This window comes from Phoca vitulina, unplaced genomic scaffold (assembly GCF_004348235.1).
Source record: "Phoca vitulina isolate PV1807 unplaced genomic scaffold, GSC_HSeal_1.0 scaffold10, whole genome shotgun sequence".
Classification (NCBI taxonomy): Eukaryota; Metazoa; Chordata; class Mammalia; order Carnivora; family Phocidae; genus Phoca; species Phoca vitulina.
In genome coordinates, this window is record NW_022589713.1 from 8427102 (window position 1) to 8715459 (window position 288358).

General features: G+C 38.4%; 4 protein-coding genes and 1 pseudogene across 7 annotated transcripts in view; 4 read left to right on the top strand and 1 right to left on the bottom strand.

Annotated features, from left to right (window-relative positions):
• Positions 1-52490: 52490 nt before the first annotated feature.
• PFN2 (profilin 2) lies at positions 52491-58762 on the top strand. Of its 2 annotated transcripts, none has more exons than XM_032408462.1 (3): positions 52491-53060; positions 55189-55381; positions 57090-58762. In XM_032408462.1, the coding sequence occupies exons 1-3, from the start codon at positions 52929-52931 to the stop codon at positions 57185-57187; spliced, it is 423 nt and encodes a 140-aa protein (XP_032264353.1). In that variant the 5' UTR covers positions 52491-52928; the 3' UTR covers positions 57188-58762. The 2 variants fall into 2 exon arrangements, with proteins under 2 accessions (XP_032264353.1, XP_032264354.1); XM_032408463.1 differs by having other exon boundaries at positions 52838-53060; positions 57413-58762.
• A 3050-nt stretch (positions 58763-61812) lies between these two features.
• On the bottom strand, positions 61813-228443 carry RNF13 (ring finger protein 13). Of its 3 annotated transcripts, none has more exons than XM_032408465.1 (10): positions 228221-228443; positions 201858-201987; positions 196342-196422; positions 157301-157426; positions 131513-131600; positions 124515-124605; positions 112799-112904; positions 103096-103189; positions 63499-63579; positions 61813-63215 (listed from the first exon to the last, which is right to left on the bottom strand). In XM_032408465.1, exons 2-10 carry the CDS (start codon positions 201969-201971, stop codon positions 62851-62853), a joined length of 1146 nt encoding a protein of 381 aa, XP_032264356.1. In that variant the 5' UTR covers positions 201972-201987; positions 228221-228443; the 3' UTR covers positions 61813-62850. The 3 variants fall into 3 exon arrangements, with proteins under 3 accessions (XP_032264356.1, XP_032264355.1, XP_032264357.1); XM_032408464.1 differs by lacking the exon at positions 228221-228443 and adding an exon at positions 227599-227776; XM_032408466.1 differs by lacking the exon at positions 228221-228443 and adding an exon at positions 227599-227761 and having other exon boundaries at positions 131503-131600.
• LOC116634939 lies at positions 152683-155493 on the top strand (annotated as a pseudogene).
• Positions 228444-241515: 13072 nt separating the features above from the next.
• Positions 241516-272647, top strand: ANKUB1 (ankyrin repeat and ubiquitin domain containing 1). Its single transcript, XM_032408345.1, has 5 exons — positions 241516-241605; positions 243155-243298; positions 257238-257454; positions 267015-267129; positions 271705-272647. Exons 1-5 carry the CDS (start codon positions 241516-241518, stop codon positions 272645-272647), a joined length of 1509 nt encoding a protein of 502 aa, XP_032264236.1.
• Positions 272648-282141: 9494 nt separating this feature from the next.
• COMMD2 (COMM domain containing 2) overlaps positions 282142-288358 on the top strand; it is a 9091-nt gene continuing 2874 nt past the window's right edge. The window contains exons 1-4 of the mRNA XM_032408468.1: positions 282142-282558; positions 282650-282727; positions 283624-283706; positions 284463-284636. Coding sequence (XP_032264359.1) covers positions 282492-282558; positions 282650-282727; positions 283624-283706; positions 284463-284636 — 402 coding nt within the window. The 5' untranslated portion in view covers positions 282142-282491. The remainder of the gene's footprint in view (positions 282559-282649; positions 282728-283623; positions 283707-284462; positions 284637-288358) is intronic.

Consider the following 288358-nt stretch of genomic DNA (forward strand, 5'->3'; position numbering starts at 1 on the left):
AATCATATTGTATCTAGTCTTTTGTGTACAGCTTTTTTTCACTTAGCATAATGCTTTTAAAATGTATCCATATTGTTGTGTGTATCAGTTGTTCTTTCCTTTATACAGATTTTCCAATATTTTGTTAGATTTATACCTAAGTGTTTCATGATTTTTGATGCTAATGCAAATGTTTTTATTTCAATTTCTAATTATTTATAGCATATGGAAATAGAATTTATTTTTTCATGTTGACATTGTATCTTGCAAAGTTGCTAAATCACTTTTCAGTTCAAATAGCTTTTTTATAGATTCTTTGGTATTTTTTCTGCGATCTTGATATCTACGAATACAATTTTATTTTTTCTTTCCAATCTATATGCATGTTATTTCTTTTTTCTTGCCTTACTATAACTAACTAGGACCTCTAGTAAAACACTGAATAGAGGTCATGAGACTGGACTTCCTTGCTTTGTTACTGATGTTAGGAGGAATGCATTCAGTCTTTCACCATTAAGTTATGAAGGTAGCTATAGATATGTAGTAGTTGTAGTAAATGTTCCAAGTCCACTTGACAAAAATGTGTATTCTGTTGTTAGGTGAAATGTTCTAGACATGTCAATTAGGTCAAAAGAGAAAGATACCTTTTTTAAAGAAATATTTTATTTATTTATTTGAGAGAGAGAGAGCACGCATGAGCAAGGAGAGGAGCAGAGGGGGAGGGAGAGGGAGAGATTCTGCACTAAGCATGGAACCCAACATGGGGCTCCATCCCAGAACCCCGAGATCATACCCCGAACCAAAACCAAGAGTGGGATGTTCAACTGACTGAGCCACCCAGGTGCCCCAAAAGGACAAAGATACCTTTTGTCAAGTGGAGGACTTTCCCTTCTATTTCTAGTTTGCTGAGAGTTTGTATTATGAATCTATGTTGATTTTTGTCAAATGCTTTTGCTGCATCTGTTGAAATAATCTTGTGCTTTTTCTTTTCTAGTCTTCTGATAATGATAAATTATATTGGTTGATTTTTCAAATGTTGAACCAGCCTTGCATTTCTATGATAAATTTCACTTAGTCATGGTGTATTATCTTTTTATATCACTGAATTCAATTTGCTAGCATTTTGTTGAAGATGTTTGTGTCTAGGAAAATTGGTCTGTAAGAATACTGGTCTGTTGTTTTCCTGTAATGTCTTTGTCCAGTTTTGGTACCAGGGTAATACTGGCCTGAGTGAATGAGTTGAGAAGTGTCCCCTCCTCTTCTATTTTCTCAAACACACTGTGTAGAATTGACCTTATTTCTTCCTGTAAGGTTTGGTAGAATTCACCAGGGTAGCCATCTGGGCCTGGAGTATTCATTGTTGAATGGTTTGTAACTGTGAATTAAATTTATTTAATAGTTATATGGCTATCCAAATTCTCAATTTCATATTGGATGTGTTGTGGTAGCTGGTGCTTTTCAAGAAATTGGTCCTTTTCATCTGAGTTGTCAAATTTACACATGTAGAGTTGTTTGTGGAATTCCCTTATTATCCTTTTGGTGTCTGCAGGGTCTGTAGTGATATCTTCTGTTTTATTCTTGATATTTGTGATTCGTTTCTTCTTTTTTTTTCTTTGTCAATCTTGCTAGAAGTTTGTCAGTATTACTGATTTTTTTCAAAGAACTGGGGTTTTTTTTGTTTCAATGATTTTCTTTATTATTTTTCCATTTTAAATTTTATTGATTTCTGCTCTTCTTATAAATATTTTCTTCTGTTTGCTTTGGGTTTAATTTACTCTTCTTTTTCTAGTTTCTTAAAGTGAAAGCTTGGAGACATTACTTCTTTCTTAACATAAGTCTAATTCTATAAAATTTCCTCTAAGCACTATTTTAGCTGATATGCTAAAATGTTTTCATTTTCATTTAATTAAAACTATTTTGTAATTTACCTTGTGATTTCCTCTTTGACTGGTACGTTATTTTGCTCTATGCTGTTTAATTTCTAAATACTTGGGGATTTTCAGGATTCTTTCTGTTATTGGGCTTTAGAGTAATTCACTTATGGGAAGAGAACATACTTCGTATGATTTCAATACTTTTTAATTTGTTAAGGTTTGTTTTATGGCCCAGAATATTATCTATATCAGTGAATATTCCATGTATACTTGACAAGAAAGTGTATCCTGCTGTTGTGTGAAATGCTTTACAATTATTAATTAGGTAAAATTTGTTGATAGTGTTTCTGGGCCTTCTATATTTTTTTCTTTTTTAAAAATTTATTTACTTTATTTTTTAGTTGAAATATAATTTAATACCACAAAATTCACCTTCTTCATGTATAAAGTTCAGTGGTTATTAATATATTTACAAAGCTATACAAAAACACCACTACCTAATTCCGGAACATTTTTTTTTTCACTCTTTTTGTTTTGTTTTTGTTTCTTGGTTTTTTTTTAAGATTTTGTTTATTTATTTGACACAGAGAGAGCATGAGCAGAGGGAGCAGGCAGAGAGAGAGGGAGAAGCAAACTCCCCACTGAGCAGAGAGCCTGACGTGGGGCTAGATCCCAGGACCCTGGGATCACGACCTGAGCCGAAGGCAGATGCTTAATTGACTGAGCCACCCAGGCACCCCAATTCTGGAACATTTTAATCATCCCAAAAGAAACCCCACACCTCTAGTTGTATCACGCCCCATTTGCCATTCCCTAACCCCTAGCAACCACTAATCTACTTTCTGCCTCTCTCATTCTGCCTATTGTAGACATTTCATAGAAGCAAAATCATACAATACGTGGCCTTTTGTGTCTAGCATATTCACTTAGCATAATGTTTTCAAGTTTCATTCATGTTGTAGCAAGTATCAGAGCTTCATTCTTTTTTCTAGCCAAATGATATTCCATTGTATGATATATAGTCAATCCTACTTATTCAGATTCTACATTTGTTAATTCACCTACTCACTAAAACGTGTTTGTAACCCCAAAATCAATACTCACAGCATTTTTGTGATCGTTTGTGCCATGCACAGAGTAGGGAAAATTTGGAGTCACCTATGCCCAGGCTCCCAACTGGGGTCACACAAGGTGATGCTCAAGCTTCTTGCTTCAGTTCTTTTACTATAAACAAGTGTCTTTTTTTCAGTCTATTTAGTGCCTTTTTTTTTTTTTTTTGCATTTTTTGTGCTTTTTGTTGATGATTTTGCTGTTTAAAATGGTCCCACAAAAATAATGCTGACGTGTTGTCTGGTGTTCCTAAGCACAAGAAGGCTGCAATGTGCTTTATAGAGAATGGAGAAAATGCATGTGGTAGGTGAGCTTTGTTCAGACATGAGCTGTAGTGCCATTGGCTATGAGTTCAATGGTAATGAATCTGGTGTCTTTGAATAAATAAGGTATCTCTAAGCAGAGCCAAACATAAGAGAAGATTGCAAATTGATCCATTGACCAAAATGTTGTGACCCAAGACTCACAAGAACCTAACTCTGTATTTCCCCTAGATGTAGTGGTTCAACATTAGCGAATTTCATGTTCATGGTGATCTTATCAACTGTATTACACTTTGTTTACCCGGTCATCAGTTGATGGATTATTTGGGTTGTTTCTACTTTTGGGCACCATGCACAATGTCTATGAATATTTATGTACAGGTTTTGTGACGATTTTCTTTCTGATTTTCTGTCTACTTGTTCTGCTGCTTACTGAAAGAGAAATGCTGAAGATTCTAACTGTAATTGTGGATTTGTCTACATCTCATTTCAGTTCCATCAGTTTTACTTCATGTATTCTGAAGCTCTGTGTTAAGCTCATGCACATTTAGGATTATTACAGCTTGTTCTAGTGTTATGTAATGTCCCTCTCTACTCCTGGTAATAGTTCTTGTCTTAACTGGATGACAAATACCGTGAGGATTACATATTGGATTTTGTGATATTCCTTTAAATAGTGTTGGATTCTATTCTGGTGCACATGGAAGTTACTAGGAATCATTTGCACTCTTTTGAGATTTGCTCCCCTGCTCTGTTGAGGTGAGTTCAGAGCACTCTGTAGCATATGGCTAATTTCGCTCTACTACTAAGATAATAACCTTCTGGGGATTATACTCAATGTTCCTTATATTCTAAGGTCTTTCTACTCTGGCTTGCTGGAATATAAGCAATTCCAACTCTAGTCATTGTTCTTTCACTCCTTTCCAGTGGTTCTTTCCCTGCCTCTGATACATGTGTAGATATATATTCAGCCAAACATTTGAGGATCTTCCTCTATAGATCTCCAGAGCATTCTCTCCTCTCTCTCTCCCACTCTCCCTCTCTTGCCCTCTCCTTTCTGGTATAACACTCAGAAAATTCTAGCTGCCTTGACTTCCCCCTAAATTCTGCTCTCTATCTCCTCAATTCAGTGAGATTGTTGAGCTGTATTGGGTTCCTCTTCCCTGTGCTGTAGCTAGAAGAAACCTGTAGGCAGTGAGCTGGAGTTACCACGGGGATCACCTCATTCCTTTCCCCTCTAGTATAGATCACAATCCTGCACCGCCTGTTGTAGATCTGAGAACTGCTGTTTCATATATTTTGTTTGCTTTTCTAGTTGTTTAAGGCAGAATCTGGCGCTAGTTCCTCCATATTGACTGAAAGTAAAATTCTGACCCCTACCTAAGGTAACATATAGAGTGTGACATGTACTTGGACGTGTCATAGTGAATTATGGACGGAAGGATTTTCTTTGGGGAACTTAACATCCTGTCACCGTATAATTTTCAAAAATTTGTACAAATATAGCATGAACAAATGTCAAAGATTTTATTTAAATCATTAATGAGGAAACTACCAAGACAGTAAAGCTGGTGCAAAGAGCATTGGAGGAACTGGGAACTTACAGGCAATTTAAAAAAAAAAAAAATAGAAGAGGTTGCTAGATTCGATACAAAACTGGTTATAAAACCATAATTTTTGAGGTTATCCTTTCTGCCAGACAAAAATCATTTGCATCTCTACCAGACAAAAAAAAAAAAAATCTACAAGTTAACATGTAATTTCACAGAGTTTGGGACCATTAAACATTAGTAAAAAAAAAAAAGGAGTCAAGGGGCACCTGGGTGGCTCAGTCGTTAAGCATCTGCCTTCGGCTCAGGTCATGATCCCAGGGTCCTGGGATCGAGCCCCGCATCAGGCTCCCTGCTTAGCAGGAAGCCTGCTTCTCCCTCTACCACTCCCCCTGCTTGTGTTCCCCCTCTTGCTGTGCCTCTCTCTGTCAAATAAATAAATAAAATCTTTAAAAAAAAAAAAAAAAAAGGAGTCAAATGAAGACATTTTCCCCTAGACAATTAAATATTCATTGGTGGGTTTGTGAAGCAATGCCCCAGTATGCTCCTGAAAGGCTGTGTGGCTTTATTTCCACACAGACTTATTGGTCTTGTTTCCAAGTTTGGGTTGATTATTTTTCTTGGTCTTATTCCCAAGTTTGGGTTGATTATTTAAAAAAAAAAAAATAAGCACATTAGGAAACCTTAAGTGTCAAGGGGTAACAAGGGATGGGTACAGGATTTATGGGGCCTGTAGCTTATGTAATATTGGGGTCTATCTTTTAAAAAAGAATGCAAAAATATTTTACTTCTTCAAATCTTAAAAAAATATGAGATGAGAACACGTGGTTTACATTTTTCCAGGGCCTTGAAAGGGGCCCTGCACAAAAATGTCCCTGAGGCTCAAACTACCTTCACTTCATGGTCAATTGCCTCGCCTTTGACCATAGCATTATTTTGTATAAAAATAATAAAGCAGCTGGTATAACAAATATGTATCCCTGGCCTAAATCCTATGATTTTTTTTGAGTTACCTAGTACTGTGCATCATGTTCAGATCATTCAGTTCACTGTTCCAAGTTATTAATGTGGGCAAATCAGTTGAATAAATTCTCTGCAACCTTGCAAATTGTCTTGAAGATTTCATACTGGGAAACACACGCAGACATTGAGTTTTCACTGGCCAAGAAGACACAAGGAGCTAGTGTGAATAAAATGATCCGTTTGTGTTTAGTCCATGCATGACGGGCAAATTTTTAAATGAATGTATGTTGTTACCAGACTCTCTTTTATCCCCATTCACTACAGAGGCTTCTGTCTTCACCAGCTCAGTTCCTTCCAGCCTCCAAGTTCTGCCTTTACCGCACTCTTGAGGTTGGGGAGGGAGAGGAAGGAAGAGAGAAGGGAGATGCAAGGAGAGCATGAGAGGCAAGTATGTATAAATGTACTGAGCATTTACTTGATGCCAGGCATCATTCTAAGACTTATATATGTGTTAACCTACCCGAGGGGGGCACTACTACTTACATTACAATATATTATTGCTACTTATATTACAAAAGAGGAAACCAGATGATTAAATAACTTTCCCAGGTAGAGCCAAAAATCTACTTATTTCTATCCCAGAGGAAAATCACGTTCAAAGAAACACAAAAGATTTTGTGTTTTTTCTTTGTAGGGCCTTTAAAATCCTTAGAGTTAAAACACAGAGTTTTATCTACTCTTATTAAAATCCTTTGGCCTCTCCTAGTCTCTAATTCCCTGTGTATTTGGTTTCAAATGATAAAAATCTAACTCAAACCTTCTCAAGACAAAGGGGTACTAAAGTGTCTCCCTTCAGGCATGGTTGGATCCAGCACCCTTTAGTGATGGCATCAGAACTGTGTTTCTCTCTCCACCTCTTGGCTCCTCTTTCCTCTCTGTGATGGCTTTCTTCCACGTTCGCTTTCTCCCACACTGCTGTGGGAAATTGCCTCTGGCAGCTCCAGGCTCACACAATTCCTGCAACTAGAAACCTCAGAATAAAATAGAAGCCTTCTCTCTCTCTCTCTCTCTCTCTCTCTCTATGTCTATGCATCATGTCACAGCAAAGGCCAGTGCCCTGAAAGACTGAGATCTCTGACCGGTCAGATACGGTCATAAGGAGGTGGGGAAGGTCGGAGGAGAACTTAATCCTTCCAGGACCACACAGAGTAGGAGAAGCGTAGTGCCCCAAAGGAAAAGGAGCGTGCCATTACCAGACAAAGGGGAAATAGCAATCAGGTGAAATCAACAGACATCCATTGTATCCTGAAAGGCCCTGCTCTCCCTCCCTCTGCTGACCCAGAACTCCCTGTCATTCATGCTATTCAGAAACAATCATCTCACACCCCAACAGCCCAGCATCAATCTACCAGGAGCTCTCAACAGATTACGTTCCTGCTTTGCAACTCCCCGCTTCCGTGGCCACCTCTTAATTTAGAAGTACATGTCAATCATTTACATTTTAATGTGATTCTTTTGCTAATGCACTGTCTCCCAATCATATATGGTTGTAAAGCCTAAGCAAGCAATTAAAGCCTTCATTCCCAGCTTAAATTAATTTTAGTCCACGCAAACGGGGAGGAAGGCTCTCCTCCGCAACACAGGAAAAGCCCAGCAGATGTCCAGTTTTCCCCATGCCAGTCATTATCAGAGCCTCCAATGTCAAGGCCTCCCGCCGACCATGCACCAGATCATCGCGGTAGGAAAACAGAACCTGACTGCAGCCAGTACACAGAGAATTCCTTCCACAAACAGTCATAGGATTTCTTTTAGTTCTGGGACACATGGGGCAGCCACTTCCCCTCAGTGGGATTTATGAGGCCTCGGAATGATCTTACCTTCTCTGGTTACCCAAACCAAATAGTTGGCTCAACACTGGTTTCATCTCATGCCACTCTACCTGAGCAGCCTCTTAAATACCCTAGCGCGATTCTCTTTTTCTTTATCCTTCCTCTCTCGGTTGGAAGAAAAAACACTTTATAACGACCTCCCCCCCCAGGCTAAGCCATTTTTGACCACTTAATGCTTCTCTATCTGCAAAGTAAATCTTTTGCCAGGCCTGCTACAGCCACAAAGGAAGGGAGAATTACATTGGCAGGATGATGGAGCAGCATCCCAGATGCTACAAACAGCGGGAGTAAATGGAACGCGACATTTCTTGCCCAGCACTGGGCGGAGGAGGCTATTAGGAAATTGACTAAGAACTCACACATGCCCAGAGCTGCAGTAGCAAGATCCCCACTGCTGGGCGAACCTTTGGTTTTTAAATACATTCTGCCCACAGGTGGCCCAGTGTTTTCTCCAAATTGTTTCTTGTCAACAAATGAGCTCACCCCTCACCCCCTACTTTTCAGCCCAAAGCACAGCGAATTCTACCGCCACCCTGCAAGCAAAATGAAAGTGTATTCCTAGTGGAAGAAAATGCATTATATATTCTTTTATTTCTTCCACATTCTTCTGGCTGGATTGGCATTGATTCATGTAGCACACTTATTCCCCAAGAAAAAGGCTTTACTAATATAGGAATGCTAAACAATACACACATGACCAGAGTTTATTTTCTTCATTCTGTAGGCGGCATTGGCCCCTGTGGGCCGGTAATCAATAGGAGCTCGCTATTTCCTTGCTGTAAAACACTTGGATGTAAAATATTGCCTTCCCTTCCTGTCTTCCTTAGGGCAATGTTCTCCTGTCAACAAATTCCGTTGTAGCCGAGGTCCCAAAGACAGCTTAGGTTGTGTTTCCAGGAAAATTCAGGCATGTCCAGGTACCTCTGGAACACTGTGGACCAGTAACAGGAGCCCATTTGTAGATCTTTTTGCATGAAGGTCCAAAAAGCTAATGGGAGGAAACTCCCCAAAGTAGGAGAATTGGTGTGTGCAAATGGGAATGCAGGTGTAATTTGGAGTATAATGGAGGATGCAGGGCTCATGTTACCCTCTGGATTGGGCTTCCTGCTTCCCGCCCTCCTCTCGGTTAGCCTCCCCCCGACACCCTTCTCCTTCAGATCTCTGGCTAGAGCTGGGAAGATGAAACATGAAAACAGAGGAGAGATGTTTCACTAAAACGTCTGGAAGGCTTTGAGAACAGAAGGACATCTTCTCTTGTAGCCCAGGTTACAGAGTGTAACACAAATAGGCAAAAGTTTATTTTCCCCATTTCACGGGTACAACGTGGGAGCCCAATGTTGCCAACCAGAGCAGCAAAGAGCAAAGTCACCTGGCACAGCCCAGCACTCTCTGGGTGGAGAAAGCTAGAAAGATGTCACGGGAAACACGTACAAAGCAGGGAGGTTTTGCACATCCCGCACTATTTGGGAATAATCTGGTGGGGAGAGGGGATGGGAAGGATGCTTAGCTGGAGTTCCTGTAATTCTGAATTGGGATGAGTGGCTGAGTCGATAAAAGCTAACTTGATTGCACAATATCTGTAACTGTTTCCCCCCAGGTTTTGTGTAGGGAAATATGAGATTCACAGGATAAAAATGCATTTGTTCAATTGTCTGTGCTTTTTTCCCCCCAAATATAATTTTGACCCTAAGTTACTCCATTTTCTAGTTCCTAAATGAGCTAACATTTGGGATCAATCCGGTGTTTCTTTGGTCCTATAATGTACACCATTTCCAAGAGGCCCCTGGAGGTGTGGGAAGTCAAGGCAGATCTAGAGATTACAATATTGGTTTCCAATAACAAGCACACTTCCAGTGGGAAAAGGAGAGTGGGCCAAATCTTCAGTCAGACTTCTATTGGGTGTCCCTTTTTTAAGACTGCAATTTGGACGCCTGCAATTATTTGCATTTTTGTTACTAATTGCTCCTGCCATTGGTGCAACCAACCACTTTTGGGTGCAATTACCCCCTTGTGGGAGCAATTACATATGAAAACAGTTCTGCACGTGCAACTAATTGTGACAAAACAAAAGGAGGCTGGGGAGGACAATTTGGCTCATCAAGTTGTAACTCTAACTTCAAACATGTACCAGCTACAAAAAGGCACGACAGCGGGACAGGGTACTCACACCTACTCTGGGCTATGGGCTCAAGCAGTCCTGCCTCTGGTTACTCTATTTTTAGAGAATTAGATGGTGGGCTTATTTAGTTAGAAAAGAACAACTCATTTCGGCTACTCATTGGCCTTTTGCTGAAGTGGGTTCTAGATACCAGATACCAAATCAAGCCTGGGAGTCCTCTAAGCACCCAGACTCTCAGAGAATGCCAGATTCTAATGAAATCTTTTTTTTTTTTTAAACAAAGAACATTGACACATCCATCCCACTGAATTATACACACAGGTCTCCCTCCCCTGTCTCTCCTAAACATGCCAACACAACCGTTTCAGCTTTAGGATTGGAAATGATGGTTTAATGAGCTGACACCCGAGGTCTGATTGCCAGGAGCAGTGGTCCAGGTTGGCACAATGTATCAAGTATTTTACACAAACAAAATCTTAGGGTTTCCAGGCAGCCCACACTATGGACAGTCGCCCTATCTCACTGTCTGATTCAAATTTAGGAATGATTCGTTTCATAAGAAATGAAAAGTAGGAGTGCATTGAGTCCACCCTCAGACTGACTCCCTACTTAAGTCAAATTTGCACACGCACACGCACGCGCATGCGCGCGCGCACACAGAGCCTACTGTCCCCTTAGTTATTTTTTCCGGGGAGGCAGTTAAGCACTCAGGGTCTGGAGCCTGCCCGCCTCCATTGCATCCTCTATAAAATGAGCACCACACCAGCCCCTGCCTCACAGCGTTGTGACAGAGCCTAAAAGAGCAAATACATGAAAACAGCCCCCAACACGCCAAACGTGTTAGCTATTTGTGTCATCACTTACGCTATTTCACTGCGAATATTTATTTCTAAATCTGTCCCCTCTCTGAATTACTAAGAAAAGTTACCCAAAACTTCAGATAACCACAGAGGCTTTCAAGTCATACTCAAGCGTCATTTCACACACAGGCCTAAGGGGAAATTAACTTCGCTTGATTTACTACTTTCTATCGATTAGAGGCCAGATTCTGACAAAGTTAGTTGTTAATTTGCAGAAGATTGATACATTGCAAATGACTTTTATCCAGGAGAGAGGCAAACTGTTTCTCTTCATTGAAAAAATAAACCCAAAGTTTAAGGTTTTTAGGTTCCTGTAGGACATGAACCAGTTTTGTTCTGAACTTTGCAATCTTATTCCAGCATTTTCTTTTTTCCTATTGTCTAAATGTATCCATTTTTCCTATCTTCTTTTAAACCAGTTTTGCCATTTTGTTGATTCCCTCATTAATGAATTAAATAAAGCTTTGACACAGACTCACTATATATTTCTCTGAAATCATGTTTTACCTTTTAAAATAGGATTTTTCCCCCCAGAAGCCAGGAGCTCCTTGCAGACAGGACTCTATGGTAGTCACCTCCAGGCCCCAGTTCCATGTTTCTCAATTTCATGTGCATCTGAATCAACTGAGCATTCAGTGGGGCTGGGGAGGAGCCTGGAATTTGGAATTTGTAGCAGATGCTGCTGGCCTCAGTCCCAAGCACAATGCCTGGACTTGGAAAATGCAGGCGCGTGGAAGATGTCTGTGTAAGCGTCCACCTGCGGGAGCAATGACATGTCTTACTCCTCAGGCCACCTCCCTCCAACAGCTCTCCTTTTTTTTCACCCCTTCCGCACGGTAACACGGAGGATCTCAATCACATGGGGACACAGTTAGTAAAGCTTGCTTATCACAGTGACCCAGTTAGGTGAGAGGTTAATGAGAGTGCGAGGAGAGATGGAAGACGGTCACCAATACCAGGAGAACACAACTGGTTAGGATGTCGAGCCTAAGCCACCCAGGATGGTTACAGGACGCTCCCGCCTCCCGCCCCCCGAGAGGCCCCATCGCAAGACTCTTAGCCAGAGGGCGCCACCAGCATCACCCACCTCCTTCCCCAAAAGCCAAGGGGATCCCCTCTTAGGCTTCAGAGAAGTGAGCCATAGCTGGGCTCCCAAACACCGTGGGGACTTCGTGACCAGGCAGTGGACTTAGGGTCTGACTCCTGTTGTCTTGGAGCACCCCACCTTCACGTGTCTTCATGTATATATAATAACCCACTAATAGAAAAATGAAATAATCAGGAGCTCATACACGAATCCAGGAGGAATTAGGAATGTCTACCACAGTGGTTCTCCACCCTGGCGGCCTATTCGAGTGGGAGCTTGAGTGCAAACATGTGCCCGCAGGCGCGTGGAAGATGTCATCCGCAGAGTGTGCTGTGATCAGTCTGGGAGGGGACCCAAACAATGGTGTGTTTAACTTCGCACGGTGTCTTTAGGGGAAAATAGCCACATTCGCCGCGCTGTTATTGAGCAAATGGGAACGATGTTGGCTATCGATTCCTTCGCTCAGTCCAGAAACACATTAAGTCAAAGTGTCTGGAGCCCTCTTAGGAGAACTGCAAATTTTCAAAGACAGTAGGTTTCATTTTTTTGTACTTTATAACATGAATGTGTTAAAGCTGCTTTTGAGGGGAAAGTACTAGATGCTACAAAAGCTCTACTGTGGGCGACCCCGGAAGCCTGGCCACGAGGTGCGCCTTCCCCGAGCACATAATGTTTCATCTGTGTTGTGTGAAACACATAATGTTTCACATATAATGGATGTAATTAAGCAACCAAGAAATGGTGAATATGTGATTATGAAGTTTGCTTTGGTATTGTTTATAAAATACTTATATTACTGAAAACTATTTCCAAAATAAAAGAAATTGCTTTGAAAAAAGTGGTACGAGGGAAGAACACAAAGTCCTCCATTTCCACAGCCTCTCATTCCCCATCACTGCTTCTCAGTCCTCCCAGGAACCACATGGCTGGTCTGGAAGGGAAGGAAGGAGAATTCAACCTGAAAGCTGGTCCGCTTTAGTACCTCTGTCAATGAAGAAGATGCTTCTGGACTACAGCCATCCTTATTCTGAGAAATAGACCTAACATTATGGAAAAGTGTCATTAAGTACCAACAAAAATAATGTGAAACATATGTACCTCTTTGGAAAGAGTGGAGGAAGAAGGAGGGAAAGGAGAAGAATAGCTAAAATGGCAGAAGACAAATGCAAACAAGCAGTGATAAATAGCAGCTACCCTGTGTTGCTTCTGCGTGCCAGCTACATTATATGTGTTATTTGATACAATTCTCAAAAGAGCCCAGTGAGGTGGGAGTCATTGTTGACATTTCTCAGATAAGGTCTCTTTTCTGTCCTGGCAGCTAAATCAGGATCTTCCCCCACTCAGCCAATTTAGATCATTTCCAATTTTGATGTCAGGAAGAGAAGGGCCTGAAGCTGGATGCTATTGGGGGGAAGGAGAGGACCCAGAGGACATCGACGACAGTGAAGCCCCAAGAAGGAAGGAAGCTGGGCCCTGAACGAGCTCAGGGAAAACTGATAGACAAGGGACACCCACACTGTGTGAGTGAGCAAGAAATGAATGTGTATTCATTCGCCTATTTGTTCATTCTTTCATTCATTCATTCAGAAACCACTAATATAGAGTTACTACATGCCAGGCACTATTCTAAGGGCTTTATAAATGTTAACTCATTTAATACACAGAACAACATTGCCCTCATTTTGCAGATAAGAAAACTGTCACATAAACAAGCTAAATAATTTCCTAATGGCGCAAATATTGTGCGAAGCCATTGATTAGGAGTTTTTATTATTACAGCACTGAGGTAACCCTAATTAATATGGAGTCATTATGTAGATATTTTCTATTCAGACTTAAAGGACTAACTTTGTCGAGAAGTTTACAAAGCCCATCATAGTGTCTTCAAAGACATTGGAAGTGAGCTTCAAAAGACATCTCCCACTCTGGTGTCTTAGTTCCAAACATTTATGACAAGGAAGAGTTCATTTGGATGGTGGAGAGGGGAGGAACACGTTGAGTACTAGTGATCTTTGGGGAGGTATCCATACAATTTTATCTACAAAACGTCTTGTGAAATTCACTGTCTTTTACGTGAAGTGAATTCGTTGATCACTGGGATCCTGGTGCCTCTGTGTTCTCCTCTGTTAAATGAAAGATAGGGACTGAGGAGCTTGGAAGTAACTTCCAGCATCAACATGAAGCATCCAATATTAAACTTCCCGAGTTGAGACCGTCTCAACACAGGAAATTTAACTTAAACAGGGAGTAATTGCTTTTCAAAACAGTTCACGGACTCAGGGCCGAATCCCAGACTCTGATCCCAGTCGCAGCTCAGAACCTGGAACAGAAGGCATGAGGCATCTGCGGGAGAATGGGAGCATTATCTGCAGATGTCCACGAATGTAAAAAGATTGTAAACTGCGCTTTAATTTGCTATCTTTTTTTTTTTAATCGCACACATTCTATGATTTTACAATAAATAAAGTGAAATTAAAAAGTGAATAACCAAGTGAAACATTTTCCTTGGCTGCAAGGCTGCCACACCGCTGCCTCCTATTTCCAAGAGAAAACATATCAGATCAAGCGAGACCCTTTGACTTCCTCTCCCCTCCATCATTTCCTGCTCCCTTTTGTTCTCTGTCCTTTTATTCCTCCTCATTAGAGCCTCCGGCTCTCTAATTTTGCGGTTCCATCGTTTGACATTGAACTCACCTTTTCTTTTGACAGGCCCCGCTGCTTTATACGTTCCCTTCCCGCTCTGCAAAGATAAAATCTCATTTCTCAATGAAAAGGAGACTCAGATACAAAGTATACTCAGGAATGGGCTTAATTGGCAAAGAAAAAAGAAAATGATTGAAGGAGCCAGATAAGTGACCCCAGGCCAAACCCATCTTTAAATCTGGCATAACTGTTATGCTTTTACAAATGCAGAACTGAACCCAACTCACTAGCTGGTGAAGGTTGTGTGAAACTTAACCAGGCGCTGCAGCGGGTATGTGACTGGTGATATTTACAATGAGAATCCAGGGCAACAAGCTGCACAGACACTGGCTTGAACCTACACCAAACTGGAATGTCCTCGGGTGCAGCTAGAGTCTCAGACCCGAGCAGAACAGAACGTTTTAAGGTTCTGCTCTATTTAGGGCTAATGAGGCAACGACTATTAATTTTATCAAGTAGACTTGGTAGACTCTAAAAATAAACAGATTGGAGAATTTGGTTTTACCCTTCAGATAAGTGGGCTCTTATTTATGCCTCCAGCTGAGGTTGGATACCATAGCTTCTAATATTTCTTTCTCTCCTCCCCCTCCTCTTCCCCTCCTCCCTCCCTTCCTCTCCTTCTCTATCCCCCTACTCTTTCCCTCAGTCCTTCCGCCTCCCCACTTTGCCTCTCTCCCTCCCAAGTCCTCTCCCTCATCTGTCTTCCTCTTTTCTACCTTTGATTAGGGAATGTGTGCGGGCAGGGATGACCTCCCAGGCTCAGCCTTCTTACAGTTCCTCCTTTAAGGGATCTAATCTATTCTCATGAATCCAGCTCCTTATCTCTGTGATTTCTACCTTCTGTCTCTAGTTCTACCCTTCCCCCTAGAGTCCAGGTCTGTAGGACACAGTCACATGGATGCTCTTGTAGCTTGTCTCCAAGAAAGCTGCATCACTTCCTTCCTTCATTGACAGGTGCGGCCTATTTCTTCACCCCCTTGAATCTGAGGGGCCTGTGCCTGCTTTGACTCACAGAACATAGTGGATGGAGCGCCATGAAACTTCTAAGGCGAGGTTCCAAGAAGCCTTGCAACTTCTACCCGAGTCTCTTGGAAGACTAGTTCCGGGAGAAGCCAGCCCTGGGGAAGCCAGCCCCTGGGAAAGAATCCAGCTACCCCGAGACCACCATACTGTAAGGAAGCGCATGCAGGCAACAAGGAGAAGCCATATGGAGAGAGCAATGCCCCACCAGCCCCCCAGTGGCCCAGATATCACAGCCTAAGCACCAGACACATGAATAAAGAAGCCATAAGATAACTTCAGCTGAGCTGCCATCTGACTGCAACCCAAGTGAGAACTACCAGGTGAGCTTATCAAAACCGCAGAATGGTGAGAACTACTAACAAGTGGTTGTGTTAAGCCATGAAGTCTCGAGGTGAGTTGTTATGCCATCCTAACTGGAAGAGATATCGAACTTTTATTCAACTGCTAACTCATCCACTTAACACTTGTTTGTTGAACACTTACTATATGTGCTGCAACTTGCAAGGTACTGGGAATAGCAATGAGTAAGACAGATCCAATTCTTGTTTCCATGGGGCTGACACTCTTTTGGAAAGAAAGATATTGAACAAAAATTGATCAACCATTTCAAACTTCTAACACCTCCTTCCCTGCTCTCATGCTCAGTTAGTAACTTTTTAAACATTTTCATTGAAATAATAGAAATAATCAGGGAGGGAGTGCCTGGGTGGCTCAGTCAGTTAAGCGTCTGCCTTCAGCTCAAGTCATGATCCCGGGTCCTGGGATCGAGCCCCATGTCAGGTTCCCTGCTTAGCAGGGAGTCTGCTTCTCCCTCTGCCTCTCCCCTAGCTCATGCTTGCTCTCTCTCTCTCTTTCTCTCTCAAGTAAATAAAATTTCAAAAAAAAAGAAAGAAAGAATCAGAGAGGAACTCCTTCACCAACCTAGAATATAGACTCTTAACCAGGCAGCACCTATGTGGAAATGTCTACCCACCTTCTCTCAGTCTTTAAATGAAGTGTCCCTAGAGGCCACCCCGTCCAGCTGAGCTCTGGATCCCACTTCCTTCACAATGACTTCTCCATCACTTTAATCAGAAGCAAACATGCTCCAGATGATCTCAACCAGGCTCTTGACTTGAAATACCGTCTTTAGGCTGAGGTCCAGGAATTCATATCTCCAGCCTTGATCTCCGCCCAGAACCCATAGACTGGTATATATCCCACCACCTGGCTGGCTCCCCAACTTAGATATAAACTTAGATATCTTAATAGGCATCTCCAACTTAACATGACCCAAACAGAACTCTGGATGCTTCACCTGCTGCCTATCCTCTCTCACATTCTCTTCTGTCCCAATAAATGGCTTCCTCATATTTCCATTCCAAAGATAGACAAGTTATCCTTGATTCTTTTCCTTTGTCTCCCCCACATCCAATCCAGCTAGCACCTGTTGACTTTACTTCCAAGACGTATCCTGAATGCACTCACTCTTCTTCAGCTTCGGCATCTCCCTCCTGGTGCAAGCCACCACCTCTCACCAGATGGCTAAAATTATAGCCTTCTCATTTCCATTCTTGTCCTCTTACCATCCACTTTCCTTACAGCATCCAGAGTAGATTTTAGAAACATGAATTATATCATGAGACTTCTTTGTTTAAATGGCTTCCTAGTGGCTTCCATTGCATGAGAAAGCTTCCATCTTTGTCTCCGTGTCCCTGTTTCCATGATCTGGGCTCTCAGACTTCATTTCACAGGACTCTTGCCCTCGTCCACCACATTCCAGCGGGGAGGTCTTTCATTCCTGGGGCAGGCCAAGTTCATTCCCACTTCAGGGCCTTTGTACCAGCTGTTGGCCCTGGTCTTGGCTTGACTGACTCTTGCTCTTCAGCCTTTAGCTCTGTCTCCTTCTCAGACTACCTGACCTAGTATGCTGGCACTCTATTTCATTTCTTCACATAGTACCGCTCAATCTCTGACGTGGTTCCTGTTTCTGTATTTTTTAACTTTTCTGTGTCCCACTACTCCGCACCTAGAAAGTAAGTTCTGCACGCACGTGTAGGGGCTCTGTCCTGTTCACTGGTGCCTCTGCAGCACCCCGATCAGCGCCTGGGGCATAGTAGGCACTCAGTAAATATTGATGGGCTTGCAGAATGAAACAATCACTAGTGTGATGAGGATTATAAAGAAGAGAGCTGGGTGCTATGGGAAAAGATAAATGAGTGGACTAATCTGGTTTCGGGGTGTCGGGAACCTTTTCCTTGAGAAGGTGGCAGTTGAAGCAGAGACCAGAGGATTAAAAAGAGAAAGCCAGAAAAGCTGGGGGGGAGGGGAGGAGAGCAGAAGGGCCTGAAGAAAAACACTGAGGGCAGGAAATGCCTGGTTCTCAGGGAGCCAGGTTAGCAGGTCAAGGTCAGGGCCAGACCCTGAAAAGGGTCCTGGTGCTTGCAGGTCACTTGCTTTCATTCTGCCTAAACTTGGCTCACCTTTTTGCCCAATTTGGAGTCTTTATGAACCAGCCTTTCTCAGAGGCTCCTGCATTTTCCCACAGGGTTGTAGAACCCTGAGGTCACCTCTATTTCCTCTCATTGGGAATTTTGTGCCTCCTGGGGGGTCACTGTCCAGTGGATCATCCCGCTCAAATCTCTCATCTGCTCTGTGGTCCCCATTCTCACCATGCATGTGGCAAAGAGGAGTTCTTTGTCTCGTGAAGACCCTCAGGCGTCTGTCTCAGACCCTCTGACAGCCTTTTAGAGACCCCCTGACTCTTACCTGCCCCATTCCCTTCAACACACACACACACACACACACACACACCCTACCAGCCTGTGATCCCACACAATCTTCCTGGGTAGTGGCCTTTGTCACAGCATCTCTCCAACCAAAGACTTGAGTCCTTAGTTCCAAAAACATCCTCTCTAAACCCCATCACCAGGCTCCATGTCTCCCATTCCACCCAATTTCCCAGCATCCCTTCTGAAAGATGCTGCTTCAGAAGGCAGTGAACTCACGCAAGTCCTTCCCTCCTGCACTCTCACACAGGCCCCAGAATTAGCCCCTCTCTCCTCTCAACAGTGGGAGTCGTCTTCCTTCATAAACACCTGCCCATCACTCAGTATGTGGCCCTGGCTAAGAGCTCAGAGTCTAGAACAAGATGGTCCAGCTCCACCCTCACCTGCAGCAGGTCCAGGTCTGTGGGCAAGTCACTTCACCTCTCTGTGCTTTGTTTTCCTCATCTGCAAAATGAGGACAATACTGGTCCCCGAGTCAGAGGGTTCTTGTGAGGGTTATAGGAGTTTACATATGCAAAGTACTTAGGACAGTGCCTAGAACACTGAGCACAAAGGAGTCTGTACTATTTTTGTTTTTCTTGTTTTCAGTCCATCATTTCTGTTCTAAACTCATAAAGCATGAAGGATAGTTCCTATCACAAACTTACTCCTTATTCTTAGTCCCACTTGTATTTTTCCTTATTTTTCCCCAAGACCCCCAATGGGATGCTCATTTCCGTGAAGACAGGGAAACAACAAAGTTGTGTTGTGCACTGGCAGCCCTGGAGAAAGCCAGGATGAACCAGACAGAGTCCTGGCCCTCAAGCTGCTCTCGGGCCTGTAACCCTCATTCAACACCATGGGGGATGGAAGTGGGGTAACAAGACCACAGGGACAGCTGGGCAGGGGCTATGGAAGCGCCAAGGAGGAGCTTTCCGGAAGCAAGGTTGTCCAACTTGCAGGTTGAAAGAAGAGCAAGAATGAGGTCTATAAAGTGGGAGATGGAGGAGACTGTGAGCAATTCATTCTGACCCACACAACCCGAGCTCTTCTTCCTAGAGTGCTGCTCAATGGAAGTACTAAATCCATCTCCAAAAAGCACTGGGAAGGATTTTAAAACTTTACTGAAGTTTTTAAAACAAACCTAAACCAAGACACACTGCAAGACTCAGAGCACATTCTCCTAAAATTCCTCCTCAGCTACCCTTGCCCAGTCTCCACAGCAGCTACTGAGAAAACTCTCCCGGCTCCTTTCCCCTCCCAGTTCTCGAACTCTCCTCCCCATCTCGCAGCTGCGTCCCTCTGCCTCTCCACTGCTGCTCAGCTCTTCACTGACTAGCTGCATTTCACTTTTCTAGGCCTCCTTCCCTTCATCTTTTATTCGCAGCAGCAACACAAAGCCAGCCTCCGAGGCCTCCTTAGAAGAGAGGGGGAGGCTGCAAACACGTATTATCCTATACTTTTTCTTTTACCCCATCACAGATTCCCCCTAGTGAAAGCTTCGGGAATGTGCCATCGAAGGGGGGACGGCACAGGGTCCAGGCCACCCTCCGCCCACGCCAGCACTCTCCCCCAACACTTCTTTCCTGCTGGGTTGAGCCCGAGCCTCCTCTGCCAGCAGTGAGGGTGGGGTGGGGGGACGCTGAGGCTGCCCATGAGGCCTGGGTGCTACACAGTGTCTTCTAGAACAATAGCTTTTGAACTTTAAGACTCACTGTAAGAAATACATTTTACATCACAGCGAAACTCACATGGCACGCCGTGCATACACACTGCACACGCAACTGAAATAACAGCTTGATGGAACATGGCTTCACTCTACCTTTTATTCTATGGATGTCATTTTAAAGTGGGAATAATCATTGTCTTTTAGGGATACAAACCAAAGTGTTTACAGATAAAATGATGTAAGTTCTGGAACTGACTTCCAAATAATTGAGACAGATGGAATGACATGGAGATGAGACAGGACTGACCATGAGGGGGTAGTTGCTGAAGCTGGGTGAGAGGCACATGAAAGGATGTCAGACTATTCTCTCCGATATTCTAGATATTAGATATCTTCCATAGTAAAAAATTTAAAATAAAACAAAAATATTGGTTCTGCCCTATTAAATTGATTTCACAATCCACTGATAGGCCAAGAATTATAGTTTGTAAAATACCTTCTAGAAAATCTGAGAAATTTGAAGCTAGATGGCAGGAAAACATGTCAACATCCAGATTTTATCTAATAATACACACAGACACCCCACCCTCCAAACAAGGTCTGTTCTCCTCCCAGTGTTGGGACGTGGGGTGTGTGCTCCTCAGGGTACAGGTACTTATCGGACAGCCCTGTTCGCCAAAATGGAAATCGACACAGCAGTTATCTGCACCTACCAAGATTCGAGTCAGTGTCTCACGAACTCAGATCTTCGGAACTTCAGAGGGTTTGTGCCTGAGGCCCACAGCAATCCTGTCTGTGATCAACCCCGTCATGCTGGAAGCAAATTAGGGCACGTTGTCTGCGACCAAAGCCCTGCAGGGACTCTGAGAAGGCTCTGGATGGGGCATGAAAACCTGCTCATCCCTCCCCTACAACCAGCTGGTCACCACCTCTCGCTCCTCAGGTGCACCCTGGTGCCTCCTGGTAGTCTCTGAAGAATTCTATTCACTCTAGCCTTTTCTTCCTTTCTAATTAGTTAAGTGAAGTGAGAGTTCAGGCAGCCCTTTTGTTTGCGACCAAGTGTAAGGTTATTCAGTATCTCCTGGTCACAAGGTGCTCTGAACTAGCTTCACAACTCTTCACCACACCGTGCCAAGCGGACGCTACCGCCAAATCTGGTCCTGAAAGCACACGGGGGCCATTCCTCTGTTCCCTCTGGTATGCAGCTAGGAATTCTACATAAAAGCCCCACTTCGGTGAAAAACCTTTCCGTAGCTGAAGCAATTCTGCCACAAAAAAGAGAGGCTCACAATCCTGTGTGAACCCACACTTCTCCCCAAGGGAAGTCTATCATCTTTATAACTCAAGGTTCTTGTTTCCCAGCCGACCCACAATTTCTGCATTTTTTTTTTTTTATAGCAAATAATACCTACTGGTGGTTTCCAAACCCTTATCACTTGAACCATGGGAGCCCCATGCTGTCAGTATCTGTATGGATAAAATCTAATATGGCAGGGTGGGGAAAATGCACAAAGAGGTGACAGAAATAGCCAAGGTGGTCCTGTATGGTGTCTGTTCTAAGCAAACAAAAAGGGAGGTGATTATCACCTCAAATCTAGACATGAGAGTGGGATTTACCAGAAATATTTCCCATTGTGGTTATCAGTGTGTCCCCCTGGAATGCTTTATAAAGTTTGTATTTGGTGTCAAGTTACCAGCCACTTGGGATATAGTCTCCATTTTGGAGGTTACTGTCTTTATGAAAGAAGACAAGCTTCTGCTTGAGGAAGGCCGGGTGGTGCTTATTGCCTATAATGTAGAAAGCGTGGTCCCATGCCCTTTCTAGACCAGATGGCTATGTAGTTTGTCCTGAGGTTGACTCTTCCTCTCCCGGATAACCTTGTCTGGGCAGTGATAGGCCTATCTCGGGAGGGCCCTTGCTGTGTGGCTTCTGACCGTGGACCTGTAGTTCCTGTTAGATCTGCTGTGGGGGGGCTGGTACGTGACCTCAGCGTCATCAGTCCTGGAAACCATCAGCAAAAAAGTCCCAGCCCAAGTCCTCCAAACCCTAACTGAGTACATGGAAAAGGAGGCCCCAAAATACACTATTGAATTATTCTGGGATTATTTAAATGAAATTGCAGAATGGTACTCCTAGCTTATAAATGTATAGACTACCTTCTGGAAGAAATTATAAACCATCCCCATTCCCATAAAGTGGACTACAAGAAGGTTGCTGACGTCCTTCGTAATTACTTACATACAAAGATTAGTGATTCCAATGGTAACTTTCTTCACCACCTTGGAAAATATGATAGTCCAATATGGTGGGACGACAATGAACCCCCTCATTTTGTTTCTTGCAACCCCCTACAGAAACCTATTCCCTCACTTGCCATCGAGCTACCGCCAGAGCTCTCTGGGAGATGACCCTTCCCCACCCCACCCCCCACCACCCTGCCAGAGCCCTCATTAAGTGTCAGTTCCTCCAGCTGGCTAAGAGAAGAACTGATCCATTCATGGTGACCCTGAGGACTCCTCACTCTGATAAAAAAAAAAAAAATCACACACACTCAGGAAGCTGTTTCTCTACAAGGTGTGATATGGCTGCTACTATTAGTCCAAAAATAGACACCAGTCCAGCCTTGCTGGGGTCAGGTACTATGAAACCCCAGAGGCCTGGAAGAAGGTCTGGTCTAGGACCTGGTGGTAGTATAGTCCCTTGGCTTCAGGAAACCCTGCTGTCCAAGTCTTCCATCACTGTGGGAAATACCTGGCTAAGTGGAACGGCCAGATGACCCCCCAGAGTGAGGGGAGCAGCTCTCAGAGCAGCTGGGCCTAGGGCCCCATTGCCCATCCCCTGCTATCTACCTCTGACTTCCTTTCTTTGCTGGAATGGATTCACATTTCAGAAACTGTGTCCATGGAGGCCTAGATAAACAGAACAAAATGAAACAAAACAAACTGCATCCAGCCTGCAAGCTGACGAGGGAGTGAACCTTCTCCATCCAGAGCCGTGTCTGGAGGCCCCGTGCAAGTCAGACTCTGTTAGTGCAGCCAGTCCTGGCTCAGACATTTCCCTAAACACTGGCTCCCACAGTTTCACGGTGGGTCCCACCTCTTCTCTAGGACTCTGAGGTGCCATGCCACAGAGAGAGGCCATTCTCCTGGGTCCGCGACATCTACTTGCATTGGAAGACCACCGGCAGGCAGGCTTGGAGAGGGTGCCCTTGAAGCTCAGTTCCAGAAGATATTTAACTCAGTGGGTGATTGGGACCTCAAGGCCAAGGTCCAGGATACCTTCTCCCAGTTTTGCCAGGTTGGGCACACAGAGTGACTAAAACCAGAGGAGTAAGGCTCGGAAGTGCTAAGAGATTACCACTATGTTTTCTACTTTTCCTTGGCAGCTCATGACAGAGAGTTGAGGACCTAAGAGGCAGGGCCACATTACGACTTTTGAGGGTCCTAAGCACTTTTAACTTCATAGGCTTCTTCCTCCATAAAAAATATTTAAAATTATATTTTACTGTTGTATTGCTATAAAGGACAAATATGTTAGTATTATATATTAAAACTTTTTCCTTAACCTAAAAGTTATATTCAGGGGACAGAGGTTGGCAAAAAATGCTTCACTGTGTTTCCTTCCATCTTTCACACTGGCCTTGAGCTTCCTGCTCTCAGCCATGATTTCTGAATCTCCAAATCACTTTGAAGGGTACGTGAAGGGAAGGTACATGAAGGGAAGCACCATTTCCCACACACAAATCATCACAACGCTATAGTAATAGAGGATTATTACAATGTTCAGTTTTAAAGGAAATTTTATTTAAGCACACTAGCAGAAATATCAAGAATAAATTTTGTCCTTTATTGCAAACATCACTGCAGATGCTAACATTAGTCATGAGAAAAACCGTTCAAAAGATGTTTACAAAGCTACCTTCAGAATCTTGGGCTTCATTATCATAATATTTTCCAGCTGTTGATTGAGTATCCAGTCATGATCCACTGAGTCACAAATAGAGAGACAGAAGACTGGCAATGGCTCCCGAAATATTTCACATTTGTCATTTTCAGAATTTATTATCAAGAGTCAATTTATTACAATTTTCTTTGTCAGTGTGGTTCTAATTCACTTTTTCCTACCTCAGTCTATAGGTCTACAGATGGATGGAATCCTGAAAATTTCCTGTTCCTTTCAAAGGATATTTTAGTTTACTTTAACCAAACACAGAGATGCCAAGCAGCACATTTAGCAGATTTTGTGTGTCCTCAAATGAGGATGCAGTGTTACAAAACTAGAGAGATTGAGAACTGCTCTTCATATTGTCAGAACTAAGTAAACTGAATTATTAATGGGGAGAGATAATTTTCCCTCTACCCTTCTAGGTTCTTGGCTGAGACCCCTCCCATGATAAAAAGGGTAACAGGAGAAAAACAAATTTAATTATGTACCTGTGGGAGCATCACAAAGCTATGACCCAAAGGCAGCCAGGCAATTGAGGCTTATATATCTCCTGAACTAAGGAAAGGGATAGGGGTCTAGGGCTTCAAAGGGGAGGAAGACACTTCATAGGAAGGTGAGAAGAGCAAATGTTTGGTAAACAAATATTGCCCTGCCTTGCAGAGAAGTCTCTCAGATGAAAAGCTTATCACTGGTAATGACTCTCTTCCTGGTACCCGACCCCATTCTAATTTCACATAGGCAGTTAAGGGGGAGGTAAAAAGCTTTTCCTGTGTCTGCTGGGTCTTGATTGCCTTCAGCTCAAAATAATCCACATGCCAAAGTGGCACATTCTGGTGTGGCTTGTTCTGAACCCCTCATTATCTTAGAGCAGCAGTAAGCAAACTACAACCTGTGGGCCAAATCCAGCCCACTACCTGTTTTTGTGTGGCCCAGAAGACTGGTTTTCATTTTTAATTTTTTTTAAGACTAAAGAAGAATTTTTAGTGACAGTTGACAATTATGTGAAATTCAAATTCCAGTGTCCGTAAATAAAGTTTGATTAGAATACAACCATGCAAATCAATTACCGATTATGGCTTCTTTCTTGCTAAAGGACAGAATTGAATATTTTTGACAGAGACCGTATGTCCCACAAAGCCTATACTTTTTACTCTCCAGCTTTTAACAGAAAATATTTGTTGATCCCGGTCTTAGAGCATAAGAATTCCTACACAGGATCAAAGCCACCAAGTTTCTTTTTTTTTTTTTTTTTTTAAGATTTTATTTATTTATTTGAGAGAGAGAGAATGAGAGGGAGGAGGGTCAGAGGGAGAAGCAGACTCCCCGCCGAGCAGGGAGCCCGATGCGGGACTCGATCCCGGGACTCCAGGATCATGACCTGAGCCGAGGGCAGTCGCTTAACCAACTGAGCCACCCAGGCGTCCCGCCACCAAGTTTCTTTTAGTAGTCAGGCAATTGAGGCTTGTGTACCAATTTGAGATAAGGGACTCTTATCCACGAAAATATTAACTAGCTAACCCCTGTTGGCCTTTTACGATGTGCCCGGCCCTGTGCTAGGTGTTTTTGTTTTAAACTTTTAAAAAAAAATACACTCTTTGGCTTCCCTTTATTTCTTGAGGGTTACACAAAACGTGAAACATACAGGAAAGTGTCCCAGCCAGCTTCCCTCCTGGAGGTGCCAACAGACGCTCCTGCACCGCGGCCTCTTCGCTCCCCTGCTGCCTGGCCTCCCCTCTGGCCAGCTGTCCGCTTGTCCATCTGCCCGCCAGAGCCGGCAGGGCCCCTCCTTGGAGGAGGAGGTCATGAAGCTGTTCTCGATGCACGGTGCAGAGCACGAGGAAGGCGTCGTGGCGGCTCCTGGCTTTCTGCTCCAACGGCGCCCGCGCCGGCAGCGAGGAGGCCTGGGCCGCGGCTGCCGCAGCCTGGCTCCGCCCGCCCCGTCTCGCCGCGGCAGGTGTTGGTGAGCCGGCGCCCGCGAGGGTCTGAGCCGCGCCACACGCTCTGCCGGGGCCAGGCGACGTGCTGCCGGCCACGTGTGCCGGCGAAAGAGAAGAGGCGGGCCCGGGCTTCAGCTGGCCCTCGGAGCTCGAGAACAGGCCTCCCAGCTGGAACACAGCGCCTGGTCCCGGAGCTTAACGACGGGCACGCCTGCGCGCTCCGCCTGCTGCAAGCGCTGAAGTCCGCGCTGCTGCTGCCTCGCGTGCCGCCTGGATGCGGGCCTTTGGGCTCAACCAGGTGGGGCACCGGCTGGACATCCTAGTGGATGTGGGTGTGGGCGGGCCCTCCGGTGGGGCGCGCTGGAGGGAAGTGCACGGAGGAGTCCATGGTGCGGGGCTCTGGGGTAGGGCTGGGAGTCCGCCTGGCCAGGGTGTCAAGGGCCTGCCAGGGCCCGGCGGGGGAGTGGGGACTTCGCGCCGGTGGCGCGGGTTGCCCTCGTGCAGCTGCACCACGGGGGTGCGAGCGGCCACTTCGTTGTCCGTCCCGCGTGGGAGTGGCGTTCGCGCCTCCAGCAGGACGTTCTGGAATTGTTTGGGACCTACGGATATAGCTCCTCTGTGTCGGCCACTGAGGTGAGCCAGCCCTCTGGCACCTGCAGCACCTTGTCCAGCGTGGTTTGGTACGTGGTCCAGGTCCTTACCCCTGAGGAGGTACCCCTGGTTCCGGGGAGTCCAGGGGGCCTGGGTGGGCAGGAACACAGTCTACCTGTAAATGTCGGGGGCCCAGGAGGCCCTCGGCGGTCCTCACGGCTGATGCCAGAGGTCCCTGAGGTCCCGGTGGGCCGGACTGGCCCCCGAATGCGCTGTCCCTTGGGACCCGGAATCCCAGGGTAGCCCGGCGGGTCAGGGTTCGGGGCAGGCACACTCGAGCCAAAGACTCTGCCACCCCGGCTCCCCCTGTTCACCCTTCTGCCCAGTGTCCCCTCGGTGACCCTTCTCCCCCTTCATTTCAGCCCCCATGTGCTAGTGCTAGGTGTTCTTATCCATTGTCTCATTCAATCCTTACAACAACCCAGTGAGGTGGACGGTGTCACGGTCTCCATTTTATAGATGAGAAATATGAAGCTCAGGGAGATTAATTTATCTCAAGTCACTTTTAGCAAATCCCCTAACTGGGATTTAAACCCAAGACCATCTAACACTATCTAACTGTGGTGTCATTGTCACTCTCCTAGCCTTTTGGCATTATGGATGTTTGCCACTTCCATCTCTGGGGGGTAAAGACTTGCATAAAACTTACTATTGTGCAAAGTAAGACTTCCTTTTGTTTCTCCGAATTTGGACCTTTTTAACTTCACAAGGGAGCTCTGGGTTTGGTACACTTGCTCTCAGTTAGATCTGTGTTATCCAGCCATAGCCCCTCTTATTGTTAGTATTTGAGTCCCATCTGTCTCAGCCTTTACTGAGGGAAAGCGGGTGTCCCTGATCTCTGCATATGGAAGTCTCCTCTACTTGTTTCAAGTCGGCTATGGTTTTATTTCTTTAAAGGTAATGACCAGAACAACATATAATATTTCCAGGTTCAATAAACTGGCTGGAGAGTGTTTCTTTTCCTCTCCTACGTTTTTCTTAATGATTCTTAGCATTTCGTTATTATGTTGTTTCATCTTCTTGGGGCCACAGAAGCAAAATAGGGCAATGTTTTCAGCTTACAGTGACTTCCCAATCACATTCCTAGAACATAGCTTTGTTTGCCCAGAGCTAAGGATCCTATTATATTTTTCATATTAGTTGTCTCTGAATAGTTTGAATATAATTTTCCTGTATAGTTCAAATTTTTTAGTCCTCATTCTAAAGGGAAAGGCACAGTACAAACTGTGTGTGTATAAGTGTGTGTGTGCACGCGCACGTGTGCACCTTGCTGCATGGGGCTCCCTGCTCAGCGGGGAGTCTGCTTGAGAATTCTCTCCCTCTCCTTCTGCCTTCTCCCCTGCTTGGGCACTCTCCGTCTCTCTCTAAAATAAATAAATCTTTAAAAAAACAAGTCTTCACAGAGACAGAAGTACCTATCACCCAAGCTATGTGGATAAAGCAGATCTTTTTTAAAAGCCCCCACCCACTTTGGGGGAACCTGGGTGGCTCAGTTGGTTGAGCATCCAACTCTTGATTTCAGCTCAGGTCATGATCTCAGGGTCCTGGGATCGAGTTCCCCATCAGGCTCCCTATCAGCAGGGAGTCTGCTTGTCCCCCTTTCCCTCTGCCCCTCTCTCTGCTTGCTCTCTCTCTCTCTCTCAAATAACTAAATAAGTCTTTAAAAAAATAAAAGCCCCCGTTTTCTTGCAAAGAATAAAAACATTATTTTGATTTAGATATATTTTGCTCCTGTCTTTTTAAATATTTTTTCCAAAACATATATTTCTGCCAGGTTTATAGGTAAATTTTCATGTAGGCATGATTTCAAATCAAATGCCTCAGCATAATTGCCAGTTGGTAGCAGGGGCTTGACCCTGACACAGCTCTTAACAGTACATTTTTAGGCTTGCTATAGTAATCAGTTTCTTAGGCTGTGTGATTTGAGATAATATCATTCATCAAGCTGGATGAGAGAGACTGTATAATTCCTGCCTAGCAATCTATTTCCAGAATGAAAGGTTCTTTCTGGACATTCATGTAGCTTCTTCAAAGTTTGCTTAAATGTTTTTCATTATTTCTCTATGATATTCGTGCTTATTCTGTCTAATCAGCTAGCTTCTCTCAGTTCCTTTTTGGAAAACCTAACAAAAATTTCATCCACCCTCACTGTTGGATACATTTCCCATCATATATATATATATATATATATATATATATATATATATATAATTTTGTTTTGTTTTGTTTGTTTTTTAGAAAACCAAGGTCAGAAATACAAACTGAAATCAAGAAAATGCTTTTGTGGTAAACATGTCCAAGTGTATGGAATCCCTGTCAACTGTGCTTGGCATACTTTCCTTCCAAGGTGAGCATTACCACTGTCCCAAGTCCTCCCAGGTTCCTGACACCTTAGGGCAACTAATAAAGAAGACTGTTCCTCTTATGCCCCCATATAATAAATGTAAATTGTGAAAAACTAGTAATTAGGACATTGCTTTAGGATTTATTTTTATAACTATTGTAATAAATGAATATAATAAGTTCATGTGTGAAGATAAAATATAAACAGAACATATTTTATTTGCTTATCAAGAACCCTATAGAGGACTTATCTTACCTAGCACAAAGACTCTAAAATCAATGTGTAATAAATTTTAAAAACCCACATATAATCCAACCCATATACTCCTGAAAATAAAATGTATATTCCATAAAGTACACAGTATACATAGCTTAGTGTCTACAACTCTTTGCAGTGGGTGCAGGGATGTACAGAATATAATAAAAAATACATATGCCAAATATGTGTGTAGTATTGTAAATCCATGAGAAGATAGTTGAATTGGATTTACAAAATGCACATATATGTGACTCCACTATATCTTATCTCCTCTGAGTAATAAAATAATGTTAATAGTGTGCTCATGGCCAATGGTGGACACTAAAGTCACTGAGATAATCACAGCCCTGCTCAGATCTCCTGCCATGTAGGGTCAACCTTAACTAAGGACAAAATGATGCCCACTAAATTCAAAGATATAATTTAAACATATTTCAAATGGCTCAAGATGATACCCAACCCAAACTTTTGGTACCTCTAGTCCATTTATTTTCCTGCCTTCCGTATAATTTTCTAAGATTGGCCAGCCTTGTCAGCCAACTCCACGTCTCCTCAGTGGTCTGAGACGGGACTGAGCACAGACCTTGAGGAGCGACTTTTTTGGGCATTTCTTTCTATAGTCTCTCCTTCCCAGCCTGTGCCTCTATCGGGGGGTATGTCCCTGGGCTGGTTCTCTTGGCTGCCTTTGGGCTCCACCAGCTCAGCCTCCCGTGTGCTTTGTAGCTGGGAATCCCCATCCCACTCCACCTACAAGAGATGAACTGATGTGGGAATTATTCACTCATATTCATGACTCTCTGTTAGGTAAGACAAAAAAAGAAAAAACTAAGCATTTGCATTCATAATTCACACATAAAAGTCACTAAGTCATGACTTAGTAGACACAATTAAAATGTGGGTTTACTGAGGACCATCTTGCACATTTCTCAGGTGGTCAGAATTCCACAAAAAGGAGCTTGCCTTACCTGGCTTTATAGAACTGATAAAATTTTGTCAATAAAATGGCATGTATTCAAGATATGGAAGCAGCCTAAGTGTCCATAGATAGATGAATGGATAAAGAAGATGTGGTATATAGATATAATGGAATATTGCTCAGTCATAACAAAAGATCAGATCTTGCCATTTGAGACAACATGGATGGACCCTAGAGGGTATTATACTAAGTGAAATAAGTCAGACAGAGAAAGATAATACTGTATGACTTCACTTATATGTGTAATCTAAAAAACAAAGCAAACAGAAATAGACCGATAAATACAGAACACAAACTGGTGGTGGGAGGGATAGGCAAAATGGGTCAAGGAGAGTGGGAGATACAGGCTTCCAGTTATGGAATGAAGAAGTCGCGGAAATGAAAACCATCCAATAAGGAATATAGTCAGTGCTATTGTAACAGCGTTGTATGGTGATAGTAGTTACACTGAGTATAATGTATAGAGTGTGGAATCACTATGTTGTACACCTGAAACTAACCGTAACATTGTGTGTCAACTATGCTTCAATAAAAAATAAAATGGCACGGATTGACAACCAGTGTATTCCAACCTGGTCCAGATACTGTGTCACAGAGCCGGCCAACAACCTCAAAGGAGATCGTTTGACCCTCAAAGTCCAGGGACAGTGGATCAAGGTGACTGCCAAACCAGATTCAACCTAAAGCCCACAAGCTGAGTGGGAGCCCAGATTGAAATGCCCAGTCTCAAAACAGGTCCTACAGAAGAAAGCCTAAAATTGGACTAGGGTCTGTGAAAACAAAAACAACCAGCCATGTGTGAACCATGAGTCAGGGTAAAAGTGCCCCAAACCTGGCCAAGCTGAAAAAGACAAATTAATGCTTTTAGCCATGTCAAATATAATTGAGTAATGTGAGTCTCTATTCTTGTAATTACCTATACTGAATAAAATTCTCTGGAACTGGACAAATAATAGTATGTGGTCCTGAGCTTTCTGTGCGTGCAGAACGTGCAGTAAGATGTCTGGGAGAGTCAAGAAAGGATGAGAGATTACAAATCCCAGGGTTTTACCTTTCTGTCCCTTTTAAGAATCATAGAATATTTAGCTATCACCTAGAGACACCACCCTGGATGGGGAGCTTTTAGCATACCAAGAACTCAGGTCACCGGAGATAATCTTACATTAGGACAACAGTTTGCAGATAGCCCTTGAAACAAAGGATTTCTACAATATACAGTATACATTTGAATACTTGTTGGTATACAAACAATTCTCAACCAACCCCCCCCCACAATAAAAAAGATAGAAGATAGTAAAAATACAACCCCATGTTTTGTCATGTAGTCATTTCTAGAAAGAAATTGAAAATTATCAAAGCTTCTTACACATTTCCAAATTTTCTATTTCCTATTAAAAGTGTTTGTTTTTATATCCTCATTAACTGATTCTCTAGATCAACCTCATTGTTGATAGTGCTGTGGTATACAAACAGGGAAACGTAGTCATAAATATGTAACGTTGGGGGCGCCTGGGTGGCTCAGTGGGTTAAGCGTCTGCCTTTGGCTCAGGTCATGATTCTACGGTCCTGGGGTTGAGCCTTGCATGGGGCTCCCTGCTCAGTGGGGAGCCTGCTTCTCCTTCTCCCTCTGCCACTACACCTGACACTCTTTCTGTCAAATAAATAAATAAAATCTTAAAAATAAATAAATATGTAACATCAGTATCTAAAAATCTGGTCATCATGTTTTTATATACTATGTTCATAAAAATACAGTATCATATGTCATAAGCTTCCCAGTTTGGGAAAGGCTTTTTTTAAATCAAACTGCAACAACTCTTTTTTTTTTTTTTTTGCTAGTTGAAATCTTATTTTTAAAATATTTAATACTTAACATATTTCACACAATCTGTTAATTGTTGAGAAGGGCACTTTGAGGGCAAACTCAGTATCCAGACCTTAGTGTTGTATAAAATAATCAAAATTTGTTATTTTCCTTAAAAAATAATTTGAATTGAAAAATTAACTACTTTAATATCAGAAATTGACTCAGAGATGGTTTCTCTGATTTTTGTTCAATAAAATCCTTTCCAATATTAATATTGCTAATACCTCTATCAATGACTTATTTGGATAATGTCTTAATAAAATGCAATTTGGAGTTCTGGTCCTGGTAATGGTAGAGAAGTTTATGTCAGACTGATCTTCCTGCAGATAACAATGGTAAACTTTAGACAAAATATGAAGAACTGCTATATATATATATATATATATACACACACATATATATATGCATATGTAAACATATATATATGTGTGTGTATGTATATATACATTCCTCCTGCAATGGGCCTCCAGCTTCTTTACTAATAAAGCTTAACATGCTAACTCTATAAAAGAAACACTTAAAGAGTCCATCCATTTTCACAGAGCAGATACTAAAGGATGAATTTAGAATTAAGAGACAATAAATTGATAACAGGCACAATGCAAAGAAATAAAGTGTGATCTCAAGCTAAGAGGGAAAATGATCAATAGAAATCAACCCTGGAATTAAATATTGGAATTGGCAAACAAGGACTTTGCAGCAGCTATTATAAATATGTTTAAGGACTTAAAGGAAAAGATGTCATAATGATTGAATAGATGGGAAATGCCAGCAAAAGAAATGAACACTATGAATAATCAAATGAGAATTCTAAATCTGGAAATGAAATCAGAAATGAAAAAATTACTTAATAGCATTTTGGAATTAGGAGAAAAAAGGGTCAATAAACTTGAAGAGAGATTGATAGAAATGATCAAATCTGTAGAACAGAGAGAAAAAAATAGAAAAAACAAGAAGAATTTCAGTGACCAATATGGCAATATCAAGGGATCTAATATATGTGGGATTGGAACATCAGAAGGAGAGTAAATAGAATTTTTCTGGGACAAAAAATATATATATTTAAAGAAATAATGATGAAAAACATTAACTTGGAAATCTAAGAGTCTCAACAAACTTCAAGCAGATAGATACAAGAGAAACTGCATCTAGTAACATCATAAACTGCTGAAAACTAAGGATAAAGAGAACACCTTGAAATCAGCAAGAGAAAAAAGACATATTACATACAGGAGAAAAACAACACAAATGACAGCTCACTTCTGATCAGGAAGAAAAATGGAGGCCAGAAGACAATGGAATAACATCTTTAAAATGTTAGAAGAAAATAAAAACTGTCAACTCAGACATTTTTAGATAAACAAAAGCTGAGAGAATTTGTCACTAACAGACTTGTACTATAGAAAGACTAAAGTAAGTTCTTCTGGCTGAAGTGAAGCAGCGTCAAACAGGAATCTGAATCTGTGGGAAGAAACAGCCAACACTGGAAATAATAAATATTTGGATAGCTATAAAAGACTACTTGTTCTTCCCCTAATTTATTTAAAAGACAACTGATTGTTTAAAACAAAAATTTGTAACATTGTATTGTGAGGTTTATAATCTACATAAATGTAAAATATGTGATAATAATAGCACAAATGATGGAATGGCATAAATGGAATTTTACTGTTGCAAATTCTTTTGAACTGATAAATTAAGATGCAGATTGTAATCTTTAGAGCAACCAATAAAAAATTACAAAGAGATTTATCTTTTTTATTGAAATATAATTAACATACAATGTTATATTAGTTTCAGATACGCAACATAACGATTCAACAATTCTCTGCATTGCTCAGTGCTCACTGTAAGTGTAGTCACCATCTGTCACCAAACAATGTTACAGTATTACAGTTGTACAATTACAGTCTTATTGAGAACATTCCCTATGCTGTGTGTTTCATCTTTGTGACTTATTTATATTGTAACTGAAAGTTTGTGCCTCTTAATCCCCTTTATCTATTTCATCCATCCCCCCACCAACCTCCCCTCTGGCAAACATGAGTTTGTTCTCTGTATTTGTCTGGGTTTCTTTTTCTTTCTTTCTTTCTTCCTTCCTTCCTTCCTTCCTTCCTTCCTTCCTTCCTTCCTTCCTTCCTTCCTTCCTTCCTTCCTTCATTCTTCCTTCCTTCCCTCCCTCCCTCCCTCCCTCCCTCCCTCTTTCATTTCTTAAATTCCATATATGAGTGAAAGCATATGGTATTTGTCTTTCTCTGTCTGATTTATTTCACTTAGCATTATACCCTCTGGCTCCATCCATGTTGTTGCAAATGGCCAGATCTCATTTTTTAATGGCTGAGTAATATCCCATTGTATATAATACCACATCTTCTTCTTTATCCATTCATTTATTGATGAAGACATGTATCTTAAAAATAGAGAAATCTAGATGGAATACTCAAATATATTTGATTAACTTGTATGAAGGCAGAAAAGGAGGAATAGATGATGGGACAAATAGAAAACAAATAGCAAAATGTAGACCTAAATCCAACCATATCAAGAAGTACATTGATTATACCCCAATTAAAAGGCATGGAACTATTGGGTAGATTTTTTAAAAAGCAAGACCTAACTATATGCTTTCTACAAGACATAGCTTAACATCCAATTTATCACTGAATAGATATTTCCTAATTTGTACATCATGAAATTGGAAATATTCCTCTTTTTAACTAAATGTGTGTGTGTGTGTGTGTGTGTATCTGTTTTGAGAAAGAGAGAGTATGTGAGCCGGGGGCAGAGGGAGAGAGAGACTCTTAAGCAGGCTCCAGGCTCAACGTGGACCCTGACACGGATCTCTATCTCATGACCCTGAGATCATGACCTGAGCCGAAATCAAGAGTCAGATGCTTAACCGACTGAGCCACCCAGGTGCCCCTTAACTAAATATGTTTAAGATGTTTAGTAGTTTGATTAAACTATTACAGTTTGCTCTAAGAGTCACAATCCACTGAGCAGATGGAATTTGGGGATCTCATGAGACAATTTTGTTTCTGCTGCCAATTGATTATTTGCTCATGTAACTTTCTGCTCCCTCTATAACTATATGCATCAATATGTCACATTTAAACTTCAGACATGATCTAATATCTAAAACTACATTTTTAGCAGATAAAGTAATTTTAATAGTCTTTAATGAAGACAGAAATGATTAAATATACAAACCAAATGATATTAGCAGCACTTCTTGCTAATTTAGAGAGAAAATGTGGAGTGTTCAGAGACAGGGGGGCACAGGGAGTCCACAGACCTTGCTTTGACTCCTGCCTCTCCCTCCTCCAAGTAGCTAACTTTTGGGTTACTCACCTGTTTCCTCTTCTGGTTAGAAGGATGACTAGGAGCCAGACTATTTAGGTTCTAATCAAACCACTTCCTTCTAAGTAATTTTGGGCAAGTTACTTAGCTTTTCTATGCCTTCCGGTCCTCATCTGCAAAATGAGTGTAATAATAGCATGGACCTCGTACAGTTTTTGAGGATGATTGAGTGCATATTTGGAGAGTGCTTAGAACAATGCCTGACACGTAGCAAGCATTATAAAACTGCTAAATAAAATACCTTCCTCATTGAGTTCTTATAACAATTAAGATGAGTTAAATAAATCACTTAGCACTATGTCTGACAAATAGTAAGTACTCGGTCAACAATAGTTGCCATTAGTGTTACTGGAGGTGCTATGGGTGATCATTGTTAACTATTAGCAAATTGTCTTCCTAGTACACTTCCTATCATGCACTGGAAAGAAGTCTCTGCTAATTAATAATGAGTTGGTGATCTTTAGGCATTTTTTATAGACTACACAATCAAGTATAAAAGTGGTGATAAGAAAAAATTTGTGTGGAGGGGCGCCTGGGTGGCTCAGATGGTTAAGCGTCTGCCTTTGGCCCGGGTTGTGATCTCCAGGTCCTGGGATCGAGCCCCGAGTCAGGCTCCTGGCTCAGCAGGGAGTCTGCTTCTCCCTCTCGCTCTGCCTCTCTCCCCTGCTCATGCTCTCTGTCTCTCTCTGTGTGTGTCTCAAATGAATTAAAAAAGAAAAAAAGAAAAGAGAAAATATTTGTGTGCAAAGAGATACCCTAAGAAGTTAAATAAAAATTGGGCAGGTGAAAATGCTGATGTTTATAAAGTTCTGTCCACACTGTTCCATGCTGATGAAAATGTTGGTGGAGAACTAAAGCTTTAGGAATTACTACCTTTGGAGTGGGTACAAGTAATGGAGGAGGAAATCAAGCTTTCAAAGACTGGCAGCAACAGTATCCCCTGAGAGCTTGTTAGAAATGCAGAATCTTGGGCCCTACCAGAATCAGACTTAACAAGATCCCTAGTTGATTCTTACGCAAATTAAAATTTGAAAAGCATTGTTGTAGAATATTTGCACTTTGCATGTTTTTCCCTGGAGTTTATTTTAATACACCCTATTAATAATATTGAGATTTGGGTAATATTATGTCTCTTTAGAGTGACACATTTTTCTCTGAAGATATGACTTTAAAATTTGGCTACGTGCATAATTTTATCATATCCGGGGAACAAATTTTTTCTAATCAAAAGCCACTTCTGGGTTTATAATGCAAATCAATGTGAGAGGAATCACCAAGCAGGTTTTATAGTAAATGTCATTGGCATTTCTCAATTTTATTACATGAGGGATGCATGTATTTTAAAAATCATCCTTGAATCACCAGCGTTCAGAATTTCATCACTTCCCACAGTTCACCTTTGCTCAGCCTGAAGATGAGAAATGAAAGATAAAACAGGTCCCTGATTCATGCTTTTTCTGTTGTCACGAAGTCAAAATTCACTGACTTTTAAAAAAGAATGTCTCAAGACCAAATATTTTATTTGGATGTATCTGAACAGCTAAAATATTTCTATTGAAACTCTCTGTGAGAAAACATTCTAGATATGAAACATCTGTTTTTGATCATTTCTGTGAAAGACTAATCTTTGCACAAGTCGAAGAGGCCCATGGTGATATTGTGTTATCCTAAGTACAGTATTTCTGTGATGTAGTATTCCTCAAGGGTTGGGTAGCAGGAATCACCCTGTAACATGGTTCAAATGTTCCTAACATATTTGGGAATATGTAAATCTGCAAATATATAAAACTAGCTTTCTCATTTCCTCCTTCTTTCTTCTTGGGGATAGAGGGTAAGAAGGACGTGGGTAGAGTTTGAACACAGCTATGGAAACACACTAGGGGCTCAATATGAGAGGCAAAGTGCCTGGGAAGCGTCAAAGGAGACAGGAGTATGGGCGCAGTATTTCTCAGGTGGGGTCATTACCACCTGTGCCCCTTTCATATGATCCCCTGGCCCAGAGTGAATAGGACCAAGGGACCTGCCAGTGACTTTAGTGTGGGGCTGGGGGCCATCCATTCACCACCTTTTGCAGAGTGAAGCGTCTGAGAGTTGCATCCTGTAGTCTAAACTTCCTTGTGCAGGGTACGGGAGCATGAGAACTTGTGATCAAACCTTTAGGCTTTCAATCTCGGCTACACTATCAGAATCACCTGGAACAGCTTTTGCTTTTTTTTTTTTAAGATTTATTTATTTTTTAATTTTTCTTTCTTTCTTTCTTTCTTTCTTTTTTTTTTTTTTTGAGAGAGAGAGAGAGCATGAGCACAAGGGGCAGAGGGAGACAGAGAATCTCAAGCAGACTCCACATGCTCAGCACAGAATCCAACACGGGGCTTGATCTCATGACCCTGTGATCATGACCTGAGCAGAAACCAGGGGCCCCTCACCTGGGAGAGCTTTAAGTGTTACTGAAGCCCAGGTCTCACTCCCAGACATTCTGATTCAATTGTTCTGAGGTATGACCTGGCATTGAGATGTCTTAAAGCCCCCTGGTGACCAATGTGCAGCGAGGGGCTTTCTGTACCACAACCCTTAGGGCTCAACTCCCCTCTCACCTTCTTCAAGACACTCCCACCTGCCCAATGTCAGCTCCTCTGATTATTCAATTCCTTCTCTCTCTCTCTCTCTCTCTCCCCCTAGAGTTGTCACCTCAGCAACTTTCCAAGGCTGGGTCCTTCTGCCTGCAGTGAATGAGCCCCCAGATTCTTGGGTTTTAAAAATTGTTATGGACTGAATTCATATGTTGAAGTACCTCCGAATGTGACTGTATTTGGTGACAGGGTCTTTAAAGAGGTAATTAAGGTAAGAGGAGTTCATACAGGTGGACCCCGACTCAACACAGTGAATTTATAAGAAGAGGTGATTAGGCCACAGGCATAGAGGAAAAACCACATGAAGACAGAAAGAAGAGTGCCCTTCTCTACAAGCCAAGGAGGGAGACTTGTGAAGAAATCAACACTGGGGATACAACCCGATCTCAGACTTCTAGACTCCAGAACTATGAGGAAGCACATTTCTGCTGTTTAAGCCACACAGTCTGTGTCCTTCTTACGGCAGCCTGAGCTGACAAAGACAGGAAGCTTCCTTCCTGGTGTACAGGGTGTCTTCTCTCCCCAGAGATGGATTCTGCTGGGCCTGTGGATTAGTCTTGAATATCTGAGAGACTTTTATGCACAGAGAGGAACACCCATAATGATATGAATTTGACTTAATGCTCAATGGATTGAGCATTTAGGCATTAATTAAAATTTGATTAAATTCCCTTAATTTTAACTGAAATTACAAATCTAATATGATTTATTCTTTTGAATACTTCATTACCTTAAGTAGCAGACAACATACAGAAATATAACAAAACTTACTACATTTAACTTTATTCTATATATCGAATGCCATATATTGAATTTATTTCTTCATTAAATTTGTTTTATACATGCCTAGGATTAAAGTTGTTTTATACATTCCTAGGATTATGGATCTTATTTTGACATCTTCCTAATGTTTCAGTAATATTAGTTTGATACATTCTAGGTCACAATTCTCAGACCCCAAAACTCACTGAGGTTCTGGATTTTTTTTTTTTTTTTACCATTTCTTAGGGCACAAAACTTAGTTTTTCCCTGTCATTCAAATCTAAGCCATTGATTGCAGTGCTGAGCCTCTTTTTTTTACTGCAAAATTTAGTTGTTAGGTTACTTAGACTTTTTAAGTCCACTCCCTTCTCTAGAGTTAAGTTTGTCACTAGAACTTGGTTTTTGCCTCTAAAAATAATGTATTTTAAGTCTTGGCCAAGATTATATAATGTATTGCCCTATGTTGGGATAGACCGATCTGGTCTAATTAGGGTTATAAACAACATATGTGTCTTTACTGGGGTTTTATTATTAGTGGAACCACCAGCATTTCATTCCCCAGGAGCTGAGTCTATGTGCTCAGCAACCCTCGGCAGGATATTTAGGAAATTTATTACCTTGGAGTACACTACCAAGCCCTCTTTATATTTGGCTTTTGTGACTGACCCCTGGTGCTGATTAACTGTTGGGCTCTCTGTCCATCTAATTATTCTACACTTTCCGTTAACTCATTGATTAGCAGCTCATACTCCTCCAAGGACTCCACTTGTTTCAATTGACCTTAATATTATATTTTTTATGCTGAAATCATCACATCATGACCAATGCCTGAGCTTGAGTCACATGAAAAGTATCTTCTAATTAGTTACCCTTGAAAAGTGCCTTGTTCAAAGATTTTAACCATCTAAGCCTTCTTCCCAGCGTCACTTCAACCATGGGGAGCAGGGAAAAGGGTAGTCCCATCACACATGCTTGGGATCTTTTTGTGATTAGCAGATAATCAAAAAAAGACAGGATGATTCTCTTCTCCCTTGGCTGATTTAGGATCACTCTGGAGAGGCTAAAAGCAAATACAGGTAGTCAGGCAGGACTTTGTGAGAATGACCTGAGCCGATCTGCTGTGAGAGCTCGTGCAACAAAGCATGGCCCAGAATTGGGAGGAAGACTCCCCTTGCCCATGGTAATGATGAAGATGATGACAGCAATATCGATTTATTAGTATCACTTACTTGTGGCCGGCCCTATGCTCTTATTTTATATATATTCTATACACCATCTTATTTAATAGTCCTCAAAACAATCTTTTGATTAGGTAATATCCACCCAATTAGTATGGCAGGAATTTTATCTAATTGCTAAATGTTGTTTTTCTTTTTTAAACTTTGTCATTAAAGTAAAATACATAAACCGAAGAGTGTTGTAAGTGTACAGATTGATGAATTATTGCAAAGTGAATAACCCATTACAAATAACCACTGTGGATGAGAGAACTACAATGTTTCCAGCATCCCAGAAGCATTTCTCATGTCCCCTCTGGATCTCCAACCCTCCTCCCCAAAGCTTGACTGCTACCTTGAATTCTAACACCACAGATTAATTTTGTCTGTTTTTTAACTTTATATAATCATGTCACATAGTATGTACTCTTTTGTGCCTAGCTTCTTTAATTAAACATCATCTTGTGAGCTTTTTAGCCCTAATGTGTGCAGTGATGTCTCATTTATTATGGTTACGGTATAGTATTCCATTGTTTGAGTATAACTATTCTACTATTGTTGAGCATTTGGGCTATAACAATGCTACTATGGAGACTCTTGTAAAGGTCTTTTGATGCGAAATATGTGAACATGCTTTTGTTGGATCTATACCTATGGATGGAATGGATACATTCCAGGGTATGGACATGTTCAGCTTTAGGACATTTCATACACATCACATATCAGAGAGTACATGATATAAACATGACTTATTATTGGTGATATTAATTTCAACCAACTTTTAAGGTCTTGTCTGCCAGTTTTCCCTACTGTGAAGTTACTATTTTTCTCTTTCCGTACCCTATTCAGTAAAAGTAAGTCATGAAGTCCAGCCTGTACTCAAGGGGGAGGGAACTAAGCTCCACCTCCTGGAGGAAGGGATATGAAAGACTTTGTAGGCTTATGTTAAAACCAAAAGCATTAATAAATATTTGTGGGGAGATACTTTGAGGCTAAGCAAGTACCTTGTGTCTTCTAAAAGTTTCATCCCCTAATTTTAGTATTCATCAGTAGATCTTGCTTGCAGTAGTTATTGTGGTTTAATGGTAATTTTCTATTTCCTTCATTCCTTCTACATTTAAGTACTAGAAATTTTTCTATAAGGAAGATTTGTCCCTTCTTCCCCATTTATTTATTTATATCAATAGGGAGGCATGCATATTTTAAGGATTATAATACAACACTACCATTATTTAATTTTTTGGCTCAAATTGTTCCAACTTTGGCCATTGGAACCTCTTTCAAATGGTTCTTGTACTTTTAACATGTCCCATCCTTTCTTCTTCTTCTTCTTTTTTTTTTTTTAGCACCTTCTTCTTAAACAGCTTTATTGAGGGTATAATTTATATGCATAAAATTTCCCTGTTTTAAGGTTATGTGCATGTTCAGTTTTAGGAAATTTATGCCCATCACATCACGTGGTAATTCTATTTTTAATTTTTTGAGGAACTGCCACACTGCTGTCCACAGTGGCGGTACTACTTTACATCCCCACCAACAGTGCACAAAGGTCTCAATTTCTCCACATTCTCGCCCAGGCTTGTTTTGTTTTGTTTTTGTTTGTTTGTTTTTAAGATTTTATTTATTTATTTGACAGAGAGAGAGAGAGAGCACAAGCAGGCAGAGCGGCAGGCAGAGGGAGAGGGAGAAGCAGGCTCTCTGCCCAGCCGGGAGCCCAAAGTGGGGCTCGATCCAGGACCCTGGAACCATGACCTGAGCTGAAGGCAGCCACCCAAATGACTGAGCCACCCAGGTGCCCCTGTTTTTTGTTTTTTTGATGGTAGCCATCCTAATAGGTGTAAGAAGGTGTATTGTAGTTTTATTTACCTTTTCTTGGTACTAATGCAGTTGTGCACCTTCTTCTGCCATTATTTGACCTTGGGAACCCCTTTTATAAAGTGCATATTCAAGTCTTTGCTCACTTCTTTTTTTTTTACAGGTTATCACTCTTTTTCTTATTGGCTTATAGTTTGTTTATATATTCTGAATGAATACTTCGCTAGATATATGCTTGCAAATACCTTATTCTGTGGGCTGCTTATTCTAGTAGGAGGGGAAATCTGTAGCTTGTGTTTTGTCCATGATTTTGAAAATCAATCCTCAGTCCCACCCATTCTTTAAGATTGAACAGTAGTTGTACATTTTCTATGAAATACCCTTTTATGACTTTCTTATAACTCCAACCTCCATTAATTTTTTCCATCTCTGTCCTTCTAGAATGCTGTCTGATTTTGTGATCTAATGGTTTATAATCCTACCCATGATTATCTCTTACATATCCTCCAGCCAGACCATATTGCTTAACTTCTTTTTTTTTAAGATTTTTATTTATTTGACAGAGAGAGCACAAGCAGGGGGAGCGGGAGAAGCAGACTCCCTACTGAGCAGGGAGCCCGATGCGGGGCTCAATCCCAGGACGCTGGGACCACAACCTGAGCCAAAGGCAGACGCTTAACCAACTGAGTCACCTAGGCGCCCCGATATTGTTTAAATTCTTCCCTGCCTACACTTTAAAAGAGAGGGCAGGGACCTTCTTTTATATTCTTAGCATATACCAATATGTACAACCATAGCAAGAGCTCAACACTTGTTACATGAATTGAAAAAAAATTAATACTGCAAGGAATATCTACTATTCATTAAGAAGAATTGCTAGCAAATAAATTGTTGAAATTAAATACATTGTGTTAAAGAGATTTTAAAAACAGAGCCACAGAAGTATTCATGAAAGGAGTCTATCTCTACAATGTAAAGGAATTCTTCAATTCCTCAATGTGTACATTCTTCACAATGTAAAGGAATAGTATTGGGAGTGTTCCTCTTTACCTGCCCTAGATGTTATTTGGAATTCCAGTCATCAATGGTTCTGAATACCACCTTCATTATCATAGTCTTGTTTATTTTTTCACCTCCAAAAACACTCACTTTTCACCTAGAGTTGGTATAATTATCCTATTCTCCATTTGTTTTTTAATGCTTTTGTTCTGCTCTTGGTTTCTTGGTCAAAGTTCGCCCATTCATATCATGAGTCTGCATAAGCCTGAACTAGTAAGGTAGCTGGTCCCAGAAACAATTTTCCCTAAAAGTGAAATCTGAGCTTTCTTAGAGGAAACACAAAACTTTAAAGCCTCATTTTAATGCTTTTTTGGAAGACTACTTAATTAAATATCATTGCAGGGCGCCTGGGTGGCTCAGTCGTTAAGCGTCTGCCTTCGGCTCGGGTCATGATCCCAGGGTCCTGGGATCAAGTCCCGCATCGGGCTCCCTGCTCCGCGGGAAGCCTGCTTCTCCCTCTCCCACTCCCCCTGCTTGTGTTTCCTCTCTCACTGTGTCTCTCTCTGTCAAATAAATAAATAAAAATCTTTAAAATAAAAAAAATTAAATATCATTGCTTGCGTTCTGGGACTGAGATCAAGAAAAATTAGATGTGTTATCTCTTTGGGGGTGTTCTGATGGAATGCCTGCATTTCTCTCATATATGAGGTAACAAGACAACCGGTGTTTTTTTTAGGCTTTGTGTCCTTCCCCTTGGAATTCTACAACAAAACTCTCAAGTTCAAGTGTAACTTTCTTGGAATGAAATGCTCGGCATATGATGCTGGAATCCCTGAATCCTCTCTCTGCATCTGGTAAATTAGAGAAAATGAGTCAAAACTCCTAGGGAATTCTCTATCAGCTACTGAGACATTTAGGAAGAAGGCATATGAAATCCTAGGGCACTACTTAATGTATTACTACAACAAAACCAGTGGAGCAATGTTCCATGATGTGGCCGATTCAGTCATTATTACAATAGGGATACAATAAATATAAAACATTTCCTCACATGCTTAACTCATTATGGAAAAACAACACTGGATAAGTCAGAATGCCTAGGGACCTGAGATGGGGTAGAAAAATGGATGTCCTGGTTAGTATAGGGTTTGGTTGCACTTAACAGAAGCTGATTAGAATAGCTTAACCAAATAAGGAGGTTATTTGTCCAATGTAGTAAGAGTCTGGGGTAGGCTGTGCAAGGCTGATGAAGCCGCTTGAGAAAGCAGGTTCCCTCTCCCCACCTGCTCCACCATCCTTAGAAAGTCACAAATGGCTGTTTACTTCAACACTGCATCATCACAATCTGGATAAAGGGGAGGATAGATTAAGGGCAGAGAGTTGTGTGCATGTGTATTATGATATATATATCAAGGAAATTATATATAAAAAATATAAAATCTGGGGAAATTATATAAATATAAAATATAAATACTTAAAAAATATATATATCAGGGGGGCTCCTGGGTGGCTCAGTTGTTAAGCGTCTGCCTTCGGCTCAGGTCATGATCCCAGGGTCCTGGGATCGAGTCCCGAATCGGGCTCCCTGCTCAGCGGGAAGCCTGCTTCTCCCTCTCCCACTCCCCCTGCTTGTGTTCCCTCTCTCGCTGTGTCTCTCTCTGTCAAATAAATAAATAAAATCTTTAAAAATATACATATCAGGGAAAAAGTAGCTTCCCATGAAATAACTTCTGTTTCAGCTCATTGGCCAATGGGTTAGATGATCACCCTAGCTGGAAGGGCATTTTGGAGGTATTTTTAATTGGATTTGTTACCCCTCTCCCCCAAGCAAATTTATGATTGTTAGCAAGGAAGAACAGTAAATAGTGGGTAGGCAAACTGGCAATGTCTAACACATTTGATTAATTGAGTTAAGTGCCATTCTTTATATTTTAAATCTTGCTGTTAGACATTTTTTCTAAAAATGTGCTTATCCATTTCCATGCCTTTGAAAGTTCACCAACACAAATCATAACTACATTTTTTATTGTTACTCAACTTACTTGATTTTTCAATAACAATGGACAACTTATGATATATTCACTTAACGGACTACTGCATAGTCAATCCAAACAAACATATGGCAAAAGTTTTACCCAAATGTTTTATGAATCAAAGTGTCCAAATGACTAATAAATATGTGAAAAATGTGCTCACCTTTGTCATTGGGAATATGCAAATTAAAGCCATAATAAATTACTGTCACATACCCAGTAAAATGTTTATGCTTAAAAAGAGAGAAATGCCAAATGTTGGTGAGGTTATGGAGCAAATGAAACCTTCATACATTGCTGGTGCCAAGGTAAAATGGTATCCCTTTGGAATGTTATTTGTTAGTATCTACCAAACTCAAACCTATGAGCTAGCAATCCCATCCCTAGGTATATGCTTACCTCTGCACACCAAAATACATGCATAAAAGTGTTTATGTTCATAATAGCAAAATCCTAGAAACTAACAAAATATGCACCAAGAGTAGAATGGATAAATAAATTATTGTATAGTCACATAATGGAATACTATACAGCAATGAGAATGAAAAAACTACAATTACAGACAACACTATACATGACTCTGACAAACATTTAAGCAAAAGAAGCCAGACACAGTCATGGAAAAGGACCTACTGTGCGAGTCCACTTACATAAAGCTCAAAAATAGCCAAAATTATTCTATGATTTCTAAGAAGTCAGAAAAGTAAATTTTTGAGAGGAGAGTAGTGACTTAAAGTAGGCAAGAAGATGATCCCTGGGATCCTGATATCATCCTATTTCTTGATCTGGATACTGGCTATCTGGATGAGATTACTTTGTGAAAATTCACCAAGGTATATATTTATGATTAGTTTACTTTTCTGTATGTGTATCATACTGCAATAAAAAGAAGAGAAAGTCACAATCATATACTGCTGTTACAATGAAGGTGTCCCATCTTTTGCCTAAGGGCAATTCTATCCAACCATGCTTTGGATCCCAGGCCATTTCTTTTTTTTTTTTAACTGTTCCAGAGCCTTGAGGTATTATTTATCTTCTTTCTCTTATATCTTTAACATCTCCTTCTCTACTAATGCCATCCCATCAGCATTTAATCATGTTTGAGACTCTCTAATTAAAACAACCACCACCACCCCCTCCTCTACCCATATGTTCCCTTTGGCTAATTCTCTCTTTATTCTCCTTTACTGTCAAAATGCTTGAATGAAGAAAAGTCTCAGCTCTCTTGCCTTCCATTTTTTCCTTTACTCATTGCAATCTGGTTTACTTCCCCATCGTTCACCTAAATCTGTATTTGTCCATTTCCAAAACAGCCTCTCTGTTGCTAATTTAATGAACACCTTCCAGTCCTCCCATTTGACTTTGTAGCATTATTTGCTATTCTTCAACCATTCCTACCATTTGGAAAAACTCTCTTCCTTGGACATTTATGACCTAGCTTGCTCCTGATTCTCTACCCAACTTCTCTAGCCACTCATTCTGTTTTCATTGTAAACTTCTCTTCCTCTACCCATTTTTGAAGTGTTATCTCAAGTCCAGATGTCTCTTCTGAACTACAGAGCTGTACATGTAACTGCCATGCACCATTTTTACTTAGATGTCTCACAAGTACTGAAAAGTCAACTAAGCTTAACATTTTCCTCCTTGATGTTGTTCATCTTGCTATATTCCTTGTCTCAGTGAATAGCACCAACCAGCACCCATGCCTGAAACTCAAAGTGAATAAAACACAGAAGATTCACAATTGTGGTTATAACTTCTGCTTCTGGCATCATGGTTGAACTAGATATTGTAGGGGAATTCTCCTGCTGCAAAACAACTACATACTGGATCAAAAACATTTTTTGATATTTTGCTTGGCTCTCAGAAATTAGAAATCTCTTTAAAGACCCCTCTTCCCACCAAATAAAGAGAAATAAATCTTGAGCAGAAACTAGAGCAAGGATCTGTATACAAGCTGGAGAGATGGGGTTGGTCTAAGTGCAAATGCCAGTAGCAGCTCTGTGTGAGGAGGTGGATCAGATACTCCAGCATCCAGGGGCCATCATAGGAAGGGTTAAAGTGGCCCCAGGTTGCTAGTACTCCTGGCACATAGCAGAAGCAGATGCAAATCATCTTTGAAAGAAAGTGTCCTCAATTTAAGCCATCAGAGTTCCCACATACTAAGATCAAGGAAATATGAATTCACAGTCTAAAATCACCAAGTATACAGGAGGCAAGCCATCATGGGTGAGAGAGAGAAAAACGTACAACTTATTTAGATACTGGATTGTCAGATACAGAGTATAGAAAACTAGGTAAGAGATGTTTGAAGAAACAAAGTATGGAACCACAAAGATAGGCAAGCAATTAGAGACCATCAGGAATAAGAGAGATCTGGGTAACAATAAAATGGAACTTCTGAAAATGGAAAATAGATTTTAAGAAACAAAAAGTCAATGTAGGGGTTTAACAGCAGATGAAACATAATTGAAGGATGAACTGGAACATTTGGCTGAAGAAATTACCCAGAATGCAGCACAGAGAGATGGAAAATATGAGAGAAGCTAAGAGATTTGGAGAACAGAAGAGGAAAAGGAAACATTTATTCTGAATCCCAGAAGAAGAGAGAGAACTGAGAGGAAAAGGAATAACTGAAGAGATAATGACTGAGAATTTTCCAGAAGTGATCATGGATATAAAACTATTTTTCCAAGGAGAGTAGAGTAAAAGAAACCTAGATATAGATACATCATAGTGAAACTGAAGGACAGAAAAGACAAAAAGATTCCAAAATTAGCCAGAAAAAAAGAACAGATCATTCATAAAAATACAACCAGCAATGATGAAAGCCAGAATGAATGCCATATTTTCAAAGTGTTGGTCTTGTATTGTAAATTCAATCTCTTTTTTAAGAATGAAAGTGATACAAAAACATTTTCAAATAAACAAAAATACAGAATTTACTAGGAGACCTCTATTAAAAGAACTTCTAAAGATTTACTTCAGGAAGAAGGATCATAGAATAATGGCCTGAGATATAAGAAGGAATGGTAAGTTAAGTAGCAAACGTATATGTATACAGTTGACCTTGAACAACACAGGGGTTGGGGCACATACCCCTCATGCAGAAAATCCATGTATAGGGGCTCCTGGGTGGGTCAGTCAGTTAAGCATCTGCCTTCGGCTCAGGTCATGATCCCAGGATTTTGGGATCCAGCCCAGTATTGGGCTCCCTGCTGAGCAGGGAGCCTACTTCTCCCTCTCCTCCCTGCTTGTGCTCTCTCTCTCTCTCCCTCTCTCTCAAATAAATAAATAAAATCTTAAAAAAAAAAAGAAAATCCATGTATAACTTTTGACTCCCAAAAACTTAACTACTATAGCCTACTATTGACTGGAATCATTACTGATAACATAAATAGTTGATTAACATATATTTTTAGTTTTATGTATTATAAACTGCAATCTTGGGGCAAACTAAGCTAAATGTCAAAGTAAGACAATGTCAAATCATAAGGGAGTACTGTACTGTAAAAAATCCATGTATAAGTGGACCCATGCAGTTCAAATTCATGTTTTTCAAGGGTCAACTGTGAATACATATGTATAAACAAACATCTGTGTGAAATAGTAGCCTGAGGAGGAGTGACCAGATTTAAAATGTTCTAAGGTCCTTGGATTGTCTGGAGGTAGGGTTTAAGATATTATTTAACTTAAAGCTTTGTTCTATTAAATATGCATGGTAAAATTTTGAGGGTAACACTAGAGGAATAGAAATTGAACATATAAATTGAATGAAAAATTAAAATATTGCCTATTAGACAAAAAGCCAAATTCCAGCATTTATAAGAGACATCTAAAATTTAATTACAGGTAAGGGGGGTGGAGGGGGAAGAAGGAGAAAGAGGAGGAGGGGACAAGGAAGTGGGAAGGAGAGAGAAAAGATCAGATAAATATCAATAAAAAGAAAGCTAGGATAGTTACCTTACTATTTGACAAAAATAAAATTTTTTAAAAGATTTATTTGAGGGCGCCTGGGTGGCTCAGTTGGTTAAGCGACTGCCTTCGGCTCAGGTCATGATCCTGGAGTCCCTGGATCGAGTCCCGCATCCGGCTCCCTGCTCAGCAGGGAGTCTGCTTCTCCCTCTGACCCTCCCCCCTCTCACGTGCTCTCTCTCATTCTCTCTCTCTCAAATAAATAAATAAAATCTTTAAAAAAAAAAGATTTATTTGAGAGAGCGAGCAAGCAAGGGAAGGGGCAGAGGGAGAGGGAGAGAGAGAATCTTAAGCAGACTTCCCGCTGAGCACAGAGCCCCCACGTGGGGCTCTATCCCAGGACCCTGAGATCGTGACCCGAGCCAAAATCAAGAGTCGGCCGCTTAACTGACTGAGCCACCAAGGGGCCCTTTGACAAAATAAATTTTAAGACAAAACACATTATTGGCAATAAAGAGGGCCGCTACTTAACATAAAGGTTAAATATATCAGAAAGAAAATACAACAATTTTAACTTGTATGCATCCAATTAAATAACCTCCAGCTATAAAAAGCAAAAATTCATTGAATTTCAGGATAAAATGGACAAATCCAGAATTGTAGGTACTCCATGTTCTTTACTATAAAAATCATAAATAGAACAATGAGTGAATACATTCAAAAGACAACATTTGTATTGCTTGTGTGATTTTTCTCCATTTTTCTAAATTTTATTGTTTTGATAATTACTTTTACAATTAAAACACTTTTTCCAAAAAATAAATATGGAGGTGAAATTTTAGTTAATTGAGGGCTTGGGGTGGGCTTAGTTAATTGTCATTTTACTATATTTGGGGTAATTATGTAGTTTTAGTCTATACCAATGTTTAACAGGGTGAATACATTTTAACACAACTTAACTCCTTTTTCTTTGTATTTTTACTAAAATGTCAAATGATTTACTCATGGACTTAAAGAGCTCAGACATTCCTTGACTGATACATTAAAGAATCTTATTTACCACATAGTTTCTGTTTTCCTAAATAAGAATTTTGGAAAGAATGCATAATAACTCACTCCTAATTTAAATATGCCACCACTGATTGTTAAAGGCTGTATCATTCTGGATATCTGTACCAACAGAGCTATGATTTTTCTCTACTTCTGCCCAGACTTTGGTATTATCGCTGTAGGGATCAGTTACCCTGAAAAAACAAAACAAAACAAACACACACACACACACAAAAAAAAAACCTAGAGAAAGATACAAATTGTTAATTCTTTTTTTCATATTGATACTTCTTTGGACTTAACGCATTGCTATTCCTAAAACTCAGTGTTTAGCCTCTATTTATGTCTTTTGAAATGTGTGTGGTACGCAAGTTGTATGAAATAGTAACAGATCCTTGTATACAAATAGAAAATAAGACAGCATGCTGGGAAGCTGGTTCTAAAGAAAATAGGCACAGGATTATTTTATAATAGTACAGATCTTCCTCAGTTTACAATGGGATTACACCCTGATAAACCCATTGTAAACTGAAAATATCCTAAGTGGACAGTGCATTTAATATACCTAACTTAGAAACGTCATAGCTTAGCCTCGCTACCTCAAATGTGGTCAGAACACTTGCATTAGCCTACAGTTGGACAAAATCATCTAACACAAAGCCTATTTTATAATGAAGTGTGGAATACCTCATGTAGTTTATTGAGTACTGAAAGTGAAAAACAGAATGGTTGTATCAGTTGTTTACCCTTGTGATTGTGGGGCTGACTGGGAGCTGACTGCTGACTGGCTGCCCAGCATCACCAGGATCACACTGCATACCACTAACCCGGGAAAAGATCAAAATTCAAAATCTGAAGTACAGTTTCTACTGAATGCCTATGGCTTTTACATCATGGAAAAGTTGGAAAATAATAAATCGAACCCTAGTAGGTAGGGGACTGTCTGTACTAAAAAGCAGACAGTAAATAGATTCCTTTGAATATATTATCTAAAAATCTAAACAGTAAAGCCTCATTTAATCTATTACACAAAATATGTTTTTCATAGTTTAAATTTTACTGGATGCTATTCTGGGAAAGTAATAACACTATGTTGAAAAAGTAAAATGCTAATGTTGAAGTGTATCAAATTTGAAAAATATGGAAAAATGTTAGAAATTCTAAATTCTTCGGAATGTATTACCCAATAGATATCTTTGAGAATCTTTTTAGAACCTTTTGAAATTTGAATATCCAGAATATTCAGTTGGTCTAATTCTTTTGCTGTTTAAAAACAAAAGAATAAAAATGGATGCAGTTATTTCCAACTCTTTGCTATAATAGTCTAGAAATGAAATCTCAAAAACTCAGAGTAGATTAATAAATAACATTCAATTGCAATATACTTTAAATTATTTTATCTTTATTTTCTCTCATCTTTCCTGTTTAAATTTATTAAATTATAACATGCATACTAAAAGCACAAATCATAACTGTACAGCTTGATGAATTCTCACAAAGTGACCATATTCAGTGTTATCAATACACTGTATTATTAACTTTTAAGGTGATAAACTGCTAAGATTGAAGGATTAAAACCATCAAAAACCACTACAAAGAGGTAAAGTAATAAACCAATAAGTTTAACTAGATCAGGTGGGAGGCACACCTCCAAAAATGAAACAATTTTTGGCACACATTTTATACCACATAGGTATTCTGTATCATCAGAACATGAAAAAATACATTGTCTCAATCTGATAGGTTCCTGACTTGGGGGTTCTCCTACTGTGCTTTCCTCCCCTCCCTTGCAGAAGCTGATTTCAGCAGAAAAAAATATAAAAGCAAACAGCAGAAAAAATAAAACTTCAGAGCCAATTAAATTGCTTAACATTTTTGTCTTTTCATGAGCTACAGCTGTGTCACAAATCGTGACCTTACGCGATAACTTTAAATTTGAAATTAACTTTTCAACGTTTTAAATGAGCTTTCTTCCTTTCCTTGATTGGCAGATCATTTTTGTTCACCTAAAATTAAAACTGTTGTAGGTCGTCTCCTAATTCCTTGTCTAGTCAAAGCACCCAGAGGTTACTAAAGAGATGAGAGAATCACAGGGACTCCACCTTGTAAATACAAGCCATTCTCAGACCTGGGTCCTGCAATTATTTTACCTTTGAATAGCAAAAATAATTACTATACTATATTCATCCGGGGAACCCTTTCTTAGGTCTTGCACTCTGTATTTTCAGCGATTTCTTTGACCCGCCAGTAACTTTCCCAGTTAGCCAACAAATAGTTTACGTAGGTCGCTATTGGTTTTGTTCGGAATTTAAGAGCAATTCAGCCACAGGTGATTAGCAATCTTAAGGGGGTTCTTACTGTCAAAGAATCCAGAGAATGCGAGGCCCTGGTACCCAAATGAGGCAACAATGAAAGACCGGCAAAGCTCAGAAATGCTCCTGAGAGCCCCAAACGCCAGCTCAGATTTCAGGTTGCCGGGACGCGCCCTCTCGGCTGCCTGTACCGCCAAAGGGCGGGGGGCTCCAGGGAAGAGGGTCCCATTGAGGACGCCCGAGATGAGCGTGGGCGACCTTGCCACGGCCACCCCCACCACAAACAGGAGTAAACGCTCCACATCCCGTCACCAGGGCAACTCGGCAAGCCACCACCAAGGCTCAAGATTCCGCACCCCCAGCCACCGGACGCAGAAGAGAGACGCATCACGACCGGGCCGCGGGGACTGGACGCGTCTCAGACGCCCCCGTCCCTGGGGTGCCGAATGCGACGGAGGAAGCGCCCCCTCGGCGGGCCTCGGGCAGCCGCCCCCAGCGACCCCACCGCACCCGGACCTCTCTGGCGCACGTGGCGGCCGTGATTGTCCCAGAGCGGTATCCCTCCGCGCCCCCGCCTCAGTCTCCCCCTCCCTTCCCGGGACCCTTCGAGTCGGGGCGCCGCGGAAGGATCGCACGCACGAGCGCGCGCACGCCCGCCCCGCCGTGGCCGCGGAGAACTGAAAGGTGCCGCGGTGAGGAGCAGCCGCCGATAGCACCGTCGCCGCCGACACAGCCGTTCCGCAGTCTCCCGCTGGTGGTTAGCCCCGCGGCTGCGGGCGGGCAGGCAGGCAGGCAGGCCGGGCGACCTCGGCGGCTTGTCCCTCATCGCCGTCCCCGCGTCCTCCCGCCGCAGCTCCTCGGGGAGGGGGGCGGTCGGTGCCTGCGCAGAGCCGCCTCCTCCCCGCCCCCGCCCCGCCTCCCCCCGCGCCGCCGCCGCCCGCTGCCGCTGCCGCCGCCGCCGCCGCCGCCGCTGCGCCTGCTGCTCCTCGCCGTCCTCGCTGCAGTGCGAAGGGCTCGAAGATGGCCGGTTGGCAGAGCTACGTGGATAACCTGATGTGCGATGGCTGCTGCCAGGAGGCCGCCATTGTCGGCTATTGCGACGCCAAATACGTGTGGGCAGCCACGGCCGGGGGCGTCTTCCAGAGCATTACGGTGAGGACCGGCGGCGGTCTGGGTTCCCGTTCCCGTCCCCGGACCCGAGCGGGCCGGCCGGCTGTGGGGGCACGGAGGGCCGCGCGGGCAGGTGTGGTAGGCGGCCGGCGCCGAGGATGCGGCTGCGGGGCTGGCGGGGAGGCCGAGGCCCGGGGACGCCCCCTTGCCCGGGGCTGCGCTGACCCGGCGGGGGCGGCGGCCTGGCTCCCTGACTGCCTCGGCGGCCCCCGGCGTTCCCAGTGTCAGTCCGTGAGGCGGGGGGAGGGGGCGCACCGGTTGGGGGGGGGCGGCTTTTTTTCCCCCTCGTGCGGCTCTCTGTGGTCTCCTGCAAGCCTTAAGGTTTGCTTTGCATGTCCCGGGGTGGAAGCGGGGTTGGAGGGACCGGGCCGGGGCGCGCGTGGCCCGGGCGGGGGTCCTCCGGCGGCCGGGCTGCCCCTCGCTCCGCGGACAGCGCGCCGCCCGCGCCGCGGGCTGTGGGAGGCGGCGGCTGCCCGGCCCCCGGATCCTCGCAGCGACTTTGCGTAGGTTTGCGGGTGTCCAGGCCTTTGGGGCTTGAGAGAAATGTACGCCGACAACGTAGGTAGATTAGTGAATCTCGACTTCAGCTTTGGCTCCGTAGGATTTTTTTTTTTTTTTTTAATTCTCCAAGATGGCGAACTGCCATTGATTTCTCTCCTCCTATGGAGATTCATCGATATACCGTTATCCCCAATTACGCAACATAGCTCTAAAAAAGGGGGTGCTTTTATGGAGCTTACAATCTGTGAAAGCCGAGGGGACACTTTACTTTTCCAAGTCCCTCCCTCTTTAGTGAAGATAGTAAAGGAACTAATGCAGATTTATGCTTTACACTGCCTGATTTTCTTGTGACCTCCTGGTTTTGACTTGGTTGCCACATGTTTGGGGGATAATTGTTACTAAGCCTCCAGTGCTGCTTTATTGTTTGCCTCTTTCTTGACGATTGTGTCAAATACAGGGGCATTCCCTTAATTTCTTGGCCCCACGCTCCCCTCCCATCAAACGCCAAAATTCAGGCCCCCTATTATGAGTGCTACTAATTATTCTGTACTACTAAACATGGCTTAAGATCTGTGTAGAACTCAGTGCTGGATACTAGTACTTTAAGGTCTCCTATAACCGCAGTGAACTAGTTATTATAGAGAATTGGCATCTATCTGGCGATCAACTTTTTTTCTGCAGTCCTCTTGTCTTTGTGTGAGTTCCCGCTGTCTGGCTGGGAAGATTGCGGGAGTGTGCTTGGAAATGGCTGGGGCCTGCTATGACTCTGCAGTTCTGATGGGGGCGACGCCTTCCTTCTTATTCAGGGAATGTTAGAATGCACGTTTTCTCCTTTCCGGTTCTGGTGACTACCTCAGTTTCTTTCCCAGTCTCCATTTTCTCTGGGTTTTTGTTTTGTTTTTTGTTTTTTACCGTTGTCTACTGCAGTGCCACCAACAGAATCCTCTTTGCATTTGCCCAGAAAGAAAACTGATTACTGAGGTGGGAGGGGAAGGGAAGTTGGAGAGGAAAAAGAGAGTGGCTAGGAAAATAGAGAGGAGGGAGATCTGAATTTGGGAATGTGTTGAGGTCTAGGGTTTGAAGTTCATATTATGGGGGATATTTCAAGCTATTTAAAGCAGAGTAGAAGTGAACAGGTGTGTTAAGCATAGGCATTTTTTCAGGAGACTTTCAAGCAACTTTAAGTTTGCAGCATAAGTGTAATGTGACTCAGTGTGACAGGCAAGCAGTTGTTAGAAGAGTTTATAGGTGGATCTTTACCATTACATAAGCACTTCAGGTACCCCCTACCTTGAAACAGTTTATAAACTGTTAAATTTGCAGTTTATTTAGTGTGAACTATCAACTACATAGATTCTTTGCATAGACTGGTCTTTAGTTAGTACACAGTTAACTGTGAAATGAAGTGATATAAAAGATGTAGTCATATAAGATTAATTCTTTAGAAAGACTGAAACTTGATTTTACATTAGTGAAATGTGCATGTCTTCTAGTACAATACAAACTTGGCATACAGTTTTTCCACTTATATGGAGGCATGAAAAGAATTACAACTTAATGCTTTTTCCTTTCTTTTCTTTTCTGTTTTGTTTTGTTTTGGCGGGGGCAGCCAGTAGAAATAGATATGATTGTAGGAAAAGACCGGGAAGGTTTCTTTACCAACGGTTTGACTCTTGGCGCAAAGAAGTGCTCCGTGATCAGAGATAGCCTATATGTCGATGGTGACTGCACAATGGACATCCGGACAAAGAGTCAAGGTGGGGAGCCAACATACAACGTTGCTGTCGGCAGAGCTGGTAGAGGTAAGCAGAGTACTCTTTTGGTTAAAAGTTGCACGCTACATTACAACTTATTAAGCAGTTTCTTTAACATTTTGAATTAAAGTGTTAGTCCATAATGGCTATTAAGGTGGTTTTTGTGAACTGCCCAGCACTGAAGGGAGGCACTGCTTTGCTTTAGATTTACCAACTCTACATCAGCTGCATACACAGCCTAGTCTCTGAGATCCTGACTTTACTAAAAAACAGAATATTCACGTATTATTCACATATGTTAAATCGTTCATATTGTTTGGTTACTTTAGTCCTTTTGAGTCTTTCACCTTTGCATCTCTTCCCTTTCTTGCATTTTAATTATTCACTGCTCAGCATAAAGAAGGAAAAATGAACATTTGCTCAGTTTTCTGTTAGAAATACTGTTAGGGAAGGGGAAGAGAGAAATAATTAGAATAAGGTTTTGTAGTAAGCCACCTGTTTACTAAAGTATTTTCAAAGACTAAGTGTGTCTGAAATTTAGATTTGAAAGTAGGAAATTATATTTCATGTATACACTTGGTCCAGAAGTTTTGGTGTTTCCTGACTGTTGTCAACATTGCAGAAATTCTTATTAACCTAAATAACTGTCACTAATTTTTTGCAAAAAAACTTCCAAGATTGAGGTTTATTATGACGTCTAATTGATTTACAAATACATTTAAATATATTATCCTTTGTAAATATTTTGTAAATTAAGAGGGCTGTGTAGCCTTGGATAGCTGACTTGGCACAGCTGAGTTTAAGACCAAGTCTACCATGTGAATGAACTTGAAGCTCCTCTGAGCTGTAATTTACTGCAGTGGTTCTGCCAACTCCTTGTGATTATCCTGAAGGTGACTCTTACTTTGATGTGAGTTGATGCATATGAGTATTTTTTTGTAGGAAAATTAGATAACTGAAATAGTGGACACATCTCCAAATATTAGCTGAGTTCAGATAAATATGTTCAAAAGAAGGATTAACCAATGTGACATAAAACTAGAATAAGATTTTTATGCTATACAGCACTACTGACATCTAGTGGTAGCAAGTATAAAATCAGCCATACACGTGTATTTTGGGGCTAGACCTCTGAATTGCATCGTAGAAGAACCTGTTGTTGGAAATAGTAATCCTGTTTCAGGATTTCAGACTCACTTAAAAACAAAGCACAGCGAGGATATCAATTAAGCACAAGCCTTAAGTACTTTTTATTTGGACTTTCCTGAATGGCACTGAAAATGCTCTTTAAAATTTGGTCTTGGTTTTCCTCTGGAATTAATAGACACATTGAGTCTCACTGGTAAGACATAATAGTTTGTACTTAAGCCTGTTAAAGTTGGGGAGAATTTTGTAAATAATCACCTAAGTTTTGTAAGTTTGTATTTTGGGGGCCAGTCTAATAATTTGTCATACCAACCAGTTTTTTGCCCTAGAAGATAAACGATCATACTTCTTTTTTCCTAGCTAGGGTAAAGATATTTTTATGGAGTGCTGCAGCTGCACTGATTGGGCTTCCAGGATGCAGTTTATAGTGTTTTCAGCATATTTCTAGTTTGAAAGTTCTCCTTTTGGAGACCTAGTTGACTTCAGTGCTTGACAGTTCGCGGAAAACTAACTTAATGTTAACTTATTAATCGGGGTTCTGTCTGCTAAAACTTATGTGACTTTCTTGATTAACACTTCTTTTGAAACACTTTTCTTCTTTCTCTTTCAGTCTTGGTCTTTGTAATGGGAAAAGAAGGGGTCCATGGAGGCGGATTGAATAAGAAGGCATACTCAATGGCAAAATACTTGAGAGACTCTGGGTTCTAGCTGCTAGGCAGACTGTTAAGTATTAGGGGAAAATTGCTCTTAAACTTTCCTAGCTGTAAGCTTGAGTCTTAATTCTGGAAATTTTATTAGCAATGCAGGGTGATGGGGTATGAACCTGTGTCTCCTTTGTATCCCTTTGTTGGTGGGGAAAGGTGTCTTTCTTTCTGCCCTCCCCCCCCTTAAATAATTCTGTTCACTTTTGTTTTGTTTCCCTGTGTACTCCAGCATTGGTTATAGTCATGGGAAAGGAAGGTGTCCACGGAGGCACACTTAACAAGAAAGCATATGAACTCGCTTTATACCTGAGGAGGTCTGATGTGTAAGCAGCCTCTCCCCATCTACCTAGCAACTGTCTTCATCACCACCCCAATTACGGTCACAGTGCTACCAGACTATAGATGGTAGCTAATTTTTCTTTACCTATTTTCTAATGTCATGATTCCTGTTTGCCCAATGGATCATTTGTATGTTAACCACTGTATGTAACCAACCCTTATCTGGCAACATAATTGCAGCACAATAATGATTTGCATGATACCTTGAAATTTGGGGGGAGGGGGCATGCCAAGTTGGGCATCACTTTGTCTTAGCAATTAATGGGATATTGATAACTAAAATAAGTTAATATTAAGCAAGGTGCCGGTTGTACAATCTCTAATTTGATCAATGTCTTTCAGCACTTTGAGCATTTACTTAGCTCATTTAGTCTTCCTTTTGTAGCGCATGGTTGGGAGGAAAAAGTGCATGCATCTTTCCTTCACTCCTCTTTTCCCACCCTTTCCCTTTGCATATAGGTATTTGGTTTGCTTCCATCTTTTATGCAGTGCCTGGTTTATTTAACCAAGTAATAATCCCTTTTGTTGATGAGCTATTGAGAGCTGCAGTAGTTTGCTTTCAGTATTGTTGCACTTGAGTAGAGACAGACCTTCTGTCTATAGGATATGTGAAGAGAGCAACTGCAAAACGAGAGCAAAAGGCACTTCCTCCCATGACCTTACAGTAACCATACAGATCGAATTCCCAGGGACATTCCATCATTGCAGTAGCTCAGATTTGTGTTCCTGTCTCTTTCTTTGCACACCAGCTCTACTCTTTAGTAAAATTGTAAAAGGCTGCCATTATGGACATTAGGTATCCCAACATAACCATCTGGAGTGTGTCCAGTTTGTTCTTCATAGGACCAATTTTTATTTGCAGCTTGAGTTTTTATATGAAGTTGCATTATTGTGGACTTGGCTGTCTTGTGATGAATTTTTTTCATATGTGTTCTGTGCCATACTATTGTTAAAATGAACTGTTGCTATTGTGAGATGGATTTTAACTGACCTATTAAAGGTTTCTTTCGAATGGCACTACTTTAGGGACATTCTAGTATTTGCTTCTATTGTTTGGGCCTTGTGGATAATGTACAGATTTAAAAACAAATCTTGTTGCTGATTTGTCCATTTCTTTCCCTGCACTTTGTTACATCCGGGATACAGTCTAACTCATCTGATTTAATATGCATTTAAAAAAATGCCATAACTATTAAACACCTTGTTTACAGACAGATGAAATAAATTTATTCCAACCAAATACTCTAGACTCCTGTTGTTTATATAATTGTCTTACTGTTACAGTTGATTTTTGACACATTGGACTATACAGAATAGGCCAGGCTCTGTTGCAAGCATAAAATCTTAAAATTGAGCTCATGGCCTATTCCATATCCTGTAGTATTTATTATAAATAAAATGAGTGCCTGGGAATTTCTTTTTAATGGGCTTTTTCTGTTTTTTAAAAAGGCTTTTAAAAGTCATTTTGGGCTCATCTTTGGGCTTGCGAGAGGAAAACTGGAAAACAGTGGAACTGACTTATCCACTAGAAATTATTTTCTCTTGTAGCTGGTCTCTAGCTGTGAAATCTAGTGAGCAATAAGGAGCCCAGTACCAAGAAGGGTTTCTGCATTGTAGATTCTTCTGTGTTGAACTATCGTGTGACTTTAGATTTGGAAGCTGTATTGACATGCTGAAGTCAACCAGCTGGGACTCTCACATAAGAGAAGATGTTCGTTAGGCAGCATGTAAGAAAAGTGGGATATTCCTGGAGTTTCTCTGGAGTGACCTATTAGCTCTGACTATGTAAGAGTCAAGTTTAATTCCAGAAGTCATAAGGTCTCTGGGGTATATTCAATAGTTCAGGAAATGTTAGTTTAATACTCTTTATGAACTGTGAAGCAGAAGCTTGGAGCAGGAGTGCTCAAAAGTTGGTGGGTCTAAGCAGAACTGGGGAGCTGGTTGTAATGCAGATTCTGGGCTCTGGATTTTCACCCTAGAAGATGGGATTCCATAAGCTCCTTCAGAAGTCCCTTTAGAAATAATCAGCAGGTCAGTCTGATTCACTTTAAGTGGTCTATATGCTACCCTTTGAGAAACAGTGGGTTAGGGAATGGGAATCTCCACCTTATTAAAATATACTGTGCATAACAAATTTTTTTGACAGTGTTGTTAGGCATTAGTTCTGAATTAGTATAGACAGGGATGTAAAAGTATGGAAGATAAGGAATTTGGGGCTACTTTGGTAGTTGGACATACCTTCGAAATTGAAAAAAAACTTCCAACTTCCTGACCTGTTAAGAACCCAGTTACGAATAAAAGTTTGGTCAAATGAAAATTTGGTGGTTGAGTTGTGATGATTTGAGATTTTACAGTAATAATATACATTCACACTTCAGCTGTAAAGAACTGTTAGGGTAACTGATTAGAAAGCAGTGACCGAATTTGTGAAGCCTTTAAGGAACCTCTAAGTGAAAAGTGTGTGTTTGGGAGTGTGGACGGGGGAGTAGAAGATGGTAGAGGGCAACTATAACACTAGTATTTAATGAAATAATGAAACTAGCTATTGGCCCCTTATCCACAAAAAACACTTAATGAAAATATATGTAGGTAACTGTTTTATACTTAGTTCTAGCAATTTAACCTAAGGAAATGGGGCTAAACACATTTGCATACCAGAATGTGATCATACCACATAAAATACCTAAACTTGGAACACTACAAGATTCAACTTTGAGGATTATGGGTTGAATGAATTACTGTATGTCCAGAGAATAAATAGTCATTGAATAACATGAGAAAATGCTCACCAGTAAATGTTAAATAATGAGGTAATGAACAGATGTTGCATACAGTATAAATACATAGTGTATAATATATACATGTATTTTACATAGGTATTTCTGAAGGCAAAATACCAAGATAAATTCATCTCTGGGGTAAGTTTCCATGTGACTACTTTCATATCAGAAAGGTTTTAAATTAGGAAAGTATTTTTTAATGGAAATTAGATTTTAATTTTATTTAATGTCCTATTTAAAAAGCTGTATAGTTATACCATAGAGAAATTATAAAAGATTTCAACTGAATATTAGTGTTTATATATATATATATATATGTTGGGATTCTTTTTTTTTTTTTACACAACTAAAAGTAACAGTTTGGAGTTTAAAAAGGGGGGGGGCAATTTTGCCTCAGAAAAACTCCTAATACTTAAATTTAAAGGAACCCAAGACCTCGATCTGATTTATAGATTGAGGACTGAGGAGATACAACATTTAGTACATGTTATAGTGACCTTTAACTTTGCCCTTTAAAAAAAAAGGGTTTACAGGTGCCTGGGTGGCTCAGTCGGTTAAGCGGCTGCCTTTGGCTCGGGTCATGATCCCAGGGTCCTGGGATCAAGTCCTGCATCGGGCTCCCTGCTCTGCGGGGAGCCTGCTTCTCCCTCTCCCTCTGCCTACTTGTGTTCTCTATCTCTCTGTCAAATAAATAAATAAAATCTTTAAAAAAAAAAAAAGGGTTTAGGTATGATGTGTTTAATTATTTACCTTAATTATAAAAGCTATTACTGTGTATTTATGTGGCAGGTACTGAGTGTTCTGTCTTCATACCCTACCTTAGGTTAAATGAAATTGTACAAATGACCACCCAGGTTTGCAAAGGTTAGGGCTGTGTAAGTACATCCAATTCCAGAGTCTGCTTCACTACCATAGTAAACTGATGACCTGTTTCTCAGGCCTGTGTGTGATTTTTATAAGGAGGTTGGGGGAGGGGACAACCTGGTAACAGACAGTGGATACTGAATTCAACCTTTTATTTTCCTAAGTATAAATACCTTTTTTTGATGGATTATAAAATTTTTTTTCAGAAAGTAAAATTTCCTCAATAGTGTTACATTTCTTTTAAAAATAAATTTTTCTCTTTTTACAACAGAAGACTCTATACATCATGTACTTAACTATTCTCTTAATATGCTCTTGTTGACTAAAAATTCCCAGTCAATATAGCACTGTCTGGATATTAACTTTATTCTTTCAAGGCTGTATAGAAGTCTTCTGTAAGGATGTACCATAATTACACCAGGGTACCACAGTGTATATTATTGTTGGGATTTTGGCTGTGGTTTTAACTTTTGGGGCATTACCTAATTGGTTGTGAGCAGTAGTTACCTTGTATAAAATTCTAAGGTGGTGGTTTTACATGACCTACATTACCTTAACTATTATACCTTTATAGCACATATACCTATATGTGCACATAAATGAGGCTAATCTGGGTAATTGTACAGCAGAACAAATATTTTGCCAGTTCTTAAAGTGGAAAACGTGTTTATTAACATTCAAACTCCCTTCATACAAGGCCATATAAAAACTCTTAGCATTTTGATTATACATAAGTCTATATTTTCTACATAGTTACAATGATGTATAATATAATTTAACTCTTCATAATACATCGTTTAAATACATCATTAGTTCTGTTAAACATAAGCAATTATTTTCAAATCCAATACTTGAACAATTTCTTCTGTACATAGTTTAGCAGGGCTAATTAGCATAAGATGCTCTTTGTTAAGAGGTATCTTGAGTATTAACAGTTGCTGAAGTTTGGTATTTTTATACAGCATTTTCTTTTTGCTTTGATCATAACACAAAACCCTTAAGGATACTGAAATTCAGTAAGTTAAGTCCAGAGACATGTTACTTTAGCTGATGAATCAAATTCATACATAACACTATATAGTATATAAAACTTTGAGGGAAAAAAAAAACCCTATGAAATCTGCACTAGTACAGACCATTCCTATCAGGATAAGACTACTTGGGAATAGAAAGGAAAAAGACAGCTCTGAGTTTCTTTGTGGTGCTGATAGAAGGAAAAATGCTAAATTGTCACCTCTCATGAGTAATGGCAATTTAGGGGACAAATATATTCCAACTCAACAACTCTAGGTAAACTTTATGCAAATGGGAGTTGGCTTAGCTCATGCTAGGTGGCCACAGCACTGACCTTGTGTGTAAAACACGAAACATTTGCATACTGTGATCTTGGTCTTAATTGCAAGCTATACTGAGGAATTTTAAAAAATATTTTGGCTATATTTCATTCCAAAAGAAGAGCTGATTTGATGCTTGAGTTACAGCACCAGCCTATTACTAGTTATCAGGGAAATGAAGTACACTCCTGCAGATAAATGCCAGATCAAAAACACCTGTTTCAGTAATCTAAACTGTAGAATACTAAAAAATAAGTTATCTCTACAGGAATCTCTGAAGGGAGCAAAAAAATCAAATTATATACCTAAATAAACATTTGTTAGGAAATAACCCAATCACCCTCTGAAGGTCAAACAGTATTTGCTATGTTGTAATCCCGTTCACCATTAGGCTGCAGTTGGACTACAACACTATGTGCATTAATTTCGTTTTCTGCATCACTACTGTCGGTATCTTCATTGTCGTCATCTTCATAGTCTGAAGATTCTGTCATGTTCTGATGTAAGCGGGATTCCGACAAAGCCCCAAATGACTGGGTGCTGACAGAAGCCAAAGGTCTAAGTAAAGGGGTATGTTCTGACACTTCATTTTCTTCTTGACTACTGTCTGTGTCAGAGTCTGAATCGCCTTGAGAAGGAACAACTTTCTGCTTGCAGACGGGACAGGTTTTTTTGGTTTTAGTTAGCCAGGGGTCTACACACTTGCAGTGGTAAGCTGTTGAAGCAAAATACACATCTTTTAGATAATATACTGTGGTTGAGAACATTACATTTTTAGTTTCTTACCATGTTTTTTATTCATGTTCTTCTAATCTATATGTATCATGTAGGGACAAAAAAATTTGTAAATTTTTACAAATATACCTCCATCCTTTAATGACACCACTAATTACTACAAGACCTGGCTCATAGTATGCTAATAACTATTTTGTCTCCTCTAATATTGAGCCTACATATGAATTATACATAAATTCAAAGCAGTGTGTGATTATTCATACCATGGGAACAAGGAAGGATTCTGAGCTTGTCTCCGTCTTCATATTCATCCAAACAAATGGCACATACATCATACTCATCTCCTGTGACAGACAGTAGTAAATAAAATTAATTAAAAGATGTAGAGAAGTATCTTTAATCTTCCAACTCTTCAAGTTAGGTCTTCCTCAGTCGATTATTTTAAATGTCTTTTGATTGATCTATCTGTAAATGATACCTTTTTCTTGTTTTCTGTCAGATGAGGGAGCTGCTTTAAGTTCAGAAACCTGAAGTTTTAATTTAAATAATTAATATTTTACCTAAAATAAATTAAAAATGGATGTCAAATTTGTTTATTGTTTATCTTGATTAACTTTGCAAAAGTTTTTTATTAATCACTGCAGTGGTTTTTTTTTTTTTAAGATTTTATTTATTTATTTGACAGAGAGCGAGAGCAGGAACACAAGCAGGGGGAGTGGGAGAGGGAGAAGCAGGCTTCCTGCTGAGCAGGGAGCCCGATGCGGGGCTCGATCCCAGGACCCTGGGATCATGACCTGAGCCGAAGGCAGACGCTTAACGACTGAGCCACCCAGGTACCCCTGCAGTAATGTTTTATATGACTATTCAAATGCTAGTTTTGAAATATTTTATACCAAAGACAACAAAATTTCACTGTTTAGATTTCTTAAAGTCTTGGTAATTTTTAAAGTAAAAACGGAAACATTAGAACATACTCAAATGTTTTTTTTAATGTTAGTGGAGAAACATTTGGAATGAGACTTACTAGGCTTCAAATCTCCATTTCAACATTTACTAGCTCTGTGGTGCTTAGCAAGTTACTTAGCCTTTGCCATCCAGTTCTTGTATCTGTAAGAAGATTCTGTCTACCTCACAGGTTTGTGACTGAGCAACGGGCCAAGCATATAAGATGGTCACTAAGTGGTGTTTATTAATACTGCCTTTTTAATTTGTTGTTGAACTTACCACCTTTATAAATCATGAAGGTTTAGTCATAGCTCTTTTTGGAATTCAAGTGTAGTTAATTTTAAAGGAAGTGGCAGTCTTAGAGCAGCTTAAGTTGAGGCAGTAATGGCAGTGACCACTGTGACTGCTTTCAATTCAGTGTTTTCCAATAAATGTATATTAGGTAAAAACTTAAAAATCTCAGGGAACAAAGGACAATTCATTGCCTATCCCACACACAGGTTAACAACCTTGGAAGACGGGTCAGAAATAAAGCCATTGTCTGGCTAGTCTGGATGAACATGACCCATAAAGGAGGGAATCCTAGTTCTATCCAAACAATCCCTTTAATATCCTTTAGTCATTTAAAATAGCACATTCAGGAGGAGTCCTAAAAAGAAAGCTTTCATGAAAATTACTATTTTTTGTTCAGTGTTTTGAATTTGGTTATTATAGTATTGAGTATCAAATACATTCTATAACAAATACAAGCTGCTATGTTAGAACCTGTGTGTGGAGTTTGGTGAGACCGATCATATGTATCTAAAACTATTCAAGACTAAAGGACTCCAATATATCTAATTATCTGTAATTATACAGTTGATCCACTTACATTGACTTTGAGGACAGTTTTAATAAGCAATTCAGTCGTCACTGATTTCTCCTACAAATCAAACTTTTAAATTTTAGGACTTTGTGAAAATGCCCATTAAACACAGATACAGAAACCAACAGAGGAGGTAATCTGGTGGATAAAGGCCCCAGTTGTCTTCAAAGGGACAGTTCTGAGGCACATAGTTCCTCAGAGGAGCTCAGTACCAGCTGTCCACAGTAACCAGCTCAGTAAGATACACTTCATTTTTCATTCTCCCCCTCTCTCCCCACTCCCTCACTCTGTTTCCTGAGATTATTTCCCAAAGAAATCACCTGCATCTCCGTCCTTGGTATTGTTCTCGGAAATTCAAACTAAGACAAGTTTTAAGCATTGGATTTTTAGTAATAATTTTATACTGCTTTCCTGTTGGAATCTGTTAGATCTTCAGCAAAGAGTAGTATGATATTCTACTTGTATTTTACTACCAAATGTGAGTCCTCAGATACATCATTTTGAAAAATAAAGAACAAGGGCAAAACGTGCATAACACATTGCATAAAATCTAAAGGAAATTCAGTTACCGAGAAAAGTGTCATTGGAAACATCTATTACAGAAGCTAAATTGCAGAATTAAAAATACCAGAGGTTAAATTCTAACAGTATTAAGTATATTTATAAAGCCGTCATTGTATCTGAAAAAATTATTTGTGCCAAACCTGTTGATTTTGTATTAACTGTACTGACATTTATTTGACCATCTCACTGACATTACAAAATAAGGAGTAATTTCCTATAGCCATTTTTAGCCAGTACCTCTTATAAATGATTTTTAAAATGTAATTTGTGTTAATTCAGTGTGTTATGTAGATGGCACCAATGATTTAAAATTTAAAGTGAAATACCTCATGATTTATTTCCTTATAAAATGCTACACGTTTTTCGGGGGATCCAGAGCTGTGCCCCCCAAGGCTCTAAGCATCGTTTTATTAAGGTAGGAAGGTTATCCTGCATTATCCAGGTGGGCCCTGTGTACTTAAAAGTACAAGAGGGAGGCAGAAAAGTTCAGAGTCAGAGGGGGATGTGACTATGGTTACTGGTCAGGGAGATACAGTGTAACTGGCTTTGAAGATGGAGGGGAAGCTAAGTCACAAGCCAAAGACTATGGTGGCCTCTAGAAGCTGGAAAAGGCAAGGAAATGGATTCTTCCTAGAGCCTCCAGAAAAGAACACAGCCCTGTTGACATCTTGATTTTAGCCCAGTGAGACCTGTGTCAGACTTCTAGCCTACAGAACCGTAAGATAAGTGTTTTAAGCCACTAAGTTTGTAGTAATTTGTTACCAGAGCAATAGGAAATTAATACAGGTAGTATTGGGGTTAGTCCTAAACGTATGGACTTGATGCTTCAGAGTCCCTGATCTTTCTTTATGGGTCAAGTTTCAAAGGTACAGTTTGTGATCGTGGACTAGACTGGAACTTAGTGCTCTGTAGAGAATTACTCCCACCCACCCCCACCCCACCCCCGGGCTTTGGACTTCTGATGAAATGGTAAAGCACGTGTTAGAATGCCAGGGGTTTCATCCTGACCATTTTATTTATTAGCTGTGTAACCTAGTGCAGGACACATCTCCATGTTTTAGTATTCTCATTAACATATCTGTATTTTAGGATTGTGGATTAAAAGAAGTAACACAAGTAGAATACACAGTGTTTGGTGCAAATTGCCACCTGACAAAACTGGCTGGAAACGAATACTGACTTACGACATGGTGCACTGAAGGCTGGGGGAGGAGGCTGCTCCCTAATATCCCCATGTGCTTCTGTCACATCAGATGAACTGTATGCTTACAGTCAGTGGCAGTAGTCACTGAATCTGTTTGTATTACATAGGTAATTATGTAATTTAATTAAATATTCAGCAGTCCTTGAACTGTGAGTGTAAAAGACTGGTTTTATTTGACAGCTAGGTTGACTGTATTAAGAAAGAAAAGGTAGTTGCAACCCCAACCCCTCTCCAGCCAAAATGAGATTAAATGAAGTATAGCTGAGAAATCTAAGAGAGTGGACAAATTTATGTACCAATAAAAAGCAAGAATGAAAGCAGAATCCAATTTTTGTCCCATTTAAAAATGCCTAAAACTAAAAATGGTAGGAAATGCATCACATACCATGACAACTTGGAAATCCAGTCAGTAGATTCATACTCAAGACCATGGCCCGACATCAAATAACTATTGAGCGCTTAAAGGTAAATTCAAGGCATTTATTTTTATGGTTTACAACTTCAGCAGATTTTTAAAAATAATCTATCTGTGCATTGGTTCTGGTAGCATAAAAGGGTTTATAAATGGTAATAAACATTTGTTTTGTTACTGTCAGCACCATGCTAGAAAGTTTTGCTTAGTATAAACCAGTGGTTCTTAATTGGGAAGGATTTTGCCTCCCAGGGACATCTGGTGATACCTGGAGACAGTTTTGGTTTCCACAACTGGGAGATGGTGCTGTTGGCATCTAGTAGGCCAGGGATGCTGCTAAACATCCTACAATGCTCTAGACAGCCCCTCAAAGAATTACCCCATCTAAAATGCCAACAGTGCAGAAGTTGAGAAACCCTGATATAAAACCTGTCCAGGCTTTGTCAAGCAGTGACTTTGGATAGGTGTTAAGTTACAGGAGGGGTGAGATTCAGGTCTGTTACTTGCAACAGCATGGAAACGCTTCTGTCTAGAATGCTTCTGGCATGGTCATTTGAATAATATTTTAGAAAAATTTCATGAATGCACTTTTAAAAGTCCCATCAATCTGGGAATGTTATATGAGTGGACAGAACTTTGATTTTTCCTCTCTAAACCTGTTCTTCCTTAGTTTCTCTCCTAAATCCTGGGTACAGCAAAGGCACAGAATAGGAATCACACAGACCTAAGGCCGTCACTGCAGTGGCACGAATAGCTGAAGTGGCACGAACAGCTGATTGGGCCTGGGCTTGCCTTTAATGTCGCTTCCCTTAGGGCCTACATTCAGTCTTTCACCAAGTCCTGTAAACTTTATCTGTAAAACATATCCAGAATCTGTCCCCTTCTCATTTCTTCAATTACCCTGGTCTGATAGCCTGGATTACTGTAAGAGCCTCTAGTCTACATTCTGTTCTTGCCTCATGTAGTTCTTCTCCCTAACGGCCAGGGTGATTTTTTCTTTTTTTTAACACACCATATCAGTCTCATTTAGATGGTTCCATATCTCACTTAGAATCACCTGAGCTTCTGAACCATGACTTTCGTAAAACTACATATCTGACCCTCCTCCCATCTTCTCTCACACCAGTCTCACCCCCCCTTCACACGTTTCAACTACAATGGCCTTTCAGTCTTGAACAAACTAACGCAAAAGTTAAGTGGTGGAGACCTGACCTGCATTTAGCCATGTTATAATAAAAACATTTGGATGTAACATTAGGTATAGAAAGAGGAATCACCATTTCTAGAGATGACTAAAAAAAATGAACTAATTTGAGAGAATCCAGCCATAGCGCATACAAATTGATGCAGAACTTAATTGTTCAATTTAATAACAAGATAGTCAAGGGCTTAAAGTCAACTAGAATAGGTTTCCTCAAAGTAAACGATACAAGAGTGAACATACAGGGCTAACTAAACACAGGTTTCATGAGAGAGAATAACAAAAACATTTTTAAAGAATTTACCCAGGGAAGATGTAGCATTGGATTCATGAACTTCAAAGCAAAAATTACTGTTCTTGTAGAGAAAATACCTTGCCACTTATTCCCTACTTCACCAGTCAAGAAAACAATGGCAGCTCTTTCTAGCAAATAAACTAATTTTATCTTCTCTTCTCCCCTCCTCCATACCAGTTTCCAAGAATTCTGAACAAAAGACAACAGGGATAGAATATTTTTAAAGCCGGATTTGCTTGAGAATTCTTTGATTATTTTTAACTCCTGGGCAAAGGAATATTTACTTTTAAGGTTACATTAAAGGTAGTTAAATGTAGTTATAAAAATTAAGCATATCTCCGTTGATAAAAGTAAAGAAAGAAACTACAAAAAGTTTTGCTCCACTGGGGCACCTGGGTGGCTCAGATGGTTGGGTGTCTGCCTTCGGCTCAGGTCATGATCCCAGGGTACTGGGATCGAGCCCCACATCGGGCTCCTGGCTCAGCGGGGAGCCTGCTTCTCCCTCTCCCTCTGTCTCTCCCCCTGCTCATGCTCTCTATCTCTGTATATCTGTGTCTCAAATGAATAAATAAAATCTTTAAAAAAAAAAAAAAAAAAAGTTTTGCTCCACTTTTACATCTACTTTAAATGTGCTGTTGCTTTTTTCCAATCTCTGAAGTCGTATCTTCTGCTTTTTAGACCTATCTTGAAAAATCTCAACGATTAAGCTATAAAATAAATAAAAGTACCTGGTAATTTAAATTTCAAATATGAAACCCAGCCCCCCCAGCCCCCATTTATAACTCCGGGCTCTGGCTCCTTCGCATACTGCAGGGGAGACGGCTCCCACAGAGACTGCCTTAAATGCTTAAGGAATGTGAAGTGAAAACAGGATTTTTCATCTGCTAAGAAACATGGTGTGTAGTAACCAGTCTTTATGATTACAGACTTGGAGAAATACATTAACCGAATGACTCAGGAAACTTCAATCAAAGAGCTATTTTTGAGGGCCATAATGAGTAATGAAGAGCTCTAAAAGGAAGTTGGCTGCTTCAGAAGCAAGAAAACAACTAAAAATGCTATTATTTTATATGTGCTAGAAATTACTAAGTCAGTATTTAAACCACTTAAGTATTAATCAGCACAAACACTTCTGAAAGAGCTGCCAAGTGAAGATCAATACAATAGGAAGATTTAAGGTGCTCGTGTCCCCAGAGCACTGTAAACCATGTGAGTGTTGACCTGTTTTCTGCTGGTTTCTGTGGGTCTGACTATAGACTAGGCCAATGGAAAACTTCCAAATGCCGAATTCTTTTTGTTTGTTGGCAAGAATTTCCAAAATACTGTAACTTGCCCTAAAATTAATGTTTCTACTACATTCTAAAGCCTATGAGAGTTCTCTTAAGACTTTCATGGTTTGGTGCTGTGACTCACTGGAATGGTGAGTACCCACAGAAGTGTTCTACATGTCTTCAGTCATCTAATAGTGTTTACAACCATGAGAAAATTGCAACAATTGGGATTTTTTTTCTAACATATGTGTGCATACGTTGTCAAAACCATTAGCATACACTAGAATATGCATAACAAATAGGCCTCTTTTTTTTTCCTTTAGATGTCAAATCTCATGATAACCAAAACATTTTAAAATAAAACAACTAACTCAAACTTAGGGTTATTGGAAAGAAACTTCAAGTATAATATTTATAAAATTACATATTTTTTAGCTGCTTCACGATTTTGGCGATCTTATCTTTTTTCATCTATAAAAGAAATGTTTAATGACTATTTTACTGACACTAATATTTTATTTATGATTTTTATGTAAGGTTTTTTTAAATTTTTGTATAATAATTGCTGCCATTTGTTAAGGTGTTCCAACAAATGTGCATATTTGCACAAGTCACACAGCCAATAAATGGGGATCCAGAATTCCAACCTAGGTCTGTCCGACTCCAGAGCCCATCCATGGTCTTTTAACCATTATGCCTGTATTGTCTTCTAGCACATCTATTTAGAATTTCACATTTAAATAATCCCCTTTAATTCACAATGTAGAAAGGATAAGAGGTTAAGAAATGCTCAAACTGCCACTTATTAGAAATTAAAATGTTTCCAGTTCATAAGCCAGAGCATTTATTTCCGTCAGATTGCCACAAATGGAGAAGGAACAAAGATGGTTTATTTTGCTCTCCCATGGTTTCTTATTTTTACAAACCCTTCTCAGATGCTAAAAAATAGCAACATTCTAGAAGTTTAATTAAAGGTCAGATCTTTCTTATGTATTCTGATGATGAAATGATAGTGCATGCACAATAAGGAAACAAATGACTCCACTGAAGGAAAGAGCAATATATTGGCAACTTTGTTTTTGGAAATGTGTTCATGAATTAGTTCACTAATTGAGAATAAGAATAAAAAGTGATTGCCTTAGAGGCCATAAATAAATCCATATAACAAGCTTAAAATCCGAATCCAAGCATTGGCCAAATTCCACTTTGAGTGATTTTCTTTTTAAACCTAAGGTTTCCCTGTGTTAGTCTTTATTGGTTCTAACCTGATCGCATTATGCAGGTAAAAGACCGTTACACCTGAGATCTTTCTGGATAGAGGAGCAAGTGGATTAAAAGATGTCATTATCCTGAAGTTAAAAAAGCAAAGTTAAAGGGATTTTATAATGACAAATACTGTGCCAGACCTCATGTACTTAAAATACTTTGGTACTTTAACTACTTTAAAGTAGTTAACTACTTTGACTACTAAAAAGCTTTTGTTATTCTTTTTTCATTATTTCTTTTCAGGCCACTAGGAAATCAGGATGTTACAACACCCTTCCAGAGCCAACTTCAACAAATTCAAATTTATATATGTCCTTAAATACTTGTGTGTTCTAATCCAGTAATTATTTCCCCCCCCTCATATAAAAGAAATAAAAAAACTTGAGCAGCCTCAGGTACCCTTGGGGTATAAAGTGTAAGAAGCACTGGGCCTACATTATTTTTGCATGTAGCAGAATTAGCTCTAGATACTTCTGCCTGTTGACTAGATTGGGCTAGTATTTAATTACAACTCTCAATGCAGCAAAAGTGACTGTAAAAAAGTCATACATAAAATTTCCTTCTAAATGCATGTAACTGATAAGAAAACACTAAGATCCCAATAGAAATGTGAGCAAAGGACAAGACGAGTTACAAAGGCAGAAATATAAATAGGTAATTTACCTTGTTAAGGTAGAATATGATAAAATGAGTATTCTCATTATTTCAGTAGACCTGAAACTTTAGGAAATTTTATCTCAAATACATTCTTTCTTTTTGACATAGTAAATTGAGAAGGGTAAGTGCAGGTGGGGGGAGGGAGAGGACAAGAAAAGAGGAATGGGAAGGATTAAAGCCCGGAGGCACTTTATTTTGAAATGGTAGTGACTGAAGAGTAGTATTTACAAGTATAGTGTTTGAAGTGAAGAATTTGCATTGCAGCCCTGACACTTATGTTCACCCAGTTATGCACTCTCAGGTAATCTACTTAATCTTTCTGAGTCTCATTTTCTTTATCTATAAATGGTCACGATAGTACTTTTCTTAATTGTGCTGCTCTGAGAACTAAATGAGATCATGCATGCAAAGTACATGGTTTGCCTTTTTTTTTTCCTTATATAATAGGTGTGATACATGCTCACAAGATCTAAAATGGAAAATTATCAGATTTTTATTTGGTATAATGCCCATCCCAATCCAGTTTAATCCCAGTTAACTCATTTGGTATAAATTACACTGACTTCTTCAGTTAGAAGTTAGTGGACTGAAGGCATGGTTCTCTGTAGTAATCACAGCTACAGGCAAATGATAAAGGTCAACAGTACTAAGATACAAACCAACCCTCTCAATCTCCTTCAGTCCACCTCAGAGCTAAATGCAGACCTTGGGATCTCTATTTCTGAACATGAAATAATAAGATACTTCACCACCTTTAGGTAACTCAGGAATGCACTGATTTCTCAGAAGCCATAGTCACAACAGTAACTCCTACCCAACTTGGAACATCATTATATTACTGCTTTGTGGCCATATGTAAAGTGTTTCTTTCGAGAAACTGAGAAACAGTCCCTTTTCTGATTTTCTTCTTGAGAGTAAAATCAGACCAGTTTTCCCTTGAATTGTTGAACACAGAACAAATATCAACTAGCACTGGCTACAGATTCTTAGCCTTATGGAGAGATGAACTATGTCTTTTACTCACCACCATATCCCTAGTGTTTGCTATAGTGGCTGGTATAGAGTGGGCTCCCAATAAATACATGCTGAATAACAGATACCACAAAGCCTTTGTTCATTCAAGGAAGCATCTACCTCTCACCCTGGAACATACCACATGGACTCTCCCTGCTTCACTGTCAAGCCCTAGTCTATTCTCCATTCACCAGCATGAGGGATCCTTTTCCACAGTAATTTGAGCATGTCATTCTTTCTTTTTTTTTTTTTTTAAAGATTTTATTTATTTGACAGAGACACAGCGAGAGAGGGAACACAAGCAGGGGGAGTGGGAGAGGGAGAAGCAGGCTTCCATGTTGAGCAGGGAGCCTGATGCGGGGCTCGATCCCAGGACCCTGGGATCATGACCTGAGCCAAAGGCAGACGCTTAATGACTGAGCCACCCAGGCGCCCCTTGAGCATGTCATTCTTATGCTCAAAAGCTACCCAAGTTACAGCATCATACAATAAAATCACAAGTCCTTGCCATGGCATGATCTGGGTCCCCATCTATCTCTGATCTCCTCTCTAACCACTCTCCCTCTACATCCCTACCATCCTGGCCACATGCTCTTTCCTGTTCCCTGAGTATATCAAACACCGCTGCCTCAAGGCCTCTGCCCTCAATATTCTCTCCTTTCACCCCTCCCCCCCAGTTTATTCTCTGTTCAAAGTGTCCTTCTCAGAGAAGTCTTTCCTGTCTTTTCTAAAATAGTATTCCATCCCCTTTCCTGTCACTCATCATTTGTTTTTCTTTACTGCACTTAACTGCTATGTGGCTTTACCTCTTATTTGTCCATTTGCCCCCACTAAGGTCCACAAAGGCAGGGTTTTTTTGTTTTTTTTAATTTATTGCAGTTTTCCTAGCACCTAGAACAGTGCCTGGCACATAGTAAAAGTACTCAGTAAATATTTATTGAAGGACTGTATGAGTAACTATACCCCAGTTATTCCCAGGAAATCTTGATCTCTGCCTTCAACTGCTCATCAGAAGACCTAATCACATAAATCTAAGTACAAGTAGCTAGACATTTTTATATAATGTAGATAAATTCTATATATCCTGACTGATGGAGTAAAGCTGTCCTCAGATTTTACCATCTAAATCCAATGTTGAATACGCCAGCCAACTCTCAGGACAACAGAAGTACTACACGGATTATAATGTTTGCATAGTGGCAATATTAGATCCTGTGCCTACTGACAATCAGAAGATCTACAAGAAGGAAGAGCTTGCTATTACTAGGAGATACTGGAGAAAGGCACTAGGGTCAGGCCCTAAAGGTAACCTGAATTTAGGAACACTAAGGCAGAAAAGATACTACTGGAAAAGTAACAGTTGAAAAGTATTTGCAAAGAAGAATAAACATGGCAAAATCTAAGTTATGCAAGGTTAGAGATAAGGAGCAGTGGAAAATAAGGTTGGATGAGGATGGAGGAGCCAAATCATGAAAAGCTGTGAATACTAAGATGAGGACTCTGATCTGACTTCTTAGGACGTAGAGATCAATTGAAAGCTTTCAAGCAGAGGAATGAACGATGTATGAAAACAGCATCTTAACAATTCTTCATCAGTGTGCTGAAGGAACCCAAGCCTGGGATGTAGAGGTGAGCCTGGAGACAGTAAGACTGACCTATTTTGACACTCCCAAGATGCAAGTAATAAACTGAGGACAGGCTTGCATGACACAGTAAGAATGGACAGAAATGATCAGATCCAATGATCATTTTGAAAGACAACGGGGACTAGGCATAGGTAATAAAAGGGGGGGTAAATGCAAAGATGGTGTATGCAATTTTAAGTAATGGCTGTTTGCTTAACTTTTAAGTGTTTTATTTGGCATTATTTGGATACAGCTTGTAAAAGGAGCAGGCGAGGGACTGGAAGCAGATTAACAAACTGGTAATTTCTTTTTTAAGCTAAGAATGGGTAAATTAATTCTAAATACTGAAGAGATGGTATTTTGTGAGTATATTTTATCCTAAAATAATGTGTAACTACTACTAAAGACTAATTATAGCCTGAACAACATGTGCAGCTTATTTAGACTACAGTGTGTCAGAATATACTATCTCTGCAAAGACAAGAGTATCTACTCTTCCTCACTGGACCACACATTTTATTGTAATATAAGAAATGTTGTATTTTGGGCTCCTGGGTGATTCAGTTGGTTAAGCATCTGCCTTCGGCTCAGGTCATGATACCAGGGTCCTGGGATCGAGTCCCGCATAGGGCTCCCTGCTCAGTGGGGAATCTGCTTCTCCCCCTGCCCGCCCCCCCAACTTGTGCTTGCTCGCTTGCTCTCTCAAACATAAATTAATAAAGTCTTTAAAAAAAAAAGTTGTGATGGAAAGCCATACTTTCCATTGAAGTACATATATATTTGTAAATATATAAAAGTAAATAATATATATAAATATATATATATATATTTTAATATGTATAAAAGTAAATTACATTTGCCCTGTTTCCACTGCATTAGAAATTCTTTGATAATGGGGGTCACATTTCTGATCTGTAAGTTTTCTAAAATGTCCATTATAATAACACACTGACATCTACTTGGCAAATACAGAGTAAGTGCCTGCTAGACAACATGAACTATACTAAAGCAGAGCCTAAAGGAAGAATAGGGACTCCGAGGTAAACAAAGCAGGGAAAGGCCAAGAAAACTATACAGAGGGATGTGGGTGGCACAGGAAGTAGCTCACTCGGCTAGAATTTAAGATGCAAGGAAGAGAACAGGATGAGGCTAGGAGTATAAGCTAGGGTCAGACCGTAAGGTCCTTATTCTAAAGTATTAAGTTTGAGGTTTTCTTTGGGGGGGGGGGGAGCAGGGGTGGGCAAAGGGGGAGAGAGAGAGAATCTTAGCAGGCTCCACACCCAGCGCGGAGCCCGACATGGGGCTCGATCTCACAACCCTGAGAGATCATGACCGGAGCCGAAATCAAGAGCCAGACCCGACTGAGCCACCCAGGCGCCCCTAAGTTTGATTTTATTCTTACATATAAGTGATTCTCAGAATAAACCGTAGAGGTTTTCTTGCTGTATATAATTATGGACAGGAAGCTCCTACTGCTAACACCAAACACAGTGGCTGGTTAAATATATGCTAATGCAGAAGGAAAAAGAGTTTTGGATATATTAAATTTGAAGACTGTATAGGTTATCCAGGCAGAACGGTCCTTTAACTGGAGATACGGGACTGGACTGAAGCTTAAGAGAAAGGTCTGCATGGGACACAAAAGCATGGAGGTCATCAGGAAACAGCTCGCTAGGAAGAGGCAAGAACTAAGGAGAAAATCTATATAAAACCCATAGATCTGTGTCTAGCACACAAAAAGCTCTCAAATGTTTGCTCTTATTATAAGCAGTAAACCAAACATATGGCAGCAAGGAGATTCCTATTTTACAGAAGACGACGACTAAAAGTACTGATGACTGATATGGGCACCTGGGTGACTCAGTTGGGTTAAGCGACTGCCTTCGGCTCAGGTCATGATTCCGGAGTCCTGGGATCGAGTCCCACATCAGGCTCCCTGCTCAGCGGGAGCCTGCTTCTCCCTCTGACCCTCTCCCCTCTCATGCTGTTTCTCTCTCTCTCTCAAATAAATAAATAAAATCTTTAAAAAAAATGAAAGTACTGATGACTGATATAAGCAGTGCTCCCAAGTGCCTGCCTGCTCAACCTACAACCAGCCAGGACTGAGAAACATGCATATAAGAGAAGTTACTGACGGCAGTGAGTTGCATATGTAAAGTGTATGGAAGCAGAAAGCAGAGAAAGGTTGAGAATCTCTGGACCACGCTGTACCTTTCTTACCCCTCCAAGGAAAGAAGCTGTAAGCTAACCTTGTGAATGTCTCATTGCTTCTTTCCGACTGTGGCCAACACGGAACCAGTTAATGACTAAATGGGTTTAATGACTAAAGTCACACAGGATGATCAGCCTATGAAAATGTGCTGACATAATACTAATTGGAGAAAAACATCTTTAAATAAAAGTCATAAAATAAGTCATGGATAAAGAAGCCAAATGAGGCAATATATGTGAAAACACTTCCCATAACACAGAGCACTAAACAAATGTGATTTGCACCGTTAGAAAACAGTTGATTCTGAGTAATTGAGAGGAATAACCATCTCCTAAGACACAAAGCAGACACTGTCACATAACAACTACACATTTCTTTTTCTTCAGAAGTTAAGACATCCTGAGTATCTAACCTGGCCTATGAGATTTCAAAGATTCTATGGTAACATGAGACTAGCCTTACTTGGTTCTGGTCTACAATAATTTGTACTTGAGAAGTCAAGATTTTGCATTATTTTCTTACATCTTAGGGAGGTACTTACTAGGGCAGGTGGTATCAGAGAGGTAGGTTAAGTGGTTTGGTCAAGGTCACACATCTAATGAATAAAACCAGGTCTTTAGGTTTAAAATCTTATATTCTTTCCACCACACCATTTTGCTGACCTAAAAATTAACTGCTAACTTCCACATTGCCTTGGGATTCATAAGAACTAGTTACATGCTCCCACCCCTCTAATTACTATAGGTATGATACAAATTGCATAAGTTAATCTGTACTAGAAAAAAACCTAGGCACTAGCTATAGGAAAGGAAACGACTTGTGATTCCAGTGGAATTTTGGGGCTTTCTATAATTCCTAAAATGGAACAATTCCTATAGGGAAAAGAAGTAATATAATTAACATTCTTCACTGGTTTCTACCAGATTTCTGCCGCCCCCCCTTTTTCTTAAAAGTAGGCTCCACACCCACCGCAGAGCCTAACACAGGGCTCAAACGCAGAACCCTGAGATCAAGACCTGAGCTGCGATCAAGAGGGAGATGCCTAACTGACGAAGCCATCCAGGTGCCCCTCTACCGGATTTCCCTTTAGACACAAAATCAAGTAAGAACACACCATTCCTTTCTTTCTTTACTCTTTTAGAGAAGTTTTCAAACATACACAAAATAGTAATGACCGTAAGACCACCTCATATACCATCACTGAGTTTCAATCTACTATTCTTGTTAGATCCGCCGCCTTCTACGTTTTTTCCTTAAGTATCTTAAAGCAAATATCGAGAGGTAACATTTTACCAATGCAAACCTTTATATATCTCTAAAAGATAAGGACATTAAAAGAACATAATCGCAATACTATTATCATATCTAACAAAATGAACAGTATTTTCTTAATATCATCTAATACCCAAGGCATATTCAGTTTCCTCAGTTGTCTCAAAACAGTCTTTTTACAGATAATTTATTCAAACTAAAATCTAAGCAGGGTCCAAACATCGCATTTAGCTTGGTAACTTGTTTCTTTCAATCAAAAATACTCTGCTCCCTTTGTGTACCTTATTTGTTAAATAAACTGGATCATCTGTCCTGTAAATTTGTCTGCATTCTGAATTTGGGTGATCGCATAGATGATTGTTTCCTAAGATGGTTATAGTGCTACATCATTCTATGTTCAGACCAGAAATTCTCCTGGCTCAGTGGCACCTTTATGCAAATTAGGAAAAAAGCAGTACTACCTCAAGGCACGTTATTGCTATCTGCCAAAAATAATTATCACAAATAATAAATATCTGATGACAAAGAATGAATGATAACCTCCCAAAGCTGTGCAGTATACAACCTGTACAATTTTATATTCCAGGCTGGATTTAGAATTTTGGGTAAGATAATTTCCCACAAGTAAGAAAAAGTGGGTGGGATTTCTTTTTGATAAACTGGCTTATTACTTCAGTTTATAACTTGAAAGACATAAAAAAAAAAAATCACTTTTCAACATTATCATTATCCTTTCACAGTGGAGAACCTGACAGCCTTTCATATCTCAGACTATGTAGCCCCAAGCATCCAGACTGCGGGGGGGGGGGGGGGGTGAAGAAATCAAGTTTAAGGTTTTTGGCAAAAGAAGAACTTTTTAAAAAATTAAAATGGTTTCCAATTCTGTGTTCATACAGAAACCATTCTGATATTATCCCTTTCATAATTATGGCAAAAAAGGGAAAGACTTTTTCACAGACAAGAACAACTATCAAAATGTGTTTAGTCTGCCACTTCTAAGAGGAAATTAATCCATGTACTCATTGGTTCTAAATTTTTCTTAATTTGGTTTACAGCAGAATCACAGGTATGCTAAGAACAAAGTTTTAAACGGTCTAGTCATTTGTGCAAATTAACAACTCCTGTGTGTCAGTGGCTGAAACCGAAGGCCCGTGAGCAAAGGCTGGGACTCTGATAGCTGCTCTAAGTTCAGTACTTTTAGGGCTCGTGTAACTGAACAAAATGGCTTGTGATTTAACAGTAATTCCGGGCAAATATAAAATCATATAAAAACTATATAAGTTAGTGCCTCGCTAGGTATGACTGTTTTGTAGAAATTGAAAATATTACAACTTACACAAAGAAAATATCTTCAAGATGTAGGCTAATAATTTTAAAATGAGAGGCCTAATTTTAATGTATTAGGAAGTCACAAAAATGCATTAGGTCAAAATGTTTTCTAAACCATCTCTATTCAGTAAAGAAACCCAGTGTGAGATCTAAATTTATAAGAAACTTGAAATATGACCATTCCTTCTTGTTTTATATTCACTATTGCATCCCTAATGTTTAGGTAGAACAGTGTGCCTAGAGCATAGTAAGTGCTTAGTATATATTTATTAAATGCATGAATAGATATTTAAATATGGAATTAACTATATAAGGGGAATATTTTTTAAAAGCATTTTTTTTTTTTAAAGATTTTATTTATTTATTTGAGAGAGAGAGCACATGAGAGGGGGGAGGGTCAGAGGGAGAAGCAGACTCCCTGCCGAGCAGGGAGCCCGATGCGGGACTCGATCCAGGGACTCCAGGATCATGACCTGAGCCGAAGGCAGTTGCTTAACCAACTGAGCCACCCAGGCGCCCAAAGCATTTTTTTTTTAAACAGCAATCTGTATAAATCAGTAATATTAACAAATAATTTTGTTGGTACTAAAATACAAAAAACAGACCTCATGTAAGATTGTTGGATGTAATCATACCCTAAAACTTTCTAAGGATATTGGACTGATCTGGAGATGTGTAAAATAATAGCAATTCTCATATAACTTGTAGGATGGTAAATTGGTGTTTGCCTTGGAGTTTGGCACTATATGTTAAATTTGATGACATACATATGCTATGACTTAGCAGTTTCACTTCTGGGTAAATCAGTGATCCAGAGAAACAGAAACATATAACCGAGGCGTGAAGTAAAAGAATCGAACCGGAGGAGAGACTTCCAGCATGTAAGGAGCTTGGAAGTTGTCACTCCTGTGCTCACCACAAGGAAAAAACTGAATAGACTGAAAATCAACAACTCTTCTTAGATCTATAGGATTAAGGTCACAGAGAAAACTGCCCCTAAAATTGGACAGTCAGATTGGCAGATATAGAGAATCACAACTTATTAGAGAAGACCAGGAGGAAAAAAACCTATGGGAACCCATATCAGGACAGGAGAACTCATAAAATATAATTGATAAATTGCTGGAGGCTCACAGTATGGGCAAGTTTGAGAGAAAAAAACTCTAGGGGAGATTTTCTGGTGCAGCTTGGAAGGACCTTAGAAGTCATCACTCTGTTCTCAAAAGTAAAAAGCTGAGCAAAAATAAACAATCCTTAGATCTCTCAGAGAAGTAAACTCGCTGGGCAAACTGCTGCCCCCCAAATGGGAGATAACAGACAGGTAGATACAGAGATCATTACTTACCAGAGCAGAAACCCCCTGAGCAGAAACTTCCATGGGAACCAGCACTGGGGTAGGAAAACCTGAACTGTAACTAATGAATTGCCAGAGGCTCAGTGTGTACAAGTCTGAGAGTTTAAAAATCCAGGGGAACTTTAACATTTTGTTAGTTTTACCTTGTGGAGCTCTATGAGGTTCTCAGAGCGAATACAGAGTATAATCCCCTTGAACTTCTGACAGGGGAGGGGAAAAGTAGCCATTCTGAAATCTGCCAGAGCATACTGTTCTTAACAAGCCTACCCTCAAGAAAAACTATCTAACCAGATTGTAACCTACTGGGATTTTTATCATAATCTGACATGGCAAAAGGCAAATACTCAACTCCAACCTCTATAGCCATCAGGTCCCACCAAAGGCTGGGGAAAAAATGAAAAGCATTTGTGAAATTCACAGCCCAAAGCCACAGGCTCACTAAAAGACAGACCTAGTCATGGGACTACAGAACACTTCCCCCCTCCCCAACGCCCCCACACACCTTATGACCACACCAACAATGACCTATTTTCTGGAGTTCCTTTCATGCTGAACATCATGTTTGCCTTTCAACAAAAAATTACAAGGACACTAAAAGGCCAAAAACACAGTTTGAAGAGACAGAGCAAGCATCAGAACCAAACTCAGATATGACAGGGATGCTGGAACTTTCAGACCATGAATTTAAGACAACTGTGATTAACATGCTAAGGTGACATGAAAGAACAGGTGGATAATGTAAGCAGAAATATGGGAATTCTAAGGAAGAATTAAAAAGAAATGCTAGTGACCAAAAAACATGAAGAGAAGAATAACTTTGACAGGCTCATTAGTAGACTGGACAAAGCTGAGGATAGAATCTCTGAGCTTGATGCATCCGCAGAACTCTCCAAAATTGAAAAGCAAAGGAAAAAGTGTGTGTGTGTGGGGGGGGGGAACCAGAACAAAATACCCAAGAACTGTAGGACAACTTAAAAAGGTATAACGGATGCACAATGGGAATTATCAGGAGAAAAGGTGAGAAAAGAACAGAAGCAGTATTTGAAGCAATGACTGTGAATTTCACCCATGTTAATCTAAGACAACAAACCAAAAGTCCAGGAATATCAGAGAACACCAAGCTGGACAACGTCTTAAAAAACAAACCAAAGAACAAAAAACAAAAAAACCACCTAGGCATATCATATACAAACTGCAGAAAATCAAAGGTACAAAAAAAGATTTTGAAAGAAACCAGAGGGAAAAAAACACATGTACAGAAACAAAGATAAGAATTACATCTGATTCTCCTCAGAAACCATGAGAACAAAAAGAGTGGAGTGAATGTTTAAAACCTTGAAGGAAAAAACCCACCAACCTAGAACTCTGTACCCTACAAAATTACCCTTCAAAAGCAAAGGAAAGTAGTGATGTCAGCAAGATGACAGAACAGGAAGCCCTAGATCTGCATGCAGCCATGGAGACACAGACTTAACAATAACAGACCAAATGTCTCTGTGAGGAATCTAAAAAAACAGTTCAAAGGTTTCTGTACCCCAGGCATGGGTGAAGCAAATAGCATCAAAGCCCAGTAAGAAAATTTATGACCTGGGCGCCTGGGTGGCTCAGTTGGTTAAGTGATTGCCTTCGGCTCAGGTCATGGTCCTGGAGTCCCGGGATCGAGTCCCACATCACGCTCCCTGCTCAGCAGGGAGTCTGCTTCTCCCTCTGACCCTCCTCCCTCTCATGCTCTCTGTCTCTCAATTTCTCTCGCAAATAAATAAAAGCTTAAAAAAAAAAATTAAAAAAAAAAAATTTATGACCCTATCCACTTCCTCAGGGCAGAGCCCCTCTTTCCTAACATCTATCTGGGAGGAAACCCCTAACTCTTATCTTCTACCTGGGGAGGGAGAGGTGTAGAATGTATGTCCAATGTCAGAATTTTAGAAGGGGCTGCCCAAGGGAACAGTCTGTCTTCATGTGTCCAAGTACTGACAGGAATGGGGAGCCAGATAATTAAAAGAAAAAAAGATAATTAACCACGTGCTAGAATCTGCAGTACTATAGGCACGCACTAGGAGAGCTCCAGTACCACAGTTTACTCTACCATGAGAGGCTGCAATATTGTACACACACAACAGGGGGAGCGCCTGGAGTAGAAACTGACAAAACTCTTAAAATAGGCGATTACACACACTAGCCCAGAGAGGATGCCTACCCAGAAAGGGCTTGAGAAGTCTCCATATCTCTAGTCGAGGAGAAAGTCCTCTGTGTTAGAAACCAGACTGTAAAATCTAGGAGAGTTGGTTGATTCTTCAAATGCCAAAATCCCAAAAACAAGTAACAAGATACACAAAGAAGCAGGGAAACATAACACATTTGAAAGAACAAATTAAATTTCCAGGAACCAAACCTAAGGAAAGAAATACTTAAGTTGCCAAACAACTAAAAAATATTGTCAGAAGGACCTTCAATGAATTAAAAAGAACAAAGTTAGACAACTAAACAAAATCAGGAAAATTATGCATGAAAAAAATAACAACAAAGAAACTACGAAGAAGAACCAAACAAATTCTGGAACTGAAGAATACAATAAATGAACTGAAAATCTCATAGAGGGTTTCAACAGGAGACTTGACCAAGCAGAAGAATCAGTGAAGTTGAAGACAGGCCTTTGGAAATTACCAAGGCAGAGGAGCAAAAATAAGAAAGGAATGAAGAAAAATGAAGAGAGCCCTAAGGAACATTTGGGACATCATCAAGCAGAACAACATAATGTGTTACTGGTGTCCTAGAAGAAGGAAAGGAAAGGGTAAGGGAACCTATTTGAAGAGCTGGCCAAAAACTTCCCAAATTTGGGGACAGAAATGACCTTACAAATTCAAGAATCTCAATTCCAACAAGGATAAGTCAGGAGAGACCTACACCGAAACACAACATAATCAAACTGTCAAAGTCACAGATAAAGAATTTTGAAAGTGGCAAGAAAAATGTGACTTGTCACATATAGAGGAACACCTTTTCGATTATCAGATTTCTTAGAAGAAACCCTGCAGGCTAGAAGGGAGTGAGATAATATATTTGAAGTACTGAATGAAATAACTGCCAATATTATAGCCAGCAAAAAGGATTTTCTTCCAAGAACAATGGAGAAATTAAGACTTTGCCAGATTAAAACAAAATAAAAGAAAACAGAAAACTCATCACCACTAGACCTACCCTATAAGGAATGCTGGAAAGAGTCCTACAAGATGAAGCAAAAGGACCATAAAAAGCAACACAAAACCATATGAAAATATAAAATTCCCTTGTAAAAGCAAATATACAGACAAATATAGAATCCTATGGTATTGCAATTTCAGTGAGTAAAACACATAAAACTCTAGTGCAGAATTTGTTTAAAGTGTAAAAAGTAATTATAAATCAATGTTAATGGATATATGCGATATAAAAACAATCTGTAATCAATAACAAAATGGGAGAAGGCAGAGATTTGGAGTAGCTTTTACACATGATTGAACTTACCAGTTTACAACAGATTATATAACTAAGATGTTTTGTGTGATTGCAATGATAATCACAAAGGAAATATTGATAAAATATATACAAAGGGAAATGAGAAATTAAAACATGTCACTGCACATACACAAAGCCAACAAAATACAAATGAAGACAGCAAGAGAGAGAAAGAGACACACAAAAAAGCTACAAGACAGGAAACAAACCAAATGGCAATAGTAAGTCCTTCCCCATCAGTAATTACTTTAAATGTAAATGGACTAAATAAACCAATTAAAGATACAGATTGGCTAAATGGATTTTTTTAAAAAACCAAGATCCAACTATATGTTGTCTACCAGAGAATCGTTTTAAATCTAAGGACACATACAGGGTAGAAGTGAAAGGTGGAAAAAGATATTCTATGTCAGTGGGAGTCTAAAGATAGCAGAAGTGGCCACAGTTATATCTGATAAAATAGAATTTAAGATAAAAACTGTCACAAGGGACAAAGATACTATAATAATAGAGGGTCAATTCACTAGAAAGACACAGCAATTAAAAATATATATGGAACCTAACATTAGAGCACCAAACAGATTAAGCAAACACTGACTAAAGGGAGAAAGAGACAGCAATACAATAGTAGTAAGAAACAATACCTCACTTTCAGATACGGATAGAACCACCACACAGTTCAGTAAGGAAACAGAGGACATGAACAACCCTACAGACCAATTATATAAAACAGACATAATACAGAACACTCTAACCAGTAACAGTGGAATATACATTCTCCTCAAGAGTACCTGGAACATTCTCCAAGATAGACCACACGTTAGGCCACAAAGTAAATATTAACAAATTTAAGAAGACTGAAATCATACATACTACCTTCTCCAACACAAGGGAATGAAACTAGAAATCAACAGAAGGAAAACAGGAAAATCCATAAATATGTGGAAACTCAGCAATGTACTCTTAAATTAGTGGGTCAAAAAAGACATCACTAAGAAAATTTAGAAAATATTTAGAGACAAATGAAAATGAAGACACAGCATACCAAAACTTAGGGGATGCAGCAAAAGCAGTACTAAGGAAAGGTTATAGCAGTAAGCACTTATATTTAAAGAAGGAAGATCTCAAATCAACAAACTAACCTAACATCTCAAGGAACTAGAAAAGTAAGAATAAACTAAACTCAAAGTTAGCATAAGGATGGAAATAATAAAGATTAGAGCAGAAATAATGAAACAGAAAAAATAGGGGGAAAAATCAGTGAAAGAGTTTACTGAAAAGAGCAACAAAATGGACAAACCATTAAGTAGAATAAGAGGGAAGATTCATAGCTAAAATTGTAAATGAAATAGATATTATAACTGATGTCACAAAAATAAAAAGGATTAAAAGAGACTGCTCTGAATAATTATAGGCCAACAAATTGGATAACCAAGAAAATAAGGATAAACTACTAGAATTATACAACCTATCAAGACTGAATCATGAAGAAATTTTTAAAAATCTTAATAGACCTATAACTAGTGAAGAAATTGAAGCAGTATTCAAAAACCTCCCAACAAAGAACAGCCCAAAATCTAGATGCCTTAACTATTAAATTCTACCAGACATTTAAAGAAGAGTAACACCAATCCTCAAAATCTTCCAAAGGATCAAAGAGGAGGAAATACTTCCAAACTCATTCTGTGAGATCAGCATTACCCTGAAACCAAAACCAAAGATGCAAGAAAATCACACAGCAAATTCCCTGATGAATCTGACACAGAAATTCTAAACAAAATACTCTCAAACCAAATTCAACAGCACATTAAAAGGATCATACACTACAGCCAAGTGAAATTAATACATGGAATGCAAGGATGGTTCAACATATGAAAAATCAATATTACACACCATATTAACAAAATAAAGGAGAGAAGATGTGATCATCTCAATGCAGATAGAGCATTTGACAAAATTCAATACACTTCCATGATTTAAAAACAAAACAAATAAACTACCTCAACATAATAAATTAAACCATATATTAAAGGCTCACAGCTAACATCATATGCAGTGGGGAAAGACTGTAAACTTTTCCTCTTAAGATCAAGAAGAGGTCAAGGATGCCCATTCCTTCCAAAGCTATTCAACAAAGAACTGGAAGTTCTAGTCAGACGAATTAGACAAGAAAAAGAAAGAAAAGGAATACAAACTTGAAAGGAAGAGGAAAAATTATCTCAGTTTGCAAATGATTCAATCTTACATGTGGAAAGCCATAAGGATTCCCAAGAAAAACCGTTAGAATAAATAAACTCAGCAAAGTTACAGGATTCAAAATAACAAAAGATCAGTTGTAATTCTATACATTAACAATGATCAATCTGAAAAGGAAACTAAGAATATCCCATTTATTAAAGCATAAAAAAAAATACTTAGGAATAAGCTTTAACCAAGGTCAGAGACTTGTACACTGAAGACTACAAAACACTACTAAAAGAAATCAAAGAAGTTACAAGTAAGTGGGAAGATATCTTGTGCTCATGGACTGGAAGACTTAATATTGTTAAAATATCCACACCATTCAAAGTAATCTACAGATTCAACACAATGTCCATCAAAATCCCAATGGCATTTTTCAAGATATAAGGCAAAAAAAGTCCTGAAATTCATATGGAGTCTCATGGGACACCAAATAGCTAAAACAATCTTGAAAAAGAAGAACAAGAAATGGAGGCCTCAGATTCTTTGATTTCAAAACTTAGTACAAAGCCACAGTAATTAAATAATTAAGATAGGGTATACTGACATAAAGATGGATATATAAGGCAAAAGAAAAAAACAGAGTGCCCAGAAATAAACCCTTGCACAATGACCAAATGATTTTTGGCTAGGGTGCCAAGACTACAATGGGGAAAGAAGTCTCTTCAATAAATGGTGATGGGAAAACTAAATTTCCACATGCAAAAGAATGAAGTCGGACCTATATACAAAAATGAACTCAAAATGGATTAAATACCTAAAAGACAGACCTAAACTCTTACAAGGAAACATAGGGAAAAAACTTTAGGACACCGGATCCGGCAGTGATTTCTTGGATATGACCCCAAAAGCACAGGCAACAAAAGAAAGAATAGACAAAAAAAATTAAAATTACAACAAATTTTAAAACTTCCATGTGTCAAAGGAAACAATCAAAAAGTGAAAAGACAACATACAGAATGGAAGAAAATAACTATAAATCATGTATCTGAAAAGTTATTATCCAAAAGAATATATATGGAACTTCTACAATTCAACAGTGACAACAAAAATAACCCAATTAAGAACTGGGTAAAGAATATGAATAGACATTTCTCTAAAGAAGATATAAAAATGGCTAATAAGCACATAAAAAAAGATACTCAGTATCACTAATCATTAGGGAAATGGAAATCAAAATGATGAAATAGCCCCTTCACACCAATCAGGAAAGGTAGTATCAAAAGAACAGAAAATAAATGTTAGGAAGAATGTGGAAAAGGTGGAACCCTTATGTATGGTTGGTGGAATTGTAAAATGACACAGTCATTATTGAAAACAGTATCTAAATTTTACCTAAAAAAAAAGAATAGATTTGTTACATCATCTGGCAATCCCAACTCTGAGTATATGCCCAAAAGAATTCAAAGTAGGGTCTCAAAAAGATACCTGCATATCCATGTTCATAGCAGCATTACTCACAACTTCAAAGAGGTAAAAGCAACCCAAATGTCCATCAACAGTTGCAAGAATAAAGAAAACATGGTATATACATACAATAGAATATTATGCAGCCTTTAAAAAAAAGGAAGGAAATTCTGTCACATGGTATAACATGAATAAATCTAGAGGACACATTAAGCAAGATAAGCCAGTCACAGAAGGACAAATATTGTATGATTTTACTCATATGCAGTCTCTAAAGTATTCAAAAAACATACAATAGTAGGTAGAAAAGTGGTTACCAAAAACTGGGAGGACTTGGGAGGGGAAGTAAGTGCTTAATGAGTATAGTTTCTGTGTTACAAGATTAAAAAGTTTTAGAAATCTATAAAACAACAAGATATTTAACACTGCTGAACCATAGGCTTAAAAATGGTTATGACAGGGGCATCTGGGTGGCTCAGTTGTTAAGCGTCTGCCTTTGGCTCAAGTCATGATCCCAGAGTCCTGGGATTGAGCCCCACATCGGGCTCCCTGCTCAGCGGGAAGCCTGCTTCTCCTTCTCCCACTTCCCCTGCTTGTGTTCCCTCTCTAGCTGTCTCCCTCTCTGTCAAATAAATAAATAAAATCTTAAAAAAAAAAAATGGTTATGACAGTAAACTTAACACTATGTGTTTTTTACCATGATAAAAACAAGATTTAAGCACACACACGAAAGTGAAGGTAAAACACTTTCTTGGACAAACAAAACTTGAAGGAATTTGTTGCTAGTAGATCTGTCTTGCAAGAAGTGTTAAAATAACTTCTACAGAGAGAAGGAAAAGGATATAGGTCAGAAATTCGAATATACATAGAGGAAGAATACTAGAGAAGGAATAAATTAAGGTAAAATACTTTCATTTTTTTAAAAGATTTTATTTATTTATTAGAGAGAGAGAGAGAATGAGCAGGGAGGAGGGGCAGAGGGAGAGGGAGAAGCAGACTCCCTGCTGAGCAGGGAGCCCAATGTGGGGCTCGATCCCAGGATCCTGAGATTATGACCTGAACCAAAGGCAGATGCTTAACTGACTGAGCCACCCAAGCACCCCTATTTTTATCATTCTTAATTCATCTAACAGGTAACAGTTTGTTCAAAATAATAGTAGCAACAATGTATTGAATTATATATGCTTATCTAAATGTTTATATATGCTTATGTATATATGAAGTGAATGACAGCAATGATACAAGGGTTGCAAAGGCAAATAAATTAGGAAAATTTTGTTATAATATACTTCACTACCTGTGAAGCAGTACATTGTTACTTAAAAGCTAATTGTAAATGTATAGTGCAAACTCTGGGGAAACCACTAGAAAAAATAAAGAAAATGCTCAATTGAAACCACAAAGGGCAGAAAAAGAACGGAAGACAAAAATAGGAACAAAGAATGAAGGCAACAATAAAAAATACAGTAACAAAATGGTAGATGCTAATCCAACTGCATCAATAATCACTTTAAATGTCAATGGTCTAAATACTTCAACTAAAAGATTTTCAGAGTAGTTCAAAAACAAGGGAGAGCCAACTATGTGGGGTCTACAGGAAACCCATTTTAAATGTAAAGACATAGATTAAAAGTAAAGGATGGAGAAAGGAATACCATGCCACTTTAGTTGAATGTTTGTGTCCATCCAAAATTCTTATGTTGAAGCTCATCCCCATCGTAACAATATCTGGCACTTTGGGATGTGATTAAGTCATAAGGGTGGAGCCCTCACAAATGGTATTAGTTACTTTATAAAAGAGACCCCAGGGAGCTCTCTGCCCCTTCTGCCACGAGGACACAGTGAGAAGTCAGTTGACTCTGAACCAGACATCAAGTCTGCAGGCACCTGGGTCTTGGACTTCCCAGGCTCCAGAACCATGTGGAGTAAATGTTTGTTGTGTAAGCCACTCGCTCTATAGTATTTGTCATAGTAACTTGAGCAGACTAAGACACATGCTAATAACACCAATGAAAAGACAGCAGAGTAGCTAAATTTCAGAGCAATTAAGTTCAGAGCACAGACTTTGGAGCAAGGAAAGTTATCAGAGATAAAAAGGGGCATTATATAATGATAAAGGGCCCAATACTCCAAGAAGACATAACAATTCTTGGCGTGTATATGCGTAAAAACAGAGCACTAAATATTTCAGACAAAAACTGATATAACTGCAAGGAAAACAGATAAATCCATTATTAAGTTGGAGACTTCAACACCCCCCTATTAGAAATGGATAGATCCAATAAGCAGAAAATCAGTAAGGATATAGTTGAACTCTAAAGTATCATCAATCAACTGGATATAATTGACATACAGAATATGTCATCCAACTAGAAGCAGAACATATATTCTTTTCAAGCTCACATGGGACATTCACCAAGACAGACCACACTCCAAGCCATAAACACACCTAAAGAAATTTAAAAGAAATCACGCAATGTCTGCTCTCAAACACAATTTAATTAAGCTAGAAATCAGTATCAGAAAGTGGGCTGGAAAATCCCCAAATACCTGGAAATTAAACAACACACTTCTAAATAACACATGCATCAAAGGAGAAACCTCAAGAGAAATTTTTAAATATATCTAACTAAATGAAAATGATAAATACAACTTATCAAAGTTTGTGGTATGCAGTGAGGGCAATGCTTAGAAGAAAAGTTATAGCCCTGGATATGTGTATATGTGTGTGTGTGTTTGTAAGAAAAGAAGAAAGATCTAAAATCAATAATCTAAGCTTTCACCTTAGGAAACTAGAAAATGAAGAGGAAATTAAATCCAAAGAAAGTACAAGAAAAGGAATAAAAATCCTATTTTATTTTTTTGCAGAAATCAATGAAATTGCAAATAGGAAATCAATAGAGAAAATCAATGAAACAAAAAGCCGGTTCTTTGAAAAGATCAGTAAGTCTCTAGCCAAGCTTAGAAAAAAAGAGAAAAAGCACAAATTACTAGTATCAGAAATGAAAAAGGGGTCATCACTACTGATTCCATGTATATTAAAAGGCTAATAAAGAAATAATGTGAACTCTACACCCACAAATTTGATGGCAATAAAATGGACTAATTCCTTGAAACACGGAATCTAACAAAACTCACACAAGGAGAAACAGTGTCAGCAGACTTACATCTTTTTAAAACACTGAATCAACAACGAATAACATACCAAAACAGAAAGCACCAGACCCAGATGGTTGCATGGGTGAATTCTACCAAACATTTAAAGAGGAGATATCAATTCTTTACAATTTCTTCCAGAAAACAGAAGCAGAGGAATACATCCTAATTCACTCTATGAAATTAGCATTGCCCTAATACAAAAACCAAAGACATTACAAGAAGGGAAAACTACTATCTCTCATGAACACCGGTGATATATTCTCAACAAAATATTAGTAAATTGAATCCAACAGTGTATGAAAAAATTATATAGACCATGACCAAAGTGGGATTCCCAACTGGATCATAGATTCCATGCAATCCCCAATCCCAGCATTTTTTTTCTTTCTTGGATATTGACAAACTTAACCAAAAGTTTATATGGAAGGCAAAAGGCCAGAACAGCCAACACAATAATGAAGAAGAAGAAAGTTGATGGACTAATACTTCCCTACTTCAAGACTTACTATACGGCAACAATAATCAATATAGTATGGAATTGGTGAAAGAATAAATATATAGATGAACAGAACAGACTAGACGGCTCAGAAACAGACAAATACAGTCAACAATTCTTTGACAACAACAGTGCAAGGGGGAAAGGACAATCTTCTTAACAAATGGTGCCAGAACAATTGGACATGCCAAAAATGAATCTAGATAAAAGAGAACCGTATCAACATGATAAAGAGCACTTTTGAAAATCATACAGCTAATATCATACTCAATGGTGAATGACCAAAAGTTTTCCTTCTTGGATGAGGAACAGAAAAGGATGCACATTTTCACCACTACTATTCAACATTATCACAGAGCATTACTACTAGAGCAGTTAGACCAAAAAGCAAAGGAACCCACATTGGAAAGGAAAAAGTAAAACTACATCTATTTACAGAAGACATGATCCTATATATAGAAAATCCCTAAGAATCCATAAGAAAGCTACTGGAGTTAATAAATTCAGCAGTTGAAGGTTACAGGATCATTATATAAAAATCAGTTGGGTTTCATACACTAGCAATGAAGAATCCAAAAAGGAAATTAAGAGATCAATTCCATTTGCAATAAATCTAAAAAAAATAAAATACCTAGGACAATTTTTAACAAATGAAGTGAAAGGCTTGTACACTGAGAAATATAAGACATGAAAGAAATTAAAGATGACCTAAATAAATAGACATTCCATGTTCATGAATTGGAAGGCTTTATATTAAGATGGCAATAATACTCTAAGCAATCTATAAATTCAATATAATCCCTATCAAAATTCCAACAACTTTTGAAGATATGGAAAATGTGATCCTCAAATTCAAATGTAATTGCAAGGGATCCTGAATATCTAAAACATTCTTAAAAAAAAAAAAGGTTGTAGGACTTATATTTCCCAGTTCAAAATATACTGTAAATCTAAACTAATCAAAACAGTGTAGTACTGGCATAAGGACAGACATACAGACCAATGGAAGAGACTGGAGAGTCTAGAAATAAACCCATATATCTGTGGCCAATTTTTGTGAGAAGGGTGAAAGACCAGTGAGGAAAGAATCTCTTCAACAAATGGTGCTGAGACTACTATATTTCCATGCACAATATATATAAAAACTTGGAGCCCTATCTCACACTATATATAAAAATTAACTCAAAAATATGGAGAAATAAGAACCCTTCTGTACTGCTGCTTGGAATGTAAAATAGTGTAGTGACTGTAGAAGACAGTATGGGCAGTTCCTCCAAAAGTTACACATATAATTCCCAAATGACCCGGCAATACCACACTTAGGTATGTACTCGAAAGAACTGAATTCAGGAACTCAAACATATACTTTACAACAATTTTCACCGCAGCATTATTTACAATAGCCAAAAGGTGGAAGCAACCCACAAGTCCACTACCAGATGACTAGATAAACAGAATGTGGTAGAAACACATGGTGGAATATTACTCGGCCATGAAAAGCAATGAAATTCTGGGGATCCCAGGGAGAAGATGGCAGAGTAGGAGACCCTAAGCTCACCTTATCCATGGTTCCAACTAGATAATACCTACATCAGTGTAAATAACCCAGAAAATGACCTAAAGACTGGCAGAACAGACTTTCCACAACAAATGTAGTGACAAGACCACACTGAAAAGGGAAGGAAGGGTGGAGACGATGTCAGGAGCTAAATGGGACTGTCCAGCGGAGAGCGGGACACCATAGGTACAGAAAGGGGAGAGGACCAGACCCTCACACCAAGCACTCCAGGCACAGGGAACCTGCATGAAAACCAGAGGGGCATAATCTTGTGAGTTCTTAAAATCAGCCAGCTTAACACTTTAAAAATCAGCAGGCTCCACTCGGGAGAGACAGGAGGGTGACAAGAAATGGAATCCCCACCTTTAAAGAGACAGCACAAGAAACAGCCCCACAGAGATACAGCGTAGAAGCATTAGTTTGAAAAAAAGCCTGGAGTATACAGGACAGGGATTTGGTTAATAATTTCAGAGTGCATACTGGAGGAGAAATTTCTCCAGGAACAAAGGAGCTGGAAAGCCCCCATTTCTTTCCCCCACCCCTGAGCCTAGACACATGGACATCTGCGGGAACCAGTGTAGCACCAACATTTCCTATCTAACTGGCTAACAGCGTGCCCTACCCTTGCATTCTCCTACAGACCTGCCTCCTCCAATATGCCCTTGGCTGGAGCCCATCCAAAGTAATGCCACAAGCCTGGCAGGGTGCAAGCAGGCCCAACAGGAACCAATACCACTCCAAAGTGACTCCTGCCCCAAGGAGAGGGAAAAATAACCACACACACTATTCTGACTGCTCCCCAGCAGTGGGCTGAGGGCAGATATCTGGTCTGACTGTGGGCCCCACCCACCAACAAAAGCTTCTCAGAGGACAACACAGGGAAAGTGCCCTGCAGTTATGTATTACTGCATCTCTGGAGAATGCCTGGTCTAACTCAGCTCAAGCCAAAGGTGGTCTCAGACTGGCCCACTAACAGCATAGGGACCAAACCCTGCCCAGAATGGGCAGAGAGCCATTGCAGATGATGGGACTGAAGGCAGAAGCAGCTCAGCCACAACAGTAGGGCACAGGCAACACACATTGGAGAAACCCCTGAAGCACCAGGTTCTGGTGAACAGGAGATAATGCACTGCAGGGCACTACAGAACCTCTTCTTCATAAGGCCACTACTTCCAAGAGCAGGAGACACAGCCGACATTCCTAACACAGAGAAACAGACACAGAGATAGACAAAATGAGGAGACAGGGGAATATGTCCCCAGTAAAAGAAAAGGACAAAATCAAAGCAAACAGAGATAGGTAATATGCCTGATAGAGAATTTAAAGTAATGGTCATAAAAATACTCATGGGACTTGAGAAAAGGGTAGAGGACCTCAGTGAGACTCTCAACGAAGAAAGAACATAAAAATGAACCAGTAAGAGATGAAGCACTCAATAACTGAAATTAAAAATACACTAGAGGGAATAAATAGTAGACTACAGGAAGCAGAAAAATGGATCAGTGACCTGGAAGATAGATTAATGGCAAGCAATCAAGGTGAAGAAGAGAGAGAAAAAAATAATAAAAACTGAAAATAAGACTTAAGGAATTCAGTGACACCATCAATTTGCTTAATAGGGATCCTAGGAAGAGAACAGAGAAAAAAGGAGGAAGATAACTTATTTGAGGAAATACTAGCTGAGGGTGCCTGGGTGGCTCAGTCGGTTAAGCATCTGCCTTCAGCTCAGGTCATGATCCCAGGGTTCTGGGATTGAGCCCCCCATCGGGCTCCCTGGGAGCCTGCTTCTCCCTCTCCCTCTGCCTGCCACTCCCCCTGCTTGTGCGTGTTCTCTGTCAAATAAATAAAATCTTAAGAAAAAAAAAAAATACTAGCTGAAAATTTCCCCAATCCAGGGAAGGAAACAGAAATCCAGATCCAAGAAGCAAAGAAAGCCCCCAACAAAATCAACCTAAGGAGGTCCACACCAAGACACATAGTAATTAAAATGGTAAAACGTACAGATAATGAGAATTTTAAAAGCAGCAAGAAAAAACAGTTATAAACAAGGGAAACCCAATAAGGCTATCAACAGATTTTTCAGCAGAAACTTTGTAGGCCAGAAGAGAGTGACATGATATATTCAAAGGGCTGAAAGAAAAAACAAAAACAAAAAAAAACCTCCAGCCAAGAATACTCTATCCAGCAAGGCTATCATTCAGAATAGAAGGAGAGAGAGAGTTTCCCAGATAAACAGAAGTTAAAGGAATGCATCACCATTAAACCAGTGCTACAAGAAATGTTAAAGGGAACTCTTTGAGTGGAAAGGAAAGACCATAAGCAGGAATGAGAAAAGTAAAATTAAGTATATCTATAAAAATCAGTCAAGAGATTCATAAAATAAAAGGATGTAAAGTTTGACACCATATACCTAAAAAAGGTATAGGAGTACAGAAGGGGGAGAGGAGTAAAGAATGGGTTGAAACTTAAGCAGTCATCAACGTAATATAGACTGCTATCTGCAAAAGATGTTATATACAAACCTAATGATAACCACAAATCAAAAATCAGTAATATGCAAAAAATAAAGGAATCCAAGTATATCACTAAACCAGCAAACTGTGAGAGAAAAGAACAAAAAGGAATAGAGAAGAACTACAAAACCATAAAACAAGTAACAAAGTGGCAATGAGTACGTAAGTACATACCTATCAATAATTACTTCAAATATAAATGGACTAAACACTCCAATCCAAAAGACACAGGGTAACAGAATGGATAAAAAGCAAAGCCCATCTATATGCTGTCTACAAGAGACTCATTTCAGACCTAAAGACACATGTAGATCGAAAGTAAAAGGATGGAAAAGCATTTACCATGAAAATGGAAGGAAAAAATAGCCAGGGTAACAATACTTAGACAAAATAGACTTTAAACAAAGACTGTAACAAGAAACAAAGAAGGACACTATATCATTATAAGGGGAACAATCCAACAAGAAGATATAACAATTGTAAATAGTTACGCATCCAACATGGGAGCACCCAAATACATAAAGCAGCTAATAACAAACATAAAGGAACTAATCAATAGTAATACAATAATAGGGGACTTTAACACCCCACTTATATGAATGGCTAGATCACCCAAACAGATTAAAATAAAAAAAAAGGGAAACAGTGGCTTTGAATGACACATTGGACCATATGGATTTAACAGATATATTCAGAATATCCCATCCTAAAACATCAGAGTACACATTCTTTTCAAGTGCACATGGAACATTCTCCAGAATAGATCACATATTAGGCCAGAAACCAAGTCTCAATAAATTCAAAAAGATTGAAGTCATACCCTGCACATCTTTTTTCTTTCTTTCTTTTTTTTTTTTTTTTAAGATTTTATTTGACAGAGAGAGACACAGCGAGAGAGGGAACACAAGCAGGGGGAGTGGGAGAGGGAGAAGCAGGCTTCCCGCAAAGCAGGGAGCCCGACGTGGGGCTCGATCCCAGGACCCTGGGATCATGACCCGAGCTGAAGGCAGACGCTTAACGACTGAGCCACCCAGGCGCCCCCCTGCGCATCTTTTCTGACCACAACAATATAAAACTACAAAGCAACCAGAAGAAAAAATCTGGAAAGAGCACAAATACATGGAGGTTAAATAACATGCTACTAAACAATGAATGGGTCAACCAAGAATCAGAGAAGAAATAAAAATACATGGAGACAAGTGAAAATGAAAACACAGTGGTCCAAAATCTTTGTGATCCAGCAAAAGCTGTTACGAGAGGTAAGTGGAAAGCAATATAGGCTTAACTCAAGAAGCAAGAAAAATCTCAAACAATCTAACTTTACGCCTACAGGAGCTAGAAAAAGAATAAACAAAACTCAAAACCAGCAGAAGGAAGAAAATAATAAAGATTAGAGCAGAAATAAAGGACATAGAAACTAAAACAAAACAAAACAAAACAATAGAACGGACCAATGAAACCAGGAGCTGGTTCTTTGAGAAAATCAACAAAATTGATAAACCTTCAGTCAGACGAGAGAGAGAGAACTCAAAATCAGAAATGATAGAGGAGAAATAACAACTGACACCACAGAAATACAAAGGATTGTAAGAGAATATACAATTTGGACAATCTAGAAGATATGGATAAATTCCTAGAAACACATACCCTTCCAAAATCAGGAAGAAATAGAAAATGTGAACAAAGCAATTACCAGGAATGGAATTGAATTAGTAATCAAAAAACTCCCAACAAGCAAAAGTCCAGGACCAGATGGCTTCACAGGTGAATTATATGAAACATTTTATTTCATTTTATTTTTAAGATTTATTTATTTGAAGCGGGGAGGGGCAGAGGGAGAAAGTCTCAAAGAGATTCCGCACTGAGCGCAGAGCCAAACACAGGGCTCCATCTCACGACCCTGAGATCACAACCTGAGCCGAAACCAAGAACTGGCCACTTAATCAACTGCACCCCCAGACCCCCTATGAAACATCTTAAAGAACAGTTAATACCTATTCTTCTCAAATTATTCCAAAAAACAGAAGAGGAAAGAAAGCTAAATTCATTCTGAGACCAGAATTATCCTGATACCAAAACCAGATAAGTATGCCACAAAAAAAGAGAACTACAGGACAGTGTCTCTGATGAACACATATGTTAAAATCCTCAACAAAAATATTAGCAAAACAAATCCAACTACACATTAAAAAAAAATCATTCACCATAATTAAGTTGGATTTATTCCCGGGATGCAAGGGTGGCTCAATATTCACAAATCAGTCAACTTGATATATCAATAAAAGGATAAAAATCATATGATGATTTCAATAGGTACAGAAAAAGCATGACAAAATACAACATCCATTCATGATAAAAACCGTCAAGAAAGTAGGTTTAGAGGGAACATATACCAACATAATAAAGGCCATATATGAAAAACCCACAACTAACATCATACACAACAGGGAAAAACTGAGAGCTTTTCTCCTAAGGTAAGGAACAGAACAAGGATGTCCACTCTCACCACTTTAATTCACCGTTGTACTGGAAGTCCTAGCCACAGCAATCAGATAACAAAAAGAAATAAAAGGCATCCAAATTGGTAAGGAAGAAGTAAAACTTTCACTATTTGCAGAAGACATGATACTATTATACAGAGAACCCTAAAGACTCCACCAAAAATCTACTAGAATAAATGAATTCAGTAAAGTTGCAAGATACAAAATCAATATACAGAAATCCATTGCATTTCTATATACTAATAATGAAGCTGTAGAAAGAGAAATTAAGAAAATAATCCCATTTATAATTGCACCCAAAATAAAATACCTAGGAATAATCTTAACCCAGGAGGAGAAAGACCTGTACTCTGAAAACTGTAAAACACTGATAAAAGAAATTGAAGATGACACAAAGAAATGGCAAGATATTCCATGCTCATGGATTGGAAGAACAAATATTGTTACAATGTCCATACCACCCAAAGCAATCTATGAATTTAATGCAATCCCTATCAAAATACCAACAGCACTTTTCACAGAACTAGAACAAACAATCCTAAAATTTGTATGGAACCACAAAAGACCCCAAATAGCCAAAGGAATTTTGAAAAAGAAGAAGAAACCTGGAGGTATAATAATCCTGAATTTTTCAAGATATAGTACAAAGCTGTAGTAATCAAAACAGTATGGTACTGGCACAAAAACAGACACATAGATCAACAGAATAGAATGGAAATAAACCCAGAAATAAAACCATGATTATATGGTCAATTAATCTTTGACAAAGGAGACAAAAATATGCAATGAGAAAAAGACAGTCTCTTCAACAAATGGTGTTGGGAAAACTGGACAGCCACATGCAAAAGAATGAAATTGGGTCACTTTCTTATATCATACACAAAAATAAACTCAAAATGGATTAAGGATCTAAATGTAAGACCTGAAACCATAAAAATCCTAGAAGAGAACACAGGCAGTAATTTCTCTGACATTGGCTATAGAAATGTTTTTCTAGATATGTCTCCTGAGGCAAGGGAAACAAAAGCAAAAATAAACTACTGGGCTATATCAAAATAAAGCTTCTGCACAGCGAGGGAAACAATCAACAAAACTAAAAGGCAACCTACTGAATGGGAGAAGATATTTGCAAATGGCATATCCAATAAAGGGTTAATATCCGAAGTATATAAAGAACTTATAAAAACTCAATGCCCACTAAAAAAAGAAAAACAATAAATCCAAAAAAACCCTCAATGTCCAAAAAACAAATAATCCAATTAAAAATGGGCAGAAGACATGAACAAACATTTCCAAAAAAGATAAACAGATGACCAACAGATACATGAAAAATGTTCAACATTACTTATCATCAGAGAAATCCAAGTCAAAACTACAATGAGACATCACCTCACACCTGTCAGAATGGTTAAAATCAACAACACAAGAAACAAAGGTGTTGGGGAGGATGTGGAGAAAAAGGAAGCCTCTTGCGCTATTGTTGCGATTGCAAACTGGTGCAGCCACTCTGGAAAATAGTATGGAGGTTCCTCAAAAAGTTAAAAATAGAACTACCCTACAATCCAGCATTCACACTACTGGGTATTAACCCAAAGAATACAAAAACACTAATTCAAAGGGATACATGCACCCCAATGTTTATAGCAGCGTTATTAATAATAGCCAATGGGGCACCTGGGTGGCTCAGTTGTTAAGTGTCTGCCTTCGGCTCGGGTCATGATCCCAGGGTCCTGGGATCGAGCCTCGCATTGGGCTCCCTGCTCGGCAGGAAGCCTGCTTCTCCTTCTCCCACTCCCCCTGCTTGTATTCCCTCTCTTCGCTGTGTCTCTGTCAAATAAATAAATAAAATCTTTAAAAAGAAAAAATAGCCAAGATACATGGAAGCTGCTCAAGTGTCCATTAACTGATGAATGGATAAAGAAAATGTGGTGTATATGTACAATGAAATAGTGTTCAGCCGTAAAAAAGAATGAAATCTTGCCACTTGCAACAACATAGATGGAGCTAGAGAGTATAATGCTAAGCAAAAGAAGTTAGAAAAAGACAAATACCATATGATCTCACTCATATGTGGAATTTAAGAAACAAACGAGCAAAGGGGGGAAAAAAGAGAGAAAAGCAAACCAAGAAACAGACTCTTAACTATAGAGAACAAACAGAGGGTAACCAGAGGGGAGGTTGGTGGGGAGATGGGTGAAAATAGGTGATGGGAATTAAGAAGTACACTTGTCATGATGAACCCCTGGTGATTAAAATAAAAACTTAAAAAAAATGCAATTCAAAAACAGGAAAAATTCAATCATATTGTTTTGGAATGAATACATAGGTGGTAAAACCTAATATGATTATCATAAGCCTGGCTGATTACTTCCAGTGAGGAATGTATTATGATCCAGAAGGGTACACAGTAGTTTCTGGGGCGCCAGTACTGTTCTATTTCTTGAACTGGATGCTTCCAGAAATATGTATCTTGGATACTTTTTGTATACATATGTTATACTTCACATTAAAAAAAAAACCGGGATAGTAAGGATAAAACACCAGTCCACACAGATGAATACAGCTAGAAAAAAACATAATTATGTTGACTGGTTCATAACCATAAACCTTAAAGGGAGGTTCGGGCTGCCAGGTAATCATACATTTGCCCACTAACTCTCCTAGAAATATTTTATACCTTTCTGTTCTGAAACCTCCAGCATCTCCTCTCCCATCCTCATCTTCAGTTAACTATTGTTTCCTACTTCACTGAGAAAAATGGAAGTAAAGACAACTTCCACAGACTTACCACCATAAATACCCATGTCCCAGAATTTTGCACCCACATATTCTACCTTCCCTCAGAGCTCAACTCTCCATGCTACCATCCTAAGGCTAGTCCACCTATTTGTGCACCAGATCCCATTCCTTCTTGCCTTCTCAAAGACAGTATTACAGCAACTCTCCCATCTGTCACCCATATCATCAATTTCCTTCAGTAAACGTGCTACTATGTCTTAACCCAACTTCTCCACCAACTGCTACCACATTTCTTCCGCTTTTAGTTAAATTTCTTGAAAAAGTTGTCTGCAGTTACTGTCTCTGATCCTTTTCCTTCCATTCTCTCCTAAACCCACCACAATCTCGGGTTTTTGGCTGGTCAAAACTGCTCATCAAGATAATAACTTCTTATGGTCAACTGTTGGCTCTCATCTTCCTTATTTATCAGGAGCATGTGACACAGGTTGTATCACTCCTTGCTCTTTGATAGATTTGCATCACTTTGGTTTTTGGTAAAGCACTCTTTTCTGATTTTCCCCTTATATATAAACCGGGCATTCCTGCTCCATCTCCACTGCTGGCTGATTCCTCTTCTTCCTTACTTAATGTTGGAATATCCCAGTATGTCTTTGGTATTCTTCCATCCACCTATACTCATTCTCTTGGTACTGTCATTCAGACTCATGATTTAAATACATCTTTATACAACACCTCCAGTTCAGATCCTTCTCTTAAACTCCAGACTCATTTATAATGTCTACTAGACATCTGAAATTCCACATGTCCAAAACTAATTTCCCCAATTTTCCCCCAAAACCTGCTCCACCACTTATTAACCATCCTTATCTCTATTTAAGGCAATGCCACCCTGTTGCTAAGACCAAAAACTCTGGCGTCATCCGTGTTTTCTCTCCCCCAATCTAGACCATTAATAAATCCAGGGTATTCCATCTTCCAAATATATCCAGAATTTAAGATTTCTTCACCTCCTCCACTGTTACCACTCAGTCCAAGCCACATTCATATCTCACTTGGATTATTGCAATGGCCTCTTATCTTGTCTGTTTATACCCTTGACCCTCTACACCCTATTCTTAACGTAGCAGCAGAAAGACCCTTTTAACATTTAATTTACATATTACCTTTCCCCTGCTCAAAATCCTGTAACGGCTACTCATCTTACTCAGATGAAAAACCAACTATGCATGCCCAGGGCAATATAAACCTTTTCTTTTCTGGGTTTAGGAAGCATAAAAATAAACGTGATTCCTAAAGCCAATCCTCAAACCACTTCTGGCCTAAGAATAACTTTTACTTACTCCACACTGAATGAGGACAGTGCACTACATTTTTATAAATGTCTCTGTTTATTCCTTTTAACATGTGGCTTTTCCTATTTTTTGTTAATGTTATATTTTTAATAAAATAACCGTTATTGTATATGGAAAGTTTTTTAAAACACTTTATCACTTGCAAAATAAAGTTTTGGTAGAACTAAATTTTAATGCCTTCACCATTTCTCCTCTCTATGCATTTTTTTCTGAACTAAAAACCAGAACACTTTTACTGGTATATGGAATTGAAAAGTCTGGGGCTACTAGCCAAAAGGGTTTAACAAGCATGTACTAAAGCATAGGTTAAGGAGAAATTATACTGACTAGATTATTAGACCCCTCTGCAGCTGTGTCAGGACTAGCTGTGTGACATTAAAGTTTTTTGCCTCTCTGATCCTCTCTTTCCTCATCCATAATACCCATTAAAGTACCCATTTCATAGAAATAGGAAAATTAAATGAGTTGATACATTTAAAATATATTGACACATAATAGCCACATGTGTGTTTAGTTAGTGCAACACTATTAACTACATATTTAGTTAATGTAACGTTAATACAGTAGTGTATGGTGGGAGAGAGAGTGGAAGGAGGGTTAGTGGGAGTGGATCATATTAACGCACAGAAGTATTTTATCCATTTAGGTTCAGAACTGCTGGCATATGGTGATAATAAAAAGCATTTTGGTCAGATTCATTATTGTTTGTAAATTCTCTGCAGACCGTTTACCCCCTTCTTGCCTTCACCAGCATACACCACAGCAAAAGACCATCTCTCACATTCACTCACTATTAACAGAGTAATAGGCATAGTATATGGCAAGGACTCAGAAGGCAGTATTTGAGTAAGGTCACCACATATTCTTAAATAAACTAATGGTGATTATTTAGAGAATAAAAATATTCACTTACCTTTTTTGAATTTATGTACGGGGAGTTTCTTAAGTTGATCTTTACGAAGTCTGTTTCTTCTAGCTCTATGTCTGTCCTGGATGAATTTTGTAATCTAAAAATAAAGAAAAAAAAACAAATCAGATATTAAACATGCAAGTAGAAAATGGCCATTAAAATAACAGACATGTTTCTGGATAGCTGCTGTAAATCAATTCAATTTACTTAAACCCCAATTGCAATATCATTAATTGAAGCACTAATTACATAAGTAAATAGTTCACCTCAAATTATCCTTTGAATTTTTAATCATTGACCTAAGTTATCTTTATCTACTCTAACAGAAACATTATAAATAACATAGAACTGTTTGTTTGTAAATATAAATGATAGACCACAGGTTATAAAGACTCCACTGGATCAAGAAGAAGGCAGAGTTGAAATTTCTATAAGTTACAAACTAATAAAGTTTTCAACACACATTTATTAGTCACTGCACTTTCAGTTGTAAGCAGCAAACTGAATAGAAGTACTACAAAACACCTGTACTACAAATACTCAGAAATGCTGGATAAAATATGCAAAATATTTTCAAATATAAGTGACTCTGCTTGCAAGAATGAAAAGGAAGTCTACGGGACCAGAGCCAAATGCCCAAAATTACATCCATAAAACGGAAATTCTGATAAATTTGACTGTATCAATATTAAGGACTTCTATCCTCAAAAGACACTTAAAAAATAAAAGACAAACCACAGACTGAGAGAAAAGATTTGCAAATTGCGTATTTGATAAGGGATTTGTATCCAGAATTTATGAAGAACTCAAAACAATAAAAAAAAAAAAAAACCAAACAAGCAAACCAATAGAAAAAAAAATGGACAAAATATCTGAATAAATGCTTCATCACAGAAGACAGCTGCATGGAAAATAAGCACTGGAAGAGATACTCAACATAATTAGTCAATGACAAATGACAATTCAAATCACAAATGCCACTATACACTCCATGAAAATGACTACAATTAAAAAGAATAACTATGGGGTGCCTGGGTGGCTCAGTCGTTAAGTGTCTGCCTTCGGCTCAGGTGGTGATCCCAGGGTCCTGGGATCGAGCCTGGCATTGGGTTCCCTGCTCCGCGGGAAGCCTGCTTCTCCCTCTTCCACTCCCCCTGCTCGTGTTCCCTCTCTTGCTGTCTCTCTCTGTCAAATAAATAAAATAAAATAAAAATCTTAAAGAAAAAAAAAAAAAGGCTAACTATATCAAGTGTTGGCCAGGAAATAGAGGAACTGGCACTGTGATATGCTACTGGTATAACCCCTTGAGAATGCTGATGGCTTTTTTATAACTTTAAACACACATTTACCATATGACTCAATCATCCCACTTCTACTTATATTTACCCAATGGAAATGAAAGTACCAATTCATATAGCAACTTGTACACAAATGTCCATATCAGCTTTATTTGTAATATCCAAAAACCAGAAACAACTCAAATGTCTATCAACAGGTAAATGGATAAACTGTGATATATTTATATAATCAAATATAACTGGGTTAAAAAAAATGAATCAATACACTCAATAAAATATATGAATCTCAAAATAATCATCCTGAGAAAAAGAAGGCAGACACAGAAAAGTACATAATATATGACTCCATGTGTATAAAGCTGAAAAAAATGGCAACTAATATATAATGACCAAAAGCAGATCTGTGTTAGGGATGGGGGGGTAGGAAAAGGATAAGGATGTGAAGGGGTGAGAGGGAGGGATCATTATGAAGCTTGAGGAAGTTTTTTGAGTTGACTGATATTTCAGTATCTTGATTGTGGTAGTGATTTCACAGGTAGGCATGCGTGTGTGTGTGTGTGTGTGTGTGTGTCTCAAAACTTACCAAATTGTATAATTTAAATATGTGCAGTTTATTATATGTTAATTATACCTCAAAAGTGATTATTAAAAAAACTGAATAGTAACCACTAGAAGAATAACCCTATAATTTAAGTTTTTAAACCAGTAGGAGAAAGACTGAGACAGAGTTGAGTAATCCAAATCTGCAAAGAAGAAAAAATAATAAAAAGTAAGCAATAGAAATTATTCCAAATATATGTGTAATCACAAAAATATAAGTAGATTAAATTCACCAGGTTTTTTTTTTTTGAAGAGTACATCATATTGGATAAAGAAAAAATTCCAACCATATGCTATTTACGAGACAAAAAATTAGAACTTAATGACACATTAAGAAAAATATAAAGGTAAAAAATAAAGGAATAAAGATATACCATGGCAATACAAGCAAAAGAAAAATTGATGTATCAAGTAAAACAGAACTTAAGACAAAAATCATCATTAGGAGGTAGTCATGACAATGATTAAAAAAAAATCCTAGAAAAACGACAAAATTATGGGCATTCACGAGCTCAGTAACTTATTGTTGAAGCAGAGAAAAAAATTAGACTACAGACCTATGCTGCCCAATATGATAGCCACTAGGCACTTGAAATGTGATTAGTTATCATTTGAGATTTGCTATAAAAGTATAAAATATACACCAGATTGTAAATACTTAGTAAAAAATAAATGTAAAATATATTTTATAGTTATTTGTATTAACTGAATGTTGAAATACATTTTAGATTTATCAGGTTAAATTTAGTATTTAAATTAATTTCACCTGTTACTTTTTATCTTTTTAATTTGGCTACCAAAAAATTTAAAATTACAATAAATGTGGCTTCACAGTATTGTTCTATTGCCTAGTATTGTTTTAGAAAACACAAGAGTACAAAAACTGGGGCGCCTGGGTGGCTCAGATGGTTAAGCGTCTGCCTTCGGCTCAGGTCATGATCCCGGGGTCCCGGGATCGAGTCCCGCATCGGGCTCCCTGCTAGGCGGGGAGCCTGCTTCTCCCTCTGCCTCTGCCTCTCTCTCTCTCTCTCTCTGACTCTCATGAATAAATAAAAATAAAAAAAAAAAAAAAAAAAGAGTACAAAAACTGTAGAGAACTCTGATGCTTGCACAATTCTGTGAATATACTAAAGACCACTGAATTACGTACTTTTAATGGGTCGATTTTATGTTATGTGAATTCTATCTTGATAAAACGGTTTTAAAAATATTTTTTGAAAAAAGACTATACAAAACAGTTGCACAAGCGCAAACTAATGTACATACCTAGAACTTTGCACTCCATAATTCTTTTCACATATGTGGGGGATGATCACAAAATTTAGCCACAAAGCAGGTCTTTGGAAATAACCAAAGAATCTATTAACATACAGTGTCTTCTGACCACAATAAAACTGAATTAGAAATCAATAGAAAAAAAAGATATGGAAAAAATATATGTATTTTGGAAATTTAAAACTTTATTAAAACAGTTCAGACGTCACAGAAGAAATCATAGTGGATATATGATCATGGAGAAATACGATCATGAGAAATAAGATCATGAACTGGCAGACAGAGGCAGGTGGAGTACCTAACACAGTGTAGAAAGAAATACAACTTTTTACTGAACCATAGAATTAGATTACCTTACCCACCCAGATACAAACAAAACAACTCTAGAATGGGACAGGCCTTCCCTTCACCCAGTCCTAGAACGCAAGAACTAGTCCTGGATGAGGTGGAGATAGGTTAATCCCAAGAGAAAGGTGGAGCTGAGCAAAACATGCCCTAGGTTGATTCTTCCCAAATACAACACACAGATCAGATACGTCCTCTCTCCTAAGACCAAATGAGTGAAAGGGTAAAGAAGGGCTAGGAGTTATAGTAATTGAGTTCTCCCTTCTTGATGGAAACATCAAGACTGGTAAAGAAACATCCTATATATCAAAAAAAAATTTTTAATGTAAATCAAATTAAAATACAAATATTCCTTACCAAAAGCTGTGAGTTGCAGCTAAAGTAATTGTTAAACAGAAATTTATAACCTAAATGAGTATACCAGAAAGAAAATATTAATAAGCATTCAGCTGAACAGGCTAGAAAAAGAAAAGCCATCTTATCCAAATAAAATAGAAGAAAGAAAATTATGCTAAGAGCAGAAATTCATGAACAAATTGTGTTGGGAAAAGTGGACAGCCACATACAGAAGAATGAAACTGGACTACTTTCTTACACCATATACAAAAAATTGCACAACATTACTTGACCATCAGAGAAATACAAATCAAAATCACAATGAGGTATCACCTCACACGGTCAGAATGGCTAAAATTAACAACTCAGGAAACAACAGATGCTGGTGAGGATGCGGAGGAAGGGGAACCCTCCTACGCTGTTGGTGGGAATGCAAGCTGGTGCAGCCACTCTGGTAAACAGTATGGAGGTTCCTCAAAAAGTTGAAAATAGAGGTACCCTACAACCCAACAACTGCACTACTAGGTTTTTATTCACAGGATACAAACATAACGATATGAAGGGGCACATGAACCCCAATGTTTACAGCAGCAATGTCCACAGCAGCCAAACTATGGAAAGAGCCCAGATGTCCATCGAGAGATGAATGGATAAAGAAGATGTGGTGTGTGTGTGTGTGTGTGCGCGCGCGCCTCCACGCGCGCACATATATACACACACACACACACGAATATTATTCAGCCATCAATAAGAATGAAATCTTGTCATTTGCAACAACATAGATGGAACTAGAGGGTATTATGCTCAGTGAAATAAGTCAGAGAAAGACAAATACCGTAGGATTTCACTCATATGTGGAATTTAAGAAACAAAACAGATGAATATAGGGGAAGGGAAGGAAAAATAAAATAAGATGAAAATTGAGAGGGAGGCAAACCGTAAGAGATGCTGAACTCCAGGAAACAAAATGAGGGTGGCTGGAGGGAAGGGGGTAGGTGGAAGGGATAATTGGGTGATGGGCATTAAGGAGGGCACTTGTAATGAGCACTAGGCCTTATATGCAACTGATGAATCACTAAATTCTACATCTGAAACTAATGAAAAAAAAAAGACCAGAAATTCAGGAGATAGATAAAAAAAGAAAGTGCAGACTTTAGAATTTAACTTCCACTGGAATCTAAGCTGCTTTACATCAGGCATTTTTACCAGTTTGGTTCACTGATGAATCTTGGGACCCCATAGCAGTGCATCATAGATGCAAAATAAATATTTGTTGAGTGAAAGGAACAAGAGAAAACCCTCAAGGTCTACTTCTTTGAAAGACAAAACAGATAAACTTCTGATAACACTGTGAAAGGCATGGACAAATATGAATAAAGAGAACTCATTTCACATACAGTAGAAATTCTCTTTAAAAAAAATTCTCTTTAAATTGTTATGTGAGTAGCACTCGATTCCACTATACTTGAAAACAGATAAAATAGACAATTTCTTAGAAATATAATCTAGGGGGAGCCTGGGTGACTCAGTCGGGTAAGTGTCTGACTCTTGATTTCGGCTCAGGTCATGATCTCAGGGTTGTGAGATCAAGCCCCACATCGGGCTCCACGCTGGGCGTGGTAGTAGAAAAAGTAGACAACCATCTGAATGTCCAGGTAACTATGAAAAAAAGTCAACAGGCCTAGATGATTTTGTAAACAACCTTCACCAAAAAGTAATATATAATCCCAACTTTATCAAAAACTGTTTTAGAAAACAGAAAATAAGGGTTACTAGTTTTATGGGGCTAGTTTTATCTTGTCTAGTTATTTATTTGTAACTGCTTATAAGTGGACCCATGCGGTTCAAATCCATGTCGCTCAAGGGTCAACTGCATGGCAAAATACACATAACATTAAACTTACTATCTTGACCATTTTTAAGTGTACGGCTCTGTGGCATTAAGTACATTCACACTACTGTGCTACCATCACCGCCATCCATCCATAAAACTCTTTCCATCTTGCAAAACTGAAACCCTGTATTCATTAAACAATAATTCCCCACCCTCCCCTCCCTACAACCCCTGGCAACTACCAATCTACTTTCTGTCTCTGAAATCTGACTACTCTAGGTACCCCATATAAACAGAATCATACAGTATTTGTTCTTTTGTGACTAGCTTATTTCAGTTAGCATGTCTTTAAGGATCATCTACATTGCACATGTATCAGAATTCCCTTCGTTTTTGAAGCTAACATTCCATTGTATGTCTATACCACATTGTGTTTATCTGAAAACCCATTTTGTTCATCCACTGATGGACAATTTGGTTGCTTCCACCTTTGGGTATTACAAATAATGCTATTATGAACAAAGGTGTACAAGTATCTGTCCAACTCTCTGTTTTCAAATCTTTTGGGTATGCACCCAAAGTGGAGTTGCTGGATATAATAATTTGTTTAATTTTTTGAGGACTTGCCATACCGTTTTCTACAGTGGCTGCTCCATGTGCTCATGGGATTGTCCAGTTTTGACATCAAGATTATTCTAGGGGTGCCTAGGTGGCTCAGTAGGTTAAGAATCCAACTCTTGATTTCGGCTCAGGTCATGATCTCAGGGTTGTGAGATTGAGCCCTGCTGAGCATGGAGTTGGCTTAAGATTCTCTTTCTCCCTCTCCCTCTCCCCCTCCTCTCTTGCTCCCTCACCCTCTCTCTATCTCTCTCCCTCCCTAAAAAACAAAACAAAATAATTCCATTTAAAAAAAAAAAAAGATTATTCTGGCCCCATAATACTAAAACTTTCCCTTATCTGGACATTCAAAATGCTAATATTTTATTTAGGATTTTTGCATCTGTACAAGTGTAGAACTAACTGATCCGTATTAGAAATCTGAGTAATCCAAAATGCAAAGCCAAAATTTATACATTATAATCAAATACAAGGATTTTTAAAATTTACAAAATAATGTAATCCAACATAAAAAGAGAGTAAAAGAGAAAAAAACCAATGATCATTACAACAGATAAAAGACATATAATTCAGCACCCATTCATCATTAAATAAGGAAAAAGAAAATTTTGGTTTATTTCTAATCCTTATACAGTTTTTTTCCTCTCAATTTATCAGAAAAGACGGCATACTGTTAAATAGGAGGTTCAACAGTAAGTAGCCTTTTTTTGTTTTTTCTGACTTTCTAGGGAAGTCTCCTAATAAGTTAACCATTTAATGATGTTCATTTTCAGTTTTTAGTCAATAATCTTTACTGATTTAAGGGTATTTACATCTACTCCTACTCTGCCAACGGTATTTTTTGTTATTCTTTCTATTATTTTTTGCTCTATACTGAAAACCTCAGGGAATCAATAAATTCAAATTACCAGAGTAGAATTCAGCAAGTTTGTAGATACAAGATTAATATATAAAAATGAAGTCCAGTGTCCAAATCTTGGTTTCTAAATATAACTCTTCAATAAAAGAAACCAGGGCTCCTTGAAGAAATGTCTAATTCTAGGGCTGGGGCAAGAAAAATATGAGTCTGAAGCTTCTTATAGTACCAGATACTAAAGAAGTGATTAGAAAAACTAAAGGACGCATCAAATCAAAGGGACAAATGACCCATCTTGACAGAGCTCTCCCTGGCCAAAGTTCAAAATTTGAACAAGATAAACAAGTAACATGGTATTGGATTATAACCCAAAGTATAAAATAAATATACAGGAGTACATATTAATACAAATAAATGATTGAAGAAATAAATAAATGCCAAGAAGAGGCACATCTTTCTTACAGAAGAATTCCAAATAATGTATATAGTAGATACTCTCTCCTACTCCCCACTCCAGATATTGTCTGCCCCTCCCCACCTTTAGGGTGTGCTATACAAGTGCCTCACTTCCGAAGTAAGGATAGCATAGAAAATGAGAAAATTATTAACTTTATAAAAAAGGGGGAAAACCTGGCTTAACCAAGGAATGAATGTTAATACCATTAGTGATGTTATGCAGATACCATGTACACCCTGCCATAAGAAGAAGGGCACTTCACCTCTGTTTTTAAAAACTTATTACCGCCTCCCCAAAAAAACCTATAACCCGGTGTAATCATAAGAAAAACATCAGATTGAGGGACGTTCCACAGGATACGTGGCCAAGACTCCCCAAGACTGTCAAGGTTATGAAAAACAGAGAGAGACTGAAACTGACAGACTGTCAGAGAACAGAGGAGCCTGGGAAGACATGCTAACTAAATAAAATGTGGTGCCCTGTTTTGGATCCTGGAACAGAAAGAGAATATTAATGGAAAAACTAATGAAATCTATACAAAGTCTGGAGTTTATTTACTAGTAATGTACCAATGTTAGTTTCTTAGTTTTGACAAGTGGACCAGGGTAATGTAAAATGAGGGAAACTAGATGAGGAATGTACAAGAACGCTCTTTTTTGCAATTTTCCTGTAAATCTTAACATTATTAAAAAATTAAAAGTTTGTTTTTAAAAAAATCAATAATCTTCTTGTATCCTAATAATAACCACTTAGAAAATGCAATTTCAAAAGTCTAACAAAAGGGGCGCCTGGGTGGCTCAGTCGATTAAGCGTCTGCCTTCAGCTCAGGTCATGATCCCAGGGTCCTAGGATCAAGTCCCGCATAGGGCTCCCTGCTCAGCAAGGAGTCTGCTTCTCCCTCTACCCCTCCCGCCTGCTTGTGCTAATAAATAAATAAAATCTTAAAAAAAAAAAAAAAAAAAGTCTAACAAAAGACATGCAAAATGTTTACAGAAAAAAAATTATTAAATTGATGGATATAAAAGATCTAAATAAAAAATACCACAGCATCACAGAAAGACTGAACATTTCAAAAATGGCTTTTACTCTCCAAATTAATCTATAATGTCCATATAATAATAAACTGGAATATTTTGAATGTTATTATAAATATTCTTTATAAAAAATAAAGTGAGAATACTGGGATTGTTTTATATGGTTGTGATTCTCTTTTAGTATCTATCTTAATACAGAGGTTTTCTCTTATCTGCTTCTGCCTTCAATTTGTTTTTGTATCACAAACCATGTAGCTTTTAGAAACTTCCACTTTAAACCCTGAGAGAATGAGGGTGACAAAAGGCAAATAATATTTTAGTATTATTATGAAAATAATTCTGACTTCACAGACCCATTAAGAGTCCTGGGACCATACTTTGGTAGCCACTGTTTTATAGATAATGTGTCATCACCCTTAACCTCAAGCATTCATGCTATTCTTTATTTACATTTTGATATGAAAATTCTCAAATACAGAGAAGAATTGAAGAAATTTTATAATACCCATATACCCACCACCTAGATTCTACAATTAACATTGTATTACACTTTTTATCACCTATCTTTCCATCCCTCTATTTACCCATCAAAACACCTCTTTCTCATTTTTTTTCAATGCACTTCAAAGTAAGTTGCAGATAATCAGTATATGTCTCCCCAAATACTTTAGCATATGTAACATTAGTTAGAGCTTAGTATTTCTTTTACAGTATTTTTTTTCCTTAGGTAAAATTTCTATACAATGATACGCAAAAAATTTAAGTGTACAGACATTTGTGCAACCTCTCTCAAGATACAGAACATGACTTAGCCCCAAAAAGTTCCCTCATACCCTTCTCAGTAAATCCCTTACCCCCTTCTTCCTAGCCCCCTAGAAGCAATCACTGTTCTGATTTTTCTACCCAGATTATCTTCACCTTTTCTAGACCCAATCATATAAATGGACTCATACAATATGTACCCCTTTATGTAAGGCTCCTCTCACTCAATACAATGTTTTTTAGAACCATCCATACTATTTTTAAAAATATATTTAACATTAATTTACCTACCATGAAAATGACTATCAAGATGAGACAGATGCCCACTATGATAAGGAAGGGGATTAGATAGTATTCCAGAGGAAGACTAAATTCTGGAACTAAGATAATGTGGCCCCTAGAAGAAAACAAAAATTAGTAATTGAGAAATACTAAGAGTTGCCAAATTATAATGTTAATTAAAAACAAAAACATTGTTTAAAAGGCATTTAGACATTACAATTCAATCCACTATACACATCACATCTTCTAATACACGATTTCCAGTAATTTAAGAGATACTTTCTCCATCTTTGTTTCTTCTACATATTTGCCAAAATAACTTGCCTACATAATTAAAGAAGCTTTTAGACTGGGTACAGGAAATCAGCCAATCAATACTTACTGTGTCCATCCTGGAAACATGTTATTTACTGAATTTAGTAACCTGGGCAAAATTCTGCATATTTTACATGCAAAATCAGCATTCAAACAATGGTAGTACCTTGGGTACTATGTCACCAAAACCCCCACCCCAATGTCTATATTTATCCTATTCATTGGTTCCTCCTATGGTAAAGCTCTGAAGCCACTATTAACAAAAATATCTTCCCTCCTCCCTATATGCTTTACATGAACTTCTTATACCAGGTACAGTGGACATAGCCCCTGTACTCTATATTCATCTGTGAGATAAGGAATACAAAACTGGTAAAGGAATTAATAAGAACTGTAGCTTCCTCCCTATTCTCCACCCTCCCCATTGCTTGACTGGAAAAAGCTTAAAAAAAAAAAAAAAAAAAGTATATGTTGTGGGGAAGGGATGGAGAATTCTACCTGCCTTGTTCCCCTTTGTTATTAACCATGTTATTACTTATGGTGGAATTACTATTACAAAAATTGACAGGGACTCATGAAATGAAACTGTGATCAGAATAGGCATGCTACTGGGGCGCCTGGGTGGCTCAGTCAGTTAAGTGTCTACCCTTGGCTCAGGTCATGATCTGGGGGTCGTTGGGATTGAGCCCCACATGGGGCTCCCTGCTCAGCAGGGAGTCTGCATGTCCCTCTTCCCCTCACCCTGCTCATGCTGTCTCTCTCTCTAATAAATAAAATCTTAAAAAAAAGAAAGAATGGGCACACTATTTTTGTTGTGTGAGCAAATTTTACATGGCTGCAAAATCCTGCATTAGAAAATATCTTCAGTGTGGGGAAGGGTCTGTATAATGGTGATAGGACTGCTTTCTCCATTGTACTCTTGTGCTACCGACCAGTATGGTGCCAGTAACACTACACTGTAACCCACTGCTGGGTGATTTTTAGGCAGTGAAGCCTGCTACTTCATAACACAAGGGTTAAATGCAAAACAAAAATTCTCAATAAAAGGGAAATAAAAACTGGTCAATTCCTTCCCCCACACAGAGATGTTTAGGACACCATAGGACTTAAGAAAAATAACATGAAATCAAATTAAGCAATTTTTAAGTCTTCATGCTATTATTTATTATATTCATATGTAGAGGGCTCTATCAAGCTTTACCAAATACAAAAACAAATAAAAAAGATAATGCAAGGAATTTCCCTCCCAGTAAGTTAAATATTTTCCCAAAACTGCTGAGAATGCTAGAAAAAAAGTAGCTTTTTATTTCAATCACTTTCCAGCAGAACAGGGGATGACAAAAGATTTGCATGCGTTTTTGTAGCTTTACATAAAATACTAAAATGACTGATCTATCAGGGTAAAAAGAGAAAAGCTGCAGGGCTGGGCTGCTGTATTTGATGCCGTATCTTCCAGCATGAGGCCAGGTCTGGAAGTAATGTCCCTACACTTGGCACAAATCTTCTGAAACCATCTGAGCCACTGCTGAGATAGTAACAGTGGTGCCACTTTTAAGTAGAAGAACCTTTCCGTATGACGCTAACCTTCTGCAACCTCCCTACCCCACTCCTACCAACCCGCTATAAATTAACATTGTCAAGGGTTAGAAGCCAGACTACGGCATACCTAAATTCAACCCATTATAGAATCTAAATATTTCAGCAATAGCAAACTTTACATCTCTTATATTGGTTTTCTTCTGCTCCTTTTACGTTAACAACTTTCTAATGTACATGTGGCATGGATGAGATAAACAAATAAACCCTGTCCTATGAGACAAGCCAAAGGGTTGCTCAGAAATGAACAGAACTGCCAGGTGAGAAGGAGCTAAATGAACAAAGCAGGAAGACTCAGGGAACTAGAAATTAAAAGACTTTATTGAAAACGTCCTACATATGTGTAACCACAGAAAAGAATCAATTCCAGAATTTTCTTGTAAGTACTGTGTTAGGATTCACAGACCTGGGTTCTAAATCTAGTATTCTTTATGTCCTATTAATGCTTGCCTGCTATACCTCAAACCATTTTAGTTTACTATCAAGATGTACTGTGAGAATTTTTAAAGGGTCTACAACTGATAGAAGGTTTTAAGCATCTTAAAGCAAGAGTTCAATGCACATTCAAGACACTGCTATTTCGTAAGCAAATTGCTAATGGTGGAGGGTGGTGATGGTAATGATCCAGGGCAGGGAACTACAACAGACAATCAGTCTTCCAGCTTTATTTCTATTTCCTCTGTCCGTCTAGGCTCCCACAGCTGAGCCTACAGACTCCTCCCTCATGTCCTAACCCCAGGTGAATCTGTATCTGAAGGAGATACTGAAATAGTGTATTTTACCACACTGCCTCCATGTCCACCCCTCCACACAGTATACTCCATGAGCTCTGCAGCTAAGATTTGACCATCGAAGCAGAGTCCTAAGTAACTCAGGAAATAGTGTCTTATTCTCCTCTGTAGGAGTTCCCAGGCTAATTTCAAACCAGGTGTCTAGGCCTAAACTTTATAACAATAATCTAACTTCCCAATCCCTCTGGGAAATGACTGCAAATATATATAAATGGTTTCTATTTGGGGTGTTGGAAAGTTCTAAAATTAGAATGTGATGATGGCTGCACAACTCTGTAAATATACTAAAATCACTGAATTGTATACTTTAAAATTGGTGAATTTTATAGTATATAAAATATGTCTCAATAAAGCTGTATAAATTTTTGTTTGAAAGAACAAGCACACAAGAATAGCTACGAAAACCTAAAAGAGAGGAGTGGGAGTGGGGAAAGGCTAGCCCTATCAGATACTAATGCATATTATAAAACCCTATAACAAAAAACAGAGTGGTATTGGTGGGCAAAAGATAAAGAAAATTCAGTTATGTATGGACATATGGCAACATCTAAACTGGATGAAGGTACAAACATTTGAAGTAGTAGTGTTGGGATAACTGGATGGTTATTTGACAAAAGATATAATTGGTTCCATTTCTCAAGCTCTACATAGGATAAATTACAAATAAGACAGAAATTTAATGTTAAAAATGAAACCATACAAGTATGAAATGTGGGTAAATTCTTCTGTAACCTAGAAGCAGGGGAAACCTTCCTAATACTCAAGACCAGCAGCCCATTGGAAAAGATTAACATATTTGCATTTATAAAATAACACAAGGGGTGCCTGGGTGACTCAGTTGGTTGAGCGTCTGACTCTTGATCTCAGCTCAGTTCTTGATCTCAGGGTTCTGAGTTCAAGCTCCGCACTGGGCTCCACACACTGGGCATGGAGCTTCATTAAATAAATAATAAAAATAAAAATAAAAAATAAAGTAAAATTAAAATGACAAAGTATTAGAAAGTGCTTGTAATATATCACAAACAAATGGTTAACATACCTTATAAATAAAGAGCTTCTAAAAATAGAGAAGAAAATTACCAACAAGCTATAGGAAAAATGAGCTAAAGATAAATAGTTCAAAGAAAAGCTCTTATATATAAGAAAAGATGCTCAATTTGCTCATATAAAGAAAATACATACTGAAACTACAACAGGAAACCATTCCTCCCCTATCTAGTAAAAACTGAAAAATCTAACATATTTTGTTGATGAGGCTGTGGGAAAAGAGACATCGTGTATTGCTGGCACAACCCTTATGGATAGGAATTTATAGTATCTAGAAAAAATACAATACATTTAACCTCTGACCTAGCAATCCCACTTCTAGAAATCCAAAGGTATACTAGCAAAAACATAAAAACACTTCTACATAAGGTTATTCACTATAACACTATTTGTAACAGCGAAAGAATGCAAACAATTCTAATGTCCATCAGCAGAGGATCTGGCTGATTAAATTGTGGCCCATCTACAAAATGGAGTTCTATGCAGCTGTTAAAAAGGAATGAAGAATATATCTACTCCTATGGTGTGATCACTAGGATATACTGTTAAGTGGGGGTGGGAGGGAGGAAGTATACGGTGTGGTCTTTATGTATTGAGGGTGAAAGATAAGGGACAAGAGATAGGTATTTGATTATAATTTTAAAGAATTAAAGAATAAACTAAAAACTTTTTAAAACTGTTACTTAAGAGGTGCCTGGCTGGCTCAGTTGGAAGAGCATGCAACTCTTGATCTCAGGTCATGAGTTCGAAATGAATAAACTTTATTTATTTTTTTTAAAGATTTTATTTATTTGAGAGAGAGAGAGAGCACAAGCAGGGGGAGGGGCAGAGGGAGAGGAAGAAGCAGACTCCCTGCTGAGCAGGGAGCCTGACATGGGGCTCGATCCCAGGAGCCTGGGATCATGACCTGAGCCAAAGGCAGCCACTTTACCAACTGAGCCACCCAGGTGCCCCAATAAATTTTAAAATTGTTACTTAAAAGGTTAGGATGGGAACAGGATGGACAGAGCAGATGATACGTAGGAGCTGGACTTCTCTGAATATATACTGTGTTTTATTGATTTTGACTTTAAGTTTATACATAATAATAAAAATCACAATGAGGATAAAAAGCAATCCCTAAAATCTAAAAGCAACATGAATCAAATAGGCCTGTGCTTCCAGTTGATAGCATCAGCACACAGAATATTTTACATGTCTTTAAAACATGGTAATTTGATTTTAGATTCTTATTATGATATACCTTAGAAAGAATGTTTTTTTAAAACAGCAGTAGTGTTGGTATTGTTCTGTTATGTGTGTATTGTGCAACTAAAAAAGTGTCTCTGAGCACAGAAAAATAAAATATAGATGTAAGATCAATGAAGTACAGTAAAAATCCTTCAGTCCTGAATTTAGGTTGGAAGCAATATGCACTCATGATTTTTTGTATCTTTAAAAACATATTATTCTACCTGAAAGCCTTACCCTGTAAAACAAAACCAAAAAATAAAAAAACAAAAAGCATATATATTTCTTAGTTTTATCCTCTGAAAAGCTCCAGAAATAATGACAAGCCAAGGAGCAATGATCACCCTTCAGTGTCTAAACACCATATCCAATTAAAAGGAGCCAGAGCTCCTTGAAAAAACGACAGGTTCCAAGTCAGGGGGAGGAAAAGAACAAGATGGGCCTGGAACATCTTGTCATACAGAAAACAAGGAGCAATCAAAAGCTCCGGATTTACATCAAAGAAATTTGGATTAAACTTGAAGTTTGAAATGGGAAAATGTGAACATCAATAAAGATAATAACTGCTGAGTGAAATAAGTCAATCAGAGAAAGACATGTATCATATGATCTTACTGATAAGAGGAATTCTTTTTTTTTTATTGTTATGTTAATCCCCATACATTACATCATTAGTTTTAGATATAGTGTTCCATGATTCATTGTTTGTGCATAACACCCAGTGCTCCATGCAGAACGTGCCCTCCTCAATACCCATCACCAGGCTAACCCATCCTCCCAACCCCCTCCCCTCTAGAACCCTCAGTTTGTTTTTCAGAGTCCATCGTCTCTCATGGTTCTTCTCCCCCTCCGATTTCCCCCCGTTCATTCTTCCCCTCCTGCTACATTCTTCTTCTTCTTTTTTTCTTTCTTAACATATATTGCATTATTTGTTTCAGAGGTACAGATCTGAGATTCAACAGTCTTGCACAATTCACAGCGCTTACCAGAACACATACCCTCCCCAGTGTCCATCACCCAGTCACCCCATCCCTCCCACCCCACCCCCCACTCCAGCAACCCTCAGTTTGTTTCCTGAGATTAAGAATTCCTCATATCAGTGAGGTCATATGATACATGTCTTTCTCTGTTTGACTTATTTCGCTCAGCATAATACCCTCCAGTTCCATACACGTCGTTGCAAATGGCAAGATCTTATTCCTTTTGATGGCTGCATAATATTCCATTGTATATATATACCACATCTTGATAAGAGGAATTCTTAATCTCAGGAAACAAACTGAGGGTTGCTGGAGTGGTGGGGGGTGGGAGGGATGGGGTGGCTGGGTGATAGACATTGGGGAGGGTATGTGCCATGGTGAGCACTGTGAATTGTGTAAGACTGTTGAATCACAGACCTGTACCTCTGAAACAAATAATACATTATATGTTAAAAAAAAAAAAAAGAAGATAGCAGGAAGGGAAAAATGAAGGGGAAATCAGAGGGGGAGATGAACCATGAGAGACTATGGACTCTGAGAAACAAACTGAGGGTTCTAGAGGGGAGGGGGGCGGGGGGATGGGTTAGCCTGGTGATGGGTATTAAAGAGGGCACGTACTGAAGGGAGCACTGGGTGTTATACGCAAACAACGAATCATGGAACACTACATCAAAAACTAATGATGTAATGTATGGTGATTAACATAAAGTAATAAAAAAAAGATAATAACTACAACGGGCTGAAGCATATTCAATGAGTTTTAACTCATGAGTTCATTATGATACTTTGAACATATATATAAATCATCTTTGGAAGATGCTAGTGAACCAAATCATTTTGAAAAACAGTAAACGAAGGGAAGGAATTGTTTATCCTAGCTTTTTTTTTTTTTTTTTTAAGATTTCTTTATTTGAGAGAGAGAGAGAACACATGCAGAAGCGAGGGGCAGAGGCAGAGGGAGAGAGAGAATCCCAAGCAGACTCCCCACTGAGCGTGGAGCCCGATGGAGGGCTCGATCCCAGGACCATAAGATTGTGACCAGAGCCGAAATCAAGAGTTGGACACTTAATCGACTGAGTCACCCAGACACCCCTCTTTTTTTTTTTTTTAAGATTTTATTTTTAAATAATCTCTATATCCAACATAGAGCTCAAACTGACAACACTGAGATCAAAAGTCACATGCTCCACCAACTAAGCCAGCCAGGCACCCCTATCCTAGCTTTCTTAAACAGACTGTATATCAAGGTAATGAAATAATCGATAAGGTGCAAGTTCTCTTTATAGAAGCATCTCAGCTAATAAATGAAGAAGGAATTATAAAATTAGATATTTGCAAACCCTAAAGAACTAATGGAACTAGGAAGTTATCATCAATGATTGTTCACCATAGAGAGAGAACCAAATACTATGTGTCTCCTAATGGAAATACATAACAGCATATATAAAGTATCCTTACATTACCTATGCTTCTGGCCCTGTAATCACACTTGAATTAAAACAAACCTCTAGGGGCACCTGGGTGGCTCATTTGTTAAGCGTCTGCCTTCCGCTCAGGTCATGATCCCAGGGTCCTGGGATCGAGCCCCACATCAGGCTCCCTGCTCAGCAGGAAGCCTGCTTCTCCCTCTCCCACTCCCCCTGCTTGTGTTCCCTCTCTCGCTGTGTCTCTGTCAAATAAATAAATAAAATCTTTAAAAAACAAACAAACAAACCTCTAGAACTAATTAGCAATTAATAGGAAAAATAAGTAACAAAGGAAAATTCAATACCCCATGGGTGCAATCAGAAAAGTTCAGGTACATTTTACAGAATAACCCAATTTCTTCAATAAATAAATGACTAGGGGAAAAAAAAAAGACACATGGCAAATTTACGGATTAAAAATAGCGTCATCACATGCCCTGATTTGCCTGGGTGAGTTGTGGTTTATGCCTGTTGTCCCAATGTAATCATTAAAAGTAATTCTTTTCACTCTCAACAGTCACCTCAATTAAAAGAAACTTAAAAAAAAAAAAATTAAGACATAAAGAACCATCGCAATGTATGGGCATTACTTAGATTCTGCTTCAAACAAATACTTAAAAAAAAGAATTTCAGACAGCTGGGAAAATCTGAAGACTAAAATATGTGTTGATATTACATTAATGTATACTTTCCCCCCCAAAAAACAATGATAGTACGTTTTTATATGTAAAAATATCTTCTAGTGATATACTCTGAGATATTTACAGTAGAAATGACAGGATGTCTGGGACTTGCTTCAAAATAATCATGGTGTGGGAAAGAAAGAGGTTGAAGGGGGGGGGGTTTGAGGGTGGACAGTCAAAAAAACTGACCATGTGTTGATAATTTTGAAACTAAATGATCAGATTCATTATACTCATCTCTCTACTTTTAAATACGCTTGGAAGTTTCCATAATAAAAAGTAGAATAAGTATTGGTTAGTATGTTAGAGAAAGGGGAACTCTCGTGAACTATGGGTGGGAATGTTAATTGGTGCAACCACTGTGGAAAACACTGTGGAGGTTCCTTAAAAGATTAAAAATAGAAATGCCATATGATCCAGTGATTCTACTATTGGGTATTTACCTAAAGAAAACGAATACACTAATTCAAAAAGAAACATGCCCCCTATGTTTATTGCAGCATTATTTATAATTGCCAAGATATGGAAGCAATCCAAGTATCCATCAAAAGACGAATGGATAAAAAAAAATGTGGTATGTATGTGTACAAACAAAGAAACACACACAAACATACATACACACAATAGAATATTATTCAGCCATTAAAAAAGAATGAAATCTTGCCACGTGACAACATGGATGGACCTAGTGGGTATTATGCTAAGTGAAGTAAGGGGACAGAGAGACAAATATCAAAAGATTTCACTTACATGTAGAATCTAAAAAACAAATCAAACAAATACACAGAACTGGTTGTTGCCAAGGGGAAGCGTGGGTGGTGATGGGTGAAACAGGTGAAGGGGGTTAAAGAGACGACAAACTCCAGTTATAAGTCACAAAGATAAGAGTACAGCATAAGGAATATAGTCAATAATACTGTTAATAACACTGTATCATCACAAATGGGGACTATACTTATCATGGTGAACACTATGTACAGAATTATCAAATCACTATGCTGTACACCTGATACTAATATAACATTGCATGTCAACTATGCTTCAATAATAATTTTTTTAAGAGGCGCCTGGGTGGCTCAGTCAGTTAAGACTGCCTTCAGCTCAGGTCATGATCTCAGGGTCCTGGGACCGAGCCCCGTGTTGGGTTCCCTGCTCAGTGGGGAGTCTGCTTCTCCCTCTCCCTCTGACCCTCCACCCCCCTAACTTGTGCTCCCTCTCTCTCATAAATAAATAAAATAGGGAGGAGGGGCAGGAGAGGGAGAAGCAGACTCCCCACTGAGCAGGGAGCCCGATGTGGGGCTCGGTCCCAGGACCCCGAGATCATGACCTGAGCCAAAGGCAGAGGTATAACCGACTGAGGCACCCCACAAATAAAATCTTTAAAAAAAGTAATTTTTTTTTTAAGTAGAATAAATTTATGGGTGGGTGGGTGGGTAGGTAGGCAGGCAAACATGGGACAAAGGCCAGCTGACAGATGGATGAGGCAGATGTATGCACATGTTTATGGTCCCTTATGCACAATTATGAAACTTAAAAAGCCTTAAAAAATAATGTTGGCAATTCATCTGATAGTCAACCTGAACTGAACTGACATGATAAAATACCCATGCATTCACTGCAGATATAGATAATTTGTTTGATTCTGGGATGCTGCCTCAAATTATATTTGGAATTGTACTTAACATCTAAAAATCCAAAAAATTTTTAATTCCCCAATACATCTGTCCCCACAAGTTAAGATAAGGGATTTTGTGGAATCGTATTACCATGGAAAGGGTCCAAATATTAAGTAAATAAAGCATGTTACAAAATACTATATACTGCGTGGTTCTATTTAGTGAGCACATCATCATTAACTAATGTGAGTATTCAAAAATGGGGAAAATTTAAAGTTTTTTAAAAAGTAGCTGCTGCCGTTAGAGAAGAACAGTATAGGGACTTCCATTTTAATGCTTTATATTTCTGAATTTTTCCATATTTTACCAGCATGTATTACTTTTTAATTTAAAAAGTCATGATTTTATAATAAAAACCAAAAAAGACTCTTTATAACACATATTAAAATATACAGAATTTTTCTCAATGAGGGAACAATATTGAGGCAAAAGTATTAGTTTACCCCTCTACTAACTAAATAAGCATGGTTGACAAAATAGCATCTTAACTATTTCTAAGCACATTCCAAATTACATTCCGGAACTTAAAAAAGATGTTCTGAGCATATAATATGTGAACATATTTTAAATATCGAAACTGCATAGGGAAAATGACAAAAACAATTAATAGAAAAACCTTCCCAGGGCACCTGGGTGGCTCAGTCGTTAAGCGTCTGCCTTCAGCTCAGGTCATGATCCCAGGGTCCTGGGATTGAGCTCCGCGTCGGGCTCCCTGCTCCGCGGGAAGCCTGCTTCTCCCTCTCCCACTCCCCCTGCTTGTGTTCCCTCTCTCGCTGTGTCTCCCTCTGTCAAATAAATAAATAAAATCTTATAAAAAAAAAAAAACTTTCCCTCTTCTTTTTATGCATTTTCAAATTCAAATGTTCATGGATTTCCCCCCCCCAAATAATTAAAATTGGATTTCATTGTGCCAGTTTCCTCTTTTGGAAAATGTAGATAATAAGAGATAATAACAACCTCTAGAGGGTTGTTGTGAAAACTGAATGGATAAAGTGTAAAAGTCTTGCTTTCATGAGTGCTGGCACTTGGCCAAATACTCAATAAACATTACTGCTTTTATTACTAATATTGTTGTTATTATTCCTCTTAGTCAAAAGCCTGCTCCAGCCTACTATCTGCTCCATGGAAGAAGTTCTGAAGTGTTAATTGCAATGTTTTCTATATGACGTGAAACAGCCAGGCCTCAGTTAGTTTTGGTCTATGTAACCTGATAATGAGATTTTGGGGGAAATTCCATTTAGAAGTTTTTATTCCAAATGAAACTTTTTAAACTTGAAAACAAACTTTTTGCCTTTGTAAAAATTAAGTCAATAGCACACTGTGTTTTGGATTGTGTTTATAACAAATCTCTTTTTAATAAAATATAAATATGTCTTAATGAGAAGTGTCATATAAATGTAAATCACACTGTTACTAAATACCAATGATTTGATTGATCTATAAAAGGGAAAGTTTGGTACTTTTTTTAAAGATATTTATTTACTTACTTACTTTTTTACTTATTTATACTTATTTATTTATTTATTTATTTGAGAGAGAGTGCACGTAAGCACAAGCAAGGAGAGGGGTAGAAGAAGAGGGAGAAGCAGGCTTCCCGCTGAGCAGGGAGCCCTCGCGGGGCTTAATCTAATCCCAGGACCCCAGGATCATGACCTATGTCAAAGGCAGACACTTAACCGACTGAGCCACCCAGATGCCCTGAAAGTCTGGTATCTTTTTGGCAACATGGGTGCCTTAGGCTTTCTAGCATGAGTATATTTTCAAAATGTAATCATGCACAGACAAAATATTACAATAGAGTCTTAAAATCATAATGACTTAAGAGATAATTTAGCACAGTAGAGTTCATTTTAAAACATAACCTTGGTTACAACTAATATAGTTCTACCCTAATATAAAGAATATTAAGCTACATGATTATTTTTTATATCCATTACTTACCCTTTTTCATATGTAAATTCATCTTTCAGGGAATTCGCTGATGATTCCCCAATAAAGACAGATGGAATGTCAATTTTCTTTAGCACATCAACTGTATAAAATAATAATAAAATTATTCTTAAAATCCCATACTCTGTGTACAATCAACTTTACTTTCTTCATAATAGCAGCAAATGCAACTGGAAACAATTACAATCAATTTAAATTGGTTGATTTTCCTGATTGCAGATTTATACCATCATCAATCACAGTGGTTGAGAAATACTATTACATTTACAATAACAAAAGCTAACATTTTGCATACATACGTTATCATACTATCTCAACAGTCCTATGAAGATTAGATATAATTATTTTTAATATTTCCTTTTGATTTATTCTTCTATAGACATAATTAACTCTTAGAAAAGAGAAAGAAATTTTAAGTTTTCTTTCCACATATAACTTAAATGAAAAAGTGAAAAAGCTTTTTTTACATACCCATTCCCAGGAGACGTATAAGCCAAAGAATGTAAGAAAAGACCACTTTACAGAAGTCTCAAAAATGATACCATGTATCTATGGCTTTCCAGAGTAAAGGGCTGACAGAAGTTGAGAAAGGGCACAGAAAGCCGAGTAAATTTCTACTTCCTCCTAAGCCTGGAGTTCATGGTAAAGCTTTGTTTTGTTTGGTGTCTTAAGAAACTGGACTCTTATATACCTATTTATAAAACCAAAATCAAATGCCAACAAAAGAGAAGTTTGTAAAAATTACCCATTACTCAGGAAGATCCTCTTAAATTTATAATAGAAAAAGCAGCCTTATTTTTAGCTGTGAGTTAATTTAACAAATTTGGCTTTAGAGAAAGTTAATTTATTTTCATTACATTTTTCACAATAACTTTGTTCTATATTTCTTTTTTAAATGCAAATTTGTTATTTTAAAAAGGGGCGGGATACAAGAAACCCAAACACAACCATTATCCTTCCCACCCAAATACAAAGGTTTTATTTGAAGTAATAAACAGTTCTATGAGTTTCAACACATACAGTTATGTAACCGCCACCACCACAAACAAGATACAGAATGTTCTATCACCCCCAAAATTTCCTTGTACCTCCCCCTTTATTTTCAACCCCTCCCCTCCAACCTAAGCACCTGCAGATGTGTTTTCTTTAATCCTTATAAAAACAAGTTTTTGTTTTTTTTTAAACATTAGCAGGACTCACTTTCTAATTTTTTTTAAAGATTTTATTTATTTATTTGAGAGAGAGGGAGAGAGCATGAGCGGGGGGCGGGGGCAGGCAGAGGGAGAGGGAGAAGCATACTCCCCACTGAGCAGGGAGCCCAACGCAGGGCTCTATCCCAGGACCCTGAGATCATGACTTGAGCCGAAGGCAGACACTTAACTGACTGAGCCACCCAGGCGCCCCATAAAAACAAGTTCTAAAGTTATAAAATCTTGGTATCCTTGGTAGAGTACATTTTTTTCACTTCTAGATTGTTTTGTTTTACGCAAATATAATCATTCATTCCGCTCATTCTCTCCTTTCCTCCCTCTCTTCCCATCCCCGCCCCTCTTTCACATACACATGCCCCCATATAAGCCCCAGGAGGGCAGGAACCAAAATGGTTGGTAAAGGAATATTTAATCACAATTTTTGTATCAGTGGGACCATATAATAATGGAAAAAAGTATAAGCTTCCTTCCACTCAATGATACACCTCAGATATCCTGTCACGTCAATAATTATTGGAAGTAACAGAACTTCTTTGAGTTATGATGTCTACAGATATGTAAAAAGTTCCTCACTTTAGTCAGAAGACGGGAGAAATGTATGCAAATATGAAAAGCCATCTTGGAGACTTTGCAATATTATTTATCTAGTGAAAACAAAACCAGGGCGCCTGAGTGGCTCAGTCGGTTAAGCGTCTGCCTTCGGCTCAGGTCATGATCCCAGGGTCCTGGGATCGAGTCCCGCATTGGGCTCCCTGCTCTGCAGGAAGCCTGCTTCTCCCTCTCCCACTCCCCCTGCTTGTGTTCCCTCTCTCGCTGTGTCTCTCTCTGTCAAAAAAATAAATAAAATCTTTAAAAAAAAAAACAAACAAACATGTTCTAGTTCACAAAATACTTTAAAAAAAAACACTAAATTTTAATTCTGATCCACAAAACAACTCTCAAATATACACTGCAATAGTATTGTCACGATATCCTAGACAAATTACAATTTAGATGGCCAACTCCAACATCTCTAGATTCATATATCCAACTGCCTGTCCAATATCTCCACTTGATTGCCTAATAGATGTTTTAAACTTAATGTTTCTCAAATGGAACTCTCACTCTTTCCTCTCAATCAGCTCTACTCCTGGTCTTTCTCCTCTCTGTAAACAGCAGTCTGTATTCACCTAGTTTCTCAGGCTGTACACCTTGGAATCATTCTTTACTCCTCCCTTTCCTCTTTCTTCTATCAAATCCTATCAACTTCAAAACAGAGCCATAATTCTATCACTTCTCATCACAGTCACTGCTAATACTCCAGATCACCATCACCTCTGGCCTGGCTATTGCAGCAACGTTCTGACTTGTCTCTTTGTTGGCACTCCGGCCCACCTTTCACCTTCCATCTATTCTCCAAAGAACAGCCAAAGTGATCCTTTTAAAATAAAAGATCACCTCACATCTCTGTTTAAAAGCTACACATAACAAATTCCAAAGTCCTATAAATACCCAAGATGATCTTACCACCGGCCCCTTCTCTAACCTCATCCTCTGCCACTCTCTCTGCCTTACTCACTATACTCCAGCCACTGTGGCTTTCTGTCACACCTTGAAAACACCAAATAGGCTTTATCTTTGAGCCTATGCATTTGCTTGCTGTTCCTTTCCTTGGAACACTGCTCCAGAAATCTGCATGGCTCAGTCTCTCGCTGTAGACCTATGTTTAATTGTCAAAGCCTTATAGAAGCCTTCTCTGGCCACCCTATCTAAAATGGCCACCCTCCTCTCATCCCTGCCACTCTATATCCCTTCAGCCTGACATGATTTTTCTTTTAAAGATTTTATTTATTTATTTGAGAGAGAGAGCATGAGAGAGGGGAGGGTCAGAGGGAGAAGCAGACTCCCTGCTGAGCAGGGAGCCCGATACAGGACTGGATCCTGGGATCATGACCTGAGCTGAAGGCAGTTGCTTAATCAACTGAGCCACCCAGGCGCCCTGACATGATTTTCTTTATAGCACTTATCACTACTTGATATACAGCATATCTCTTTGATTATGTGTTCATTTCCTCTCTCCCACCCTAGAATGTAGTAAGAGCAGTAATAAGAGCTGAGTAGCCATAAATTATTATTATTGCTGCTATTACATAATATATAATAAATACATAATATAATTATTAGATAAAAGCTAAGTAACTTACCACTAAGAAACAGGCAATCTTCTAGATGCTTTCTATGTCTGAATTCATTCAATCCTCAACAACAACCCAATGGGTTAAGTACTATTATCATTCCCATTTTACAGATCAGAAAGGTGAGGCCTACAGAGATGTAAGGTAACATTCCCAAGGTCACACAGCTAGCAGGTGATCCAGTTGCAATTCAAACCCTAGCAGGCAGTACCTAAAAGCCACACTGTTAACTACTGCATTCTGCTACTTCACTGAAAGATAGGAGAGCAGGGCCTTAAACTGTATCATTCCCTACTGTAGTCATGGTGCCTAAAATAGTACCTAATGAAGAGCAGGCTGTCAAAAAATATTTGTTGAAGGAAGACAGCAAGGAAAAAAGGAGAAGAAACAAACCCAGACATATTGATAACCTGCCCTGGTTATACAATTAGGAATTTGCACAGCCGAGACTCAAACTTGAGGCTCTGCCTCCTAATCTAGGCTCTTGCAACTCTGGCATAAGATGGCAGATCTTCACAACCTTGTCAGGTCAAATAAAAACTAAAATTACTCACACCTTTACAGATGAAAGTAAAGGGCTTAAAAGGTTAAGTAACTTTCCCAAAGTTCATATGTTAACTAACCTAGAAGAATAAACCCACATTTCCTGGTTCTTAAGTTGAGGTTTTCTCCATCACATTCTGCTGCCTTCTGAAGATGATAAATACTATTGGTTCACTGAGTTAACCCATCCTATGTCCTAGCTGAAATAAAAACAGACAAATTCCTTGTGTGAAATGTTGGCCGCAAGGGGCTTTTAAGACTTCCTTTTATTTCCAGATACTAGAATGTCTGCTCTTAGGAGAACATGTGCAATATTCTTTGTGGTTGTAGACTAAGCCTTAAAAAGGGGGGATAGATACATGCCTCTTTTAATGAATCCATGCTTTCCTTTCCTCTACCAAGTAAGAGCAAAGATGAAAATGGGAAAGATCTTTACATTTGTTTCTGAATATATGAAATGTCCAAAACACACATACACAAGGATAGAGCAAAATATCACAGAAATAATCCAAGCAATAAAGAACCAAAATTCTGAGCAATCTTTGAAATGTAATAGCTCAGTTGGAACATTTCCATGGCAACAACAGGATTACACGGTTATGTGCTACTTTTAACATTTAGCATATTTTCCTTAGCAACTGACATGATTACCACAAAAAGGTTTCATGGTATTACAAAGACAAAACAGATGTTAGAGGGAACTGGCACTTTCTGCTTACAAAATTTTTATTGAAAACATGTAAAAAGAGTAAATAGCTTAGAATATGAATCTGTTTAACTCAAAACGCCTGAGCAGGTCTTGAAGCCTGCTAAATACTGGGCTCAGGCCTTCAGCAAAACACACAAGGAGTTAAGTAGCTTGCTTAAAGTTATACAGCTGATACAAGTGAGAGCTTCAATTTAAATTCACACCTATTTCTTGAGTATTTATGCTTTCCATTTTGCTAGTAATGTACATAGGTAACAAAAGTTACTGACCGTGTGTGTGTGTGTATTTTTTTTTTAAGAGAGATAGTTAAAGAAGAAAATTGTGTCAAATCTGCAGTACCAACAGAACTAGTTTATTTGGCAAGTAAAGTACCTTCATCAATTCCTCTAATTCCCAGCAGTGATTGTCAAACTTTTTGTGAAATGCTAGAACCTCCTAAGGGTACCTCATGCATTATAATGATTTAATCATCTAGAATGTTAAATAATAATTTTAAATATATATAGAAATTAACAAAGGATCTTATTACCAAGTTTTACTTTTTATAAATTATAATTTTGCCTCAGATTCTACTACAGGTAAGAAGAAAAGGGTTCTACTCAAACAACAATGACGAATACTGTCTTAAGCTACAAAAAATTTAGTCAAGGACTCCAAAATATTTCCTGTTGAGGATCTAGTTATTTAAAGTCTTAAATATATTCCAATGTAGGATACCAGTCCATAGCTTTATGTCTGCCCTTTCCTCCAAGCTCTTTCTTGCATGGGAGACTCAATGGCACTTAGTAGCCAGAGGTATTATGGTTATGTGCTAGAAGAAAAACAAAAATAAAATACTCAGGGCACCTGAATGGCTCAGTAGGTTAAGCGTCTGCCTTCGGCTCAGGTCATGATCCCAGGGTCCTGGGATCGAGTCCCGCATTGGGCTCCCTGCTCTGCAGGAAGCCTGCTTCTCCCTCTCCCACTCCCCCTGCTTGTGTTCCCTCTCTCGCTGTGTCTCTCTCTGTCAAAAAAAATAAATAAAATCTTAAAAAAAAAAAAAAAACTCAATCATGAATGTTGGCAGTGTGTTTTGGGTTCTGAACCCAATTTTCCGTGGATATGTGGGGGATCTCCCCCACACCATGGAACAACTCAACTCAATTCTGACATTATCTACTTGGAGATAGTAACAGATTCCACAGGTTAAAGGTTTAGTCTCACAAGACTGCCCTCAACCCTTCAGACACCAGTTTTAAGTCCAGGTTATCACCTGTGCTTTTGCTCCACCAGCTATAGGTTAGAGGTTCCACTGACACCCCCCTCCTTGGGTTCAATTAATTTGCTAGAGTGGCTCACAGAACTCGAAAACAATCTACTTACCAGATTATCAGTTTATTATGAAAGAATGTAACTCAGGAACAGCCAGATGAAAGAGATGCATAGGGCAAGGTATGTGAGAAGGGACATGGAGCTTCCATGCCCTTTCCGGGCACGGAACTCTCCCCAAATCTCCATGTGTTCATCAACCTAGAAGCTCTCTGAACCCTGTCCTTTTGGGTTTTTATGGAGGCTCCATTACACAGGCACAATTGATTAAATCACTGGCCACTGGAGATCTATTCAACCTCCAGTCCTCTGCCTCTTCCCAGAGATCAGGGGGGTGGGACTGAAAGCTCACAGGGTTGGTTCTCCTGGCAGCCAGCCCTCATCCTCAGATGGAGTCCCAAAGTCACACATTAACATAACAAAAGATACCTTTATCACTCTCACCAAATTAAGTGAAAGTGTACAGCTTAAAAGTCACTGCTTAAAATTGGTTAAAATTGGCTCATTTTCCCTACAAGCTAATATTTAGTAGAGAATAAGGGAAAAATACTCCCATTTTGAATGAAAAGCTACAGGCATGTCAATGTATGTTAAGAAGCTAATAACCAACTGGTGTAAGAAAGCACAAGTAGGTGGCTTTGAAATTCTATAAGAATACAGTAGCTACTTAGTATAGACACATATCCTAATATTTAATATTGTAAATCTATAAATAAATCACCAGAATTCTTCTGTGGGATCCTTAACTCAGCATGTTTATCTCTATTTAAAGCTTTGGTTTTCTCTTTGTTTTTGCTGAAATATCAACACATCTTCTAAAATGAAACACAAAGGTAAAAGAAAACAAAACAACTATTCAGAAAAGAATAAGTCAGTTCCACTTCAGTATGAATAAAATTGTCCCAATAGGGTTCAGATGAGTTACCTTTCTGAAAGAAAAGAAATTTTGCCTTTTAAACAGAAAACGAGAGGGAAAAAAATCTTAAGTTTTAGTTTCAAAAGATCTGTCAAACAGGAGAGAAGAAAAGTGATACCTGTACTTACTGTCGTTGGATCCCATGCTAATGAGGTCATCAGAGTCAACATTGTGAACTATGGCTGCTTTGTATCCTGCTCTCTGGGCATTTAAAACCTGCAAGTCAGAAAACAATCACAATATGAGGAAGAGAGTGCTTTGTCATACAGTCCCTCAATTTCAACATAAATCAGCATGTGTCTAGGACTAGATTATGTATATATGTAAGAACGGATCCCCAGTATGTTCTTGAAACATAACATGTTTTACAACTGATTATCAATGACTTTGGATATCTTCTTGATTTCATTCATGGCATGAAGTGAATGAGAAGCAAATAAAGGACAGATACAAGCTAAAATACTAAAAGGATCCAAAGCAATAAACCCATCTAGCTCCAACAGGTAGAGACTTGCTATGATCAGGCTCAAGAGTCATCAGACCTTGGGCATTCAAATCTACCTCTGATGCTTCTTAGGGGGATAAACTTGGACAAATTATTTTTCTTCATGTGGATTAATCAGAATAATATTATCCTATCACTGAAAAAAAAAACAAAACAAAACCCAGTCTATAGGAGATAAGAGTGCCTCAAGGAATTAACAGCACCTATGAATCAGCCTCACAGAGTAGGAACTCACTAAATATTACTCATTCAAGAGTAAATGTATAAAATGTGCACTCAAATTAATAGCCCACATTATAACATTAAAAACACAAGAAAGAAAATAACGCAGAGATTTTTTTAAAAACTGATTAAAGTAGCATAGTTTACCAACACAGGACCTACTGCTCTAATGTTAGGAATACAGCAAGAAAATTAACCAGCCAACAAAACTGTTACAAGGAATGTTTTGCAGTCCTGCAAGAAAATGTCAATAATCAAGAAAGTTTGCTATTTTTTTTTGTTTATATGTGCATTTTTAAGTATCCAGCTAAAACTGAGAAAATGCTAGCTCCAAAGCTTCTTCCACATAGATATTATTGCTTTTTCAAGGGGAAGGGAAAAAATACTCTTAAGAAGATATTATAGTTTCTAAATCTTATTTCTTATTTATTATATACATTAATCTATTATTTATTCATTCTATTGCCATAGGAGGAGAGACTTCGCTTAGCTTTTAGTTAAACAAAAGTATACTTGGTTGGGGTTCCTATTAGTTTATTTGATGCTTTAGTGACCATTTTAACTGTTCCCAAAAAGCTAACCCAGTAACTGAGGAGAAACATTTAAGACATTCAAAAAACAACTGTTCCCAGAGATACAATTTAAGAAATATAAAATTTGTATCAAAAGCTGTTCTCTTCTAATACAAAAAAAAAAACAACTTTTAGCTTTCTTTTTAAAGCCAATTAAATGCACAGTCATTGAAATTACATGATTTAACTTGTTTCCCTGCAAAATATACATTTGTGAGCAAAGATACAACATGATAGGACACACAGAAAGGTGGTCTCAGGAACCATGATAAAGAGTAAAAAAAAAAAAAAGTTCAATTCAATTAGTATTTGTTGAGTTTACAAAATAAAATTACATAAGGTACTGTGCAGCACAGTGTAGAACTCAAAGGTGAATCAGAAACAATCATTATCCTCAAAGAGATCTCAATACTCATGGATATCCAAAGAGGTCAGGTACTTTCTTGCCTCTCTATTTGCTCATGCTATTATAACTGCTTGGAATAGGCTTTGTCTTCTGAATGCCTATTGGGACTTCAAATTCCATTATCTCCATGAAGCCTGCTCTGTTCCATGCCCTGCTGTGCATGTTTTTTCAAGCACCCATATAACTCCTCCCTGCTTAGAGTATTTATATCAATTTGTTTTCATTTTTCTTAAAGATCTTGTATAGTGCCTTATATTATACTTATGTATACATGTACTATCCCATTTCAAAAAAAAAAAAAACCCAAAAACTTTTCATGGGGTCCTTAAATCTCCTGCCGTTGTCTATGTGTGAGCTTTTCTGGTAAGGGATAAAGCCATCATCAATTTTATAAAAGGCTTTATGAACCCCCAAATGTTAAGAGCCACCAGTATAAGTTATTGGATTTACAACAACCTGCTACGTGTGTAATTAGATCTAGCCATTAGATTCTTAAAACTGCATGGAGCAACTGAGGAGAAATGTTTCCTTCACACATCCAAAATGCAATTGTTTCCATAAATACAATATAATATTATATCAATATCAAAAGCTGTTCTCTACCAACAAAAATAATAAAATTCTTAAAATAGAAAATTTAGAAAACCACTAAAATAGGCAGGAATTTTGAACGTACAAGTGTGAATTCCAAAAATTAGAAACATGTTTTCAAAAATTCAACAAGTCTTCCCTAAGGCGTTTGTTGTTTTTATTGATCTCAAAAATAAAGTATAAAAATTAAATCAAGAAACACATTAACATATGGACCAACAGACTTACAAATACAAACAAGGAAACTATATCCATGTTTATGAACTACAAAACTCGTGCGTCAGTCAAATTAAATTACGTTTTTAACTATGCAGCAGCTGGTTATTTTTAAGAACACGAGGCAGAAATAAAACCTAAATCATTTAGTAAACATGTGCAAAGTTACACATTCATAAAATGCAACCTCAAACATGGTGTCAGATGGAGGCAAAGAACTCAAAGATTCATTAATAAAAACAAACCTAAATTCCGTGAACAAACCTAAATTCCAAAAGAGACATCAAAACTGAAAATGAAAGATTCATTTTATTAATGAATCAAAGATTCATTAATAAAAACAAACCTAAATTCTGTGAACAAACCTAAATTCCAAAAGAGACATCAAAACTGAAAATTTCATGAAAAAGCCTTCTGATTTGTATTGCCAATCTGTCTTTTTAAGGAGACTGATCAGAGCTATTAGCTCAAATTGTGGTAAATGTTCTAAATATTTTACATCTAATAAACAAATTAGATACAACTAAATTATGTCGACCAGGCGGCACCTATCCAAGAGTTCTGGAGAAATATGGGACTGCTGGCTTGTTATATATAGTAAGTAGCCAGCATGTCAGAAGATTGCAAACTGCTAATGGAAAAACCTTCAGTAAAGTTCTAAAAGGAACCCTGGAAATGACACAATAGTTCATTTTACTTCTAGACTAGACAAACTGGTAATACTAACACTATTAAAACAAGTCCTGTAAGAAGGACTGATTGAGCTGTCAAGATCATTAAGTAGAGATCTTTTACGGGATACGAAGGCATGAGAAGTTGGGGCGAAACTATCAATAGGATACATGTAACAAGGCTCCAGACTAAAAGCTATAATGAATAAAGGAAGCTTCTATATGCTAATGGTTTATATATTGTTATCTCTAATACCTAACACACCTCAACAAAGTAGGTATTCTGCTCTATATTTTAGAAATGAGGAAAAATGGGTAAGCGAAAGTGCCCTATAATCACATTTAGGCAGAGCTGAGATTTTGAACATAATTTTATCTGATTAGATAGAGAAGCATGGGGTTTCCCAATGAATCAGGAGGAGAACCAAAATTATGAGTCTTACTTAAATCATCAAAACTTAGACAACATGATCGTAAAACCTTGTGGTCAAACGAAACCTATATGCAAACAGAGTTTAAGCTAAAAGAAAAGTGCTAAAATATTGTCATAGAGTTTATGGAAACTTAGAGGGGAAATACTTAGTGGGCTGAAATGCCTATCACAGATTTTATGGGACATGAATTACACTTTAACAAAGAAAAGAAATTTGAGCTAACAGTAGAAAAGAGTTGAGGGAAATTTCTCATATGATAGGAAAGAGAAAGAACAAAAGTCAGGACCTAGCAAGGCCTATTAAAAACAAAACAAAACAAAACAAAACAGAGTTGATGTTACTAAATAAAGAAGAATGTTACTGAAAGGAAGATCAGCAGAGAAGTTAAAAATATAAACTCTTGGAACAAGATTACCTAGATTCAAATTCTGGCTGTCATATACAAGTTGTATAAACTTAGGCAAGTTAACTTCTCTGTAAGATGAGCCTGATAATACACCCAACTTAAAGAGTTATTCTGAGGATTAAATGATTTACTATATGTAAAACACTTTAAATAGTGCTTAGACAGTACCTGGCACATATTAAATAAGTGCTAGTTATGAGTACTGTCATTGCTATTGATTTTTATTGTTGCTCTTGGAGAATCTGAGGTGAAAAGAAAGAAAACAAAGGGCCAGATTGTGCAATACTACCTTGAAGACCATTCCAAGAAACAGATATGGGGTCTACTCTCTCAGGGTTCACAGAAGGCAACTGAATAAGGAGCTGACATGGCTGAGGCAGTATTTTAGAACAATCTGGTCTACTTAGATTGATATGGAAAGGAGAAACTGAGGGTCTGGAGCTGTTACGACAAGGCAGGATAGAATGACGGCAATGATATGAAAGAACACTAGCTTTTATTCTTCTTCATAAACTAATTTTTGAACCTAGGAAACTTGGGGAATATGCTTAAACAAAAATGGGAAAGCCTGAGCAGCAGAGCTTGTCTTCACAAGGAAAGAGAAAGGAATGACTCTATATATAGATTTTTCTAGGTAGACAGAATACAACAGATTAAGACTTGAAATAAAAATTTAAAGATTTTCAGCAAATTAATTCACTCATTCATTCGACAAATATTTGGAATAAATCTAGCCACCTGGTTGTTAAAAATAATTAAACTTCTAACATAATCCATTCACAGTTTTACATTTCCTTTTTCTTTTAAATAGCCACCCCAGTCTTTTAATTTTTAATTTTTATTTTTTCATTTTTTTAAGATTTCATTTATTTATTTGACAGAGAGAGAGGGAACACAAGCAGGGGGGTGGGAGAGGGAGAAGCAGGCTTCCCGCTGAGCAGGGAACCTAATGTGGGGCTCAATCCCAGGACCCTGGGATCATGACCTGAGCTGAAGGCAGAAGCTTAACAACTGAGCCACTCAGACGCCCCCAGTTTTACATTTCTTATAGTCTTCAAACCCCTTTAACATCCATATGTGAACTAAGTGTACTTCATTTTTCCTCTGAGAGGAGAGGCTACACGTAAGCAGACCTATGTATATCTCTAAGCTATATACCTGCAAGAATGGTAAAAATTCAATAGAGCTGACTTTCCTTGATGGAAAATAACCTTGAAAAGAACCCAATTATTGACAGCAGAAACACTTGTAACAAGAACACTTTTTTTTTATTTGAAACACATTTTAGTTCTAAAGTCTTTATCTGAATTATAGATGTTTTTTCCTTGCATGAAGAATAATTTGTAACATTTGAACAACAGTAAAAAGGCAAGCTCAAAACCAGGATTATTTCAGACAGACAGGTAACATTCCATGAACACCATACACATGCCTTCAAGTGATGGGACAAAAGATGTTTGATTCAAAATAGTAGCCAATTTTAAATACATTCTCTCCTAATTTTAGTGATAATACAACCTTAAGTTTAGTTCATTATTTCACCATTTTATTGTAAGTGTAAAAAGGTCATTTTTTTTTTTTTTTTTAAGATTTTATTTATTTATTTCAGAGAGAGAGCACGAGCAGGGGGAAGAGACAGAGGGAGAGGGAGAAACAGACTCCCTGGTGAGCAGGGAGCCCGATGCGGGACTCGATCCCAAGACCCTGAGATCATGATCTGAGCCGAAGGCAGACGCTTAACCGACTGAGCCACCCAGGCGTCCCAAAGGTCATTTATTTTTAACTAGGAAGCTGAAAGAATATACTGAAATATGTCAGACTGTAATTCATTCAGAATGAAAATATGATTTAGAGGGAAATTTCTATGACATGTTATAATTTTTTTTACTAAAGCAAGTAAAGTAATAATAGAAGTAAAAAAAAAAAAAAGATGTAATAAATATTAGGGAAATTCTACCTGGAAAGTCTACCTGGCTTGGGTATAAATATAAAAAAACACACTTATCTTAAGATGCATTATAAATGTTTGACTACTGGAAAGAGAATGATTACATTTAATCATATGATACTTTCAGTGACTTTTATTTATTTTTTTTAAGATTTTTAATTTATTTATTTGACAGAGATAGAGAGAGGGAGAGCACAAGCAGGTGGAGCGGCAGGCAGAGGGAGAAGCAGGCTCCCCGCTGAGCACGGAGCCCGATGCAGGACTCGATCCCAGGACCCTGGGATCATGACCTGAGCCAAAGGCAGCCGCTTAACCGACTGAGCCACCCAGGCACCCCACCTTCCGTGACTTTAAAGCATTTTTTATTTTCTTTTGGCTCTCAATCTACTTTCCTGCCCAAGAATGAACTTGAGTTCACATTTTATATTGACATTTTAAAATATTTCTGTATTAGTGTTACCTACAAAAAATCCCAAAATCAACATATTTTCTGGTAAAACACTGAATGTTTTCTGAATAACAGTAAAAAGACAAAGATGTTCACTCTCACCCACATCTATTCAGCATTGTACTGAAGTTCTGGGCAATGAAATAAGGAAGGTGGGAGGCAAGGGGCAGTGGGGGTGGGGAAGAGAGAAAGAAAGAGTGAACACAGATTACAAAGGAAGATGCTCTTAATTTGTAAGTTGACATAATCATCTACTTAGATGAATTAATAAAAGGCTGCGAGAGAAAACAACTGAGTTTAGAATTCTGTATCCAGCTTAAACTTCCTTCAAAAATGAAGGTGAGGAGCGCCTGGGTGGCTCACTCAGTTGAGCAACCGACTCTTGATTTTGGCTCAGGTCATGATCTCAGAGTCCTAGGATTGAGCCCCAAGTCGGGCTTAGTGCAGACTCTGCTTGTACCCCTTCCCCTCGCGCACTTGCTCACTCTCTTTCTCTCTAAAATAAAATAAATAAAATCTTTAAAAAAAAAAACATGAAGGTGAAATTAAGACATTTCCAGGTGAACAGAAACAGAGAATCTGTGTCAGTGGCCCTACAAAATATCAAAAGGAGTCTTTCGGCTGAAATGAATGAAATGAAGAGTAGCCAATAACTTGAATCTACACAAAATAAGTAGCAGCAGTAAATATAACTACATAGGTATTATGAAAACAGTATAAAGATATTTTTATTGGGCACCTGGGTGGCTCAATCAGAGTGCCCAACTCTTGGTATTGGCTCAGGTTGTGATCTCATGGGTCCTGGGATCCAGCCCCACATCAGGCTCCCCCCTCCCCGCCCCCCAAGCAGGGATTTTACTTTAAGATTCTCTCCCTCTGCCCCTCCCCCCACTCATGCTTACGTGCTGGCTGACACTCTAAAATAAAGTTTTTTTTAAAAAGGTATTTTTATTTGTATTGTTTTGTTTTTTTAGGACACCTAATTTTTATTATTAGATTCAACAGACATACGTGACTCTGAAATTGCTATGAAAGTTTCTAAATGCATTCGCTCAATTTCTGCATTCTTCCCTCTGTTGACCAGAACAGTGTGTGAAGCAGCGGCCATTCCTGGCCTGCAGTCTTGAGGAATACTGTAGTCCACACTTTTTTTTTTTTTTTAAGATTTTTATTTTATTTTTAGAGAGAGAGCGTGCATGTGAGGGGGGGAGGGGGAGAGGGAGAGAGAGAATCTCAAGTGGTCTCCCCACTGTGCATGGAGCCCAACACAGGGCTCAATCTCACTGCCCTGAGATCATAACTTGGGCCAAAATCGAGAGTAAGGTGCTTAACCAACCGAGCCACCCAGGTGCCCCTGCAGTCCACACTTTTTTTTTTTTTAAAGATTTTATTTATTTGACAGAGAGAAAGACAGCCAGAGAGGGAACACAAGCAGGGGCAGTGGGAGAGTGAGAAGCAGGCTTCCCACGGAGCAGGGAGCCCGATGCGGGGCTCGATCCCAGGACCCTGGGACCATGACCTGAGCCGAAGGCAGACGCTTAACGACTGAGCCACCAGGCGCCCCAGCAGTCCACACTTTTGATGCAGGCTGCCTGGGTCCAAGGACCCAGAGTGGGATCCCACAGGACCAGCCAAGAGGGTCCTTGGCTTCACACGGGATAGAAATCAACCACGAGCTGAGAGGAAGTGAGAGCAGAGTTTACTGAAAACAGAGAGAGTATAGATATGGACAGAGTGTCCAGGAGACTCGGAAAGGTAAGGAGAGTGAGTCTCCAAAGATATTTTTATTTCTAACTCTTTTCTGCTGTTTGCTTTAAAAGACAGCTGCATAAAAAAAATAATTTGTTAATGGACTTATATAAAAATACAATTTGTGTGACAATAATAGTACAAGAGCATGATAAAAGAGGTAGGGAATAAAGGTATATTGGACCAAAATTTTTATATGATATTTAAATTGACTCAGTACTAATCTGAACTACACTGTTTAACTTTAAATGTTAATTGCAATAGCAGGACCATCACTATGAAAATAACTAAAAAATACAGAAGAAACAACAAGGAAATTAAAAAGGCATGCTAGAAAATACCCATTTAACACAAAAAAAGGCAGGAATTGAAAAAATAAAAAAGACATAAGAGATAGAAAACAAATTAAGTGGCACATATAAATCCTACTTTATAATTACATTAAATGTAAACAGATTGAACATCCCAATCAAAAACCAGAGATTGGCAGAATGGATTAAAAAACATGATCCATCTATGTGCTTTCTATAAGAGAATCAAACTTTTCAAAGACACGCATAGGTTGGAAATGAAAGGAAAAAGATATATCATGCAAACAGTACAAAACTGAAAGATTAAAATTCTTACTAAGACAAAGAAAGACATTTTATAATGTTTTCCATCAGGAAGACATAGGAACCATAAACATATATGCACCTAATCACAGAGTTCCAAAATACATGAAGCGAAACTGAAAAAAGTGAAGGGAGAAACACATAATTCAACAATAGTTGGAAACTTCAATGCCCCACTCTCTCTAATGGATAGAACAAGTCAGAAGATCAACAAAGAAATGGAAGACTTGAACAAAACTATAAACTAACTAGACCTAACAGACATCTATAAAACATTCAACTCAACAATAAACATTCTTCTCAAGTGCATATTATCCAGGGTAGACCAGATGTTAGGGCATAAAACAATCCTCAGTAACTTTAAAGGTACTAAAATCATACAAAGTTCTCCAACCACAATGAAATGAAGTTAGAAATCAATATTAGAAGGAAATTTGGGAAATTCAGAAATACGTCAAATTAAACAGCATATCCTAAATAACCAATGAGTCAAAAAAGAAATCACCAAGGAAATTATAAAATACTTTGAGATGATGAAAACAAAACATATCAAAACTTATGGAATGCAGGGGCGCCTAGGTGGCTCAGTTGGCTGGGTGACTGCCTTCGGCTTGGGTCATGGTCCCGGGGTCCTGGGATTGAGTCCCACATCGGGCTTCCCTTGCTCTGCAGGGAGCCTGCTTCTCCCTCTCCCTCTGCCTGCAGCTCCCCCTGCTTGTGCTCTCTCTCTCTCTCTGTCAAATAAATAAAATCTTTAAAAAAAAAAAATTATGGAATGCAGTTAACACTGCATTTGACAAAATCAATACCTTTTCATAATAAAAAACACTCAATAAATATCAAAACAGGATGGTACCAGCACAAAAATAGACACATAGATCAATGGAACAGAACAGAGAGCCCAGAAAGAAGCCCACAACTATATGGTCAATTAATCTATAACAAAGGAGGCAAGAAAATACAATGGGAAAAAGACAGTCTCTTCAACAAACGGTGCTGGGAAAACTGGACAGCTACATGCAAAATAATGCATCTGGACCACTTTCTTATACCATACACAAAAATAAACTCAAAATGGATTAAAAATCTAAATGTGAGACCTGAAATCATAAAACTCCTAGGAAAAAAACACAGGCAGTATTCTCTTTGACATTGGCTTTAGTGACATTTTTCTAGATAGGTCTCCTCAGACAAGGGAAACAAGAGCAAAAATAAACTACTGGGACTACCCCAAGATAAAAAGCTTTTGCAGAGTGAAAGAAATGATCAACAAAATGAAAAGGCAACCTACTGAATGGGAGAAAATATCTGCAAATGATTTATCTGATAAGAGGTTAATATCCAAATACATAAAGTATACAACTCAACACCAATATGTGTTGACAAGGATGTGGAGAAAAAGGAGCCCTAGTGAACTGTTGGTGGCAATATAAATTAGTGCAGCCACTGTGGAAAACAATACAGAGGTTCCTCAAAAATTAAAAACAGAAATACAATAAAACCTGGTAATTCTGCTACTGGGTATTTATCCAAACAAAACAAAAACACTAATTCAAAAAGATATATGCACCCTGATGTTGACTGCCACATTATTTATGATAGCCAAGATATAGAAGCAACGTTAAGTGTCCATTGATAGATGAATGAAGAAAATGTGGTGTATGCATACACACATACACAGAGTAATATTACTCAGCCATAAAAAAAGAATGAGATCTTACCATCTGCAACAACATGGATGGACCTAGAGGTATTACGCTAAGTGAAATAAGTCAAAGACAAATACAAATACCAAAAGATTTCATTTATGTGAAATCTAAAAGCCAAAGCAAAGCAGAAACAGCATAAATACGGAGAACAAACTCGTGGTTGTCAGAGGCAAAAAGGGGTGAAGATGAGTGGCAGGTACAGGTTCCCAGTTATATAATGAATAAGTCACAGGGATGAAAGGTACAACGTAGGGCACACAGTCAATGCTATTGTAATAGTGTTGTATGGTGACAGATGGTAGCTACACTTGCAGTGAGTATAGTATAACATATAGAGTTCAAATCACTATGTTGTACACCTGAAATTAATGTAACATGTATCAACTATATTCCAGCTAAAAAAATGAAAGAAAGGGCGCCTTGGTGGCTCAGTCGTTAAGCATCTGCCTTCGGCTCAGGTCATGATCCCAGGGTCCTGGGATCAAGCCTCGCATTGGGCTCCCTGCTCCGCGGGAAGCCTGCTTCTCCCTCTCCCACTCCCCCTGCTTATGTTCCCTCTCTCGCTGTGTCTCTCTGTCAAATAAATAAATGAAAGAAAGAAAGAAAGAGAAAGAAAGAAAAAGGATAATCTTCAACAAATGGTGCTGGAACAATTAGATACCCATATGCAAAAAAATAGAAAAGAATATTGATGCAACCCTTGCACCAAATTCAAATACTAACTAAAAATGAACCACTTAGACCTAAATTTAAAACATAACACTACAAAATTTTACAACATCAAAAGCACAATTCATAAAAAAAAAAAAAATAATAGTTTCATCAAAATTAAGAATTTCTTCTCTTTCAAAGACATTGTTAAGAATAAACAAGTCATGGGCTAGAAGACAATGTTTGCACCATGCATATCTGATAAAGGACTTATATTCCAGAATATATCAAGAACTTTCAAAATTTATTAATAAGAAAACAACCCAATAAAAAAATGGGCAAAAGATTGAAGAGACTCTTTACCAAGCAGGCATATTGGTGGCAAATAAGCACATGAACAGTGCTCAGAAAAACCTGCTGGCTGGCTGGCTGGCTGGCTGACCAAATGATGGGGTTTAGCTTTCCTGAAGGTATCTGCTACCTGATTTAACTGTTTAGAATTCATTTTGATGATTATTCTAGTAATGAGAACAAGTGAAACAATTCTAGTGCAAACATACATACTAAAGCAAGATAATAAGTTGTAAATATCTCTATCTTCGGACCCTTCTAGTAAGACAAATAATTTTTAAAATGTTAGTTACATTAAGATAAATACAATGGGGGGCGCCTGGGTGGTTCAGTCGGTTAAGCGGCTGCCTTCGGCTCAGGTCATGATCCCAGGGTACTGGGATTGAGCCCCACATCGGGCTCCCTGCTCGGCGGAGAGCCTGCTTCTCCCTCTCCCTCTGTCTGCCGTCTGCCGCTCTGCCTACTTGTGCTCTCTCTCTATCTCTGTTAAATAAACAAAAATCTTAAAAAAAAAAAAAAAGACAAATACAATGGATTAGGGCTGCTTCTTATGGAATTTCTTAATACAAAATGATGGAATCGTGCCAAGTTCATCTGAGTCAAACAATGTGATGGGGACCAATTTTATTTAATCCATGTCCTCAGCTTTCTAAAGATCTGCCCTGATGCAGGGATGGATTTTAGACTATTCAGTTAAGACTGCAAAAATGACAAATTCCAGGGGCGCCTGGGTGGCTCAGTTGTTAAGCATCTGCGTTTGGCTCAGGTCATGATCCTGGGGTCCTGGGATCGAGCCCCACATCGGGCTCCCTGCTCCGTGGGAGGCCTGCTTCTCCCTCTCCCACTCCCCCTGCTTGTATTGCCTCTCTCACTGTGTCTCTGTCAAATAAATAAATAAAATCTTTAAAAAAAAAAAAAAAGACAAATTCCATAAAAAATTCTTCTCTCAGTTAGGCCTTTGATAGGTACTATCAGTGAGTTCAATACTACTAGACAAAGAGAGTGCAGATGGACATCCATTATGACCCTAACTAATAAGGGCATGTGTCTGAGAAGTCTACCTCACCACCACTTGGCTAGAGTAAGTTTCTGCTTTGTTTAATGCTAACAGTTTATTTCCTCAGCTCTCTTCATCTGCAGAAAGTATCTAAGAATTAAAAGTTGCTATTACCTTCTTTTCATAAAGACTTTGTTAGATGACCATTAGAGGCCTCTGGGATTATGTGCTTCCCCCCTCACCTCTATTATTTCATATTTTTAATTTTATTTTGCAACCTATCTTATGGTAGAATAAAAATCTTAACTAGTCTCAATGAAGACTTTTTTTTCCTATTTCTTTTTTTCTTTTTCTGAAGTAAAGGCCACTGACCTGTTCCTCAGCCAGTTCCAAAGGATATCAGTTTATTTTAAACTGTTTAAGAAATTTAAAAGGTGGTCAGGCCTTTGTATTTACCCACATGCTCTAAGTACTATTATGAGAGCATGCCAAAGGTCCAGGAGATAGTCTAGCTACTGAATACAGCTTAGACTACCAGAGGATAAAATTATGTATAGTTAGCAGCAGAAGTTCATCTAGCAAGGTCCAAAGCTTGGTCTACCTCCAAACTCTCGTGTCCTTACCACCCCACTCTTAGGAGAGCAGGGTAAGTCCAAAGTTGCATGGTAAAAGAGGCCATCCTCCAAATATGGGATCCTTAATGACTACTTAGTATCAAAGTTCAAGAATTTAGTGACTTTGGTTCACTAGACAGGATATAAATTGTTGCACCAAGAACTCTAGCTATTGGTGTACTGCCTTTTAAAGCTGCAGACCTTTAAGAGCAGATAAGCACAAATTCAACTGGAAGCATCACCACCCTTCATTCAATTTCACTACAGGGAGGATGATCAGGATAGGTACATATGAATTAAAGGACTTATCTGTTTAGAGACAATAAACAGAGAAAAATGCAAAGGAGCTACAGTTTGCTTCTTTTATTGGTAATAAGAAACAAGTTTATTGGCCACAGCTTGCTAGCTAACCTTATCTCATGCTCCAACACGTGTTAAGTTTCCTAGAAGAGATTTCCTAGTTCATGGATTTGCAGCTATTATTAGAATTCAACAGGTCTTATAGGCACTAGTTCAGGTAGGGTTTCTTCACTGCTCCCCTATGAGAAATGTGGAGATAAGGCTACAATCTATGAAACACCGATTCCTAATGTAGCCATTATGCTTAATAATGATAGCTGGTGTGTCTCTTGATTTTTTGGTAAACACTTCGGCGCTGGCATAGGGCAGGCCTTGAAAATGTAATGACCACATTTTTTGATGATATTGTTTGATATCATTGATATTAAAATGATATCACTGAATTAAACAATTAGAAATAGAAGGGAAATTCCCCATCCTGATAAAGAACATCTTGGTAAAAACATTAATTATCAGAAAACTAAGCCTGTTATCGTCCTGAAAAACAAAGATGATAAAATTAACATTTAGAGTACTCCGGACGCAATTATTTTATGCTCCTTAAGGAAAGGAACTACCTTATTTGTATATATCTCAAGCCTAGAGGAAGCTCTCTCACATAAACACTTGTTTAATCAAACTAAATCACAACTAAGCTAACAGTCTGACCAGCCCTACCCAGCAAGACGTATGCCACAAAAATAAAAGTTCCTTATATCTGTTGCTTAGTTCCCCCTGAAAAGACATGCCAAAAATTTTACTTCAGCCACCATGGATAAAAATGGTCCTAAAATATTTTGCATTTTCCCAGCTTTCTCAGTAAAAGGTACCGAATATGATTTGACCTTTTCCAGTGACTGGGGGGATCATCATGAATAGGCTTTACCAGACCCTAGCTGGTTTTTCTCCTTAATGTTAAGTGTTAAATGTCACTTCCTCTCTCTTTATGCACTAGTAGTAGGCTAAACTAGTAGTCATTCCAGCCTTCCTCCAACCTTACCTCTTTTCTGTGGTAGAGAAACAAAGAAGTAAACCTGGTAAGAATTTAACTCTTAAAAAAAATAAATAAATAAGTACATAAAAGTTGTAAGAAAAACTGTCAAGCAAAGTATGTGGTTTTAATGCTGAAACTTTGTGACATTTATTATCGTAATACAAAGGCATGTTTCCTCTCTTATGTAAGATTATATTTTAAGAGTTTTGACCTTTTGGCAAATGGCATATGTTTATTTAGGCTTGGAGAGAAGTTGAATTTATTTAATTAGAAAATATTTTTGGTAGGGCTGGTAAAATTTGTGTTTGTATGCAAATCCATACTTACTTGTTTCAAGTATAGCAGAAAACAGAAGCTAGAATCCTTGGGAACTTTAAAAATTAAAAATTTTAGGTTACAGGGGCGCCTGGGTGGCTCAGTCGTTAAGCGTCTGCCTTCGGCTCAGGTCATGGTCCCAGGGTCCTGGGATCGAGCCCCGCATCGGGCTCCCTGCTCAGCGGGAAGCCTGCTTCTCCCTCTCCCACTCCCCCTGCTTGTGTTCCCTCTCTCGCTGTGTCTCTCTCTGTCAAATAAATAAATAAAATCTTAAAAAAAAAAAAAAAAAAAAAAAAAAAAATTTTAGGTTACATTCCAGTGGCAGCATTTTAAAGTCAATCTTTGTTTTGGTACATGGGAAAGCAATTTTTAAATACTGAAAAGTAATAAAAATCGTGAGTAGTAAAATAATTTAGTGGACGTGGATGAACTTTATTTTTTAAGAAAGAGAAATTTCATACACCAGAATATTATAGGTGGTATTGGTAAATACTATTTCATCAAACTTTATTATAGGCTATGCGTTGTATATGTATTGGGGCATGAATAAAAATAAATTTCTTCTTGTGGATTTGGCTGTACTTTCTTACAGTCAAAAAAGTTGAGGGACGCCTGGGTGGCTCAGTCGGTTAAGCAGCTGCCTTCGGCCCAGGTCATGATCCCAGGGTCCTGGGATCGAGTCCCACATCAGGCTCCTTGCTCAGCAGGGAGCCTGCTTCTCCCTCTCTCTCCCTCTGCTTGTGCTGTCAAATAAATAAAATCTTAAAAAAAAAAAAAAAAGTTGAAAACCTATTTATATAATGAGTTCTTAATGTTCTATAGATTGTCTGCAATCAGAAAAGAAATTTGTGCTTTTCATTGCAGCAATAATATTCTGCAACACACCATCACAAAGTCAAAGTCTTTAGCTTATAGGTCTCTAAATGTGGCTCTTTCCAAAGAAGTTTTTATATTTTATCTTGGAAATGATTAGTACAATAAATTAAAACTAAAAATAATCCTTTTTTTTCTTAGAGACTTTAAGAAAACCCAAATAAACCTTTATGTGCAGCTATTTCTAATACTGCCACTAGTTTGAAGAGGCCTTTAAAAAAAAAACCTTTGTAATGAACTTTACCAGTTAAAATTAACCACATTAGTTAAAAGTTGCCTGAATAAATTTTTAGAATTGCAATTTAAGTTTAATAGACGTACCCATAAATTATTCTCTAGTTACATATGCATATTAAACTGCATGTTAAAATGAAAATTATCAAAATTCATATTTTTTGATACTACTGGGACTCATATTCTATTCTAATCAAATCTTAATTATTTCTCATCCTAATGAGAATGAGAAGCTCCATTTCAACCCACCTACCACTGTAAACAAGGTTGTTGAAAGAACTTTTTATGTAACAAAAAGATAACTCTGCACTTACTATGAGCCAACCAAGAATTCCCAAGTACTGACAGACTTGTACTACACTTGAAATGTAACTGAGGAAACAATTACAAGGAGCATTTTGATGCTCAACACCACCCAGTGGTAGAAGTCTGAGCATACACTCATTCATTTTGGTGCTCCAAGCACTGAACTAAAAAACTCAGTACACAGAACTTCATAAAACGTAAGTTCTACTCCCAAGTAGCTGACGTGAGAAAGTACCCACGGGTTTTAAGGCTAGAATCAAGCTAGGGAGAAATAAAATAATAATATATAAAAAGAGAATCTACTGTAAAGAAAAAGGAAATGCACAGTACTTTTGGGGTTTGGTCTGGCCTTAGCAAAGAATTTTTTTCACCACAAACTTTTTCAAATACAAGACAGAAAATGAGTAGCTTTAACAAGCAATCACTTTGTGATACATTTAACATCACTCTATTAAAACATTTGAAATTACTATAAAAATATTCCAAATAGGAAGCTCCCTCATGAAGATCCGATATTAATACTAGTTTAATATGATCTGTAATTAGAATAAAACTTAAAAGAAAAAAAATTACCCAATGGAGACTTAAATGGAATTTGATTAATTAATATTAACTAATGAACATTAGTAAGTGACAGGTCTCTGAAACTTGCGTAGTGAGTATTAGATTGTATATACATACATTATGAATACTCTTTGTGTATGCTAGTTTCAAAACACAAAAAGGTAAAAAGTCAAAACAAAAAAGAAAACAGTATATAACAGATCCTGGGTGGTTCTGGAACCTAGCCTCTTCTGACCACACTGGCTATACACTGGGTATTGGCGGTCCTAGCAGAATCTGAAAAAAACTGGAGCTTCACTTTACAGTCCAAGCTCTATGGGACTTCTACGGATCTTCTGCAGAAAGTGTGGTCTAACTCTGCATCCAAATGCCAACTAAAAAGTTCTCTGGAAAACTGGTTTTCTTTTCTTTCAGAATTGCCAACACAAAGCCACAGTAACTCAACCATCAGCCTAGCACAAACTACCCTTTTCCCAGCCTAGATGTCTAACACAGAAGGAAAAGTTTTCCTTAAAAGGGAAAGAAATAAAAAAAAAAAAAAGAAATTAATGGGAGACTTAGAGAATAAAGACAGTTCTCAAAACCTACCTATGATCTTCCTTTTTTGTCTAAGGAAGTAAAAAGAAATTAAGCAGTAGAATCTCTTGGGCGCCTGGATGGCTCAGTTGGTTAAGCAACTGCCTTCGGCTCAGGTCATGATCCCGGAGTCCTGGGATCGAGTCCCACATTGGGCTCCCGGTTCCCCGGGGAGCCTGCTTCTCTCTCTGACCCTCTCCCCTCTCATGCTGTTTCTCACTCTCTCTCTCTCTCAAATAAATAAATAAAATCTTTTAAAAAAAAAAAAAGAAGTAGAATCTCTTTCTCAAATGATCGAAGCAATGCAGATGAGAATGGAGCAGCACTAGTAGATTCAGATGTCAATGTAAAAACTGTTAATTCTACCTACAGGATAAAAATTCCTAGAAATGTTATAGCAGGGAACAATCAATGGTTGAAATAAGATCCATAACTATAGCAAGTAATCCTATCAAGATTAAACCCCATTCCAACACCATTTTCTCCCCCATGTTATTTTGGGATCACTACAGGCCATGTTGGGAAAAGCTATTCCACAGAAGATGGTACTAGGCTCTAGTAACCTCTCTCTTTCATTCATAGAAGTTCAATGATATAATCCATCTTTTCCTCTTCCTTTAGATCCTATCTTCTCTCCCTCCCAGACATCCTTCATTTATAGTGTATCTGAGTAATCTGAACATCTTGATTTTGAAGCAAAGGAATGTGTGGGGATGAGATATGTAAATAAAGTCATGGGCATTACACATTTCATTATTAGGTTAGGGTAAAGTACATGTAATTTACTATTTTTTAGGTTTCTTTTGATGAATATTACTTCCCTGGTAAAAGAAGAGTATTTTATCATTTTACTATTGCATAAACATTAAAAAGGAAACATAAATGTGTATAAAGGAACCTAATTTTTTTTTTTTTTTAAATTAGGCTCCATGCCCAATGTGGGGCTTGAACTCACAACCCTGAGATCAAGAGTCACATGCTCTATCAACTGAGCCAGCCAGGAGTCCCTAGGAACCTAATTATTAAAATGCAGATATGTTTATCAATTAAAGGCTGGAAGAAACAAATGAGTAAATTAATGAGCTAGTAGCACAAAGCTGTTTGAATCATATGTGGGTAGAAATGTTTCCATCCCCCAAGTAGCTCTGAAAATAATTCCTTTTGTAGAATCTTTTAAACATTATTCTGAAGTAGATTAATAACAAATGCTATAAATTACTTTGTAGGAATATAGAAAAGAGTAGGAAAAATTAAATAATGATAGTAAGCGACTATGAGATAATTTTCAGTTTCTAGTCAAGGTCATATCTACTTGCTTGGTACTACTGAAATAAAAGTGAAATCCTGGGAATCCCATGTCATATATCAGCCTAGAGGCCTAAAAGAGGATAATAAAAGGTAAAACTAGAAAGGAAAACTGGAGGACTATTTTATAAGATGATAAAATTTCATTTAAAAATTAGTATGTTTATTATAAGATCATCCAAATAACCCAAAAATGTTTATGGTAATTTCTAAATTTTTTCATAAAACATTGGGACCTAAAGAAAAATGTTTATGGGATAAATGAGTATTTGATTTAGAAATACTTCCAAGAACATTAAGTGAAGTGAACATGGAGCCAATAGAAGGTTCTAATAATATTGTTTATTCCTTAGTCCAGTTAAATTTAATTGGAAGCCCTTAAAGTTTTCTAAATTAGTTCATTCAGCAAATACTGAGCACACACCAAGTGCCACACACTGTATCAGACACTAAAACTATAGAATCTAAAACATTATCTTTTCCTCACAGAGATTAAAGAATATATAAAAGAAAAAGTGATTAAATGGGATTAAGTAATATATTAAAGAAGAAGTGATCTATTCAACTTGGGGAAAAATCAGGAAAGGTTTCAAATTACTTCATCTTAGAGCTAAAATAAGGTCAGGCTGTCCAGATGAAGAACATGGTAAAAATCAGATGGAAAGGGAGAGACTGCTCAACGCATATGCAGACTTGTAAAACTCTTGAAGGTCAAGGTGAGAGGGCAGGCAAAGTACAGACGTGACTTGAGAGAAAGGCATAAGTCAGGTAAAGGGGGTTTGTATGCCAGCTAAGTTTTATAAAAGTCATATTCCAACAGAAAATGAGTACCAACATATTCCTTATCATCTACAATCCAAATGTAATTCCATCCATGTCAGGAAAAAACAAAAACAAAAGGTAGAAGGAATAATATCTAAGTCCATTCAGCTTCTTGATAACTGGCCTATATGACTTTGCAGCTGCATCATTCAAAAATAATCATTAGAGCATAAAATGGTAATAAAATTCAGAAGTACATGCAGTGCACCATATCTGTTTACTAAGCTTCCCTAAAGTTCAATCAAAATAAAAGGACTATTTGAAGAAATTGTTGACTTAGTATTAAAACCATGTGATGAAAATATCTTGGATGGCAGTAGCAATGAACAGACTTCTGATAACTAACCTTTATTTGGTTATAAACATAGAAATTTGTGTAGTTCTGAAAAGTTCTATTTTAAGTGATTTTAGTGTTCTTGAAATAACCAGTTATTTTTACAAAATTCAGGGGAAAAAAGTCATATTTCCCACTGGGATGCCAATTCAAGTCTTCTGAAAACGGCCTCGGGAGATTACATTTTTCTAATTAAAAAATTTAATAACACCTTTATCAGAGCCAGCAATGTTTTTTAACTTCAAATACTCACCCAAAACTAGCATTCCCAAACAATTACATTTCGTCACAGTAAAGAACAGCATTGTACAAAGATAAACAAAACAACATTGTTTAGCTTTTCCTCTAAAGAGCTGCATTTTTCAGAGGATACAGTTTTTGTCAGTGTGAATAAAAGTGATTGTTTTCAGAATAAGCAACTGGCAGATAATCAACAGTTCTTACTAGCCTTCTGGACATCCTATATATCCAAAAACTAATTCTGAGTATGGGTTTTGCCACATTTCTTTAGAGCAAGATAAATTAAAAGGCTCAGATGGGCTTCTCTCAACAGAAGACAAAAAATTAAAACAGTGCTCTCTTTAACTTAGAATGTTACAAACAGTGCAATTTCCTACCTTCCAAAAATTGCTAATTGCATTTCTCCTGTCTTATTGGCTATCTGAGTCAGAAAGCATTCGGGATAGTCTGTATAGAAAAAGTGTGCCATTTTCTTTATTGTAGAACACAACTTCACTTCATCATTGACTTCTAAGGAAGAAATAAGAGAAGTCTAGGTTTCTTCAGTTATAGTACAACACTCATCTTTAAAAAAATCTAAAGAATTTCAAAAAGTAAACCCTGAAATACCCACCCCATCACCAAGATTACTGCCACCACAATTACTGAAAGATCTTGATGAAATTTTACTTCTTTTCCCTTCTGCTCTCCACTTCTTTTCCCTTCTGCTCTCCACAAAGGCAAGGGTTCCTTTCTCCAAGGAAAGCTTTGTAAAATACAGCTAGCTAATTCACATTTGTCTGAGATAATATGGGTATCATTTTTAATAGGAGGCATGACAAAAAATATAACCTTGCAACTACTATCAACTGCAGCATTCTGTATAGGGCTGAATTAAGCATTTCTAGTACTTGGTCCCAGGATGGTACATTGTAATAAGAAAGTTATTTTTTTAACTAGTTTCTTAAGTCAATGCATTCATATGGAATTGTAGATATATATGAATGAACCCCTATTTTATACAAAGAGCTATTTTTTAAAAAAGATTTTATTTATTTATTTGACAGAGAGAGACACAGCGAGAGAGGGAACACAAGCAGGGGGAGTAGGGCAGGCAGAAGCAGGCTCCCCGGGGAGCAGGGAGCCCGATGCGGGATTCGATACCAGGACCCTGGGATCATGACCCGAACCGAAGGCAGATACTTAATGACTGAGCCACCCAGGCGCCCCAAGAGCTATTTATTTTCAATTCAGAAAAGTACTATAACATACATTCTAAGTGATTAGGTTCTATAACATACCTAATAAAAAACTATATATAATCATCAATTTGGAAGCCCAGAAAATACAGGCATAGGTTTTTGATCTGAAGATTATAGCTAACAAAGCTAACAGCCTATCAACCAATGACTACCCTTAGAAAAAGAAATGCTCTTTGGGATAAGATTCCAGTTGTTTTTCCAGTAACTATGATAAATTTATCCTTATTTCATACTACCTTGATAGGTGATCCATACTTCTTGAGTATTCATGAAACTTATATTTTATACATTACATGCTGGCATGACTGAACTGTCCTTTATAAACCACAACAGAAATTTCACACTCAACTGTCACTGAGTTATTGCATCATAGTGTGACTTATCAGTTAATAATTTAGTTTCTGAAAGGTCCATGTGATGGTTAGTTGTATGTGTCAACTAGGCTAGGCTAAGAGATTCCAGAGAGCTGGTAAAGCAGTATTTTGGAGTGTGTCTGTGAAGGGGTTTCTGAAAGAGATCGGCATTTGATTCAATAGACTAAGTAAAAAATAGACTAAGTAAAAAAACGTCTACCACTCTTATCAATGTGAGTGGGCATCATCCAATTTGTTGAGGGCCCAAATAGATGACAAGGTAAAGGGAAGACAAATTCCCTCTCTCTTGCTGATATCCACCTCTCCTGCCCTCAGACATCAAAGCTCTTGATTCTTGGACCTTTTGACTCCAAACCATTAGCTCCCTTGGTTCTGAGGCCTTGGGACTCACACTGAATTATACCACTGGCCTTCCTGGTTCTCCAGCTTGCAAACAGCAGATTATGAGAAACTTCTAGGCCTAATACAAGTAAGCATCTTTGCCATCTTTATTCTTACTCTATTTTACACCACTGGTAAGAAGTGTAAAACATCAATGGCTATTACCTGCTGCTTACTTACTGTGTGCAAGGCACCGTTTGATAAGCATTTAACATTGATTATTTCATTTGACCCTCATAACAATTCTATGATGTAGGGAACATAACAATTCCTATTTTACAGATAAAGAAATTGAGGCACACAGAGGTAAAATAACTTTCCTGAGATCACACGGCTAATAAACAATAAAAATGGGATTCAATTTAGTCAGACAGACCAGAGACACTTCTGGAAGCAACAGCATGATAGCTGCCCAAGGAGAATCCCAAGTCCAATTCATACTTGTATTGGTTGGCGATAGTGGTACTAGAAAAACTATGTTTGTGAAACATCATCTGACTGGTGAACTTGAGAAGTACATAGCCACCTTGGGTGCTGAGGTCCATCCCCTTGTGTTCCATACCAACAGAGGACCTATTAAGTTCAATGTATGGGATACGGCTGGTCAGAAGAAACTTGGTGGGCTGAGGGATGGTTATTACATCCAGGCCCAGTGTGCCATTATAATGTTTGATGTAACATCAAGGGTTACTTACAAGAATGTGCCTGACACAGAGATCTGGGACAAGTACGTGAGAACATCCCCATAGTGCTGTGTGACAACAAAGTAGATGTTAAGAACAGGAAAGTTAAGGCAAAATCTATTGTCTTCCACTGAAAGAAGAACCTTTAGTACTATGACATTTCTGCCAAAAAAGTAACTACAACTTTGGAAAGCCCTTCTTGTGGTCTGCTAGAAAACTAACTGGAGACCCTAACCTGGAGTTTGTTGCCATGGCTGCTCCTGCCCCACCAGAGGCTGTTAGGGACCGAGCTTTGGCAACACAGTATAAGCATGATCTAGAGGTTGCTTAGGCAACTGCTCGCCTGGATGAGGATGATGACCTGTGAGAAAGTGCAGTGTGAAAAAGTCTAGTTTGTTTGTTTTTTTGTTTGTTTTGTTTTTAAGATTTATTTATTTGAGAGAGAGAGAGAGAGTGGGAGAGAGTATGGGGGGGGGCGCAGAGGGAGAGAGAGAAAATCTGGAGCAGACCTTACGCTGAACAAGAAACCTGACGTGGGGCTTGATCTCTGAGATCATAACTTGAGCCAAAACCAAGAGTTGGATGCTCAACTGACTGTGCCACCCAGGTGCCCCCAAAAGTCCAGCATGCTTGCCACTTTATTATATAGCTGAGCAGGACTTGTGCTTAATCTTCGGGATGCTGAAGGAGATGAATGGGTTTCGAAGTGAATGTGGCTGTTTAAAAAGTACCTTCATTTTTTGGATGCATATTTGGCTGTTTTGGAATGCAACTGTTTCCTTCCTGAGTTTCAAGTAAAAGACTGCTATAGTCACATCACAATATCCAGTAGTAAAATCTAATTTGTCGCTGTCATTCCCTTTCCTTTTAGTTTAGAATCAGAATAAAGCTGTATTTCAAATGGAAAAAAAAAAAAAAGGGATTCAAAAGTATGCAATATGTAGTATTCCAGACCTTAATTAAAATTAATGTGTCTTCCCTGTAAACTGAGGTCTCATATTTTTAACATAACTGAGGCAAGACAGAAACCATTAGGAAAAACATGAGTAAGGAATCTTTAGCCTTAAATGGCTACTCTGTTGTTTATTTGTGAAGGAAAGATAGCAGAGTTTAAAAACATGTACAACAGAGTGGAACCTTATTCATTAAAACTGTATCTACATGGTGAGGTATAATGAGAAAATTTCTAACATTTTTCTTTCTAAGATGAGAATCCTAACATTTTTACATGTACATGTTTTTTAAAAATGCATTATACACATAAGTAGAAGGTTACTACTATACTACATAGCTTGATTTAACAAACCTTTATTGCTCTTCTACTATGCACCATGATACAAATTAGGTAATAACTATAATTAAAACATGAACTCTAAATACAGCTCACAAGTGAAATATATATATAATAAATAATAATAATGTGATAAAGGGTAAAGGAGATATTTACAAAGTCTTGAAGAGTGGCAAATTGAGCTGGAATGATTCATTCTATCAGGGCAGAAAAAAAGTTAGGCTTCCAGAAAAGATAATATCCTCAGCTAGCACTTAAATGTCATCTTGGACAGAGATCTTGGACAGAGGAAATAGTATATATAAAGGCACAAAGGTATAGTCAGCATTGTTACAACAAGTTGAGAGACTTCAAGGAGGTGGAATGGCTGCAGCATAAAATTCAAGGCAGGAAATACGAAGAGATGAGCTGGAGTACAGCTAATCATAAAACTCTGTTAGAAGCACTCAGACTTATGATGAGGATCCACTAAAGGGACAAGAGGACTAATAAGCCTACCTATTCATTCCAGAGTTGTGTTTTCACCATCAAAAATAAACATTCGATGACAGTATTTCCTTAAATTTTGCAGTGACCCACCTTCCATCCCCAACGAAGAAAGTCATTTAAAAAAAAAAGTATTGTAGTTTCTAGTTAATAAAGACTAGACTGAGCCAAAAATTACATAGCATAATAATGCAATAAACCTTAGAATCAGCAAATTTTAGTTTACTTTTAATTTCTTAGCAGCAAGAAATTAATGAAATATTACAATAATGTTTCCTTTTTGTTGAAACAATCTGCAATTATTACAGTTTAGTTCTGGATCAAATCTTAAAATGGCTTAAATTCAAACTACTATAAAAAAGACATATAATTCTGAAGAGCAGGAAATCTATATTTGACTTCAAGCTCTAATTTATTTCCCATTTAAAGGCAACTAAGAGTTTAGATTTGGAAATGATATAAAACAGTAACAACACCTATCATTTACAAAGTGTTCTACATTTCCAAACCCTTTTTCAGTTATTATTTTATTCCTTTAATAAGTTTATTATGGAAGTGTCATTTCTTTCATGAAATGCAAGGAGCAGAGACAAAAATTCAGGCACAACAGGGGCCTGTTCCTACTGAACAAATCATCTAAGATCAAGCTATGTCAAGTCCATGAAGTAATATCCCATGTCTATTCTCTAAGATACATGCAAGAAACTACATGACACTCAAGTCTGAGGTAGTTCAGTAAAAGTAACATCAAGGCTTATTTTATACAGGCCTCAATGTGGCTCTTCGGCCAAGACCATCCAAAACTATTTTTGTAAAGACAGTATTAAAAGTATCAAAAAACCACACCTTTAGAACAGCACTGATGATAGTGAGGGAAGTCCTATGGCAAACTTTGTTTTACTATCTGACCTAACCCACACCAGGAGACAAACTTTGTACAGGTGACAGAGTTAGCTTATTGCAAAAGAGAAATCCCAATGTCAACATAAATATAAATATATGTGTGGTATTGGTCATGGAAGAGTAAAGGCATAAAACTGAAGGTTCATGTTTCCATTCGTAGATTAGATCAAGCAATATTCTACTATTAAACCACAGTTCAAGATTCCCAACAACCACCTGAAAATTTTTAAAACCAAGAGCAGTCATTTTTATCCTTGTCAATTTGTTTACAATCTTGTAAAAACTATGAACCGTGAGCTGTCCTCCTTTTTGTACTGGCTGCTAAAAGCTTAGAGTCAATTTTGTAGCAGATGAATAAAACTTAAATAAACCTGCTCCTCTCTTGCTTGCCTTCACCAACTTCCCATTTTCCTTTCATCCTCACCTTCTTTTTTTAATCTGGATGAACCGTATAAACCTTCTTAAAGCCTTTCTGAAACAAGGGAGAATTTAAGGTAGATAAACTAAAAAAAGTTAAAAAAAAAAAAAAAAAGGAAAAAAGCAAACATTACCTTTACATCAAAATTACAATCAAGTCTTCTAATTAACACGATGAAAGTGCCAGATGAATTATCTTTTAGTGGTGGAGGCACTATGGGTTCACAGGCATTCTCCGGTTTTGAGTTAATCAAAAAACCCTGAAAAAGAATTGGCAAGAAGTTTTTTTTCTCCGTTAAACTCAAAAAATCAATTCAACTTACTTCTACATCTTTTAAATTTGCTTCATGTATTTTGCATTATGCTAGATGAATTATCTGGGAGCTACAACAGTTCCTACCCTCCAAATGCTCACAATCCCAGGACTTCTAAAGTAGTATTTGATTTCGTAAGCACTTAGTTTTTTAAAGTTCATTCCAATTCTCCCATTAAAGTTTGGTTGTTGTTGTTGTTGTTGTTTTTTAATCACACATAAGCCCATCACCCCAAAGACAAACCACTGTTAGCATGTTGGTATATTTTCCAATGATCACTGACATTTCTAAACCAAGTAAATACTTTTTTAAAATTAACTTTTACATTTCTTTCATGTTATCAAACAATGAAAATGCACAACATTTCTAGGTATTTGTTCTATAGAAATATCAGCCTGAGTATATAAAGATATATATAGAAAGATGTTCCCTGCTACATTGTTTTTAATAGCAAAAGCTGGAAATCATGCACATCAATACGGCAGCCATTTAAAAAAACATTCAATAGGGCGCCTGTGTGGCTCAGTCCGTTAAGCGTCTGCCTTCGGCTCAGGTCATGATCCCAGGGTCCTGGGATCAAGTCCCACGTTGGGCTCCCTGCTCAGCCGGGAGCTTGCTTCTCCCAATCCTCTCTGCCCTCTACTCGTGCTTGCTCTCTCTCCTTAGTGCTCTCTCTCTCTAATAAATGAAATCTTAAAAAAAAAAAACAGAAAAACAGAAAAACAGAAAAACGGAGCCATTAAAAAAAATGAGGTAAATCTATACACTCTAAATTAAAAAGATATCCATAAAATAACTATTAATTTAAAAAGTTAAATCAAGTCGCTTTCCCAGAAATACAGGATGGTTTGACATCAGAAAATATATTACATAAAATGTTAATTAACAGAAAAAAAGTTACATTTACAGATTAGAAAAGAAAAATCAAATGACTATCTCAACAGATGTAAAACACTGAATAAATACATAAAAAGATCACCAAATTCAGTTAATTTGTAAGAAGTGAACAATTAAAGCTATGACACAGTGCCTTTTTTTTTTTTAAAGATTTTATTTATCTATTTGACAGAGAGAGACACAGCGAGAGAGGGAACACAAGCAGGGGGAGTGGGAGAGGGAGAAGCAGGCTTCCCGCCGAGCAGGGAGCCCGATGCGGGGCTCGATCCCAGGATCCTGGGACCATGACCTGAGCCGAAGGCAGCCGCTTAATGACTGAGCCACCCAGGTACCCCGACACAGTGCCTTAACAATAGTCCTCCTACATGGTATGTGAATTGGTCACACCAACCACCTATCCACAGGATATGGCAATTTCTCCTGCTTTAAGCTGCACTGATTGGCTTGTAATGGGAAATGCTTTTGCATGTTTCAGGAATAAAATGCAGCATACCTTCATTTATTTATAAAATAGATCCCCTTCTTGATTCTATAAAGCACTTGGTTTTTATTTTGCAGAGAAACAGAACTGTGGTTATCCTTCCAACAATGAATATTTGCTTCAATCCATGTTAAATTCATACCCTGCTACCTTTTCTGTGCCTTTCTGCACAAACACTTTTTGCTTTAGTGACAAATCACACAGTGCAGTTCTTTTCAAGATACTTGTAACAGCAATTAAACTCAACCCATATAGTACCAACAAGGAATATAACTCAACTGAAGTGAAAATAATATGAACAGCTATGGCTTAATTTCCCATGTCAGGCGAAGTCAACTCCATTGTAATTGCCACCTAGTGGAGAGCAACTGAAAGACACATCCGAATTTCAGATATGTTAAAACACAGGGTAATAAAATAAATGCATTGTAGCATCAATTAATTTATGGTATGTACAGATACAAAAAAAGATCTACAAGTGAAACTGGAAAAGGGGTTTTGCTTTTTCTTAACTGTTTTGTTATATCTGTTATGACAAATGTGTATTATTTTTAAACATAATATTTACAAAAGTCAAATAAACGTAAGCTAAAAGTCCAAAAAACAATCTAGTTGCATTAACAGAAAACTGAATGAAGTCTTAAAAAAAACAGTTCTTAAATTATTAAATATCATCTTTCCTGTAGACTATACTAAAAGAATAACTTTCTAAATCAACTTACTAAATCTTATCCTTCCCAGAGATGTGAGTCACTTAAAACTAAATGCAAACTTACTTTGTATCATCCACAAAGTCTACAAGGTAGTGTAATGGGCTTTGTCAATTAATTTGGCACAACTCCCTGGTCCCTTGAATAAGAATGGCCAAGAAGGTGCTACCTTAAGCCCCATCCACATGCCTACTATCACCTCTCAGAGCCAATCTCTTCTTATTGAAAGGATGCTTAGTCTGTAATCAAAGATCCTCATCTCAACCTTCTGACAGGGGCACTTTATGCCAACATGTGGGAAGCCCAAGAAAACTACCAAGGCCTAGGAGACTTAAACTAGATGCCCATCTATCCTCTCTTTGTTGTTGTAATTCTCTGATGTTTAAACAAGAATGCTGGACAAAAATAATGCATGCAGACTGGCACCTCAATATCGTCAAATGTATAATGCAACAGGCCTACAATATATAAATATGTCAATTTCTTTTGAAAGCTTTTGTGACTATACATAAAGCAGAGTACACAAAATATAATTTTCCAGCTTGATGAATTTTCACAAACTGAACACACCTGTATCTGGAAATAGAACATTAACAGTACTCCGGAAGTTCCCTTCATCCTCCCTGCCAGTCACTATTCCTCAAACCCCATCCCTAATGTCACTACATAGACTTCTAACAGCTTCATTTTGCCTAATTTTACATTTGACATAAACAAAACCATATAGCATAGTAAATGGCCTTTTAGACTTCTCTCTCTCAATGCTGTATTGGTGAGATTCAGCCCTACTGTTGAGCAACTATACTTGGCGGATCTTTTACTGCCATTTCTATATAGTATTACATTGTGTGACTATGCCAAAATTTATTCTACTGTTGATGAGCATTAGGGTAATTTCCAGTTTAGGAGCTATTACAAATAGTGCTGCTATAAACATTCCATGGACATTAACACATGTACACATCTATTAAATATATACATAAAAGTAGAACCATAGGCTATCAAACTGGATCATAGGGTATCAAGCTTTAGTAAACACTGCCAAGCTTTCCAAAGTAGTTTGGGTTACCACTTTTTAACTGGAATATTCAAAATAACCTAAACATAAAAATCATACTGAATATAATTTTGCTTTAATGCTTCAGAAGGTATTTAGAACTACAATATTTCACTAATTTCAGTATTTCAATAAACATTATGGAAAAATTACTTTCGTTGATAAATTACACTGGTTAATAAGTGCACAAGTAGGTAGATAATTTGATAAAGTGGTTTTGTTTAAAAGATTGTTCCAGGAAAAAAAAAAAAAAAGATTGTTTCAGGCTGAAAAGAGCTTTAACCTTCCTTCCCTTCAGTCTGCACTAAATGTTAAACTATATAAATAGTAAAATTAAGAGCCTGGGTGGCTCAGTCGGTTAAGCGGCTGCCTTCAGCTCAGGTCATGATCTCAGGGACCTGGGATGGAGCCCTGCATCTGGCTCCCTGCTCAGCAGGGAGTCTGCTTCTCCCTCTCCCTCTGTTGCTCCCCCTGCTTGTGCTCACTCTCTCTGTCAAGTAAATAAATAAAATCTTAAAAAAAAAAAAAAAGTAAAATTAAAAAAAGTATATGCAGTTATAATGTCAACAAAAATGTTGAAAGCAAGGCAGCAGTACATCTTTCCCTTTGTAAGAGTATAAAAGTTAAAAGCAGAACAAGAGAGACAGAGGGGTGAGTTATTTTGTTAGTATCTGAGGTTGTAAATTAACTAGTTAATTGCAGTAACAGCAAGCAGTTAACATTTGTGGAGCCATGGCACTCAACACTCTGTGTTGGGCACTATGCTCTTTCAATGTTCTAATTCAGTTAATCTATGCAATAACCCAAGGAGGTAACTACTATTATTATCCTTATTTTGAAGATGAGGAAAACTAAATCTCAAAAAGGTTAGGTAACTTGCCCAAGGTTACACAGGAGGCATGCAATCCCAGGAAGTCTGACTCCAGAATCTATGTTCTCAACCACTATGCTATACTACTTTCCATAAGATGACAAAACAAAATAAAACCCAACTAGGTGAAAACCAAAATGTGCAACAAAAACAAGAATGAACATTTACAAAAATGAACAAGCCAAAATGTTAGTCTAAATGGCAATTAAGGCTGATTGCAAAATCTGATATAAGTATTTCAAACAATGAAGATGTCAAAGGAAACTTTGTCATAATTTTTACATTCAAACATAGACCAAAGAGTTACACTGATCAGACTTTATTAGCTAACATTTTCCTTATGTGAGACAGATGGATTTATTTATATCAACAACTTTCTACGATTTTAAAAATATCCACTGCTCTTTTCCCTAATTTTTTATCAGATCATTCTGACAAAATTTACCCATAATTTTCACATACAGGACACATTTAATTCCTTTTTCACAAATAGCTGGAAATTATGCTCTTCTTATACAGTAAAATGTCCTTTAATCACTACTCATGTTACTTTAAGTTCCTTTAACACTATGCTCTGAATACACTGGTCTCATTTCCTAAGGGCTCTTTGTAAGAGGATTAATAAGATTGAGTTCTTTCCAATATTAATTATTTGGCTAAGGACTAACAGATCCAATAAGAGAAAACAAAGTATAAACAACATGCAGTACAACTGCACACAACAGAGCAAATCAAACTATGGGAGGCAGTAACAGAAAAAGTGGCATTTGACTTGGTTCTTAAGCTTTACAATATTTTAATTTGGGGCCAAAACCCGAACATACTACTATAAATGATCTGACCAATATAACAACAGATAGCCAGGATTGGATCCTGGAATACAAGAAGGTTATTAGTGGAAAAACCTGTGAAATCTGAAAGAAGTCTGTACTTTAATATATTGTATAAATTTTAATTTCTTAGATCTGATAAAGGCACCATGGTTATATAAAATGTTAACATTAAAAGAAACTGAGTAGGGGCATCTGGGTGGTTCAGATGGTTAAGTGTCTGCCTTCGGCTTGGGTCATGATCCCAGGGTCCTAGGATCGAGCCCCACATCTGGCTCCTGGCTCGGTGGGGAGCCTGCTTCTCCCTCTCCCTCTGCCTCTCCCCTGCTCATGCTCTCTCTCTCTCTGTATCTCAAATGAATAAATAAAATCTTTAAAAAAAAAAATTAAAATAAAAAGAAACTGAGTAAAGAGTATATGGAAACTCTCTGTACTATTTTTTGTAGCCTTTCTATGTCTAAATTTATTTCAAAAAAATTTTTTAAATAAATCAAACACATCAACAACAAGAAGGTAACAATAGGAACTATCACTCTTTAACCCGCTCTTGACTGTACACTTCTTTTAATGCACTGTAACTGATGTATTGATGTTTCTGGCAAACACATTGCAGTTTTTTTTTTAACAAATTTTTGACAGATACTGCTACTAAGCTATTTTTCCCCTTTTTTCAGTACCTATCTTTTAGGACTCAAGGGCAAAACATTAGTATTTTAACCATTCCAAGCTTCATGCCATTTGCAAATTTAATAGTCATACCTTCCATGTCTTTCTGCACATCACTGAGGAAAGCACTGAATAAGACAGAAATTTGAGGGTTATATAATAATTAAAGGTTAAGCCTTTAACTAAATTATAAGAAAAGTTTGTTTAAAAAAAAAAACAAATGCACAAATCTAGATATTACATTTGTGGCATTTTTTAAATCACTAACCGATTATCTTTCATCTCAAAGTTATATCTCCCCTTGTATACTGTTAGAATTCTCCTCAGTAACCTTTTTTGGTTATATATTTTACCATTGAGTTAGATTTTAGGTCTTAATAATATCTGATTAAAAGATGTCAAAAAATACAATAAGCCCATAAATAACTGAAAACATTAAATACTTAAAAGTGCTAAGTCAGTAAATACTATTTAGACCAACTATATAATTTTTAAAACATATTATTTCTGAAAAAGTTCAAAAAGCATTAAAAACAAAATTTGGTTCATATTAATATTCTAGGAATGTCAAACCTTAAAAAAGAAGTCCCAGACTACTATATGTATTAATTGCACTGAGATTAAAAACAAAAAAAGAAAAAGCATAAAAATTTATACAATGTCAATACACAGTTCTAAAATCATCCATCTTGAGAATTTACTCCAATAAGAATTTTTGAGTGATTTGTTTTAAAAAGATTTGATAATTAGCATGTATCAATTACCTACTAAGATGCTAAGATTACTTCTACTTCCCAGCCATGACCGAGTAACAGGGACTAGTTTTATCCTCTTGGTTTAAATAACTAGAAAATTAAACAGAGTATGAAATGTCAGCTTTCAAAGAATGGATAACAGCACAAGACAGCAATTGCTGAGAAGAAAGAAATAAATTCAGTGAGCCCTGCAAATACCTCAGCTCACTGCCTAGAGAAATTCCAAGCCTCAGAACAGGGCAGGAGAACCCAGAGTCTCGTGGTCTCAATGAGTTGAGGAGACAGAGTTCAGAGTATGGAGAGGCCAAGGCAGCTAAAGTTTTCTGGGACACCATATTGGGAATAAGGGAGCTACAAAGAGAGAACTCTAGATACATGCAGGTGTCCACTCAAGTCCTTGGCTGAGTAATAATCTGCATTTTGTGGGAGGGAGCTATCAAAAGTGAGAATGAAAGGAGTAAGCAGAACAACCCCTGGAGTCTACACAGGGCTGGGAATTGTTGTATTCTTAATGGCCAGAGTGGGAAAACTTTCTCATACAGAACACCAAATAGAGTCCTCAGGAAACTATTGTCTCAGAAATGGGCCAAAGGAGCCCTAAACATTTGAAGTGAATGAAAATAAAAACACAACTTACCAAAATTTGTGAGACACAACTAACATAGTACTTATAGCACTAAATATTTATATTAGAAAAGAGGAAAAGGTCTCAAATCAGTGGCCTCCATATTCATCTAAAGAAACTAGAAAAAGTGGGGGAAAGCAAACAAAACCCAAAATAAGAGCAAGAAATAATAAATAACAGCTATTTTCCTTACCCTAATGCTTTGGATAGGTATTACTATAGACAAGTGGACAGACTTAAAGAAGTTGAATAACTCGCCCAGTGATAGCACCATAATTTGAAGCCTAGTAACACTGACCCCAAAGCCAATGTTCTTCCCATTTTAGCACAGTACTCATCTCCACAAATATAGGGATTAAACCAGCACTAAGTTTCAGGTTTCCCTATTCTCAGCCTAGCGCTCTAATAATTTTATCATTGTGCTAATATAATCACCACCTTTATGGCAAAAGTTCACATGCGCTTATTATTAAAATTATTAGCAGTCTAGGTCACCTTTTTTTCTTCTCCCTCTTATACCTTTCTATTATCCTATTAATCCCATCTTTCATTGTATTACGTAGAAGTTTGATACGTGGTTTATAGACAATTGGTTTTTCGACTCATTTGTGGCTGTTGAAGTTAACTATCATAAGTAAATTGAAGTCCTAGAACACACAGACAGCTTTAGGCTCACAAATGAGGATCAGAAATCTCAGGCATTATCATCCCCGTTTTAGAGAAGAAAATACTTAAGCTTCAAAGAAGATAACACACCCAAGATTCAGCTACTAATTGATGGTGCTGTGAGTCACACTGACTCAAATACTCCTAAATGAGACATATAAAACAAGCTAGACATAAAGGTGTAAAGGTGACCCCAAGATGTTGGTATATCTCCAATATATTTCCTACTTGTCAGATAGCAAAATAAATCCTAAAGTTGGAATTTTTATCCTCAAGTTTTTTTCCACAGAGCTTCTGAGGGCAAGCAGAAAACAGATGGCATAAATCACCCTAAAAACAGCAAACATCAGGCTACCAGATTCTTAAATATGGTTTTTCTTTTTTTTTTTTTTTTTTTAGATTTATTTATTTGACACAGAGAGAGACAGTGAGAGAGGGAACACAAGCAAGGGGAGTGGGAGAGGGAGAAGCAGGCTTCCCGCTGAGCAGGGAGCCTGATGCGGGACTCGATCCCAGGACCCTGGGATCATGACCTGAGCTGAAGGCAGACGCTTAATGACTGAGCCACCCAGGCGCCCCTTAAATATGGTTTTTCATGCTCACTGAAGAACACTAATGAAACCCTGAGATGGCAAACTGCTCAATATATTTATGGACATTTTGGTTATTTCCTACTTCATAATTTATTCCCAACAGGTCAACCTGAAACATTAATTGCCACATTTTGATTCTTTGTTTTATTTTATTTTATTTTTTAAAGATTTTTTATTTATTTATTTGACAGAGAGAGACACAGCGAGAGAGGGAACACAAGCAGGGGGAGTGGGAGAGGGAGAAGCAGACTCCCTGCCGACCAGGGAGCCCGATGCAGGGCTTGATCCCAGAATCCTGGGATCATGACCTGAGCCGAAGGCAGACGCTTAACGACTGAGCCACCCAGGCGCCCCGATTCTTTGTTTTATTGATACACTGGTTCACTGAACAAATTTGCTGAATCCCTACTATAACTCAGGTACTCCCAGAGATAAAGATTCTGCCTTCAAGAAATTTACATTCTATGCCAGACACTGTACTATAACAGAAATGAGTATGATAAAGTATCTGTTGCTTATGGAGACCTCTAGTGTAACATTCTCCTTCCTGGTTTTACATTTATGAACTTTTCCATTTGTAAATTCTGAATATAGCTCTTATATCTATTCATACTGGTAAAATTGCTCAGACAGGACTGAGAAAATACTCCCACAAAATTGCAATCATTTTGAGTACACATACTTACCCAATATTTAATATAAAAACTGAGAAGCTACCAACTATAAATCATATAAGTAAGTCTCAAATTAGAAGTCCTCTTAATATCCAAACAGTATCTCTATAAAAGCAGAGGATATAGGGGCACCCCACATCGGGCTCCCTGCTCAGCCAGGAGCCTGCTTCTCCCTCTCCCACTCCCCCTGCTTGTGTTCCCTCTCTAGCTGTCTCTCTCTCTGTGTCAAATAAAAACTAAAAAAAAAAAAAAAAAAAAAAAGCAGACGATATAGAAGAATATTCTTATTATCAAAGAGATTATTTTAAGACTAGGAGAAACTGTTCCTTCAAAACAACTGCTCTGTTAAACCAAGAATGATAGTTATTAGGTTGATGAGAAATTTATGCTAAAGGAGAGCTAAAGTAAGAAAATCAAAAGTTTGTGGCATTTGAGCCACAACCCACTTCCCCGACACCATTAGGTCAGTCAGATGGAAGCTCCGCTCTGGACTGCAGTGGCGAAGACCACAGGGCTCCTTCTCCCCTCAGCTCCAGTTAAGGAATATGGTATCTCAGCAGGAAGGGAAGGTCACCACCATTTGTCATCCTCTCCAGCTCTAAACTGCAAAGGCTAAATCCTGGTGAATATGGCAAAGTACACAAAACCAAGAACACTGGGGCCCTGGTCACCTTCACCCTAGCTCACCTTCAGGACAAAGGATCCATGCTGAGAGGGGCAAACAGTAAATGAGAGACAACTATCTCCAACCAGCACACTGCACATAAAGCAGAGAGTCACCAAAAATGAAAATGTGGTTTGTGCTAGGCAATCATTCAAGAGATACATAGATTTTAGTAATAAAGAAACAAGCACAGGAAACAGTAAGTACACAGTCATTTCCTAGATTAGAAAACCAGTGAGGCTGATGCATTTTGAATGGAGCCAATTCCAGATCAATGGCTCAGAAAGTCTGCCCAGTAAGAGAGGCAGTCTGTGAGAAAAGACCTCCAAAGTTCTTCCTAAAGAAACTTACTTTATTTGAAACAGAGTGTGGGAGGGGCATGCCTGGGTGGCTCAGTAGGTTAAACGTCTACCTTCAGGTCAGGTCATGATCTCAGGGTCCTGGGATGGAGTCCCAAGTCAGGCTTCCTGCTCAGTGGGGAGTCTGTTTCTCCCTCTCCCTCTGCCCCTCACCCCCCACTCATACTCTTGCTCTTTCTCTCTCTCAAATAAATAAATAAATCTTTAAAAAAGAAAAAGAAAGAGAGAAAGAGAGTGAGTGAGTGTGGGGTAAAGTTCAAACCTAAGGGCATTTAAAAAGAGGTAAAAGAAGAAATAGCAAGGACAATTAGAAAACACCTTGAGACAAATGTAAATGAAAACACAACATACCAAAACTTAGGTGATGTAGCAAAAGTAGTGCCAAGAAAGAAATTTATAGCTATAATTGCTTACATTGAAAAAGTAAGAAATATTGCAAATCAACAACCTAACTTATACTTTTAAGAAACAAGAAGAAGAAGAACTAAACCCAAAGCTAGAAGAAACAAGGGAATAATAATTATTACAGCAGAGATAAAGTGGAATTATAAAAAAAAATTTTTTTTTTAAAATAGAGGGGCATCTGGGTGGCTCAGTTGGGTATGCATCCGACTCTAGTTTTCAGCTCAGGTCATGATCCCAGGGTCCTGGGATCCAGCCCCGTGTCAGGTTCCCTGCTCAGTGGGGAGGCTGTTTCTTCCTCTCTCTACCCCTCCCCCTGCTCGTGCTCTCACTCACTCACTCACTCTCTCTCTCTCTCTCAAATAAAGTCTTTAAAAAAAATTGGAGTGCTAGATGTGTGGTCCCAACTCTTTGCTTCTCAGAAGGAAGCTGGGAATTAGGGGTTCCCTCTTGATTGTATGATGCTGTAGTGAGGGTAGGGTTTGTGGCAAGAGTAAGTCTCAGTCCTTCCTGTAAAACTATGTCAGTATTTTCTTAGTTGCTTGATTTGTAGGCATCACCTAGCTAGTTTCTGGATTTCTCTCAGAGGGAATTACTCCATGTGTAGCTGTATATTCTGTGCATTCATGGGAGGAGGGAAAATCCAGGAACTTCCTATGTCAACATCTTGGTCTGGTGTCTATATTCATATCATTGTACAAGCATCACTACCATCCATCTCCAGAACTTTTTCATCTTCTCAAATTTAAACTCTGTACCCTTAAACAATGTCTCCATTTACCCTTCTTCCTACCCACTGGCAACTACCATTCTATTTTCTGTCTCTATGAACCTGATTACTTTAAGCACCTCATATAAGTGGAATCATAGGGTCCTTCTGTGTCCAGCAGGTTTCATTTTGCAAAATATCTTCAGGGTTCATTCATGTTATAACATGTATTAGAATTTCTTTTCTTTTTAAGGCAGGATGATATTCTATTGTGTGCATATACCACATTTTTTTAATCCACTAATCCACTGATGGATACTTTGGTTGTTTCTACTTTCTGGCTATTGTGAATAATGCTGTTATGAACATGGGTGTACGAATATCTCTTCAAGTTCTTGCTTTCATTTCTTTTGAGTATTCGCCCAGTAGTGGGATTGCTAGACCATATGGTAATTCTATATTTAATTTTTTGATGAACTGTCATACTGTTTTCCACAGTGGTTTTTCCATTTTAAGTTCCCACAAGCTATGCACAAGAGTTCCAATTTCTTCACATCCTTGTCCATATTTATGATTTTGTTTGATTATAGTCATCCTAACATATATGCAATACAGTTTTGATTTACATTTCCCTAACGATTAGTGATGCTGAGTATCTTTTCATGAGCTTGTTGGCCATTGTTTATCTTCTTTGGAGAAATGATTGTCCAAGTCCTGTGTGCATTTTTAAATCAGGTTAACTTATTTTTATTGAATCCTAGGAGATCTTTATATATTCTGGATATCTGATATATGATTGAAAAATATTTTCCTTCATTCCATGGGTTGTCTTTAGGGTCTTTTGCCCTTTGATGCAAAAAGTTTTTAATTCTGATGAAGTCCAATCATCTATTTTTTCTTTTGTTGCCTGTGCTTTTAATGCCCAGGAAATCATTGCCAAATCCAATGTCATGAAGCTTTTCCCTTATGTTTTCATCTAAGAGTTTTATATATTAGCTCTTACATTTAGGTCTTTGACTCAAATGTAAGGTCTTTAATTTTTTATATGGTATAAGGGTCCAATTTTATTCTTTTGCATGTGGTGCATGTGGATATCTTGTTTTCCCAATACCATTTGTTGAAAGAACTATCCTTTCTTTGAATGGTCTTGGTACCCTTGTCAAAGTCATTTGACTTATATGTATTTATTTCTGAGCTATCTATGCTATTTTATTGGTCTTTGTGTCTGTTTATGTTAGCACCATCCTACTTTGATTACTGTAGCTTTGTAGTAAGTTTTAATTTTTTTTTTTTTTTTAAGAGAGAGCAAGCATGCAGTGGGTGGGGAGGAGCAAAGGGAGAGGGAGAGAGAGACTGAATCTTAAGCTGAGTGTGGAGCCCAACATGCAGGACTGGATATCACAACCCTGAGATCATGACCTGAGCTGAAATCAAGAGTCGGATGCTTTAACCAACTGAGCCACCGAGGCGCCCTGTTTTGTAGGAAGTTTTAAAATCAGGAAGTAGGAGAGCTCTGACTTTGTTCTTTTTCAATATTATTTTGACTATTAGAGGTCCCTTGAGATTCCATATAGATTATAGGATGGATTTTTCTATTTCTGCAAAAAACATCATTGGGATTTTAATAGGAATTGTATCAAATTTATAGATTGCTTTGGGCAGTACTGACATCTTAACCATATTAAGCCTGTCAACCCATGATAGGATTAACATCCATAGAATGTTTGTGTCTTTTAATTTCAGCAAAGTTTGGTAGTTTTCAGGGTATAAGTCTTTTGTCACTTTGGTTAAGTTTATCTCAAATATTTTATTCTTTCTGATGCTTTCGTAAGTTGAATTGTTTTACTGATTTCCTTTTGGGATTGTTCGTTGTTAGTGTTTAGGAATGCAACTTATTTTTGCACGTTGATTTTGTATCCTGCAACTTTGCTGAATTCGTTTATTAGTTCTAACAATATTTTAGTGGAATCTGTATGGTTTTCTACATGTAAGATCATGTCATCTGCAAAGAGGTAATTTCACTTCTTCCTTTCCAATCTGAATGCCTTTTATTTCTCTTTCTTGCCTAATTGCTCTGGCCAGGATTCCCAGTACTATGATGAAAAGAAGTGGTGTGGGGCACACCTGGGGGGCTCAGTTGGTTAAGTGTCTAACTCTTGGTTTCAGCTCAAGTCGTGATCTAATAAGGGTCATAAGATTAAGCCCTGTGTCGGGCTCCACGTTCAGTGGGGAGTCTGCTTCCCCTGCTCCTCTCCCTCTGCCCCTCCCCTCACTCATGCTCTCACTCTCTCAAATCTTAAAAAAAAAAAAAAAAAAAGTGGTGAAAGTGTGCATCCTTGTCTTATTCCTGATCTTGAAAGAAAAGCTTTCAGTCTTTTGTCATTGAGTATATATTGTTAAATGTGTTTTTTAAAATATATGCTATTTATTATGGTGAGTCAGTTTACTTCTCTTTTTTTTTTAGTTTGTTGGGTGTTTTTATCATGATAGGGTATTGGATTTTATCAAATGTGTTTTCTACATGAATTGAGAGGATTGTGAGATTTTTTTTCCCCCTACATTCTGTTAATGTATATTATATTTATTTTCATATATTGAACCATACTCCCATTCCAGGAATAAGTCCAGTTTGGTTATGGTGTATAATACTTTTAATGTGCTGTTGAAGTTGGTTTACTAGTACTTTGTTGACGATTTTTGCTTTGTTATATATAAGGGATATTGGAATGTAGTTTCTCTTGCTTGTGGGGTCTGACTTTAGTATCAGGGTAATGCTGCCATTACAGAATGTGTCAGGAAGTGCTCCTTTCTCTTCAGTTCTTTGGAAGAGTCTGAGAAGGACTGGTGTTAATTCTTCTTTAAATGTTTGGTAGACTTCATCAGTAAAGCCATTTGGTCCTTGGGATTTTATTTCCTAGGAGGTTTTTGATCATTAATTCAATTTCCTTACTAGTAATAGGTCTAATCAATTTTACTATTTCTTTATGATTCAGTCTTGGTAGGTTGTATGTTTCTAGTTATTTGTCCATTTCTTCTAGGTTATCCAATTTTTACTCTACAGTTGTTCACAGTACACTCTTATAAACCTTTACATCTGTAATATAAGTAGTAATGTTATCTTTCTTTTGTGATTTTTAGTTATTGGAGTCCTCTTAGTCAAGTTAACAGTTTGTCAGTTTTGTTGAACTTTTTGAAGAACCAACTCTAGTTGTCACTGATTTTCTCTTTTTTTTTAAGATTTTATTTATTTAGAGGCACTTGGGTGGCTCAGTTGGTTAAGCATCGGCCTTTGGCTCAGGTCACGATCCCGGGGTCTTGGGATCGAGCCCCGCATTGGGCTCCCTGCTCAGCAGGAAGCCTGCTTCTCCCTCTCCCACTCCCCCTGCTTGTGTTCCTGCTCTCACTATCTCTCTGTCAAATAAATAAAATCTTTAAAAAAAAAAAAGATTTTATTTATTAGAGAGAGAAGAACGTATGTGAGCAGGGAGGGACAGAGGGAGAAGGAGTGGAAGAGGGAGACAATCTCCAGCACACTCTTAAGCGGCAGACACTTAACCAACTGAGCCACCCAGGTGCCCCTAGCACTCCAATTTTTAAGGTTGCCACCCAAGGGACTAGCCCCCAAACCGCCTAGCTCTGAAAGCCAATAGGGCTTGTGTCCATGAGTCCCACACACCATAACAAAACCAGGTGCACCCAGCATGGCTACCATCTAGGACTCAATACAGAGGGCGCAGGCAAAAACACCCATCTCCCAGTCATTCCCTGGAAAAGGTTTGACTGCATGCTGTACATGAGGGTCCAACTTGTAACCAGCACACATCCAAGTGCTGATTTCAATCATCCCCAAGGCCCAAAGAGCTGGTGGGCACTTCCATTCTCCCTCTGGCTCACTCCAACAATAAAACCAAGTCTCCAGCTTCTCTCTAGAAGAAGTGTGCCCACACATCTAGCATCCCAATTTTTATGGCTGCCACATGAGGGACAGGACTAGCTCTGATAGCCACTGGGGCTTGGCATTCACAAGTTCTGGAGGACCATATTCAACAAAAAAGTAGTTTTTAACAGGTGTGGAAGCACTCACTATCCACTATTCCTCCCCACCCCTAGGGCTCAGCAGAGAGGATGCAAGCAAAAATACCCATCCCTGTCTTTCCCTAGAAGGGCTATGACTGCATACTTTCCCAGGTGATGCTTGAGGTTCTGGCTTGTAATCAGCCTGAATGTGGGAACTGACTAAGATCCTCCCAGAAGCTTGACAGATCTGGTGAGCACAACCCCTGCAGTCTACCTTCAGGTCACCTGAACAGTAAAACCAGCCTCCAGCCTCTCCCTGAAAAGAGCTTGTCCACACAACTAGCACTCCAACTGCCATGCCAGGAACTAACTTCCAAATCACCTAACTCTGGGATCTGATAGTGCTTGGTATCTCCTGAGTATCCTGGAACATACAAAACAATGAAATGACTCTAACTTGGAAACACAAGCATTTCCAGTGACTACTCCCACTAGCTCAGCACAGAGTAAGTAACCAAAAACACCCACCTTCCAGTTTCTCCCTAACAGGGACTAAACTGCATATATAATATCCTGACTTCCCAGCTGCTGCCTGAAAGTTGAGTTTTCAATTAGCATGCATTGGAGAGCCATATTAAAGTAAGTAGATGGCATTAGCTGGTAACTCAAATCCACAAGAATAAAGAGAACCAGAAATAATAAATAAGAAGGCTAACATAAACCATTATAAATATATACTTATTCTCCTTTCTTCTCTCAGGTGCATTAGTAAATATAAAATTATATGAAGTAATAATTAAAACAACGTATCATTGAGCTTATAACATATAATATACATACAAGTAATATAAAAGAGGAAACAAATAGAGCTATATTGGAATCATGTTTCTATATCTTACTGAAATTGACCTAGTATTCATCTGAAGTAAATTCTAATCATTAAAGATGTATATGGTAAGCCCTAGCAACCCCCAAGAGAATAATGCAAAATAATATAGTTTAAAAAAAATCAATAATGAATTAAAATGATACATTAGAAAATATTAACTTATTGCAAAGGAAAGCAATAAAAGGAAAAAAACGGACATGAAACACAGAAAACAAAAAGTAAAACGGCAAATGTAAATCCAACGTCAAGAATAACATTCATGTGGGGCACCTGGGTGGCACCAGGTCATGATCCCAGGGTCCTGGGATCGAGCCCTGCATCTGGCTCCCTGCTCCACGGGAAGCCTGCTTCTCCTTCTCCCACTCCCCCTGCTTATGTTCCCTCTCTCGCTGTCTCTCTGTCAAATAAATAAATAAAATCTTAAAAAAATAATTCATTCAAAAGACAGATTGTCAAAATGGATTTTAAAAATGAAGCTCCAACTGTATGCCAAGTACAGGAAACACATAAATAGAATTACAAGTGGTTTAAATGTAAAAGGATGAAATAGATATACAAACAGCCACCATATAAAAGCTGGAATGACTATACTAATACAAACAAAATAAATTTTAAAGCAAAAATACATTATCAGAAATAAGAACATTTTATAATGATGAAAAGGCCAATACGTCAGAAAGATATAACTATTATAAACATATAGGCACCAAAGTCCCAAATTACACATAGTAAAAAACTTACAAAATTGAAAAGAAAAACAGATAATTCAACAATAATACTGGAGCCTTCAATATCTTACTCTCAATACATAGAACTTGTCAGATCAACCAGGAAACAGAAGACCTGAACAACACTGTAAGCCCACTAAAGCTAACACTCATCTGTTGAACATTTCATCCAACAACATCAAAGTATACATTCTTCTCAATTGCACATGGAACATTCTCCTGCAGAGATCATATATGAGACCATAAAACAATGCTCAATAACTTCTGAAATCATTCAAAGTATGTTCTATGACCACACTGAAGTAAAACTGTAAATCAATAAAATTTGGGGAAACTCAGAAATAAGTACAGAGTAAACAACACATTCTTAAATAACCAATGAATCAAATAACTCACAAAAGAAATTACAAAATTATTTTGAAAATGAAAAGAGAAACACAACATACCCTAATTAAGGGGATACAGTTAAAATTTCTGCTCAGTAGAAATTTATGCCTATAAATGCCTATATTAAAAAAGAAGAAAAATGTCAAATCAATAACCTAACCCTTCCATTTTAAGACACTTGAAAAAGAAGAGCAAACTAATCCTAAAGCAAGCAAAAGGAAGAAAATAGTAAAGGCTAGAGTACAAATCAGTAAAATAGAAAAATAAAAAAGAAAATCAACAAACCCAAAAGTTGGTTCCTTGAAAATAAAAAAATCAACAAAATTTACAAATCTTCAGTTGGACTGACCAAGAAAAAAAAGAAGACTCACATTAATAAAATCAGCAGTGAAAGAGGGAACATAACAAGCAACCTTACAGAGTAAGGGGAGTACTATAAACTATAGGCCAACAAACTAGATAAACTAGATGAAATGGACAATTTACTAGAAAAATACAGACACTACTAAAACTGACACAGAAGAGGGGCGCCTGGGTGGCTCAGTTGGTTAAGCAACTGCCTTCGGCTCAGGTCATGATCCCGGAGTGCCAGGATCGAGTCCCACATTGGGCTCCCTGCTCAGCAGGGAGTCTGCTTCTCCCTCTGACCCTACCCCCTCTTGGGCTCTCTCTATCTCACTCTCTCTCTCTCAAATAAATAAATAAAATCTTAAAAAAAAAAAAAAACTGACACAGAAGAAATAAAAAAATCTAAATAGATCTGTAACAAGTAAAGAGATTAAAAAAAAAATCAATAAATTACCACCACAAATGGCCAGGCCCAGATGGCTTCACTGGTATATTACAGAAACACTTAAGTAAGAATAAACACCAATCTTCCACATAATATTATGAAAAACAAAACAAAAAAGGACGGAACATTTCCTAACTCTTTCTATAAAGCCAGCATTGCCATCGCACCAAAACTACACAAAGACACTGAAAGAAAAAAAACTACAGACTAATATCTTTTATGAATATAGAAGTAAAAATCCTCACAAAAAAATACTAGCAAGTTAAATCCAACAATATATAAAAAGGATTACAGACCTCATCAAACTGGATTTATACCAGAAATGCAAGGTTGATTTATAACCAAAAATCATTTAATTAATGTAATACACTACACATCAATAGAAGGACAAAAGTCACATCATCTTAAGAGATGCAGAAAAAAGTATTTGAAATAACACCCCCTCATGATTAAAAAACAACAACAACAAAAACAAACAACCAAAAAACACCCCCAACCAACTAGGAATAGAAGGATAGAAGGGGACTTTTTCACCCTAATGAAGGACATCTATAAAAATGCACAGCTAACATCATATTTAGTGATAAAAGACTGTATTCTTTGTCCCTAATGAACAAGATAAGAATGTCTGCTCTTGGGGTGCCTGGGTGGTTCAGGCAGTTAAGCAGCCGGCTCTTGATTTCATCTCAGGTCATAATCTCAGGGTCCTGGGATCAAGTTCTGCATCTGGCTCTGCTCAGCATAGAGACTATCTCCCTCTCCGTCTGCCCCTCCCCCTGCTCACACACACTCTCTCCAATGAATAAATAAATTAAAAAAAAAAAGGCAGGGGGTATCTGGGTAGTACAGTCAGTTAAGCAACCGACTCTTGGTTTTGGCTCATGGTTCAGAAGATCGAGCCCCACACTCAGTGAGGAGTCTGCTTGAGTTTCTCTCTCCTTCTCCCTCTGGTCCTCCCCGACCCCCCGCACACACTCTTTAAATAAATAAATAAATCTAAAAAAGAAAAGAATGTCTGCTCTTGACAATTCTATTCAGAAATGTCCTAAATGGGATTATTTGGGAATTTCTCATAAATGTATTTGCCTTTTCCTAATTATTTTAGACATTCATTGCTTCATGTCAAAGAAACATTTCAAATTTCAAAATAATAAAAAAAAAAAATATTCTTCAATTTAAAAAATGTCCTGGCAGTGCTAGCCAGGGCAATTAGGCCAAAAAAAGAGGAAAGATATAAAAAGCATTCAAATTGGAAAGGAAGAAGTAAAATTAATCTATTTGATTTGCAGAGGGCATGAGTTTATACAGTTGACCCCTGAAAAACATGGCTTGAACTTCACAGGCCCACTTATACACGGATATTTCTTTTTTTTATACAGTATGGTACTATAAACGTATTTTCCCTTCCTTATGGTTTTCCTAATAATATTTTCTATTCCCTATCTTACTTTACTGTATATTGTGTTATATGTTTACTGTATATTAATTTTATGTATATAAATGTAATGCATATAACATACAAAATATGTGTTGATTGACTGTTTATATCATCACTGAGGCTTTTCTGGTCAATAGTATTAGTAATTAAGTTTTGGCAGAGTCAAAGTTATACATAGTTTTTTGACCATGTGGGGGTCAGTGCCTCTAAACCCATGTTGTTCAAAGGTCAATTGTATATAGAAAACCCTAAGAAATCCTCTAAAAAAAAAATTAAAACTAATAAACAAGTTCAGCAAGGTTACATGATACAAGATTAATGTACAAAAATCAACTATTTCTATATACTTTCAATGAGCTATCTGACAACTAGGAAAATACAATTTTTTGATACAATGGTATCAAAAGCAGGAATAAATTTAAGAAAAGAAGTATAAGACTTGTACACTAAAAGCTACAACATTTTGTTAAAAGAAATTAAACAACCTTAAATAAATGGAAAGACAGTCTACTTTCATAGATAAGAAGACTTAATAGTGTTAAGATGCCAATACTCCCTAAATTAATCTACAATTTTGATACAATCTATATAAAAACCCCAGCTTGGTTTTTGTTTTTTTGTTTTTTGTTTGTTTTTGCAGAAATTGACAAGGTGATCCTAAAGTTTAAATGGACATTCAAGGTATCCAAAATAGCCAAAATAATCTTGAACAGAAAAACAAAATTGGAGGATGCACACTTCCAATTTTAAAACTTACTACATAGCTATAATAATGTATACCGGCATACAGATAGATCAATGGAATAGAATATAAATTCTGGAAATAAACTTTCATATTTATGGTTGACTTTTTTTTTTTTAACAACGGTGCCATGACAATGTAATGAAAGAATAGCTTTTCAACAACTGGTAGTGAGAAAACTGGATTATCCACATGCAAAAGAATTATGTTGAACCTCTACCTCCCATTAAACAGAAAAATTAACTCAAAATAAAGACCTAAATCTGAGAACTAAGTCAAAATAATCCTGGAAGAACACATACATAAATTTTCATGACTTTGGATTAGGCGATGATTTCGTATATATGATACCAAATGCGTAAACAACAGAAGAAACCATAGACAAACTGGGCTTAATCAAAATTAAAACCTTTTGTATTTCAGAGGGCATCATCAAAAAAATGAAAAGACAAGGCAGAGAACGGGAGGAAGTATTTACAAATCATATACCTGACAAGGGACTTTTATCCAGAATACATAAAGAAATCTTACAACTCAGTAATAAAAATTCATAGAATCCAATTTTAAAATGAGCAAAGGCGGAGTTAAGACGGCAGAGGAGTAGAAGGATCCTGAGCTTGTCTCATCCCTTGAACACAGCTAGATAGTTATCAAATTATTCTGAACACCCAAGAAGTCAATTGGAGGTCTGAGAAAACAAAAACGGCAATTCTGCAAGTAGAAAAGCAACCACCTTTTGGAAGGTAGGAGAAGCGGAAGTTCACTTGGAGGAGACATAGCTGTAGATGCCGCAGCAAGGAGGGAGCCTGCTTACTGAGGCTACCACAAAATATTAGGAGGGGCAGAGCGCGAAAATCTGAACTTTTAAATTTGCTACCGTGGGGGACATGCCTGGATTAAAGGTGCTCAGGTGGCGAAAAGGGGCAGAATCCCAGGAGTGACAGGGTGGTCTGAGGATCCCCTGGGTTGCAGGAAGAATGGATGGCACCAAGTTGCTGCACCGTTCCCAGGCACAGGAGCCAGGAAGCCAGCAGAGAGCAGCAGATCTTGGTGCTGGCTTTCTGCTATAAACTGCATACCGCGGCTGGTCATGCGACTGCTTTCCTGGGACGGGCGACAAACGCAACAAGACCCTGCCCTGGAGGGAAGAGTGCTGGTCAGCCCCGCAGGCATCCCTAAAATTTGGAGTTCTGAAACTCAGTCACACACCTGAGATAAAAAGGCTCCACTGGGGCAGGGTGAATGCAGGGTTTAGATGGAAACTGGTAGAAACATTGATTGCTTTTCTGTGAGGGTTCACTAAAGAATAGGGGGAGAACTTTCAGCTCCCAGGTTAGACAGCAGGACACAGCCATTTTCATCCTGCCCATCAGGTCTGAAAGCCATCGGGGAGCAAAACAGCCCCACCTAGTGGAGACCAAGCAGCATACACCAAGCCCCGCCCACCTGAGCACTGGAGAAGCATTTGGATTGAGTGCTGCAAAGCTTCAGCTCTAGGGAAAATAGGATCAAGTTTCTTTTTTACTTTTATTCTCTATTTTTATTATTGTTTCATTTTTCTCATATTTTCTAATTTCTTTTATTTTTTAAATTTATACACACACACACACACACACACACACACACTTTTCAGATATAGTTTTTATTTTTGTCTACATTCATTTTATTTTGGGATCTAGATTCTTTTAACAAGCAGACCAAAACACACCCAGGAGCTAGGGGGTTTTTTTGGTTATCTTGTTTTGTATTTTTGTTTTTCTTGGGTTTTTTTCTTTTTGTTTTGTGTTTTGTTTTTGTTTGTTTTGGTTGTTCTTTTTTCTCTTTCTTCTTTTCTTTTCTGGACAAAACGACAAGACTGAGAAATTCACCCCAAAAGAAAAAACATGAGGTAGAACTCATGGCCAGGGATTTAATCAATACAGATATAAGTAAGATGTCTGAACTAGAATTTAAAACAACGTTTATAAGGATATTAGCTGGGCTTGAAAAAGGCATAGAAGACACTAGAGAATCCCTTACCACAAAAATAAAAGAACTAAAATCTAGTCAGGCCAAAATTAAAAATACTATAACCAAGTTGCAAACACAAATGGAGTCCACAAAAATAAGGATGGACGAAGTAGAGGAGCAAAGTATTACTATACAGAAGATAAAATTATGGAAAATCATGAAGCCAAAAAGAAGAGGGAAAGAAAAGTAATGGACCATGAAGGCAGACTTCGAGAACTCCATAACTTAGTAAAACATAGTAACATGCGAATGATAGGAATCCCTGAAGATGAAGACAGAGATAAAGGCGAAGATTTATTTCAACAAAGTATAGCTAAAAACTTCCCTAATCTGGGGAAGGACACAGACATCAATATCGAAGAAGCACAGAGAACTCCAGTTAAATTCAACAAAAGCCAGCCATCGCCAAGGCATATCGTAGTCAAATTCACAAAATATACGGACAAGGAAAGAATTCTGAAAGTAGCAAGGGAAAAAAGGTCCTTAGCTTATAAGGAAAGACAGATCAGGTTTGCAGTGGATCTGTACACAGAGACCTGGCAGGCAAGAAAGAAGTGTAAGGAAATATTCAACATGCTGAATGGGAAAAACATGCAGCCAAGAATTCTTTATCCAGCAAGGCTATCATTCAGAATAGAAAGAGAGATAAAGAGCTTCCCATACAAACAAAAACTAAAGGAATTTGTGACCACTAAACCGCCCTGCAAGAAAGTTTAAGGAGGATTCTTTGAGTGGAGAAAAAAAAAAGACCAAAAGCAACAAAGACTAGAAAGGACCAGAGAAAATCACCAGATACTAACTCTACAGGTAACACAATGGCCCTAAATTCATATTTCTCAATAAATCTGAATGTAAATGAACTAAATCCTCCAATCAAAAGACAAAGGGTATCAGAATGGATTAAAAAAAAAAGATCCATCTATATGCTGCCTATAAGAGACTCATTTTAGACCTAAACATAGCTGCAGATTGAAAGTGAGGGGATGAAGAACCATCACGCTAATGGATGTCAAAAGAGCCAGAGTAGTCATACTTATACCAGACAAACGAGATTTTAAAACAAAGACTGTAACAAGAGATGAAGAAGGGCATTATATCATAATTAAGGGATCTACCCATCAAGAAGATGTAACAATTGGGGCACCTGGGTGGCTCAGTCGGTTAGGCAGCGGCCTTTGGCTCAGGTCATGGTCCCAGGGTCCTGGGATCGAGCCCCACATCGGGCTCCCTGCTCCGCAGGAAGCCTGCTTCTCCCTCTCCCACTCCCCCTGCTTGTGTTCCTTCTCTCACTGTGTCTCTCTCTGTCAAATAAATAAAATCTTTAAAAAATAATAATAATAATGAAGCAGCAGAAAGAGAAATCAGGGAATTGAATTGATCCCATTTACAATTGCATCAAAAACAGTAAGATACCTAGGACTAAATCTAACGAAAGAAGTAAAAGATCTATACTCTGAAACTATAGAACACTTATGAAAGAAATTGAAGAAGACACAAAGAAATGGAAAAGCATTCCATGCTCATGGACTGGAAGAACAATACTGTTAAAATGTCTACACTACCCAAAGCAATCCACACATTTTATGCAATCCCCATCAAAATACCACCAGCATTTTTCACAGAGCTAGAACAAACAATCCTAAAATGTGTACGGAATCACAAAAGACCCTGAATAGCCAAAGCAATTCTGAAAAAGAAAAACAAAACTAGAGGCATCACGATTCCAGAATTTAAGCTCTATTACAAAGCTGTAGTGATGAAGACAGTATGGTACTGGCACAAAAACAGACATATAGGTCAATGGAACAGAATAGAGAACCCAGAAATAGACCACAACTATACGGTCAACTAATCTTTGACAAAACAGGAAAGATTATCCAATGGAAAAAAAGGCAGTTTCTTCAACAAATGGTGTTGGGAAAACTGGACAGCAACATGCAACAAAAGAATGAAACTGGACCACTTTCTTACACCAACACAAAAATAAATTCAAAATGGAAGAAAGACCTTAATGTGAGAAAGAAAACCATCAAATTCTTAGAGGAGAACACAGGCAGTAATCTCTTTAACATCAACCACAGCAACTTCTTACTAGATACATCTCCTGAAGCAAGGGAAATAAAAGCAAAAAGAACCATTGGGACTTCATCAAGATAAAAAGCTTCTTCACAGCAAAGAAAACAATCAACAAAACTAAAAGACAGCCTATGGAATGGGAGAAGATATTTGTAAATAACATATCTGATAAAAGGTTAGTATCCAAAATCTCCAGAGAACTTATCAAACTCAAAACCCAAAAACAAATAACCCAGTTAAGAATGGGCAGAAGACATGATTAGACACTTTCAAAAAAAAGCCATCCAGATGGCTGACAGACACATGAAAAGATGCTCAACATCATTCATCATCAGGGAAATACAAATCAAAACCACAATGAGAGACCACCTCATACCTGTCAGGATGGCTAAAATTAACAAGTCAGGAAACAAGAGATGTTGGTGAGGATGTGGAGAAAGGAGAACCCTCTTACACTGTGGGAATGCAAACTGGTGCAGCCAGTCTGGAGAACAGTATGGAAGTTCCTGAAAATGTTAATTTAGAACTACTCTATGACCCAGCAATTGCACTACTAGGTATTTACCCAAAGGATACAAAAATACAGATTCAAAGGGATACGTGCAACCCGATCCTTATAGTAGTATTATCAACAATAGCCAAACTATGGAGAGAACCCAAATATCCATCAGCTGATGAATGGATAAAGAAGACGTGGTGTGTGTACACACACACACACACACACACACACACACACACACACACACAGGAATATTACTCAACCATCAAAAAGAATGAGATCTTGCCATTTGCAAGTACATGGATGGAGCTACAGGGTATTATGCTGAGTAAGATAAGTCAGTCAGAGAAAGATAAATACTATATGATCTCTCTCATACGTGGAATTTAAGAAAGAAAACAGATGAACATATGGGAAGGGGGAAAAGATGAAAAGTAGAGAGGGAAACAAGCCATAAGAGACTCTTACCAATAGAGAATAAACAGGGTTGATGGAGGGAGTTGGGTGGGAGAGGGGCTAGATGGGTGATGGGTATTAGGAGGGCACTTATGATGAACACTGGGTGTTATATGTGATGAATCACTGAATTCTACTCCAGAAACCAATATGCACCGTATGTTAACCACCTAAAATTATAAATAAATAAATAGATAGATAAAATAGGCAACAGATTTGAATGGACATTTCTTCAAAAAGATATATGACTGGCCAATAAGCACAGGAAAAGATGCTCAATATCACTAATGATTAGGGAAACGCAAATCACAACCACATTTTGATTTAGTGGGTGTGAAGTGCTATCACACTCTAGAATGTCTATTAAAAAAAAAAGATTAAGAACAAGTCTTGACAAAGAAATGGGAGGACTTGGAAACTACACACACTGCTGGTGGGAGTTGAAAATGACGCACCCACTTTGGAGCAATCTGGCAGTTTCTTACGGGGTTACAGAGTTACCATATGACCCAACAATTCTACACTTAAGTATATACTCAAGAGAAAAAAGGGGCACTTGGGCAGCTCAGTTGGTTGAGCGTCTAACTCTTGATTTTGGCTCAGGTCATGGTCTCAGGGTCATGGGATCAAGCCCCACAACAGGCTCTACACTCAGCAGGATGTCTGCTTCTCTCCCTCTCCCTCTGCCCCTCCTCCCACTTGTGCTTGCTCTCTCTAAAAATAAATGGGTGAATCCTTGAGAGAAATAAAAACAGACATAAAAACATGTACACTGATGTTCATAACAGAATTATCCATAATATTCAAAAAATAAAAATGCCCAAATGTCCATCAACTGATGCAGAGGTAAACAAAATCTGGTATACACATACAACAGATTAGTTGCCATCAAAAGGAACAAAGTACTGATATATGCTACAAAACAAATGAACCTTAAAGAACCGCTAAGTGAAAGAAGCCAGAAACAAAAGGCTACATATTATATGATCCCATTTATAAATGAAATGTCTAGAATAGGCAACTCTATAGAGACAAAAAATAAATAATTGCTTAGGGTTGGAACTGGAGGGGTTGGGAAGAAATGGAGAATGACTGCCAATGGGTATGGGGTTTCTTTTGCGGGGGAGGAGAATGTTCTAAAATTGATTGTGATGATAACTGCTAACTCTGAATATACTAAAAGCCACTGAAACATACACTTTAAATGGGTGAACGCATGGTATGTGAATTATATCTCATTAAAGTTGTTACAAAAAAAAAAAAACATGGGTGGTTGGCTGGCTCAGTCAGAAGAACATGCAACCTTTGATCCTAGGGTCATGAGTTTGAGCCCCAAAATGGGTGTAGAGATTACTTAAAAATACAGCAAACTTAAAAAAAAATGAGGGCATGAGGCTGGTCAATGAACTAGATGGTTTTTAGTATAACTTCAGGTTGTATCTTAAATATTCCTGTTTTTACTATTAATGTTGTTGGTTAAATTCTTACCCAAAAAAGTATTATCTGTCGAATATATATGTATTACCTAATACAAGGTCATCTAGAAACACTTGTTTCAGGAATGCTCTTGAAGGGGATAGCCTTTTTGCGCAGGCTCCAGTCCACTGTAACTAGTATTATTTTTGCAGACAACAAGAAAACAAAAGTTTTTATCTTATGGAGATTTTTTTGGTTTTGTTTTTCTTTTTCTATTTTGTTTCCTAGATCACACTGGGTAAGTAGAAATATATTCCAAATGCCTATCTGATCACCTCTTGGTTTTAGAATACTGGCTGTCCCATCTAAATATAATTTAACTTGTTAAATATCTACTATACCTTTCTTTATATGATCAAAATAAGATTAACTTAATTGCAAATAGAATTTCACATTTATATGTAAATTAACAAATATCTTCTCCCTAAGTTTACCCCTTCACAGTAATCTGCAGACATAATAGCTTACTAATGAAGGGGGGGGGGGGTAATAAATCATGGTTTCCAGGATAAAGCTAGGAAAGGAGATGAATAATTCCCTTTTCACTCAAATTCATGTTGAAATAGTTAAATAAAGAGATATTGTAACAGATCAGGTTGACAATCCTTTGGTTCTTCTATTATCAAATCTAATTCCTAAAAACAACATAATTGATAAAGATTTAAAGATTATTGCCTTGAGTTTTAACACAAAACTAGTTGTTTGTCAGGATTCTGACTTTCTGATATTCAAGCTCTATGAAGAAAAGACATCTGTTACGTGTTTCCCATTCAGCACACACAGATAATGCTTCACTCCATAGACCATATCTTGACATTTTAAAAAACAAAATGACTGTGCCCTCTGGTGGACAATGCCTTTTAGTAAATTTGTTACATGCCACACGACCATCATAACCACATCATTGTCTTAAGAAAAAAATCCAGTCAAACACTGTCACTCCAATCTAAACACTGCACCAACAAGTAAAAAATCGAAAGCTCAAAAGACTATGGTATACTTGTAGGATCTGCTACAACCAACAAGATAGAATTCCTGTTGTTTTTAGAGAAACTAAGTGGACTGAGCTTATATTGGAAATACATACCCTCTAAGATCACCTTCTAAATTGACAAATCATCAAAACAAGTCAGTAAGGTATATTTATTCATATTTTATATTCTGTAGTACTTTACAGATCCTCTAAGAACATAAGAGCTTTAAATGTGTTAATCAATTACAAAACTCTTAACAAAATCTTTGATAGCAAAAGAATTCAGAAACAAATACAGAAAGTAAATCTGTGAAAACTTAAGAGCCAGCAGAGAAATTCCTCAGTTTTGCAAACAAAAGTGAATCCTGACTAAAAGGAATTCTTTGATAATGAAGCCAAAAACATATGGTTTTGTTTTGTTTTGTTTTTTTAAAAAGAAACAGACCTTCAATCATTCATTACTCACATTGTTTGCCATTTGCAACTTCTCATAATAACTCAGTCACTGTTGAACATAATCTGGTTAACTGAAGTTGAACACAAACTGGTTATCAATCTGATTAAGGGGACCAGAACTTAAAATTACTAATGAAAATGGTCATATCCCAGCTACAGAAATTATTTCAGTATTAAGTATTCAAAGAGAATAGCGACTGGCAAAAAGGGATCGGATCGCACAGGTAAACAGATAAAAATAGAACAGTACAAAGTAATAAGGGTGGTAATACTGGTAATTAGTTTTTCCTGTTAATTTCAAAGACGATGATCACAGATTCATTTATTAAGCGAGAAATACACTGAGTGTGGAAAAAATGAATTATTTCATTATGGCAAGTTATCACTCAGAAAAAAAAGGTATTATTACCAAACTCTCCAGAGTGGTCAGACACTCAGATACCAGCAGTATATAAGACTACCTGTTTTTCATATCCTTGCTGGCCATTGACATTGTTAGACTCTTTATTTTCACTAATCTGATGAGTGTGAAATGACATCTAATTTTAATATACACAAGGAGAGATTTTTAAGATATAATAGCAAAAAACTGACATCTTACATATTTATTAATAAAATAATGAAAAAATGATATATTCATAAAATGAAGTATTATACAACAGTCAAAATGAATGCAGACAATATAACAACGTAGATAAAATTCAAATACACTGCTGGGTGAAAAAAAAAAGCAACTTTAAAAACCAGAATAAACAAAATTTAAAAGCAGGTACAACAATGTTTATAGATTCATATAAGATAAAATGTTTTGTAACATAAATGGGAAAGATCTAAATTTCAGGATAATGATTATCTAGGAGGAGGAAGATAAGGGAATGGAATTTGGAAGGGAAAAAAATGTTTCAATGGTACTGGTAACATTTTATTTCTTCTTTTAAAAAATGCAAAATCTGAACATCCAGGTGGTAGGTATACAGGATGTTCTAGTATTCCCTTACTCTGTGTTTGAAATATTTAATAATTTTTAATAAGTGAAAGCAACCTAAACACAATGACAACCAATGACACAGAGGATTGGTTACATTATGATGTAATTCAAATATTTTAAAAACTGCATGATGACATGAATGCATAATATATTTACATGAAAAGATATCCATGATATTGGATATGCCATGATTTTGCCAAATTTTAAGAAGCTGCAAAATAGCATAAACACATAAAATGAAGGCATAAATAGGTCTCTAAAAACTCAGTTATACCCAAGTCTACCACTATAATCTCTTCGTTGTAGAATTATGTATGATTTTCATCTTTATACATGTACTTTATCATCTTAATTTTTATGGTAAGCATATATTGCTTATAATTAGAAAAATATTTTTTCATGGGAAGAAAAATTAAAAATTACTTTTACCATATCAAATTGAGAAAGCCAGCAAGGAAATCTAATGAAAACTACTAAGTGAACAAACAACAAAGATGCCCAGTAATGAAACAGGAAAGTGCAGGGAGTGTGTGGAGTTAGGAGATCAGACATCTTCGTCTTCTTTGACTTACAATGTGGTTGGAAACTAAATAGGATAATGTGGGTGGGTCCAAGGATGATGGAAGAGACTACCCAAACTGTGGAAGAAAAGAGCCAAGGTTAGATTTGGGGAATTATACATAAGATGGGAGGGTAGACTTTCCATGCTTTCCTTCAGGCCCTCCTCCCCCTTACTCTCTCTCCCTACCTTCCACACTTTTTCTCCAAGTAATAATGTCATAATGAAATAATTCATTATTTTCCACATCTAATGAAACACTCTATTCCCTGATAAAGTTAATGAATGAATGAGTAATCATTACCTTTGAAATTAACAGGAAAAGATTTTAAAAGCTCAAAATTCACTGAAGATGCATTCTTTTTATACCTTCGTGCATTTGAAAAATGTCTTTTGATTTCAGAATTCCTATTTTATGTATAAACAGGTGTGGTGTTACTTCTTATTTTAATGGTTCCATTTCCTATTTATCCTTTAAAAAAGGAACTCTAACCTTTGCTTTAGTCTACAAATTTAAGGTGATATTATGACAGTTAACAGTTCCTAGGAGTGAGGAAGCTAAGTATATTCAGCCTAACCAAGACTTCTTCATATCACAAAACTATCGAGTGTTTTGGGAGGGAAAATACAATAGTGCTATTAAGCATCTTCCTTACAAAGAAAGCAAAGGAGGCATCACAAATAAGGCATCCAAACAACCATATTTCCTTGCAGTATTTGCATTTTCCTTCACTAGAGAAAAAAAAATTTCTCTTCTAATCTCAAGCCTTTGTATTAAACAAAATCATTTCTTCTGAAAGAATCCGGAAGAAGTTACTAGTAAATTTTCAAATAAGTCTAGTTTGTGGGAAGTTAACTAGTGATAACACCGGGTGCTAATTTAAGAATAATGATTAAGAGAAATCATATATAAGGATACATATCATATCATAAAAGGTACAAATTATCTAGAATAGATATTAAGAATGATACAGTCAAGGACAAATCTGCATCCCATGACCTTCATCCTCTATGTCTTCTCATCAACATGAAAAACATACACTAAGTACTAGATTACAAAAACATCATACACAATGATCATGATATATCTAGCCCAAAAGGTATTTTGCTGAAAATAAGATTTGCCGTTGATAGCTATACTCAGGAAATCTGATGCTAAGCTTATTAAGGCTTCCTTAGAGATAAATCTGGTTTTCAATTTTTTAGTAATCATCATGATGAGGGAACAGACGGCAAGCTGAAGACAAAGCACAAGCTGACACCCTACAACCCCCATCCCCACCCATGGATGGGATATATGCGACATTCCTCAACCACTCCTGGTTGCCCTAAAGCTAAGGGAAGGAAAAACAAATGGTTAAACTTCTAGAGATTATAGTCCTGCAGGACCTAAGTCTCCCTCAGTTTACAATTTTTTTTTAACAAGAAAAACATTCTTATCAATAACCTACAGGAAATGTGGATGAAATTGGATGTCCTTATAACCTACAGCCCATTAACAGATACTTGAGGCAGGCAGAATATAAGGTTCCAGGACACCTGTGTGGCTCAGATGGTTAAGCATCTGCCTTCAGGTCAGGTCATGATCTCCAGGTCCTGGGATCGAGCCCCACCTCCGGCTCCCAGCTCAGTGGGGCATCTGTTTCTCCCTCTCCCTCTGCCGCTCCCCTTGCTTGTGCTCCCTCTCTCTCTCTCAAATGAATAAACTAAGTCTTAAAAAAAAAAAATAATAATAATAATGTTCCTCCAGGAAGCTCCCAATGGTCTTCACTTTAATGCCTTGCTAGAGGGAAAAACAACCTTGACAATGGCAAGGCCTCCAGTAACTTGTAGGTCCTCTTTAGCATATGAAAGTTCTTTTTTTTTTTTTTTAAAGATTTTATTTATTTGACAGAGACAGACACAGCGAGAGAGGGAACATAAGCAGGGGGAGTGGGAGAGGGAGAAGCAGGCCTCCCGCGGAGCAGGGAGCCCGATGTGGGGCGATGTGGGGCTCGATCCCAGGGCCCTGGGAACATGACCTGAGCCAAAGGCAGACGCTTAACGACTGAGCCACCCAGGCGTCCCATGAAAGTTCTTTTGAAAACCTCCCTTTTCCTTACCTCCCCCAACTCCCAAGTATATAATTAGCCACCCCTCACAACCCCGGTGCAGCAGCTCTTTCTGCCCACAGGTCCTGTCTCCGTGTTTTAATAAAACCACCATTTTGCACCAAATATGTCTCAAGAATTCTTTCTTGGTCGTCGGCTCCGGACTTCACCCTACCGAACCTCACCTATATTCCAAAATCCATATCAATTATCTCCTCTATTTATCAAGTCACTTCTGAAAAGTATATAAATAAGAAACCTAGAAAAGTCTGATCCTCCTGATGATGTGGTATTGGAATATAGATGAGGTTTGGTGTTGAAAAGGGTGTAGAAAAATGGGTATTCTCATGCACTGTTAATGGGAACAAATCAGTATAACCTTTTCGGTTTTTTTAATTACCTTAATTCAATTAATTAACATATAATTTATTATAGGCTTCAGAGGTCCAGGTCGGTGATTCATCAGCCTTATTTAATACCCAGTGCTCATTACATCACATGCCCTCCTTAATGTCCATCCCCCAGTTACCCCATCTCTCCACCCTCCTCCCCTACAGCAACCCTCAGTTTGTTTCCTAGGATTAAGAGTCTCTTATGGTTTGTCTCCCTCTCTGGTTTTGTCTTGTTTTATTTTTCCAGTACAAACTTTTGGAAAGGTAATTTAGTGTATCTATGAAAATTTTAGATGTACAAACCCATTGACTCATCAGCTATACTTCTAAACCTCTATCTTAGAGAAATAACTTAATTGTGGATAAGAAACAAAAATATCTGTGAATGTGAAATGACTAATAAACTATGGTCCTTCATATTAGAATACCATGCAGTGCTTAATAGAAACATGCTAGATCTATGGGTGCAGCTGTGGAAAGCTATCAAGACATAATGCTAAGGGTGGGGATGTGCAGGGAGTCAAATTACAGAGTAACACTGATGAGGGAACAGAAGGCAAGCAGAGGACAAAGCAGAAGCTGACACCCCACAACCCCCCCTCCCCCGCCCATGGGATCTGTGTGACATTCCTCAGACACTCCTGGCTGCCCTAAAGGAAAAACAAATAGTTAACTTATAGAGTCTCCCTCAGTTTACAAATGTCTTAGCAAGCTACAAGAACAAAGCATTCCTATCATCACTAACCTAGCTTCCAGAAGGAAATGTAGATACAATTAAATGTCTTTATAACCTGCAGCCCATCGACAGATACTTGAAGTGGGTAGAGTGTAATGTTCCTCCAGGAAGTTCCCAACTATCTTAATGTTAATGCCTTACTAGAGGGGTAAACAACCTTAACTTCACAATGTATGGCAAGGCCTCCAGTATCCTGTGAGTCTTCTTTAGCACATGAAAGTTCTTTTGCAAACCTCCCTTTTTCCTTACCTCCCCTAACCCCATAGTACGTAAGCTGCCACCCCTCACTACCCCAGTGCAGCAGCACTTTCTGCCCACAGGTCCTGTCCCCGTGCTTTAATAAACCACCATTTTGCATCAAAGATGTCTTAGTCATCGGCTCCGGACTCCGCCCCCTGAACCTCACCTATATTCCAAAACCCCATCAACATCGTAGTGGGTATCTGTCATTCATAATGCCCCAAATTTTCTGAATCCACTTTCCCCCACACTACGAATTCCACCTTTACAAAGCAGACTAAAACAACAAAAACAACAACAACAAAAACTAAACTATATTAACCAGCTTCCATTATAGCTAGTATTTCACTGAAGTATGTGGCTAGTTAACTAGAGGGCCTACAGTCAGAAAAATCAAGGTGTTAGATTTGAGAAAACAGTCTGGCAAAGGGTATTTCTTCAGCTTGGGTGGCAGTTGAGGCAGTATGTTTTGAGGTAAGTAAGATCACAGAGGCTTCCTGATGGGAGAAAAGTGCTATGTTTTGGGGGTCAACGGCTGCATCAATCCCTTATCAAACAAGGAGGTTCTGCGTTTTGTTCCTGACAGTTTGGAAACTGCTTCTCCAGGATATGATACTGAGTAAGGGACAGGTGGGGCTCGGTAGGGAGAGACAGGTAGGGGGCCATGGGATCAGGATGACAAAATTCAAAAATGTGGGAGATGAAAGGAAACCAGAGATAAGGGAACAAACCAGACCATCCTGTCCTAGGTGTCTGAAGTGGGCCTTGTTATAACAGCTACATGTGACCAGCAAAATTACTGGGACCCTAAAAAGGTAGTAATGCCATTGAAGGTGTTATCACTAGTCCTTGCTCAATGGTGCTATGAATAGAGATGTTAAAAGGACTTAAGTTCCCTGGTTAGCTTTCTATAAAAGACCATCCCCAAAAGCCCCCAGTGACAACCCTGTTAGGATCCCTCTCACTTCTCAGAGCTTTTTCTGTATCCTCGCTTAATAAACTTCTATTGCTTTACTCACTCTCCCCTGTCCATGAGATTCATTCTTCAACTCTATGGGATAAGAATCTTGCTCTCCTGCTTCAATACTCTAGACATCTGTATCCCTTCATAATCCCTTTCTGGGTAAATTAGCTAGAATTGATTCCATTATAAAAATTAAGAAACCTGGACTGCAAGGTTGTTTCAACATCCACAAATCAATCAATGTGATACGCTACATTAATAAAAGAAAGGACAAGAACCATATGATACTCTCAATAGATGCAGAAAAAGCATTTGACAAAGTACAGCATTCTTTCTTGATTAAAACTCTTCACAGGGTAGGGATAGAGGGTACAAACCTCAATATCATAAAAAGCCATCTATGAAAAACCCACAGCGAGTATCATTCTCAATGGGGAAAAACTGAGAGCTTTTCCCCTAAGGTCAGGAACATGGCAGGGATGTCCACTACCACAACTGTTGTTCAACATAGTACTAGAAGTCCTAGCCTCAGCAATCAGACAACAAAAAGAAAAGGCATTAAAATTGGCAAAGAAGTAGTCAAACTCTCACTCTTTGCAGATGATATGATACTTTATATGGAAAACGCAAAAGACCCCACCCCAAAACTGCTAGAACTCATACAGGAATTCAGTAAAGTGGCAGGATATAAAATCAATGCACAGAAATCAGATGCATTCCTATACACCCAACAACAAGCAGAAGAAAGAGAAATCAAGGAGTCAATCCCATTTACAATTGCACCCAAAATCATAAGATACCTAGGAATAAACCTAACCAAAGATGTAAAGGATCTATACTCAGAAAACTATAGAATACTCATGAAAGAAATTGAGGAAGATAGGGGAGACTGGGTGGCTCAGTCATTAAGCGGCTGCCTTCGGTTCAGGTCATGATCCCAGGGTCCTGGGATCAAGCCCCGCATCGGGTTCCCTGCTCAGCCAGGAGCCTGCTTCTCCCTCTCCCACTCCCCCTGCTTGTGTTCTCTCTCTCGCTGTCTCTCTGCCAAATAAATAAATAAAATCTTAAAAAAAAAAAAAAAGAAATTGAGAAAGACACAAAAAAATGGAAAAAACGTTCCATCCTCATGGATTGGAAGAACAAATATTGTTAAAATGTCTATGCTACCTAGAGCAATCTACACATTTAATGCAATCCCTATCAAAATACCATCAACTTTTTTCACAGAACTGGAATAAATAATCCTAAAATTTGTATGGAACCAGAAGAGACCCCAAATACCCAGAGGAATGTTGAAAAGAAAACCAAAGCTGGAGGCATCACAATTCCGGACGTCAAGCTCTATTACAAAGCTGTAATCATCAAGACAGTATGGTACCAGCACAAAAACAGACACACAGATCAATGGAACAGAGCCCAGAAATGGACCCTCAACTCTAGAGTCAACTAATCTTCAACAAAGCAGGAAAAAATGTCCAATGGAAAAAAGACAGTCTCTTCAACAAATGGTGCTGGGAAAATTGGACAGCCACATGCAGAAAAATGAAACTGGACCATTTCCTTACACCATACACAAAAATAGAGTCAAAATGGATGAAAGACCTAAATGTGAGATAGGAATCCATCAAAATCCTTGATGAGAACACAGGCAGCAACCTCTTCGACCTCGGCCACAGCAACTTCTTCCTAGACACATTGCCAAAGGCAAGGGAAACAGAGGCAAAAATGAACTATTGGGACTTCAACAAGATAAAAAGCTTTTGCACAGCAAAGGAAACAGTCAACAAAACCAAAAGACAACCGACAGAATGGGAGAAGATATTGGCAAATGACATATCAAATAAAGGGCTAGTATCCAAAATCTATAAAGAAATTATCAAACTCAACACCCAAAGAACAAATAATCCAATCAAGAAATGGGCAGAAGACATGAACAGACATTTCCGCAAAGAAGACATCCAAGTGGCCAACAGACACATGACAAAGTGCTCAACATCACTTGGCATCAGGGAAATACAAATCAAAACCATAATGAGATACCACCTCACACCAGTCAGAATGGCTAAAATTAACAAGTCAGGAAACGACAGATGTTGGCGAGGATGCAGAGAAAGGCGAACCCTCCTACATGGTTGGTGGGAATGCAAGCTGGTGCAGCCACTCTGGAAAACAGTACAGAGGTTCCTCAAAAAGCTAAAAATAGAGGGCGCCTGGGTGGTTCAGTTGGTTAAGTGACTGCCTTCAGCTCAGGTCATGATCCCGGAGTCCTGGGACCGAGTCCCACATCGGGCTCCCGGCTCAGCGGGGAGCCTGCTTCTCCCTCTGACCCTCTCCCCTCTCATGCTGTTTCTTTCTCACTCGCTCTCTAATAAATAAATAAATTAAATTAAAAAAAAAAAAGCTAAAAATAGAGCTACCCGATGACCCAGCAATTGCACTACCAGGTATTTACCCCAAAGACACAAATGTAGTAATCCCAAGGGGCATGTGCACCCCAGTGTTTATAGCAGCAATGTCCATAATAGCCAAACTATGGCAAGAGTCTGGATGTCCACTGACAGATGAATGGATAAAGAAGATGTGGTATATATATACAATGGAATATTATGCAGCCATCAAAAAATGAAATCTTGCCATTTGCAACGATGTGCCTAGAACTAGAGGGTATTATGCTAAGTGAAATAAGTCAATCAGAGAAAGACAATTATCATATGATCTCACTGATATGTGGAATTTGAGAAACAAGGCAAAGGATCACAGGGGAAGAGAAGAAAAAATGAAACAAGATGAAACCAGAGAGGGAGACAAACCATAAGAGACTCTTAATCTCAGGAAACAAACTGAGGGTGATGGAGTGGAGGGGGGTAGGAGGGATGGGGTGGCTGGGTGATGGACATTGGGGAGGGTATGTGCTATGGTGAGTGCTGTGAATTATTTAAGACTGATGAATCACAGACCTGTACCCCTGAAACAAACAATACATTATATGTTAATTTTTAAAAAAATTAAGAAACCTTTCATATATACAAATGGTAATCACTTATGAACTTTTTGAGTTCATAAATTTATGAACTAAAAAGCACCACATATTCAGAAAAATTTCTGAAGGTCTATAGGATCACATAACACCCTGATATTTAATGCTGAAGAGGGAAGTAGGATTGACACGTATAGATGAAGAGGAGGTAATGGAAGGCTTTTCCTTTTTCCTCTGTATACTTCCTTTCTGTTTAAATATTTTTACAATGAGCAATAGTCCTACAATGCTGGGAATTTCTTTAATAATTTAAACTCTTCAAAAAATTAAAAACTAATATGCCCCTCCCAAAGGTGCCTGCCATCCTAAACGATAACAGTAGTTTTATGAAATTTTAAGAAAGAACAACCTGAAAACATTCTGTGGTACATACATACAATTTCATGTATTCTAACTTATATAACATAAAAAATTCATCTTGCAATGGGGAAGGACTTTCTAACCATCACCCCAGATGTAGAAGGAAAGCATAGTAATTTTTAACTACATAAACAAAATTACTGAAACCTTAAACGAAGTTAAAAGATGAAGGACAAACCAGAAAAAATGACCTGAAAGACATATGATATGGCAAATAATAGATTAATATTTCCAGTATATAAAGAATCTTAGAAATCAGTAAAAATAGACATTTTAATTTAAAAATGGGCAGATAGGGGCCCCTGTGTGGGCTCAGTCAGTTAAGCATCTGCCTTCAGCTCAGGTCATGATCCCAGGGTCCTGGAACCAAGCCCCTCTTTGGGTTCCCTGCTCAGCTGAAAGTCTGCTTCTCCCTCTCCCTCTGCCCATCCACCCCTGACCCATGCTTGTGTACACACGCTCTCTCTCTCAAATAAAAAAAATCTTTAAAAAAAAATTAAATAAAAATGGGTAAAGAGCATTAACAGGCGCAATTCACTCTTGCATTCACATGTATACATTAAAACACACACACACACGGCAAAAAACTAAGATGTTCAAGCTCAATAGAATTTTTTTATCAAATAACTAAAATTTGGTAATATCTAGTATTGAAGAGGGTGTAGGGAAAAAAGACAGTCTCAGACACTATTGGTAGGATTCTAAATTGTTCCAAACATTCAAAACGCAACCTGGAATATATAATAAAATTTTAAACATGTATTCCATATACAAAGCAATTCTACATTTGGAAATGTATCTTTTTTTTTTTTTTTTTTAAAGATTTTTTATTTATTTATTGAGAGAGAGAGAGAGAATGACAAAGAGAGAGCATGAGAGGGAGGAGGGTCAGAGGGAGAAGCAGACTCCTCCGATGCGGGACTCAATCCTGGGACTCCAGGATCATGACCTGAGCCGAAGGCAGTCGCTTAACCAACTGAGCCACCCAGGCGCCCCTGGAAATGTATCTTATGCAAATAAATAGACAAATACACAAAAAAGGAGACATTCACTGTAGCACTGTTTATAAAAGAAAAAACTGGACAACCTAAAAATCCACATGAAAAATTAAACAAATAAATGTTCAAAAACCCATAGTATTTCACAATATTGCAAAACTATCCAGCCATTGCAGATTCTTCTCTAATACCATGAAAAGATGTTCTAGATAGAGAATTAAGTGACAAGGCCTGGAAACCAAGTAGCATGTTTCTATTTAGTATTAAAATATAGATTCATTATATAAGTAAACACATAAATATATGCAAACATATATATCTATAAACACACACACACACCTGACATACAGCACATATCTTAGAAAACAGGTCTGAAATACATACCAAAATGTTAACAGTGGCTAGTTCAGAATGATACAATCATAGGTGATTTTCACTTTCTTCTTTATACCTTTTGAATAGTCTGAACCGTTTACAAATGAATGTGTGGATTTTATGATAATAGTAAGAAATATTTTCATTCTTTAAACAAATAAAGAGCAATAAAAATGACCTTACTAAATACCTGTGCTTTTACTACATATTACTATTTGCTTACCTTTAAACCTTCAGCTGGAAGTCTGTAACCAAATCTTGCTGGAAGGTCATCAAATGTCTGAGATGCATTTTCAAAATTATACTAAATATAAAATTAAAAACAATCAAGTTATACTCAATTTACACATAACATTAAAAAAGAAATGTTTATTATTTACGTTGTCATTTCCACAACTCTGTTCCACTATCACAGCTCAACACAATTAAATCAACTTTGTAAATGTATATTCACTAAAATAGCAAGGAATATATATAATTTACTACATATATGACTGTTTAGATTCTGATTTCACATAATTATTATTAAACAGCAGCAATTCTATAACATTAAACCACTTACTGCTTTCTGAGTTTTTCCCACAATTCCCTAGCAAAGAATTTTCTAATCAGATTATTTTCCAGCAAGAGTTCCATTTGACTTTTTCTAAAGGGTCTGATTTAGTAGAAGAGATATACAGGACTTCTGGCCCTAGCTACAAAAGATGCCTTTCCCCAGACAAAGCAGCAGCATCAAATCATTTTTAAGAAATTGTCTTTTCTATATAATCTGGACATTTTCATCCACAGCTGAACAATGAAAGAAGGAAACTCAATGAAATATATCCATATAAAGAACTGAAGGCATTCAAACTCAACTTTCCCCTTCCTTATAGGTATAGATTCCTATGCTACAGGATTTATCAGTTCCCTACCAAAACAGAGCAAAACAAAGCAAGGGTTCTCTGTAATTGTCGAAGATAATACTAATGATAATTGTGAAATGAGTTTGCTGTATTATTTAAGAATGTTCAATCTGCTATACAGAAAAGAGAAACAAGGAAGACAGACGAAACTAAGCAAAGATAGTAAACAAGTAACTTCTGAAACACAGGCGAAGCTTACATGATGTATTAGAAGTGAAGATAGCTTTTTGCAAAAACAGTAGGCCAAAAGTACAGAAAAACAGAACACAGTGTTTTGAAGATAGGTAAAATGGATGGAACAAAGCAAGTGTTACGTATAAATAGCAAAGGACAGCACGAAAGATCAAGCAAACTTTAAATATTCACAAAGCATGGATTAGGCCACAAATTCAGATTGAGAGCTTTATCATCCCTCAGTCAAACGCCCACTGGGGATACCCATTCTAAACTCAAGTGTCATCTGCCAGAGACAAGCAGAAAAATAGCTCTGCAGGTTAACAGCAAGTTACAGCTGTGTTCAAATGTCAATATCCTCAGTCTCTTCAACAGAGCAAATTTTGGATCTGAAAACCTTCCATGTTAATTCCCTTTGCTCACCCTCAACTCAGGTTCTGGTAACGACACTGGGACCAGAGAAAGCTGATGCAGCACTGAGAGAGACTGGACAAACTAATAATGTGCAATGCAGGATTTGGGTGGTATGGCTCTGGCATTTCACTTGAATCTTATCCTGAATGTCTTAACATAGCCATCTTTTAATGGTACTTGTCATTGTATGTTTGTGATTAATTCAATAAAATGTGTGATTCGAGCACATGAATTTGGTCACTGAACCTAACCATTCTGTTACTTTGGGATAATCAGCGTGGTAGTATACTTGGAAGCCAACACTGCTTCAGGGTAATTTCCTACTGTAACAATAACTCATACTTACAGAGTACTCTATGATTTACAAAGTGCTTTGGAGTCACAAAGAGCTTTTTACATCCATTATCACAATGTGTCATTTAATCTCTTAATTAAAACACCTTTCTCTAATTGATTCAAGTGTTAAACTTGAGAAAGTCACTTAATCTCTCCAAGACCAAAGACACTACTGTAAAATAAAGAAATTGATCCACATCAACAGAGACCAAAGAAAAAGCACAAATGTGTGCAGGCAGTACTTTTTAAAAAACTGTACTTTTAAAATCAAGAAATGGAAAAGCTGCAACTGTACTAAGTATTTTGTGTGTGTGTCACTTCCTATTCCTGAAGAGTTTCACTCTTTTAGCTAAAATTTCAGAAATAAAAGGTCTACCTTGAACAATAATACTTGCAACACTGGTACTTGGAGTAAGTTTTGTTACTGAGTGAGACCCATTTTGAAATTGTTTCATCTTTCCTTAACAGCAAAACACGGATTGTCCTACAATGCCTCTTACAATCACACTGTTTAAAAAGAAAAAAATATTCCAGGGTGCCTGGGTGGCTCAGGCGGTTAAGTGTCTGCCTTCGGCTCAGGTCATGATCTCAGGGTCCTGGGAGCCCCTCATCAGGCTCCCTGCTCAGCAGGGAGCCTGCTTCTGCTTCTCCCTCTCCCTCTCTCTCTCATGAATAAATAAAATCTAAAAAAAAAAAGAGAGAGAGAAAAAAGTATTCCTATCATGAATAAGACAAACAGAAACATCTTTAGCATAAAAGTGCTTTTTAGTATTGGAGGGTGGACTGCTGCTCATGAAATTAAAGAATGCTTACTGTTAAAATTCTTGAAGTAGAAAATAAAGGTATTCCTCTTTGGAATCCCATCCTCAGTGATTGCCATATAACAGTTTTAATCCACCTCTTTTGAAAAGGTCTTTTCTTAACCAATTCTCTCCTCCGACAGCAGCCTTAACAGAAGGTTTAATTTAATTTAGAAAGTAACAAATGCTAACAATTACTGAGCATTTATGATATCATGCTAAACACCCGACAGGTGTTCATTTATTTAATACTTACAAAAACCCTATAAAGTCGGCCACTATTTTATCATCCTCATTTTACAGACTGTCCACAAAATGTTGAAAATAACTTGCTCTAGTAAGTAGGAGGAACCAGGATTCTCACCCAGGCAGTCTGGTCCCAGAGCTCTAGCTCTTAACTCATTGCCCCACACTTTCTCTCATACAGTCTCATTTCATAAGTAACTTAAGAGATGTTAAGCTGTTTGTCCAAGAGTGGAAGAACTGGAATTCAACTCACATTCTAACTCCAGTGCAGGAGCTCTTAATAACCGTGCTATATAATCCAATCCATTCACACCGCTAACTACTGGGCGCTTCTCTCCTACTCTGCCCACTGGCCCTCATAACCACCTACCAAGCAACAGATTCTCTGACAAATCCCTACAACAGAATCAAAAGGTAGATTGGGAGTAAACCAAAATTGGGTTGTTTGACTCTCTCTGAAGCTACATTAAGATGGATACTAATTCTCAGTAAGATCATGACACAGCTCAAGGCTAATTAATAATTTCTCATTTCATTTTGGGTCAAAAGAGAGAGAAATGATCAGATAAGAGATGATGAGGATGAACTACTAACAGAAATAACAACAATCTAAAGTACCAAGGAATAGGTGCTATTAAAAGAAAATATGAAAGAATTAAATCTCCAAGGAAAAGCTATTAATTGGTTCATTTATTGATTTCTTACTGTATAACTCTCACTAGGCACCAGAAACAAAGTGCAGTAAGACACAGTCCTGCCTTCCAAATACTCACAATCTAGGGGGCTTACTGACAAGTCAGCAACAAACTATAGTAGCACCTCCATATTCTCTTAGAACTCTAACTAGGTTGGACAAACATTGTTGTCAGGAAATTAACAAATGGGAGAATTCAACTGCCAAAAATAAAATCATCTGAATTTTATCTTTTCAAAAGCAGCATCCTAATACCAGTCCAAAATGGACCAAACTGATGCCAAATTTATTTAAATCTGTAATACTACACACTACACTACTACACACTGAAATCTTTCAGGATGCTCTTATTTAATTAAAAGGAAGAGCTAAACATTTTCTGGCTTTTGACTCACTTCCTTTTAATGCTTGTGTTATCACATCTAGTTCCTCTGCCTTGATATTTAGTTCCCCTTTTTACTAGTTACATGCCTTCACAATCTACTCTCCTCCAGCTATTTCTGCACCGTCAGCCTTCTATCCTTTAGTGTCAGCATAAAGACCCCCATTTAGGCAGCTCCCATGCTGATGGTTCCTTCCCTAGATGATATCAACATACATTCCACACATTTACTTGCCTGAAACACGGGGAACACTACTGGCAAAGACTGATTGTACTTCTATACCTAATATTTTATTTTGTGTCTATATTAAAAAGAAAAAAACCACCTCAGGCAGTGTCATACACTGTTGGAGGTAGTGGGTGAAGGATGAGGAGAATGATAATTATAATGAAGATAAAAAAGATAAAACTTTTATTATCTGTAGATACTGTTCTAAGCAGTTTATCTTATTTAAAACATTTACTATCTGTTAGATACTGTTCTAAGCAGTTTATCTTACTTATCACTACAACATACCAGTTTACAAATAAAGAAACTGAAGTACTTAGAGTGGCTAAGTAATTTGATTAGGATCACACAGCTGGTTAAGTTCCCAGAGCAGGCCACTGAAACTTATTTAACCCATCACATAGCTGAACCATAAAATAAAAATCCACTTCAGGTAAAAAGAAAAGAAGGAAAACAAGGAGTGGCAGATGTTACAAACAACAGAGGAAGAGGAGGGGAGAATATGGAAGAAATCAAAGGAGAAAAGGGACACACCGAGAACTTCATTCCCTGATCAGTCCATAAATCCTCTATTTCATTTCAAAAGTCATCCCAAGAATATTCCAAGGACTCTGGGGACCAATTTAGAGGAAAATTTGCACGTCATTGGACTCTTAGTCCTTAAAGGTTCTACTTTTACTCCATCTACACTATTCCAGAAAAAAATCTAATCAACCAGTTCCCTACTACAGAGGATAACAGAGGGTGACAAATTTCATATGAATTAGAGTTGCTATGATTCAAAAGTTAGGATATAGAAACCAGCCTGGCTCTCCCAAATTATGCAATGACTAGGCCTAGACACTTCCCCAACTACCACAGTATACAGAAACATGGCTGAGGACCACATGAAGCTTCGGTCAGCAACAATTCTGGCCCTTCTGTCTCTAGAATTACCTACTGTCATTAAGCAAATCACTTGTACCCAGAAATTAAAAATAACATATCTTTAACATAGTACCTAGAGTACAGATGTACATACATACACACAGTTAATTCTTCCTTTTCTGGCTTCACAGAAAATATACACTTCCCAGGGTAGAGGACAGTAAGACAACCTAGAAAGAACTACTAAGGTTTTGAGGAGCAATGTTCTATAAAAACTTTTCTCAAAGACAAGATTGTTGTGCTTTCCTTCTCATTAACATTAATCTGAGCTTGAAATTTTCTATAAGCATCTTATATAATTTTTCAAAATATCGTCATCAAAGTCATTAGAGCTATGCTAATTACCAAGAAAAACAGTAAGATTCTACACAAATACACAGCATGTAGATACATGTGTGCATGAGCTCTCCTGAGAGTGCACACACTCTCAAGAGCAACATTTATCAGGTACTTATTGTGAGATCTTACGTTAGATATTAAGCAATAAAACGATGAGTAAGGTCCTCCACTTTCAAATAACAACTATGTATACGTGCCTGTATGTTCATAGGTAAATGTCTTATCATTTAGGACTTATAAAAGCTTTTTCTGAAGAATGCTTTTTAGACATGAATAAATTTTACTGTACTTACTGCTAAAATGTCTGCTTCTACAGGTAGTAGGTTTAAGAATGCAAAGAGCTGGACAGTCAAGATGGTATAGACTTGTGTGGCCGACAGCATGAGCATCCCTATGGAGAGCAGCATCTTGCTGTAAAATCACCTGGAAGACAAGCAAGTAGGTAACAATGAGCTCTGGTGCTTTGTCCCTGAAAACAAGTCATTTCATATATTAATTCCTGATGTCCAAAAATCTCTTAACTACAAACATGGGTTAACATTAAAATTAAACCTATTTCAAAAGCGTAAGAATTTACACAGATTTGGACATTTAGGTAAACACCCAAAGTTAGTCAACAACTACCTAACTCATGGTGACTAAGTTCTGTGTTTTAACCACAAAACAAATGTCTTCCTGCAGTTCTCGGTGTACAGTATAGCTTGTCTACTACCTCAGTTATGAAGGGAACTAGATTTCAATCTAAATAATGGCTTAAAAACACTTCACAATTTTTACAATTTTAAGGAATTTTTATACTTCTTTGAATACAACTTATAATTTCTCATGTAAATTTACTTATTTATTCTTGCATATTGTACCCACTTTAGAGAAGGTAAAAAAATAGCCATATATTATAAAGTAATATGCTTTGCCCTTTCCCTCTTGACAGTATATACCTTTTTCCCTCTCCACATCCCAATGTCAACAGTGCAGCTACCTTTTCCAACCTCATCCAATTTTCTACATGAGTCCTTATCTATCTTGCAGCAAAAAGATACCATTAGGGACTAAACAATAAGCAAGTAATAAGTATTAAAACTCTCTTGGTAGGCCTCAACCATTGGTATAACATATATTTTTTTTTTTTTTAAGATTTTATTTATTTATTTGACAGAGAGAGACACAGCGAGAGAGGGAACACAAGCAGGGCAAGTGGGAGAGGGAGAAGCAGGCTTCCCGCGGAGCAGGGAGCCCGATGTGGGGCTCGATCCCAGGACCCTGGGATCATGACCTGAGCCGAAGGCAGACGTTCAACGACTGAGCCACCCAGGCGCCACCGGTATAACATATTTTTTTTAAAGTTGAGAACAAAGTTTGCAAAGACAAGGGCCTTTATAATGAATTAGTTCATTAAATGCCACCAACTCAAGTAAGACCAATTTTGATGATGATTACTGTTGATAAGGCTCTGTATTTGGAGACTACCATACAGACTCAAACTGTGACTCTTTGACACACACTGAAAGAGAAAGACCTCTGAATACTTTTTGAACTACCTTCTTACAAAGCCATTAAGATCAAAGAAGAAATAAAGTTGAAAACATGTCAAATGTATAGCTCTATTCCACAGAGACAGAAAGTAGATTAGTGGTTGCGGGGGGCGGGGGCGGTGGCTGGAGGTAGGAGTCAAGGGAGGGGTGGTGGGCAGCTAGGAATGGGGAATAACTGCCCATGGGTATGGGGTTTCTTTTCAGGGTGATTAAAATTTACATTGTGGTGGGGCGCCTGGGTGGCGCAGTCGTTAAGTGTCTGCCTTCGGCTCAGGCCATGATCCCAGGGTCCTGGGATTGAGGCCCGCATCAGGCTCCCTGCTCCGCGGGAAGCCTGCTTCTCCCTCTCCCACTCCCCCTGCTTGTGTTCCCTCTCTTGCTGTGTCTCTGTCAAATAAATAAAATCTTTAAAAAAATAAAATAAAAATAAAATAAAATTTAGATTGTGGTGATGGTTGCACAACTTTATAAATATATTAAAAATCACTGTGCTGGGACACCTGGGTGGCTCAGTCGGTTAAGCATCTGCCTTCAGCTCAGATCATAATCCCAGGGTGCTGGGATCGAGCCCCAGAGCCCCACATCGGGCTCCCTGCTCAGCAGGGAGCCTACCCCTCCCTCTCCCTCTCCCTCTGCCTGCCGCTCCCCCTGCTTGCTCTCGCACTCTGACAAATAAAAAAATTTTTTTTAAAAATCACTGTGCTGTTCCCTTTAAATGGGTCAATCTTATGGTGTGTGAATTCAGTCTATAAAGCTTTTTTTTTTAAGTATAGATTTGTTGATATTAGTTTCTTACGTAAAATATATAATATACCTCTGTGCAGAAAAGAATTAACATGGCAGGCCTGAGGCTGCTATCCTTAGAAAGACCTGCTTGCAGGGTTGGCCCTTCACGGGCATCTGGGAACTTGGATTTCAGGAGGGTTGTATCATTCCCCCATAAGAACAGCTCATTGTGTCTGAACTCTGCAATGTGGTTATGTTGAAAACACATTTTCTTTCTGGGAATCTGAAATTTTAAACATGCTAGGCAGAGGGTACATACAGAACATTCCCCAATAGAAATCCTGGGCACTGAGCTTCCCTGGTAGACATTTCATATGTGTTGTCATAACTCAGTGCTGAGGAATTAAGCAAATACTATATGACTCCATTGAGAGAGGACTCTTAAAAGCTTACATCCAGTCTTCTCTGGACTTTATCCCATGTGCCTTTTCCCTTTGCTGATTTTGCTTTGTATCCTTTCACTGTAATAAATCATAGTTATGAGTACAACTAGATGCTGAGTCCTGTAAGTCCTTCTAGTAAATCACTGAACCTGCAGGTAGTCTTAGAGATCCCCAGCACAACCACACTAGATAATTTCTGGCCAGAAATCATATCATAACAAATATGCAAATCCTCATAAAATAAGGTACAGTTACCACTAAACCTTGTTAGAGAGAATATGCAGTATGTTGACTACTGATGTGTTTGAGAAACTTCATCTGAGTAAGAACTATGACTTTCTTTGTAAAGTTCTGGAATTCCCAGCCAACTCTGGGGGTAAGGAGAGGGAGAAAGAGTTTAGAGGAAAAATAACTCTAAGGGTATAACCACAACAACTATAACTGATCACTAAGTGCCAAGCATTTCTCTAAGCATGTTATCAAGTTACACTCATCTAAACCTAACAACTCCCTTTTCATAGATAAGGAAAACTTAAGTATTGGTAAGTAACTTACTCAAGTTCAAACAACGAATAATGGCAGAACCGGGGTTCAACAAACCCAGGCAGCTTCCAAAATCCACACTCTAAAGGCCAATGGACAATAACATCAATAATCAAGGTTGATGTTCAAAAGGTAATGACCCTATGCTTAAACAGGTACTCAAAAGCTTCAAACCAAAGTTCATGGCACAACAGCCACTTAATTGTTTCCTTCTTTTACTCTGGATATGAGGGGGAGGAGGGGACTGGGAGAGGAGTGCATATGTGTATATTTAACAATATGCAGTGAGTTTGGTTATACTTATTTTTGCTTTTATTGCCTTTTTAAAAATAACACATTCTGGAGTTTTTATAGTCTCTATTTACAAAACTAGTTCTTGTTCATTGTAAAAAATGTACAAAAAATTTAAACCACTCATAATCACCAAATTAAGTAATAACCAGTGTATTTTGATGTATAACCTTCCATTCTTTTAGTTATATGTATGTTCAAATATATATTTAGCAAAATTGGGGATATACGGTATGTACATGTTGTTTTGTCAAATGTATTCTTTTCACTTCATATATTGTGAATATTTTCCTAATTCATTAACTATACTTGAAAAAATTAAAAATTTCAAACCCTGCACCACAACATGTCCTGGAGAACCATTGCAGATAGCAGTCCAGGAGGCCTTCTGGAGCTTCCACACCTTCTAAACATTTTTTTTTTTTTAATGTATTTCATACATTGGGTTTCCACACATGACTTTGTTTATACAAAATGAAAACTATTGGTTTAAAACAGTGTATAATGACCACATGTCATTCCATATGAATGTGCTATAACGGATTTAATGGAATCTCTATTGTTGGAAATTTTTTTTTACCATTATAAACTCTGCAATAAATACTCTTGTAGTTAAACCTTATAGGCACACCCTTAGTTTTTTTAAGGTCATAGGAGTAGTAGTATTAAAACTGTGCCAAGAAATAGGAGATCTAGTATTTGACAGACCTAGGTTTATGTCGTAGTACTGACACATACTAACAGTGTGATTTTGAGAGAAAATGATTAAGTTACTTCATCTGTAAAAGCAGATTACTCAGGATTTAAAAAGATAACTCTGGAATAAATACAAAAATGCAGATAAGGACTTAACAGCAGCGGAATATAGGAGGAAGAGAATTTGAGTGGTGCTGCCAAAAGACAAAAGAGGAAATACTAAAGGAGAACTACAGTTAGTGGAGGTCAGTACAATGTGGGAATTTTTTTCACTTAATGTTTGTGAAATACTCTGGTGGACATGTAAACAGATAGTGATAAATAGAAGTCAGGAGCTCTACCCAAAGCATAGAGAGATTTAGGGATCATCAACAAATAGGTGATAACTAAAGTGGTCTTAATGTAAAAAAAAAGTGAAAATTAAGAAGAGAAGAGGGCTAAAGAAAACTGAAGAATATCTAACGTTAAGGGTCCGGAGAAAGGGAAAATAGAGAAAGACTGATTTCACAAAAGTCACGAAAGAATTTTGAAATCAATGTGGGGGGGAAGGCAGGCAGTTAGTCAACAGAGGTAAACTATAAAGAAGTGGCAAAAAGTCTAAAATCTTCAGAGTCCGCCCAATCTAAACAATTTTATTCCCCAGCAGTCCAAAAGGTATCCTTACTCTGATCAACTCACGACTTCCAAGAATGCACCCTGCTGTCACCAGCTCTATATCTTCATTCATGTTATCCAGAAATTTAAAATCCACTCCACTATCTTCAAAGGAAAATTTAGGAGAAAACTAAGAATCCTATGATATCCTATGCAAAATTTTATGTGTAAATATACACCATTTCTGTAAAAAAGATCCATGGTTATTAACACACATTCTAAAAAAAAAAAAAAAAAAAAAAAAAATCACACAAATCTCCAAGAAGTCTTCCAGAGAGAAAGGTTAATAAGCTTAAATCCTCAATGCTTTCTTGTAACACTTAAACTACTGGGTTAAGATATATTAGGCAACATTATTTATTAGGAAAAGGACTTCCTAATTTATGAAAAGCATGACAAGTAGAAAAACTATAAGCTAATTATAAAAGCTTGTCACCAAAACAAAAACATTCCCTGAAACATTCTTGAAATCAAGTGTGACCCTTAAAGAAACCTGGAAGCTACTCATGGACTATTACAAAAAGTGGTTCCCTTCCCATAGGAGACTTTCCTACGCTGCCCTGATACACACCCACACATGCTTGTCTGTTACAATCCAGTATACTCTTCATTGAGTACAAAAGCTGCACCTGGATGAATGTAAGGTTCTCAGTGAAGATATATATTGATATGCTATGTTCCCAGTCTGTATTCTTCTACAAAGCTAGTGGAACCTGGTGTCAGGTTATGGCCAATCATTTATTAAGAGTGTTAATGTCAACCAGAACCCCTCACTGCTCATGCAGAGTGGGTATTATACCTTTCTTCACCATTACAATTCTCATCAGCCTCTTATCTTTGAATTAATTCAACTACTGCGGCTCCTATAGCAGATTTCAATAAAAGTATTGTTTGTTGTGACTTTTATCACCCCCAAATAGAACACATTCTATTGAGGACATTTCTTTAGAACCATGTTTAGAAAGAGCACAGAGAAAAGCCTTCTAATAAAACTGAAGCCACCACCTTGGCCCCTCTGGCCAACTAAGTAGTCTAAGTTTTAGCAAGCACCTTTAACCCTGTGTGATTAACTAAACCTTTCTTGGTGCATCTATAGATCATGCATTGTTTCCAGTCTGGGAACCAAACCCTCTTACACAACCTGCCCCAACCCCCACTCCCCCAGGCACCAATACACAACCTCCAGGCACCAGGATGTCTGGAGCTGCACATAATCAAGTGTTATAGACCACTGTGCTCCCCTTTTACTGATTAATTGCCCTAAAGTTCTTTTAAAAATCTTTGGGCCAGGCAGAAACCTCAGAGCTGGTTTTTGGACTAAGAGTCAGCTTTCTTCCCAGGTGGTGGGCATCCTGAATAAAGCTCATATTCCTTTCTTTCCCCCCCGCCAAGTTTTGTTTTTTTGTTTTTTGTTTTTTTTTTTAAGATTTTATTTATTTGTTTGAGAGTGAGAGAGAGCATGAATGGTAGGGAGGGGCAGAGGGAAAGGGAGAAGCAGACTCCCTGCTGAGGGGGAAGCCAGGTGCGGGGCTTGATCCCAGGACTCTGGGATCACCACTGGAGCCGAAGGCAGACTCTTAACAGACAGAGCCACCCAGGCACCCCTTTTTCCAAGTTTTTATTTAAATTCCAGTTAGTGGGGTGCCTGGGTGGCTCAGTTGCTTAAGTGTCCGAGTCTTGACTTGGGCTCAAATCATGATGGCAGGGTCGTAAGATCGAGGCCCACGTCAGGGCTCCATGCTCAGCGTGGAGTCTGCTTATCCCTCTCATACCCACCGCCACTTTCGTGAGCTCGCTCTCTCTCAAATAAATAAATAAATATTTCAAAAAATTTAAATTCCAGCTAGTTAACATACGGTGTAATATTTGTTTCAGGTACAGAATTTAATGATTCATCACTTACATACAACACCCAGTGCTCATCACAAGTCAAAACTTTCCAGTCAAAACTTGTCTCTTGAGTATTGGCTTTTCAAGCAACAAGTAGCTGAACTTCGGTTTTTGGTAACAAAATCTTGCTTGTTACAAATACCTACCTCTTTTCTTCCATACCACCCTCTCTCTCCCTTTCCATATCTTTCCCTCTCTTTCTCTCTTTCCTTCTCCTCTCCCTCTCTCTCTCTCTCTCGATAATTACCAAAATAGAACATGACTCTATATTCATTCTAAGTATTCCTATAATCAGAGTAAGGCTGCACTTCTTCAATGGAAGTATATAGTAGAGAATATGCTAGAATTCCTTGAGAACTACCAAGCAAATTTCTTAGAGGTATAGCCATTACCATGATCTCTGATCATATCTAATTGTGCCTACTACTTGACAGAATTTGGTCATGGTGCTGTTGAATTTGGTTTACTAGGATTGAGAATTTTTGCATCAATATTCCTAAGAAATACTGGTCTGTAGTTTTCTTGTAGTATCTTTGTCTGGCTTTCATATCAGAATAATGCTGGTCCTATATAATGAGCTAGGAAGTATTCCCTCCTTTTCAACTTTTTGAAATAGTTTAAGAAGGATTGGTATAATTCTTTTTTTTATTATGTTATGTTAATCACCATACATTACATCATTAGTTTTTAATGTAGTGTTCCATGATTCATTGTTTACGTATAACACCCAGTGCCCATGCAGAACGTGCCCTCTTTAATACCCATCACCAGGCTAACCCATCCTCCCACCCCCTCCCCTCTAGAACCCTCAGTTTGTTTTTCAGAGTCCATAGTCTCTCATGGTTCATCTCCCCCAGGATTGGTATAATTCTTTTTAAAAATATTTGGTAGGGGCGCCTGGGTGGCTCAGTTGGTTGAGCATCTGCCTTCGGCTCAGGTCATGATCCCAGGGTCCTGGGATCAAGTCCCGAATCAGGCTCCCTGCACAGTGGGGAGCCTGCTTCCCCTCACCCACTTCCCCTGCTTGTGTTCCCTCTCTCGCTGTGTCTTGCTCTGTCTCTGTCAAATAAATAAATAAAAATCTTAAAAAAAAAAAAAAATATTTGGTAGACTTCACCAGTGAAGCCATTTGGTCCTGAGCTTTTCTTGCTTGGGAGGTTTTGAATATTGATATGATCTCCTTACTAGTCATAAAATCTATTCAGATCTTCTATTTCTTTATGATTCATTATTAGTAGGTTGTGTGTTCCATTTCAACTTGGTTATCCAATTTTTTGCTTTACAATTGTTCACAGTATTCTTTCATAATCCTTTTCATTTCTGTCAAATTGGTAATAATGTTTCCTCTTTCATGTCTGATTTTAGTTGAGCCTTCTTTTATTCCTTAAGTCTAGCTAAAGGTTTATTAATTTTGTTGATCTTTCCAAAGAACCAAGCCTTGATTGTTACTTTTCTCTTAGCCTTGTCTTTCAGAACTTGAACACCTATTGTTGTTGTTGTTGTTGTTATCTGTATGTTGTTGTTATTATTATCCGTATGGCCAAACAGAGCAAAGATGCCAGTTACTCATCTAATGCTGGTCCGGTATTTGCAAAACTTAAAATTTAAAAACTTCCCCAAGCATCACAGTAAATCCTAACCTCACATTTAAATCTGTGACAATACCATACAATTCATCTACACAAAATTACATCCTAAACCTTCATTTTACAAATGGGGATGCATTTAATAAGCGTTTAAGGCCAACAACTTTCAGGAAATTCCCTTCCAAACAACTTTTTATTCTGAAGATAACTCACATCCTGACATCAACTAGTTCAATGCCAAATAACACTCATGAAACAGCTAATCATCTCCATAGGAAAGCCTATGAAGAAACTCAACTCTATTGGTTCTCAAGCTACTTTCCTGAGCATGACCAGCATTCCAAAAATGGACCAAAACACTCCATTGCTAAAATAATGGTAATCTTTTCCTAATTTGCCAAAAGATTTAATGGACAGTAATTTCAATTTGCTTTTCTCCATAAATTTATTTTATATTACAAAATGCATCAAAAGAATATATGCTATAGCAAGCACTAACAAAAAAAATAAGTGAACAACTGGGGCGCCTGGGTGGCTCGGCCATTGGGTGTCTACCTTCGGCTCAGGTCATGGTCCCAGGGTCCTGGGATCGAGCCCCCAGTCAGGCTCCCTGCTCTGCGGGAGGCCCGCTTCTCCCTCTCCCACTCCCCCTACTTGTGTTCCCTCTCTCGCTGTGTCTCTCTCTGTCAAAGAAATAATCTTTAAAAAAAAAAAAAAGTTTAAAAAAAGTGAACTAGTTAACTACTTTAGTGCAAAATTTATAATAGCCAAATCACATTTCATAAAATAGATTTTTTTTAACAAAATGTGCTAATGGTCATGTACGTATATTGTGTATATATGGTACTATGTTTCCTCTAAAATACTATAATCACTTGTTGTTTGAATTGAGAACATCAGTAACTTCACAGTATTCCCTAAAAAGCATCATGACTTCCAAGAGTTTTAACAACTGAGAACTACTAATATAAATTAGATTCCCATTAAGCATGGTTTTTTAAAGAAATGGTTGAGAGGCTGTCAGGAACAAAAGAAGTGTTACAAAAGAAAAAAACAACACGCTTAATTAACTTTTTAAGCAAAAATAAGATGGCTAATAGTTCTTTGAAAGGAAACCATAGGTTGCCCATCTAATTTCTCTAATGCAAAGCTATCCAAACTAAAAAAAGGTTCATCTAAGATTTTTAACCATTACCATCAACAAAAGCAAAATTTTTTCAGGTTCCATGACAATGCTTTACAATTTGATTTTTCCCAACAAATGAAACAAAATGAACAAATTTTTAATTTCAAAAGGTTAGGAAATAGCAAAACATCAATTCTTTCCAACCTCAGGGCCTCATACAAACTATTCCCAATGTTTAGTATGTAGTCACATTGACTTTTTTCCCCATAGAAACAGTATTTTACTATTTCCCTCAAAATATCAACTATAATAGAATCAAGGATATTTCTACTGTTAAGTGACAGAATTCATGTCCTGTTCTTCCACAACATATACCCTCTCTTAGTCTTATGCAAAAATAAACAATGAGTTCTCCTTTTTTATATTAAACATTATTGAGCATTAGGCATTAAAAATAAAATTAATCAATTGTGGTATGTACATATAATGTAATTCACTACACCAATGAAAATGAACAACAGCTATATAACACAGATGAATTTCACAATAACCCTAAGCCAATAAAGCCACAGGGAATGCAAACATAATTCCACCCATATGAAGTTCTTTAAAAAACAAAGCAGATGACATTTTGCAGAGATTCACACTTAAGAAGTTAAAACAAAGAAAAATGAGGAAGTTATCATAAAAATATACAATGGGTACCTCAAGGGTAAGAAAGGGGACTGTGATCAGGGAAAGGGTGCTTCTAGTATGCCACCAATATTCCATATCTCAACCTGGGCTGTGGCAAGATGGGAACTGGCATTATCATTATTCCTTAAAAACATACAGGATTTTTTTAAAGAAAAAAAAGAAGAGAATAAAGTAGCCTGCCATTTAAAACAAGACTTTTTTGTTTTGTTTCTCTGACTACATGGAAATGTTATAAAAGCTGGCAAGTAGTAGCTTACCGAGATCACACTCACACTAAGCACGTCAACAAATAAGCAACTATTAAAATCCAGACTCATATCCAACCCCAGTTACAGCTTCTCCTTCAGTGGACAGGAGATGGTATCTGGTAATGTGTACTACTCATATTATTAACATGTACTCCAGCTGTTTCTTATCACCAAGGAAGTTTGGAAAATATGCTTTAGTCCAGTACAGCACTTATCACCTGGGGGCCTGGGATAAAAATTTTACACAATGTCCCCTAGTGAATCCTTAGATCAAGCCAAATTTGGAAAACATGGTTCTCAACCATAAACTGGCAACTGGCATACCAAGTCATTATTCATAAACTTCAAGTCAAAGAGGTATGGAATAGAGAGAGTGAATTAGAGGGAGAAAAAAAACAGAGAATAGGAACGCTAACAAAAATACATGTCATAATTCTCTCAAATACCACCGTTGTCACCAGTGCCACAGGTTGCCAACCCAGCCACAAGCCACCCAGCAAACAAGAAAAACACAACAATGAAATCGCTTTCATGGATATCAGAATCTTAGGCACCATTTAAGGAAACATGGCAGGAAATTGTTTTCTAGGTTATCAAAAATACCATGCTTGGTATACTTCAAAGTATCAATCTCCTGAACCAGAATATTTTTTTAGATGCTTCACACAAAAGTCACCACCATCTGTATAGATACATCAGTAGAGAACTTAATTTTAAGCCAGGTACTCTGCTGAGTACCTGACAGGACTGTTTTCCCATCTAATCCTCAGAATAACCTGCTCAAGTAAAATGAGTATTTTTGTGCTAGCATTCCAGTTTCCCTATTTTAGGGGACACGATTTCTATACGTACTAGAGACTGAATAAATGAACCAATTTCCATACCATTATCTCAGCCCCTAGCCCTCCCTCTTTAATTTATGCAGAATTTTTGAACAAAAAGCTGAGCATGCCCGCTCAATGACCCATACAGTTTGGATGATAAGCATGAAATCCGGCCAACTATGTTAATTGTGGAGGAGCATGGGACACCAGATCAAGTTATACCATTCCTCCTGATAACTGTTTCTTTAAAATATCACCCGAGGGTGCCCGGGTGGCTCAGTCAGTTGAGTGTCTGACTCTTGATCTCAGCTCAGGTCTTTATCTCAGGGCCGTGAGTTCAAGCCCCACTTTGGGCTCCACGCTGGATATGGAACCAACTTAAATGAAATAAAATAAAAATAAATAAAATATCACCCCAGAGCTCTATTCCTGGCCTTCTTTTCTGTACACCCCACTCTCCCTTGGCAAATGCCTGCAACCTGCCTCTGTACCCACCATGCCTCACTTAGTCTCCTCCACGTTTTTTTTTTTTTTACTCCTCATAATATTCATTACTTTCTATCATATTATAGTTTCCTTAAATGTCATGTTTATGGTTTAGTGTCCATCTTTGCTGTAAGACTATAAACTCCTCCAAAACAGGAATCTTTAATTTACAAATGTATCACAAGTATCTAAACAGTACATGGCATGTATTATATGTTCAATATTTGTAGAATGAATGCACACATGACCTCTCTTGGTATTATCTTCTACAGAGCCTCTGAATGTGGCTACCCTTTAATCATGGTAAAAAAAAAAAAAAGAAAAATTAAGACCTTAACACTAAAAGTATTTTATGTGTACATTAAAAAGAATGAATAAATATTATAAAAGAAAACAATTTGCTAATACATATAAAGTCTGAGTGGTAGAACTCTATATTGTTTTTATTTTCTTTATATTTATCTGCATATTTTAAAATAAAAAAATTAGGGGCGCCTGGGTGGCTCAGTCATTAAGCGTCTGCCTTCGGCTCAGGTCATGATCCCAGGGTCCTGGGATCAAGCCCTGCATCGGGCTCCCTGCTCAGCGGGAGGTCTGCTTCTCCCTCTCCCACTCCCCCTGCTTGTGTTCCCTCTCTCGCTGTCTCTCTGCCAAATAAATAAAATCTTTAAAAAAAAAAAAAACTGAAACTTTTCTAAAAGTCTATTTCACTTATATAATGTATACCAAACAGAAGCCTAAAAGAAAATATACAGAAATCTTAACGAAAATCCATTCCACTTGTTCAAGTTTTCTAAGTGCGCATTACTTTTACACCAAAAAAAAAAAAAAAGTTAACGAGCAAGCAATAAGGTCTTACAATTCACAAGTCTATTCACAATTTAAAAATGAAATGATTTCTTCTGAAATGAAATGTACAATCAAAAAAACAAACAAAAAAACAAAACAAAAAAGTGTGAAGAAAGGGCATATCTTAAGCCAAGAGTTAAGAAATCCTTTGTTGTTTTCTCTCTGTAAAGCATTCAAAAGGTTCCATCCCATGCCATAGTCCTTTTAGATATTATTGCCATAAAGTTCAAAAGTAACAGCCATTTGGGCTCCAAGGAATGTACATCAGTTGGCAATAAATCACGATGAACCACAGGCAATAGCTTAACTGTGATGCCATGGATTACTAGCACCCCACTTCCATTGCCAAGGAGCTCAGCACTGTGTTCACAACCAAAAACATGACCAAGCCAATACCAAAACTTCAAATTTTAGTTCTAGCTCCTGGAACCACTCCAGGGATCAATTTTCTATCAGCAGGGGTTCAATAATGAGACAAACTATAAAGTAAATTAAACAGAATGTTTGACAGAAGTAATTAGTAAACGATGATGGAGTAACTATAAAGATCTAAGGGATGGCAAGGAGCAGGAGAGAAGGAGTCTACATTTTAAATACATACAGTTTATAGTATGTCAATTATAAGTCAATAAAGAAGTTTTTAATTTTTTAAAAGAAACATAATTATTAAACTATAATGAGAAATATTTTTCCCCCTTCTTTTTTTTCCCTTGGTCCCCTCCCCAAGGCTGGGGTTTCTCATTGGAGAAGGTATGGCTGCAGCACACTAGAGAGAATTTCACCAGGCTATCCAAACCAGAGTTGGTCCAGTGTTGCCAGGCAAGCAGGAAACAATGCTTCGCAGGCAAGGTGAGGCTGGTGGTCAGGTGTGCAGAGGTACTCAGGGCACTGCTGTAGGCACAAGGCCAGGAATGCACAGTATCCATGCCAAGGGAACTGCAGGAAACAATTCCCTGAGGTAAAGACAAGCCAAGACTGGTGGGCCCATATGCAGAGGTAGGCAAGGCACTGAAGGTCCGAGGTGCAAGATACCCACTTCAGAAGGGCCATGGCAAATAGTCACCAGATCTGAACTGGGGCTGCGAGATCACTGAGGGCCTTTGCATTTTGGGCACATGGCTGAGGCAATCACCAGATGTCCTCAACCATGTGGACTGCTTGACAGACGATGCAACAAGAGCAAGAAAAGGAAAATACAGTTCACAGGAACATGGAAGAAAAAACCCCTTTTTCTAGTAAGTTCCCTCTAGCACTCTGTCCCCTCCAGCACCCTGTCCCCTTCAAGGCCTGATAAAGCTTGACATCCTGCTCTTTGTAAATGAGAACCAGTCCTTTATTGCAGAGCAGGTATTGATGGGGAAGTTTGGAGCACAAAGAAAATAAATTGGTAACTGACTCGGTTAATTTTCTGTTCATGACAGTATTTAAATAAGGCAGTGTTTCTCTCACTTAACAGGAGAAAAAGGAAAATAAATATATGGCCATTAGCATGTTATTAAGGCCAGAATCTGAAAGAGCACTGACAGTCTCTTTGAAGTATCATTGATTTTTAAAAGCCACACATATTTCATATTTTATTCTAGGCTATTATCCATGTATGTTTTAAAATAAAAATGTTCTCAATTACATAACAATTGATTGTTATGTTTATCAGCTTCCAGAGGCAGCCCACATTCCCTGACTGGTGGGCCCCTTTCTCCACCTCCAAAGGCAGCAATGGCAGATGATACCTTTCACATCACATTATTCTAAACTCCTCTTCTGCTTCTTTCTTCTAAATACCCTACCTGGACAATCCAGGATAATCTTCCTACCCCAAAGTCCTTAACCATATCTGCAAAGTTCCTTTTATCACATAAGATAATATACTCACAGGTTCCAGGTATTAGGATATGGACATCTTTGGGGTCACTGTTCTGTCTACCACAATAATTATTCCATTTCTCATCAAACCTTCAATTTATTCATTTACATCAGTATGGAATCATGGATTACTATTTTGTTCAACGGGTTATAAACTGTTACAGTTAATTATTTTGATGCCTAATTGTCCCCATCTTGGCTCAAACTGGCTTGTGTCTTTTTGATAGGTCTCCATCATTCTTGAGCCCTTCCTTGTTTTCTGACGAGATTTTCCAGTCTCATCTTATAGTTTTTCTGCCTCTGCCCAAAACCAGCCATTTCTTCAAGGAGAATATCCTTACAACTTTTCTGGAACCTTGTGATTACTTCAAAATAAAAAATATATATTATTTTATTTTAATCATGCCTTCTAAAGTTCATAATAAATTATTTGAGGCTAGTCTAAATATTAGTAGTACAGAGGACAGAAAAATTACCAGCTATAAAAAAATCACTGTGGGGGTGCCTGGGTGGCACAGTTGGTTGACTGACCGACTCTTGGTTTCAGCTCAGGCAGTGATCTCAGGGTCATGAGATCGAACCCCGTGTCAGGCTTGGTGTTCAGTCTGTTTGGGATTCTCTCTCCCCCTTCCTCTGCCCCTCCAACTCATGCTCAGCTCATTCTCTCTTTCTAAAAATAAGTAAATCTTTTTTAAAATAGAAATCACTGTGGTTTCTCTCAGAAACCCTGACAAATTGAATTTTTTTTTTTAAGATTTTTTTATTTATTCATTTGACAGAGAGACAGACAGCGAGAGAGGGAACACAAGCAGGGGGAGTGGGAGAGGGAGAAGCAGGCTTCCCGCTGAGCAGGGAGCCAGATGTGGAACTCGATCCCAGGACCCCAGGATCACAACCCGAGCTGAAGGCAGACGCTTAACGACTAAGCCACCCAGGCGTCCCTGAATTTAACTTTTAAAGTGTTATTGCCTATTGCCAAGACTTATAAGGAGAGTTGTAATATAGGGATCAAAGTTCTAATCCTGGTTCCATTGTTTACTGACTTGTTAATACCCTTGCAATTAGCCCCTATTCTTTATACATTATTCATTACATTACTATCTAATAAAATGTTAGTTTTTTTTGTCCTAATGCTAAAAATAATGCTCACTGGAAAGTATAAAGAAAATATAGAGGGGCGCCTGGGTGTCTCAGGCAACTAAGCATCAGACTCTTGATCTCAGCTCAGGTCTTAATCTTGGGTTGTGAGTTCAAGCCCTACATTGGGCTCCATGCCCAGCATTTAAAAAAAAAAAAAAGGAAAAGAAAAAAAATTGATTACCCATAATGTTAACATTCATAGATAACATTAGTGTTTCTCCTCCTGTGTTGCAGTTAGTTCTCACAGTTGGTTCTAATATATCCTTGATCTCCAAACCTCACTTTCAGCTCTTCTTCCTACTGCCACCCAGTTAACCCATAATGAACCCCAGCTCACCCAAGATACAAGGCACAAAGGCAACAACTTTACGATATACTCCATAACCAGTTGCCACAATTTCTTAAAATCTAATCCCTTATTCTATACCATTCACTTTATTCACAATGGTTCTGCTTCTCTGATCCAACCATGAGTGACAGTGTTTTTTCCACGCATATTTTACATCATTTGCATCATGTTATATTATGACTTATATGTTTTTTAGCTGAAAGTTGTATCAAACATTTCCCCTTTGTAATAAAACTCACAACATGTTAATTGTTGTTTATTATTCCATTATATAGTTCAATCATGACTTTGTCTAACCATTCCCCAACTGTTAAGATGAATCCAACTATTGCAATTACAAATAATTCTATGATAAATATAAATATCTTCACACATTTCTGATTATTTTCTTAGGATAAATTCCTAGATGTGGAATCACTACACCAAAGAAACATTTAAGACTTTATACATATTGCTTAACTGCCTTCTAGAAATAATGTTCCATTTATACTTCTAAATAAGTGTGCATTTCACTGCACTAATTATCCTTTCCTCATCTTAGTTGATATTAGGTAAAGTTATATGATACCAATAGCTAATGTTTATTGAATGCTTATTAGATTCTTGGCTAAGTACTTAATATGCATTATTTTTTTAATCCTCACAATACTATCAACAGATAGAGGTCGATTCTACTATCTTTCCATAAAGAAACTGAGACTTAGATCAGTAACATAAAGTGCTTATAACAGTGCCTGACATATAGCAAGCACTTTATAAGTATTTACTCTTATTTTTAAGTAACTGGCCTAATGATGCCTCTTATACAGTAGAGCTAATATTCAAATACAGATCTGTGTCACGAAATCCCAGCCTTTCCAGACGATTTGATTGTTGTATAAATTTGTACTGCTTTAATTACTTGTGAGGTTGAAACTATTCATAATAAAATTTTAAGGCTAAATATTTGAAAACTTTCAAGAAAAATGGAGAAAGGTAAACTGATGTATATTAATGATAATTCATACACTCACATTAGCTTTGATTCCAATCTTATTTTTATTACTCATGGATCTCTAAACTAGATTCAATGATAAGTATGGTTTATCCCTAAGGCTTTCTCTGTAACATCAGAATTAAGTCCCCCTCCAAAAGCTTGAAGATAATAAAATGTTCTATCTTCTATTATAATGGCCAAGTATGTGTAATAAGATACCAGGAATTCACTAGTATAATTAGAAAATCATTCAACACTATGCTGGAAGGACACCCCAAACTATTCATATTTAGGATAATCTCACATCAGAAAAATAAAAATTCTTTAATGTTCCACTTTCCAATTTCTTATCTATCTGATCCAGTTCATATAGGTAAAAAAGAAAGTAAATGACTATTAAAAGCAATGAACATTACATAAAAAAAATCAGTTGTGTTTCTACACAGCAGCAATGGACTATCCAAAAATGAAATTAAGAAACCATTCCACTTAGAAAGGTACCCAAAAGAATAAAATACCGAGGAGTAAATTTAATCAAGGAGGTGAAAGACTTGTACACTGAAAACTATAAAATATTGCTGAACAAAATCAATGACTTAAATAAACGGAAAAATACACCATGTATTAGGATGACTAAATATTGTTAAGATGGCAATACTGCTGAAAGCAATCCACAGATTCAATACATTCCCTGTCAAAATTCCAATAGCCTTTTATGCAGAAATGGAAGTCAATCCTCAAATTCATATGGTATGGCAAGAAGTCCCAAATAGTCAAAACAATTTTGGTAAAAAGAGAACAAAGCTAAAGGACTCACACTTCCTTATTTAAAAATCTTACCGTAAAGCTACAATAACCAAAACAGTGTGGAAAGGGCCTAAGGACAGACATACAGATCAAAGGAATAGAATTAAGATCCAGAAATAAACCCATACATTTACGCCCACTTGATTTTTGATAAAGGTGCCATGACCACTCAATGGGAAAATAACAGTCCCTTCAAGTAGTACTGGACAACTGGGTATTCACACACAAAACAATGAAGTTGTACCCCAAACTCAAAATATATATAAAAATTAACTCAAAATGGTTTCAATGACCTAAATATAAGAGCTAAAATGATAGAACTCTTATAGAAAAGTTTTCATGACCTCAGGTTCAGCAACGGAATCTTAGATAGGACATCAAAAGCAACTTCAACAAAAATAAACTGGGCTTCATCAAAATTAAAAACTTCCTTACATATGAATGTTCACATCAACAATATTCACAAGAGCCAAAAGGTAGAAAGAACTCAAGTGTCCATCAACAGATGAACGGATAAAGTGTAGTGTATACATACAATAACAATTACTTAGCTGTAAAAAGGAAAGAAGTACTGACCCATATGACAATGTTGCTGCAACAACAGGCAGAACCTTGAAAACAGTATACCAGACACAAAGGTTACACATGGTATGATTGATTTCTCTAAGACTTCTATAACGAACAGGAGTTATCCAGTAAATCCAGAGAAATAGAAAGCATACTGGTGGCTGCCAGGGGTTTGGGGCAGCAGGGAATGGGGAGTTACTGCTTAATGGGTATAGGGTTTCATTTTGGAGTGATAAGAATGTTTTGGAACTAGACAGAAGTGGTAGTTGCACAACACTGTGAATGTATGAAATGTCGCTCAATTGTTCACTTTAAAATGGTTAATTTCAGGTTATATGAATTTCACCTCAAAAAATTTTAAGCCATTAATGTTTATAATAAATGTTGGACAAATGTGTAAATTATAAGCACAGTTCTTTTTTGAAAGTCGAACATGTAAATTACAACACAGTAACTAGGCCAATAAAGTATTCTTCAACATTTTATGAGGTTTTTTTTTTTTTTTAAGATTTTATTTATTTATTTGTCAGAGAGAGAGAGCACAAGCAGGGGGAGCAGCAGAGGGAGAAGGAGGCTCCCTGCTGAGCAAGGAGCCTGATGTGAGACTCAATCCCAGGACCCTGGGATCATGACCTGAACCGAAGGCAGATGCTTAACCAACTGAGCCACCCAGAGGTCCCTATGAGGTGTTTTATGTCTAAGCAAAGTAAAAATTCAATTCCTACTCTCTTCTCATGACTTGATTTAGAAATTTTCATCCATCACAAGGTGGTATTTCTCCCTGGAAATACATTCCTCTTTAAAGTTTAACAGGATATCTCAGTCATTAGAAACTGAGCCTGAACTACAGTCACATTCAATCAAACTTCAACAAATTTCTAGCCCTTTAAGAAAGGATTCTAAATCAAATTCTTATAACTGACCAGAAGTTCTCTTACTTCAATAAGCAGAATATCCCAAAATTTGTCTTTTCAATATATATTAATGTGGCTATGAACATTTAAATGTTCTAATATCCAAATATTTATAGTTACTGATACCCTAAAACCACAAAATTAACACTTGTCCTCAGACTTTGTTGAAGACTAAAAAGAGTTAAAAGACTGATTTCCTCAAGTAGGACTACATCATTGAAATAACATATCTTCAGGCGCCTGGGTGGCTCAGTCGATAAGCGTCTGCCTTCGGCTCAGGTCATGATCCCAGGGTCCTGGGATCGAGCCCCACATCGGGCTCCCTGCTCTGTGGGAAGCCTGCTTCTGCCTCTCCCACTCCCCCTGCTTGTGTTCCTGCTCTCGCTATGTCTCTCTGTCAAATAAATAAATAAAATCTTTAAAAAAAAAAAAGAAATAACATATCTTCCTTGTGTATCATTCTCTTAATAGGAATGTAAAGGTAGATATGCAAATGCCTGATCAGGTTACTTCCTGCATAAAATTCATTAACAGATTAAGCAACTTTCAGAATAAAGTTCAAAACTAAACTGTAGCTTAGCAGAGAAGGTTTTTCTTTTTTTTTTTTTTTTAAAGATTTTATTTATTTATTTGACAGAGAGAGACACAGTGAGAGAGGGAACACAAGCAGGGGGAGTGGGAGAGAGAGAAGCAGGCTTCCCGATGTGGGGCTCGATCCCAGGACCCTGGGATCATGACCTGAGCCGAAGGCAGACGCTTAACGACTGAGCCACCCAGGCGTCCCAGCAGAGAAAGTTTTTCAAAAACTGCCTGTACTACTCCAGCTTTGTCCCTTGCGGTTCATTGCTCCTCAGTCTTTCTTCTCTAACCATACAAACTTTCTCTTCTCACAGACCCTCATTATGTAAGTGCCTTCCCTATGCCACCACAATGTAACAAAACTCCCATTATCTTTAAACTCTTTGAAGTTAGGGATTATACCTTTTCTGATTTATATACTTAGCACCTGGCACAAAATCAAAGGCTGTTATAAAATTCAAGTATGAAAGTATGAATAACCATTAAGATCCATTATTAGAGTCTAAAATACTATGGTTTGTTTATCCTACATAATGGCAAAAAGGGAAACTATATATTAGGCTATATTTTGCTTTATTTTTTAAAATTATAATGCAGTCACATTAGTAAGTAACATAAATAACATTATTTTTGTAGACATCTTTTTTTAAATATCTAGTTCATTAAGTATAAATTTAGTCTGATTACTAGACAATGGGAGTGCAGGATCAGCTCTATTTTATCTTCATTAGTAAAATGAAACATTACTGCAACAAATATTTTGTAAGTCTTAAAAGCAGATTTTTCTTTAACTAGGAAATTCCAACATCATTTTATAAATAAGGAAATGAACTGAGAGGTACAGTTATGTAAAGTCACCCCGCTAATTAGTGGGCAAGTTTGCTACACCCAGATTCCCTTAATGTTGATGCTTACAGCTTCAATATAATCTTATTTCCATTTCAACCTCATAGGCAAGCCAGGCACCTTCTCTTTTTCCCAATCGTCAGTCTAGTGAGTACTTGGGTCCTTAATACTTGCTACATTTAACTGATTGCTTTAAGATCTGGCCCCTGCCTTAACACAATTCCATCTCCCTATCATAAACATTAAATGAATACCTACATTTGCTGTGTATTAAATAGATCTAAGCCATTCCATTGGGAAGAAGGGGAAATGGGGAGACACACATGAGTAAGAATAACATAGTCCTTCTTTCAAAGTGCTCTACAATATTAGTTACAATCTGGTACAGTACTCTTATCTATTTAAAATTATGAGTTGGGGGTGCTTGAGTAGCTCAGTTGGTTAAGTGTCCCACTCCTGATTTCGGCTCAGGTCATGATCTTGGGGTCATGAGATTAAGCCTTGCGTGGAGCCCTGCATCAGGCCCTGCGCTCAGTACAGAGTCGGCTTGTCCCTCTCCCTCTACTCCTCTCCCCTCTCATGCTCTCTAAAATAAATAAAATCCTTTAAAAAATTACGATTTTATAAATTTTAAGAAAGATCTAATTACTTTCCATTATTAAAATAGACTCTATTTGTCCCACTAGAAGGTAAGGTCCATGAGGGCAAAGATTTGTGTCTCTGGTTCACTGATGTACTCTGAGTGCCTAGAACAGGGCCTCTATAAAAGTTATTTAAGTATTTATTGAGAGCATAAATGATATAAGTATTAGGATCCAAGTAGTAGGATGCAAGTCGTTTCCAATAATGTGACAAAATATGTAAAACTTTCCTTACCCTAGTGTATGTGCCTAACATTCAATTTTTTCATTGGCCATTTACTCAGACCTTGCATTAAAGAGAACTAAAATTAGTTCAGAGACGGATAAACTATACTGTTTAATTTAACATCATGCCCTACCCAACTGCTCCAAACCCTAGTAAATCTGCCAAGAAAAGAAACCTACGAGTCCTTCTACTACTTATACTTTTTCAAGTATAGAGGGTCTCCAGATGTTTTCCTTCTTTCTTGTAATAGGTCAGAATCGGTATTATCATCATTTTACAGAATGAGAAACTGAAGCCAGAGAATGGCTGGCAGAGGGATTCATTCACAGAATTTCTATTCTTCCTACCACATCATGCAGCCTTCTCCTCTGATCCTTTGAGATTTTTCTCCCACAATCCTGGCTATAAATACAATCTCTCTGGGTCCCCTCATCCTTGCTGTCCCCATAACAAGTGCACAGGCTCCCTGATTTTAAAGGTTTTGCTATTAATTCAGGGTAAAAAGATGACAAAAATAACAAATCTGGAGATACTACAATTCAATGTTCAACATGTGTGTATAAATGCCTATATCTGGCACTATATAAAAATCACAGCACCTTTCCAGGTTCTTATTGTGAGAATCCTGAGCCTCCGATTTACTGCTTCTCTTTTGAAATAATAAATGTGAGCATTGCTAGGTTTCCAAAGTTTCCCTCTCTACTACCATCCCTCTCATCCTCCCAGGACACAAAATATGTTATCAGGGAAAAATAGTGGGTATATCTCTATTAAGTGAGAAATCTGCATTTCTGAGGACCTTCAGGAGTTACATCACTCCTATGAAACTGACCCCACGGGAGGGCGATTGCCTCAGACCACCTCCTCACAATGGGCTTTTCCCTTTTGGAATACACAGAACTCCCAGCGCCCACTGTACATTTCCAAACATCTGAACAACTCCTCAACATTGAAACTAAAATCCCTATCATAAATTCTCCTCCTAAATTCCCTTCCACCAGAACCTGTTCTTCATCATAACATCCTTATTCTCATAAATAAATCACTATCCTCCCCAAAATTTGTCTTAGGCCCATACTCAGGTCAGTTCCCAATACTGATGTCAACATTTTCCAAATCTATAGCCTTCCTTACAATCCCACCATCATCACTTCTTGCCTCAACTAACTGTAATTAAACTCCACGGTATTCCTACCTCCAGGCTTAAACTCCTTTACTGCACTCCTGTTCCAGATTCATATCCATAAAGAGGTCTTCTTCTCAGCTTAGAATCATATACAAAATCCTTATCATGGCATTTAAGATCTCCATACTCTATATCAATCAATCTACCTTTACCAGCCTGTTCCTTAAACATACAACCTTGGCAAATTTTCTCTGCTTTCCTACCTCTATCGCCCTGCTTGGGTAGCATCTTTATGAGGAACGATCTTTCTTCTCCCATCCTCCTCCAACTGCTAATAACCTTTCAAATGATCATATCCTCAACATAAAAGGAAAAAGGCTGAGGCATATATCATTTATTGAACACATTCTGTCTGGTCCTTTACAAATTATCTTAATCCCCACAAAAACATAATGGCTTAATAGGGTATTTTTGAGGAAGGAGCTGAGGAAACAGAGGGCCAAAGGAGCTTAACCAAGATCATCTAAAGAAGCAAGAATCCAAAATAACCCCCTAGCATTCTGTATTTTTTTGTATTTTTTTTATTTTATTTTATTTTTTATTTAGGAAGGGAGAGACAGAGGGAGGAGAGAAGGAGAGAGAGAATCTTAAGCAGGCTCCACACCCAACGTGGAGCCCAACATGGAGCTCAATCTCATAGCCCTGAGATCATGACCTGAGCTGGAATCAAGAGTCAGATGCTTAACCAACTAAGCCAACCCAGACGCCCCAGCATTCTGTTTTTGTTGTTGTTTTGTTTTGTTTTAATAAAACATGGCACAAGATGGACAAGCTTTATAGTCAGGATGCCTAGGTTCAAACTGAGTTACTCCACTAAAAATCTGCATGAACTCTTAAGTATTTGCAAGGTCTTCATTTCTCCTTCTATAAGAAGGGGATAACTGTACTACTTACCACATCAAAAACAGAATTATATGACATAATGTAAAGTGCTTAGAATTATATTTGGCCCATAGTAAAAAAAAAAAAAAAAATCAGTGTTAGCTACTACTACTGTTGCTGTTATTTATATGTTATAATATGTAAACTGACAGTACCAATTATATGTTCTCGTTGTTTCCAAATCAACTTTTGGGTAAAAGCTTTGTAAAGTTTAACAATGTACTTTTGATATATACTCAATAAATATTTGTAGAATACACAAATTTTTAAAAAATTATTAAACCATGCTTTACTAAAAGAAATTCACTTGTCTATTAGTTCTGTTTCCTCTTTTGAGAAAACTAACAATGCTTACTAACTTTCTTCCCTTTTTCAGGTCATATGAAACTACCATAAGCAATGCCATATGGTAGTAATATATCAAATGGTACAAAATACTCTTTTGACTCAAACTCATTTGTCTTCTGCTAAACATTATTAACTCCCAGGTTTTAAAATGTCCAAAATGACACTTTTTATTTAAACACCAACCATTCTTAGGTCACAGCAACATGAAGTGTATACCATATCTAACCAAGCCACTTCATTTTATACATCTTTATGGCAAGAACTATAAAACATAAAATGCTTCAAGTCAAAGATATAAACTTATCATACCCTTAGTCCTGCCTTAACTTTGTTAAAATTAGTGCCTGAAAAACTTCTGATATATCAAAAGAAGGGTGTTGAATGCTAGTAACAGTTTGAATGCTTCAGGGAAATAAGCTTTAAACAAGGATAGATGAGAACTTACTCCAAACCCTTCAGTATTAAACCTCACAAACCAAGATTATGTCCACATGATTTACTATTACACATGGAGACCGCACGCTGGCTGGCTTCAAATAAAGACAAGGTAAAAATATGTATTAATAAAACAGTTGTCATTTCTGACACAGAAATAACCAGGCTTCTACCCAATCATTTCAAAAACAAAACAACACAAAAACCCAAAACGGTTGAGGCTTAACTATGTAAAAGGTATTTTATTTCAAGTAATTCCTATAATTCTTCCCTTACTCACAGGTAATGTCACAGAATACTGCCACACAGTTAAGTGGCAGAGCTGAAGGCTGGACCCAATGAAATGTGGGATCCACTGTTTTGCCATAATCCACAATAATATGGTATACATTTACATCTTCCTCTTCATATACACATTTTTTAAAAACTGAAACAAATGCTTCATAAAATAATATTTAGTTTTACTCCATAGGATGTCCTCTGATATTTTTTTTCTTTCTAACGTTAATGGCAATGCACTAAATTGATTCCAAAACCCATTAATAAATCCTCATGGCCTCCAAACTACAGCACTGCACTACACTTTTTACGTTCTGTTTAAATTCTTTTAACTGCTACGATTCCAGTTTTGTTTCTCTTCCTTGGAGCTAATCTCCTCAACCCATTAAAACAGGTACTTAAACAGATGAAAGCCTTGAAAAGCCCATCCTTAAATCTTGAATTGATCTGCTTCTCTACTACAACCCTTTGGAGGCACACCCATCTTACTTATTTATATTGTATCAAAAACTGCAGATGTTCTCCTTGGAGAACAAGAGATCATTGTCGAAAGGAATGCATTCGTTTTCACTGTTCCTGCTGCATCACTGAGGAGTATTTAACACTCAGGCAAGTTTGGGGCAACCGAAACCGACCTGAGCAGCTGCCCACGGTGCTGAAACGGAGGATGGAACAATAATTTTGGAAATTTACTACTGCCAGATTAAGACAAAATAGAGGAATTCACCAAAAACTAGCAGAAAACACTCAGTGGCTGCCACTGAAGTTGCCTGAGTGCTTCTGGGATCGCTTGGCTTCTGCGTCTGCCCATTCCCTCACTGGGACAGAGTTCTTTGATCAGTGGGGTCAACTCCGTAAGTGTCCTGGCAGAGTTGCCGGCTTTAAGAGGGCAGGGACATGGAATCTGTCCCTAGTAGAGTCACGTCCCACCTTCAACCTGAGCTTCCAGCGGGGGATGGAGGGCGATTACAAAGAAAGGAGGTGACTGCCCTCCTTTTTTCAAAGGCTACACAGTCCCCGCAACTTAAGCGATTTCGCCCGGGGACTTTGCGGCAGGTACTTGACCAAGAGAAGCCTTCCAAACATCTTCCCAGGCTCTTGCCACCGCAGGATGGGAATGTGAGAAGCAAAACAGATCATACAACAACTTTAGATACATACAAACTCAAAGAGTGGGGGTGGGGGTGAGCGGGAATCGGCCCTCCGAGGACAGAGGTTTTTTGTTTTTTGTTTTTTAATCTTTTGCAAAAAGCCTTATTTCCTCCGCACCCAGCCTGGGGAGGAGCAGCAAAGACCTCAGCAGCGGGGCCGCCACAGAGGGCCGGCGAGGGGGTGTGTTCTCCCGGCCAGGCCCCGAGGGGGGACAATCCCCTGCCCGGCTACCGAGAGGCCAGAGAGGCTCTTACCTGGAAGCCCGACCCCGCAACACAAATAGGCTCGCCCACCGCGTCGCTGCGGAGGTCCCTACCCTGACTTCATGACTGAATATCCGCACCGACCCCCACAGCCGGAATCCGAGTGGGGACAACAACACCGAGGCTAGACGGAAGTCCCACCCCACACGCCTCATTGGCCGGCACCCGAAGACAGAGAAAAGCCATTGGGCCACAGAGCTGTTTGCTAAGGCCCCTTCCCACTCTCACACCGCGCCTCGCTGCTTGCTCCAGCTGGCAGGGAAAAAAGCCCAGTTCGTGGAGTCGCGTTCTTGGCCGCGTGATCCGTCTTCCCGGGAAGGAAAGAGAAGGGTAGGGCGGGCTTCTGCAGCGCAGCTGAAGGATCCGCTTTTTGTCAGGGGAGGGGGCCGGCTGGCCGAGGGAACTGGCTATGGAAGCCCCCCCCCCCACCACCACCATTTGCTCCCAGGGGTGGAGGCCGTGGGGTCTGGAGGGGACCGTACCGAGCGGCCAGGGCCGGCCGGCTTGGTCCGCTCTTACTTTGGGACGAAGCAGCCCGAGACCCAGGTGGCGGGCTGCCCCTGGGCGGGGCTGGCTCTGGCACCGACGAGGCTCTTCCCTGCACCACACTCACCCGACCGGCTGAAGGAGCGAGGACGAAACCTCATCCCCTCTGCACGGTGTCCAGGCTGAGGTCCGGATGGATGGGACCGAGACCCACCAACGCCTCAGATAGAGTCCGGGTCGCGTTGTTAGAAATGCCAGCAGCCCGAAGGCTGAAAGCTAGTACCCGGACGCCCGGCTCGGAGCCGTGCTGACGTCAGCACTCTGGGCCTGACACGCGCCATCCCCGGGACTCAGCAAAAGTCAAACCGTGTGATTAAGCCCTAGGTCAGCCTTTTAAAACCCGAACCTCCTTTTGGCGAGCCAAAAAATCCCGCCCCCTACTGCCCTTCTGATTAACCTTCTGCCTACCGGGTATTCCAATCTTAAACCAAACTACTTTGAAACTTAAATTGCCTGGATTGGAACCACAGCACTGATTAATCAGTTGCCAACTAGCCACCTTAAAGAGGCAATTTGGCTTATGTGACGATTGCAAAAAGTCCTGAATTAGAATGCCAGGAAACCAAGATTCTGGTCCTGCTTCTGCTTCAAAATAAGGTGCCTTTAAAAGTCCATTACAGACTTCACCATCTTCGACCTTATCTTTTAAACAACGGAGGTGCTAGAGAGGGTTATCACATAGAAACACCTGTAGAACACCACTGATGTAACTTGTAACCCTGATTGTTCTGGGGATACCTGAGTGGCTGGGACACAGGAATGGGAGGAAAACTTTCCCTATTGTGTATGCTTTTGTGCCCTTTGAATTTTGAATATTGTGAATATCATGTACTCAGATAAAACTTAAACCCCAAAAAATTAAAAATAAAATTACAGTAAAATAAAATTCAATAAAGGCCAACAGAGGTCCTTTGCTCTCTTATGTACCTTATGACTGTATATACTATATATTCTTGGGTTTTCATCAGTTGTGAAGACATTCGATACTTAATACACAGACCTGCCTTTAACAAAGTCATAAAAATCAGAATTAGGAGGGGAGGGAGGAGCAAACAAAATCAGAATTGGAAATATTACATAAAGGCTAGTGTAATTAATGTAAACATAGTTACAATATCTCTATAAGCATTTCATTCAGTCATCTCAAATTGGTTTTATGTTAAATCAGATTTTTTTTAATTTTTTTTAAAGATTTTATTTATTTATTTGACAGAGAGAGACACAGCGAGAGAGAGAGAACACAAGCAGGGGGAGTGGGAGAGGAAGAAGCAGGCTTCCCGCTGAGTAGGGAGCCCGATGCAGGGCTCGATCCCAGGACTCTGGGATCATGACCTGAGCTGAAGGCAGGCACTTAACGACTGAGCCACCCAGGCACCCCTAAATCAGATTTTTTTGAACGACAGCAAAAAAGCAAAAAATAATAATGTCCATATTCTATATGTTAAAAAAGGAAAAAACAGGTTTGTTTATTCCTTAAAGTACCTTGAGTACAGAACATTTTTTTAAGATTTATTTTAGAGAGAGAGCACATGTGCACATGAGTGGGGGGAGGGGCAGAGGGAGAGAGAATCCTCAAGCAGACTCCACGCTGAGCTCAGAGCCCCACTAAGGGCTCCATCCCAGAACCCTGAGATCAAATATGAGCCGAAATCAAGAGTCGAGGCTCAAGGGACTGAGCCACCCAGGAGCCCTGAGTACAGAACATTTTAATCTGACTTTATTCTTCTCTTCAGATCACAATAGGTATAGTTCTCTCAGTTATGAACAAGGTAATGTGCTATTTGCACTGCATTTACGAAGAAGAATTGTGCTACACCCTGCAAAAGCAGTTATTCTCCCCACTGTGATGAATGAAGACAAACTGGAAGAAAATAGACTGGGAAAAAGTACCAATTTTTTTTTTTTTAAGTATGTTAGTAAGATTGATAGATATCTTAATAGTGGTTTTTAAGAACATGAAGGGTTAACATGGCACATGATACTAACAGTCGCTAATTATCTCCTTATAAAAACAAATAAAAGAAAATGAGCTTTTAGAACTTTGTGTCTGACAGGTTTTATTATACATCCTCCTAAAAGTATAAACAGATAGCATGTGAAATTGTAGCATTTCTACCTCCAAAATATTGTAAGACAGCAACAACTAAAAAGACAGAATACTAAATAATTGTCTAAAATGGCTTAGAAGTTTTCTCCCTAAATAGTGGCAAGAATGCAGTGTTTTAAGTGCTGAGATCAACTAGAGATGTTAAAATGACTCTAAACATTATTATACTTAGAATCAGAAAAAATGGTAATTTTAGAATCAGATAAAAACCTATTTTCATTTTGAACAGAAAATAAAATTATTACTGTGATAAAAGAAGGAATAGAAGCCATAAAAAATCCAGAGGAATTCATATATGTAGGAGTAGGCACCTTTGAAAACCAAAAAGAACTAAAAACTGTTTTAGGGAGTTTTGGTCCAAAGATTAGAAAAGACTCCCAATTCTTTACCAAGTTCTAAACTAATAAGTTCATCTTGTAAGATAGTAAGTGAAAAGTTCAGAACACAAAAGGACAAGTATCAGTCTGAAAGGCTTTTCAACAAAGCTTATTTGTTTTCAAGGGAATTGAAAAAGATCAGACCAAAAAAAAGTCTGTTTCAGGTTAAATGCCTTAAAAATAATCTGGTCATTGTCTCCCTTGGGATGAGTTGCCTCCCTTTCTTTATCTAAGATGAATGACAGGGATGACTGGGTGGCTCAGTTGGTTAAGCACCTACTTTTGGATCAGGTTATGATCCCAGGGTCCTGCATTGGGTCCTCACATCAGCCTCCTTGCTCAGCGGGGAACCTGATTCTCCCTCTGTCTGCTGTTCCCCCTGCTTGTGTGCTTGTGCTCTCTCTCCTCTGACAAATAAATAAAATCTTTAAAAAAAAAAAAGATGAATGACATACAATTTGAATTTTTCCTTTCTTATTTGGGACACTGAGAAGCAATCTTCCTCTATTTGCTAACAAAGTTATTACAAAATAAGCAAGCAAAAATTTAGGTGACATAATGCTATATAAAGATGTAAGAACTCAGGAGTGTGAATTAAGGCAGTCATTTTTGGAAATAATTTGGTATTATCTGGAAAGGCTGAAAAAGAACATTTTGTATGACACAGCAATTCCAGCCCAGGAAATACACCCTAAAGAAACAAAGGGCGCCTAGATGGCTCAGTCATTAAGCGTCTGTCTTCAGCTCAGGTCATGATCCCAAGGTCCTGGGATCGAGCCCCGCATCGGGCTCCCTGCAAGCCTGTTTCTCCTTCTCCCACTCCCCCTGCTTGTGTTCCCTCTCTCGCTGTCTCTCTCTCTGTGTCAAATAAATAAATAAAATCTTAAAAAAAAAAAAAAAAGAAATTCACATCTAGGTATTGTAGTGAAATTTAGAGAAGATCAAAGAAAAACAAAAGTTCTGAAATTAAAAAAAAATACAAAGGAATGGCAGCTGATTTTCTCAACAGCAACAAAAGAAACTAGAAGTTAATGAAATAACATCTTCAAATACTGAAGTAAAATAATTACAATTGTCAACCTAGAATTGTATGCTGAAGTAAGCTAGCATTTATCTTTTTTAAGATTTTATTTTTCATTTATTTGAGAGAGAGAGGGTGTGTGGAAGAGAGCACGAAAAAGAGCATGGGGTGGGGAGGGCACAAGTGGTGGTTGGGGGTGTGCAGAGGGAGGGACAAACATACTCCCTGTTGATCTGGGAGCCCAACATGGGGCTCAATCCCAGGACTCTGGGATCAGGACCTGAGCTGAAGGCAGACACTTAACCAACTGAGCCACCCTATGGTAAACCTATCATTTAAATGAGAGAGCAAAGTAAGAGACTTTCACTGAAAGAACTTCTAAGGGATGTCTTCAAGAAGTCAAAAATTGAACCCAGAAAGAAGGGGTGAGATGCAAGAACATATGGAGAGCCAAGAAATTGAGTATAATTTTCAAACCAGTAGATGTAAAAAAGGGAATAAAGCAAACATAATTACTCCATAGACTGGCAGGAAAGTTGAGGTGGGAAAGGGGCATATTGTAGGTATTGTACATGGCAAATACAATATAGAGGCACAAGAAATATATCAATCACCCTCTAAAAGAGGTAAATGGGATAAACTTGTCAGCTAAAAGACAGATTATCAGCTATATTCTTTTTAACAAGACGTAATAACTAAAACTGAAAGGGCACCAAAAGATTGATAGTAAAAGGAAGGGGAAGATATACAAAGCAATTAACAACCAAAAGAAAGCTGGTATAGCTTATTCTCAAGGCTTTCCAATCATTCCTTTCAATATTGCTATTTCCCATATCTAGCTCTTGGTCCCCAGGTGATCGTTGCTCTTAAAATATTCCCAGACTTTTCCTTATCTCCCATTCCCCTAACTAATAATAACAACAGCAGTAGCAATCCTGTACTGAGTTTTTTACACATTATTTGATTAATCCTCATGACAACCTTTGGTCCTACTAATGTGTTTTATTCTTACAAATCAGGAAACCATGGTTCAAAGAAATTAAATAGCTCATACAAACTCATGCAGCTAGTGAGAAATGGAATAGACTTCTTGGGCTCTGGAACTGGGATTTGAATGCAAGTTCCATCCATATCAGAGCCTGAGTTCTGAGCTGAAATGACAAACAATAAGTAGCCAACATAACATGAAGGAGAGGGCTCCAGGTTGGACCCAAATAACTCTCCTGGGTGAACTTGGGCAAGTAAAACTTCTTGTTCCTCAGTTTTATCACATTCTATCGCTGTATGGCTGTCCTGCCTCAACAACACCCCTTATCCGAGCCTATCCCTCATTCTCCAACACCTGAAATTCACCTTAGATCTCCAAAGCTGTTTCCAGCTGTCATATAGAAAATTTTTAAATAAATGAATACAAGAGCATTAGTCTTGTTAAAAGTATATATTTTATAGGTTAGCTTCCGAAACCACAATGCCTTAAATGAAAATGAAATTTTAAAGATTTGTTTTTATTTATTCATTTGAGAGAGAGAGCAAGCAAGCATGCGAGTGAGAGCAAGAGCAGGGGGAGGAGCAGAGCGAGAGGGAGAAGCAGACTCCCTGCTGAGCAGGGTGCCAAACACAGGGCTCGAACCCAGGACCGGGGATCATGACCTGAGCCTAACAAAGGCAGACACTTTACTGACTGAGCCACCCAGGCGCCCCACAGCATTTTAGATACTAAAATGAATGAGTGGAAAAACGGCAGTCAAGAGAAATCTTCCTAGTATCCCTCAACTATGATGTCATGTAAACTAGGGCTTCTCAAACATTATTATACATAGGAACACCTAAGAGTTTGTTGGAAGGCAGATTCTGATTTAGTAGGTCTCTGATGGAGCCTGAGAGTCTAAAATTCCAGCCAAGTACCCAGGTGATGCTGGTGATCCTCAGACCAAACTTCTAAATCATGTTCCTTTTTTTTTTTTTTAAGATTTTATTTATTTGAGAGAGAGAGTATGAGCAGGGGGGAGGGGCAGAGGGAGAGGGAGAAGCAGACTCCCCACCGAGCAGGGAGACCGACCCGGGGCTCGATCCCAGGACCCTGAGATCATGACCCGAACCAAAGGCAGGCGCCGAACCGACTGAGCCACCCAGGCGCCCCTCATCTATTCCTTTTACAGGTTAAGTCCATCTTCTTTAGTCTATTGTTTCTTTTCATGTGTTTCTTTGCTAAATAGCAAGTTCAAGAAACTGTAAAATCTGATTTTTCGTTGCCTCTTTGGTTGACCCAAGAGGGTATCCCTTACTTTCTGGCAAACTCTGCTATGCACTTACGAAGATATATTATATTTAACTCAATATATCTAGGTGTTTTAGGATTGCCCAAACCTGCATGGTTTCTTTTCCAGTTAAAATTAAAATCACAATAAATTACTTAAAAAAAACAAAAACCTAACTAAAACTGTACCTTAAATGAATCAGGAATAATATGAGGACAGGAAGTATATCGAGAATTAAGACTTCTACTTCCTTCTTTCAAACTTGTTTTTTTCTCAAAAAACTGGCCTATTGCAAAAAGGTCCAACCTGGCACTACAGACAAATGCTTTCTATGAAAGGCTTTTCCAATTACCAAGAACTATTTAGAAGTGGGAGACAACACAGTAAATCATTACACCTAATTCATATTCAAAATAAAGACTACTAGGGCACCTGGGTGGTTCAGTCAGTTAAGGGTCCGCCTTGGGCTCAAGTCATGATCCTAGGACCCAGGGATGGAGTCCCGAGTCCCACATCAGCCTCCCTGCTACACAGGGAGTCTGCTTCTCCTTCTGCCCCTCCTCCCACTCATTCTCTCAATCTCTCTCTCAAATAAATTTTAAAAATCTTAAAAAAAAAAAAAAACAAGAAAACAAAATAGAGACTACTAGTTTTTGTTTTTGTTTTTGTTTTGAGACTACTAGCTCTTAAACTTTTGGTAGATTGAGAAATGTGAAGCAAGCTTTGTGGTCAAAATAAGCTTGCCTCTTTTCATTTGCTAAAAAATTATTTTTTAATAAATCTAACTTTTAAAAATTCATGAATTTTAAACCGAAGGTAGCTCACTTTACCTTTATTACTCTACAAATGAAAAATGCTTAAAGATATCTATCATATCTCAATAGATTGTTTTGTTTAGATATTTTATCATTTTCAAGAAAATTAGGGATTGCAAACTTGAAATCACTATTTTGTAGGACTATTTTTCATGGAAGTTTAAAGTATAATTTTCCTTTGATTTCTTTATATTAAATTGGGAAGCAATTGACTCAAACTCTCCTCTTTACAACAGTATAGAGGTTCCTCAAAAAATTAAAAACAGAGTTACCATATGATCCAGTAATTCCACTACTGGGTATTTACCCAAAGAAAATGAAAACACTAATTCGAAGAGATATATGCACTCCTATGTTTACTGCAGCATTATTTACAATAGCCAAGTATGGAAACAACCCAAGTATCCAACAGTAGATGAATGGATAAAGAAAATGTGGTATATATGATGTGGTATATATATGACACAGTATATAAATGTATATACACATATACATATACACACACATACACACATATATACATACAACGAAATATTACTCAGCCATAGAAAAGAATGAAATCTTGCCATTTGTGACAACATGGATGGACCTAGAGAGTGTTATAAGTGAAGTCAGACAAAGAAAAACAAATACCATATGATTTCACTTATATGTGGAATCCAAAAAAAACAAAAGAAATGAACAAACCAAACAGACTCAAATACAGAGAACAAACTGGTGGTTGCCAGAGGAGAGGTGGGTGGGAGGATGGGCAAAATGGTAAAGGAATTAAGAGGTACAAATGTCCAATTATAAAATAAATAAGTCACAGAGATGAAAAGTATAGCATAAAGAACATACTCAACAATACTGTCAAAGTGTTTATGGTGACTACACATGACAGTAAGCATTGAGTAATGTATAGAATTGTCAAATCACTATGATGTACACCTGAAACTAATATAATATTATATGTCAATTAACCTTCAATAAAAAAACAGATGCTATCAATTCTCTCTCAACACATCAGTACTGAGCATTTTTCATACCAAAGCATATACTCCTAAGGTAATTAGTATTGTAAAGGATCATCAATCATTCAGTATTCTTATACAGTACTATTTACCATGTGACATAAAGTTCTGTTTCTTCTTGTTTTGTATATATCATATAACACATATGACATGTATCAACATTTCATAAATCAGAAAATGTTTTAAAATCAATGTAAACATGTGACTATTTCAGAGTTTTTAAAAGGAACCTGAAGTAAGGGGTTAAACTGTAATAGGGAGAATGCCATGACTCTAAATGCAGAAATAAGAATAAAGAATCATAGATTTCCATCTATGAAATATATGAGAGATCAGAGGAATAAAATATTAGTCACTGATTGTGACATAGTCGTTTCCTTTTTTTACCCCAGTACAGATCTGTAACATTTTTTTCTTGCTCTTTCTCCCTTGGTATGTGTCATCTTCCTATTTACTTGTTTTCCCTGTATTGAACCTAATTCTTTCATACCATTATTCCAACAAGCACTTCCTTTCCTATTTCGCTAGATTTGTCTTTACTTTTTCCATGCTTATCCCTACTATCTGACCATTCTCTTTAAATAGAGCTTAGCTATTTATTGCTTATTAATTATTGTCTTTGTCCCTCCCCACTATTCCTTACCTACCCTTAACCTTTCCTCCACTCCAAACACACACACACATTCACATTAAACTGGAAGCTCCGTATCTTATTCACTGCAATGATCCTGCAGAGAACAGTGCCTGATACATAGTAAAGCCTCAGTATATATGTACTGAATGACTAAAATGAATGAACAGTATATCTTTATGTCAGATCAAATGTCTCTTCACTTCCGTACTATCAATTTTGTTTGTACATCTCTTATCACACTTCATCCTATAATACAGTTCCTGGTCCAGGTGTGTTGGACAGCTGCCATTTTCTATATTCATGGCAAAACCCTTAAGATCACATTCATCATCAAATCTTCCAAAGACCTAGCATATTCCATTGCATGTAGGAGGCACCCAGTAGGCTAACTACATTAATTAAAAACTCCCAGGGGAAAAAACTCAAAAAGAGCTTCTAGATCTTCTGGATGCTAAAACGAGTTATTCCTAGATTGCAACTAAGAAAATTTTCAAGTCTACTCTTTATCAGTTCAAGTTGTCCCTAGATTGCTAAGAGAGTTTCAAGTCTACTTATCATTTCATTATTACAAGGTAACTTTTAATGATATCAATCTACAATAATCTAGCTTGTTTATTCACACTGCAAGGCACTGACCACTGGGGATACAAAGGTGATTAAGATACTGCCCCTCCATGAGGAAGCTCACAGTCTAATGAGAGAGGGTGACACTGACATAATAAATGGAATGCTGTATAAAAGGCCCAATAGTTTATTTTTATTTATTTTTTTTTTAAAGATTTTATTTATTTATTTGACAGAGAGAGACAGCGAGAGCAGGAACACAAGCAGGGGGAGTGGGAGAGGGAGAAGCAGGCTTCCCGCCGAGCAGGGAGCCCGATGTGGGACTCGATCCCAGGACCCTGGGATCATGACCTGAGCCGAAGGCAGACGCTTAACGACTGAGCCACCCAGGCGCCCGCCCAATAGTTTAAACACATATGATGAAGTGAAGGAATAGAGGAAGAGGTCAACTATCCTGGGGAGATCAAAAAGGTCTCTTGAAAGGACTGAGTTGGGCTTTTTTTTTTTTCCATTTTTCTGTATTTCATCTAATTTAATTTTTTGAGTAGTTAATGTTTTCACATGGTTCAAAATTTGAAAAGAATAAAGATAATACAAACACAACAACAAATGCTGGTGAGGATGTAGAGCAATAGGAACTCTCATTCATTGCTAGTAGGAATGCAAAATGGTCAGCCACTCCAAAAGATAGTTTGGTAGTTTCTTACAAAACATAACATACTCTTACCAAATCATCCAACAATCATACTCCAGGGTATTTACCCAAATGAACTGAAAATTTACATCCACACAAAAACCTACACATGGATGTTTATAGAAGCTTTATTCATAATTGCCAAAACTTGGAAGCAACCAAGACATCCTTCAGTAAGTGAATGGGTAAATAAACTGTGGTACATCCAACAATGGAGTATTATTCCATGCTAAAAAGAAATGAGCTATCAAGTCATAAAAAAACAGTAAAAACCTTAAATTCTTATTACTGAGTGAAGGAAGCATATCTGAAAAGGATGCATACTGTATGATTCCAACCATATGACAGTCTGGAAAAGACAAACCCATGGAGACAGTAAAAAGATCAGTGGTTACCTGAGGTTAGGAGAGAAAAAGGGATAAATAGGCAGAGCACGGAGGATTTTAGGGCAATGAAACTGTTCCATATGATACTGTACCAATGGACACATGTCATTATGAGTTTGTCAAAACCCATAAAATGTACAACACCAAGAGTGTACCCTAATGTCAAATATGGATTTTGGGCAATTATGATGTGTCAGTGTAGATTCATCAGTTGTAATGAATGTACCATTCAGATTGGGATTTTGATGCGGGAAGCTGTAATGTGTGGGGCAGGAGGTATAAGGGTATAGGAGAACACTATGTACTTTCCAATTAATTTTGCTGTAAATGTTTTTTTTATTTATTTTTTATTTTTTTATTTGAGAGAGAGAGAGACAGACAGACAGTGACAGAGATAGCAAGAGAGAGCACAAGCCGGGAGGAGAGGGAGAAGCAGGCTCCCCACTGAGCAGGGAGCCCAACACGGGGCTCGATCCCAGGACCCTGGGATCATGACCTGAGCAGAAGGCAGATGCTCAACCGACTGAGCCACCCAGGCACCCCAATTTTGCTGTAAATCTAAAAGTTCTCTAAAAAATAAAGTCTATTTTTAAAAAAGACAAAGAAAGTACAGTGAAAAGTATTGTTCTCGTCCTTGACACCTGGCTGCTCAAGTCTCCTCTCTACAGGCACCAAAGACTCCAGTTTCCTGAGTATATTTCCAGGGATTTTGAGGTCTATGCAAACTATCTGTACCGTATATCATATCTACAGATATGATTTCCCTCCTTCTCCCTCAAATGGTAGTATATGACACATTCTGTTTTGCACCTTTTTTCACCTAATGATTTACGTTGGAGATTTTTCCATACTGGTGCATGGTTTATGTCTCTTACCAAAACATTTTGGCTAATATCTTGGCAACGACATTAAACAACAATTGTGGTGATAATGAATATTATTTTGTTCCAAAGGAAGCTGAATCTTAAAGGATAAATATGAATTAGAACTCTTCTGATTTTTTCTTTTATTATTTTTTGTTTTTTGTTTTTAATTTTATTATGTTATGTTAATCACCATACATTACATCATTAGTTTTTGATAGAACTCTTTTGATTTTAAGTAACAGAAACCAACTAAAGCATGTTTAAGCAAAATCGGGGGCATGTGTTATATAGAGAGATGGTGTCTCACAATTCAAGGGCAACAGAAACCATGGGAGTGCCCTCTATGTCCTGTGCCCCTCTTTGTCTGTTTCAGGGGCACATGGGTGGCTCAGTCATTAAGCGTCTGCTTTCGGCTCAGGTCATGATCCCAGGGTCCTGGGATCGAGCCCCGCATCGGGCTCCCTGCTCAGCACGAAGCCTGCTTCTCCCTCTCCCACTCCCCCTGCTTGTGTTCCCTCTCTTGCTGTGTCTCTCTCTGTCAAATAAATAAATAAAAAATCTTAAAAAAAAAAATGCATATGTCTGTTTCATTCTTTCTTCTTAGTTTTCTCTGCCACTCAGTCACATTGGAGGAAGAAGATGATTCACTCACAGTCGCTAATTTGCATGTTACAGATCAAACCGCAGTCATATTTTCCTTCAGTCCAAAAAGAAAGGATTCTGACAGTTCCATTCTGGTCCAAATAACTGTGATGACGAGAAAAGGGTCACATTACAAACCTCACTGCTGGGGACACAGGTAAGGAACAAGTCCTTAATGACATAATTTTGAGCAGGGCATTTACTCTAAAGGCAAGTCTACTACAGCATACAAAAATACACATGTAAAAATAAACATGTATTTCAGGAAGCTACAAAGCAGTTGGTTGTGATTTCTTAAAGCATATGAGCTTCTTTAAGATCCTCTGCTGTAGGTTGGTTTCTCTGGAAGCAGAGCCTGAGACAGGGATTGAGATGCGTATCAACTACTGAGGGAGTGCATAAGAAAAACTAGTCAGGGAGAGAGTTCAGCAGAGCTGGGAAGAAGAAAAAGGGAGAAAGAATGTAGTCTCAGGTAAAGTCCAGCTGCGGCCTGATCTATAAGAATCCTCTGCAGAATTTTCTCTCCTTCAGATGAGAAGGCAGGCCTTTTGTAGCCCCTTGGCCGTCAGTTACTGATGGGGGTGCCCAGCTTTTTTGTCAAGGCAGTTCCCAACAGCCGAGGGCAATTCCTTGGAGAAGGAGCCGTAGCTATGAGCTTTCACCAGTCAACAATCACAGCAGCTTTTGGGGAGACACTAAAACGGCAGCAACCACACCCTATGGTAATAAACTTTCTATCAAAACAGTGACAACATAAGGAGATATCCTGATGTTGCAACACTTGAAAAATATGCAAAAAGAGTTAGCTCTGTTGTGAAATCCTCTGCCCTTTTTATGTTTTCCATTTTTTCACATTTCTTGTGGTTGGAACATAAGTTGGAAATCAGAACAGAATCAACCAAGAGGTTAACACTTACTGAGCACCTATCATGTGACTTACATTGTGCTAAGTGCTGCTAAGAATAAAAAGAAATGCAAAATGAGGATTCTGTCATAGATCAGGAGGAATTTGAGGAAGAAAAGATTTACATACACAAGCGAATAATCAGACATGACAGCACTAACCCAAGCGTATCATACCAGGATGGTCTTAGAATTAAGTTCCAGTACAATGCTTACTCTATAAACTTGAGTAATGGTGCTTAATATCTTTGCTCATTTATTGAAGTGAAATATTTTCCACCACTGCTAGGGAAGTTGAAGAAGATAACAATGGTAAATTGTTGTAAATAACATAAAGGCAAGGACTAAAAGACATACCAACTATATGTTGTTATTGGGCAGATTCTATTACACAGAGATGGCAAGGGAAAACCACAGTCATTTGCCTACGCATTCATCTCCCTGGTGCAAATGGGCATTGTTCTATACCCCATGGCAGGATTAGAAATACCACCAGGGAACAAGTACACAAAGTTGTTATGGAAACCAGAATGCTTCAGCTCAGAGTTATTTACAGAGAACTTTCAGGATTATCACATTCAATAAAATCAAATCTGTTTTGCTTCACTGTGTGCCAGTACGTCCCAATCACATATCTATTTTGAAGGGTCCTTCGATCAGCTGCACTTGAGTGAATACGGATTCAAGAGTCCCTGGGTGGTGGTCACATCACAAAAGTATAATTTATGTGTGGCCTTTCTGCAATTCATGTTTGGTGCTTGTTCACACTTGCCCCAACCATTGTCAAGTTTGCTGGCTTCTGCACTATAGGAACAAGGTGGCTGTTGACTGCCATTGGCAGGGAAACATTTCCTCCAATACAGCTGCTGTCTGTGTTGCCCAGTACTCATACAGCAGGACTTGTCTCTTCACTTTCTCTCAGCTCGACTTTCAAGCTAGATAGTAACAGCTGCCTCTGACCATCATTTTTGTTCATAATTGTGAGTTGGAATTTTTCCAGCTATCCCAATTCTTTGAAAAAAGTTGTAGGGTTGGGGTTTTTTGTTTGTTTGCTTGCTTGCTTTGTTTTATTTGTTGAGAGAATGAGAATTTTCATAGCCTTTGAGGGATCTTTTGAACCATTTGATGTTTCAGCAGATGAAACTGTGGAGGCTGTCAAGCTGATGATAAAGGTACGTACTTTGTCCCTAAGCCACTAAGATGTATACTAATTTTAACTACACAGTGGCTTTAAACTGTACATGAGGTAGAGATACTATTAGGCACATTTTCAGCAAATCAGGAAACTAAAACTATTTGAAAATATCATTATTTGCTTACACAACAGTTTGATAAGAAGATAGTAACTATGGAGGTGTTAGACAGGAAGCAAACTGAGTCAGTAAATTCTCCGGAAAAAGAAAAAAAGTTTAACATCTCTTTATGAAATGTGTGGGTTGCGCACTGGCCAGAGTATTACTGCAATTCTTCATAAAAGGACAAAAACAGGACATTAACTCTTAACTATATAAGAGCATGCCAGTTGTCAGATGGCACGTTTGGTGAGCAAGCAACTATAAAGATACAAAGGATTTTGGAGATGGAGAGAACTTTAAACAACTTCTGAGCTACAGCCTCATTTTGTATCCAGTGAAACTGAAGCTCAGAGAGGTTGACCATCTTACCTACGATTCAGAACCAGAATAAGAAATAATTTGGATTCAGTAGCTTTCTTATAAATTTTTAGAAATATTCCCTCTATGGGGCGCCTGGGTGGCTCCTTCAGCTCGGGTCATGGTCCCAGGGTCCTGGGATCGAGCCCCACATCGGGCTCTCTGCTTGGCGGGAAGCCTGCTTCTCCCTCTCCCACTCCCCCTGCTTGTGTTCCCTCTCTCGCTGTGTCTCTCTCTGTCAAATAAATAAAATCTTTGAAAAAAAAAAAAGAAAGAAAGAAATATTCCCTCTACAATTGGGAAACTAAGACAAATATTAGGTCTCAACCATCAGATGGTATTTAACTCGGAGATGATCATTCCCATTTGCTAAGGCTCATTTATTGAATCACAGTTACATGATATTTGATAGATCACTGTGATTACTGAAATCTAGATCTTCTAACACAGAGGCTCTTAACCTTTCTATGTCATGAATCCCTTTGGCAGTCTGGCGAAGCCTATGGACTCCTCAGAATGTCTTCAAATGCATACAATAAAATACATACAAAGAAAAGGAAACCAGCATATTGAAATACAATTTTCAAACATTAAAAAACAAATTTGTGATATAGTAACACGTGGGCTTCTTTATTAACACATTATCAAATTTTAGCAATGTATCTAATAACTGTTGTAATTTCAAAGTGGTGATCAGTATAATATTTTGAGATTTCTGCAACAACTATAATGTGATATGAAAATATCTGTGATTTCTATTGGTGACAAAGTCATAGGTATAGCCAACTACTGCTTCTTTAGTTTGTTGCCTACATACATAATTGAAAGAAAATCTCAGTTTCCTTTAGAGTTAATAAAATATAGTTTTTTTCCCATCTAAACTCTACCCATAAACTTTTGGAGAGGTGTATAGGCTCCAAGTTAAGAACCCTTGTCCCGTACTTCTTCATCTGTCCAAAACAATTTTATAATTCTCAGTGGAAAAAAAAATGTAAAAGAAAAGAGATTATATTACTGGTCTAGTAATGTCAAGATATACTGTTTTTATAATATGCTATTGATTTTTAAGGATTATTTCCACATTCCTCTCTCTGAAGATGAACAAGGCAGGTGGTATCTGGAGCTGATGTATGCTGGGGCAGCCCTAAAGGACAGCTGGAATCTTGCTGATGTTGGAATATCTTTTGGTTCAACTCTCAAATGCTTTGTTAAGGTATGATGATCAGAATAACAATTGTTCCAGATACCTACCTCATTTTGAATAAAGTTGTGGATAATTCAACAAAAGTCATTTCATAACTTAGGAAGAAGTTTTCTCTTCTTGGCTTCTCCTCTCTTCCATTTGTTTAACTGGTCTTATGCATGATTTCTGCTGCACGGGGAAATAAGGTGTAGAGACTGGATGGAGTTCCCCTTGTTTACTCCTTATGTCCTTTCCCTCCTCTATCCCCCTTGTTGCTGCACCAGTCATCCCAGAACATCCCACAAACCAATATTGGAATGAGGGCAAGGGGTGGATCTGAAATATTGATGTAGAAGGAAAATTCGATCATTTCCTTGGATTCACAATGGATTAAGGGCAGGGGAGTGAGGAGAGGGAAGAAATTCTCAGTAACAATAAGAATGAAAAGGCAATTTCTGGGGCGCCTGGGTGGCTCAGTTGGTTAAGTGACTGCCTTCGGCTCAGGTCATGATCTCAGGGTCCTGGGATCGAGCCCCATATCGGGCTCCCTGCTCCACGGGAAGCCTGCTTCTCTCTTTCCCACTCCCCCTGCTTGTGTTCCCTCTCTTGCTGTCTCTCTCTCTCTCTGTCAAATAAATAAATAAAATCTTAAAAAAAAAAAAAGAAAGAAAAGGCAATTTCTACATCCAAATCCAGCCAAAGTAGCCATTCATGAATTAGGTGTACATACCTACACCTGGAGATAGCCTTTTCCATTTATAGTGTACTTAATTAGTGGTATTTAATTGGGGGTCCATGGATGGGCTTTAAGAACTTTACAAAACCCTAAAATTATAAAATATGCAAAATTATGTGCCTAGAGATTTTCTGGGTGGAGGATCCTTAATTTCTGACAATTTTTTTTCTTTTCTCTTTTTTAAATTTCTGACAATTTCTTAAAGAGACAGGTGGCCTAAAGAGTTTAAGAGCTGATCTCTAGGGAAGAAATGTTATTCAATACTAGTTCTTTATCCTGTATGAAAACATGAGCCACAAGGAACCAAGAAACTAAGTTCACACTCTCTGCTAAATGGAGCACTAATTTTCTCATATTTAGCATTAAAAAATTTTTATGATAGCCAAAGCTAGCTTTCTTGTTTTTTTTTTACCATTTTAATTTATTTCAACCTTTATTAAAACCAAATTTTTTTTTTGATGTAGTGTTCCATGATTCATTGTTTGCGTATAACACCCAGTGCTCCATTCAATACATGCCCTCTTTAATACCCAACACCAGGCTAACCCATCCCTCCACCCCCCTCCCCTCAAGAACCCTCAGTTTGTTTCTCAGAGTGCATAGTCTCTCATGGTTCGTCTCCCCCTCCGATTTCCCCCCCTTCATTTTTCCCTTCCTACTATCTTTTTTTTTTTTAACATATAATGTATTATTTGTTTCAGAGGTACAGGTCTGTGATTCATCAGTCTTACACAATTCACAGCACTCACCATAGCACATACCCTCTTTCATTGATTGACTAAGTGAGAAGTCTTTGTTTTAAAAAAATCTAAAATACTTACTACTAACTAGTAAAAACAGGGCACAGAAAAATTAGCATTGTGTGATCCCATTTAAGTAAACAAAAATAACATATTTGTACATGTGTTTGTAATGTTTTATGAGCATTTATTCATGTATTATTGTTATATTCTTGAAGAATGTTTAATTATCAAAAAGGTAAATAAAAACAACTCTGATTTCTTGTTTTCTCCTTCTGACACTAAGAAAATTATAGTATAATACTCTTTTAGGCAGACTAAATTCCATCTCATTTCTCTTTTTTTCATCTCATTTCTTAAATGTCTTTCCTTATATCTTTAAGTATATATACTATGTTTTTGGTGTATAGGATAAACCCTTTAAAATATCCTGGAATTTTCCAGCGCCAATAATGATGTTCGAGACCTCGTTGCTTGCTTACTTGGAGATAGTGGCATAAGTTTATTACTAATATTTGAGCTGCTGGAGGGATGGGATTGAGCCACAGCTACTCAGGGATGTAGATAATGTGTGTTAAGAGTATGAATAGGATACTATTATTTAACTCAGCACTGGTTTTATTTTCCTTAATTAAAAAATTCTAACTTTTATTTATTTTTGACTACATAGTACATTCACATTGATACAAAAGATATAAAAAGTATATACAGTAAGAAGTCTTCCTCCCACCTCTGGCCCCCAGTTTCCCTCCCCAGAGGCAACCTATTTCATAGATTTACTTATAAAAACATTTCATAGGGCGCCTCGGTGGCTCAGATGGTTAAGCGTCTGCCTTCGGCTCAGATCGGGTCTCGCATTGGGCTCCCTGCTCTTTAGGAGCCTGCTTCTCCCTCCACCTCTCTCTCTCTCTCTGTCTCTTATGAATAAATAAATAAAATCTTTAAAAAAAATAAAAATATTTCATAAATTCTCCCAATAAAGCATCATCTATCACAGTGGTGCAAGTTGTCTTTGCACTGAACTCTAACCTTCCCCTGGAGTTAAACTCCTAATGGAAAAAAATAGAGTATAGAGGTAAAATGGGTTTACTCAAGAGACGCAGAATATAATTATGCATCCCAGGACTGGCCAACACACAGGGTTTAAATAAAAACTCTGAAGTTCCATGGAAATCTTACTGATCTTAATCTTCACCTTCTCCAGTAGAATCACATTTAGAGAATTTCATATGACTGGATTTGGGAAGAAAAACAGTATCTTGAATCTGAAGGAAGAGAATTACCTGCAAAGACCATAAATATTGGTTTTCATCCTGACTTAATTCCTATTTAGATTAGATGATAAAAGAGGCCTATTTCAAAAGTCCACACTATTTACTGTGTATGGATAATCATAGCCCAAAGTGGGTTTACAACAACAAAAATACTTCATGAAAATATCCCACACCTCAGAGAATGCAGTCAGGCCAGTTCTAAGCAGTCTAATCTATTTTAGGTAACAAAAGGTTACATTCTAAGTCATGTTGTTGCTTTATTGCATAATTAGATATATACAAATTTAAGTAGTACCTTTCCTTCTTAACTATGTTACTTCGTGAAATTAATTCTACCTTCTGAAAATCTTGAAGAGCTTGTCTCTTCATTTATTTTGGTACAACTTAGACATATCAAGATGTAAACCAATGCTTTTGCAAAGTTTAAAAATTTGCCAATTAAGCAATTTTCTTTTTTTAAAAAAATACAAGTAGAGGGGTGCCTGGGTGGCTCAATCGGGTAAGCATCTGCCTTCAGCTCAGGTCGGTCCTGGGATCAAGCCCCGCATCAGGCTCCCTGCTCAGTGTAGAGTCTGTTTCTCTCTCTCCCCCGTCCCCCCCACCCCCTGCTCATGCACATGTCCAAGCTCTCCCTCTCTCTCTCAAATAAATAAATAAAATCTTTAAAAATATATAAGTACACATTATGTGATGCGAAATAAATCCAAAATATTTGGTTTCTTTATTGTCCTTATATTTTGTGTGAATTACAAGGTTTTGCTTGTGTGAAAAGAGGGAAAGACTTTAGATAAATTAAGAGGTGATCTGCTCCTAAATACATTTTTTAAATAGTTAATATATTTTCCAGTTTCCCTGTGTATTATACCTTCTCCTTTAATAGTAATGTAGACATATTTGGAAAAGTGAATGGGGGGGGTGATATGAGAATAGTGGGGAAAGAACATTGCATTAATTTTTCCTTCTCAGGGGGAAAAAGTCCTATAGAAACCATAAGAAATATCTTCTATAGGATATACATCCAAGTTCTATTAACGCAAGAGTCAATCCTGCCCATTCATTGCTGCTGCAGGGCACTGTGTTCTATAAACCATGGCATGATGCAGTGGAAAGTCCTAGGTTATTGCTGGGCATGCAGAAATACTATCCCATTTGCCCCCTTCCCTCTAACCAGTGTTACTGTGGAAACTATTGCTTGAGTTTTGTTCACTGTTGGCACCCAGTGCCTAAAATAGTACCTGGCATATAGTAGGCTCTCCATAAAAATGTGATGAATAAATAAATTGACAAAGGACTTAAGAGGTAAAGTTTGAAAATTAACAAGAAGGTATACGATTGTTATCAGAAACATCATAACAAGGTATTGAGATGCATTTCAGGGTTTGGATTCCCTCCCTTACCGTGGCATCTCTCCACCCTCTGTACCCTCAAGGCAAGGTGCTCTGGCATCCTTGCCCTTTTTCCTTTCCAGCATCAGGGTTCTTAATTGCAAACAGCAGCAGAAACAAAGCCTGGACGATTTAAGCAGAAAATAAACATATTGAAAGGCTACTGGGTAGTTCACAGTCTTGACAGGAAGACTAGAGAATCGGGTTCAGAAAGTATGCAGCCAGAAACAATGTCTTCATCATGCCCAGAACTAGTCCAGGAAGTCCACCCCCGCAGCCACCTCTGAGCCCTCAAAGCCGGCACTGGACACTGCCTCCAGCCCTGCCACCAGACCAGCAATGCATCATCAGATCTGCTACCGCCAGGGACAATGCCCTGTGTCTGCCGTTTCTCGGCCTTACTGGCTCCTAATTCAAAGTAGGGCTGGTGAGTAGGCCGGATTGGCAGCACTCTGGCCACATGTCCAGCCCTTGCTGCAAACGGGGCTAACAAGCAGCTCTCTGACAGGTCGTGCCTTCTAAAGTGTGAGGTGGCGGGCACCTGGGTGGCTTAGCCAGTTAAATGTCTGACTCTTAATTTCGGCTCAGGTCATGATCTCAGGGTCGTGAGATCAAGCCCTGTATCAGGCTCTGCACTAGGCATGGAGTCTGCTTGGGATTCTCTCTCTCCCTCTTCCTCTGCCCCTCTGCCACCTCTCTCTCATCTCTCCTTCTCTTAATAAATAAATAAATAAATAATAAAAATAAAATAAAGTGTGAGGTGGGCTCAGTCTCCCTAACACTCCTGCTGGGTTCCCTGCCTCCTTCTCTCACCATATTTCCACCAACCAAGCAAGGGCAGGGGTTAAAACTTAGTTCATCCTTTCTGGCATCCTTGGAATGTTGTTTTATGGTGAGAGATTGAGTTTATTGTGGTAGTATTTTTTTTTTTTAAGATTTATTTATTTACTTGAGAGAGAGACAGCAGAGTGAGAGAGAGAACCAGTGGGGTGGGTGGGTTGGGGAAGGGAGAGGGAAAAGTAGGCTCCCCACTGAGCATGGAGCCCAATGCGGGGCTTAATCCCAGGACCCTGGATTCATGACCTGAGCCAAAGGCAGATGCTTAACCAACTGAACCACCCAGGTGCCCCTGTGGTAGTACTGAGTAGATGTCTATCAGACAAGTTGGAGACTCTTAAATGAAATTAGAAGGTCTAAAATTGGTTCAAAATAATATACCTTTAACTTTTGAAAGACACAGTTAATGCATAAACACCAAAGTACAGGAGACACATAATATGTGACTTTAGATTTTAAATATATTTTATACACACCCTAAAAAAATGTATAAATATGTTTCTAAAAATGTATAACTTAGGGGTGCCTGAGTAGCTCAGTCGGTTGGGCATCTGACACTTGATTTCTGCTCAGGTCGTGATATCAGGGTCATGAGATCAAGCCCCAAATTGAGCTCTGCACTGGGCGTGGAGCCTGCTTGGGATTCTCTCTCTCCCTTTCCCACTGAGCCTCCTCCTACCACTCATGTGTGCTCTCTCTCTCTCTCTCTCTCTCTCAAAAAAAGAAAGGAAAAAAAGAAAAATGTATAATTTACAAATGAGGGATGCTTGGCTGGCTCAGTCAGAGATACATAGGACTCTTGATCCTGGGGTCCTTAGTTTGAGCCCCACATGGGGTGTAGAGATTACTTAAATTAAAAAAAAATTTTTTAACATAAAAACAATGTATAATTTACAAATGAAAACATGTTTCTTAAAAAAATGGCTATCTTGGGGTGCCTGGGTGGCTCAGTTGGTTGAGCGTCTGCCTTCAGCTCAGGTCATGATCCCAGGGTCCTGGGATTGAGCCCTGCATCAGGCTCCCTGCTCAGCAGAAAGCCTACTTCTCTCTCTCCTTCTCCAGTGCCCCCCCGCTTGTGTGCTTGCTCTTTCTATCAAATAAATAAATAAAATCTTTAAAAAATAATTTAAAAAATTTAAAAATGGCTATCTTTTCTAAAATAAGCCATAAAGAAGAGTATGTAAAGAAAGGTCCCTTAATTCAATGTCTTAGAATCCAAGTATAACCTCTCCAGGATGACTTTCATACAAAAGAAGGTTATGATGTCAAGATGTTTATGAAGACATCTCAACTTGAATTCATTCAGTTCAACAAAAAAAAAATACTATTTCCTCTTTTCATCTACTCTGGAATAATTGGGGCAAGTTTCTGCTTTTTTAGCGCTGCAACTCCAGAACAGCAAAATATAAAAAAACAGAACCTGTGAAAACTGTACAGCCCTGTTCAAAACTTGCATTAACTTCTGTTTTCTTTCCATCTGTTTCTCTTTAACTTTTCTTATTTTATTTTTTTCACTTTTTTTAAAGATTTTATTTATTTTTTTGAGAGAGTGAGAGAGAGAGAGAGACATCACAAACGGGGGGGAAGGTTAGAGGGAGAAGCAGACTCCCCGCTAAGCAGGGAGCCCAATGTGGGGCTCAATCCCAGGACCCTGGGATCATGACCTGAGCTGAAGGCAGACACTTAACCGACTGAGCCACCCAGGCACACCTCCTATTTTATTGTTAATGCACATGTATGTATTTACAGTGAGTTTGCACGTGGGTTTTTAAGACAAAAGTGGGATTCTTACCATGAAATAGACCTATGTATTTGTTTTTATTGAAAAGTAAGACACGGGGGTGCCTGGGTGGCTCAGTCACTAAGCGTCTGCCTTCGGCTCAGGTCATGATCCCAGGGTGCTGGGATCGAGCCCCACATCGGGCTCCCTGCTCAGTGGGAAGTCTGCTTCTCCGTCTCCCACTCCCCCTGCTTGTGTTCCCTCTCTTACTATATCTCTCTCTGTCAAATAAATAAAATCTTTAAAAAAAAAAGAAAGAAAGAAAAGTAAGACATGAAGGGTACTAAAGGAGAAAAATATGCAGCTAAGAATACTTTATCCAGCTAGGCTGTCACTGAAAATAGAAGGAGAGATAAAAAGCTTCCAGGACAAACAGAAACTAAAAGAATTTGTGATCAAACCAGGCCTACAAGAAATATTGAAAGGGGTTCTCTAAGCAAAGAGAGAGCCCAAAGGTAACATAGACCAGAAAGGAAGAGAGACAATATACAGTAACAGTTACCTTACAGGCAATACAATGGCACTAAATTAATATCTTTCAATAGTTAACCTGAATGTAAATGAGCTAAATGCCCCAATCAAAAGACACAGGGTATCAGATTGGATAAAAAAGCAAGACCCACTGATATGCTGTCTGCAATTTTAGACCCAAAGACACCTCCAGATTTAAAGTGAGGTGGTGGAAAACTATTTATCATGCTAATGAACATCAAAAGAAAGCTAGGGTGGCAATCCTTATATCAGACAAATTAGATTTTAAACCAAAGAATGTAATAAGAGATGAGGAAGGACACTATATCATAATTAAAGGGTCTATCCAACAAGAAGATCTAACAATTGTAAATATTTATGCCCCTAACATGGGAGCAGCCAATTATATAAGCCAATTAATAAAAAAATCAAAGAAACACATCAATAATAATACAATAATAGTAGGGGACTTTAACACCCCCCCCCCCACTGCAATGGACAGATCATCTAAGCAAAAGATCAACAAGGAAATAAGAGCTTTGAATGACACACTGGACCAGATGGACTTCACAGATATATTCAGAACATCCCATTCCAAAGCAACAGAATACACTTTTTTCTATAGTGTAGATGAAACATTCTCCAGAATAGATCACATTCTGGGTCACAAACCAGGTCTCAACCAGTACTAAAAGATTGGGATCATTCCCTGCATATTTTCAGACCACAATGCTTTGAAACTGGAACTCAATCACAAGAGGAAAGTCAGAAAGAACTCAAATACATGGAGGCTAAAGAGCATCCTACTAAAGAACGAATGGGTCAACCGGGAAATTAAAGACGAATTTTAAAAAATTCATGGAAACCAGTGAAAATGAAAACACAACTGTTCAAAATCTTTGGGATGCAGCAAAGGCAGTCCTAAGAGGGAAGTATATAGCACTACAAGCCTTTCTCAAGAAATAAGAAAGGTCTCAAATACACAACCTAACCCTATACCTAAAGGAGCTAGAAAAAGAACAGCAAATAAAGCCTAAACCCAGCAGGAGAAGAGAAATAATAAAGATTAGAGCAGAAATCAATGAAATAGAAACCCTAAGAACAGTAGAACAGATCAACGAAACTAGAAGCTGGTTCTTTGAAAGAATTAATAAGATTGATAAACCCCTGACCAGACTTATCAAAAAGAAAAGAGAAAGGACCTAAATAAATAAAATCATGAATGAAAGAGGAAAGATCACAACCAATGCTTAAGATATACAAAGAATTATAAGAACCTATTATGAGCATCTATATGCCAACAAACTAGACAATCTGGAAGATGGATGCATTCCTAGAGATGTATAAACTACAAGAACTGAACCAGGAAGAAATAGAAAACCTGAACAGGCCCATAACGAGCACGGAAATTGAAGAGGTAATCAAAAATCTCCCAAGAAACAAGAGCCCAGAACCAAATGGCTTCCCACAGGAATTCTACCAAACATTTAAAGAAGAATTAATACCTATTCTTCTGAAACTATTCCAAAAAATAGAAATGGAAGGAAAAGTTCCAAACTCTTTTTATGAGGCCAGCATTATCTTGATCTCAAAACCAGACAATAACCCCCATCAAAAAGGAGAATTACAGACCAATATACCTGATGAACATGGATGTAAAAATTCTCACCAAAATACTAGCCAATAGGATCTCACAGTACATTAAAAGGATTATTCACCATGACCAAATGGATTTATTCCTGAGCTGCAAGGGTGGTTCAACATCCACAAATCAATCAATGTGATACACTACATTAATAAAAGAAAGGACAAGAACCATATGATACTCTCAATAGATGCAGAAAAAGCATTTGACAAAGTACAGCATTCTTTCTTGATTAAAACTCTTCAGTGTAGGGATAGAGGGTACATACCTCAATATCATAAAAGCCATCTATGGAAAAACCCACAGTGAATATCATTCTCAATGGGGAAAAACTGATTGCTTTTCCCCTAAGGTCAGGAACACAGCAGGGATGTCCACTATCACAACTGTTGTTCAACATAGTACTAGAAGTCCTAGCCTCAGCAATCAGACAATAAAAAGAAATAAAAGGCATTAAAATCGGCAAAGAAGAAGTCAAACTCTCACTCTTTGCAGATGATATGATACTTTATGTGGAAAACCCAAAAGACCCCACCCCAAAACTGCTAGAACTCATACAGGAATTCAGTAAAGTGGCAGGATATAAAATCAATGCACAGAAATAAGTTGTATTTCTATACACCAACAACAACACAGAAGAAAGAGAAATCAAGGAGTCAATCCCATTTACAATTGCACCCAAAACCATAAGATACCTAGGAATAAACCTAACCAAAGAGGCAAAGGATCTGTACTCAGAAAACTATAGAATACTCAAGAAAGAAATTGAGGAAGACACAAAGAAATGGAAAAATGTTCCATGCTCATGGATTGGAAGAACAAATACTGTTAAAATGTTTATGCTACCTAGAGCAATCTACACATTCAATGCAATCCCTATCAAAATACCATCAACTTTTTTCCAAGAACTGGAACAAATAATCCTAAAATTTGTATGGAACCAGAAGAGACCCCAAATAGCCAGAGGAATGTTGAAAAAGAAAACCAAAGCTGGAGGCATCACAATTCTGGATGTCAAGCTCTATTACAAAGCTGTAATCATCAAGACAGTATGGTACTGGCACAAAAACAGACACATAGATCAATGGAACAGAATAGAGAGCCCAGAAATGGACCCTCAACTCTAGAGTCAACTAATCTTCAACAAAGCAGGAAAAAACGTCCAATGGAAAAAGACAGTGTCTTCAACAAATGATGCTGGGAAAACTGGACAGCCACATGCAGAAAAATGAAACTGGACCATTTCCTTACACCATACACAAAAATAGAGTCAAAATGGATGAAAGACCTAAATGTGAGATAGGAATCCATCAAAATCCTTGATGAGAACACAGGCAGCAACCTCTTCGACCTCGGCCACAGCAACTTCTTCCTAGACACATAGCCAAAGGCAAGGGAAACAGAGGCAAAAATGAACTATTGGGACTTCAACAAGATAAAAAGCTTTTGCACAGCAAAGGAAACAGTCAACAAAACCAAAAGACAACCGACAGAATGGGAGAAGATATTGGCAAATGACATATCAAATAAAGGGCTAGTATCCAAAATCTATAAAGAAATTATCAAACTCAACACCCAAAGAACAAATAATCCAATCAAGAAATGGGCAGAAGACATGAACAGACATTTCTGCAAAGAAGACATCCAAATGGTCAACAGACACATGACAAAGTGCTCAACATCACTTGGCATCAGGGAAATACAAATCAAAACCATAATGAGATACCACCTTACACCAGTCAGAATGGCTAAAATTAACAAGTCAGGAAATGACAGATGTTGGCGAGGATGCAGAGAAAGGGGAACCCTCCTACATGGTTGGTGGGAATGCAAGCTGGTACAGCCACTCCGAAAAATCGTATGGAGGTTCCTCAAAAAGTTGAAAATAGAGCTACCCTATGATCCAGCAATTGCACTACTGGGTCTTTACCCCAAAGATACAAATATAGTGATCCAAAGGGGCACCTGCACCCCAATGTTTATAGCAGCCATGTCCACAATAGCCAAACTATGGAAAGAGCCCAGATGTCCATCAACAGATGAATGGATAAAGAAGATGTGGTATATATATACAATGGAATATGACGCAGGCATTAAAAAAAACCAAAACGAAATCTTGCCATTTGCAATGATACGGATGGAACTAGAGATGAAATCAGTAAATCAGAGAAAGACAATTATCATATGATCTCACTGATATGAGGAATTTAAGAAACAAGACAGAAGATCATAGGGAAAGGGAGGGAAAAATGAAACAAGACGAAATCAGAGAGGGAGACAAACCATACGAGACTCTTAATCTCAGGAAAGAAACTGAGAGTTGCTGGAATAGAGGGGGATTGGGGGATGAGGTGGTGGGGTGATGGACATTGGGAAGGGTATGTGCTATGGTGAGCACTCTGTGTTGTGTAGGACTGATGAATCACAGACCTCTACCCCTGAAACAAATGATACATTATATGTTAATAATAAAAAAACCCTCATAAATAACTGTGCTCAAACAATACAATTCAGTCAGAAGCAAAAAAAAAAAAGAAAGAAAAGAAAAGAAAGAGAAAAGAAAAGTAAGACATGTACCTCCTACCATGGTATCTTGGTTTATTTGTAAAGGGGAAAATCTAATTTTACATATGTTCAACAATGATTTGTGATGGTATTGTTTATTTAATAACATCTGACTTCCTTGAGTGTAACTACCAATGTTCCTTATTTAGAATATTCGAGGAGGGGTATCATATAGAGAGATGCCTTTTCTTATGTACATAAGGTGAGTTGACAATTTGCTGTTAATCCACATCCATCTGCTCCCTCTCCAAATAACCAACATGAAGAAGTGTCTCCAACCGGTGTGCCTCATTAGAACATAAAATGAGTTTTCTCACAAAAATAAGATTTATGAAATGGTGGATAAATAGAGTTAAAATAGTAGAAAGAGAACTATTTTCAGATACATCATGAATTAAATGGGCCTGGGAAGTTCCTGGGGGCTAAAAAAAAAAAGAAAGAAAGAAAGAACAAACTCTGTAGGTGCTAATTTTCTTGCAATTTAAGAACCTAGCTCCATTAATAACTAACATATTTTCTTACTTGCACTTTTGATTTTCATCTAAACATTCCTATATATTTTGCAATTCTCCCTTATCACTTGTTTCAGAGTTTTATGTATACCTAGGTCATAGATGCTTATGTTTATTCTTATTCTGAGAAGCTCCTTTTTAACTTACTCTTCTAACATCATGTAGTTTCTAGTTCGCTATGAAGAGTGACTTGGGCCTTTGTTACTTTGTTTGCACATTACACATTTAATTTTAAGTATGAATTAGTATCCGTACCAAGGGCTAACAAGAAATCAGAGTAACCATAAAAGAAATAAGGAAAAGCTTTTGCCTAAAATATAATTTGTCTCTCTTCCCCCCCATCTTTTTATTTAGTTTTCATAGGAATTTCTTCCTGCCTATAAATATCACATAGATTAGGTTGGACTTTAATGGAGCCATAGGAAAGCATAAGCAGGTTGAAAGGGAAAGGGTAAATCCTATGTCCTTTCAATTTTTATTGCATGGGTTTATGAGAAGCTGTTGAGAAAAACTGTCCTAAGCAGTTTGAACTCAGGAAGCAGAGGGTTGGAACCTGCTTTTGGTGATTTGAGTCACTGAAGTGGGCCCCAGATCAAAGCACTGCAGTCTAATCGTTCAGCAATAACATTCATTACTCTTTAAAGGCTCTTTCAAAGAGATCTGCGTGTTGATTATGTTACGGCAATGTGTGATCTGGGAGAGGGGAATGAAGTAATGTATTATAAGCCTGAAGCAGGGAGGGGCTCCTGGGGAATCTGGAGGCAAATTTTGTTTTGGGGGTTTTTTTTTTAAGTTTTTCTTTCTTTCTTTTTTTTTTTAAGATTTTATTTATTTATTTGACAGAGAGAGATAGTGAGAGAGGGAACACAAGCAGGGGGAGTGGGAGAGGTAGAAGCAAGCTTCCCTCAGAGCAGGGAGCCCGATGCGGGGCTCGATCCCAGGACCTCGGGACAACGACCCGAGCCTAAGGCAGACGCTTAACGACTGAGCCACCCAGGCACCCCTGGAGGCAAATTTCGATAGGAGAAGGGGAGGACTGAACAGGGCTGAACAAGAGAGCAATGACTGGCTGGAGCCCCCTGACAAACCCATGCCCACTTGTCAGTTTGCTTAAGGCTCCTCTCCAAGACTCCCACGTTACAGTGGTTACAGTGACGGCACAGTGACTGCACCCTCACACCTGCCAAGCCGACAAGAGCCCACTGAAGACAAACATGATTGTCCTGAATCCAATAAAGAGGAAGTAAAGCCAGCTTCATTTTTTGGTTTGAAAACTGAAAATGTTAATAGTCTTCTCTCTGCCCCCTTCCCATTTTCCCAGTTTGCTGTGTTTTTAGTTTTGGTTTGGCTTGATTCTTCTGTTGTTAACAGGAGGATTAATATTTTTCCCAAACTTTCCATCTTAACTCGACTTGAGATATATCAGTTCCACTTGCTTTCCTACTTAGATTGCAAAAGAAAAAAAAAAAAAAGGAAACTTTTTGTCACTTATATTTAGAACTTCCTTTTTTAAACAGTAAAAATACATGTTTTTTTAAAGTCAAACCATACAGCATAAAATGATAAGCAAAACATCCCCCCGCCTTGAACTGCGTTCCACTCCCCAGAGATAAACTCTCAGAAAGGATTTTAAAAATTGACTGAAGATTTAGAAACCATAGTACTTCCAAATCAAGTACATGCTGGTAGAGTTGTTTCTCAACTAACACCTCCAGAAGTGCAGCTTGGATATAATTATCAACATTCCTCTTGTGTTTCTGGTCTGTAGACTAAGAATAAGGGTCGCAAAACCCTGCCAAGCCTCCTTCATTTTACTCAAAGCAGGAGATTTCCTCAATAGTCTCAGGACAGATGAACAGGAGTCAGACCAGAAGTCAGGGAACCTAACTGGCCTTCGCTTTCATCCTTAGCACCCATGTCATGGGAGTAAGAGGCACTCAGAGCCACCCTCCAAAATGTTTCTCCCTCATTCCAACCCCCAGACAGTGTTTATTCCCGAGTTTCCTCCTTTTCTTTTCCCTTAGGAAGAAGACAAGCCAACTCTCTATGTGTTTAATGCTGTGACCCAAGAGACAATGCCAATGATGGAGAACATTTCCCTTCTTGGTAAAAAAGTGTCTGATCTGAGAACCCTGGTAGCTCTGAGATGTGGCTTCCCTGTGAGTGTTTTCTGCCTCCGGACCCCAGAGGGACTGGAGATGTATGACTGCAACACCCTGAGGGACTACCAAACAGACATCGGTACTGCCCACGATATTCAATACTGGCTACTGCTCAGCACTACGGTTCTTTTTTTTTTTTAAGATTTTATTTATTTATTTGACAGAAAGACACATAGTGAGAGAGGGAACACAAGCAGGGGGAGTGGGAGAGGGAGAAGCAGGCTTCCTGCGGAGCAGAGAACCCGATGCAGGGCTCAACCCCAGGACCCTGGGATCATGACCTGAGCCGAAGGCAGACGCTTAACGACTGAGCCACCCAGGCACCCCGCACTACGGTTCTTTGATACCAGATTGGCAACAAATGTAGGAGTTCTTTCCAAACTAAAACTTCTGTAACCTCAGTGGGGATGTAAATTATCAACACCCCTCTCTGGTATCTAGGTCTGTAGACTAAAAAATAAGAAATGCCCCATGGACCTGCCATGTCTTGTTCTCTTTACTCAAAGCAGGATAACTTGTTAATATCCTCAGACTAGAAGAGCAAGACTCAGACCAGTTTATATTTTTCCCTTTCAAAATATATTTCAAGAATACATAGAAGCAAGTTCAAGTACACATTCTTTTTCTTCCTTTTAACACAGTGGCAGCATATGATACACAATGTCCTGAGCTTGCTTTATGTAATCTCATTTTAAAATACTGTTGGTTATATTAATATTTTAAATAGTGTGAAGTGGATACTGTGCAGTATCCCTGATGGATAGATTAGTGAGCTGGCATTCATCTCTGATGGACAGATTACAACCTTTCTTTAAATATTATACTTCCAGGTTGTGTCTGCTGTAGCCATACACCATTAAGACAAACTCAAAAGACTGTCAGATTGTTTTAACCCTATTGGAAAATGGTTCAAACCTTATAGAGATTCTTGCTTGAGGTGAATGAACCTTTGCCGACAATCAGCAGACCCTTATCTAATGTTGTGCTGTCACATTTGTTGCAATGGAATATGAGTTCTCCCAATTTATAGTAGGGCTTTGTAAACATCCCTGAATTAAGCAGTTTTGCTTTTTACAACTGCTAAATTTGCATTTATTGTTACTTCTCCTGACTATTATATTTGCTTATTCTTTCATGGTATTTTTAACTGAGGCTCTCAAAACTTTGACATTATTTATCATCCCTGTGTTTTTGTTTTGTTTTGTTTTAAAGATTTTATTTATTTATTTGACAGAGAGAGACAGGAGAGAGGGGACACAAGCAGGGGGAGTGGGAAAGGGAGAAGCAGGCCTCCTGCGGAGCAGGGAGCCCAATGTGGGGCTCGATCCCAGGACCCTGGGATCATGACCTGAGCTGAAGGCAGACGCTTAACAACTGAGCCACTCAGGTGCCCTCATCCCTGTTTTTGATCAAAGGAAGTGATGTTCTAGGATTTGTCCCCAGAGTCCCTCACAGTAAAGCACATACTGCTTTAATGCTTGCCAGGGAATCAGACCTACCCAGAACATGGTGGGGGCTTATGTGAGTAAGGACACACAAGAGGGATTTGTCCCCAAGCAATTTATGATCTAGTTATTTACTGAAACACAAAAGAATACATAAAAAAAAATTAGGGTGACTGCACTTTAGGCCTATGCTGCTCAGATCATGATGTAACAGTTTAGAGCTAGAGCTAGAAGAGAATTTAGAAATGGCTTGGCCCAATCCCAAATTTTTACAGATTTAAAGAAAGCAAAAATGTTCCAGATAGTTAAGGGTATGTGAAGGACAATACACAGGCCTCCTAAAATGACCCTCTAGGAATGAGGGTTTTCAAATGTCAGGTCAGGGGCTCAAGCATGACCAGAGTAGACTGCTTTGGCCACCAAGAGAACACAGGGCATAGGAGGAGAGGCAAGAAAAGAAGAGCCCCAAAGAGAAGGGAGGAAAAGTCTTTGGTTGGCTTCATATCTTCACCTAAAGCATCCCTAGCATTCCTCAAGCAGCCAGCCCACCTTTTTTTTTTTTTTTTTTTTTTTTAAGATTTTACTTATTTATTCATTTGAGAGAGAGAGAGAGAGAGAGAGCGAGTGTGGGGAGGGACAGGGGTTCTATCCCAGAACCCTGAGATCATGACCCAAGCAGAAGGCAGATGCTTAACTGATTGAGCCACCCAGGTGCCCCAACCCACCTTTTTTTAACTAGAGGGTAAAGAATTTCTTAATTAGCCTATCTTCCAGGTTCTCCCCTTCCCAGTCAATGAGTCATCCCTGATGCTTTCAGGAGTTGAATCTTGACGCCTTTCCAAAGGCAGTGGAAAATCAGAAGGTCTTTGAGAAGCAGTCAAGTTCATATTAAAAATCAAGGACTTATGTAGCTCAATTAGTCACTGGACATATTAGCTCATATAAAAACACAGATCTGCCTCTGCACTCTGAGCATTCATAATAAAGTGGTAGAAATAAAACATGCACATATACTTAGTTATAGTAGTAAGTCAGCTCAATGGAGGCTGAAGGGCTTAAGGAAGGTATTCTGGAGAATGCTGGGCGTGAGCACACAAAGATGCGGGAAATATGGAAATTTGAAAGGGAAGACATTGCAGGCTTCTAAGCCAGGAGAAAAACATAAACTACAGATTCATGAACATGGGCTTACTCCAGGGAAGCCAAATAGCAGGAGACTTCTGAAAAGTGGAGGAGCCTCACTGAGACCAATCGGAAACACAACTGGGGTCAGATTGAGAAGGGTCTTAGGGCTGAGGCAACAGAGCACAGGATTCATATGCTCGCAACCAGAGCCATTTACATTCTGGAACAGAAGTGTTTTAACAGAAGTTTAATCTGGTAGCAAGCAGCATGAAATACAGAAAGGAGTGAGGGGGAGAAGCAAGGTGATATGCCAACAGGCACTTTTGAGAATCCCAGTATTAACTAATTCCACTAGCAATAGAAGAGAGAGACAAATCTGAGAAACCCAGAAAGTAGACACAGGATGTCAGGCTGAATCACATTTAAGAAGAGGGAAGCACCAAAGCTCTGACACTAGGACTGTGGTGGTGAAATTGGGAAAAGGAGCTTATGCTTTGGGTACTAAACTTTAGATATAAAGAAATGCAGAGAGTATATATTTTTTCCCCCTAAAAGTTACCCTGCTAATTAGTGGCAAAGCTGTAAGTCCAACTGACATCTTCCAATTCTCCTCCATGACAAACGTGGAGTGAGGGCTTAGTGATGGGTCCGGTTAGCAGATATTGCTGTAGGCACCCCGCCATGGAGTCAGGGAAGTAAGCCCTGTGAGAGGTGCTTTCCTTAGAGAGTATATACAGAGAGGAACATGTCAAGGGCCAAGGGCCAGTAGTCAGGACATGCTGAAGTCAGGGCAAATAGACAGAATAGGAGTCAGAAACTTAAAAACTGACATTAATCCTTTCTGGAATAAGGTATGCATAATGAATGAATGAATGAATGCCTTTCCTTTACGGAATGCTGTCATTGGTATATGCCAATGGTAAATGCCTCACGGCATGTATTCATGGCCAGAATGAGCAATCACATCTGAGAGACTATTCCAGGAGCAGAGTCCTGGCAGTTCAGACCCTGAAATCTCAGCTGGCTCCAAGGCCCCTCTACCAACCTTTAGACCCCTTCGAGATCTACCATGTTATTTTAATTCCTTTTACAAGTGAGAAAACAGGCTCAGAGAAGTGACCTGCTCAAGGTCATATTGCCAAGAAATGGTAATCACACACTCAGGATTGGGTTCTTTCCAACAATTTATACTGCCAACCCAGAATGCTTTTATCGATATCTACTTTTATTGGTACTCTTTAAGTTCTGATCAATGTTTTGTTTCCCATTAGGGGAAACTCATACCAGGGAAATCATTTCCCTATTCAGGAAGAAAAAATCTCAAATCAGATAGGCAGATATTGACCTCAAAGTAAGTATCCCCCACCAGGGATACAAGGACCACATGGGTAGAGGTTGGAGACAATTCCTTAGAATGGGTGTTGTTGCTCATACCTGCTTTCCTGCATGGCTTGGCACGGTGATGGGTTTGCAAGTAGAAAGTGAGCAGATCCAGGTTTTGTAGATATATACAATCTTTAAAAAAAAAATCCAAAATTAAGAATAGAGAATTTAAAAACTCATGTAGTGAAAGGCCCTGAAGTTTAAGTCTCATTAGTTTTACTTCCCTTTCAGTTATAGATTTTAGTTGTATTTTCTGCAGCAATGTAGCATTTTCCAAGTAAATTTCTATTTTCCAACAGAATTCCTAAGCTTACAAAGGAATTTAACATGTGACAAAAGAGGCATTACAAACCAATTGGGGTGGAAGGATTATCCAATAAATGGTGCTGGTTAACTTGCTTAGAAGTTCTCTGGATAAGGCACCTGGGTTGCTCAGTCAGTTAAGCACCTGCCTTTGGCTCAGGTCACGATCCCAGCGTCCTGGGATCAAGTCCCCCATCAGGCTCCTTGCTCACTGGGGAGCCTTCTTCTCCCTCTGCCCCTTCCCCCGCTTGTGCTCATTCTCTTTCTCCCTCTCTCTCACAAAAATAAATAAAATCTTTAAAAATAAAAAAAAAGAAGTTCTCTGGATATTCAAAAGTTGAGCATTAAGAGAAAAACCAGCCATTGTTACCTTTGTTCTTTGAGAAATTAGGACTGCTTCATTGCAAGGAACTGAAATTGATAATTACAAAACCTGTAACAATTGCTCCCAGATAGGGAATTAAAGCAGAATAAAATACAGAGCTCGAGGGAGGTGTCCTCCTGCTGATGTGGATTTAAATCATATAGGCTTCTCGGGGCGCCTGGGTGGCTCAGTTGGTTAAGCGACTGCCTTCGGCTCAGGTCATGATCCTGGAGTCCCTGGATCGAGTCCCGCATCGGGCTCCCTGCTCGGCAGGGAGTCTGCTTCTCCCTCTGACCCTCCCCACTCTCATGCTCTCTCTCTCTCTCATTCTCTCTCTCTCAAATAAATAAATAAAATCTTTAAAAAAAAAAAATAAAAAAAAAAATAAATAAATAAATCATATAGGCTTCTCTGGTGTTTTCAAAATCAGGGTTCATCAACAGTGGACAGGTTGAGCTAGGAAGAGCTGAGATCCTGAGACTAGACAACCACTTAGGGCAGGGCAGATGGGCCAGGAAGAGGGAAGTTAGTCTCAAGTAAGTCCTGCTGGTGGGAGCCCTGGGATAGGCAGGCAGATCACTCTGCAACTAGATGCAGGAAGGCAGAAGTTGACCTCAGGGAGACCTGGCAGGGACCTGGTGGGTGAATGTAATCATAGCAGAGCATCAAGGTAGCGAATGAATAAATAAATGAATGACACAAGAGGTGAAAAACTAGACAAGCTGGTTGTTGACATCAGAGGCTCTGACAACAGGTAACAGAAATCTAACCCCAGAGATTGGGGTTCAGAGTAGGAACTTCAGTTCCAGGCTCAGAGACAGATGGACCTCAGTTCTAAAACCCAAAAGGTAGGGTAGGATATAGGCACTCATGTTCTGGGGCACAAGGTGGGAGCTTGGTCAGGAGGAACAGGGCAAGTTATTAGAACTGAGACAATATCCACACAGGATGAACAGGAACACCAACTTCCCACCTGAGCCTGGAATCTTAACATATTCCCTCTTACTGGAATTAAGATTATTCTCTGGGCCTAAAGCTTGGCTGGTTCTTCAAAATGGAGGCTGTGTGGCCTCAGCTGTGGAGGACCAAGGAGGCTGGGGTACAGTGCCAAGCAAGCTTTTTAATACTCATCTGTGGGTAATTTTTATAGTAAACTACAAACATAGCAAATCATTTAAGTCAGGAGATGAAAGAAATGCAATTTGAACAGTGTTTAAAGTCCCTTGTTTTCAATGTTACCCATAGGAATCAAACCTTTAAATAAGAAAATTAAGTACAGCAAGAAGCTTTAGAGAAACGAAATCTATGGTGTCAAGGATGATAAATACCAGTAAGTATTTATTATGAACCTATTATGTGTCTGAGTCTGAGGATATTTATGGATAAGCAAAGTCATGAATATACCCCCAGGTCCTACTGCCAATGTCATCATACTGATTCAAAGGCAGCCAGCCAATCTACAGATTGTCCAATGACATCAGTCAATTAAATTCTTGTTCAGAGACAAAGATAACTTAGAGGACAGGAATGTAGGCACAAGAGCCAGATTGCCTAGGTACAACTCCTGATTCCACTACTTACTGGGTATGTAAAACCCAGGCAAGTTACTTAATCTCATAGTACCTCAGTTTCCTCAACTGTCAAATGGAGAGAATAATACAAACCACACTTAGGATTGTCATAAATTTTAAATTAGCTTATTCATGTAAAGTACTTAGAATAATGTTGAGCATATAATAAGCATTCAGTGAATATTAGCTATTCATACTCAATATATTATTATTATTAATTATCATTAGTCTTGTGAATTCAAACTGGGAAATATAGAGAGACAAAACTGGTTACCAGTATGGACAGAAAATGCATGCTGCCATGAAGAAAGGTTGGGTTGTGGCCAAAGCGATGTTGCATGCAGACCTCAGTTACGGTAGGACAGAACCTGTAAGGGAGCCGCAGGGCAGCCTGTCAGCAGAGAAAGGGAGAAGACAGAGATATAGAGGGCTTGAGAGAGAGAGAGATCCTGGAGCCCATGGGAGAGAAGGGGAGTGGCCCATCTTGAGAGGTGCCTTTGTTCCTAATGTACAACAGATCTGGCCATTGTCTCAGTATAATAAATCCCATTTTCTTGAGGGCCTCCTTGCAACCCAAAAGCATAACTAGAACAGAGCCCACAGACTGGATGAGACATGATGCTTGGCCTCAAAGAGTTCTCCATTAGTGTTTACAAACTAGCAATTCCAAAGCAGAAAGGTACTTTCCTTTTTTTTTTTTTTAAGATTTTTATTTATTTGACACAGAGAGAGAGAGAGAGAGAGCACAAGCAGGGGGAGCGGCAGGCAGACGGCATAGGAGAAGCAGGCTCCCCATGGAGCCAGGAGCCCAATGCCAGGCTCAATCCCAGGACCCTGGGATCATGACTTGAGCCTAAGGCAGACGCTTAACCAACTGAGCCACCTAGGCACCCCTAGAAATGTATTTTCAATGATAAAGAGTTTCAACATACATTATGGTAGCCAGTTGAGTGATCCTTTTAACTATTTGCAGAGGTGAGACAATGACATAGTTAAGAAGAGCTTCCCAGAGGAGGTGATACCAGTTTATGCTGCATCATAAACTACTGGTAGGAGGGTGTGGGGTAGAATCACAAGAATTCAGACACCAAAAGAGCAGCAAAAGAAGAAGCTCCAAGGCCAGAAATAGCCTGGTGTGCACACAGAAGTGCAGGACAGCCTGCTGGGCTGCTAAGGGTGAGGAGGGCAGTACATGTCCAAAATGGATGTGGGGACTAGGGTAGAATTTCATTCAACAAATATTTACTGATATCTACCATGAGCCAGGCACCATTGAGGAAAGTGGGCATAACAGTGTGAGCAAGGGGGCGCCTGGGTGGCTCAGTCGGTTGGGCGTCTGCCTTCGGCTCGGGTCATGATCCCAGGGTCCTGGGATCGAGTCCCGCATCGGGCTCCCTGCTCTGCGGGAAGCCTGCTTCTCCCTCTCCCACTCGCCCTGCTTGTGTTCCCTCTCTCGCTGTCTCTCTCTCTGTCAAATAAATAAATCTTAAAAAAAAACAAAACAAAACAGTGTGAGCAAGAATAGCAAGATATCCTACCCTCTTGAAGCTTGCAGCTCAGTGGGAAACGTAAGCATCATTAAGGAAACAGAAAAACAGTGAATTTTAAATAGAAATAAGAACTCTAAAGTAAAAAAAAAAAACAAAAAACAGGATATAGTAACAGAGAGTTATGTGGTAATGTGGCGGGGGGAGGCTATTTTAGATGGTTACCCAGAGGAGGAGATGACATTTGAGCAGAGACCAGAATAAAGAGGTGGGGAGGCTGGTGGGAGCTTCCAGAAGTAGATTTATATGAAAGATCATGGAGGCCTGAAATAGGGTGGAGCTAGTAAGACGGAGGAAAGGAAATAGTTCTTAAACCTTCATGAGATAAACTTTACAGGCCTTAGCTATTGTACAGACGTAGGGCATGAGAACGGGAAGGATGAGGACCAACTCCTAAATGTCTAGCTGAGGTAATAAGGAAGATAGTGGTGCTACCACCTGAGATGAAGGATGACGAGTTGTCTTTCAGAACAATGGGGTCATAGTGCAATCCCTTAGATGGTGATGTCCCAGCAGGGGGAATCTGGAGCTGGGGCAGAAGCCTGGCGTGGAGGTTTGGACTGGGGAATGAATGCCACGTGGGTGGTCAGTGAAGCCAGTAGGGTCACTGAGATTGCCTGTTAGTCAGCCAACAAGTATTTAATGAGCACGCACCAAGTGCCAGGTTGCGTGGCAAGTCTTGAAGGAGCTTTCTTTTTAGTGGGGACATGAAAAAAAAGTCTCCAAACAAGAAAAATGATTTCAAATACTGATGATAGGAGCTATGAATAAGTTAAAATTAGGTCATAGGATAAAAAATAATGCAGTTGGGGAAGGCAGTGGGGGCCAAGAGGGTCCTCTATGAGGACATGATGCTTGAATTGAAAACTGAATAAGGACACTGTCCTGTGAAAATCTGGAATAACACTCTTTGAAGCAAAAGAAATTATATCCTTAGGTCTTGAGATGGGGTGGACTTGGCGTATCTGAAGGCCGGGCGAAAGGTCAAAGTGGCTGGAACGGAGGGAGTGAGGCAGGCTGGAGGGAGATGAGAGGTGAGGGAAGGCCAGATAGGAAGGAGATTGGGTTTTATCCTGAGGGAATGTGTAAAGAGAAGAGAAGGCTGAAGAAAGAAGACTCCTGAAAAACACCACCCAGAAGAAGAAAGGGAATGTGGTGCCACAGAGAGTAGACCAGGAGAGGGTAAGTGACAAATTCTCCAGCAGCAATGAACATATTACTTTTGTGTAATTACACAGAATGGCTATTCTGCGATGGATAAAATGAAAGGATCAGGGGTGCCTGGGTGGCTCGGTCAGTTAAGCATCTGCCTTCAGCTCAGGTCATGATCCCAGGGTCCTGGGATTAAGCCCTACATTGGGCTCCCTGCTCCTTGGAGAGTCTGCTTCTCCCTCTGCCTCTGCCTGCTGCTCCCCCCTGCTGTGCTCTCTCTCTCTGTCAAATAAATAAATAAAATCTTTAAAAACAAAAAAACATGAAAGGATCATTCAACTCCACCCACAGCCTGCTTGTGAGCTAAAGGCCCCAAAAGCCCATTAGTCCTGCCACAGTTTCTTTCGTTTCCTCTTCCAATATAATGGTTTTAGTTTACATGGTGATGTATACATCAGCATGGAATCAATGTCCACAGGACTGTTTTAAGATAACTGTAGAAAACATTTCAGCATTATATGCAATCACTGTGCAGATGAGAAAATGGAAGTGCACAGAAGCTAAATGGCTTTTCAAGTCAATGCAGGCCTAAGCTGAAAATAGCATCCCTGTCTACTTATTCCAAGGTTACTTTTCGGTTTGCATCTAGCTTATGCCTCTGCTTGGAAAAAAGCTATCCTTAGAAGGTTTATGGATTGCCAAACCACAGTGATGGACTGGAACCTTTAACGGCCTCTCTTGATCCACAGGCATGACACTTCGTTTGGACGTCTGGGATGGATGGAAGGAATTTCTGATGGGTTGTCTTCTGGGACAAAAACTTAAAGTCCAACGCTATTTATCGACTGAAGGACCAGTACTCAAGTACGGAGATAAAGCAAATGCTAAATTAAGTACTTTTTACTAAACTTCTATAGGATGTTGAGTCTGCAATTCACTCTATAGCTGGGTTGCTGCACCATGCAAGTGCCACTGAGCATGTCTCAACCAGACATTATTATTGAGACATTTGCTGAGATAAGATGTCAGGATTGTCACCAGGGCCGACAGCCTTTGGTGATGGATTGCAATTCAGGTAGATTTTCCTCAAGAAATGCTAACTATTTAATTGAGTGACTTCAGTTTGGTTTGGAAATCAGACTTTCACAGCACTTTTAAAGCCTATCAGAATAAGTACCTTGCCACCTTCATATTCAATCATTCTAAAAAGCACTAATTGCTAACTGATTGGCTGAAAATTCTGGCTCCCTCTTCCTAAGCTCCCAAGTAATTTTTCAAATTGCTTTTAATACAAGGCTTTTGTACATACTTTTTCCATACATGTGTGGCTGGGGCAGTGGGCAGTAGGCTCAGAGTAGCAGGTGGTCATTTTATTTTATTTTTATTTTATTTTGTTAAAGATTTTATTTATTTATTTGACAGAGAGAGACACAGTGAGAGAGGGAACACAAGCAGAGGGGGTGGGAGAGGGAGAAGCAGGCCCCCCGTGGAGCAGGGAGCCCGATGCGGGGCTTGATCCCAGGACCCTGGCATCATGACCTGAGCCGAAGGCAGACACTTAACGACTGAGGCACCCAGGCGCCCTGCAGGTGGTCATTTTAGCATAACTCTGCAGTCAGCAGGGTCCCAAACGTGTAAGCTGCATTACTCTTAAGGTTTTAATTCAGTGGTATTTTCGGACAGTGCTCCCTTCTGGTGATTTAATTATGCTTTACAGAAGCCCACAGACGCACCAAGAGCTCTAAGGGCTCTAAGAAGTGACAGACTAGAGGGGCACCTGGGTGGCTCAGTGGGTTAAGCAGCTGCCTTTGGCTCAGGTCATGATCTGAGAGTCCTGGGATCAAGCCCCGCATTAGGCTCCCCGCTCAGTGGAGAGCCTGCTTCTCCCTCAGCTCCCCCCTCCCCGCTTGTGTTCCTCTTGCTGTTTCTTTCTGTCAAATAAATAAATAAATAAAATCTTAAAAAAAAAATAGGGGAGCCTGGGTGGCTCAGTTGTTGGGCGTCTGCCTTCGGCTCGGGTCGTGATCCCAGGGTCCTGGGGTCGAGCCCCACGTCAGGCTCCCTGCCCAGCGGGAGGCCTGCGTCTCCCTCTCCCACTCCCCCTGCTTGTGTTCCCTCTCTCACTGTGTCTCTCTCTGTCAGATAAATAAATAAAATCTTTAAAAAATAAAAATAAAAATAAAAAAAGAAGTGACAGATTAGAAAACCAGCTTTTGCAATTTTACATAATATTCAATATTTTAAAGTAATTTCTATTTGGGGATAGTGATAATTCCCTTTTTTCATGCTCTAAGTCCAAAGAAATTGCCGTGTTGCATTACTTTTAATAGTGCGTATTTATTGAGTACCTTTTAACATGACACTGTGTTACATGTATTACCTAATCTTATACTTATGACAATTTTACAAGGTAGATACTCTTTTATCATGTTTTACAGATGAGGAAACTGACATTAAGAAATCTGACCAATGTCACACAGCTAGCCAGGTCACAACTGGATATGGAATCCCAGCAATTTAACTCTAATGCTCAGATGCTTAACCATTCCACTTGACTTAACCTTTAGATAAAATCTAAGGAGGGTGAGCAGCAGGGGTGCGCCCACATGTCTGCTTCAGACCCTGTCCCCAACATGCACACATGCACACAGCCCAGCTGACTCAGCTGGGCCACGTGCTTACTCTGCTCCAGGCCTTATCGGCTCTGGTGATCAGTTCCCAGCCTGAAATCTCCCTGCCCACACTATCTGTATTTCTCATCATGCTTTAAACACACACACACACACACACACACACACACACACACACACAGAATGGAGAAAGGCACAAAGGGAGGAGGGGAAAAAGAGGGAAAATATGTCTAACAGCTCAGAAAATACACACAAACAAACTAAAAAGCTCCTTTTATTCTGTCACCCAATCAGCAAATACCTATTGAGCATGTACTATGCAAGATCCCAGGAATACAGCAGTAAACAAGATATGGTCCCTGCCTTCAGCAACTTGCAGTCCAGCAGGGGCAACAGAAAACAAGTAACCAATTCCTTCAGAAGCCAAATTGAAAAATGTTTAGGGGCACAAACTCCAGTGCCTTCTGCCTAGCTTCAAAGCCCCATCCCTAAGTGTTTAGTTGTGTAAACTTGGGCAAGTTATATAATCATCCTGTATCTCAGTTTCCTCTTTGCTAAAAAGAGAATAATAATTGCATCTATCTCATAGGACTGTTTTAGAGGTTGCATGACCTAGTAATCACAGGAATTTAGAAGGGGGGCTGGCACATGGTAAGCAGGACATAAATGTTAGGTGTTGTTGCTGTTACCATTCAGTGTGAAAGTGTTAGGACACGGACATAATGCAAGACGATATGGGAATGTATAGTATGGACAACTAACTAGACTTAGGGGTTCAGGTGAAGCATCCTGAAAAAAGGCAATTGATGAGATCTAAAGGGTTGGTACTTAGGTAAACGGTAGGGAGAAAAAAAAAAGATATTTCAAAACAAATGGAACCACATGTACAGAGCCCCAAGGGGCAAGAGAATAGATTCAAGGAACTGAAACAAGTTCCACATGGTAGATCATAGAGTGAGAGGTAGTGGCTAGAGGCTAGAAGGGTAAGAAGAGCCCAGCTCTTGCAGGTACCCATAGGAATGTAAAGGAATTTGGACTTTATATTTTCAGTGTTGGGAAGATATTGAAGGTAGAGAAAAGCTAGGATGAGATCTGAGTTTTAGAACATTGGCCCTGGTTGCAGTGTGAGCAATAGAGGCAGGCAGGGGACAGGGTGACAGTGAAGAGGTAACAGCGGCCCAAACTAGGCTTATGACAGCATAAGCCACTGTGACAAAATATATTTAGGAAAGAGAATCAGTTAGTCTCAGTTAACAAGAGTGCCTCTAGCTTCCATAACATCGGTGCTAAGGATGAAAGCAAAGGCCAGTTAGTCCATCCAAAGAGGGGCTCTTCTCCCCAAATCAAGAAAACTGATCACATTCAGAGATGCTGATTTGCATTAATGAATTCTGGAAAAAAACTGGTGTGTGAACCAAAATGCCAGTGTATTAATGTAATCGCTCTAATTAGTTATAATGTAACCACCACAATTATAATCTAACTGTGGGTCCTGGAGACCCACATGTTCTGGGCAGGTCATCTTCCTTACACAAGAAGCCACGTACACATCAAAAGATGGTGTGGTGAGCATGTAATCAGAGAGAGGATAGTCAGTTATATGCAGTGGATTTTGGATGATAGCAGGCAAGCTTGCCTCCATCTCTATGATGGGGTCAGACAGCCGTGCCCAAATATATCCTGCATATATATTGCTGTATACCTAGTGGGACCCTGTCTAGGTTTGCCTCCCTAATTCTTAGCCCTCTGAACGGCCTGCACCAGTCATTCAACTTATGCCTTATGGGGTATTGTAGGGATAGTAGGAAGGGCAATGTGGCCGTAGTGCAGTGACAGGGAAGGGGGGCTTGTGGGAAGTGGGGCAGGGGCCAGACTGTGAGAGGCCTTGTAAGCCAAAGTGAAGAGTTAGGATTTCAGTTGCAGGGGGAAGTTACTGGAGGGGAGTAAGAGCAGCTCCAGTTAGACTATGGCACTGGTGGTAGTACTGGCGGGGGCGCAACCTACTGGTTTAGATGAGAATAGCAGTAGAGACTTGAGAAGCCCAAAATAAAGACTGTTGTTAGAAAAGACAAAACAAACAAACATACAGAACTTTCAAATTTCTAAAACATACCGGATTTCTTCCAAAACTTTCCCAGTTACTATAAAGCTTGAGGGGTGCCTGGGTGGCTCAGTCATTTAAGGGTCTGACTCTCGATTTCGGCTCAGGTCATGATCTCAGGGTTTTGAGATCAAGTCCTATGTCAGGCTCTGTGCTGGGCTTAAGATTCTCTCTCCCTCCCTCTCCCCCTACCCCTCCCTCCTCTCTCTCCCTCCCTTGCTAAAAAAAATATAGATAGCTTGATATTTTTCCTGAGCATCTGAGTCTCTTGAGAAAGAAAACCACTCTAAGAAAAGCACTTTGATACATTTACCTGTGCATAGCGGGATAATGTGGATAAGCAGGACCTGTGCAGTTTATTTTTTTTTAAACACTTTATTTATTTGAGATAGAGAGAGAACACGAGCAGAGGGGAGGGGCAAAGGCAGAGGGAGAGGGAGAAGCAGACTCCCCGCTGAGCAGGGCTTTCGATCCCAGGACTCTGAGATCATGACCTGAGCTGAAGGCAGATGTTTAACCAACGGAGCCACCCAGGCACCCCAGGACCTGTGCAGTTTAACCTATATATTACTATTTGCGTTTTCTGAAAACATTTTATGTAAAAGTTAGGAAGAAATAAACATTTAGCTAGTATGTTTTGTGGGTATTTAGTGTAACTACATTTATCAGTTTGCTGACTTACTAAACACCCACTCCTACTTATTTCAGGTATCAGAAAAAGGTGGCCCTGTACATCGCCGCCTTTTATGGGTACATTGAGCTCACTGAATGGGCCCTGAAGCAGGGTGTGCGGCCCGAAGAGGCTGTTGGTGTTCACCCCTGTCGAGCATGGTGCCATGAAGCCCTTCATGCAGATGTCTCTAAATGCCCCATTCATGCAGCTGCAGAAGCGGGCCAACTGTTGATTCTGAAGGCTTTTGTCAACTGCAGCGTGCTGTGCCTGGAACGTAAAAATGCAGCGGGACAAATTCCCCTGACTGTTGCGTTTAAACACAAGCATAAAGACTGTGTATTATATTTATTGAGTAAAATGTGGTCCACAGTTTCTTTTCCGAAAATTTCAGTCCCCATGAGGATTTATATTAAAATAAAACAGTGGGTCCTCAGAGCTCAGAGTCACAACCTTAATAAAAGCCAGCTTTGCGGAGCAAGGGTCTTTGGGGCAAAAGTTGGAGACACCGTGATGGTGGATGGTTTCACCACACCAAAAATGACCTCCAAGAGCTGGAATAAGGCTAGGTACAAGGACTCACAAAGCACTGTGGGCAAACTACCGCCTCTCAGGGAAGACACTGCAAGCAGGAAACCCGTCAATCCTTTGGCAATTTCACAGCAGGACACAAGACAACAAACCTTGAAATTGCCTCCACTGGTAGATGCAAATATATTCTCTGAATTACAAAGACATCAACAACAGCATCAGAAAAAAATTACTGCCACAGCTAGGAAAAAAGAAAAGCTCATAAAAAATACATATCTCCCCCAAGTCCCCCTCCCCCCAGTTTCCAGAGTGGACTATTCACACCCATCTTTTTACTATGCAACACCCAGAGCTGACTTTTTACTCAAATCCTCCTTGGCGTGTTTCTCAGAGCACAGTGGTAAGACTCCAAGGGAGAATGCCATCTACTGCTTAGCAGTGGCCAGGTAACGTTTTCTCTTTAAACATACAAGGGCAAACCTTTCATAGGGCAGGTCTAGGGCAGGGAATGGTCCATGAAGCCCTACCATGCCATATAATGTAACACAGGTTGTTCCAATGCATCAGTATCCAGCTTCAAGGACCTCATCTTAGCCTTGTGTCTAGGACCAAATGAACCCATTTTACTGGCCAATCCAATCTGTGTAGTACCTGACTCCTCAAGCTTTCGGAAAGAAAAGAGACACAGTGCAAAGAGTTGTATCAAAAAACAAGGTCTCTTGCTTGTTCTTCTTCTTTTTTTAACTAATAAGAAATTGTTAATTATAATTAAAGGGAGAAGGGGAGGAAACTTGAAATGTGGGAGAGAGGCATCAAAAGTGTCATGGAAGACTGGATGGTGATGAAAGTGGAAGGAGAGAAAACAACAACCATAAAGACTTCCCTTGACTTACTGGGCAAGATATATTGGTTGGGGAAGATCTATACTGGTCAGTGTGATAGAGTTGATATTAATATTTTAGGTCAGTTTAAAAAGTAATCCATTGTCACATTTAAAGACAAAAACAAGCGTATCAGGAGTGGACTTTTCAGGTATATTCATTTCATAAGATAAACTTTTGCATACTGGTCATCAGATTTCACTGAAAACACAACTCTGATCAGATCTCAGGTCCCATCCATTACTTATGAGGTCTTATTGGGTGCTAATATTACAGTAGAAATATAGATTTATGAGCAGCTTTTCCCTCTCCTCAATATAATGAAAAAGAAAGAACAAAACAAGGCTACATTGTTTTCGTTGCCTATCTGTATTGGTCTTTAGTTCAGCTCTACTTTATTTCAGTGAAGCTGTTGCCACCTAGTGGTCAGAGTAATTTGGGCTCTAAAACTGGTAAAATTCCGGACAGCACAATGAGGTTGACAGAAGATGAAGAAACTGCTTACCAACTTCAATCTTTGTAATTTGTGAGATAGCTCTGACTAGAATGTATAAAAAGAGATATTCTAAAATTCTAGAAAAAGACTAGAAAATGATTGGTTGAAAAAATTATATAGCCATCTTAAAATCAGGCTGTAAACATAGGAAACTGATTAGTTTTATCAACAGATGCACATTAGAAATCAAAGGATGCACTTTTGAAACGTTCTAAAGTGCTTATTATGTCACAGTGAAGTGCTAGGCAGAACGCAAACATGCAAAGGTAAAGCAAGGAGTTAATCCAGAACATTAATGATGAATTGGGCAAACTTGGACAGAGTTCAAATATTTGAAACACTAAGGTACTTTAATGCAAGATTGCTTCTCACAGATTTAGTGAAAGCCCTTTAAATTTAAAGGACTTTGTCAGACAAAAGGAGCCAGGTAGAAGTGGCAACATGGTCAAGGGCACTGTTTTGTGAAGGAGTCAGAGAGAAATTTAGTTTTCTATGAAGTAAGTGGATCTGCAAAAGGCATTTTAGGGGACAGGGAGAAACTGGCTGAAGATGAGACTGGCAAGGTAAATTGCACCTACACTGAGAAGCATCTTGTGTGTCCAAGTGGAGAGTCTGCTTCTTAGGAAGTAGGTAGGAAGATCACAGAAGTTGGTTTTTTGTGTTTTTTTTTTTAAATCAGGCAAGTCACATAATCAGTTTGTGTTTCTTTTTGAAGACAAATCTGGTGGAGATGTGTGGAAGACTTCTTCACTTGGAAGAAGTCTTATTGAAGCTGTGGAGGGCCTACAGTATATTTAGGAGGCTGTAATAAAAGAAGCAAGGAATGATAAAGACCTGGACTAGAGCAGAAGTAGGTAGGGAAGAGGAGAAAAGCCAAATATGACAGATATTTCTGAGCAATGATCTGCAAAACTAGATCACTAATTAGATGTAGAAGCAGAGAGAGAAGGAGGAATTGAGGTTTGTTTCCAGATGGAGAGATGGTGAGGAGATAGCAAAGTGGCTGTGTTAGAGCAGGGATACTGAAAGGGAGCAGGTTTAGGAAGAAGATAAAAGACATGGAAATTGGAAGTGTCGGTCAGGATTTAGGAGTCAAGGATATGCGAGTTGAAGCAATTAGTAAATAAGGCCTCCCAGGATGAGGGTGCAGAGGGAGAGGAAGACAAAGGATAGAATCTCAGAGGACCCCTCTGTAGTAAATCACATTTATACCTTACAAAGTAGGAGTCATCATATTCAAATCTGTAAGTCTTTATTAGCATATAGCCAGAGAATAGCTACCATAAAACATTAAATTTCATTGCATTTTGGTAAAAAGCTATTTAATATTTTATCAATGAACAAAATATGTTTTTGTGGTGGGGGAAAAGGAGGAGAAGGGAGACACGTCAGGGAATATATGATGTATAAGGATGCCTGGGGAAACAGACAGAAAAAATTTCCATCTAGAGAATTCTATATAACATTGAATGTTTTTCTGTTTCTAGGTGTGGGTGCCAAATTTCTAGTATTGCCCTGGTAAAATATCATTTCCACTACTTCACAAGGAACTAGTTTGAGAAAGATTCCTCTTTTCTATTTTTACAACCTATCTTGTGTGACAAGATAAGCTAGCTGCAGCTACAAAATCAACCTAGAGATTTCTATCATTTCAGCAATAAATAGGGACAAGATTGGACTTCCTTACAAATTATTTGTCTTGTTTTCTTGCAGTGCCTTTAAAGAGAAACGATGGCTTCAGCAGTTAGGAATAGCAAGAGTTCTAGCCAAAAAGAGCATTTCTAACCTGACTACACAAGGAAGCCTAACAGCATGTGAAAATCCTCCAGAAATTGTGCCTTGAAAAGTCATGACAATCCCAGTTTGGACAAAGACCTGGTCAAACAGAACCTTCAGTTCTAATGTTAATATTTCAAGTAACTAATGCTATAATTTCTAATAACTGTTCTAATGCTACACAACTGTCAACAGGATATTTAATGTTTAACATCATGTTTTCTTGACTCCCATCACTGTAAGTGAACATTTCAGGCATGTGTTTTTACATAGTTTATTGAAGAATTCTTAAAAAACTGAGAGGAGTAGTCGCCTACAGGGTAGGAAAACTAGAAGGATGGGGGGGTGAGAATTTTTACTGTTTCTTTCTCTGTTTTTGTTTTCCTGGGTTTATTTTTAATGCTTTTTGTTTTTTAAACCATATGAATGTTAGTACATAGTAAAAATAAATAAATTTTAAAACTCTCTATAGAGAAAGTCCCTAGGAGAGTTACAAATACCATTTAGGTCAAGTACTGGTCTTGGACATCTTTTGAACTTCTGCTAAAATATCATTTTTTATTAATTTTTAAAAATTGATACATATAGGAAATAGAGCTACCCTATGACCCAGCAATTGCACTACTGGGTATTTACCCCAAAGATACAAATGTAGTGATCCAAAGGGGTACATGCACCCCAAAGTTTATAGCAGCAATGTCCACAATAGCCAAACTATGGAAAGAGCCCAGATGTCCATCAACAGATGAATGGATAAAGAAGATGTGGTATATATATACAATGAAATATTATGCAGCCATCAAAAAATTGAAATCTTGCCATTTGCAACAACGTGGATGGAACTGGAGGGTATTATGCTAAGCAAAATAAGTCAATCAGAGAAATACAAGTATCATATGATCTCACTGATATGAGGAATTCTTAATGTCAGGAAACAAACTGAGGGTTGCTGGAGTGGTGGGGTGTGAGAGGGATGGGGTGGCTGGATGATAGACATTGGGGAGCGTGTGTGCTATGGTGAGCGCTATGAATTGTGTAAGACTGATGAATCACAGACCTGTACCTCTGAAACAAATAATACATTATATGTTAAAAAAAAAAGAAGTTAATAGGAAGGGAAAAATGTAGGGGGGAAAATCGGAGGGGGAGATGAACCATGAGAGACTATGGACTCTGAGAAACAAACTGAGGGTTTTAGAGGGGAGGGGGGTGGGGGGATGGGTTAGCCTGGTGATGGGTATTAAGGAGGGCACGTATTGAATGGAGCACTGGGTATTATATGCAAACAATGAATCATGGAACACTACATCAAAAACTAATGATGTAATGTATGGTGACTAACATAATAAAATAAAATTTTTTAAAAAGTCGATAAAAAAAGTTGATACATACAGTGAATTACACAAATCTTAAATGTAAGATTTAATGGCTTTGACAAATATATACATCAGTGTAACCAATACCCCAATCAAGATGTAAGTATTTCCATTACCCCAGAAAATCTGTTCAAACTTCTGTAACAAAGTCCATCCCAATACCGTAGAGGCATCCACTACTCTGATTTCTGTTTTTTTACAGTGAACTATTACTTTTAATTCTTTCTATTGTATATTTGCTTTCTTATTTGTTAATTTCTTTTTCTTTTCTTTTTTTCTTTTTTTACAGTTTCTACTTCTCTGATTAAATTTTTCATCTGTCATCTAATGTTTTGGACATATTATTCTTAGTTTTTTTGGAGTCCAGATCTAATAACTCCAGTATCTGTACTTCCTTCATTCAGATCTTTCGTAGACTTTTTGTATTACCTAGCATATTCCATTGTATGGACATACCATAATTTATCTGTTCAACTGTATATATATTTGGGTTGCCTCCAGTTTGTGTTATTGTGAATAAAACTGCTATGAACATTATTGTAAAAGTCTTTTCCTGGACATATGCTTTCATCTCTCTTAGGCAAATACTTAGGAGTGGAATTGTTGGGTAGGAGGGTAAATGTACATTTAACGTTATAGGAAATTGCATAACAGTTCTCCAAAGTGGTTTTATGATTTTATACTCCCATTAACAAGGTACAAATGTTCTGGTTGCTCCACAAACTCATCAAAATTTGGTGTCATCAGTGTTTTTGATTTTGTTTTTCTGGTGGGTTTGAAATGACATCTCATTGTGTATTAATTTGCATTTCCTTGATGATTAATGATACTGAATGCTTTTTTATGTGCTTATTGGTCATTTGTGTATCTTCTTTTGTGAAGTATCAACTTAAGAGTTTTGCCCATGTAAAATATTGGGTTATTTATCTTTTAATTATTGGTTTATTGGAGATTTTTATATACTCATGATACAAATTCTCTGTCAGGGGCGCCTGGGTGGCTCAGTCGTTAGGCGTCTGCCTTCGGCTCAGGTCATGATCCCAGGGTCCTGGGATCGAGCCCCGCATCGGGCTCCCTGCTCCGCGGGAAGCCTGCTTCTCCCTCTTACACTCCCCTTGCTTGTGTTCCCTCTCTCGCTGTCTCTCTCTCTGTCAAATAAATAAATAAAATCTTTAAACAAATTCTCTGTCAGATATATGTATTGCAAATATTTTTTTCCAGTCTGTGTCTCACTTTTCCATTTTATTAATGGTGCCTTTTGATAAATGAAAGTTTTTAACTTTGATGAAGTACAATTTATCATTTTTTTTTCTTTTATGGTTCACATCCTCTGTTTCCTCTTAAAGAACTCTCTGCTTATCCCAAAGTCGTGAAGATATTCTCATATGTTTTCTTCTAGAAGTTCCATGTTTTAGCTTTTTTTTTTTAATATTTTATTCATTTATTTGTCAGAGAGAGAGAGCACAAGCAGGGGGCCGAGGGAGAGGGAGAAACAGGCTCCCTGCTGAGCAGGGAGCTCGATGTGGGACTCGATCCCAGGACTCTGGGATCATGACCTGAGCCGAAGGCACACGCTAAACCGACTGAGCCACCCAGGTGTCCCTCATGTTTTAGCTTTTATGTTAGGTCTGTAATCCATATTGAATTATTTTTGTGTATGTGATATGAGGTGAGGGTCAGGATTCATTTTTTTCCCAAAGGTTTATCAAATTGTTCTAGTACCAGTTGTTGAAAAGACTTTCTTTTCTCTCATTGAATTACATTGGTATCTTTATCAAAAATCAATTTACAATATATGTATGGATCTATTTCCAGACTCTCTTTTTTGTTCCATTGATCTATTTACTTATGATTATACTAATACCACACTGTCTTAATTACTATAGCTTTACAGTTGGTCTTGAAATCAGATAGTATGTCTACTCTGGCTTTATTCTTCTTTTTCCAAGTGTGTTTAAGTTATTCTCGGTCCTTTGCACTTTCATATAGATTTTTAAATAAACTTGTCATTCTCTATAAAAAAGCACAAATAATATCTTAATAATACCACAACCCATGATATATGTCACCATTTATTTAAATCTTCCTTTATTTCTCTCATCAATAGTTTTAGTTTTTAGGGTAGGGGTCTTACAAATCTTTTGTTAAATTTTTCTTAAATACTTTATATTTTTTGATGGTATTTGCTAGGATTTCTAAGACAGACTTTGTTACAACAATCAAAGGCACCTAAAACCTAAAGTTCATTTTTAAAAATACTTTTAAGTTTCTAGTTAGATACTATGGGATTGGGGCACATAGCAGGTTAATGTAAAAGTAAATACAAAGATGATGCCAAAGAGATGTTGTAAGCAGCATGTGTATAGGTGTTAGTTCACTGTAGAGACAATAAGAGGGGATAGTAACTGGAAGAGGGCACTGCAGAGGTTCTGGGGTACTGGTAATATTATATTTCTCAATCTGGGTTACTAGGTGTGCTCAATTTGAGGCAATTCAACAAAAAGTATTTTTTATCTTTCCCAGTTTGTTTGAATTTTATAATCCAATTGGAAAAGTGAACTAAAATAATTTTTTAGGGGTGCCTGGGTGACTCAGTCTGTTTAGTGTCTGCCCTGGGCTCAGGTCATGATCTCAGGGTCCTGGGATCCAGCCCTGCGTCCTTCTGTCTGTCCGGCTCCCTGCTCATCAGGGAGCCTGCTTCTCCCTCTGCCCCTACCCCCTGCTCATGCTCACTCGCATGCTCTCTCTCTCTCTCTCTCAAATAAATAAATAAATAAATAAACTAAAATAATTATTTAAAAATCTAAGGAACTAATTCATGCATTTTGTGGCTGCCTCAGATTCATGAGAGGGCAATTTATGTGAGTGATGGGCATCACCATGCTTTTATTCTCTTCACAGTATGCTGAACTGAACTGCAATTCCTTGCAGAGGATGATAATATTTTATGTTAACATTGAAACACAGCCAAGGAAATGCTGGTGCAAAGATTCTGAGGCTGGAATGCCTACGAAGGGAAAAAGAAGGTGGGGAAATCTAAAGGAAAAGGAAAGTGGATGAGGTGGAGGGAGATAGAAAGATAAGGAGAGAATGTGAGAGGACAACTGATATGAAGCCTTGTTCCCTGCCAGAATCAACAGAAAAAATACCGAGTATTTATTCTTTCTTCACTTTAGCCCCAGAAGTAAAATAGCGTGAAGTGACTTTACGACCTTATATAATTACAAGGTTATACAATTGTAAAGCATTAGTATTAGCATGCACAGGCATACCCTGGAACACTTATTCTAGACCTGAATCTATTGGAATCATAGTCAATTGCTACTTTCTTTATGGTTCCATATAATTTTGTTCAACCCTCAAGAATTATCACTCCTCATACTGTATTTACTTCACTTGATTGTCTCCCTCACTTTACTGTCATCTCCTAGAGGAAAGGTCATTGTTTTATTCATCTCCAAATTGCCAAGGCATAGCATATGCTTGAACCTCTGAGTAATTGCTCTCTATATTTGTTGCATTAGATAAATGGATTAGCAAATATTTGTTGCATTAGATGAATGGATTTTAGGATGATTATGCACACGGAATTCTCAATAATTTGGGCACATAAAATCTTCTATGAAATATAAATGCTTCAGTTTAAAAAACTTTCAAGTGTTTAACACTAACTTATTATTTCATTTGATCATTAAAATCAATTTCTTTTTTTAAAATTTTATTTATTTGAGATAGAGTGAAAGAGAGAGAGAGCACAATGGAGGGGGGGCAGAGAGAGAGGGAGAAGCAGACTCCCAACTGAGCAGGGAGCCTAATGTGGGGCTGGATCCTAGGACCCGAGCTGAAGACAGACGCTTAACTAACTGAATGAGCCACCCAGGCGCCCCTAAAATCAATTTCTTAATGTGAATTTATTAGTTCATCTAAGCATGATAACAGCCCTGCATGGCACATAAAGGCAATAATCATTAAAACACCCATTTACAAATGAAGAGGCTAAGTTTATAACATATAAAAAGAACTTGTTAGCAGCCTCACAGGTAGCAGGTGTGAGAGCCAGATCTGGAATCTAGACTTTTGATTTTTCATTCAGGTAATTTCCTCTAAACAACTGTATGGCATTTGGTAACAAAAAGTTGCCCTGCAAATTATCCCAGAGAGTTTTAACTCCCAAGCTGTTTTCCCTCAGCTATAACTTGGCTTCTTGACCACCTTCTTTGGTCACCCATTCTGTTACTCCTATTCCCTATCTCCCTCCCCTGCTCCCATTTTCAGTTCCTGAGATCACAGGCAAGAAAGGCTATACCATATTGGCATAGCATTATATCTATTTGTAGATTCATTTCAGCATTCCTTATTCCCTATGGATGTATGGTTCTTGAATTATCTCCTTCGTGCCAGTTGAAACTGGCTCTTACTGTAATCTTACTGATCCCCTCATTAACCCATGGGTCCAACACAATCTTTGGCATGTATTCATTATATATTTGTAAAAGAATCATGGTTTTACCTTTTCTGAAAATTATTCTTAAATAATGGACATTTTCTCAATAATGTATGAATAAAGCCTTCTTCAGGAAATCATGCCATTTTTCCTGATCTGCAACTTAGAGTCTCAGAAAAGATTGTGCTCTCTCTGCAAATGCTGTTTCATGACCTAATTAACAAGTTTAAGGACGCGCCTTTCCGTGCAGCAGTGGAGGAAACAAACAATGTGAAGGACAAGGTACACACAGTGAACAGAGCTGAAAAACTTCCAATTTTCATTTCTGCACAAGAGAATCAGAGCACAGAAAGAGTTATCTCAATCCTTAGATATAACAATAGATATGAAGTCTCTCTCCCACCCCCTTCCCTTCTCCCCCAACAACTCCCCCACCAAGGGATTGAGATTTGGAGAGTCATATTATTATCAATTATCAATTCTGTACTCTGATATTTGAACCACAGCAGGTGAGAAGAGAAAGCTGGGAAAGGAACCAAATTTTCACCCTATTCTCAACACATTAAAATAAAGATATCGTTCTGAACCCTGCAAGCATCATTGTTGTCGTCATCACCATCTTTATCCTAATTCATAATCATTCACAGAACTTGTTACAAAACTTCAGTTTTCAGCCTGCTGTGTAGAATGATGGGCTTTGGAGCAGGTCGTCAAGGGATCTGACCTCTCTTTCCAGCTCTGTCTCTGGCTTATTATGTAATCTTTGGAGCTTTGATTCTTCATCTGTAAAAACGAGGTCATAGCTATTGAGCGAATTAAATAAGGTCAATCAAATAAAATAACATATACAAAAGCTCTGTGCAAACTAATAGCTCTATAAAAGTTAGTTTCAGTTGCTTGACGTTTCTCTGTTTCCTTATCTCTAATGGGAACAATAATGGTACCTACCTCATGGAATTCTTTTGAACTCTAATAAATGTAAGAACATTTCCTGACATAATGCTTAAAAAATGTTAGCTATTGATATTATTAATGTAAGCTCCACAAGGGGACATGTCGGATTTTAAACATCTTTTCCTCTTCCACAGAGCATAGCACCGAGCACCACCAGGCTACAATCTTTTCAAGATGATTTGCGAACGGAGGAATCTTCTGATCCCAGAACACACCACCCGCGCGCGTTTGCGTGTAGGACTGCGATAGACCGGAACCCAAAAGCTGGGGATGTTGAGGAGCCGGAGCCTCTTTGCGCTTGGCGCTGGCCCCGGAAGTGGCGAGGGCGGGGTCAACGCTGCCAAGAGAAATCCTCCGCCTCGCGAAGATGCTGCTGGACCTGTCGGAGGAGCATAAGGAGCACCTGGCCTTTTTGCCGCAAGTGGACAGCACGGGTCAGGGGCGCGGCAGCAGAGGGTGGTGTCCTGTGGCTTGGGGGATCAAGGGGTGCGCCCAGCGCTCATGGTCTCCTGGCTTCCCTTGCAGTGGTCGCGGAGTTTGGGCGGATTGCGGTGGAGTTCCTGAGGCGAGGCTCTAACCCCAAGATCTACGAAGGCGCAGCCAGTAAGACGGGGAGAGTTGCTGCACGGGGAAGTGCGGGCCATTCTTTGGCACCCTGGAGAGGAAGGGTTTTTTGCAGCTCCAAGGGTCTTCCTCTCGTTGTGGTGGAATAAAAGCAGAAAGGCTCTTCCGGGCGCAAATCCTGCCCGCCCCCTGAGTAGTTTTGAGATTTTTTTTTTTTTTTTTAAGATTTTATTTATTTATTTGAGAGAGAGAGAACGAGAGACAGAGAGCATGAGAGGGAGGAGGGTCAGAGGGAGAAGCAGACTCCCCGCCGAGCAGGGAGCCTGATGTGGGACTCGATCCCGGGACTCCAGGACCATGACCTGAGCCGAAGGCAGTCACTTAACCAACTGAGCCACCCAGGCGCCCTAGTTTTGAGATTTTTAAAGCTTCCGCTGGGTCGGTGTTGTCATGCGTAAAAAGCACATAATACCATCTGCCAGAGATACTGTGATGCTTAAATGCACCCAAGTGTGTGGAGTGGCTGGGTGAGGCATTAATATCCCGCAAGTGTTTGGTTATAATTAGTTGTTCAGACATCCGCTTTTGCTGCAGTATTGTTTTTTCCCTGCTGGACGGGGCTGGTTTCTGAGCTTGTCAGTCCTTGGAGTTCCTCTTACGCCAGACTTGAAATAGCTGAGCATTCAAGAGAAGGACTGTACGGCTGATATTAGACTCCATGGGTCTGCATTTTGTAAAGAACGTTACACGGCGGGAAATACTGAAGGCATCTGCCTGGCAGTGGAAAATGAACAGGTGGCTATTACCAACTCATTATTTTTCATTACGGTGCCTGAAAATAGGAATAATGGATAATATTTATGCCTAAATAAGAATTTGAATAAAAGGATAAATATCAAACAATAATTTATTGGCTTATTTTACCATTTTCCCAGGAAAACTCAGTGTGAGCAGTGACACTGTCCAGCATGGTGTGGAAGGATTAACATACCTCCTCACTGAAAGCTCAAAGCTTATGGTAAGGGCTTCTGTGGACTGTTTTGTATTTCTTTGACCTTAAAAAGGTCCAGTATACTCTACATCATAGCCCTGGCAGGCATCGGTTTGTTTCAGTAATGTTAATGGTTTATAATTGACTTAGTGAAGCTGTGCGTAAACAATATGACTATAATGTGATCCACTGGCATGAATGCCTCTTCTAGTATAAATTAGAATTACTTCTAATTCTACATGTTATTAAAACATATACAGTAGTATGTATCCTAGGAGGGAGAATTAAATGACTTTTTTTTTTTTTTTGGCATATTAGCAATATCTAGCTTGATGGAGAATAGGAGAGAAACTGGCCATTTTAACAATTCTCTTTATGTTTTTTTTAAAGATTTTGTTTATTTGAGAGAGAGAGAATGAGAAAGAGAGAGAGAGCACGAAAGGGGGAGGGTCAGAGGGAGAAGCAGACTCCCTGCTCAGCAGGAAGCCCGATGTGGGACTCGATCCCGGGACTCCAGGATCATGACCTGAGCCGAAGGCAGTCACTTAACCAACTGAGCCACCCAGGCACCCAACAATTCTTTTTATGTTTTAATAAAAGTATTTTTATGTATCAGAGACTCAGATTTTGGAATAGTGGGCAAGAGTTACCTTTAAATATAAAGGATGTTATTTCTTTTACCAGGCAGAAAAGAATTAGGGGATAGTATATTCTTTTCAAATATTTTAGCATTTACTAGACAAAGATAAATTTAATGTTCTGTTAAACTTGATTCACTTTCAGATTTCTGAACTGGATTTCCAAGACTCTGTTTTTGTTCTGGGATTCTCTGAAGAATTGAACAAATTATTGCTTCAGCTTTATCTGGACAACAGAAAAGAGATCAGAACTATTCTGAGTGAATTGGCACCAGACCTTCCAAGTTACCACAGCCTTGAATGGCGACTAGATGTACAGGTATGGCTTTTTTTTCCCCACCTGACATAGAATATAAGATTAATTTTAGTTCCATGCTCTTAAGCTTATTTTATTCTTTACCACCTTAACCAAACTTTGGTTTGAAACTAATTTTTTTTCAATGTTTATTTTGAGACCATTTCACAAATAGTTCATTTTCTTATATGCTTAATGTGTTTAGATTAGTTTAATTTGCACAACTTGTAAGAAATAGGTTATTTTGAAAAGGAGATGGGCATGCAGATTTTTAAAGTTGTATTTGATTTTATGAAACTTTTATGTTTAAACAAAACACACATATATTAAAGTGCACAGGGCATTGTAAAGCTCAGTGGATTATCACATGGTGAAAACACCCATGAAACCAACACTTGCCCATGACAGGCACCCCAGAAGCATCCTCTTTGCCTTCTACCAATTACTTCCCCTTCCTTCCTTTGCAAAGGTAACCAGTGTCCTGACTTCAGATACCTAGATTACTTTTGCCTATTCTTTAACTTTCTATATATGGAATGATTCAGTAAATATTCTTTTGTGTCTGGCTTCTTTTACACATCCTGTTTATTTAGTTGTTTGTAAAGCCACACAGATAACCAAAAGGGAGTTCTCAGACTCTTGCATGTAGCCCTTTATCAAGCAGTGACAGATAAGTTAATAGATGTTTATTGAATGTCGTCCATTTGCTGATTAGAGCTGTGCTAAATGCTTTGGGACACAAAAGAAGCATAGGACATTTTCTCAGATGGAAAAGATGTTATCATCTAGTTAGGGATATTAGATGTTCTCAAAATAACTAGTACTTAAAGATAGTTGTAAAATAGATTTCTGGAGGGGGAAAATATAATTGTATAAATGAAGGTACAACTGAGTATTATATTTCAAAAACCTATAGCTTAGGTAGTTCAGTGTATGCTTGCACAGTCCAGAAAAGTTTCAACAAAAGGAAATGAAATTTCAGAAGGATGAATGGAGAAAACCAGTGTTAATATTCTTGGAAGAGGAGGCAGCGTAAGTTGTAAAAGCCCACATGGATGTGGGAATGAGAGTTGAATATGTGGTATAGCGCACTAGTCCTCAAACTTTACTGCATATTGAAATGGCCTGGGTAGTTTTAAAATATTTTCATGTCTGTGTTCTACCCCCAGAGATTCTGATTTATTGTTATGGGGTTTGACCTGGGCATCAGGATTTTTTAAACATTGTTACCCAGGTAATTCTAGCTTGCAGTTTATAAACCACTGTTACAGTGGATTCTTACTGATTTGAATGGTGATAAGATGGTCCAAACAGGTTACAGAAATTCATTTAGAGGGTTTAGCAAGTATAATCCAATGTGATGAGTGCTTGAATAGGTACAAACACAGATATGGTATAAACCAGATTATAGGCTCCATGAGGGCAGTTACTATGTCTTGTTCACTAGTCTGTCCCCAGCACAATGCCTGGTACATAATAGGCATTCAGTGCTGAATTTTTAAAAGCTTCTTGGAAGGAGTGACACTGTGCTAGGTGATGTGGATTCACAAAGAACCAGACACAGTTCATGCTCTTGGAGACACCGTAAGAAGCAAATCCTGTGGGGTTCCCGGGGAGGAGATCACTATTGCTAAGCTTTTATGTTTCAGTCCTCTCATAATAACCAGGTAGAGGAGGTGTGGGGATGGTCATGTTCATGAGATTCAGCAGTAATTTATCTTGTACATCTTTACCTTTCTTTTGAATGGGGATAATTTCTGAATTTGGGTTCTGGTAGCCCTTAGAAGTTATTTTTTTGGCTTTGTGATTTGCTTTGAGTTTTTCCGTTATGAATACATTTTTAGAAATTAGAAACTTAAGCAATTGAATTTTCTAAAACTCGGGAGAGCTCATTTACCCAGTGAAATAGGTTTGAATAGCCGTGTTATTGCAAGGACTAATACATTTTAAAGTTGAGGGTGTACTGAATGAATATTGCTTCATGTGGTGAAATGCATTTATGGCTAAAAAGCTACTTAAAGAACTAACTGATTTTCTGAGCTCATTAGTCTTAATTATTACAAGGGAGTTTAACTGGAGTAGATTCTTCTGTTTATGGGAGGAAGACTTGTTAGATGAAGATCAGCTAAATGGCTGGGAAACTAATAACAGGATATAGGACCTTTCATTTTTGAGTAACTGATTTGTCTCATGAACACTGGTAGTGAATGGACAGTTACCATCTAATTATTGTGCAGTTGCTTATGAGAAATACATTAATCATCATAGTTTAGTTTCTAATAGAAACATTTCCCTTCATAAGTTGCCACCACAGTTAATGCATTTGATAGCATCAGTAAATTGAATGCATCTGAGATTGGTGTGGGAAGATTTACCTTTAGGACTGATCCATTTAAATTGCTGTTATTTTTACAAGGACGGAATTTCCTCCCATTAAAAAATAAGTCCATATCAAGAACTTTGTGGCCTACTATTCTTTATCCTGTATTGTCATCGAAATTTCTTTCCAAGAAAAAATTAGGTTTTATTATGTCTTACTAGGTGTTTGTTAGGGATGTTATGTAATCTTTATTTAGAAATTTTAAAGAGTGGTATGGATACTTATTTGTAAAGGATATTAATTTAGGTGTTATGTTGTCTAAAAATTTAAGGATAGATTGAGTGACCTTAAGTCTCTAGACAAAAAGTTCATGGCTTAATTACACACCTAGATACATTTGGTCCCTATCTGTCAATGCAGTTATATAGAGAAAAAAGAAGTATAAATAATGCATAAGTGAATCAATAGGTGGTATTTTCAGTCATCATACTTAATAGTTTATCTATCTTTCATACCTATAATTTTCTGTACTAGAGAAATGATCTTAAAGAGATACTTTAACTTAAAAGTACCTATATTCTGTTTGGGAACTGGCTCACTCAAGGGGATTGACTTGTTTCCAGATTATTTTTGACATTAAATTTCAGCCATGGGTCAGTATATTAGGTTCTTTTGGAAGCCAGATCACCTAGAATTAATTGGAAGGAGTTATTAGTCAGAATATTCTGTGTTGTGGTATGAAATTAATCCTGAAATCTCAGGTTTATATTTGTTACTCACTGGAAGTCTCTTCAGTTTGGCTTCTTGTCCTTTTGCCATGACTCCAATAGTTTTAGGTAACAGTCTTGCTTTCTTGTATAACAAGATGTTTCAGGTTCATCTTGTACAATTGTTGTCCCAGACCTCTAATCACCTATTCCTTTAAGGAGGTCCTGGTTTCTTTTAAGGAAGAATAGTCTTTAGAGAACAGTCTTGTGCTAGGACAGTTAGCCACTGTTTCTAGTATTTGGATTTTTTTTTCTTTTAAAAATATGTCAATTGTACTTTTTAAAAAAATTTCAGAATATATCATTCTGATATATTCTATATCAGAATATCTATATCAAGATTATAGATATTCAGTTTAAAGAATAATAATAAAACAAGTACCCACTGCCAAGCTTAAGAAACAAAACAAAACCATGTATGACCTCCCCCAGTTACAACCCCTCCCACTCCTCTGGAGGTAACCATTATCCTGAATTTTCTATTAATCCTTTCTTTATAGTTCTTTTTTTACACATGTTTTTTCATTTAACTTTAGTTTTTATGTATTACTCTGCAACTTGATTTTTGATTTTTTTAGATTTCTCCATAACAATTTATATTGCTGTAGTTCGTTTCTTTTCATGGCCATTTAGTAAGCATTTTATTGTATGAGCATTCT

What these genes read in the sequence shown, in the direction of transcription:
- PFN2 (XM_032408462.1), top strand. Translation starts at nt 52,929, where the DNA reads ATGGCCGGTTGGCAGAGCTACGTGGATAACCTGATGTGCGATGGCTGC. An exon ending in GCGTCTTCCAGAGCATTACG is followed by an intron (nt 53,061 to 55,188) that starts GTGAGGACCGGC and finishes TGGCGGGGGCAG; the next exon opens with CCAGTAGAAATAGATATGAT. An exon ending in TGTCGGCAGAGCTGGTAGAG is followed by an intron (nt 55,382 to 57,089) that starts GTAAGCAGAGTA and finishes TTTCTCTTTCAG; the next exon opens with TCTTGGTCTTTGTAATGGGA.
- RNF13 (XM_032408465.1), bottom strand. Translation starts at nt 201,971, where the DNA reads ATGCTGCTCTCCATAGGGATGCTCATGCTGTCGGCCACACAAGTCTAT. An exon ending in GAATTTACATATGAAAAAGG is followed by an intron (nt 112,905 to 124,514) that starts GTAAGTAATGGA and finishes GTTTTCTTCTAG; the next exon opens with GGGCCACATTATCTTAGTTC. An exon ending in TCTTGATAGTCATTTTCATG is followed by an intron (nt 103,190 to 112,798) that starts GTAGGTAAATTA and finishes CTTTATTTTTAG; the next exon opens with ATTACAAAATTCATCCAGGA.
- ANKUB1 (XM_032408345.1), top strand. Translation starts at nt 241,516, where the DNA reads ATGAGAATTTTCATAGCCTTTGAGGGATCTTTTGAACCATTTGATGTT. An exon ending in CTCTCAAATGCTTTGTTAAG is followed by an intron (nt 243,299 to 257,237) that starts GTATGATGATCA and finishes CTTTTCCCTTAG; the next exon opens with GAAGAAGACAAGCCAACTCT. An exon ending in GGACTACCAAACAGACATCG is followed by an intron (nt 257,455 to 267,014) that starts GTACTGCCCACG and finishes CTTGATCCACAG; the next exon opens with GCATGACACTTCGTTTGGAC.